Source organism: Vombatus ursinus, unplaced genomic scaffold, assembly GCF_900497805.2.
Source record: "Vombatus ursinus unplaced genomic scaffold, bare-nosed wombat genome assembly UNPS02014779.1, whole genome shotgun sequence".
In the NCBI taxonomy this organism is placed as follows: Eukaryota; Metazoa; Chordata; class Mammalia; order Diprotodontia; family Vombatidae; genus Vombatus; species Vombatus ursinus.
In genome coordinates, this window is record NW_020954557.1 from 64,575,615 (window position 1) to 64,829,946 (window position 254,332).

A 254,332-nucleotide genomic window follows, 5' to 3' on the forward strand; every position below is an offset into this window, starting at 1 on the left:
GAATATTTGCTTTAAAATTGGAATTTTGGAGGTGGAGTCAAGGTGATGGAGTAAAGGTAAGAACTCTCCTCAGCTCTCCCCCAAACCCCTCCAAATATCTTTAAGTAATGACTCTAAACAAATTATAGAACAATAGAACCCATAAAAAGATGGAGTGAAACAATTTTTCAGCCCAATACAATTTAGAAAGTTGGCAGGAAAGGTCTATCACACCTGGGTGAGAGATGGAGCACAGTCCATCACAGGCTGTGCCAGCATAACCCTGGCCCCAGCAAAGGGGAGCAGGCCATGGGAGTATCTGAATCAGCAGTGGCTGCTTCTGGAGTGATCAGCCCACAGATGGTAAGGGGGTCAAAGGAGATTACAAGGGACTCTTTGCTAGCACTGAGGCAGGGCTCTGTTGCTTTTCCCATTCTCTAATGTGGGTCACAGTCCTGGGTGGTAGTCCCAGGGTGAGGAGGAGTATTAGCACACCAGAGCTTATAGCCACAGTGGAGTGGGGACTCTGCTCATAGTTCTAGGGCAGAAAAGAGTACTTGTGGTCACTCACAGACCAGAGCACAGACAAAAGGAGTAGCAAATGCACCTCTCCTTAGATCATGCCACCTTGCAATAATTGGAAACTTATAGGTCCCTAGAAGTATCTCTTAAAACAGCTGCACAAAACCACTGAAGCTTGGGACAGTGCGCCCTCCACCCTGGAAACTGAGTCCTACTTTAACAGAGTTAAAAGTCAAATAATAGGCTGGGAAAATGAGTAAACAAGGGAAAAAATTCTGACCATAGAAAGTTACTATGGTGACAAGGAATATCAAAACACACACTGAGAAGAAGATAACAAAGTCAAAGCTCTTACATCCAAAAGACTCCAAGAAAAATAAGAATTGGTCTCAAGCCATGGAAGAGCTCCAAAAGGATTTTGAAAAGCAAGTAAGAGAGCTAGAGGAAAAATTGGGATGAGAAATGAGAGTGATGCAAGAAAAATCATGAAAAAAAGAGTCGAGAGTTTGGTAAAGGAGGCATGCAAAAAAAAAATACTGAAGAAAATAACACCTTAAAAATAGACTAGGCCAAATGGTAAAAGAGGTATGAAAAGTCAATGACAAAAAGAATGCCTTAAAAAGCAGAATAGGCCAAAGTGAAAAAGGGGCACAAAAATTCACTGAATAAAATTGGAACTTTATAAATAAAAAAAGAGGTCTTGTCAAGAGACAAGCAAGATTTAAAGGTCTAAAATTCAAGGCAAGCAAAGGATCAGGAGAAAAGATTAAGGAAAATCCAAATTAATAGTCCCTGGATTAAGTCACATTTCCTTATAATCCAAGCTTCTTCTTCTTCTTTTTTTTTTTTTGTGTGTGTGAGATGAATAACAGCAGGAAGATATTATGTGGGAAGGAGAGACAATACAAAAAGATAGAAAAAAGGGATAGAGATGCATCCCAACTCTGCCTAGAGGTAAACACAAAAGGGATGCAAGGAGCTAGTAGGAATAGTGGATAGAGTGCTAGACCAGAAGTCCAGAAAATGTGAATTCAATTTCAGTCTTGGACACTTACTAATTGTGTGACCATGGCCAAGTCACTTAACCAACTTCTGCCTCAGTTTCTTCATCTATAAAATGAGGATTATAACAGCACCTACCTACCAAGGTTGCTGTGAGTATAAAATGAGATGTTTGCAAAATTTAAAGCACTGTTTAAATGCTAACTATAATAATAATAATATCTATATTGGATTATGGAGAATAGGAAGAAAACAATGGGAAGTAGATACCAGAAGACTAGAAGAGTAAATGTAAAGATGACATTAATAAACATTCTTGTGGTTGTGCTAGAGAGTGACTGTGTTTGAAATGAGAAGATGCATCATTTCCCCACTGTGATGTCACATAGCTTTAGAGGTGTGAAGGATGATAATTTTTTAAAAAGAGAGAAGAAAATTAAAGGCATAAAAATCAGAGAGAAACTTATACCTATTTTTCAAAGACATGACTGTTCATGTAGAAAATCACAGAGAATCAGCAAACAAACCGATGGAAATAAGCTTCAACAAATTAGTAAGACACAAAGTAATCCACAAAATCAATGAACATTGTTTCTATATTGCAAAAATAAAATACTAAAGAAAACAATAGAAAGAGAAATAGAAATGGAAACTAATCAAAGAGAATTATAAATGCCTAAAATATTGAGATTTAATCTACCAAAATATATTCAAGACTTTTTTGTGCCTAGGATTATATACCTATAATCATCAGAGCATAACATTACAGAAGGGATCAAATTTGACTTTTATAAATCTTATTACTTGAATTGCAAAAAAAAATTATTTTCATAACCTTTTCCAAATTAGTCTAATCGTCTGTCAAAGTCACTTTTATCACAGAGTCATTTGATCAGCAAAAGGGTAGAGTGGTTATTTTCAGCACACCACCCCAATTTGATGAACGATATCACAAGGAAAAAAAAATTTGCCAAATAATTAAAGCTGAATGCATAAGATAAGAAAACAGAAACACTGCACAAGTCATACGCTTTATAGCACAATATTGAACATTATGACATCACCAGAGGTCATAGGCATCTACAAGGCATCAAAGATGTGAATTGCACCAGACAAACTTGTTGCCTACATGTGTATCATCCATGTGTCTTTCTTGTTAATACACTTTTTCTCCATGGTACTCTCTTTCACTGATGGTAGGTTAACCTGTGGATGAATATATTTCTCATATGCACATGGGGGATCTTTTTTGTCATTTCATTTGCTGTACTAATTGATTAAATGTGTTTTGTATTGAAACAGTTTCTTCTGATGAACTGGTAAAAATAACCACATTAGTAAGCCATTGTATTGAGTGGATAACTTTGACAATATGGTTGTTCTCTCCTGTACACTATCTCATCTATAGGTTTCAAAGTATTCAATATTCCTGGTTGGCCATCTATCTTTCTAACTACTCTATCTCTGCCTCCTTTGTTAGTTCTGAGTCATCTTTCTTGTTTCTTAAGATAGGTTTTCCCTAAGGCTATCTGCTAGGCTTCTTTCTCTCTACTCAGTCTCCCTGGGCAGTTTTATTCACTTTCATTCCAAAGGCTTCAACTACCACCTCTATGCCAGTAATTTGCACATCACATTCTCTAGCCTTGATCTGCAATTGACTACAGCACATCTCTACCCAGATGTCCAACTGGAAACCCAAACTCAACATGCCCTAAACTCAGTTTTTTTGTCTTTATGTTTAAACTGATTCTTATTTCTGGCTCCTTTCGTGTGGCAAAGCACCTGGTGTTGATTCTATTCCAGTTGAAATTTACAAGGTGGGGGGGCATTGCTCATACAAAAGCTGACTGAAATTTTCTGGGTTATATGGCAAGAAGAGATTATCCCCCAGGAGTTCAAGGATACCTCCACTGTCCATCTCTATAAAGGTAAAGGAAATAAATTGTGCTGTAACAATTATGGGCTGGGGGGGCAGTCTTTCTCTTAGTCATTGCTAAAAAGATTCTTGCCAGAGTCCTCCAAAATAGGCTAATTCTTCACCTGGAAGATGGTCATCTACCTGAGAGTCAGTGTAGTTCAGAAAGGGCCAAGAACAGTCAATATGGTGTTTGCTACCTGACAACTCCAGGAGAAATGCCAAGAGCAGAATAGAGGTCTATACACATTTGTAGATCTGACTAAGGCCTTTGATACTGTCAGTTGTGAGGGCTTATGGAAAATTATGCTAAAATTTCATTGCCCAGAAAAGTTCATCAGTAGTGTATGTCAATTTCACAATGGCTTGCCTGGGTTCTGGATAATGGATGATGCTCTCACACTTTCCCTGTCACTAATGGAGTGAAACAAGGCTGTGTGTTTGCTCCCATGCTTTTTACCATGAAATTTTCAACCAAATTGTCAAACCCTTTCATTGACAATAAACATGGCATCAAGGTCAGCTACCTCACTGATGGTAAATTCTTCAACTTGAAAAGACTACAAGCAAGATCAAAGTGGAGGGAGTGTTGGTGCCTGATTTTTTGTTTGTAGATGATTGTGTATTCAATGCTGCCTCTGAAGCTGAGATGCTACAAAGTATGGATTGATTGTCTGCTGCTTAGGCTAATTTTCACCTAACAAGTAACACCAAGAAAACACAAATACTCCATCAGCCAGCACCACACCATCCATACTTGGAACCATCGGTTACAACAAATGGAGAAGTTTTGGATGATGTGGACAAGTTATTTACCTTGGCAATATATTTTCCAGAAATGTACACATTGATAATGAGGTTGACACATTAATTACCAGAAAATGTATTAGACTGACTACCAAACTGAATGTTTACAGAGCTATTGCGTTGACCTCATTGTTATATGCCTGTGAAAATTGGACAGTATACCAGCACCATGCCAGGCAACTGAATCACTTCCATTTAAATTGTCTTAGGAATATTGTGAAGATCACCTGGCAGAATAAGATACCAGACACTGAGGTCCTGCCTTGGACTAAACTGCTAAGCATTCAAGCTCTACTGTAGAGAGTACAACTCTAATGGCATGGTCAGATAGTTCAAATGCCAAATGTATGCTTGCCTAAAAGACCATTTTATGGAGAACTCATACAAGACAATCATATGGTGGTCAGAAAAAGTGATACAAGGAAACTCTCAAGGTCTCTTTTAATAACTTTGGAATTGATTGTGTGATATGGGAGACACTGGCACAGGATTGCCTAGCATGGTGTGCCCTCATCAGAGAAGGTGCTGTGCTCTATGAGCTAAGCAGAAATGAAGCAGCTCAAAAGAAACGTGAAATGTGCAGATTTAGAGAATCCACCCAGATGCTCACCTGGACTATTTGTGCCCAATCTGTGGCAGAGTATTTCAAGCTCATATTGATTTGGTTGGCCACAGTTAACTGTAACTTGACTCTATTACTTGACTCGACTCTATTACTTGACTCTAATATAGTGATCTCATTTTGGTCCTTGAGAATGAAGGACAATAAGCATTGGTTCCACTATTTGGTTCCACTATTCCTGCCCATTATGTCACCATTAATTGCTTCTCTTATGTATGTAATCAATCTCTTGGTATTATATTTGAATCTTCCTAATTTCTCACGTCTCATATCTGATCAGAATCATTAAACCCTGTTTATGCTACCATTAAAACATTTCTCATCTCTACTCTCCCCCTGTATTCCTATTGCAACCACCCTACTGCTCCTTACTATGCCTGTGTATAAGTATGACAGCCTTGATTAATCATTTATACTTCGGTAGTGCTATTCTACAAAAATGCTTTGGTATGGTATTGATAACACTAAAACTAAAGGTAGTGACAACAGTTAATAAAAGTAAGAAATGTTTGTGTTAATTATCTATTTCCCTGGAGGGAAGCTACAGAACTTATGAATAGCCCACAATGCTCCATGTAATTGTTATATCCTATGTCTGCCCTGATTCTGCTAATAAATTATTCCTTCCTTCAAAATGGAGTGGTATGGCATCAACTATAAGAAGTAGGTCTAGATACTTTTTTGTGCTAAGTATAATAAATGTTTCCCTCTCCAGCATGTTGTACCTGTGTTTAGTATCTGCCACAATGATTAAATCTCATACTGGACAGCAATAACACTGGTTTTAGTTGCACTAGATGAAAGATTTGTTTCACTACATAATTCCCACCTCATTTGTTTCTGAAAGTCACACTGGGAACAGAGAGCTTGTAGAAGTAGACCATGGATAAATGGTAAAATGGAGCCAACTGAAACCAAATGGCACCAGTCATTCATGACTTATATGATTTTTATAAAATGGCATACTCATGGGATCAATGATTTAGAAGAGAATAGAACCTCAGAGGTCATCTAGTTGAACCTCATTATTTTATAGATGAAGTCACTGTAGCTCAGAGAGGCTAAGTGACTTATCCATAGTCACACAGATAAGTGGAAAAGTTGGGATTTGAGTCCTACTCCTCTGATGGCAAATACAATGCTTATTGCATTATATTATGCTGTTTCAAGTTCTGAAAGAGGAGACAGAGAATCCTAAGGCACCAGAAGGTGATCTAGATGCAAGGATTTTATCAGCTTTCCTCACTTTGAAGAATTTGAAAGAATTTTTCAAACATTCTTTCTTGTATTGTTGGAAAACTCTTTAGAAATAAGGGCTTCAGGGTTGTAATATCTACTGAAGAAATTGAAGCATGGAAAGCCCCAAATGATTTTTCCAGTAGAATTCAGTAACAGGTTCTAAAGGACAGCTTCACATTTTCTAATTTCTTTTCAAGGCAACTAGATAAGAATCAGCTCTAAAACCAGACAAACTGTTTTCATTTACTTAGAATAAATTAATTTATCTTTATGAAAATATTCAATTGCTACTATGTTTCATGACTATAGTTCTACTATAATTTAAAAAGTTACAATTACATTCTGAATTCAATGGCAGTGATTCATTTTGTAAGGTTAGTGGTAGTTATTTACTTATTGTTAACAAATATTCTATTTTTGCTGAGAATGACACTTCACTAACAATAATAGAGCATTGGCATTTAAAGAGTATTATTCAGTTTTCATGGATGCTGATGATTGTAAGAAAGGGAATCCTGGAATAGTTGATAAATATTAATGTTTTAAATCAGAAAACTTGGGCTCAAGACCAAATTCTGACATATATTAGCTGTGTGACTGTGGGCTAGTCACAACCTCACAACCTCTCAGTGCCCCAAGCCAGTCTTAAAAGTCAATGGGCATCTGTGGAGAAAGTATACACTCTGATGAATTTCTAAGACCAATGAAATCACATGTCCAGTGCTTCACCCCCACATGAAAATTATTCTAAAAAGGTCTTATTAGTAATAATTTTCATCCAAATCTATGATTTCATTGGGGTAAGGAGTACTTAGATATAGACCTTTACTCTACCAATGCAAATCTGTAACTGTTTTTAAAACATAGTTTTAGAGAGTTGATTAAGGGCAACTTATCTTATTTTTCTATACAAAAGTCAGGGACTATATAGCTGGCAGATATATGCAATAAAAGCAGAAATGTGGAACTAAGGCTGAGGCTGATGACTCTACCTTTTTTTTTTCTTTCATCTTATATGGATTTATTAATTTTTCAAAAGTGGATTATATGTCTTTTCAAAATTTGTTTTATTAGAGAATTGCTCATGTCAAATACCTTGTTCTTCTCTGGTTTATTCAATAGGGATGAGGCCTGATTTTCCTAATGTGAGGGCCTGACTATATTTGCTTCCCACTCTCACCTCCAGAATCAATAAATACAGGCAGCCCTTAATATGTCCAAGGTAAAATATAAAGTCTCTGGCATTTAAAGTCCTTCACAACCTCAACTCTTCTGCCTTTCCATTCTCACACTTTACTGCCCTCCACATACTCTGATCCAGCTATAAAGACCTATTTACTGTTCTTCATACACGATATTCCATTATCTGTCTTTGATCCTTTGAATTGGCAGTCCCCTAGATGTGGAATTGTAATATTTTCCCACCTCACTTCTGCCTCTTAGTTTCCCCAATTTCTTTTTTAGAGTAGGAAGGGATGGTGATGATGATGATGATGATGATGATGATGATTTCCAACTTTCTGTGGTTTGCAAAGCACATACACATATAATTTCAATGAAACATGACAACTCCTGTGAGGCAGGTTTTTTTTCCCTCATAATTTTTATGGATGAGGAAAATGAGGGTCATCAGCATTTGAACCTTTTTCTTCCTGATTCCAGGCCCAGGGATATAGCTTACCTGCTATGTCTTTCAAAGGTCATTCAGGACCATAGGACTATACAATTAGAGCTGGAAGCAATCTTGAAAGTCATCTTATCAAAACCCTTTATTTTAATGATAAGAAAGCTCAGAGGAATTCAATGATTTGCCCAGGTTCACAAAGGTTGACAGTGGTAGAGCCAGGATTTACACCTATGGCCTTTGACTGCAAATCAGTGTTCTTTTTGCTGGATCATATTCCTTTTAATGTTACAACACCTGCTTCAAACATGAATCTTTCTTCTGCATGTTGAATAAATCATCAACTCATCTCTGCCTACAGAATTGAAGGCAAATTGTTATTTCTTGAGACAACCCCATCCCATTATGAGAAATCTCTATTTGTTAGGAAATTATTCCTTATTTCTTTTGGTCCTTGTTCTCCCCTCTGAGGCTAAGCAGAATAAATTTATTATCCTCTCATGGCATGATTTCAAGCCATCTTAACAACTTCATTGCTCTCTTTTCGACACATTTTTCAATGACCCATTCAGGGTCAAGTGCTAGGTTTTGAATCATTCAAATATTATATTTGGTTCAAATTGGTCTCTGAAATGTCTAAGTAAACCAACTTCTCTAAGTCTCTATTTCTCCCCTGAAAAGTAAGGATACTAATATAAATATATATACATATATATAGTACTACATATATATATATATATATATTTATATAGTACCTATCAAACAGATTTAGGGGGAGGATCAAATAAGATATTTTTCAGACATTAAAATGCCAAAATGTGACAACTCTTCATATGGTAGCAGCCTAAAGCACCAAGTCAGTTATATAGGGCTGCCTTTCATTAAGGAAAATTCAATTACACAGATGACCAAAATGCTATTCAGAAACCCCAAATCAATCAATTTTTATAATAAATCGCTACCCCCAAACCTTAAGTGACTGGATCATTTCAGGTACATTATCATAACAATATAATCACTTTCATTTGTTTTTCACTAGGCTAGCAATTTATCATCCATTTTCAGCACCAGAAAGAAGATTTCCCAGAACCACACTCCACAATTAGGCCATGCCAGTATGATAGAAATGAGCATATTATCTAGAATAATTTACCAATTTAATTTTATTCTAATTACCTATGTAAGGCAATGGGCATCAAACCACAGTGAGCGTTTTTGTATAAGCCCATAAGCTAACAATGCTTTTCATATTTTTAATACAATAAAACTTTATTTAAAAATGTAAAATTTTATAGCTTAATACAAAAACAAGAAGCAGAAAGTAATGTCATCTAGGATATTTAATAGACAGCTAGGCAAAGGGGATAGAGACTGAATGTGATTTCTTTACCTTCTCAAAAATTTATAGTATTACAGAGTTCCCTCTAGTACTTAAGTGACTTGTTCAGACGTCACACAGTCAATATTTGTCAGAGGGAGGACTTGAATCAGATTTTCTCTGATTTGTAGTCAGCTTGCTATCTAATATACCATGATGTCTCAGGACAAAATAATAAAATTAATTTGGAGGAACAAAAAAATCTAGATTTTATAGGAGTTCTAAACCTAAGGTACACATATGACATACACACTCCCCTCAAGGGATCAATGGATGGAATTCAAAGGGCCTGTGAACTCAGATGGGAAAGTAAAATACATCTTTATTGGCTTCCTTTGTAATCTTACTTTTAATACAATTGAAAACAATATTCTGAGAAAAGATCTGAGAAAATAGAAAAATGCTATTCTGAGAATAGCCTACACAAGACTGTTAAGGTTTTCACATCAAAGAACAAGAACAAGAACAAGAAGAACAAGAACAAGAAGAATAAGAACAAGAAGAAGAACAAGAACAAGAAGAATGTGAAGAACAACAAGAACAAGAAGAACAAGAACAAGAAGAACAAAATGAACAAGAACAAGAAGAACAAGAACAAGAACATGAAGAACAAGAAGAATATGAACAAGAAGAACAAGAAGAACAAGAACAAAAACAAAAAGAATAAGAACAAGAACAAGAACATGAAGAACAAGAACAAGAAGAACATGAAGAAGAACAAGAACAAGAAGAACAAGAAGATGAACAAGAAGAACAAGAACAAGAACAAGAAGAACAAGAAGAAGAACATGAACAAGAAGAACAAGAAGAAGAAGAACAATAACAAGAACAAGAAAAACAAGAAGAAGAAGAAGAAGAGGACTTGTGTACTTAAGGAACCCTAAAGTGTCAACTAAAAATATCATCAATAACATCAACAAATTTATAGGACATAAAATAAATCCACACAAATGTTCAGCATTTCTACATTATACCAATAATACTCAGCAGAAAGAGATACAAGGGGAAATTCCATTTTTTTTTTTTTTGGCAATCCCATTTAGGTCAAGTTAGGCTCCCAAAACCTGGTTGATGGCCTTAAAGAAAAAACTTCCTAGAAATCTCTGGTTAATCTTTCACCAAGAGACTTTTTCACACAGGATTGCCCACAAGACTCCTGCTCTTGAACCCTATTTCTTCAGAGTTTGGGTAAGGTTTAGGGTCAATTTAGAATAAATTTCCTCCAAAGATTGGGATGGTTTAGTTTTTGAACAAATTTGCCCCAAGGAGTGGCATGGTTTAGAATTAGGATTAAGTTTTAGTTTTATTTTTAAGTTTTCCCGCAGGGTTGATAAAGGAAGATGGATTCCAGTAGTAGCAAGATACCTGTGGGTTCCCCCTTGAATAGATTTTTGATAGCATGGGACCAGGGGATGCTCTTGATAGTTATAAGAATGAGTAAACACCACACAATTAAATCATGCAAAATCTGACATAAATCTGCAAGAGATTCAATTGTAATTTGTGCCTCCCCCTCCAATTTGGCTCTTTTCACTGTCGCAAATAGAAATAAAAAATAAGGCTAGAGAGTATATGTTTGTCTTATCATTTTGTCTGTGTTTTTGTTTCTTTGAAAATTTAGGAAAATATTTGTTTTGTGTCACATTTAGTGTTGTTTATAGATTCTGCTACCTTGAATGATTTCTAAAAAGAAAAATGAAGCCAGGCAGAAAAAAAATGCTAAAAAGCTGCATCCAAAGAGTTTAAAATGCTGAGGAAGATTAATGACGTTTCATACTTCAAGTAGTTGTACCAATAAGCAGGACTGACTCCTATTTTAGGTTTTCAGCAAGAGATTAGGATAAAAAGAAAAAAAAACCCTGCAAAATACTTTCTCTCTGACATTTCAGCCCTGGACATGTTGGAATTATAGACATAAGGTCAGATATTCAAAGAAGGAATCTTTTTTCCTAGTTTGTAGAATTGATAAAAACATCTTAGTAGAGTTTGAAGGTTTGGAGATAAAGAAAAAATTGAGATCAATCATTAAGGAGTTTGGAGATTAACCATTTTAAGATTGTAGGTGAGAATTTCTGGGACTTTGGGTAATACTAGGAGCTCACTTCCTTCTGAAATATCTTAGTAAGTTTTGGGGTAATGCTCTGTAGGATTTGTTTTAAGGAAAAAAGAATTAAATTCTGTAAAATTTTCAGGGGTAAATAACATAGATATATATTTTTTCCTCTCTGAAGATTGATAGACCCATTGTTTTAGTGTAACGAAGGTAGCTAGTTTGAAAGCCATCCCACAGTGAAGGAAAAAAAAAATTGGCATGCAGTTTGCAGTTTAAATTTACCTAAAACTTAACATTTCCTTGGCCATGAAAAGAGAGAAGATTTTTAAATCAGGGACTCCCTGAGCTCTCCCATACCTACTCAGCTGATCTCTACCTCAGATTAGGGTACCCCTAATCCCCCTACTGCAATTCAGAGATTCCTCTCTGACTTCCATCCCAGCTTAGAGACTCATCTGACCCCTATCCCAGGTCGGAGATGCCCCCTATCCCAGCTTAATTGACTCTCACCCCAGTTCAGGCACCCCCTGTGATTCCCCCAGCTCAGAGACCCACTCTCTCTGACCCTGTTAATTCCTCTCATCTCAGATCAGGTTCCCAAATAAAGATATTGGACCCAAAAAGAGACATTATAAAAATGCAAGGAAACTCGAGTCATATGCTGGGCTGAGAAAATTATTAGCTCTATGATCTTCAACAAGTTATCTTATTTATTTACCTCAGTTTCTTGATCTGTAAAGAGGAAAATAATAATGGTGCCCAACTCCCAGGATTGTTTTGAGGATTAAAATGATATAATGATTGTGAAATGTTTAGCACAGTGACTGGCATATGGTAAGCATTATATAAATGTTGACTATTGTTATTAATATCATTTCTTTATTTTAATGTAATAACTCCATACTACATAACTTTACACTAGATTTTAGATGTGATTATTATGAAATATAAAAGGTAATAAGATTAACTATTTCTATGTAGGATAATTTGGAAACGTATTCAGATGAATTGATGTCATTTGAATTGTTGGAAGTTTTGTTTTGTGTTTTAAATACACGTTCTTGTGTATATTATTATTGTATTTCTAAATGCTTTTATATTGTGAAATTTGGGAAATCATTGCATCAGAAATGTGATTAGACAAAAACTGCTTTTTTATTGAGATGCTGTTAGATTATGAATTTAACATTTGAAAGAATTTGATAAAAATAGATATTGAAATAGATATTGAAAGCTGCTAAATATTTAATGAGGAACATTTTGTTTTAAAAACATAATAACAATAATAAGTTTACTATAAATAAAGAGTGAGTTTTCATTTGAAATTTTTTGGCTATCACATAAAAATTATAAAAATGTATAAAGTGGTTTAAAGATATAACTTCAGTACATCAATATGAGTCACCTATCAAGTATTTGTTGTGTGTCTGGAAGCCCAGAATGTGGTTAGTTTTAATTTATAAGTAAAGAATAAATAAAATGTAACTGTAAGGGAAAAATGAGAAATTAATATTCAAGACAAGCTGTGGTTAGTAAAATTTTGCTATTTGAGGTAAAAACTTTTGGGAATATAATTTACTATTGTTTTGAGCTTTGATTACAGAAATGGTTGTCTGAGTTGTCATAAAGTCAATAATAGAAAATGGCATGTGCTGCAATCTGACAACTGCTAAAGATATCTCTACCTGGGGAAAAAAAATTGGGGATGACCTTGGTATGGCCTAAGATAGAATTCTTTTGATTCAGTTTCTCCATTGTGTATTTCCTTTCTGAATAGGAAATTTCTCTCCCTTGTTAATCCTGAGCCTTGCTTTTGATATCCTATGACTATGTGATTAGCTGTCAGATATGACTCATGCCTGGATTTAAAAATAATCAAACAAATAAACAAAAAAACAACTAAGGGGATTCTCACCCTGTTATGATATATATTAGGTCAGTCTGTGCCCTTGAGGGAACAAGTCTCAACATTGTTATAACAATATTCCTTCTTTTCCTGTCACAGAAAATCTCTATAATCATGGTACTAGAGCAGTAGAAGTTTTGTAAGTATGATACTAAAACTAAAAATTGATACTGAAACATCTCTAAATTACTATAATAGAATGCAAGTATGAAAAGTCTCAAAATTTTAACCTGCATTTTTGGTCAAATTATAATATAGGGATGATATCCTCAAAAAGGGAGAACTAAATTAATAAGACAAAGATGTAATGCAAAAGTTTTATAATTAAATGAAATAGTAAATTTTGAGAAAGCACAGAATTAGATATTTTGCTCTAAGAACTATACACATATATGACTGGCTTTCAAATGTATCTAGTGTAGAAATTCAGGCTTTGAATACGTCTTAGTAATAAGTTCTCAAAATTAGATTAAGGATTTACATGTAAAATTGCATTGACAATTGTAAAGAAAGTGAAATTGTTTCCTTATTTTTAAAGTATCTGTCTGATAATATTAAAAGACAGAATAATTCATTTTACAAGTCAGTCCCTCATGATTATTTTTAAGATTCTTACATCAGGTACAGGGCTTAGGTAAAGATAAAAACAGCAAGTAGCACATAAAAACTCAAATTCCTTGAAGTTTCAGGATTGGAGAGCCAAATTTAAGAGACTATATTAAATTGTATTGCCTCATTACTAGCAGATTTTAGCAGAATTATCTAGGAACATTTACAAGTGATTTGGAACCAGGGAAGTAGAGCTTCCTTCAGAACCTCCCTGAGAGATTATTCCAAAATGTCCAAGAGAAGATATCCAGGGACAGACAACTACAAGGGACATCTGGGATTCAAAATATGATTATCAAATTGACATTGGTAATATGTTACTAGGATACAAGGATACTTGATGTTCATGGTGTTTAAAGTTTTCCTTGGTGACATGTGAATCTCCCTAATCAAAATTAGTCCATTGTAAGCCCTTTAAGTAGTTTGATCTGTAGCCTGATTTGTGTAATTCTGATTGTGAATATATGAAAAAAATCTTATTGGTTTTGCTTGTGGGTAAGTGATACATGGAGGCAATGGATTGCTCACTCCTCCATAAATCAACAGGAGAAATTGAGGGAAGTGGAACAACAAGTAGTTAATTATGGGAATTGAGTGAACCACACTGACTCCAGCTTGTGATTTATTTCTAGATTCATATGGATTACTCTATAGAACTATAAAAACAATAACAAAAATCATTTATAGGAGGAGAAGAGGTCAAAAATCTCAAGAGAAATGATGAAAAAAGTAGAAAGGAAGAGGCCTCAGCATTGTCAGATGTCAAACTATAAAACAAAGCAGCAATTATTTAAAAAATAATGATACTGGCTTGAGAAATAGTTTGATCAGTGAAACAGATTAGCTGCACAATATATGGAAGCAAATGTATCTAGTATTAGATAAATGCAAAGACTGAGATACTGGCATAAAGTCTCACCATTTGACAAAAACTGATAGAAAATGACAAGTAGTATGAAAGAAATTTCATTTCAACCTTGATGAAACATGCTATCTATTACCAAGAGGTGATTGAACATAAATTTTTTTTGTATATAGCCATGGAGGGAATTTGTTCTGCTTAACTATGTATATTCATTAAAAAAAAAATTCTTCTTTCCTTTCCCCTCCCTCTTCCCCAATGTGGCAGGGGGTATGAGGAGAAAAAAAAGTGATTTCTGTTTTTATTTTTTTAAACAAAAAAGCAGTGAGTGGTTTATGTGTGCAATGTTGCATATACTTTCAGATAGGTTACTATATTATTAGTCATAATTAACTTTTTTACTTTGTTATAAAAGTCCTCTCTCCCAAACAGGAATAATCTGTAATTGTTTATAATGTAAAAATGAAACATATCAAAATAATTCTTTTAAAAAATATATCAGAAACAATTGAATTCAACTAAACCCAAGGACTTGAATTACTTGAGGAATTACTTGACAAGGTCTGCTGATACAACTGGAAAGGAGTGTGGTAAAAATTGTGTTTAATCAATTCATTATTAAGCACTCATTAAGTACTTATGATGTACCAGGTACTGTGCTCAGCACTGGGCATAAAAAGACAAATATGAAACAGTCCCTGACTTCAAGGAGCTATTAATCTATTAATCCATATACCTATTCTCTCACTCATTCATTCAATCAATATCTATTGAAACTTACTATGTTTGAGTCACCAGGCTGTGTGGTATATATTAACTTTTATTCTCAAATCATTCAGATACTATACACAAATGCCATAATCATCAGATGATTTTTTTCTTACTATCCTGTGCTTTGAAGTCAGCCTAAACCTAAGGCTTATTTTCTTCCTCATTTCATGTATCCCCCCCACCCCCAATAGAATAACCATTTTGTGGTGCTGGAGGGATAGATATACATCTAGAGAGAAAAGGCTATGATTTATTGCTGGGGGAAGAAGAATATAGGCCACCTGCCTTTTTAGTTGCCTCCAACCAACTTGGCCCTTGTTATTTTCATAGAGCAAATTACTTGCTATGATTTTTTTCAGTTCTTTCTCTATTTGATGAAATAACATTTTTGGAATATTTGCTAAAAACTAAAAACTAACATGGATTTCTCACTGTATGTTAGAGGATAGCTGAATTGAGGAATTCACAGGTCAAAATAGTGGAGAGAGTCATTCCAAAGGGAGTTGAAAGAGAAGACCAAATCTTAGCCTGGGCATTGACTATCTTTCTGTGGGCAATCTAGCTTAGAAGAAGTCCCTAGTAGCCACTGACTGAGAGAGTTGACTTAGAAATCTATAAGGGGGAAAGGTTTTCTAGTACCAATATCCCACAATGTAAAATGAAGGTCACTGAGGGGATCAGTTGACAGATCTTAGCCTTTCCCTTCAATGAAGAGGCTTATTAATCATAGTATCTCTAATGGACAGTGTATTAAGTTTCTCTGAAAATAACTGGATTATTGGTAACTAACGGGAGCAAAATCTAACAAGGAGCATCAAAATGATGATGCCCAAGTAAGAGCAGTTGAGAAACCATGCCTTGCAAGGGGTGCTGAGTGTGTGCTGGCAGGAAACAGTCACAACAAAAAGTAATTCAGTGACATCATTAGAAGATATTGGTGACTCTACACCTTTGGAGGAAATAGTTGCTTCTACATGCATCTGCCTTGATCATATGCTCTCCCCTATATCTATGCCGCATGAGTGATCTCTATGCCTGTGCATTTTTCCCAAAGAAAAAGAGTATATTTATGAGAGAGGGTGCTTCATGTTTATGAGGTAGGGGAAAGGGAAAATATTTTCTTGTTGTTTTATCACTATATTATTAAATGCCTTTGCTTTGAATGAAATGCATCTTCTGACTAGTAAAAGTATTCACAATGGTGGGGGATCCATGGAGAGAATTCTGACCCACAAAGAACCGAGGTAGCTTTCCATTTGTGAAGGAGTCTTCAGTCTTCTGTCAGTGAAAGAATAGTGAAAGAGAGGATTAGAGAGGAGATTCCCACTCAAGTAGAGGTCAGGCTTTGAGGTTCTTTCCAACTCACAGGTTATAATTCTATGACAGGAGCTCTCATACTTCAAAAGTGACAGAGATAAACAGGTATACAAAAATTCCATTAAAAGCTAAAGACAAATGACCTACAATTCATAGAATTTTAAAATATCTTAGTCATTAGGTGTAATTAAAAACTGAGTACTAAATGACAATCAGATACTTCTAGAATGAAAAAAAAAGTTTGTAAAGACCTTTCCTTGTATCAAGTTAATTGAAAAAAAAGTAGGCTGTTATTTCAAGCAGCTTGATATAAGGAAAAATTTCTTCAGATTTTTCTTGAAAGTCATTTAGAATGCATCCTAATAGGTGATTTTTTGATACCAAAGTCTAAATTTTTTTTTTTTTGTAGAATGTGAGCTGGAATTTTATCTGGGTTATAAAACTTCTATCCTGTGTTCCACTGATGTGGATACATATATTGATATTTCAAGAATTAATGACTTCAGCAGTGTGGGTAAGCTCTTTCTTGAAACAGATCATAGCCACATGCACATTTTTCTACATGATGTCGTGAGATGTTGTAGTCAACCTTCTGTTTATGTGCCTTTCTGAAAGTATTCACACTGATCGTCAGTCAACAGATTATTGGACTGTTTCTGTCCTCAGGTTTATACTTGATTATTTTTTTTTTAATTACAGCTTGGGAGAATATTCAGAGCTTGTGTTCTGCTAAGCATATTATTCGAGGACCTGGTGTCGTCTCTAAGCCACAGTAAAAGTAGGCATAGTAGAAAATAAAAATAGTAGGAAAGTAGGAAAATATGGCTTTAGTTCAATATATTTTAATGTATTATTGTTATGAAATCAATCTAAGCAATATATAAAAATAATACCTGAAATTCATATCACATTTTCTATAGCTAATGTGTATTAGAGTTCTTTACTATCAAAATCATCTCTGTGATGGTTTCATCTTTCTACTCAGGAAAAGGAGACAAAGATTAGCCTAAACATAATTTCTTTCTAGTCTTACTTATACATTCACCACTTCTAAGGAGTAACACCCTGAGGAAACACATAATCTTTATTCATATACTCAACCAGTCACCTATGACTCAGTAATTTTCCATCAAATCAACAAATTCTCCTCCACTCCAAAAGCCTAAATATTTTTACTAATCCAACAAAGTGTTCCAGCAACTAAGACTATTGCCTACTAGATTTCCCTCTGCCACATGTTTAATGCCAGCTATAACTTGAAAAGTGACTGAGCTATTCATTTGATTGGCCCAAGGGGCTAAGGTTCCAACTTTGCCCCCCTTAACAGCTTCAAGGTAGCTTATATCCATATTAATGTGGTTTCCTTCCCACCTGAATTCAAGTGGAGTCAGGACCCTTCAGACTTGGCAGATGTATCAAGAGCAGACAGCCACATAGAGGCAAGAGGGCAGATTCTACCCTAGCTAAGTTCTATAGTACTCTTTTTGAATATTCTTTCTATGCTATAGCCAGACAAACTTTTGCTGTTGTTAACTTTTGAGTAATCCCCAAGTATCTCATTTCATTATAACACAGGATCTAAAAATTATAAAGGTATTGACCTGTCAGGCTTGCCTGTTATACTACCAAAATTCTTGATATTGTCAAATGGTTCAGCATTAGAGAGGAATTTGATTTTATAGGTGCTTATGACATTAAAGATATGTATAAACATTAATTTTGCCGTTGCTCCCTAAAATACATGAGATCTGTCTTTTTGACTTGTAGATGGAAACATATATAGGTACATGCACATATCTATAGCTATTTATACCTCCATTTATAGCTGTGTTGTCTCCCTCATTAGATTGTAAACTCCTTGAGAACAACTGTCTGATTTTCTTTTTGTAATCCTGCCCATAACACAGTGCTTTGCTTATAGTAAGCACTTATTAAATGTTTTTTTTTTCCTTTCTCCTTCCTTTCTCCCTTCCCTTACTCTGCCAACTGTACTTATGCGTGGGTTGACCTATTACAGAAATAAAAGTTAAGAAGGTTCTTAGGAAAATATACAATCTGAATTTCCTATTAAGAGACACTACTTCCTCAACTCTGGATTCCTCCCACCAACTAAACCCATACACCCATTAGTATTGAAATATCACTGGAAAGAGAAAATGGAAGCAGCTGTCTCTTACCATTTTCATTTAGAAACTGTAGGTTTAATGTTAAATGGCTATATTGTGATAGTGAATATTATTCCTTGAGATGCAATGCTGTGTATAACACCTATCATTAGAGTTTTTAATCCTTAGGAAATTCTGCTGACTCTTGTCTGGGTATAGAAATATATCCCCTCTCTACTCAATTATCCTCCGTCATAATTCCACTCCGGGTTAGTTTTTTTTTTCTTTTTTAAAAAACAGTAATGAAATTCTCATTCATTTTTAAATAAAAAAATATGCAAACAGAAATCTCTCTCCCATGGAATTTTCTTTCAGTTTAAAGATTTGGATTGAACCTAAAGTATTACATTAGGTCATTAACAACTCTTTAATAATTTTTTCAATGTAAATTCAATTCACAAACACTTTTAAAGTCCCTAATATGAAAGTCAGAATTATGTAGCAAATGGATCCAGTAAGACCTTGGTTCAAATACTGCCTCTGACACACATTGGATGTGTGCCCCCTTGGAAAATCACTTAAACTCTCATTACTCTAAGCAACTTTCTAAAAAATATATTTGCAGAGAAAGTACCAACCTATATTATGAGAGGGAGCTTTCTCATCTGAGAGGTCTCCATATCAATGAAATAAAACCAATCCCTATCTGTATCTTTATATGTATAAGAGACTGCCAACCTTATTGGACAGAATGAGATGCTTGGAATGATGAGGAAGACATGAGTTCAAAATCTCTTAGATACTAAAGTTGTGTAACCATGGAAAAATTGCATAGTCTCTCTGAGCCTCAGACAGCTATTTAAGCCTAGAAATTATAGGCAGGCTCAGATATTCCTTGGTAGGCAGAGTTAAAATACCAAGAAAATCATACTTCCTTGACATATGACCCTAACTGTAATTGTTGTTCTGTAAAGTAGATTTTTTTTTGTCAATCAATTAAAAGGATAAGCTAGGAGCCACTAAGTTCTTAATCAATTTGAGAGGATTATAGGATTTTTGTCAGTGGATGAAAAGAAGATGACACCACACAGGAAGTATATAGTGTTTGGCTGAAAGAATTAGAACACCTCTAGACCCATGTTTTAAAGTAGCAGTGAAGCAAAAGGTAAAGGTTTCTAGTTTAGAGGATTCAAGTTTGAAAGTTAGAGTCAAGCCCCTCAGAGGAAGTTGTTCTTGGAAAGAAGTGGGGGAGGGTTCTCTTCTTACTTCCCTCACCCCCATTGACCTTGTTATCACAGAGACTTACTAGTACTAGGTAACAGGAATTTCCCTTTTATACAAAGAAAACTTGAACTGTGAAGGATTGGCTTACCCAAAGGAGATACAAGTTTCTTTTGTCTTATTGAAGGAAATTAAATGGTAAATACATCAAATTGCTCACAATTAAAAGAGCATTTCCATATCCTTCACCTTCACGGATTCATAATATAGTGAATGCTCATCTGGTTCTGGTTGGGACCATACAGGTAGAAAACACTCCTGGTGCCAGGCAGATAAACCTAACATCCATCCAGGATCAAACTGATAATACCAATATAAGAATGATAGTCATTTGAGGATTGATAAGTTCAGCATGAACTTTAAGAAGTGCCAAAAATGGACTCTACAATAGTACCAATTCTTAGAGCCCAGCGGAAAGCTACAAAAAAGGAAAAACTCATAAGAATTCTACAAAGGGAGAAAAGAACTAGTAAATAGGCACATGAGCTACTATTTTGCTATGGGTGATCCCTACACATATGCTTCATTCACTTTCTTTATACTTAAAGTTTGTGTATAGTACCCATAGATCTATATGTATTTTAGAGAGTGTGCCACTAGGAAGGTGCTGGATCCAGTTTGCATAGGCTCAAAATAGCTGAATGTTAATTTTTCAGTGTGAGAATTTACATGAACTTACATCTTAGAAATTGGTAAATGTTACAAATCAGGGTTTGATGTATTATTTTGTTGACTGTCCAACATTAAGAAATTGATGGAGAAAATGTTAATTATTTAGGACAAACTAAAAATTATATTGTACACCATTTTTTGGAGAGTTAGTTGTGAAACATTTACTAGTATACCACTGTGTGCCACAGACTTTTGGGGGAATTTCTTTTAACATTTCTATTATTACTATATCTAGTTAAATAAGTTCCTTAAACTAATAAAGCTAATTAAGTCTAGCTGAGTGTTAGTGGTAGCAAACCAGTAGGGCCTAACTCATTGGGATATTACCAAAGAAATACATTTACATTTTAAAAAGGAGCTGCTACTGCTTTGTTTTTAAAGAAAATTCCCCCAAACTAAAGTTAAATAGGTTATTGTGATTTTCTTCTCAAAATCTTCCTCTTTCTAAGTGATTTCTATTTTATTTTGGGGTTATGAGAAACCAGTGTTCTGAATTTCTACTATTCTTTTCCTCCTTTTTAGAAAGTAAATAGGTTAGCCAATATCCTTCCTATTGCTATAGGAAAAGCACCCTGTTCTTTCCACCTTCACTGCTTCCTGGCAATATCATTATGATCAATGGGCATCACAGGATGAAAGGCTCTCTGATTTAACATAGAAAGAATCCTCTCCACAGCAGACATTGTTTATTGCTCAGTAGGCAGAACTCCAATTAACCTTCATGACCTAAGGAAAAAAAAACAAAACTAGTTAAGGTCAATGGATATCACATTGTAGAACATGCTACTCTAAAATGCCAGTTCTTAGAGTGATTTGGGGGGAGAAAGGCATAGAGACAAAGACAACATTTCTTACTTGTTTAATCAAATCACTTTTACTAGAACATGTGTTAGCACAGAATCATTTAAATGTGTGGCCATCTTGTGAGCAGTAAATAAACACTTCGTCCCTTCTCACAGCAGTAACTAATAATAAGGGATACCATTGAAATTAATACTGGTCAGTAATAGACCATCTGCTTCCAAAGATCTCAACGATTTTTTTCCCCTAAAAATACCGGCACCAGAATGGTTGAATTTGAATAGTGTAAATAACATAATAGGATGAATGAGCATAAACTTCAACACAAGTGGCACTACAACATTATCGACATTCTCTGGAATTAATATTCACCTAGGCAGCTAGGTGTAGAGAAGCCTCTAGGTCTTCCACTAGCCTGAGAGTCAAGAAGATCTAAATTCAAATCCAGCCTAAGATATTGCCTAGCTATGTGACTCTGGGCAAGTCATTTGAACTTTGTGGGCCTCAGTTTCATGATCTCCACCCCTCCCTGGTGTGGTTGTGAGGATATAATGAGATAATATTTGTAAAGAGCTTTGTAAACCTGAAAGCAACATGTAAATGCTAGCTTGAATTGTATATGCCCAATCTCTTTTGGGCCCTGGGCCTCTGTTTTCATATTAATGAAGAATCAGAACAACTTCTATCTGTACACATGATGCCAAATGAGAAACATCATTAATTCCTGATTTATTTCATAGGCTTCTTCCATGCAACATTGCACTCCTATAGAGAATTATAATGTATACCCAAAGCTTGTGCATGAAAACAAAACAAAACTGCAAGGTGGTAGAGAATAGTAGAAAGCTGGGCATAGTAAGATGTATGAGAGAAAATAGATGAGGCAGAAGCATTAAAGGAAGTAAAGGTTTTAGAAAACACTGAAACCAAAGTCCCTGCTATGAAAAGTTGTGAGAATTTCTAATGATCAGAGAGCAAGGTAAAGGTGACAATACTTGAAGTCCAGCACAGACAAGACTCAAGATAAGGAGTAGGACCAGAGGCAGCCCTATACAGTGGAAGAAGACTTGTGGGTCCAGCTTAAATTCCAGCTTTAGTGCTTTTTAGCTCTATAATAGACCATGAAGCAAATCACTACATCTTTGTGAGCCTCAATTTACTTATTATTAAAATAAGAACTTTTATTTTGTTTTATTTTATTTCTTCTTGCCAAGAGACAGTGTGGTATAGACATTAGAGTGCTGGGCCTATAGTCAAGAAGATGGGTTCATAATTCACCTTTGACATTTGGTAACTGAATGACCCTAGGAAAGCCACTAACCCATGAGAAGCAGTGGGGAGGTCCCACAGCTTGGAAAGTCCCATTTGGAATCATTTCAACTTAGTTTGAATGCTGGCTCTCCCATTTATTATATATGTGACTTTAAGCAAGTCACTAAATTTTCCTAAACCTTAGTTTTCTCATCTGTGAAATGAGAGGGCTAGACTCAGTGACCTCTAAGTTCCCTTCCATCGCCACATCTATGGCCCCCTGATCCTCTAGCTCAGGCAACTTCCTAAGATGTTTTTCTAAGTGTTGAGTGGAGGGAATCTGTCCTTTCCCCTAAACAAAGAAATCCTAGATCCGTTGTATACATACATATTACTCATACTTCCTACTTCATAGATGGATTATTCTAAAAGTTTCCCATATTAGTAAGGGCTAAATATGTACTTTTAGCTGGGAAGAAATTAACTATAATAGCACTAGAGTGGGAATCACAAAGCATAGATTCTACCTGCATCTCTATAACTAACTAGTGATGACTGAGTAAATTTCTTGTGCTACCTTATTCAATGACTGGCTTCCTTCTGCCACTCAATACTGTTGAGGTTTAGAGATTTAGGGGTATTGTGACCCCCACAACAAGCGGGTCCTGCTTGAATGAATTCTATCCAAGCCTTCTTTCAGTGAAAGACAAGATTTATTAGAACATCAATCAGGGGTGGGTGAGATTTAAAGAATCCACTATATTGGCCAGACTCTTAAGGAATTTAAGCATTTGTATTGCTGATGCAAGTGGGCCAGATCTTAAAAATCTGAGCCTTTGTTAAATTATAAAAATCTGAACAGTGGCTAGATTTTAAGAATCTCATCACCTTTATAAGGGCCAGATGGATCTTATATACAGAAAGACTGTGGGAGGACCCAGGAGTGACCAAGTAGTCTGGGGTGATTGGAAGGCCAGGGACCTGAACCACATGGCCAAGGGAGAATGGAGTCTAGATAGGATTAAGGGTGGGAAGTGGTCTGGGTCAGGAGGTAATGGACAATGGAGGGCTAGGCTAGGAACAGAGAATTGGGAGATTGGGCATAGGAAATAATGAAAGTCCAGTTGATAGGATTATAGCTTCTGGTGAAAGCCAGAGATTTGGCCTTGTGAGGAAGTCCGGGGTTTTTCCTTTTTTGGGGTCCAGATCCCAAAGACATGGTCTTTTCCTTTTAGGGGTTCAGATCCCATCCCCATCAATACCATTTTGACCTATCTTCCCTCAACTTAAGAAAATCATGGAATGTGGGTGCTTGGGAATTGTTATCACTATCATCCTCATCATTATTTTTGGTCAAGATCTGTGATGTCATCAATATAGGCAATTCTGGGTAAGCAAACTCATTCCACATATAAGCAACTCTTTCGCAGCTACTGTCTTAGATGATTTCCTAGGGCAATGAGAGGCTAAGACAGTTAACTAGGGGAGAGTGTCATAGGGAGGACTTGAATACAGGTCTTCTTGACTTTAAATCTAATTCTCTTTCCATTAGGCCTGCTTCCAAAAGTATGCAAACAAATATTAGTATATTAACAAAATATAAAAGAATGAGTCTTTTTTAAAAATCTATAATATGCCAATAAACTAGAAACAATGTGGGTATCATCGATAACACTACTGTCTATTTACCTACTTATTTTAAAATGGCCATAGAATTTCTTCTCTTTTCCTTTGGTCAATGGAGCCAGTCTTAAGCATAGATAAAGGTTGCTGTCTTTGTCATGGGCTGAAAGAGTTCCAGGAAAGGTTTCTTTACCAGTCCATCATTATCTCTCTTACCTGGTTTCACTGGTGCTGATGAAACATTCCTAGAGTTTTCACTTTGAAGGTGACTATTAGAATATAAATATTAGCTGAGAGAAGCAATACATTAAATCACTATCATCTTGCACTATTTCATGAGCTGCTGAACACAAAACAAGGCCTTCAGGGAAGGGCAGGAATCAATTTCAAATAGGGGGAAGAGGACTGGATCTGAACCTCCCCATGGTGGGCCCAAGAAATTGGTGGGAGGAAAGGAGTGGAGCAATCAGGGCACTGTGTAGCTAGGAAGCCTGGAGAGGTAGAAGAAATGAGGAAGGAATTGCAACAGCAAGAAGAAATGTGAATCAAAGACAAACTTAATGTATCTCCCAATTCAGTCCAGCGACTACCAACAGAATTTACTAGCATCTGCATTCTTGTTTAGATGTCTGCTTTTATCATACAGCCAATGTTTGACAAAAGCAAATGAGAAGCATTTCAAACTAAAATAATTCTATTCTAGGAATTCAGTCTACATCACCATCGAGGTAGATGTGTTGTGGTACCCAGAGTATACAGTACACATGCATCTTTGTCAACTCAGAAGCAATCAAACTTTCTATTTCTCTATCATTCTTCTGGAAGGCAGAATCAAAGAGAAACAGGCCAAATATCTTGATCTCTCTGGCATATTAAGTTCCAGTTGACATTTTATTTCAATCTTTCACTCTTTCAGTAAGACTAGGTTATCCAGAAATAAAATCTTATTATCCCTTTCCCTATCCAACCATTGAAATGACAAGATCCATTGAACATTTACCATCATTTTTCTATAAATGTTACATAACTTGATATGCTCTAGCTACAAAGCTGATATCCATAGTTTCTTTGTTTATTCTATTTTTTGTTTGTTTGTTTGTTTTTGTAGATGGTGGATTAGGTGAGTGATGTGGAAAACATGACAGGACTTATAATTTCATCAGAGTACAGAGTTCTTGGAGAGGAATTTTCTTTACTAGTGCAAATCTGCAAATTCTCTAAAACTTAAAGAATTGCCTGATGGCACTAAGAGGTTAAGTGACTTGTCCAGGGTCACAAAGAAAGTAAGTATAAAACTCTGAACTTGAACCCTAGTCTTTCTAATTCCAAAGTCAGCTCTTTATGTATTGTATTGTGCTGTCTTTCATCCAAACACCATTTTTACTGCCTCCAGGATCTTTGCTGAGTGAAAAAGCTAGCATTTGGAGATTACTTTATGAAGCAATATGATTGTATTTGGGGGGCAAAAACCCTTTTGTAAATGAAGGGACAGGGGCAGTGATCTGACTGTACAGTACAGATAACAATACCCATAGTAACCTCAATTTCCCTTTCAGTTTGTTGTCCTAATCACCATGAAATATTGGACTTGCCATTGCAAGAATCTAGTACAGATGAGGAGAATATGCCAAAGTATGCAACAATATCCTTCCTAGAGATATAATGTATTGTTCACCATAGCCTTTTATAACACCTCATTTTGGAATTTAATTGCTTCATTTTATAATTCTAGTTCCCACATCACTGTGCAATTTCCCTGCAGTTTTTCTTGTAGACGTGCAGAAGATGGGAGAGCAGGAATAATAGAGTTTTGATTTAGCTCACCTAAGAAAAAAATGACATCCTTTGAAAAATGATGTGCCTGGAAATACCTGCAGTCCCAACTGTCATTTTTTTTCCTTCCTGGCCAATCACATATTTCTCTCAAAATTTATGTTGTTTGAGTCTTTTACCTTAGCCTCTCATGGCTTTTTTTTTTTTAAATTACTAAGGATGCTACTGTTTCTTCTGTTCGTTTGTAAGTCTTTAACTTCATTAAATAAAAATTTTTTTTTCAATTCAACTTACATGTGGGTTAAATCCCTTTACAATTTCTACATAACTAAAGACTTCTAAGCCTGAGGCAGTAGTCTATTTATTCTGAGAAATATTAGATGCCTTGGAATCTTGGTACGATGAAAGAATATAGACACTCTCTTGAAGTGCATTATAATGACATTGGCATATCCTGAAAAGGATTTTGAATCTGAAGTTTGCAGAATGTAAAAAAATGGACTATTTGGAGAACTTGAGTTCTCTGTTAAATATATACTTAGAAAAATTGTATGAAGTTTGCCCAGGGCTGAGATCTATGGATTAAGGGTTGATATGTGTCATATGAAATGCTTGCTTTCTATAGAATCTTCAAACTAAAGGGAGTAACTTTTTTCTTTTTTTCTTTCTTTCTTTCTTTCTTTCTTTTTTTTTTAGAATATGAGGGCCACCTGCACTACTACTTTCTGGATCATGTAGAGAGCTGGAAGAGAATTTAGAGGTCATAGTATCACAGGATTATAGATGCAGAGTGGGAAGAGACCTCAGAAGCCATTTTAGAGATGAGAAAACTGAGCTCTCTGACTTACCCAAGGTCACAAAAGTAGCAAAAGACTTGTAGGGCTCCCTACTGTCTGTCAAATAAAGTACAGATGCCTGATTCTGACATTTAATGGTCTCCAAAATCTACCTCCAATCTACCTTTCCAGCCTTATTTCTTAACATTGTCCTTCATGCAATCTGTGTTTCAACTAAATTAGATGACTCTGTCTTCTATATTACCTTGTCTAGTCCCACAACCACCTCTTTGATCATGACATTCTCATGCTTAGAATGGACTCCTCTTTCCCCACTTATTTCTACAAAATGGTTCCTGACTTCAAGGCTCAACTCATTTGCCACTTCTCCTATGATTCCTTCCTTGACCTTGAATACCCCTACTTCTCCTTCCTTTCCCAGTTAAAAATAATTTCTCTCACTTCAAAATTCTCATAGCACTTTGCTCATACCTCTCCTTTACCTTTACCTTAGTCTTCTTGTTTCATATGGACTTGTGGAAATGTCTGTCCTCCATTAGATTATAAACTTTTTGAAAATAGTGGATTGATCTGAATGATTCAAAGGCTCATAAAATCATAGATTTAGAACAAAAAAAGACCTTAGAGTACATTGTGTACAACTATCTCATTATACAAATGAGGAAACTGAGGCATAGTGAAGTTAAGTTATTTTTTCATGGTCACACAGATAATAAGTATGAGAGGCAAGATTTGAACCAGGCCTTCCTGATTCCAAGTCCAATAGATTGCTATTATATCAGGTTCTTCTCAATAATGTGATGTAGCAACCAAAAAAGGTCAATATGGTTTGGGGCTGAATTATTAGAGGGACAATTTGTTCCAAAAGTCTTGGTGCAATTTAAAGCTTTAATAATTTAAAACTGCTCTAGGACAATCTGGATAGCATTGAAAGCACTGTACTTGATATTCCTGCCCATAGCAGAGCACATATGGATTATTATAGAACTATTTTACCTCTTATCATCCAATCAATTGCAAGTCCCACTGATTTCATCTCTGCAACATCTCCCCTTTAATTGATCCTCACTGTCTGTACCATAATATATGTCCCCTATTATTGTTCACATGAATGACTATAATAACTTTCTTTATAGGTCTTCTGGGTCTTTCCACCTATACTGTTTCTAGCATCTCATCTACATATTGTATCTGTCAGAATAATATTTCTTAGATATAATTGGTGGTGTTACTCATCTGCCTAAAGTTCTTTCTTTAGTGGCTTTCTGTTGATTTTCAGCTAAAATTCAAAACCTGCTGCATGACTTTTTTAGGTCCACCACCTGGCACTGCTTGAGCTTTCCAGTATTATCTCACGTTACTCAGCTTCAGTCATTCTGACACCTCTTTGTCATCCAAGGATTCTCAGTGCTCTTCTGTCTTCACACCTTTGCTCTGGTTATTTCCCTAAGCATAGAGTCTTCTTGCTCCCCATTTTAGCTTTTTAAACTTCTTCTCATCCTTATATCCTATTTCAAATATGACTTCCTCCAGAAAGCCTTCCTTGCAAATCACCTTCTCTATTGATCTCTGAATCTTCTCACCTAGGTTTCAAGCAGAACTTTATCTTTTTTTTTTTATCATGAAAAATGCTGTGTATAATAATCATATTTGTTGTGACCTTATCCCCCAACTATAGCATAGGGGGACATGATCTCTTGATGGCCAAGATCATATTTTATCTAAGCTTTATATCTCTAACACCCATCCAGTATAAGTAGTAGCCATTTAGTAATACACAATAACTTAATATGATTTTTGTATTTGTAACACCAGCCAAGACTTGGATATAGAGCTTGGAGTCCTCATTACCCCCCACCTACAACAATGAAAGAGCGATCAGAAATTGAACCTGATCACATCCCTAGACCAACCATTATTTAAAGAAGCAAATACATACATATATATATATATATATATAATATATATACATATATAACTTTGTGTATATATAAGTATATATACATATACATATGTATGTATGTATGTATGTATGTACGTATGTATAATTCTAGCCTGGCACCCCATCTCTCTGAGGAGAGCAAGTTGGCCATTGTGCCCAACTTCCTGCTTCCCTTCCTGGTGGGAATTAAAATCTCCCTTGGAGAAGGGTAAAAGGAGAAGAAAATGACTCTGTCTATCTGTCTCTCTTTGAGCCACACAATGACACTCCCATGACACATATGGGGGACAGACCTTAATACATGTGGGCCTTGCCACATTTTATTGTACTGGAACAATTAGAACTTTATGAAAATGGAAAGAGTTGCTTTACAAGACAGTGCATTTTCCATCACTATTCTCTGGATAACACTTGTCAGGGAGATTGTAGAGGAAATCATGCTTCAGGTAGCATTTGGGTTAGATGTGACATCTATAATACTTACATATAGACATCTCTGCCTTGGAAGAGAGATATGTTGTGAAGGGAAAATTCAGCTTGGTCTGATTTGGAGATACAGCTTTAAAAAAACAAAAACAACTTCCTCCCAAAGCCTTTGAGGTTTAGATAACAGAGAACTCTTAATCTAAAACAGACTAATTAACTTTGAAATTCATTATTAATCTTCTGACTGCCTTTGCTCCCCAAAGCAGCATTTTAATCTAAAGTTTTCATTTCCTTCTCTATCTCCTGACTTTACATTACTGATTATCACATGTCCTCCTTCTCTACATCTAATATCAATGAACCATCTTTACTGGAATAAAGGAAAACCTGTCACAGGGATCTCATTAACCAAGCACTCCAGATCAATACCTATAGGAAAACTTTTGCCTCTTTCCAAGCCTTGTATTCTCTGAACCATCACTAGGCCCTTCCCATCATTATTGCATGCTTGCTTTTTTAATATAATGCTATCTTACTCTGTATTTCCATTCTTATTACATTGTCTTCTGTTTGTGCTGAATAACAAACATTTTCCCTTCCACATTATTGAACTACTTTTATCTCTACCTGCTGTTTTATTTTTGCCACATCTAGTTTTCTGCTTTATACTTTCAGTACTGTGTAAATCCCTCTTCCCTTAGGGACTTAAAAATTTGTATTTACAACTTGTATTTAAAACTTGTATTAAAACTTATATTAAAAACTTGTATTAAACCTGTATTAAAAAACCTGTATTAAAACTTCTGTCTTAGGGAAGCCCACATGTAATAAAGCATCTCTTGCTTTGCCATTTAGATGTAAACACTAGCAAGTCAACATAATTAAGTAATGTTTAGTATTCTACAAACAACACTACACACTACAGGAAATGGATTTTAAGCCACTTTCTAAATGATATGTAATTAAACACAAAGCTCAATAATCAACCCTTGCCATTCTCCCTACTATTAAAGTGATCATCTTTAGGATCTGATATAAAAACTAAGCCCAGAGTCTGAGCTATTTATTAAACATTTACACTTGAGAACAACTTGGATCTATAAAGGGTTTGCATTATTTTCTTTAGTCAGGAGAGCAGGATGAGAAATAAAAGCAGCAATTTGTGATTTCTCAACTGAGTGAAATGTACCCTGGATATAATTTTTTATTGGACTGCACTCTTCCAAAATAGCAGGGAAATAATCAGCAAGCCAGTTGTAAAACTGCTTCCAGGGTGAGAACTATTAAAAAAAAAATCAATAATTGAATCCATTACCCTGGGTGGGACCATGTACTAGCTACAATGCTTGGAGTCTTCTATAGGAAAAAAAAAAGAAATAGCAACTTGAAAATGGAAAGCTTGTGAATATGCAAAAGAATAATTTATTAATGGAAATATTTCAATTTAACAAGCATACAAAATCTGTTCCTAACTCCTACACAGATGAAGAATTAGAAGGAGAAAAAAGTGACAAAAGTTGTATCTATATTGAAATTGGTACATAGTTGTTTTATGAATTTGTCTAAAAATTGGTATAATTCCATTACTGTTTCTAGGGATGCGGATTTTATTTTTGTGCATGATTTTAGGTATTAATCCCCAAAAGCTGGTTTTATAATCAGTTCATTCTTATTCAATACGCTGTACAGTTTATCATAAGACTGGCTACATGCATATGCACGGAGACTTTTCTGAGGTAGTTTGGCATAGCATTCCAGGTAGAGGGTAGGTCTTAGAATCAGGGAAACATGGGTTAAAATCTTGGACTGCTGATACCTTCAAGTTGTAGCACTGTGGGCAAATCTTTTAACTTCTCAGTATCCCTGATAACAGTCTAGGACTCTAAGTTACAGATATGTGGCTGGATCTGCATCATTGAAGATAATTTCCTGCCAATAGTTTCCTGCACCTATGAAATGACAGGTACAGACCATGTCAATGGCTACTACTCAAGTATTTTACATTTTACATGTGCATATATGTATCATACACACATACACAATAGATGTATTTTATATATACATATATATTCATGTATATATGCATATGATGTTTTGGTCTGAACCTGTGATTTCACTCATGTATGTAACTTCTGGCATGAAAATTCCCTCCACCTACACAATGACAATTTGTCTTAGACTTAGACTTAGTTGCTTGAGGCACTAAGAAGTTAAGTCACTTGCTCTTGTCAGAGGCTAAATTTAAACTCAGGTTTTTCAGACTCATGGTCCATTACACATTATATAGCATTTGATCTTATCAAACTATATATGCTGGGGAAAAATTTTGAAATTATCATTTGGAATAAGTCTTTGGTGTCCTCTCCATGACAAAATAGAATTGTTTTATCAACAACTTTCAACAATATCACCCAAGAATTTATTTCCTCTACCTACAGGGCCTGGCACATAATAGTTGCTATATAAATACTAGTCATTGTTTCATTATTGTTGTAGTCATCATCATCATTATCATTATCCTACTAAATTCCAGGTACAATTTCAGGAAAAATTCTCCCCAGATTTAGACATATATCATTTCTCTGGAAATAATTTACAAAGCTGAAAAAGACTGAACTGACTTAGAGAGCAGTGGGGTATCTTCTGGATCATCTGTGGGACATCTTATACTTCTGGCTCCTTTTAGAAAACATAAAAGAAACAAGAGGGAGCATGTTCTTGTTAACTATGCTGAATAGCACCATACCATGGGAATTTGTTCACTTGGAATTGTGAAAGTAGTAAGCCCTACTAAAAACAATCAATTGTTTTTTGTGGCATGTACTCAAGGGAGGAAAAAATCCTTTTCTTGTATATGTAGTGTAATCACCTTCATTTTTTTTTTCCACCTTCTTTCTTCTATTTCCCTGCACGATTGGCCTATGACAAAAGTGATGTGTGTTTTACTCTATTTGGATAATTTTGTTTTAGAATCTAGATTCATAGATTGGAAGTCAGTAGGGACATTAATAGTCACCCAGTCCAATTTTCTGAGGAAACTGAAACCCCGGGAGTTTAGAGAACTTGCCCCAAATCACACAGTAAGTGAAAAGAATAGCCTGGAGTTAGACCCATATTACCTGATTCCCCATTTCTGCTACAGTTCTGATATACATTTTTTACATAACCATCTCCAAATATAGTGCCTTACACATAATAGGCACTCTGTGTATATAAGTTTAGTGATTTTTTTTCTCATGCATGGAGAAAAATTCAGGTCAATATAGGAATATATTTGCCTATATTCTCAGACCATGTATTCAGTTTAAAACAGATGCAATTGCATCTCTGCCGCATTAAACAGATGATTTGGTTACACCTGATGCAGAATGCTCACATGCTCTAAATACATTAGTTTTATCCAATAAGTGGAATTAGCATTTCCCTCAGTTAAGGGTAATTTACACATATTTGTTTCCAATTGTTACATCAATAAAAAGCAGCAGAAGCATAAGAAAATGGCTTAATTTTCACAGGACTGTAAGTGTTTTGTAGCAGGATCTCTGCATTTCAAAGGAATATGATTCCCACAGAGATGTACTTCAATTATTGTTCAAAGATAAACTTCCCTATATAATTTTCCATTCAAAAGTGAGAAACACAAGCAACCACATTTTACAACTTGGTTTCTTTTATAGTAAACTGATACTGGGTAGTTATGAATAGAACATGGCTTGCCTTGTGCCTATGTCGGAAGTGGCAGGAATATTGTATATGCCTTGGTCAACTTCATTGACCAAGATCCATGTAGTTATGATTATGCTGAACCAACTATAGTTTTTGAGGTCCTTTCTAAATCTATGAGGCTATAAATCTATTTCTATTGTGCATAGTAATCACTGGCCCTGGCTATACATAAAAGGCATTTTCATTGTGGCATGGTTCTAGAAACTCCAGTGAAAGATGGAATGTGTTTGTGACTGGGGGCATGACTTGGGATTGATTCTCTTGTGTTTGTTGTTACAACAGTATCTCCTCCTCAGCAAACGAGTATGTGTATTATAGAACATTAATGAATGAAAAATGCAGGTCATGGTGGTGAATGAGAGAAACTATGTTTTTAAAATTGTTGTTGGTTTCCTTGTGTAAACTCAACTTCAAGGATTATTGATCCACAATCCATCATTTTCCCATGGGTTAATCAATTGAAGAGCTCATTGTGTGCATGTTTGTGTCTTGGTGAACAAAGGCTTATCTGTTTTGTGTGTTTTTGTGTGTTCTATCCTTCTCTATCCCATAACACACACACACACACACACACACACACACACACACACACACACACACAAAGACGTACACCTCTACTAACTCCTAACTCTTAAAAAAGGAATTATACCTATATAAGATATCAATTCTGTATTCCTTTCTTTCCTTCCTACTGCATCCCTCTGCTTACATATCATGAGTTTCTGGGAAAACGTAGCTTTTCATATACACTACAATTCATTGCATCCATAGTCAAATTTTTGAAGCTATGATTTTGTTCTTTAAAAATGCATTTTAGGAATTGGTCAATACTAATTCAATCATTGATTGGGTTGGCTTGGAAACAGACATAATAAATGTATTTCCTATTCATAGACATTTTACATAGCACCTCCCCTAATGGGACCTTCCTTTTCTGTTTTCTGGTTTTGTTTTTGCTTTGGGGCCTCTCCTGCAGTTTTGATGAAATTATTCACCATTTATGGTCTTTCTGACACCACAGGTAATTCCAAAATATCCATTTTATCTAAATGAAAAGTTTAATATCGGATAGCTGCTAAATACTCCTAGTAGAAGGATGGGATTAAGGTCATAAAGTGGAAACTCCATTTGTAAATTTTTTTGAAAATGAAAAAGATTTTAAAACTGAATATCTTTAAAACAGCCAGCCTTCCTAATGATTGAGATGAACAGATTGATTTGAGTCATGCTATAGTTTTATGTGGGAGGTTAACATGCAGATTTGTGAAGATATAAAATGTCTGTATGGCATACCAAAACAATTTGTGGATTTTAAATACTGCATAGTAGAAACTCCTTAAAGACAATACTTTCTTTTGTTCTCTACTGCTTGTGATATAATGGCTATCTCTATGAGACTAAAAGCTAAGAACTGATTTATGGCATATATTAAAGGTTGCTCAGGTTTTGTTCCAGGAGTATAATCCGAATATAATGTGTACAGTCCATCAATGATCCCTGGTAAGTATGCACACATTATGCCATGTTCATTATAGATTCATTGGTTACAAGAGGCTGGACTGGGGGGGTAAGGTATAATCATTGAGGCACAGACACTGAATACTTAGAGGGGATGCTTTCTGATATTGAATGCCATTCTTATTTGTATATGTTCAATCTTTGAGAAAATTTCCTTTCAAAAATGCAATTTAAAGTCAATGATTTAAGTAGTATTAATCTTTAAAAATATTGAGCTATCTCTAGAATGTTTAAAATGTTTCTACAGGTGACTATACTAGGTGACCATCTTGATGGAAATTATTCTTTTCTGTGGGGTAAGAGGAGATACTATTGAACATTACCACAAATACATGGAAAAGAAAATAGAGGAAAGCTAAGCTACTCTCTTATATTTGGTGTGGCTGTTGGGGTTGCAATGGGGAAGAGGTGCAAGGGAAAAAGGAGAGACAATGCAAAGATGGCAGAGATGAAATAATTATTTCCAGTGAGGGTTGGGGGAAATTATTTACCTGAGGTCAGCTGGAAAGTTAGTGTATTTTTTTCAAGGATATTTGCAAACCCCAGTTGTCAAATCAATGAAAATTTTAATGCTTTTTAGTTGTAGGTGATTTAAGAGATTTCCCCAATGACACAAAGGTGGTGGAGTTCTGGGCATTGTCCCAAAGAGAAGGAAATTTCTTATTCCCTACCCACTTTTTTTTTTCTGCTCAGGTATTGGCTCAAAAATCTTCTCTTGGCCTTCTCACCATCATGGGGCTGAGTCTGAGACTCTCAGACTTGGGCTAGGTTTTAGGAAAGCAGGAAGTGAGTGTAAGCCAAACTTTCCACCAGTACCTGGAAAAACAAAAATACCCAATGACTCAAGTTCTAACTAATTTTATGTTCTTCCCCTGCAATGATAGTTTGCATTCTTTTTCTATCTTTGCCATCGAGTTAATATCCATTTCTAAAAGCAGGACCAAGTGTTCTGTCAGTAATTTAATAAGTATTTATTAAAGCACTTACTATGTGTTGGGCAAAGACCTCACATTCTAATGGGAAAGATAATATGTACATATTTATGTAGATACTATACATATGAATGCATACTTGCACATGTGTATATACATGTGTGTGAATACATGTGTGGTACACTCTGCATACATATATGTAGTGTATTTCTAATAAATACTAGCCATGTGTGTTGTTGGGGTGGGCAGGAATAGCTGGGAGTGGCCTCCTGCATTAGGTAGGATTTGCGATGAGTCTTAAAGTAAACCAGGAAAAGCAAGAGGCAGAGGTAAGGGGGAAAAACATTCCAAGTATTGGAAATAGCTAATGCAAGTATTTTGTTCATTCTTCTTAATGGCTTTGTGACATTATGTACTTACCATTAAAGTATAATTCAACTTACTGAAGGCCTGCTACTTCTTATCTTCACTGTTGTTCAGTCATTAAGTTATGTCTCTTTGTGACCCCATGGACCATACTATCCATAGGCTTTCTTGGCAAAGATACTGGAGTGATTTGCCATTTCCTTCTCCAATGGGTTTAAAGAGACATTAAGTGACTAAGTCACACAACTAGTAAATGCCTGAGGACAGATTTGAACTCAGGTCTTCCTGACTCCACTATGAAAATTTAGTATGCAATTATATACAAAGAAAAACATTACTGTTGTGAGCACTAAAGAAAATGAGTTTTTATTCTTCTGAAATTAAAGATTGGACAATATATTACTTCCCTATGTTTAACATTATTACTAAGAACTTGAAAGAAATGTTAATTCAATTAATATTTATTAAGTGCCTCCTCTGTACAAAGTACAGGGGCAGTGTGGTATAGTGGAAGATTCCTTAGATCCAAGAAAAAAAATTAGTTTGAAGGGCTACCTCTAAAATGTACTGGGGCAAGTCACTTTCTCTCTCAGTGCCATAGGCATCTCATATTCTAAGTTACCAACCAATTATGGATCTGATTTAGTAGAGTAAGTTTTCCCAAGCACCCTGCCCCTCCCATCACAGATCTGGTAAAAGAAAAATACATTCATATATACATACATACACACACAGACATATATATATATATATATATATACACATATATACCTACATGTTTATGTAGATATATATGCACTAAAAGGCATTTTGTTCAGGAAGACAACTGGAATGCAAGATTTATTTTGAAAATATTTATTGATCTTTTATTTTTATATCATTTAATTTTCCTTGTTACCTCTCCCCTCTCCATCTTCCCATAGAGCCACTTCTTATTACAAGAAATCCTTTTATTTTCACTGAAAGAGGCAAACAAGAATTCTCACTGGATTGCACATTCCGTGCTTAATGCAATGGTACACTGGGTGAAACCTTTGGCTTAATGAATGAACTTGTGTCTAAATTATATATGTGTGTGTGTGTGTGTGTGTGTGTGTGTGTGTGTGTGTGTGTGTGATTTATCACTTCTATTCTCACAGCCACTGAAACTCAAATTTAATCTAACTTATCAGTGAGCCCTCCTACAGCCCCTTTCAACTTTTTAGAACACTGTTCAGGAATCATTTACTTGGATAATAACCTGAATTTTATTTTGAGAATTAAGTTCTAAGACATTGGCATTCACATATTCCAAATGACTTTACTGTATGGTAATGACATGCTTCATGAAATGTATGAAAAAGCTTTCAGACTAGCCTACTGCAAACAAATACCAGCATTCTTGTTTTTTGTTTTTTTTTTTGTTTTTGCTTTTTAAGAGCAGAGTTGAAGGAAAGGAACTTACATTGTGGTTTCTACTCATAAGATATTAAGCCTTAAATACAAAATTATAGTTGTTTTGTCTTTAACTAAAGTCCTCCTTCTAGGTCTCAACAAAGCATGCATGGGAATCTTGACTCTTAGAGGCTATGAACAAACTCTAGAAGGTGCCACCAAGATAGAAAAGCTTTGTGAACAGGCCCAGGAGCCAACTCCATATTGGTCATCTGAGTACAAGGAGCCAAGTCAAGTCTGGAGAAGATTATCACAGAAAGGAAAACTCAAAAGGTAATTGTATTTAGCCATAGCATTTAATGAAGAGAATCTTCCAAGGTATAGAGGAGTGGACTCTCTATGTGGACTCCTTGCTCCCAGTACCTCAGAAGGAATATCGATGGTCATTAAATCATGGATCTTGAGGTCCTGTATTTTTTGAAGTAACTTGTTTTCAGTCATTCACACCAGCAGTGCTCCTAATTAATACTTATTATTCTAAAGTCCTTTTCTCCCTTTCGTCACTGATATTGCAAGGAGGAAAAATAATATTAGCTCATCAATGCTAGTAGGTGCCCAAGGGCCCAAAAGAAAATGGACCCTAACAACTAAAATGGGTTATTTACAACTTAAATTAGAGGCAGTGAGGGGTAGTTGAAAGAGGATTAGGCTTGGGATCAGGAAACTTGGGTTCAAATCACTACCTATATGAACATGGAGAAGTTGATTATACCTCTTTGAGCCTCAGTGGCTCCACCTACAAAATGAGAATAATACTTGCATTATCCATCTCATAAAATTACTATGAGAAAAACTTTTTGTAAACTTCAAAGCACTAGAGAACCACGAGGTGTGAGTTATTCTCTAAAGGAAAAACTAAGTCAGCCATGAAAATAAGCATTGGGCCATATGCCCAGAATTGAAAAGAATTCAGGGATGGGTCTGATTAAAACTGAATATATTCTTTTCACTCTTTGCAGTTTTGGTTTAGTTTTTATGGATATGTATTTGAGGAGGAAATGCCTAGTGCATGATGCAGAAGATGGTTTGTGAGAGTTCTACTTTCCTAGTAAAAAGGGGGAGAAAGAAGAGGATTAGAAATTGGGTGGAAAGATGACATTAATTATAGCAACAACTATCATTTATATATAATTTTAAAGTTTGCTAAGCATTCTACATATAAACATACACACATGCACAAACACGCACAACTATCTATCTATCTATCTATCTATCTAATTTGTGCCAACTTGACAAGCAAATTTGATTTGGGAAACAGGGAAGAACAGATTGATGCTATTTGTTTAAAATGATTTCTAGTTTAAGGCTCTGCCCTCAGGTATATAAATACCATGGGAAACAAACATTCACTAAAATACTTAGTGAAGAGTACCTGAAGACAATATGCAAAATCTCCATCTGAGAAGGCTACAACTTCCCCAATTTGTCAGCTGGAAAGATGCTGATTTTAACAATTTTGCTTCATTCCAAGGACACTTTAAGACTGGGCCCACCAGACTGAATGGAAAAGTCTGTTTAATTGGCAATTAGTCCTTAAAAATTCCCTGAGGCTAGAGAAACAGGGAAGCAGTAGAAGACAGCAGGTGGAATGGGACAGAAAACTTCAGGGATGGATTTCTTCACCTTGGTCTTTTCATTCTTTCACCTTTTTACCTCCTTGTTTAGATACAACTTTCTCCCTTTCTGTCTTCCCTGGTTTCTCAAACTAATGGCAGGTCCTGATTGCAGCCATGCATCCATTCTAAGTCCTTTCTTCACCAAACTTCCACAAATATACAAGAATACACATGAAACCATTAGGAAATGGATAGATGATTGAAAAAGCACAGTTTAAGTATTTAAACAAGTCTCTGCTCATGCACACAAATGTTCTATTTTCTAGTTTAAACGATTAATATAAGAACCCCGAATAATCAGGGTCAGGTGGTATACAACATGGTGTCTTTTGATTAAAGGCATTATGGCCAGCTTGGTGCTATACATTGAATGAGACAATGCATTATATTGTTCTGTCTGTGAATGGACAGTAGGGTTGCCAGAAGTACACAAAATCCCTTTTTGAAATAGGTTACAATACTGTATAGGTGAATAATAGCAATTACAATATTGTTCAGCCATTTTTTTTTTTGTCCTGTCCAACTCTTCATGACCCTCTTTGGGATTTGCTCGGCAAAAATGCTGGAATGGTTTGCCATTTCCTTCTTCAGCTAATTTTACAGATGAGAAACCTAAGGCAAACAGTGTTAAGGGAGTTGCTCAGGATCACAAAGCTAGTAATTATCTGAGGCCAGATTTGAACTCAGAAAGATGAGTCTTCCAGATTCTAGGCACGACACTATCCACTGCACCATCTAGCTAGCATTTATCTAGCACCTCAAGGTTTGTTAAAAGCTTTACAAAATTATCTCATTATGGCCTCACAACAACCCTGGGTGGTGGGTACTTTTATTATCCCCTTTTTACAGGCAGTCAAGGGTTAAATCATCTGCCCAGGGTCAAACCCCTAGAAAATGTCTGAGCAGGATTTGAACTCAGGTCTTTTTGTTTCTAGGTCTAGTGCTCTATCCACTGTATCACCTAGCTACTTCATAAACATGCTACAAGATTCAATCTATCTTCTAAATTCCCTTTACTTCCTCTATACTACCATACTGAAGCAAAATGTTTGGGCTAAATTGTGTTAAAATTGCAGTCATTTCCACAAAGTGCACTAGTCTTTTCCCCCTTCGATACCTTTTTATGTAAAGGAAGAAAGCTTAATTAAGTTTATCTATTGACAGTCAAATAGGGGAGATAAAATATTTAAGGTTAGCTCTCAAGAATCCAAGGACACTGAAATACCGAGATAAGGCTTCAGTATCACTGAATTAGTCCTTTAGATCATTTCAATTTTCAGTACAGTACAGAGATGTAGGAGTCTTCTAAAAGGGCTTACAGTTCAACAATAATACCATAAAAGATCTGCAGGGCCTGAGAATCTATAATTCCCCTTACTCATATGTTTTAAAACTTATTCATCTTCTAGATAAGTCAATCTTAATGGAATTTTAACTAATTACTTCTTTTGAGCCCTCTGTATATACCAGTGGGTATGGGGAGTCCATAAACTTGGATGGAGAAAAAATACATCTTTATCTTCATTAACCTTTGATTTCCTTTGTAATCCTATGTATTTTATTTTATTCATTTAAAAAATTATCCTGAGAAGGGATGTATAGGCTTCACCAGATTGCCAGAGCAATGTACGACAGGAAAAAAAAAGGTTAAGAATCCTTGGTATAAATGAAACAGTATGTAAATCCAATTTCTTTAAAGTTATTCATGTCTTATCTCTCTCCTTGAGATTTAATAAACCTATGCCTTTTTAACCTTTTTTCTCTCATTGGTCTTTTTACTGGATTATTGAATAAAGTACAATTAGGATATTAGACTATCACAATATTCTATGCCTTTCTAATGCTGCAGGAAACAAAGGCAAGAGAAAAAAAAAGCTTCCCCCCTCCGCCATTTTCTTACAGGAAACAACTTTGATCAGATTACTATATCTCAGGGGTATTAAACCTTACCACAATTAAACTTACCCCAGAGAATCTTAGAATAATCAGCTGATGGAAAGTGCAAAAATGACAAGCACACTGTAAAAATTAAACCCAACAATGTTTTGAAAGTTTAATAAAGCTTTGATAAAACTGAGCTTGCAGTATTGAGTACAAGAGTGTATATTCTGTATAACCCAAATGAACTTGTACATTTATGTAATTAGAGATTGCATGCCAGAAAATGCAATTATTTTGATTTTAATTTAAATATGTACAATTTACAGTATAATTCAAGCATAGATTCCACAGTAGAGAACACAGACCTGCTGTGCAGTTAATCTGAACCGCCTTTATAATGTTAAGCCCTCAGGCTGGGCAGAACTGTAAGAGAAAAAACAGTAGTAGTCTTACAAATAGATCATGAGCCAGCTTTTGGACACTTTCTAAATTGTTCCTTAGTAGCAAGCATGCATTAAGTGGCCCTTGTCTGCTCTCAAAGATCCAATTTGCCTAAGTGCCTATCTTACTACCAGGAAGTGAGTGGCTTATGTACTGGGACAACGAAGTACATTGTACTAGTTAATTAAGAACCTTCCATAAGTTAAAAATTAAAACAGAATCACTCTCTGTTTGTTACTTTCAGTATACTCATTCAAGAATGTATTTTCATGTCATACCAGATGGCTAAGATATGAATTCACATGTGATTTTTTTTAAGTTGAAGACACAAATTATCAAAATTATTTTATTTCATTTATTTATTTACAGCATTTGGATGAATCAGATTGGAACATGTTCATTTTGATGGGTTCTGCAACATGAGAACTTTATGAATAGGGAGCATTTTGCAGTAGCTAACTTAAGTAGGATTATTCAATTCATCAAACATTTTGTAGAGTCAGAGGGTTTCCTTCCAGTGTGTATAATACTGACCACAACACCAATGGGCCAAAGATCATCTTGATGCAGGTTTGCTTTATCTCTTAAACTCTTTCCCAAGGCGTAAGTCTCACAAAATCTGCCAAGTGACAGTGCCCAGAGATTTCTATTTTATTCAGTCCATAAAAGAGCATAAGGCCTCTGTGCTAAGGAAGGGTGCCATACACAGACTAAACACAAGTTCCAAGAAATCACTTTGACAAGAGGCCTCTAGGTTGAACAATTTGGAAATAAGATAACTTGGTTGGACTAGAGGTCAGAGAGAACCAATAACTGGTGAAGTGAGAGAAAAGGGCACCATTTCTCTGTTAACTATACTCAGTATAGTTGTGAACACAGTTCTGTTTCATAGCAATGAATTCATTGAGAATGACATAACTACCCTGGGCGTCTCTCACCCCCAATCCTAGAAAGCAAAGTGCTATATCACAAAAAGCGACAACAAGAACAAACAAGATTCACTCAGACGAATCCATCTGAAATAGAGAGATCTTAGAAATAAGTCACATGTAAAAATGTACTTTAGAGAATGCCTTTCTGGAAATGACATCTGTCATTCATATAAGGCAACATTCACCAATAAGAAAAAATCACCTCTACCTGCAACACACACATATTCTATTCATTTTCTGCAGCAAGTGAGTTAAAATAGAGAGATTGGAATGGGTTCTGTATACAATGGACAGTCAATGTTGAGTAATTACTAAAGCATGCCTTTCCTCTGATATTACCTTCCATTTACAGTGTACACATCTTGTATGTACATTTCTTTGCATGTTATCTCTCCCATTAGAATTTGAACTCCTGAGACCAAGCAATATATTTTTACCTTTTTTTGTATGCCCAGTGTTTAGCTCAGTGACTGACTCATATTAAGTGCTTAATGAATGCTTGATGACTACTTTTAATCACCTGACCCCAACAGATTCATAATATCCTGTTGTATCTCTATTCTTACATAAATAAACCACATTTTGGATACTCAGATACTCGTGTAAGGGGAGTTGACACTGGGAGAAAGGGAACTAATGTCGGTTCATTCAGTGGGAAATTTGCCCGTCCTGATTTTTCGGTTTTAATATTATGAGTTATCACCCTAATCAGTTATGTGTGTATGTGTGTGTGTGTGTGTGACATTTCATCAGAGCTTGAAAATTCATCCATTGATACAAGATGAGCAAGACCTCTTTAATATATAATCTTTAAAGAGTTGCCAGGAGCCTTGAAAGATCAAGTGACTTATCACACAGCTGGGCCTCTATTTATTATTTGGTTCTCAAACTTTTTGGTCTCAGGACCCCCTTTATATTCTTAAAAATTACTGAGAAACTCCTCCCCTCAAAGATATTTTTGTTTATTTGGGTTCTCGTTATAGGTATTTACCATATTAGAAATTAAAACTAAAGTCTTAGTATTATTATGAAAATAGTTTTGACCTGTAGGCTCTCCTGAAAAGGGCTCTAGGACCTCCACGCTTTGAGAACCATTGCACTAAATTATACTGCTTTTCTACAAAACAAAATATCATTTACCCTACTAACTACATCCAAAATAACTATACGAGTGTTAGAGGGAACATGAACCAGTCCCACTGAATTACTGAGCAATAATATGTGCATAATGATAGAGAGCAGGACCAGATGTCAGGATGACCTTAGTTTGAATCCAATGTGTGATCCTTGGCAAGTTTCTTACCCACTCTCACCTTTAGTCTCCTCATCTTTTGTAAAATGAGGGAGCTGGATCTGATAATGTCTTTTATGGTCCCTCCCAGCTCTAAATCTATGATCCTTAGGAAGTCACTGAGTCAGACTATATACACACAATCCTTTTATAATAAAGAAAACCAGAAGTAAGGTACATCATTGCTCTTTATGCCCTTTTTATCACTGATTGCTTCTTATGAACAGGGCCATAAAGATGCAGTGAAGGTGTACTATGGTTACCTCCTCAAACTGCTGCCTCACTCATGCATTCCAAATCATTGTCTCAGGTATTCCAATAATTGGTAACTACAACTTCATGCCAACTATTAAAGAGTTTCAGAAGTTGGGGTTAGGAAAATACTATTGGCCAAGTCTCAGTTCATGTGCCAACTCATTGTATTTCATGATCCTGATAGCAATTAGTACTTTCTCCTTCCTCCTCTTCAAATAAACATGTATATACTTACTAGTTTAAATGTTTACATTCTCTGCTATAGTATGTAAGCTCCTGAAGGTCAGAGAATGTCTCTTGTTTAATCTTTGTATCCATAGTACCAATCATAGTCTTTGCATATGCTAGGTACCTAAAGGAAATACATGCTGGATTGGACTAGTTTACAGCAGGGAGCCTAATGGAGCCAAAAGTTTGCTTATACTCTGTTCTGAAAGTATTCTTATTACATTAGATTTTAATTTTTTTCCACAACCCCATATATTTCTTCTGTACAAAAAGTTCCTGTCCAAATCAATGGAATCAATGAACTGGAGAAGTTGCTGAAGTGAGAGAGAAAATGAGGGCAATAAACAATAAAACTACTTAGCAGAGGAAAAGAATAAAAATTGAAATAAAATAAGACCTATACATTTGTTATGGATAAATATTTATCATAATTCATCATTAAATGGTCACCTTGTTTGAGATAATTGCTTGTTTTAAAAATGAGAAAAATTTCACACCATAATGTTTATATGGATCCAACTGATTCAGGCTGCAATAGGAAGCATTCATCACTGAACTTGTAATCAGATTCTGACATATTCAAAGTAACTTGACTCCTAATTATTACCATAATGATTCAGCATTTGTTCATGTGCTGGGTCCTGTATGAAGCTGTTTGAGAATGTAAGCCTTTTGATATTTTTAGAAAATATAATTATTTAAAACTTCACAACATTTTAAGAAACAAGATTAACCTTTCCAGGAAAGGGGCCAAATTCTGCAGATGTCAAATCAAGCAACATTTCCTCGTTTTTATCATTTTCACATCATTTGTAAAAAAAAAATCATAAAGACACTTTATATAGTGATATCACTGCATATTTGTAACTTGTATTTAAAAAGTTAACTCTATAGGGTCATCATTTGCACAGCCCTAAAATAGTACAAACTTTGTGAATGCTTCTTTTAAAGCATAAGCGAAAGCCTCCCGTGATCCTAAATGACAGATAAACTGAAACAAACATTAAATCAAATTTTAAAATGACAAATAATTTAAGGCTCAAGTAACTGGTTAATAATTTTGTAATGCCAATAAACTTAGCATTCTAAGAAAGTAAACATGCAGCAGGACTATTATATTGAACAGAACAATACAATCTCTATCACAAATATATATGTACATGTATATATGTGCATAGGTACACATACATATATGTATATATGTTAACTTAAAATTGTAGTGTGCCCTGAAAGCTATCCACTCATTTGTCTACTATACACTTTAGAAATATAGGGGAGGGTAATACCTCCTTAAATATTTTTCAGAATGTACAATATAAATATAGTTAAGAATCATGCCATAAAACTAAATGTGAAATTTGCACATTATTGCATGCTTGGTGTGATACTACATGCCAGTTAATAATAGCAGGTCCTTTTTGACTTTCCCCCATTACAATTTCCATTTTCTGCATAGTCAGCATTACTTGAGGAGCAATGTTGCCATGGGTACATGGAATACACAGGGAAATGTCACCTTTCTCACAATCTGTCCTATGGAGAGGCTTACTTTATTAGACAAAATTTGGACTACTACTAACTTCAACTTTAAATAATTCCTAAAAGTCTGCTTTTGTTATGTGAATCGATCAGAGTTCATTTTTCTTAATTTGGCTGGAAGGTTCCCTTCCATTCTGGCTGCACCTCCTGACATCTTTTGAAGCTTTGGTGGCAAATCAGCCACTGACTGGCTCATGGGATCAGACAACATCTTTGTGGTTTTAGATACCAGTTTTTCTTCTGAATTGCCAGGAACTGAGCTTATTCGTTGAAGTTTCATGGGTAAATCTCCCAAACTGTAGGCCTTTTCTGAAGTTGTAGAACTCATTCTTAGGAGTTTTTTGGGAAAGTCTTCTCTTCCGGTAATTTTTTGTAACTTCGATGGGAGTTTGGTACTAATGTCATCTATTCCATCTAGACATTCAACAGAATTATTCCTTTCTTTAGTGTTAGTTATGGCTGGTGCTATTAAAGGGGAGGACATCAGAAGCATTTCCTCCTGTTCTTTCACACTGTAAGGTGGGGTGGGGACTTCAAAGGTTGCATGGAACTGGGAATAATCAACTTTAAAGAATCCTTCCTCTAAGGAAATAACAGGGAAAAAGCGGTGACCCCAAAGAACTTCATCTTCAGTGTATGAAGTCCGAGCTTGACAGGTCATCCCTACAAGAAAATAAAAAACAAATAACTTGATAAATGATAGGCAATTAAAAGCACATATCAAACCAGCATGACTCAATAATTCCAATTTACATTATTACTGCAAATCTTTGCTTCCAGAATGTGATTTTTAAGACTGAATGATTGAGTATGTTAGAAGCTTGACTGTATGGATTTTTGCTATTATCTTACCTCATTGCAAGCAAAATGACAGTTATAACATTATATCTATGTGTATATGTACATATGTATATGTAATATATATGAACATTATATCATATAATATATAATCTAATAAAAAAGTAGTTATTTTCTACCTTTGAACGATACCTACTGCATACTTAGTTGTCAGATCCAACTAATCCTGATTTTAAGAGAGAAGATGATTAGTTTTGGGAATCCAGGGTACCCAGTTTACACTTTTCTGGAGAAAAATCGCATTTAAGAATACTAGTCTCCATTAACAATATAAAATTGTGGCTTACAAAATAGAAATGCCAAACATTCTAGAATATATAAAGATGATCACAATAAAAGAAACAAGAACTGTGAAAGTATAGCATTAACCTTATAGTTACCTATGGAAAAAGGAAAGTAAAAATATGTGTATATATATATATATATATATATATATATATACACACACACACACATATATATATATATGAAACTTTTAGAAGCCTAATCTCAATCCAAAAATTAATTCATAAGATGATAAATTCCTTCTACAGGACACAAGACATGAAATTCAACCAAAGGAAACCTACATTCATTCTCTAGATTCTACACAATATTTTAGTACAAAAGAGAAAATGGAACTTGCAGTGACAGACGTAATTTAGGACATACTATGCTGATTCATAAAATGTCCTCTTCTGTTTAAAGGGAACTGACTGTGTTCATTCCTATTATCAGGAACTATTCTATTCTTGATTGTCCATGACACCAGAGACAGGGAAAGCATGGATTAATTAAGATATCTAAAGGTAATGTCTAAATTTCACATCAAGAGATTTTACCTTCTCTACTACAAAGCAACTACAACAATTGCAAAACAGCCTTGTAACACTGGTGGACGGCACTTGACAATTTCTATTTCTTCCTTCCTTCTAGAAGGGGCAGAGATGAATCTCAGAGGCTTTACCTTGTCTCTACTCTGCTTTCTCCCTTCCTCTTGCTGATATGGGGGTTAGATATTTAATCAGCCACAGCCTGTTATAACAATTAGCTTGACTTTGGTATATTGGCGTTACAATTGCCTTCAGATCTATGAAGTTCTCACTGTTATTTTATGGAGCTTATATAAGACAGAAAGTTATTAATACAACTATAGCTCAAAGCCTCAGTTCAAGAAAATTTCTAACATTCAGAGAGAGTTTTGATTCTCTCCTTCCTTGTTCCCCAGAGCAATTCCCTCTGACCCTGGAATCCCTCACCACTTGACGCACTCATAGCTCATCTGACTCGCTGTTTTTATGTCTCTCAAGAGGTATGACTTGATATTCTCAATGAATCAAAATTTACCTTTCATCTAATGTCCCAAAGTTCTATTGTCTCCTCAAATTGATTAAGAGCTTTTCTACAGTTGCAATGAGATTATAGGAAATGACCTTAATATCTAGTTTACTAGATTGATTAATTCAAGTATGTGTGTGTGTGTGTGCGTGTAGGGGGGAAGTATCTTACAGACTGAAGAGACTTTATACAGGTATTAACCAATAGTACAATGACACTAAGAAGTAGCTAAAATACATGAAGCTACTTACAAAACACAATTCATTCCTTGTTATTAAAAAAAAATCACTGATTTGGAAATTAAGGAAATTGGATTCAATCTTAAACTCTGCTATGAGCTAATTCACTGCATGATCTTAGGCAAATCACTTGCCCAGCATTGCTTACAGACTGTCTTTCTGTCTCAACATATCTAAGACTCAGTTTCCTTATCTATAAAATTCAGTGATTTCACTTACTACCTACTTCGTGAGGTTCTTGTAAGGAAAATGATTTCTATTACTCAAAGTATTATATAAATTGTTTTATTATTAACACTGTTTACACCCACTCTCTGCTTGAAAATTTCAGCTGAGGGTAATTGATACCTCTGAATGTAATCCAACTATGTCTAATTGATAGAAAGTTTTTCCTTATATTGAGATGAACCTACTTCTATTATACTCTGCCCCAGATGAATAAAAGTTGACTTTCCATCAGGTATATATTTAGTCCAATTTAAAGAGCTGAACAATGTTTAATGTTTCTGAATATAAATGCTAGGTGATAGAATTCACTTTGGTTCATGGTATTCAAGAAGAATAAGGAAAATGAAAGGAAAACAATAACCACGTAAAGCTTTATCTTCCCTTCTCCTGTCCTTACACCAGAGCACTTTCTAGACTTTACCATGTTCCTTAACTCATCTCTTCCAAACTACAATGTCCTGGGCTATAAAGAGTTGTGACATTAATTCTGAACTTCTTTGAGTACACCATTAAGGTCTCTCCCTCTGATCCCCAGTGAAACCAATGGTGGTGGTAGAATTAGTGGGGAAAGAGGTAAAAACTAGGTGGAAGTTTATGCAAAAAGGCCTGACCCTTACTTGAAAAAACAGTCTTCCATAGCATGTGTATTTTGACTGGGAAATGTTTTGGTTTCTTCAATATATGTTACCTCTCTGACAAATACTCTCTTCCTCCCAATATATTCTCTTGCTTAAAAAATGCTGTCAGTACCCCTACATTCTCCTAGACACTAATGAAGCTACATGTTGTATATTCACAAGTGAACGGGGCATTTCTAAGACATTTGAAATATTTTTTTATTTAAATTAAAAAGAAAGTCCCAAAGCAAAATAAAAGAAAGAAATTACACTCAGAAAATGAGTATGTGGGACTATATAAAAAGAAATCATAATGCTGTCTATTAAATGAGAATGATAGATTAGATCATAGGTATATTGACCTAGATCTAGATGCAATCTTAAGTGTCATTTAGGATAAAGGCTTCATTTAAAGATATTCCTCAATTTTTGCTCCAGGCAACAATGGCTTAAAGGGGTATATTTCAGAAGAGTTGCCAAGGTTGCAAATGTCTGTGTTCATATTTTGAGTGAAATCAGATAACATATTTCAAAAAATATGGGTCTGATTAAATAGGAACTAATACTGAGATTGGGACCAAACAAGGAAAAAAGCTTTTGTCTTGGTATACTTTGCCTGTGACTTTTAAAAGAGTTTCTCAATTGAGATCTCTAAGTCTTCATTATACTTCCACCTGAAGACTCCTTTTATTGATATGCATAAAGAATCAAATGTAGAGAAGGAAGCAATCATTTCTTAAGGTAATTTGGAGATGCTGGCTTAAGAGTATGAGATATATATATTTTTTAATTTTCCAGATTCATTACTTCCACTTTCACTGCTCTCTTGGCCTCTTTGACCTTTGCCCCTACAATCATTGAAGCAGGCATTCAACCTGGGAAAGAGAATCACCAAAAGCCTCCAACAATATCTGGGTTTTCATGCCCTTTACCCTTAACCTTCTTCAACTGTGTGAATGGATGATCCATTTAGGAAATAAGATCATTTAGGGTCCATTACACTAATACTCTAACTGTTGATTTATAACATAAACTTTTGCCTAATAACATTCCCCATATACCATGACTAGCAATATCCAAAATCCTATTGCTGTAATCTTTCTTTTTTTACATGTGTCTGAGCAAAAAAACAAAACAAAAAACCACCCCCAAAAACAAAACAAAAAACCAAAATCCTGGTTTTCTTTTGCTGTCTTCCCAAAGTCCTGTTTTGATTTGGCCACAGCTCTACCTTTCTCAAGTTCCTATTCTCCTCTGCCAACAATGAATCCTCTTAAAAAGCCATGTCCTATTATCAGCAACATCTTTTTCATTCTAGATCTCTTAACTCTGAATTCCTTACATCTCTTGGCATTAACTGGAACCTGACTCTCTCCACCGTTTCCCTTGTTGACTGCTCTCTCCTCCATCTCCAACTCACAGTCAGTAGGAGGATGTAGCAAAATTATTGCACACCACTTCCATTTTAAAATTCTCACTTTACAACCATCATTCCACAAATCCTCTTCTTTACAAGTTTAAGCCACTTGATTTTGTCACCTTGTCCAAAACCATGTCATTTTCTTTTATTACTCTTCCACTTTCCTCCATGACTGTAGCAGTTGGCTTTAGCCCTAAACATGGAACCAGAGCCATTTTTGAAAATAATGTGCAGATGCTGACCTGTTTTCCTCTCTACTCTCTCTTTCTTGGTGACTTCAGTAGTCATACTGATGATGTTCTAACATGCAACATGGTCCCTTAATGCATTAAGCTGTTCAACTCATATGACCTAAATTTCCAACTCTACTTCAGTCACCTAGAGAAATAGTTGCACTTTGCACCTCATTAACACCTGAAACTAATGTCAAAACTCTGAATCTTGAATACTCTTCCTTTCCCACCAAATCGCTATGCCTGAACCTCTTGTTCATGAATGTAATCCATGTCATAACTACTTGAAGAAAAGTAATCAGAGAGGAGAGGGAAGATATCAATTTAAAAAATCACGTAAACTCATCAAAATTACAAAAAATTATTCTTTTACAAGAATAATCCAAAGGAATTTGTATTATTTCTTTCCTATCTATCTTTGGACATTTTTTTCAAATAATTTCATAACTATCTTTAGTGTCTTACAGAATTTTAAGTATACTTTTCTTTGGGCAAACTAACAGAAGATGCTCTCTTCAAACAAATCATGTTTAATGGAGAGGCTTCTCTAGGCATACATTAAAGTTCTACATTACTCCATTTCGTAATTAATTCTCTACTTTTACTCCACATTCCTTCAAGTATTCCTCTCTTGCTTCTGCAAGACTGCAGAAACTCTGAGCTCTGTGAAAGCAAAGGAGAAGAGCTTTTTTGCTTATTTTTTTATGATCTTAAAAAAGTGTTTTTTAGGCCAGGCAGGTCCTTTTACTAAGGCTAGTCAGCACCTCCCTTGCAACTTCTGGCCTTAGAAAATTGCCTGGGGCATAGAGAAGTTAAGTGACTAGCCAGGAGTCACACAGCAATATTTTTCAGAGGAGACACTAGAACTTAGGTCTTTCTAACTCTACAGCTGCCTCTCTTCCCCTTTGAATTAAATAAATGGGACTACAGGTCAATTTGTCTCTTTTCTACATATTTTATATGGCTCCACATGCTCATTTTCTGAGTGTAATTTCTTTCTTTTATTTTGCTTTGGGACTTTCTTTTTAATTTAAATAAAAAATATTTCAAGTGTCTTAGAAATGTCCCCTTTACTTGTGAATATACAACATGTAGCTTCATTAGTGTCTAGGAGAGTAAAGGAGCACTGACAGCATTTTCTGAACAAGAGGATATACTGGGAGGATAAGAGTCTTTGTCAGAGAGGTGACACATATTGAGGAAACCAAAACGTTTCCCAGTCAAGATCCACATGCTACGGAAGACTGTTTTTTCAAGTAAGGGTCAGTCTTTGGGTAGCTATGTGGAGTGAGGAACACCTAAGTTTAAATCTGGCTTGTGATACTTACTAGCTGTCTGACCCTGGGCAAATCACTTAACCTCTTTTTACCTCAGTTTTCTCATCTGTAAATTGGGGAGAATAATAGCACTTGACTTCCAGGGTTGTTGTGAGGATCAAATGAGATAATAATTATAAAGTGCTTAGCATAGTGCCTGGCACATAGTAAGTGCTACAGAAATGTTAGATATTGTTGTTGTTGTTATTAAAACCAAATCATTGTCTCAGAGTCTTATAAAGACAGCACATCTCTTGCTTACCATCTCCCAGAAAAGGAAAGGTAGTAGGTATGAACCAGTTATTACATTTTGGTATGTGTTAGCACTAGAATTAACATAAGTAGTCATTAATACATTGTCCTCCACAGACATCAATTCCTTCCAAAGGCAGATGGGGGTAATGTCTTCATGGAAAGACAATAAGAAGAGATAACTAAGAATTCTATCACCACGGCTACTAAAAAGAAATGTGACACTAAACACACAACACCACTGTGGCGATATGTGTGCAAATTATGGATTGAGAGGCTCATTTGATTAAAATTACTGCATAAGGTCCTTTCACAATCACTAAATACAGTAATAACAATGATGATGATGATTATGACAACTAGAATTTATATAGTTCTTTAAAATTTACAAAAAACTTTACAAATATTTCATTTGATCCTAACAATAACTCTAGGAGGTAGGTGCTATTATTTCTCCATTTTACGAATGAGAAAACTGAGGCATTAGAGTGGTTAAGTGACTTGCCCAGGGTCAGAGAAATCTGAGGCCAGATTTTGAACTCAGGTCTTCCTTACTCTAGGAACATTGTTGTATCCATTGAGCCACTTAGCTGCCCCCATCTATTCTACAGGGCAGGTTATGAGCTTGGATGACTGGGTGAATAGTGGTACCATCAACTTCATTAGGGATAGGCAGATTGAGTGGAAATGAACATACTGAGTTTGAGGTGCCATACAAACATTCATACAGATAAATCCAATCCAACAATACTGGATTTAAAAGAAGAAAAATAAATGGAAGGAACATGCATAGGCATGATAATTGAAAGCAAAGAAGTAGGTGAGATCATCATGAGAGAGTGTAAAGAGGAACCAGAGGGTGGTCACAGACACTTACAGACACTTGAATTTAAGAATTATCAGCAGATTAACAAAGAGGACAGGTCAGAGACTTAGTGGGAGAACTCAGCATATAAAGCATCATATAAACAAGGAAAGAATGAGTATTAAGAAGGAATGAGTGATCCATAGTGTTCAATGGCACAAAGAGGTTAAGGAGGATGAGGCCAAGGAAAGAAAAAAAGGCAGCTAGATTTGGTGTTAAGAAAGTCATTAGCAGCTTAGGAGACAGTTTTTAGGAGAGTGGTGGTGACAATGTCAGATTGTGAGAGTTCAAAAGAGCTAGAGTTGGAAGGGGCCTACCAATCCCTGACGAGGTGAGAATGAAAAGCTGTGAGGGTAGACTGCTCTTTTTTTTTTTTTTTGGCAGTGAAGGAGAAAGATAGGATCATAGTTTGATGAGAGGGCAAAGCCAAAGAAAATTGTTTTTATTTTGTTTTGTTTTGAGGATGCCAGGGATCTAAGAATGTTTGTAGGCAGCAAGAAAAGAATGAGTAAAGAAGGGGTATGATTGATAGAACAAGATTATGGAGAATATGGGCATAGATAGGACTAAGGGTGCAGGTGGAGGTTTTGGCTTTAGTAAGGGGAAAACATTTTTCCTTCTAAGACTGAAAAAGAAGTAGACAAGGATGGCTGATGAAAGTGAGATATTTAGAAGAGTGTTAGTCAAAGGCAACAATAGTTAGAATGTAAAATAGTATGTAAAATCCTATGGCAAACAATCATAGAAGATTATGAGAAACATCACTTAATAGAGAGAAGTAAAGATGAAAATCAGAAAAAAAAAAGCTGAATGAGAAATCCAATAAAGTTATCTCAAAGTCATTTAAAGATGAAATTGCAAAGCAGATCATAGAAGGAAAATGGGGGTGGGAAGGATCTAAATTTATTTATTTTTATTTTGAGGGCAATCAGAACTATGACTTCATCAAATAAGGAGTGTTGAATGAGGAACCCTATCTTCAATTTATAATATAAAAGAATTTTCTAGGATATTAAAGGTAAAGATATGCCCAAGGTCATATAACCACTTTGTATCACATTAGAAACTGTACTCAGTTTTTATTTAATCCAGGTCTATCCATTAGGCCATGCCACCTCTCTGCAAACACTTTTATAAGAAAGCCTTTTGTCCATCAAGAACCATATCTGAATACTTTAACAGATCCAGCTGTGCTTACAGAGAAAATAGAAATGGCACTAAAAACAAAACAACAACAAAAAAAGGGGAAAGTGGCTCAATTAGACCAAGTGTACATAGAATAGAGCCATGCAGGAGGTACCTATCTACCTACCTACCTACCTTCCTCTTGGGTAGATAGTACAAATGAATGAATTGGGATCAGAATAAATCAAGAAGAACACGCCAGACTAGATTGCTTTTAGAAAACTGTAAAGCTCATTTGGTGACTGCTAGTTTCTTCCAGAAACAAAAACCCATCTTTTAGATACTAACATCCTACTCAAATTGTTCAGCTGCAAAGCATGACACACTACTATTTCCAAAGAATTAAAAATGAGTATCAATGAGACAGCAGTGGAGAGGCAAATGGTGGAAATGAGCAAGTTGTAATGTAAAACAAATAAGAGATTTTGAAGAAAATTTAAACTTAAGTAAATGATATCATCAGGGAAATATATGATTGAGGAAAAAAAAAAAAAAGATTGGTAAGTCGTATGACCAGAGCATGGATAAATTAGTCAACGGAAAGCCTGTGTGCTCTAATAATATTGTTGTGACGCAAAGAAAAAACAATGAAGATCTCAGTAAACTGAGTGGAACCTCTGTGACAAATTTGTGGAAAGAGTTGGAAAGGAAACACATAGGTTGTGCAGGCACAGATGTGTTGTAATCTGTACCACAGGAGAGAAAACCTGTATCAGTGATATCAAATTGAATATCTGAATATTCTTTAAAGGCATTTACTTTTAGTAATTCCGGTTTCTGAAAGTAATTTGGTAAGGACGAAAGACAGGAAATGTTCTCAAAGATGGAATCAACAGGTTTCATCTGAAGAGTACTCCTTGGATAAACAGTTCTGAATTAAAATTTAAAGGAAGAATGGACATATATTGACCAAGAGAAAGGAAGAATTTTTGCATCAGAGAGTGGGTGGATTAAATCATTTAAAATAATTCCATGGAATAAAAATGTGCAGGCATGCATGTACATCTATATTTACATACATATACATATATAAAAAATTTGGAAATCTCTACCTGTGCATGAAAATATTTCTGGCACTTGCAAGTCTATACATTAAAGGAATTACTGGAAAATTGGACAGTGGGAATATATTCATCTGAAAAATCAGATGAGAGAAAGGAATTAGAGCACCTGGTAGAGCTTTACAAAAAGGTTGAATAAAAAACTATTTTTAGATCTAGAAACAAATACTGATTTAAATAGTGGTTATTATGAAGATGAAGCCAAATTTGTTATATTTCCAGACCACTGTGAATTTTCTTTACCAAATATAGCACAGTTATCTTCACTGGTGACACATGGCTATAATGCAGCCCTCATTTTAAAAATTTTGTATAGAACAGGGCACCCATGGGAAAATGAATTACAAGTTTCCAAATGTATCAATTATCTTTCTCAGCTAGACTATGATATCATGATTCTATTAAGGCAGGGCTTCTTAACTTGGACCTGGAAGAATCTGTGGATAGACTTCAGGGGGTCCTTTTACTCTTTTTGAGAAAAGAAATTACATTTTCTTTTACTTTTAACTATAATTTAGCGTTCACTTTAATTATTAAAAACAAAACAGAACTTTATTCTGAGGAGTCCTTAGGATTCACCAGACTGCCAAAGGGATCCATGAATCAAAAAATATTAGGAATTCCCTGTTTTAAGGTAAGAGGCAGATGGGGGAAATGAGGATTTATTTGCTATAAAACTAGTCTTGCAAAGATGCTGATTCCCTCAGCAGTAACAAACTTTCCATACCTTCCTATAGTTCTTTCCCCTACCACCCCACCCCAAGAATAATGGGTAAACTCCTTGAGCCTGAGACTGTTTAATTTGAGTCTCTGTGTCCACAGTGATTAACACTATGCCTTTCTCAACTTTGGAACTTACTAAATATTGGATCTGGATGGGATACTTTATTTTTAATTATATGTAAATTCTGTTCTAATGCCTTATATTTTACATAGAAGAGATGCATGATTTCAAAGGCTGTAACAGAGTAAGCTCTGGCAGGTTCTCACAAGCTGGAAATGGCTCAAGTAAAGCCAAGTAGTAAACTATATCTCTGTTGCCCAAAAGCCAGACTTAGCTAGATTCATGGAGGCTCATCAAAGATTTGGTCTCTGGCTGATGACTTTGTAAGAGAGCTTGTTAACTTGTGTTTGTGTCCTCAGAGTATAACTAGTACATAAAAGGCATTTAATAAATGCCTGTGTGTTTTATAAATGAAAGAATGAATGACTAAATAAATAAATATAGACAAAAAAATAAAAGTGATCATTGAGTGATCACATTTTAGCCACACCATCTGCTAAAGAGAGGTTATATTTATACAGGTGTAGGGAGTACACCAATTAAACTGCAAGTGTGTGTGGTAAGGGGACAACAAGGTAGGGTCACTTAGCTTTTGAAAACAAGTTCAGGTGGGGGCAAAGGAGAGCAGTTGAGGGGACAGAAGTAATGTTGAAGCTCCACTGCTTCTGCCTGACAGAAAGGTTAAATGCCTAAACTAATCTCATGTGGACAAGATCAGTGTAAGTTAAGGTTGTTGATTGCTAGGTTTTACTAACTGGGAAATGGTCAATTACTACCCTAATGTTTGGGAGGTAAAAGTGGTTATTGATGGTTATAATATATAAGCAACTGAAGGAAATAACCAACCACTGAGGTTTGTAAAAGAATAAAAAAAGGGATTAAAAAATTCAAAACCTGTGTGATACTGGGGTCCTAGAAGTTAACAGCCCCTTTTCTTAGTGTCTGTTTCCTTTTCTCTAAACATTTTAAAATATGATTTAACATAATGCATAAAACAATTATATGAAATGTAGATCTTGCTAAAATCAATTATGGTATCATGGTAATTATACTGAGCACTTTCCCCAACCTTGTTCTTCACAGCTGCTCATTAGATGTAGATACACAGACACCAAATATTTCCAACCAGGGCCCATCAACATCAGATTTTTGAGATCTGATTTCACCTAGGGATCTCATTAGTAAATGAGTGTTTGTAATCAATATATCACTAATGAATACAGCAGCTTTGGAAATTAAATAAAGCTTAATTGTCTATGGCTGCCAAACTGTACTTTGGTAACAAATATTTTAAAATGTTCTTTTAAAGAATAGAACTGAGTTTCTTGTGATTAAAAAAACAAACACCAAAAATATTCTCAAAAACATGAATAGTGTTATTTATATAAGGAAGCTACAAAGTTAGATATAGTACATGATGAGTTTTCTTTAGGGATACAGATTTCAAAATTACATATACAAGTGTGACTCATTTCCTGTAAAAGAACTCATGTTTAAATTCCTAAATATCACCTAAATTTTGAATAAATGCATTTGGATTCTTTTATCCAAGCAACAATATAAAAACTTGTCCAAATGGACAACACAAAAAATACTACGACTGTTTAGTGAAAACCATTAAACCATGAGATGTTGCCACTAGAAACAGTACTTTATTTTTATCTCTAAATTGAGAAATATTTTATTTTGATAATACCTGTAATTCACTGATCCATGGACTTAAAACATAAAATACTGATTGCATTAAAATATTTTACTATTGCTGTGTTCCAAAGGAAGCATATTTTACTCCCTTTTCTCCCCATATTTACTGCCTACATCACTGAAGATTGCTCTACTAAGCTTCTAGTTAATCTCTTTCCCTTAAAGTCTTTCTTCATTTTCAATTGACCAAATCAAAGGGATTTAATTAGAATAAATGTAGACAACACTGAAATTTCTTCCTTTCACTTTCAAGATATCCTTCAACCTAGTTATTATATAGTTATATAATCTCTTTTGAGAATCTTTTGAACTCTATAATTAATTATGCATATGTAACCCATACTATGAATATGTCTAGTCTGTCTAACATAGAGCTTCTTGTGTCCCCTACCACATGGGTGGGGTAATCTCCTTGACTGGCTGTCTGTTTCTTTAAAAGTATTGAGATCACGCTGCTTTTTCTCTTTTTCCACCATTTCTTCTGTGTTTCTAGTTTCTGTGCTCAGTGTAGACTTTGACACCATGAAGAGCCTGGGATGTTTGTTTTTGTTCAGTGTTGTGTGTTCTCAGTTTCACTTGCTGGAGGTGATTCTCAAAGGTCCAAAAGCTTGAATTATGGAGACTTTGGAGCCAGGATTGTTGGCAGGACAATTCAGTCAGCTACCCTACTATGAAAGCACTGAGAAGCCAGAGTGCTTGGAGCTTGAACTCCACAAGTTTTAGACTTGAAATTGTGCTTTAAGGGAACTGAGCTAAGCCATGAACCTAATCCCCTTCCCCTTCCCAGAGACTGAAGTGATATAGGGAGGGGGAAGGAGTCTATGTATTTGTGATTCTCTTTTGAAGTAAATATTATTCTTTGAAAAAGCTGTATTGCTACATTATCAGTGTACTCGTACTGTTTACAGGAAAAAGTAGAGCAGTACAAATCTAGTTCTTAATCCATTTTTTGCCTACGTCATGCCACTCTGTTTAGCTGTTTTCTACCAGTAATTAAAAAAAGACCAGTTGTTTAGAATGCTATCAGTTTAATCTCAAGTTATTAAGTCTGTCCTTCAGATTGATCTATATTCTATATTATGCTCTATTTTCAATCATTACGACATGTGTGAAGATCTACTGAGCACAAGAATAGACAATCCTCATTCACCATGTCTATCCTTGTCCAAATAATCGGATCTTTGGCTTGTTGTACTGATACTGTGAATTCTTAATTGGCTGCTTATGGTCCTATGGGATCCAAGCTATTAGGCAGTTCATCTTACAACATGATTTGTACAGCATCTTTTCAAAATAAAGACTTCCTCCAATACACGTCAGTCACCTCAATCTTCTTATCGTTCTGTGGCAATATATTGAGCAACATGTGCAGAGCTTTCCTCCCTAAAAAAATTTATTTTTTAAAAATTTAAAAATCTCACCTACTTTTGAGATATAACTAGTATAAAATCTAATTGCTACTCCAGGTTTGTCCTTTACCACCTTTCACTTAGCTGAACTAATATTTAGTATGTATATTCTTTAAAGAAAAATCATATTGTGCTTTTGATCCTCTTCCCCAACTAAAACAAAATAAAAAACCTAAAACGTGCATATGCAATATTTAAATAACTTAAAGCTTCTGGCAAGATTCCCTTTAGAATGCTGGTGCAATGGGGAATGAATGTATCATTCCTAGAAGTAGTGATATTTTACCTATTTAGTCGAGATCTTTATTGAACTTTGGCCTATTCTGGTTTAGTCAGTGATTTTAATAGTCAAAAGTTTGGGGATACATTCAAACCAAATATATATGCCCTATTATTTACACACAATTGATCTTCCAATGTACACTCAGATACAAGTTTTCTGTTATTTCTCATCAAGCACACAGAACGAGCTTTCCTTTTTTATGTAGATAAGAAAGACATAAAACAACTCAGTATACGTATTTATATTTGAATTATATAGTTTTTTTTAACTTAAGAAAAAACCTTTAGTTGAAAAGCTTTTGTATTAGAACTTTTAGTGGTGGTGTCTCCAGATATGCATCGTGCAAAAAGTTAGACTTGGAACTCAAAAAACTTCAATGAACAATGGCCAGAAGAAGAAAAGTAAGTCTGTCCAGTGATGCAGGGGTGGAGGGAAGAAGAAATTGAGAAAGGCCATATTGGAAAATTCTAGCTTCATTATTTATTTGACTGAAAAACTAATTTAAAGTGTCTTCCTTTACATCATTTTCAATTCTAATCTCATTCCTGGAGTCAACTCAAAGCAAATGAAGCTTTTTTTCACCATGTTCTGTTTTTAGTAATTCAATATAGCCAGTTTTCCTAAAACTTAGGCGATAATCAATAATCATACACATTAATTAAGTGCCTACCAAGTGCCAGGCATGGTGCTAAGCACTGGGAATACAAAAAGAGGTAAAAATATTCTCTGCCCTCAAGCAGCTTACAATCTAAGACAAGCAAGCAAGCAAATATATACAAAGCAAATTACATACATACACAGAAACACACACACACACACACACGACAAAAAAGAAATAGTTAACAAAGGAAAAGACACCAAAGTTCAGAAGGGTTGGGAAACCCTCCAGTAAAAGATGGGATTTTAGGGGCAGCTAGGTGGCACAGTGGATAGAGCACCTGCCCTGGAGTCAGAAGGACCTGAGTTCAAATTTGGCCTCAGACACATAATACTCACTAGCTGTGTGACCCTGGGCAAGTCACTTAACCCCATTACCTAGCAAAATAAAAACAAAAAAGATGGGATTTTTGCTGAGATTTAAAGGAAGCCAAGGAACTCAGTAAATGAAGTAGAGGAAGAAGCATTCTAAGCATGGGGGACAGCTAGAGAAAATGATGAAGTCGAGAGATGGAGCGTCTTGCTTGTGGAACAGCCAGAAGTTCACTGTCACTAAATGAAAGAATATATGTATAGAAGTAAGGTGTAAGAAAACTGGAAACCCAGAAAGGGGTTAGGTTATAAGGGGCTTTAAATGCCAAACAGCATTTATATTTGATCCTGGGGACAATAGGAAACCATTGGCGTTTACCGAGGTGGGGCTGGGGGGATGACATGATTGTATTGGCGCTTTAGGAAAATCATTTTGGCAGCTGAATGGAGAATGAATTGGAGTGGGGAGAGACTGGAGGCAGGCACATTCATCTGCAGGTTATTACAATGATCCAGGTGTGAGGTGATGATGTCCTGTACCAGAGTAGTGGCAGTTTCAGAGGAGAGGAGAAATATTTGAGATTTGCAAAGGTGAACTTGACAGGCCTTAGCACCAAATTGGATTTGGGGGGTGAGAGATAGTGAGGAGTCCAGAATGATTCAAGTTGTGAGCCTGAGGGACTGAAAGGAGGTGTTGCCCTCTATGGGAACAGAGAGGATAGGAGGGAAAAGTTTAGGGGGTAAGATAATGACTTCTGTTTTGGATATACTGAGTTTCAAATTTCTACTAGACACCCAATTTAAGCTATCTGAATGGCATTTGGAGATGAGAGATTAAAGGTCAGCAGAGAGGTTAGGACAGAATAATTAGATTTGAGAATATTTAGTTCAGAGGTGATAATTAAATCTACTGGAGCAGATTACCAAATAAAGTAGCAGAGAGGGAGAAAAGAAGAGAGCCCAGGGACACCAGTGGTTGTGTGTGTGATCTGAAAGAGAATCCAGAAAAGGAGATAGAGAAGGACCAGTTAGATAGTATGAAAACCAGAAGAGAAATGTATCTCAAAAATCTAGAGAAGAAAGTATCAAGGAAAAGAGCGTAATTAAAAATGTAAAAGATTGCAGAGAGGTCAAGGAGAATGAAGGCTGAGAAAAAGCCATAGGATTTGGCAACTAAGAAATCATGATAGCAACTAGGCACTGCACATAGGCCAACTGCACTATAAGATGCACATTTTGTAGCTAATCATTCCACCTGTCTTTCGCTGGCATAAAATTCACCTGTATTTTCTGTCCATAAAACATTTCCTAAATTTCATCTCTCCTCAATGATACAGGTATTTCAAATGCCCATATAATGTGCTGTTTTTTTGTTTTCACCATGTTGCATCATATGGATTCACATTTTAAGTGCCAACTCCCAGTACTTAGTATGGTGCCCAGGGCTTAGCAAAGCCCTGCTGAAATGCTTAACAAAGTAGATGTTTAATCGATGTTTATTGCTCAATTGACTTTCTAAGCAACATTCTTGCAATCTTGTTTTAAAACAATAAAAAAAAAAATCCTTACAGCTATGTGTTTTTTTTAAACTTTAAGGATTTGTTATTTTTGTTGGTCTCCATATGCCTCCATATACCTATGCAAATTACCATCCCTCTATAAATTAGTAGACAGTCTTTGAGGATTGCTATGGCTGAAAAATGGATTGTCTTTTGACTAACCTGACAATGAATCTCTCCAAACTTAGTGGGCCATATCCCTGGAATGAAACTATAGAGGTAGTATGTGGACCTCTACCTGAAGCTTCCTAGCTTGGCAGAGTATGCCAGAGCTTTGCAATGCACTGGAAGAGCCCTCAAGGTCATATCTATACCACGACAAAACAAACAGGACTTTAGTGGAGGACATAAATATATAAATATTATTGTTCCTGTTTTGCAGGATGTTGAGGGAATATTTGGCATACTGGATGGAATGCTGTACTTGGAGTCAGGCAGATGAGTTTGAATCCTTCTTCTGATATTTTAATAGCTATGTGACCTTAGGTAAATCACTTAATCTTTTTGAGATTCCAGTAATAATAGTCATAATCATGATGATAACAACAACACTAACATTTATATAGTGCTTACTATGTTCCAGGCACTGTGTTAAGTGCTTTATATTTTTTATCTCATTTGATTTCATAACAACCCAGGAAGGATGGAACTAGTATTATCTTCATTTTTACAAATGAAGAAACTGAGGCAAACAGATGTTAAGTGACCCAGGGTCACATAGGTACTAAGCAGCTGAGGCCAGATTTGAGGTTTCTTGACTCAAGGGACAGCATTTTATCCACTGTGCCACCTAGCTACCCAGAATGACCTCACAACTTACTAACAGAATAAAAAAGTGTGTATTTGTTGTTGTTGTTGTTGTTTTTCAGTAATTATGATGAATGAATTTCATCATCAATTGGCCAGACTACTGGCCATGAAACTAAACAAAACAAAACACACAGTGCCATATACATCTGCAGTTATGATAGAGCGATGTAAGAGAAGGCAGAAACCATGTGTTGTCTCCCCCATTAGAAGTAAGCTTCTTGAAAGAAGAGACAGTTATACATTTCTATTTGTATCCCTACCACTTAACACAACGCTTTACTCATGTTGTTGTTCGATGGTTTGCCGTTTCCTTTCTCAATCAATTCAGGGTATCTATTCTGTCAGGCAATCAGAGATTAAGTAACTTGACATGGTCACAAAGGTAGGAAATGTCTGTGGCTGGATTTGAACCCAAATCTTCTTGACTTCAGGACTCAGTGTGATATGTACTGTGTCACCTAGAGGCCTAAGCAACTCTGTAAGACTTTTCCACTAAGTTATTAGTGAATTATGATCTGCATTGGTTGAGAAGTTTCCACATCAAGCAAATGAAAGATCAGTGAAGTGTGAAACACAAAATAAAAGCATTGTGGCTTCTTCTAAAACTGAGGTTTTCATTTCACCAAAAGTTGTAAAGAAATTTAATTTGAACAAAACGTCATTTCAATATCTCTGATCATTGTGCTTTTATTTATTCTGGTATTCCATCAGTCTCACAACAACATCACAATACTCCATCATACCCCCAGAGAATATTTCCTTAAGGTAGCAATTGTTTTTTTTCTTTCCTAAGACTTGATTTATAGATACTGAAGCATCACAATGGTTACAGTGATAACACAATTCAATAGGTTTTGAGGACCAGATCTATTCTATCAAGCTTACATCAGGACAGATTTTTTTTTTCACATGGTGAAAACATAATAATGAACTCCCGGCTTATAAAAACAGAACCTCTTTCAGCATAGGCTGGAATTTAATTAGATCTGAAGACATTATCCCTAGTCACTGAAAAGAAAACCTTTTAAAAACCTTGACCCAAGCAAACCACAAATGTCAACTTTTCCCAAGTATTACAAAATAAATTTAAATAAACACTTTAGTCTAATCTGTGTTTGGTAAAGATTTCCAAAATTTCAATTTTGCAGAGCCATCATAAGCAACTTCCTATTAGATAAGATGGGAGTGGGAAATGGAACATAGAGAAAAATAAGGGGAGAATGAAAATGCTCTAGGTTTTTGCTCCCTTGTGTTTCATCTTTGAGCCTGAGCATAACTCAAGAAACATGTTCCTGCTCTCATGGCAACTGCTATTGAAAGTAATAGCGAAATATGAGAACTGAACGTTCAGGTAGGGAGAAAGTTGATGAAGCAATTGCTTAAAATATACATCATGCCATCTTGTGGTGCCTTGATCTTGGGTGAGTCAAACAAACTTTTGATTTGACTTTTTTAAAGTAAAGCTACAATTTTCTCCTTGAAAAAATCCTTCTCATGTGTTCAGCCAAACTTCATTTATACTTTCCTGGGCAATCATTTGGATCCTACAAACTTCTTACAAGGCTGGGAAGGAGGAGAGAAGATAAAAATCGAATAGTAATCACTCATGTCATTTATCTTTCCTACAATATCTGCCAAAAGGCTTCCTCCTCCATTTCAGAATGATAACTTCATCTTTTGATTTTCAACAAAATTGGTTTTAATCACCTAACTAGAGTTTTATTTTTATTTTGTTGATTGATTTTTTTAAACTGTCCTTAAACCATTTAGATGAAGAACAAAGACCCTCTTATTCACTCATTTCAGCATTATTTAAATAAACTTATGAATGGCTTTTGAATATATGTTTTCAGGCTAGAATTATATATTGATTGTTAAAACTTAAAATAGAGGGTTTTTTTTTTAGAGGCACCATAACTTCCACTTTTTGTGGCTGCAGTATCAGTCACAAAAAACAAAAACAAAAAAACTAAATATATGAGTGCTAAATAAAAAGAACACCAAATTGGAAAAATAGACAGAATGCTAATATACTCTCCCTTCAAAATTCTATGCTTATGCCTCATCATAGAGGTCTCTAGAAACTATAGTGTATCAAAAATCTTAGTGAAGTTTTTAGCACTCAGACTTTTGGGTCACCCTGTATAACAGTGGAACTCAAGAACTGGCTGGGCTTAACAAATTGGAAAAACTCTGAAGGAAGGTCTGGTGACAAACTGTACCTATGTAATCTGTGGACTAGACCTGCTACAGAGAAGTTCAGGACCAGGTTGACCATAAGATGATGAAGATTTTGGCTAAAGTAACTTTTTAAGACCATCTGCAAAGTTTTCAATAAGTTATGATTTTGCATAACTAACAAAATCACAGATATGTGAAACACTGTACTGAATGCAGGTGTGCCTATATACCCAAATACATTTGGTTTTAAAAGCTCAATTGGAAATACGTATCTGTGCATAAATATGGGAGTATGTGTGTGTATGTATATGAACTTTATATATGTCACTAGATCTTTTAAAATAAATATCTACTTATTGCAGATAAATGTGTACTTCATATACACAGTAGGTTTTATTTAAACCTGTGTGTGGGTATGTGTATGTGTATAATTTAAGTTTGATTTTATTTACACACATACATCTTATGGAAGTGCTAAAGAGATACACGTGTGTAAACATACATAATTATACATTATTTTTTAGGTGCTCTTTTTCTCTCCCTTCTTCCATATACGTGTGTGTGTGTGTGTATGTGTGTGTTTGTGTCTGTGTCTGTGAATGTGTGTGCAAAATCAAACTTACAAAACAATGAATGGACAATTTAACATGTTATGGATCAATACCATAAAAAAATGTAAATACATAGATTTGACATCTGCAAAAATCTCTTTATCTGCAGTAGCAGATAAACAGAAGAATTTATATTGAGAAAGGGTTTATTTTCAAGAAGCAAATGATAGGTTCTCTCTAGTATCTCCATATGTCACAAGGAATTGTAATTGAGAGTTCCTAGTTAAAATTAAGAGGTCTTCGCTGACTATCTACATCTTGACACATATATGCTACATTATTATTAGGCCCCCAAAGAAGAAATGTAACTTTATACAGAAAAAAAAAATCATTTATGTTAATATCTTGCTGTGAAAACACTTCAAAGTCAAGTAAATTTAATGATGATCTTTTGCTTCCTAAGGGTACTCTACAGAAATGTTCTAAATCTGAAATTTTAATGCCCAAAAGACAACATGCTTTTGATATTAGATTTATGTCATTTTCTAGTTCTAAATAAATGGTATTTTGGGTTGGAAACCCAAACATATCCATAGGTAAAATATAAGTTCCTTGATGGTTGAGGCTGTTTCGTTTTTGGCTTTTCACCTCCAGTACCTTTGGTAGGTATTTGATCAATGTTTGTTGAGTTTAATTGAATATTGATTTGGATCTGAAATACCCTCACCCCATATGCCTTCACTATTTAACATATTGATAGTAAAGACAAACCTGTTTAAGCTGTTAGAGACTAAAGGACAATGGTATAAGCGTCTAATCGTTCCAACTCAAATGATAACTCATCTTTAAAAAGTGATAAAGATGTGTCATCAATTTGCTTAATTTTAAGGTGCTATTTGTGATATATAGGTATGTACATATGTATATACACATACATGTGACATTTTATTATAATGATTTGTCTTAAAGACTTTTCATTTGGAAAATACTGAACTGTAAGAAATTTCCTGACTACAAACTATTTTACAGTGTGTGAGTTATATTGTGGTTATAAATTATTTACTCCTTCCGTATATTAACTGGAACTCTAACAGAGAATTCCTTTATATTCTGTCTCACACCCATACTTTTTTCTTTTCAATAGAGCAAGATAATGATGATAATAATGAGAATTGGTAACTCACAGGAGATTCTCACAGCAGAAAATATGTATCTGAAATTTCAGATCTCTTTTCAAATGTAAAGCAATCATTTTCTGTTATCCCATCATGTTCAAGTATACACATAAGATTTACCTGTGTGTCCATGTATATTTACATAGTGCTTTCTATTTTACAAAGTATTTTCCCCACAAAAAAATCTTGAGTACTAAGTGATACAAGTATTATTATTTTTGTTTTACAGGTCAGGAAACTGAGGCAGAGGTTGTTATATGATATGGGGCAGCTAAACAGTGGTACATCAGATAGAGCACTGGGCCTAGAGTCAGGAAGATCTGAGTACAAATCTGGTCTCAGATACTTTCTAGGTGTGTGGTCCTGGGCAAGTCACTTAAATTGTTTTTCTCAATTTCTTCTACTGTAAAATGAAGTTAATAATAACAACTACCTCCTAGGGTTGTTATAAAGATCAAATGAGATAATTGTAAAATGCTCAGCACAGTGCCTGGTACATAGTGTTATATAAATGTTTTGTTGTTGTTGAGTCATTTTCAACCCTTTGTGACCCCATTTGGTGTTTTCTTGGAGGAGATACTGGAGTGATTTGCCACTTCCTTCTCCGGCTCAGTTTACGTGAGGAAACAGGGTGAAGTGACTTGCCCAGCGTCACACAGCAAGTAAATGTCTGAGGCTGGATTTAAACTCAGGAAGATGAGTCTTCCTGACTCCAGGTCCAGCACTCTATCCACTGCACTACTTAGCTGTCCTGTATAAATGTTAGTTAGCTCCTTTATTGTTGTTATATCATCATCATCATCATACATTATCACATCACTAGTAAGCAAAAGAGTTGGAATTTAACCCCAGGTTCCCTAACTCTAAATATACCACCCAGTTTTCAAATTTCTCTCTTAGAGACATAGTAGATCATGTTAACTCTCATTACTTTAGAGCAGAGAAGTCTGTTACTGTTCAATGACCTGATTTTATGGCCACTTGCTATTGCAAGCACCATAGCTTGGGTTGGTATCTTTTAAGGACATCCACATCCACTTTACTTTAAGGTACAAATTTCCCATCATCTAATACTCTGCCCACATTCAGATAAAGATCAGATGAGAAGAGGTTCACTGAAACAGCAGAGGGTGAGAACTCAACATGCAGACTGAAACAGATCATCTCATGCCTATCAGCAGTTCATTTAACCACTAGTGGGGAGGGTCACTAAACAAATATTTATGGGTTATAGGCAATGATGAAATGGATATTTGAAACATGTCAAATTGCATCATTCTCCCTGCTTTAAAGGCAAAACTCCATCAGCTGAAGGAGTGAACACAGAGATACCCTAGAAACATCAGAGCCTTTAGCACCTAAAATTCCAATTCAAAATGAGTCTCAGTTTAGAGAGTGAAAGAATAGAAACAAACAGCAGGGGAAATGATAAAGGGCTCTTAAATAAAGCACTAATACTCCAGAGATGAAACAATTTATTTATTGTTCAATTACATTACATGATTACTTTGTTAACATAACTTTGGTGAGCTCTGGCATTCATTTTAGAAAGCTCTATGACAATATAATTTACTCTTAACCTTTTATAGTAATATCATTCCAGATGTTGAAGTTTATCTGGACAAAATCACTGAAGTTATCTAAGGGAAAAAAAAAAACCAAAACAAAACTATTCTTAAAAAAAAAATCAAACTGATCAGACACCCTGATATTTGTGAACTAATTTTTTTTTTAAATCCATATCTGGCAAGGAAAGAAAAAATGCATGAGGGTATGCACTCTGTTTTGCAACTCTTACTATGCTCTAAAGTTCATTAAGTTTTCATTATTTCTGAAAAGCACTGTTCGTCCCAAGTACCCATTTTTTGGGACAATTTAAAACTTACTTGTATTCTTATATTTCCTGTTTATGTTTAAATGGACTTTCACATTGTTTCAAATCAAAGACAACAGCAAAGTTCACTTTTTTTATTTTTTAAATCTCCTTTTGGCAGTCATTCAAATTGTGTGTGCATGTGAGTGTGTGTGTTTGTGTGTGTGTATACACACATTAGCAAGTTTGGAAGAGAGCTTGAATAAATAACTGCAACCTAACATTTTTTCCTACTTCATCTTTTTATGGTAAAAATGTCATGGACTCCTTCATCCATCCAGATCCCCTCATTCTGCAGTTCTGTTATATTACAAATAAAATTTTTATCATTCTATGGTACTAGTTCTGAATATTCTTTCAGTTTTGGCATGAAAACACCATAGTATATTAACAAATACAAATATATTGTGTGTTAGCATACATAGTGATCTTGAAGGTCCATTCCTAATTTAAATTTCCATTATTCTAAGTATTTGTAGAGGAGGAATGAAAAATGCCTAAAAACTAGACAAGTATGGATATATTTAAATAAGTCTTAAAAATGAAATAAATTTTTCTTATGTAATAAAAGCCAACTATTGAAAGGTTGAACTAGCAAAAATCATTCAAAACTACATGTAAGTTCTTATCTTTTTAAGGAATTATTATAATCTAGTTTGTTCACAACCAAAAGGATAAATAACTTAAGAAAAGAACCAAAAAGCATCAAGCATCTAATAACAGACTGTATCTATGGGATACAAATGGTGACTATCTGTAACTGCTTTTTCAGAAGGGAAATAATATAGATCATCTGAAAAATTATGCTAAAACACAATTCAAGTCATGACGCAACCTGGATTTTCTCCTGGGGCTGTCAAAGTGACAAAAGATCTGTCTAAAATAATTTTGTTAATGTAGTGAAACAGGATCCAGAAGCAAAATTCCTAATAGGCCTAGTGACCTCAAGGGGGAAGTTTATCTTTTAAACTTTTGAAGATAATTTTTATACTTCTGAATACAATTTTTATATAATATAAATTATATTAAGGAAAAGCACCAATGCAAACCTATCTATTCCTCTAAAGGGGTACAGCAAAATCTTAGGAGTAAGGAGGAATGGGAAAGGAAGAGAAGAAAAATGTCTACTTTGATCAGTGGAATCTAGTTTACTTGACTGTGTAAGCCGTATAAGAGAAAATTAATCGACCAAGAAAAAAAAAAGGTAAAGGCTATATAAAAATAGCAATACATTTCACTGAAATTTTAACTTTTAATCCAACTCCTTCTTGCATACAATTTGAATGTATCTTATGATGAGTTTAGTTTTTATTTTTTTTTGTATGACTGATTTTTATTTCCTCCAGAGGAGCTCTGGACTGGGTAACTTCCCACGGAGCCAGACATGTGCACTAGCCCCTCATTGAGGGGGCAGAGGGAGCTTCTCTGATTGGGCTCTAGTGACTGGGGTTACATTGAGGATGACTGGTGAAAAGCTTAAGGATGAACATAGTTATTGAAGTTACCTCTCCTCTCTGTAGTCTATAAGTCTGAAATTTGGTAAAGTATTCACCCTTTTGAGCTCTTATCTCTTTTTGAACAACTTTTCTCCCTTGACCTTCCAGAAAAGAGATGAGACAGAGCATTTCTCTCCTGACCCCTTGCACACAGCAGAAACAATAACTTATAACAGAAAAATAGGCAGAAAGAGACATACTTGAGACTAGAATTCCTAGTTCTACTATCAACTTGTTGCCACCTTCAGCCTGCTTCCTTTGCTGCACATTGGTCATCAACTAGTACTCCTGAGAAATGAATATTTCTAACTTTGGGGATTTCCTCTTTGGTAATTCTGAGTTTTTGCAATGGGCACAAAGTGCTCATAGATTCAAAGTATCACAGTCAGCTAATAAAATGGAGGCAGAGTGTTCCCAAAGGTAGCTTGAAGTGTTTCCTTTTTGACCTTTATGTTTGGGCTGAGTTCTAGGTGGCACAGTGGACAGAGCACTAGTGCTGGAGTCCAGAGGACTCCAATCTCAAATCCAATCTCAGGCATTTACTAGCTATGTGAACCCAGGCAAGTCACTTAACACTGTTTGCTTCAGTTCCTCATCTGTAAAATGAGCTGGAGAAGGAAAGGGCAAATCACTCCAATATCTTTCCCAAGAAAATCCCAAATGAAGCCATGGAGAATCATACATGACTGAAATTACTCAACAACAACAACAATAGAGATCAAAGGATTCTGTTATAGATGAGTATATAACTTAGTGTTATATATACCCAAGATTCTCTCTCGTTTACTATGCAAATGAATTTGATTCAGAACAAAAGTAAACTAAGGAGGCAAGATCGGCATTTTTCACCCACCTTTCTGAATTATGTCCTGTCAGCTTTAAGGCCTAATTTCTTTAACGTTATATTTTCTCTATTCTAAATTCTGTTTCTCTACAATAGTAAATCCTTTTCACTTCAACATCCTACTAGGTAGAATCCTACTTCCATCTAAGAATGCTGAATCCTTTCTGGAAGTATTATTAAATTATAGAATGAAGTTAAACATTTCATGTCAAGCAATCATTTATTTTGTTCAATGATTATTCCTGTTGTTAACGATGAGTTAGATAATATCATCATAAAAATATGTGCATAGTTCTGTACAAAAAATGCAAAATTTTATAACAACATTGTCACTGCAAAACATGTAATCAATTTAAGGGTACTTCATTCATTCATCACACAAAACCTTGAATGTTTACCATATACATGGAAGCCAAGGGAAGGCGAGTATCTAGAATGTGGTGGTCAAAAAAGCTTCTGCAAGATCAAGGAGCACGATGGCTGAAAAAAGGCTTTTAGACTTCTCTCTTGCTAATGACCATCAAAAGAGCAGTTTCAGTTTAGTATTTAAAGCCAAGACTGAAAGAGGTTAAAGAAACATGTGGGAGATGAAAAAGTAGAGACAAGGAGTATAGATTAATCTTTCTTGGAGTTTGGTTGTGAAACAGAGAATAGATGTAGGATAACAGACTAAGAGGATGGCAAGGTTTGATGTTTTTATTTTATTTTATGTTTTTGAGGCTGAGGACATCCTGGAGATATTTCTTAGCAGAGTACAAAAAAAAAAAAGGAAAAGGGAATAGGGAAGAGAGGGGATAATGAGTAAGGCAATGAGTTCTTGGAGGAGAGAGGACTTAGGTAGAAGATGGAATAAAAGGAACAAACAGAAGGGCAGATGACAGGACGGGAACTTTTGGAGGGAGATAATGTTCGTTTTACCCACGTTGATTTTGAGGTGCTGGAAGGATATCTAGTTGGATATCAGAGGATTATAATATCATAATCTACAGCTAAGAAGAACCTCAGAAGTCATTTGGTACAATAAGTCCCCCCTCATTTTAGAGATGAAGAAATTGAGGTTAGGTAACACAAATGGTAAGCATGAGAGGTAGAGTTTGAAACTTATTTTCTTTCTCTAGCATCAGGCATGTGGAGCCATGGAATTTAGTGAGTGAGAAAGAGAAAAAGACTTACCAGAGATGTTCAATTAAAAGTGAAAAAAAAAAGATTCAGGTAATTGTAGTATCATGAAAGTAAAGAAGGAATTGGCCATAATTTAATGATGGCTGTGAATCATTAAGAGTTAATTGAACATTTTACTCTATGTAAGACAACAGAGAAATTATGCCGAATTAAAATGTTTAGAATGTAAAAAAAAAAAATTCCAATGCTTAAAGGGGGAAGCATTTGAATATGCAGAAAAATTGGAGCTTTCATTCCTGAGGGGAAATTTAAGCTGAGGTCTTCCTGACTTCAGGCTCAGCTGCCTCTGACCCCATCAGTTGGCTCTAGAGAGCTAAGGTCTTACTATAGGTTAGACTGCAATATTGCTTCCAAAACCCTATATAAACCTATATGTGGGATATTTATAATATGGTCAAAATCATTGCAGAATCCATCAATCAACAATCAAGTGATCATTAGAGAGGAGGATAAAATTATAAGCTAATGAAACCATTATTAAGAATAATCACTCAGTCTGACTTCTCAAAATCAATTTATTTCTTCATTGTTCTTAAAATGTACTGAATTACACAACCTCAATCCAGCCATTTACCAAGTAGTTTGTGCAAAGCACTGTGATAGGTACAAGGGGAAACACAGGTCCTCTGCCATGATGAAGTTTACAATTTATTTGAGGAGACAATACAACATGGTTGATATAACAAGACATACACATGTTAAAAAAAAAACCCTAAATACCAATTATGCATAATGATAGTTAATGGATTTTAAAGCTAGAAGGAATTTTAAGGGATCACGTAGCCTAACTTCTTCATTTTAGCACATGAGGAACCTGAGGTCCAAAGAACTTAACTGATATGCCCAAGGTCGAATGGTTGGTCTGGTGGAGTCAGCACTAGGATCTCAGGTCTCTTGATTCAAAAACAAATTTTCTTTTCAGTTTATTTTAGTAGGACTCTTAGCCTTCATGAGAGAAATAGGAATTAAGTTGAATTTCTAAAAACTTAGAAGATAGAGATTGAGTAGGGGAAAATGGGGGGAGGGTATTGCAGGTAAAAGTGGTTGACTAGATGAAAGGTTTAAAGGTAAGAGTGAAAATAACATATATAATGGTAGGAATAAATATGGTTCAAGCAGAGATGAGTATGCTGTCCAGGCTGTATGTTCAGAAAAATAGGCTGGATTCATGATAAGGAAGTTCCTTAATATCAGGCTGAGGAGTTTGGACTTTATTCTACAGGCACTACCACTATTACAACAACAGCAATGACTACTACCGCTGTAACTATACAACTACCACTTATCATTTATTATTATTATATTATATATTATATTATTATAATCATTATTGAAGGATTTTAAACAGGAGAATGATGTGATATAAATGTTTTAGAAAGATGAATGTTTCAGTACTATGCAGGATGGACTGGAAAAGCAAAACACTGGATTCAGGTGAGTTAGAAGACTTTTGGAATAATCCAGGTTTTGGAATAATAAGTCTTTTTATTATGGTAATTGCAACTGGAAGAGAAAGTAAAGGAGAGTTATAAATGATATTGACCAAGTTTGGTGACTGATGTGGAACAGGGAATGCATGAAGTAAAGTTTGAGATGACTTCTGATGATTGAAAGACTATAGTTGAGAGGGCTAGTAGGTTTGGGGGGTAAAGACACATGAAGGGCTTTTTATCCTAGCATTTAAGGAGCCCTTAATAATCTGCTCCAAAATAATTTGGCAGGCTCATTTCACATTACTATCCTTCACAGACCCTATACTATCTTTAACTTTTCCAATTAATATTTTTAAATTTTAAATTGGGTACCTATTATGTATCAGGCCCTATGATGGGTACTAGATATACAAAGAAAAAATGAAAACCATTCCTTTTCTCAAAGAGTTTTTTACATTCTACTTGAGGAAAAGAGCATGTACTTGAGGAAGAGAGTCAAACCACTGCTAGATGTCCTTGGTACTATGAAAATAACACTGGCTTTGGAGTAACCACTTGTCAAGGGCAAATCACCTAATTTATCTGGTCCACAACTTCCTTATCTGAAAAATAAAGTGCTTAGACTAGATAGTCCCCTCCTAGCACTAAGCCTTTGATATTATGCTCATATTACATTCTTTATCTAAACATTTTCCCATACTGACCCCCTTAGCTGTAACTCTCTCACTTTCTGTTGAAATACAGCTCTGTTTTCAACACCCAGCTCAAATTCTTCCTACCCAAAACTGAAAATATTTTCTCTCTCTTCAAATATTTTGAGAACTTAGATTTCTTCCTTGTCACACTTCATTTTTCATTCTACATATGCAGGAGCGTCCTAAAAATCTTAGCACTATTTACTTTTGAGACAATCTACATGTAGTATAAAAAATAGAGTTTGACAATGGAGAAATCCAAAGTTTTAAGCTATTAAAGGCTAAAACTATGCTGAGACTTTGGAGACACTGGATATTTATGTGTATATATAATGTCTCATCTATTTAAATAGTATAAATCTATAAAATACTTGAGGTCAAGGATGGTGTCAGTTCTCAATTTTGCATTCATAGCACCTAACCCACTGCTGAGTGTGTGTGTAGAAAGTGCTTAATAAATGTTCACCGAATTGAAATGAATCCTAACAATCAGTGGACTAGTAACTAAAATGTTCTGCCCATTTTATCTCATGGGCTGTATTTTAACAACAGGCAAGAACATTTTTTTCACCTTTACTTAACTGTTCGACAGTCCCCAAGTTGTAGAGGCAAAGGAATCATCAAGAAATTCAATGAACATTCATGGAACCTTTATTTTATGAAGACTGTGTAAGACTGATACAAAGATGAACAAAATATAGACCCTCTTTTTAAAAAGCTTACATTCTAGGAGAAGAGATATGACAGGAGCCAAAATGAAGTAAGTTAATTTCAAATCTCTATTCTATGGATTCATTCAAACCAAAACTCTGACTCTGAGGGAAGATTTCACAGAAAAATAAGCATGAAATGAGAGTTTTTACGGACTTTTATATCTGACAGAAATATACATCATGTAATTTAACAGTTACTTTGGTGCTAATGTTCTGCATATAGCAAACACATGACAGATACAAGAGACACAGAGAGTTTCTACCCAAAATGGTTTTTATGTTCTGTGACATAAAATATATCAGAGATAGAAAGTCAGCATGAATTAGTAGGTTAATTAAACTCTGAAAAAAATATTTTAGAAGAGCATTATAAGATAATGCAGATGCTTGTTTACGTTCTAATTATTCTGAAGAAAATGGAGGCAACATGCTTAGTGTAGGAGAAATGCTTACAAAGTCTGAAGACCAAAATTCCACTCCTAGGTTCTAACATTTACCAGCTATGCAGCCTTATGCAACCCACTGCACATCTCTGAAAAGCAGTTTCTTAAAATTTAACTTATGGACAAAACTACTCACACTACTTACTTCACACGATTGCTAAGTGGAAAGTGCTTTGTAAACCTTAAAATGCTATATAACTCCATAATATTATATATGCACACATATATGCATATATTAAAGCCCATTCCTTAGATAATGACAGGAAGCATGGTTTAGTCCACAGAATACTAGCCTCAGTGCCCAGAATACAAATGGGTTCACATCCCACTTGTAACACAACATAGCTGTGTGATCCTGGGCAAGTCACTTTACCTCTAAGTGAGTTAGGCAAATCTCTAAGACAGGGGTGGGGAACCTGCGGCCTCGAGGACACATGTGGCCCTCTAGGCCCACAAGTGGGGCCCTTTGACAGAATCCAAACTTCACGGAACAAATCCCCTTAAGAAAAGGATTTGTTCTGTAAAACTTGGACTCAGTCAAAAGTCCACACCCAAGGACCTAGAAGGCCACATGTGGCCTCAGGTTCCCCATGCATGTTCTAAGACAATATCTTAGAGAGAAGCTGCTGACCTTCACCAGTAGAAGGTGTTTCCTAATCCAGAAGTTCCTTACACTGAAGAAATCACAGGTCCAGTCACTATCCATTACACTATAAGGTGCCCCAAAAGTCTTGGTGCAGTTTTAATGCACTTAAAACTGCACCAAGGCTTTTGGGACACCCAATACATAATAATTACGACATGTTTAATATGGACATTTATTCTAATGTTTAATGATGTAAAAATGTATGTATAACCCTATTTACTCCATTAGATTGTGAGATTCTTCAGGGCAAGGCCTGTGGCTTAGAACAGCGTTTGTCATAAAATAGGTGTTTAATAAACTTTCATTAATTTACTGATCAACAATCTAACTTTTTTTCATGAGTTCACATTATGAAAAGGCATTATGGACACAGGAGCTTTGAGAACTCTCTAAAATATTTGTCTTAATATCTTATGACACAAAGAGATTGTTATCTTTATACTAATTTAAAAAAATAGTTAGTTGAATGACACACTTTTATGAATAATTTCTGTAAAAAAAACCTACTAAAATAAAATATGATTTTTTAATTACACATCTACAATTTTCCCTATATAACTTTTAACCATCACTCTTAGTTATACCATCTCCAAGACCCCTTTGCTTCTTGGATCTGACAGTGTGCTGATATTTTTAGACTGTCATCATGACATCTCTTAATCTGCTTCTACCCCAAAGCTACATATATTCAGTTATCTTAATCTTTTCTTTTAGAATCAACTTCTAAAATATTTATATCATCTAATATATTTTAGGAAAGGAAGTCATACCCTGATTCAGGCATGATCATATATCAGCATTTAGTCTGAACTTCTTAAATGTGGATATCCAAAAATCTCAGATATTGATAGAGAACAGTTTTCAACCTATTGCTCCAAAGACAAACATGCAAACATCCTTAAGAGGATCTGAAAGTAAGATGAAGGAAGAATGTTCTAAATAACAGTAGAATGAAAGGATAGACCCACTAGAACAGCAACTACTATTAACTGGCCCTAATAATATATTTTAAGAAATGAAGAAAACTAAAAAGATATCCACATACCTCAGAAAAATCTTATCCCATATCTTCTTAGTTGTGTTTAATGAACAAAACATTATTACATCACCTGACTATATATGTATATGTATGTTACACACATATATACAGAAACAGAATATATATGTATATATATGCACATATACATATCATAGAGACACTGAGATATTCACATATGGATGCATGTGTATAAAATAAAATTGTACTGCTATTAACATCTGAAGTCCATGAAAGGTCCTGATTAAAAAAAAAATTCTCCAAATACTTTCTTATTCTCCTCTAATTAAACCTACATTTTTCTGAAGCACATTTTCAAAGTTAATTAAAAAAAACAGAAACTCATTTTTTCAATTTTATTGTTTTTTTTTAATGCCTAGAACTATGATAGTTTTATTTAAACTGCCTTTCATAACTATGCAGTATTCCATCAACATTATGGAATGAATAGGCTTTCATAGTCTAATTTGAGAACATTACTACCAGTTTCAATATGATTTATATGTGGATATATTTCCCAAAGGGTCAGCTCAGAGGACCAGTGGATAGAAAGCCAGGCCTGAAGACTTGGGTTCAAACCTGCCTCAGACACTTATTAGCTGTGTTACCCTGGGGAAATCATTTAACCCTGTTTGCCTCAGTTTCTTCATCTGTAAAATGAGCTGGAAAAGGAAACGGCAAACCACTCTAGTATCTTTGCCAAGAAAACTCCAAAATGAGGTCATGAAGAGTCATATATGCCTAAAAACAAGTGAACAACAACATATTTCCCAAGTTCTAAATAAAAAAAAAACTTGTAAATTTTTGGAATAAAGTTCATTTTTACATTTAAGACTGCATATACTTTTTTGTGGATAGAAAAATGATTTTCTTGGAAAAGCCTCAGTGCCATAATTAAGAATTCTGATGCCTGTGACAAATTCACTTAAAGGCAACCTTTCAGATCTTGGACATAAAATCACATGAGGGGACTGAAACTGGGACATCATCATGTTGGGGGAAAATATATAGACTCTAGGTGTTCTCTATGTATAAAAAGATCTCAGGAAAACAATATTGGAGAAGTCATTACTGAAGTAGTGAGTAGGGTAACGGCTGGGACAGACAATGCTTATCAGGGGTATGGGAAGTCCTTGGAATCCCATCTCAGTTAGCATACATTAACTTTCATTTTCATTGTTTCATGGATGTCTTTGTGTGAAAGACAAATTATTGCAACTGGGTGCAGTCACATCATGGACAGGGAACCATGTCCCCAAGGATCTAGTCCATTTTTCTGTGGTATAGCCAATAACCTCTGAATTCATCTAACTTCACTGATGAAAGGGAAGGAAAATTTAGGAAAATAAGTTAGCCAAAATAACAATCTTGCTGAATTTTGCACAGAAATACTATTAAAAAAAAAGAAGGGCTTTAATGTGAAGACAAATAATACTAATAGTAGTAATAGCCAGCATTTATATAGTGCTTTAAGGTTTGCTAAGCACTTTACAAATATATCATTTTATCCTCATAACAACCTTGGCAAGTAATCACTCTGCTAGGTACTGATTATTGTGAATAATGAATTCCTATGAAATGTTCACATTACTCAAATTTGCACTGCATATTTCCACTGGGCTGGAACTAATTACCATATTTTACATAATTATTACATCGAACAGTACAAATCTGCATATAGGAAACCCTTTGTACCAATTGGGATCTGGCTATATTATCTCTATTTTAGAGATGAGGAAATGAAGCTGGTGAGAGGTTGAGTGAATTGTACAGTCACACAGCTATCCAACATCTGAGGACAAATCTGAATTCAGATTTTCAAGACTCCAGATCTACCTCTGTATTCACTGTGCCACCTAGCTGTCTAATGTAAATGTAGAGGATAGAGGGAAGCATGACATTTATGAGGAGGTTAGAATTTGGAATACTGTCACAAAGAAAAGGAAGAAAAAGGAATGCCGAAAACTTAGAAGAGAAATGAGGCATTCAAAAGCTTAGAGAGTTCACCCTCTGAAGAGAACACAGTAGCTTGTCCTCTAAGACATGATGACCTAAAGTCATGTGAGAGATCTTCCATTAAGATGCAGAGGAAGAAGATATGTGGTCTGGTTGTGAGTCCCTGCTAAAGATCACTGAGGCAGCTGTCTGTTGCTGTGGCCACAACAACTGAGAGAACTGCTGTCTTTTTGGAGCACATATCTAAGATACACCAAGAGAACCTTCCATAGTGTATGTCAAACTGGATTACCATATGCCTGGTAATTTACAATGGCTCAAATGCTATGATAGAAGGAATCAGATAACAATGATAAGGATTAGGAAGTCTCAGGAAGAACATTTAAGCTCTTAGGAATACAGGTGTCATTGACATCAATTGTAGGCATTGGAAGAGAAAGGCAGATTTGAGAATCAAAAAGCTTCTTAAGAAAATGGTCTCTGAAGGCAGCTAGGTGGCGCAGTGGATAGAGTACCTGAGTTTAAATCCTGCCTCAAGACACTTGACCCTTACTAGCTGTGTGACCCTGAACATGTCATTTAACCCCGATTTCCTCACCAATAAAATGCAAAAAAAAAAAAAAAGGTCTCTGAGAATTGGATTTGGATTTTATTCATATCTATCACCTAATCAAAATTCTGCTGTTGCCTACACACCTCCAAGTCATTCCCTTTCCTTCCTCAATGAGTTTGGAACACGACTCACATTTTTTCTTTCCTCCCCAACTCCTGTTTTAAATTAGGGGGCTTTAACATACATTTTGACTTTCCCAAGAGCTTCCTAACCACTTAGGTCCTCAACCTACTCACTTCCCATTACCTTCTCCTCCAAGCCACCTCAGCCACACGCAAAGAAGGTCATAACCTTTATCTTGCCATCACACACAAATGTACACCCTCCATGTTCAAGAATTCCAAAATCCCTTTATCTGAACATGATTTTCACCTCTGTCTATGCTGTCCCTTAAAAAACCTACTCTTTATCTACACTGTGACCCCCAATCACTTGAACCCTCAATTCTCTCCCAGGCCATCTCTCTTACACTAGCCACTATCTCCATTTTTCTTCACCTTGTCCCTTTGGTGAATCAATTCGACTCTCTAGCCTTGGAAAATTTCTACCATTTGCCACCTTCACTCCTACACATGTGCTGCTGAAGGCTAAAAAAAAAAAAAGGCTGAAAATCATGGAACCATTCAAACTGGGTCCACTACAAATTTATGTTACACAACCTCAAATGGGCCCTCACTACTACTGAGTAATCCTTCTAAACCTGCCCTATTAACTCACTCTGCTGGCATCCAATGTCACATTTCCAACAGCTTCAAGTAGACATCTTAAAACTCAACATGTCCAGAAGGAAACTCTATCTTTCCTTCCGAATTCTACCCTGTTCCTACATTTCATATTACTTTAGAGGGGAACACTATTCTTCAGTGCCTCAGGTTCACAGCCTTGGAGTCATTCTTAACTCCTATCTCTCATTCCCCATCTGTTGCTAAGACCTCTTGATTTCATCTTTGTAATACCTCTCAAATATTCTACCTCTTCTGTTGTGGGGTCTCCTCACCTCATATTTAGATTACTGAAAAAGCCTGCTGGTGGGTCTCCCTGACTTTCCTGACTCCAATCCATCCACCATTTAGCCACTAGAGTGATCTTCTTAAAGCACAGGTCTGATGACGTCATTTCCCTAGTCAATAAATTCCAATGCTTATCTATATTCTCCAGAAACAAATATGAAATCCTGTTTGGCATTCAGTCCTTCATAACTTAGCCACCTCCTACCTTTCCCATCTCTTTATACTCTATCCCCCCACCACATTCTTTGATCCAGTGGCACTTCTGGATATTCCATAAATAAGACACTCCATCTCTTAGTTGTTGGTATTTTCTCTGGCTATCCCCCATGCCTGAAATCTTCTACCTCCTTAACTCTACCTACGGATTTCCCTGGATTCCTTCAAGTTTCAACTAAAATTCCATCTTTTACAGGAAGCCTTTCCCAAATCCTCTCAATTCTACTGTCTTCTTCCTTATTTCCTATTTATCTTGTATATAAGTTGTTTGTATATATCTGTTTGCGCGTTGTCTCCACCATTATACTGTGAGATCCTTGATGGCTGGAACTGTCTTTTACCTCTTTTTCTATCCCTAGTGCTTAACACATTGTCTGATACTTAAGTATATGGTTAATAAATGTTAACTGATTGGTAGATTTCTAGACCACAACTTAAAATGTAAAGAGCAAAGGGTCTTGGGTCAGTGATGAAATACATCTTCCAAAACTTATTTGCCTGGTCTTACAAATCTAATCAAAATGGCTTTACATGTTAAAAGCAAAGGAATTAAGAAAATTGCCTTTGGTTCTCTACCAATACGGGAGCCAGAAGGCAGAACTAAGAACTCTTCCAACTATTATTGGATGTCACAGAGAAACACATTTAGATTTGATGTAATGATAATGATCCTGATAATCAGAGATAGTAAGATGTGGAATGGGCTACCTCAGAATCTAGTGTTTGCCTCTTTGTTAGAGATCTTCAAATAAGGGCTACTAGCTGTTCAATAATTTTTCTGTGATGTGCTTTATCAGAAACAGGGGCTGTTGAACCACCACCACCACCACCACCATCACCAATCAATCAATCAGCACTGATTAAGCACCTATGTGCTAAGAGGCAGAAGGAGCTGCCCTCAAGGAGCTTACAATGTAATCTTATTCCTCCTTCTCTTTTTCCTACTGCTGCCTCTACATGAAAATCAGCTGCTGTTGCTGTTGCTACTACTACTGCTACTACTACTACTATCCTTTCTCCTCTCCTCCTCTTCCTGCTGCTACTATTATAACTACTGCTGTTGCTTCTGCTACTAGTACTGCAGTTACTACTAGCTAGTACTACCACCACCACCAGTACCTTTTTTTATACTACTCTAATGATGATGACAATGAACACAATTAAGAGCAAGAACTATATCATTTTTCCTCTTTGAAACCATTGCCTTTCAATAGTCGGTACTTAAAAGATTTGTTGAAATAAATTGGATAACAACTTTAAACGATGAATTACCTTTTAAAAGCATCCTTTAGGAATTGTGTTCCTTCTTCTTAGATGACATTTCAGCTTATGATTAATGTTTTGAAAATATATCCCTATCAGTGGCTAAAGTTTTTTTTTATCATGAACTGTTACTTTATTTGTAATAATGCCACTGTAAAAAATACATCTATTTGCCAAATTATGAAAGACTAACTACAGATTATTATATCTAATGAGGTAGAACTTTAGCTTTAAAACAGAAGATCAAAGCTTTTAGTCATGATTGAAAATCCTGATCTAATTACTGCAATCTTACCAGGCAATGGAACTGCCTGAGCTTTTATGTTCTTGCTTAGCTAGTTAAAATTTCATGGAAGACTGACATCATTGAGATGCAACATTTCATTTCCCCAGGCTCCAATTAACAACAAGCATGTTAGATTATGCAAATTTTCAACTGCAACATATAGATTTTGATTTATATAACAGGGCATCTTGCCCAGAGTAACTATAACGTCAATGCCTATCTCCTAGTTCCTGGAGTGCATCATAACAAAACAGGAAATAACCACCCCAAATAATAACAAACCAAAAAGAAACATCTACTTAAAGCAGTTTGAATTTTCTTTGCTTCTTTTTGCCTCATTCTGATATAAATGACTATTTTACAAACATCTACTTTCATTTCATACAAATTGAAAGTAGCCTATGCTTAAATTAAAGATCTGCGTTGCATCATAGATACTACCTTGACCCACATATAGATGTGCACAGATTTTGACCATGTCCATCAAGTTTAAATTAGTTTAATTAAATGTTTTCTATTTTGTTAGCACTCTCATAGCATTCCTTTTATATGTCCCCTTATCTCTCCTCACAGCTCTCACACCACAGCTACCCTAGATCACCCCTCTAACACCTCTCCCCTGTACTATTTTGAGAGTTTCTCTCTTGTTTTTTTTTTTGCTTCCAGCCTTTCTACCTTCCCATACATTTTCCACACAGTTGCCAAACTGATATTCCTAAACACAGATATGATCATGCCACTCTGCTGTTCAAGAAGCTTCCATAAATATCTAATTTGAATCTAAGATAAAATTAAAAAAACCTCTGTTTATCATATAAAGCCCTTCACAATCTGGCATTACTCTATCTTTGATTGCAGATTGTTTCCCCAATACACTCAGTTTTACTGCAAAACCAGCCTTCTTGACGTTCCTTATATCGGATTTTTCTTGTCCTATATCTCTGTGCTTGTCCACAGGGCACATCCCTTCCACTTGGAATGTCTTTTCTCTTTGCTTCCTTATGTTATAAACCCTAACTTCAGTTTCCCAAGGACAATCCAGCCCACTCTGGGTTATTTAATTCTGGACCTAAATTATTGTGTACTCACAGTGACTGTACATACATTCATAAAGTAGATACACTGATGGATTAGCTCTATGGTTTGTAAACACACATATTAAAATACAATAGGCATTTTTTGTCAACTTTTTTTGTGGGAGTCATTTATGTTAAGCTCTTTTGAGAGGTTATGGATTTTATTTAGTATATTATGCAATGGTCTAGGTCTCAATGCAATCAACACAATATATCTGTAAACAGGAATATCCAGATTACCTCACCATATATTGGGAATCTCTCCTTCAAACTTATTATAGTATCTTGTATGTAGTTTCCTGTATTAGAACATAAGCTTCTTGAGGGTAGGGACTATTTTTAGGTTTGCACCTTTCTTTGTATCTCCAGCTCTTACAACATTGCCAGGCAAATGCAAGTGCTTAAGAAAAGGTTATTGAATGACTGGTTGATCATTAATATCAAGAAGCACAAAACAGGGAAATGTTTGCTTAACAAAGATGTTTGTCATTGTCATGGAGTAGGCCAAACACAGAATACAAAGTGAGGGATTCACTAAAGATGGTGAAATATTCAGATACTCCTGTTTGCTGCTAACATTGTCCTTATTGCATTGAGTTCTGGAATGTTGCAGAGCATACTAAATGACGTTTGTGATCACTTGAAAGACATTAAGTATCCACATTGGGAAAAAAGGTAGATGATGAATGCCTATTTTCTTGACTATAATGTACAGATTAGGGGTCAACTGAATGGAATGAGACCTGATGGCCTCTGGACAATCACAATGCTCTTTCAATGACTGATAACTTCTTTATGAAACAAGAGCCCATCATTTTTAATATTTATCCAGTGTTATTGTATGGCTGCTAGTCCCAGAACACTGGGTTAAAAGTAAGAATGGACCGAAGGAAAGTGGAAAAGAATACAGTAAACTTAGATTATAACACATTACAAACAAGGGATTATGAAAGAGAAGTGATGTAAAGATAATATTAAAGAAACCTATGGTGAAAAAGGAGATCAATTGGTTAGGTGGCAAGTGAAAGAGATAATTGATGGATAGCTAGTCTATCTGGCGATCTATCTGAACGTGATGTCAAGAGAAAGCAAGATATACCCATGTTGCAATGGACATGGTATACTAAATAAAACTTATGGAAGTATATGGGTAAAAGTTGTATTGGGGAGAAAGTCATTAATAAGTTGTGATCTTCACTGTTTGAGGGAATATTTAAATCAATAGAGATCACAGATCCATTAGAGTATCCGAGGAAGAATTATTTGATTAGGTAAGACCTAAAAAAGTGGTTCATTTATGGACTTCTAAATGCATATTCATTTAATTCTTAGAGAAGGTCTTATCTACTACTAATTTAAATGGGATATTAATTCTTATGATTGGTATACAAAACAGTAACAATTGTTGGCATCTATCATCATCTAAATTAAAGTTTTGTTGTGTTGGAATGCAAAGAGGCTTTTTTTGCTCTTGACTTCTTGTTACTGGTAATAGGAAATTTCTCTTCCTAGAGGCTAAATTGAAGAAAATTGATTCTGGTAATTATTTTTAGTACAGTCAGAAACATAACCAACAAATTCATAAACACTGACACTGATTGATACCCATTACTAAGTGAAAATTACTGTATGAGATGCTGTCTGGGGTTACCAATAAAATAATAGCGATGTGATCAATGAAATTTCCACCAAGTAGAGAATAATCAGTACCAATAGGCATTAAAATTACACTACAAAGCATACCATAGAAAAATATAAAAAGGCATAACTCATTCCAACTAGATGAATGTTAGAATTGACAAAATGACTGGGCTCATGATACTCAAGTGTCTTACTCTAAGAAGAAATAGGAAGTAGGAGATGACAAAAAGAAAACACAGCTCCTCTTCCTTTTTGAACTCTCTCTGATTTTTCAGATAGCCTTGTACACTTTATGTCAGATGATCTGTATTCTTCTTAGCAGTCTGGAACATTAGGAAACATAACCATCCTCATCTAATCATATGCCATTAAGCTAAGAACAATTACTTCCAACCAAACTGTCTTTCCATTCTGTCAACCTCAAAGGAAATGTTATGACCAAAATGTCACCTCAAATCTCAAGTTTCTATTCCTGGAATTAATTTCATTAATTATAGCCTTTTTGTTTTACTACCTAGCTGCTGACAGAGCACTGGCTTTGTTTCAGTCAACTAATCAGATTAAATAAATTTAGATTGAAATACATGGAGCACATATAGGAGCAAACTGCCTTCCAAGGATCTTTTCTGGCTAAGAGGGTATCAGAGTAATGTCATGATGATTTGATGATACTTAAATGTAAGTTTACTGGAAGCATTATCTTTGCCTAATCAATAGAAATGAGATGCAGAAGTGATTTCACTAGCTTCCTCATGTCCGAAAATACTATAATATAATGTGCAAAAAAGAAAGAAAAAGAAATTGGCAATAGCTCTTATGAGCTCTACCTCGTATGAGGTAGAGAATTTTTTTTATAATCATGAGATTTCTTCTTTTGGTATAAAAAGATTAGGAGAGAGAGAGAGACAGACAGACAGACAGACACTGACAGAGACAGGCAGAGAAGAATTGTGGAGTCAGAATAATTTTAGAGCTTAAAACCAAGACTATCAGACACAATCTAGCCCTCTGATTTTATAAGATGAGGGAACAGAGGATTCAATAGACTGAATAATGACATAGAAGATTTGATTTTGACTCTTGATTGTGTTACTTATGTAAGAAACTTGGCCCTTAGGTTCCTCATGTAATTCCTCATTGCCCCCCATAAAAGGGGGATAGTACTATTTTCTTTATAGGATTTTGTTAGGATCAAATAGATGGTATTTGTGAAAGTACTTTGTAACTGTGATATAAATAGGAGTTTCCTAGTATCCTACTTCACTAAATTTCACATGCATAAAAGCACAGAAATATTCAATACACTTTAGGAATAAATCTAAAGGTATAACAAAAGCTATGTCAAGTAGGGCAGAGTGAGTTGCAGAATTACTATAACTATCCAGCTAATTCTGGCAACAACTAAATCCTTGTTTTAAGTGAAGAAAACTCATACTTTGTTCTGAATTTTCAGACAAATAGCTTGTAATTTATCTCATAGACAATGGAGAGCTATATGAATGACAAACTTGAGGAGGGACATCAGTTACAAGGATAAAATAGTTCAGTCAGTCAATAATTGTTAAGTTCTTGCTATGTGCCAGGCATGGTGCTAAGTGCTAGGAATATAAAAACAAAAGATAGTCCCTGTTATCAAAGACTTCAAAGCCTAATAGGGTAGATAAGATACAAACAATTATATAGAAATAAGTTATATATAATATAAATTGGAAATAATCAACAGAGGGAAGGCACTAACATTAAGAGGGATTAAGAAAGGCTTTTTGTAGAAGGCGAGATTTTTGCTGGGACCTGAAGGAAGCTAGGGAAGCCAGGAGGCAGAGATGAGGAAGGAGAGCAGTCCAGGTATGGGAAAAGCCAGTGAAAATATCTGAAATCAAGAGATAGAGTATTAAGGCCATTGTCACTGGATAGCAGAATATTTGTGGGAGGGAGGCTAAAGTGTAAAAAGAATATTTTTATGTTTGATCCTGGGGGTGAAAAGGAGTTTATTAATTGGAAGGTATGTATGACATGGTCAGGTCTGTACTATTGAAAGATTGCTTTGATAGCTGAGTTAAGGATAGACTGGAGTAGGGAGAGATTTGTAGCAGGAAGACCAAGTAGCAAGCTATTCCAATAGCCCAAGAATGAGGTCCAAGAATATTTGTACCAGGTTGGTGGTAGAGTGAGAGGAGAGAAGTGGGGATATGTGAGAGGTGTTACAAAGGTAAAATTGTCAGGCCTTGCAAACAGATTAGATATGGGTTGAGACACAGAGTGAGGAGTTAAGGATGACATCTAAATTGTGAGCCTGGGCCACTGGAAGGATGTTGGTGCCCTTGACAAGAGATAATAAGGATCTGAACCATCAGATTCCAGTTTTCCTGGCATATATTTTTTATATACATAATTATTTATATGTTGCCTCTCAAATTAGGATAAAAGATCCATGAGGGTGCTGATTTCAGGGTTGGAGGCAGAAGAAGATTCTTTGTATCCCCAGCATAGAGCACAATGATAAATGTTCATTGACTGACTGACTGATTGGTAGTTGGAGTGTACAGAATAGCACATGGGAAATATATTGTATAGGTAAAATTGCAAGGATTTAGAAACTGATTAGATGCAAGATATGAGGGAGAAGAAAGAGTCAAGTGTTTTAAGGATGGAAGAATAGCAGTAGGATCGCAGAAATAAGGATGCTGAGAGGAAAAAAATGTTTAAAGTAGAAATTCATGAGTTCAGTTTTGGACACTGAGTTCAGCATATTGGTGAGATCTTAAAGGCGGAAAATGTCCAGCAGGGCCTTGGAAATGTGGAACCAGAGCTCAAAAGAGATATTTGGCCTTGATATTACTTGATATTACTGAGCCTAATTTTCCTCATATGTAAAAAAAGAGAATTGGGTTAGATGACCTCTGGGGTCCCTTCTGGGACTCTCTCTATGGTCCTATAGATCTGAGAGTCATCTGCATAGAGAGAGCTGTGGTACTAGATGAGATTACCAAAGTAGGAGATGGATAAAGAGAAGAAGGTAAAGAACAGAGCCTCAAAATAGTTAAGTACAAGGTACATTAGGAGAGAGGGCACAGTGGAAACACCAAATTCAGAATCTGACATTTTAATAGCTAGTATGCTACAAGGAAGAAATAGAAATGACATTTAAGAATATGAAAACTCTACCTGAGATGAGGAATTTAACCCGATCCAATTCAATATGGATTCCTTCCATAGGTAAATGATACAAGAAGTCACTCAGGGATTAATATTTAAACTCTTTTAAAAGGATATTTAAAAGTCATGAGAAAAATCATGGATGGAATCATGAATCACTCTCCCAAAAAGAGAGGGAGGAGATAAAAAAGGACAGGGACAGGGAAAGGAGAATTTTACCTCTTAGAGGAAAATGAAGGCTCAGAAACTCTCTTCTCTGACAAGCTGCCTCCCATATGTTGTTAAGTGCATAAAAATTCCTCAGTAGAAACAACCATAAAGATAAATTTATCCATGATGTTCTAATGATAAATTGAAACATAAAACATAGAGATAAATGTTCACCAAACAATTAGAGAATGTCACAGAATCCAACAGAAGGTCAATTGATGGAGAGATAACTCTGGATGTTTCTCTTTTATGATAAAGAAAATAAATTACTATAATGTAATCACCAAAAAATTTTTTTTGAAGAGAAACAAATAGAGTAATTAGAGGTTATACTTTTGACCCTGTGATCCTTTGGCCATCTACTACTACCACAGCATAACTTATTCCTCATGGTTAGTGATTACATTGACTACTGAGTTAAAGAATTTTGAAATCAACAGGAGATAGAATGAGAAGTCACTAAAGAGCTGCAAAATTTCATCCAGAGTTCATCATAGTTGCTTCCCTCTCATTCCCTAACCCTACCCTAGGACTTGCACTGAAAGAAGTTTGATGTATTTTTCCTGTCCGCATCAGTAACTACTCTTAATCAGTCGGTCAGCATGCATTTATTACATGTCTATTATGTGTTAGAACCTACTGAGTGAAAAAAAAAAAGGTGGAAGATAACTACAGGTGGATTAGATAATTGCCTTCATCAAGTCAATCTTCTTACCAGCACTGATTTAACCACAATTAATCACAATTCTCCACCACCAAAAGGAATTTGAGTACCAAGGGGGTTGTCTTATCATAAAAACAGGAAATGACCAAGCAAACAAAAATGCTTACACACAATGAAGAAATACTATGGGATAAGAGTATCTGAAATTGAATCTTCAGAAGAAGAGAACAATTCTTTTTAATTATTCCAATCTTTTCTTTATTTTCTTATAGTTTCTGAGATATCCTTAACAGCTTCCCATAAAGATACAATGTGGTTTCCATATGTTAAGTTTTTGAAATTTTCTAGATAGTAGCAACCATAGAGATAAATTTGTTCATGATATCCTAATTATAAGATAAAACATAAAACAGATAAATGTTTATAAAATGATGAAAGAAGGTCCCAAGAGTCCAATAGACATTTTTAAAAATGCAACAAAGAGTTGGGGCAGCTAGGTGGCGCAGTGGATAGAGCTCTGGCCTTGGAGTCAGGAGGACATGAGTTCAAATCCAGTCTCAGACACAAGACACTTTACTAGCTGTGTGACCCTGGGCAAGTCACTTAACCCCAACTGCCTCACCAAAAAAGAAAAAAAAATGCAACAAAGAAAAGAAATTTAAGAAAAGTAAACACATAGCTTTGTGATCCTGGGCAAGTCACTTAACTATTCTTTAACCCCTTTTTAAATTTATCTATCAGCGGTGTGACCCTGGGCCAGTCACTTAACCACTCTGTAACACATTGTTTTTCCTTCTTTCAGGCATCTGTTTATTTTCAACTTTCATTTCTTAAAATATTGAGTTTCAAATTTTCTTTCTCCCATCTCTCCTACACCCATTGAGAAGGCAAGGTAAATCAATCATGCATGTGAAGCTATGTAAAACATATTTCCATATTAGCCATGGTCCAAAAAACAAACAAAAAATGAAAAGCAAGAAACCTAAATAAAGTGAAAAGGGTATGCTTCAATCTACACTCAGAGTTCATCAGTTGTCTCTCTCTGGAGGGTGACACCATTTTTCATCATGGGGTTTTGGAACTGTCTTGGATCATTGTATTGATTGGAGTAGCTAAAATCTTTCACAGTTAATCACTTTTATAATATTGCTATGTAGCTCACTTTCCTCATATGTAAAATGGGAATAATAATAGCACCTATATTCCAGGACTGTTCTGAGGATAAAATTAGAGAACATTTATAAAGTGCTACGTGGATACTAGTATTATTAAAATAGAGATATGGGGGGGTGAAGGATCTTGAGAATCTTATGAACTTTACTCTTAACTGGGCTTAGAAAGGAAGGCTGATGTAGTGGTAGAAACAAACTACAGATATTTTCAAGAGCATAAAATTGACAAATATTGCTGTCACAAATTATTATTGTCTTTAAAGTTTATGTGTGAAACTCTTGATATTTCAGGTAATTTGCCTGAAATTAAAGTATGTCACTACCATCTGGGTAGTCATGGCTTATGGCCTAGGCTTTCACTGTAGGTATTAATTCATGAACTTGGAAACGAGCATCCTTTTCCTCTTAATTACATAGTTTTTTAAACAAAAATAACACTATGGAAATAGAAAACGATCTTAAAAAGAAAACCAGTCATAGGGTACCTTTAGGTACCTTACTCACTAACTCTTAACTAAATTATTGATATTTCATATTATTTACCTTCACAGATCTGATTAGAGTATTTACTCTGAATTTAAGCAATTTTCTTTAATAGTCAAAGGCCTTTATTTAGTCTTTGCATTCATGTGACCGAGACTGGAGGTCAGATTAGTCCCAGAATGCCTTGTAGCTATAGCTGTGGCTAAAATAACTATTACTATGCCTTTGCTCTTCCATAAACTGCATATGAAGTAATTTTCTGAAAAAATTTAGCTCCTTCTCTTCATATCTTATTTCATCTCCCTTTTCAAATGGAAGTGCCTAGAAAAGTTATTTTTTGCAAAGTGCATTTCTGTATCATTAGAGAACTCTAATAATCATGTTTTTAAATAAAAAGGTCTTTGGATTACTATACTATTTTTTTTCTTTTTTGAGATTACCTGACTGAAAGCCTTCTCCAGATAGCTATTTGCTTTAAATTATCACAGAACATTCCCTTTAGCAACCAGTACTTAAGAAGGCTTAGCTATCAATTGCATTATGATCCAGACTGCATTATTGTTATATATCCATGTTCAAACAGGCAGGACACAATGCATTCCTAGAAACTTCTTCCAACAATTTAGTCATATTTTCTTATAAGAATAATGTTACAGTTGGGGAATTCAATCTTGACCAGCACCAAATAAATCACAGATATAACCAAAAATGTCATCAAAGCAAAAAGATGAAAAACAAATTTAACTTTTACAGTGAGAGCATGGCATAGTAGGAAGAGTATGGGCTTGGAATAAAAAGATCCGGTTTCAAATCCTGGATTGACAAGTTTCTGTGTAATCTTGGAAAAGTAATTTAAATGTTCTAAGTCTTATTTTCTTTACTTGTAAAATGACAATGATACTTACCCTATATCACATGGTTGTTGTGAAGAAAGCACTAGGTAAACATAAAGCACTATATATTTATATAAACTATTATCATAAACTGGGCATATGGATCCCAAAGTATTATCAAGTATACATGTGGCACATATAAGAACATAAGTTAACTGTATCATAAATTTGTCCTATGTTTATAAGGTGACTATAATAAATATTTAATTAATGCTAAACTTTACCTTCTTGTATTTTGGACAGGCTATTTGCAGATGATTTGAATAGAAAGGTCTCTAAAATACTCTCCATAAAAGTCTGAATCAATGATTTCCTATTTTTGTCCATAAACTTCTGGGTTTCTATTGGGGGAATTTAAAATCATTCAAAATGCAGCAGATTCTGAACACATGATTATTGTTGGTGATGTTCTACCACTCCTACTCTTTTCCTGTTGCTCTCCTCTTCCATTGATCACCTTAATTACTTAATTACATATAAAAATCAAAATAATCTACTTTATAAATTCAATGTAATGCTCTTCTCTATGACTGTATGCCTTATTAACTTCAAATATCATCTTTTTAAGATCAGAAATTGAGTTTCTTTAAAGTTCATGGATGCATGCACTTTTAAGTAGAAAACAAAGTATGTAACATTCAAATAACTTACTGAAAAACACTAGTAATACTACAGTTTAAGGACTAAGTAAGTGATGGTTTTAATTAATTAAATACACCAAATTGTGTCCTTATTTGATGTATTAACTGACTATTTTGCCTGACATTTTAGTCTTATAGGTCCACTGACAGCCTTAAGTATAACCTTTAATTGTTGTGGTTATTTATCCTTTATTCTTGAAGAAGGCAATGACAGCAGGAAAATGATGCCATGACTTGCAAGTGAATTGGATTTAAGTGGGGGAGGGCTGTGCAAGGTCATCAGGCTCACTTTGTCCTCCAGAGCCATCTAGGTCCAGTGCAAGATATAGATCAGGATGACTGGAGTTGGCCCCAATAACCTTTAATTATATATCTATTAAGTTATAAATCTAATTTTCTTTAAAAATATTGATTCCAGGTTAACAGGTATTTCATATGATGAACTAGTAGATACTGTAATTGTATTCTTCTGACATAATAGTTATGTAACTAAACAAAACATTCTCCATTAAAGCAAAATATTCAGCTATTGCCCTTCTTACTATATAGAGGAAATTAGCTACATTGTTTAGTTGGTTATATTTTTCTTTTAGTGTCAGAAAAAAATATCATTGGACTATGGAGACAAAGGTGATGACATTTCCAAATATTTGAGGAAAACACAAACTGTTGGGAATTGGCAAAGGATCTGGACTCAACTTAGTGTCCTTGGGGAACTGCACCATTCTTGACTTCACACTATCCCCACAGAAATAGCTTAAATCAGAGTTAAGCTTTATGTTAGGAGTCATAAAGTTGTTGTAATCCATATATTTATGCAGCACCAAGAACTAGGATTCAAAGCAGCATGGTAGCTTTTTTCTGTATGTCTTCATTTAACATATTACTATTTTAGAAAAAAAAAACTTAAATAAAATTGAGCATTCTATGATGACTCATAGCACCTTTAATGTTTGAACAACTGCTTGGGCCCATTTGCAAGCATCTGAAAATGCCACAAATCTACACTTAAGAGCTAGAATCAGAAATCTATTTTATCACAAGTACCATGTTTTCTGGTTTGCAGCATCATTAAAGCTGACAATTTGCTCTGCAGGTAGTGAAGGCTACAGTGGCATGTTATGATGCTCTGACTCCAGAAATATGAAGCTTGCACGACAAAACCTTTTTTTAATGTGTCTCTGCTGTCAGACAGATGCACTTTATAAAATTAGCAAGTGTTTTTTTCCTTCTTCTTGGAAAGGTTTACGTGTTAGCATTTTCCATCATCACTGTAGGACTCTTACTTTGCTTTCTTCAGAAAAGAAAACCATTCTGAGCAAGACATGAAGAATAGTTAATGAAAACTCACTTAAACTCTACCAGAAATCATGATCTGGGAATGCATAAGCTATTAAAAGAGCACAAACAGAGGATGACAAGATATAAGGCTACAGGTACCAACCTTGTAATTTATCTCTGAAGCAGAATTCCTTTAAATGTTCATCAGGACAATATGTCGCTTTTCTGTTTGTTTCTCAAAGATGTCTAGTCCTTAGGTAATAGTCACTTTGTGGATATAAATATACACAATTCATTATTTTTAATATGAGCCTTGTTCACCAGTGGATCTATACAAAGTCCTGGCCATACTTTTGGTTTCCCTACAATTCGTGATTTGCCTAACTCAATAGCTGACTGGCATTTTTTTTCTTCCCTGAATAATCTCTATATCCTCTACGATGGTATGCTGAAGAACTGGGCAAGACCAAAAAGAATGTTTTTTGCAGTTTAAGACAAAAGGTTATGGGAATTCTTTTTTTTTTTTGATGTGGAATTGCAGCTGAGTTCTGATAAGAAGGAAAAAATTGCCAAATATATTTGTTGGCTCTGAGACTCAAGCTCTTCTTAAAATTTCCTCAATATTTTAAAGTAGAGAGTTAACAGGAAGAAATCTTTAAAAAAAAAAACAACTTCAAACTGTGATTAACCACAAAATAAAGGAAAGGATTCATGGAAAGAGAACCAACTTGCATCATATTCTTCTGCTATTTTGGGAGAAAGTAGGATAATTTGGATATACTGACACCAGGCTTTGGTAGGAAAATAAAAAGTCATTTGGTATCTATAGCTTTTCTATGTGCATCAATGAACCCTGAATTTAGTTTCCAACTTGAAAGTCTTCCCTAGGGATGCAGTCTTTTTTTTTCTGGATTAGTACAAAACCACAATTCTGGGAGTGTACATCACTCCCAGATCATCCCAATACATCAACACTGAACTGCATTTTGAGACTGGGAATGTGTGTTTCTGTGAAAACTTGAAGCCAAGTAGAAGTCATGCAGTAATAAAGTTCATCAAATCTCCTGGTCATTTTGCTAACAGTGCCCCCATAAGAAAAGACAATAAACTATTCATCCCTTTCAAAGGGACCAAGGAATCTACTCAGTTTGCAACTAAGTATAAGACCTCAGGTGGTTCTGGGGCATTATAGAAGAGATTTTTCTACCAAAGAAATCAAAGTACAATTAGTTTCAAATGTTAAAGGCTATAAATTGTTTTTGGCATATAGTAGGTGCTTAGTAAATTCTTAATGCCTGACTCACTGACTGAATTAGTATGAAAATGATCAACCTACTTCTAAATGTTCCATACAACAATGTAATTTGAGAACTAGTCTCTTCGATATTCTTGTGTTGCATGGCAGGCTCTGAGATGAAAAACTTAGAATATGAGGGCACAGCCAACATATACATGTGTGGTGGTGGTGGTGATGGGGGGACAGCTTATGTCACAAAGGATCTGGTAGGCAATTAAACAAAGGAAAATGTGGGTTAGCAATTAGGAAGAGTCTACACAATGTTATCTGTTAGACCAGAAAAAGTTCTCCTAGGGGAAGCAGTCAAAGCCTTATTGCCAGTCATTTCAAGTCAACTAGACAAAACAATCTTAAAGGGAACATTCCGTCCAGAGCTGGGGGGTTGGATTAGATAACCTAATAGATCTTCCTATATTTATATTTTCATGATTTTAGAAATCTAGGAGGCTTGCCAGAAGGTTGATGGCTCAGCAGAGAGGCTTTAATTTTACTTTTTATGTCTTATCTAATAGGTGAATGGCAGTAATCTTGAAAGCTTGGACTAGCTTTCTCTCCAGGGTTGAAATTTCTGGCAGTAAAGTCAATACAGCTCTAACATAAACCTCAATGAAACCAATAATTACATAGTGCTCCCTATGTAAGATTTCTAGTAGACATCTAAGACTCATTTAGCTGGTGCCAATATAGAATTATTGAAATTTAAATCAAACATGTTTACTGAAAAAAATGCATTAAGATAGTTTTGAGACCTCTTATAATGATTAAGGCCTATTGTTATTAGAGTATAAAAGGAATAAGAAATGTACTGAAGAACCTGATAAAACTCTGAATGCTAAAGTTAGAGAAACCCCGGTTACTGGGAGAGGAAGGAATAGATCTTTATTTGAATGAATACACTGAAATGGGAATGGTTTACTTTTGTTTCTCACATGAAATCAGTTTTCTGTATGTGACTAAGAGCTGATATAACATAGGAACTAAGGGACAAATAACTTGGTACAGGAAAGAAAATGGAAGCCCCAAGTTATTTGAAATCTAGCACCACAGTTTCATCTTTTTGATACAAATGCATGCTTATTAATGCCTAATGCAAAGGTCACAAAAAATCAAGCAATGTCATGCTGAAATTCCCATTTACATTTAAGAAAATGTTACACAATAATTAATAACACTTAAATACGAATGTCTATCCAGAGGGTTGTTTTTTTTTTATGATTTGTAGCCTACAGAAACTTTTATGGTTACTACTTTGTTGAGCATAACTAAATACTTTCATTTGTGTCTCAGAAGCAATAAACTTTTCCTATAAGTGATTAGTGATTGTGTACAGAAAGGATTCTGCTGATCCAACTTGTCGTTTCTATTATTCACTATAGCCAACTGGTCTTACCTTTATGAAGCTGAAGAAATTCAATATAGCTATTAACAAAGAAAGAATAGGAAAACTTCATTTTTCTTTTTACTCTACTTCATAAATGCATAGGGAAAAGAACAATGGGTTCTGGCTCATCTGCTCTGAATTCAAACAAGCAATTTGCAGGATTGGACAGCCTTGGCTCTACAAACCCTAAAGCAGGGGTAGGGAACCTGCAGAAGGCCACATATGGCCTTAAAGTTGCAGGTTTCCCACCCCAGCCCTATCATCTTTTCAACACCAAACACACTTAATATTAGGAATTTTGGATAAAAGAAACTCAACCATTTTAAATGTTATATTTCATATTTCTGCAATTTCATTCCATTAACCTGCATCTGACAAAGGAAAATCTTAAAAGACTTCTAAGTTTTCCATCTGAAGCAGTTATAAGGCTAAAAATCATTCCTTTTGACCACAAATTATAAAACTTACTTTTTTTATATCTAGGGATTATAAAATAATTTTACTTTCTTTGCAAGTCCATGTCTTTATTTTCATTAGTTATTATTGGTCATTAGAAGTGGAATTAGAATGGACAAATACTTGAACACAAGAACCAGATTAATAAATTGGGTTTTAAATGGCTTCTTTTGCAGCTCATTTGCTATGTCTAGTACTGATTCAGAGAGTAAATAAATGTTTTGGGGATAGTAAATAAATATTTGTCAGGAATGATAATGAAAAAAATCAGTAAGCAAACACAGCAATCCAGTGAACTGATTTAAAAACTGAATTATGCAAATATTTAAAATATGTCTTTACATCTATCTATGTATTCATTATCTAACTCTCTATTTATCTATGTATCATCTCTATTTGCTAGTTCTTTAGAAAATATATGTCCATCCCAAAGGGTTTTTAACAAATATGTTTAGTTTCTAATTCAGATCCCAACTTTCTTCCATGGAACTATAAGCTAAAACAAATCAGACTGCTGAATTCAAGCTCCCCTCTGATCAATCAATTATGTCACGTATTAGACATGAAGATGTACTAATAGATATTTAGTAGCTACCAATTATATTTTAAAAAATAAAGTCATGTGTTTGATTTCAAATGTATTATATCCAAAATATCATTCTTTGAGGTATAAATCTAAATATAATGAAACTAGACCATTTGAATAAAAATGACAAAGAAAAAAGAGGACTATATTTCTCAAGAGTAGAAGATGCAGAGGGGTGGAGCCAACATGGCAGAGTAAAAGCAGTGACTTGCTTGAGCTCTCTCACAAACCCCTCCAAATACCTGTAAAAAATGGCTCTAAACTAATTCTAAAGCAACAGAACCAACAAAAAGACAGAGTGAAACAATCTTCCAGCCCAAGACAACTTGAATCGTTGATTAGAAAGGTATCACCAGGCTGGGAGAGGAACACAGTTCAGCATGGGTGTGCGGCAAAACAGGCCTCAGCAAACCTGGAGCAGGCCTCAGGGAACTGAATCACAGGCAGCTGTGGGGTTTTCCAGACTTCTCAACCCACAAACATTAAAGACAACTTAGGAGGTCATTAGGAAAAGTCTGTGACTGCAGTGAGAGAGAACGTTGGTCCCAGCCCCAAGCCTGGTACAGCCCTGGGGCGGTGGCTACTTCCTGAGCTCAGCCCACAGAATGAGGGGAATTGTAGTGGCTGGTCAGAGGGGGATTGCAGGGATCTCTCTGCTGGTGCTGAGGCAGAATTCTCTTGCTTTGCCCATGCCTGGATCTGGGTCACAATTGTGGGTGGTGAACCTGGGGCAAGGAGGAGCACTGGTGTGGTGGAGCTTGTGGTGGTGGTGGAGAGGGAATCCTCCTCACAGTTCCAAGGCAGAAAATAGTGCTTGTGGTCACCCACAGACCAGAGCACAAGCCAGGAAAGGAGTAAACACCTCACCCTTATCACACCACCTTGGAAGAGCTGAAAACTTACAGGTTGCTAGAAGTATCTCTGAAAACAGCTGCGCAAAACCCCCCAAAGCTTGGGACAGTACATTCTCCACACTGGAAGCAGACCCCTACCTTAACAAAGAGTTTAAAACTCAAGTGCTTGGCTGGGATCATGAGCAAACTGTGCAAAAAAAAAAAAAAGCCAGACCACAGAATCCTTCTTTGGTGACAAAGAAGATCAAAACATACAACCAGAAGACAACAAAGTCAAAGATCCTACATCCAAAACCTCCAAGAAAAATATGAATTTGTCCCAGGCCATCGATGAGCTCAAAAAAGATTTTGAGAAGAAAGTAAGAGAAGCACAGGGAAAAACTAGGAAGAGAAATGAATGATGTAAGAAAATCATGAAAAATTAGTCAACAGTGTGCTAAACGAAACCTAAAAAAATACTGAAGAAAATAACATCTTAAAAATTGGCCTAACCAAAATGGCAAAAGAGGTCCAAAAAGCCTTAAAAAGCAAAATTGTCCAAATGGAAAAGGAAGTCCAAAAGCTCATTGAAGAAAATACTTCTGTAAAATTACAATAGAGCAATTGGAAGCTAGTGACTTTATGAGAAATCAAGACATAGTAAAACAAAACCAAAAGAATGAAAAAAATAGAAGACAATGTGAAACATCTCATTGGAAAAACAACTGACCTGGAAAATGGATCCAGGAGAGATAATTTAAATATTATTGGACTATATGAAAGCCATGATCAAAAAAGGAACCTATACATCATTTTTCAAGAAATCATCAAGGAAAACTGCACTGATATTCTAGAACCAGAGGGTAAAATAGAAATGGAAAGAATCCACCAATCACCTCCTGAAAGAGATCCCCAAAGGAAAACTCCTAGGAATATTGTAGCCAAATTCCAGAGTTCCCAGGTCAAGGAGGAAATACTGCAAGCAGACAGAAAGAAATAATTCAAGTATTGTGGAAACACAGTCAGGATAACACAAGATTTAGCAGCTTCTACATTAAGGGACTGCAGGGCATGGAATATAATATTCTGGAGGGCAAAGGAGATAGGGTTACAGCCAAGAATCATTTACCCAGCAAAACTGAGTATAATCCTTCAGAGGAAAAAATGAACATTCTGTGAAATAGAGAACTTTCAGGCATTCTTGACGAAAAGACCAGAACTGAATAGAAAATTTGACTTTCAAATATAAGACTCAAGAGAAATATGAAGAGATAAATAGGAAAGAGAAATCATAAGGGACTTATTAAGGTTAAACTGTTTACATTTATGCATGGAAAGATGATTATTTGTAACTCATGAGACCTTTGTCAGTATTAGTGTAGTTGGAGGGAAAAAAATATATGTATGTATGTATGTATGTATGTATACAGATAGATAGATAGATAGGTAGATAGATAGATAGACAGATAGATAGATAGATAGAGGGCACAGGATAAGTTGAAAGTGAAGGGATGATATCTGGGGAATAAAATTAAGGGGTGAGAGAGGACTGTACTGGGAGATTATACTGGGAGAAGGAGAAAGGGAGAGGTAGAATGGGGTAAATTATCTCACATAAAACCAACAAGAAAAGGCTTTTACAGTGGGGGGGAAGTGGGGGAAGGTGAGAGGGAACGAGTGAATCTTATTCTCATCGGATTTGGCTTAAGGAGGAAATAACATTCACACTCAATTGGGTATGGAAATCTGTCTTACCCTACAGGAAAATAGGGGGGTAAGGGGACAAGAGAGCAGAGGGATGATAGAGGGGAGGGCAGATTGGGGGAGGGGGTAATGAGAAGCAAACACTTCTAAGGAGGGACAGGGTCAAGAGAGAGAATAGAATAACTGGGGGGTCGGGATAGAATTAAGAGAAATATACTTAGTTTTCACAACATGACTACTATGGAAGTGTTTTGCATGACTACACATGTATAACCTGTACTGAGTTGCTTGCCTTCTCGATGGGAGGGAGGAAGGGAGAAAATTTGGAACCCAAAGTTGTTAAAACAAATGTTAAAAATTGTTTTCACATGCAACTGGGAAATAAGATATAGAGGCAATGGGGTATAGAAGTCTATCCTGCCCTACAGGAAATTTGAAGGGGAAGGGGATGGGAAGGGGATGGGGAGGGGTGGAGATAGAAGGGAGAGCAGATTAGGGGAAGGAGTATACAGAATGCACGTCATCCTGGGGTGGAGGGAGGGATGAGACGAGGATAAAATTTGGAACTCAAAATCTTATGGAAATGAATATGAAAACTAAAAACAAATAAATTAATAAAAAAAGAGTAGAAGATGCAACACTGATAAAAGAACAAAAACAAAATAACTGCTTTAAAATAAAGTCTAAAAAGACTGACAAACCAATAACTAAACTGATAAGGAAAAGGAAAATTAAATCACCAAAATAAAACAATGAATAGAGTGAATTCATAAAAAACAAGATATAACAAGAGTTATCAGACTAGGGGATTCTCAGACTGAAAATCATTTGGGCCTAAGAGTCCAAGTCCAAAATGAGGAAGCATTGTATCCACAGCCAAGACAAAGTAAACTACAAAGTAGCCAATTCTAGGAAAACACAAGCTGTCTGAAACCACAAATGTGCTTATTCAAAAAGTACATAACTACAGAATTCTGACAAATGGGGAAAACTCACTCATAGAAGTGCTATATTTATTTTAAAACATAATAATAAGGGATTTTTATATCACTGAAGTATTAAAAATGCATGCCTTATCAAAAATTCACAATGCAACAAAAAGCCAGATCAAATTTCAAACACAAATAATTCAATCAGAATAGAAAAAGAATCTTTCCTTCAATATAGGGCCCAAAAAGAACCAAATGTTACTTCACAAAAAAAAATAAAAATGTGTATATCTATATATACATACATATATGTGTGTGTATACATACATATATAAACTAAACACACACATATCATCAAGGTGATATACTACACTAGAATCTCAACATGATTAATCACCTGCCCCATCCATCACAGACAACATTTTCATTGCAAATGCACCAACCAAATATCTTTAGTGGTTTTTGTTTTTGTTGTTGTTTCAATAATGGAGCAGGATACCATTTTAACTATCTGTATAAGTTCTTCTTTCTTTCCTTTCTTCCTTTGTTCCTTTCTCTTTCCTTCCTTAAACTTGAAGTCACTGGTCTCTTTCAACAAATCTCCCAGGAATTCTGTTACATTCTCAGACAGGAAGAGACTGGATCTAGAATTAGATGTTAAATTGAAGTCCTAAAGAGTGGTCTTAACCATATCACTCTCCTGCTCAAGAAACTTCAGTGCTTCCCTATTACCAGTAAAATAAAATATGAATTCCCCTGTTCAGTATATAAAGCCATTCACAATATGACTCTAACTCTCTATCCAGGCCATTTATACACACAGGCAATTAATGCTGCAGATAAACTGGCCTACCTTATGCATGTCATTTAATTTCCCACTTCAATACCTTTGCACAGGCTGTATCTACCATTCCAGGAATGCTCTACCTTTTCACCTCCATGTCTTAGAGACCCTAGATCCATTCAGGTTTCTGTTCAAATGTTGCTTTATTCAAAAGGCCTTTCTTGATGTCCTCAGATATTAGCACTTTCCACTTCTACAATGGAAAGTAGGGTGTCTTCAGGGAAGACTAGTTCCTTAGGAGTGAGAGCTGCCAAGCCTTTTCAGGGCTCCTTTCCACCGCTGGTGTCTACTTGATCCACCTAACTCTCACCTGTGGCTCCAAGAAGCTATAGCATGTGCAGTGGCCACATCATGGTAAACCATTTTGGCAGATGGGCTAAGCCAGATTGAGGGTAACCAACTGTTTCAAACCCATAGGTGAGTTAGGAGGTTGTCTACCCCAAGCATATGAAGACTTCCCCTGGTAAAACGGGTGGAAGAGAATAATTTGTTCCAATGGCCATGAAGGCAGCTGAAGCAGGCACAGTGGAGTGCTTACAGCTTGGTTAGACATTGAAGATATCAAGGTCATCCACTGCCTCTTGAGCCATACCAAGTCATCTTGACCCACTGGACTGAGATGACTCTGGAAGACAGAATAAAGCCGACAACTTTGTGCCATTCTGTCTCACTTAAATTCAATTTACACACGAATCAAAAGACATCACTCATACTATTTTTATCATTTTTACCTATCTCAAAGTCCTGTGGCAACAAGCAAGTGATGAAGCAGCAGGTACAGATATACTGAGAGCTGTAGTCACAACCCTGCATGCAGATGGCCCAGGCCATAGGGTTATTTTCTCACTAGAAGCAGCAGTAGGATTCGGCAGCCCCCTGAGTGTCTGAACAGTCTGAACACTGCTCACTGCTTCTGGTGTGAGGAAGGGGCTAGAAAAAGTGCCCTAAAAATTGTCTGCTTACCCAAACCTAGGCTGATTACAACAACAGGTGGGGATCCCACCCTTCAGTTAAAACAAACAAAAAATATATAGAAAAACATCTGCAAAGATTATTCCATTCACCATAGGTACATGGAATTTGTGCATATTTATAGACAACACAAAATCCAATAGACCTGAAGGAGGAACAGCTCTTGTTAAGAGAGAGGTATCACACATAAATAGCAGCCCTGAGTGAAACAAGGCAAATGAAGTCCAGCTTAATGAAGGTGGAGTAGGACACATGTCTTTCTGGAGTGGCCACAGTGAAGGGGAGTGCCATAAAGCTGGAGAAGATTTTGCAATCCAAACTAATCTAGTCAACAAGCTTGTATGCCTCCCAAAAGGGGTGAATGACAGGCTCATGACAATGTGATTGCCACTTGCAGGAAAATGTCACATCACCATCATCAGTGATTATACTCCCACCACGACGAACCTTGATGAGGTCAAAGAAAAATTTTATGAAGACCTGGAGACTCTTATTATTCATGTGCCAAAAGGACAAGATTATAATTCTTGGTAACATTAATGCTAGAGTAGGCTCAGACTACCAGATATGGCAGAGAGACCTTGGGAGGAATGGAGTTGGAAACAACAATATCAATGGTCACTCACTACTGAAGACTTGTGCATTTCATGACCTTCTCATCATCAACACTGTTTTCCATTTACTAAATGTAATAAAACTTCAGAGATATACCCTCACAGCAAACACTGGTATTTGAGAGACTATGTTATTGTAGGGAAAAGGGACAGACAGAATGTGAAAGTGACAAAGCTAATGAATGGTGCAGAGTGCTGGACCAATCATAGACTTATCCTCTCTAAGTTACATATTTGCATTCATCTAAAGTGGCAGCCCCAAGACAAAATGTCTACCAGAAAAATTAATGTCAACAGATTAGAGTGCTTCTCTGGGAACAGTTTGTTACTAACTTGGAGGAAGAGTTGAGCCAACACACAGTTGGCAACAGTGGAGCATAAAAGGAGTGGGCAGCTTTCATTGATTTGGTGTACAGCACTGCAATTGCTCATCCAGATGAGAACACTCTCAAACATCAACACTGGTTTGATGAAAATGATGGCAGAATTCAGAAACTACTAAATGAAAAACAGGAACTCTACAGGGTTTACCAGCAGGGTAGATCATCCATCTCTAAGAAAGTAGCATTTATTTCCATAAAAAGTAAAATATAAGTGAAGCTTAGAGAGATGTTGGATTCTCGGTTCAGTAAGAAAACAGATGAAATTCAGTTTTATGCTGATAGTAACAATCCAAAGTGCTTTTTTTGATGCCCTGAAGACTATTTATGCACCAAAGACATATAGTACATTTCAAACACTCAGTGCTGATGGAGACACATTGATTAGTGATAAGAACATGATCCTGGAACGATGGGTTGAACACTTCCATAGTGTTCTCAACAGACCATCATCAATCAATGCTGAAGCCATTAACTATTTACCTCAGGTTAAAGACAATTCCTCCCTAGCTGAAGTTCCAACTGAAGAAGAGGTTTTGAATCCCATTAGGCTCCTTTTGTATGGCAAAGCATCTAGTGCTGATTCTATTCCTGCAGAGATTTACAAGGTGGAGGGGGTCCATTGCTCATACAAAAGCTGACTGAAATTTTCCAGATTATCTGGCAAGACAAGGTTATACCCCAGGAGTTCTAGGATGCCTCCATTGCCCATCTCTATAAAGGCAAAGGAAATAGATTGCCATGTGACAATCACAGAGGGGGGGCGGTTTCTCAGTCATTGCTGGCAAGATTCTTGCCACAGTCTTCCTTAATAGGTTGATCCTTCACCTTGAAGATAGTCATCTACCTGAGAGCCAGTGTGGCTTCAGAAAGGGCTAAGGAACAGTCAATATGGTGTTTGCTGGCTGAAAACTCCAGGAGAAATGCCAAGAGCAGAACAGAGGTTTGTGCACATTTGTAGATCTGACCAACACCTTTGATACTGTCAGTTGTGAGATATTATAGAAAATTGTCACAAAATTTGGATGCCCAGAGAATTTCATCAGCCTTGTACATCAATTTCATGAAGGCATGCTTGCCTGGGTTCTGTTAATGGATAATGCTCTAGTGCTTTCTCAGTCACCAACGGAGTGAAACAAGGCTGTGGGCTTGCTTCCATGCTTTTCAGTATGATGTTTTCCGCCATGTTGTCAAATGCCATCAATGAGGACAAACACAGCACAAGGTCAGATACTACACTGATGACAAATTTTTCAACTTGAAAAGGCTATAAGCCATGACCAAAGTAGAGGGAGTGTCAGTGCATGATTTTTTGTTTGCAGATGAAGTGCACTCAATGAAGCCTCCACAGCTGAGGTACAACAAAGTATGGATCGATTCTACTGTTTGGGCTAAGTTTGGTTTAACAATTAACACCAAGAAAACACAGGTGCTAATCAGTCAGTACCACACAACCATAGATGGAACCATCAGTCACAGCAAATGGAGAAGTTTTCAATACTGTAGATACATTCACTTACCTTGCCATTATACTTTCCAGGGATGTACACATTGATAATAGGGTTGACCATGTCATGTATTGCCAGGGCTAGCTCAGTGTTTGGGAGGCTCCAAAGGAAAGTATAGGAGAGAAGAGGTATTAGACTGACTACCAAACTGAAGGTCTACAGAGCTGTTGTGCTAATCTCATTGTTGTATGCCTGTGTAACCTGGAGAGTATACCAGTGCCATGCCAGGAAACTGAATGGCTTCCATTTGAATTGTCTTAGGAAGATTCTGAAGATCACTTGGCAGGATAAGATACCAGAAACTGAGGTTCTTTCTTGAACTAAACTGCCAAGCATTCAAACTCTACTGCAGAGAACATAACTCTGATGGTCTGGCCATGTTGTTCGAATGCCAAATATACAGTTGCCTAAAAGACTATTTTATGGAGAACTCACACAGGGCAAGCACTCACATGGTAGTCAGAAAAAACAATGCAAGGATATTCTCCAGGTCTTTCTTAAGAACTTTGGAAATGATTTCAGGACATGGGAGACACTGGCACAAGACAGCCCAGCAGGTGTGCCTTCATCTGAGAAGGTACTATGCTCTATAAGCAAATCAGAATTGAAGTAGCTCAAAAGAAACATGAGAAGTGAAAATTTAGAGAATCAACCCTAAAGATTCACATGGACTATTTATTCCTGACCTGTGGGAGAGCATTCCAAGCTAGTATTGGTCTGATCAGCCACAGTTGAATACACTCTAACTTGATTGTAACATAGTGATGTCATTTTGGTCCTCTTTGAAAAAGAAGGATAACAACCAACTTCCCACTAGTACCTGAAGAAATCATGAAACATACTCACAACACAACCCACAAAAGGATTTATGTTTGTCATGATATCAGTGTTCACAAGTAATCTAATACAAATCCTTTTATGGGGTGGTATTTACATTCTTCCTTCCTCTGTGAGTCCTCTCCCACCCCTGTCTCTCTCCCCCCCACTCCCTGTCTGTTTCCATCTTCCCCCATCCCCCACATATATAAATATATATGCATGAATATATGTGTGTATATGCACATATATATATACACAAATAAAATACATACAAATGTACACACAGATATGGATATAGCATAGTCTCCCCTTTATCTGCAGATTTGTTTCTTTTTTAACCTCATTAACCTCAATTTCCAGGGGAATGAGGGAGACAGGAAGGAGGCCACATCTGAGTACAGAGAGTGGGGCCTACGAACAGATATACAGTACCAAAGTGCAGACTGACTGAAGATAGAAAGGTGGTGGCCAGATATGTGGGGTAGAATAGGTGGAGCAGGTCAAAGATCTCCTGTCTTGGTACCCTAGGTCTCAAGCAATGGTCTCTCCTGGCTTCAGTTCTTCTACTTGCACTTGTAGGGTTTTGTTTTTTTGGAGGAATTTTTTTTTTTTTTGGTGATGGTGATGGAGTCAAAGGCCTCAAGAGCAGAGCAGTGGACAAGGGTGGAAAGAGAAAGATCATAGTACTGTATGGAAAAGTCAACATAAGTATTGTTTTGGAATGCAGATTTATTTTGGAATTCTTTACACAAAATTAAATTTTCATAAAGAAAATGCACATAAAGCAAGTAATCAGTATGGGGTTCAGTACTCTCTGAGATTTCTGGTATCCACAAGGGTACGGGTGTCCTAGAATACATCCTCCACAGATAAAAGTAGACTACTATGGGTAGATGTCACTGATATTCCAAATCCATCACTCAGTATAAATAAATATCATTTCACATGCCACTTGCCAATGATGGAAAAATTTGAACAATAAAGATTTTACCACACAACATAATACATTCTACATTCCACTTCTCTATACTGAATTTTGTTTTTGTCCAAAATATTATTCTACTATATTAGTATATTTCCCTTGAGTTAGGCTTTATATGAAATTTATAAAATATAAAGTTCTTGTCTGCATTTACACATTGATATTCATTATTAAACACTTTTGACTATATATATACATACATATGTATATATGTGTGTGTATATATATATTATATATGTATGTATAATTCACACCTGCTACAAACCAGTATGATCTTAAAGCACTTTGCCACTGTGATATTTTCCCCAAATAAGTTGTTTGGTAACTTTTGTTAGGACCTAGTGAAAAACATCTAAGTCAAAGAGCTTTGAACAAAACAGAACTGAACAATAATCTTTTGCTTTAACCTTTTTTTTTAGCCTTTTAGGTCACTAACTAATTACCTCTATTTGGTTATCTGAATATATAAATAAAATATACCAAACACAATAAGCTTATATTACAGATCAAAGGAATCTAAAATAAAATTTCCTACTCTTCTATTTTACCTTTTCATTTTAACTATGAACTTGAGAAGTTAACTAGAATAACATTTTGGATGATCTTGACACGGAGTAAGTTTTCTTTACTTATTGCTTGTATAGTGAACATTCTTTTTAGAATACTTTAAGTATTCCATGATATGTTCTTATTAATTTTTTTTTGATTAAGAAAACAATTTGACTATAGCAACTGGTCTCTGATAAATATTGAGAAAAAAAATTATTTGGTTGCATAACTCCTACAAGCACATAACTACAAAGATAATTTTATAACCGGTTTTGATCATTTACCACTTAGTTAAAACTTCCATGAGTTTTGAGATAGTATAAAGTCAGAGGCTTTAAATTTGAGATTTTGAGGAAAGGGGACACATTTGAAATATGTCAAAAAGTGAAATCAATAGTACTTGACAACAGATTATATATGGGGAGGGGGTGAGAGACAGTGAAGAGTCCAAGATGACATGAAATTTTCCAAGAGTGGGAGGATGGTAGTGTCCTTGATAGGCAGGGGAATAGAAATACAGGAGAATTTAGGGGGAAAGACACTGAGTTCAGTTTTGGACATGTTGAGTTTAAGATGTTTACTGACTTCCAGTTCAAGAGGTCTGAAAGGCAGCTGGAGATTTGAGAATGACTAGAGGTCATTAAAGAGGGTAGGGCAGAGGGTGGATCTGAGAATCATCAGTAGAGAGACGATAAATTAAATCCACTGAAACTAATAAGACCACCAAGTAGTAGTACAGAAGGAGAAGATATGAGGGCACAGGATAGAGCCCTGTGGAACACCTACAGTTAGAGGGCACAACCTGGATGAGGGTTCCAGCAAATGAGACTAAGAATGAGTAGTTTAATAGACAAGAGAAGAATCAGGAGAGAATGGTATTCTAAAACCCTAGAGAGAAGAGAATATTGGGGAGAGGTGACAAAGGTATCAACAGTGTCAAAGGCTGCAGAAAGGTCAAGAAGAATGAAGACTCAGACTATGCCACTGGATTTAGCAATTAACAAATAATTAATTACTGAAGAGCAAACAGTTTCAGTAGAACAATAAGGTCAGAAGACAGATTGTAGGGGTAAAAGATGAGAGTAAAGAGAGAGAAAGTGAAGACACCTATTGTAGAGTTTTCTCAAAGACTTTAGTCACAAAGGACAGAAGAGTTATAGGATGATAATTGGCAAGGATCAAAAGAAGGCTTTTTGAGGATGAAGGAGACATGGGAATGTTTTGGGGAAGTAAGGAAATGGACAGTAGACAGGGAGAGGTTAAAGATAAGTGACAGAATGGGAATGAAAGAAGGGACAATCTGTTGGAGAAGGGTGGAATGAGATCACTTCTGCATGTAGAGGGATTTGCCTTGATTGAGTAGGGCTACATTTTTGATTGAAAAAAAATTGAGGTACTGTTTTTGTCTGAGAGAGTGGTGGGCAGGGAGCCATGGGAGATTTGAGGGATGAAAAGGTTTAGAAGATCTGCTATGGAGATTGTAATATGAGTTGTTAAGGGAGGTGTTGATGGATTTTCTAGCAACTATGAGGACAAAATTGAGGTTGTGTAACATCAACTTGGAGTGGATCTATTCAGGACAGTGGCATGATTTCTGCAACTTTGGCTCAGCAACATATGTGTAGGAGTGAAGATAGCAGACAGTAGGAATGACACATAGCTGATGTTTGCCAGGGCACAATGGACAACATGATAAGGGGCCAGAGACTCAAGAGAAGGGGTCAATATAGAGTTGAACTGTTTCACCAAGGGGTCAAGATGGGGGAAAGTGTAGCTAGTGCAGGATGGAAGCCTGGGAGAGAACTAAGGGATTGAGGTATTGAAGATCATGATATGAGGCAAAGAGTAAGGTTTTGTAAGGGAAGACAGAGGGAGAGGTACAAAGCCAATAGAGTATGGTCTACTGTATAATAGTATAAGGGGATTTTAGAATTCTTCAACATTTATGAGTGACGGCAAGATCAAGGGTATGACTATCTTTGTGTTTCACCATGGAGGGGTAGAGGAGTAAGTTATGGGAAGTTAGTAAGTTGAGGAACTGAGTGGTTAATGTGCTTGAAAGAGAGTCAATATATATGTTGAAGCTCCCTAGGATAAGAGCAGGAGTTGGAGAGGAGAGAAAAACTGTCAGCCAGGTATTAGACCCAGTGAAGAAGAAAATGGAGTGACTTGGAGATCTATAAATAAATTGCTAGGATTTTGATTGTGTGGTAGATATGGATTGTATGAACCTTAAAAGAAGAGGCATTAGTGAGTGATAAAGGTAAGGGAAGAATCTGAATGTGGCAATGTGGATCAAAAAGTATCCCAATTCCCCTGCCTTAACTAGTTAGCCAAGGGGAAAGAGTGCAGCCAGTATTGGAAAGGATGGCCAGAGAGGCAGTGTTATTTGGAGAAGCCAAGTGTAGGTGGCTGCTAAAAGATGGAAGGAATAGAAAAGAAAATGATTTAGGATGAAGGGAAGTTTGTTGCCTATGGAACAAGCATTCCACAAGACATAGTGGAAGGGATGAGAAGTATTTGTTTGGGACTTCGGGGTGGGAGGATTAAGGGGTATACTAATAAGAAATTAGGTGGTAAGGGATTGGGATGATGACCTACAGGGATTCAGAATCACTGGGATATGTAGGGTAGGACAAAGTTTAAGTATGTTAATCACTGAGTGGAAAGAGATACTGCTCTTCCCAGAGGAGGATGGAGATTATGCAGGAGACAAGTATAGCATGAGATGGAAGACACATGGCCAGACTGGAGGCCTCTTTTCATTTCACTTCTTTCCTGCAAAAGTTGGAGATTAGTCAGGAGACAACTCAGCAAAAGATGGAAGTCCAGCAGGAGATGGAAGACCCACAGTCAGAGGGAAGATCCTCTTTGTATAAGAAACTCTCTTCATCCTGGGAAGAGAGGAGTAGGAGATGGGAAATGAGGCTGAGGCTAAGCCTAGAAATCAGGGCTGGTGCAATAGGAGGTAGAAGTCTCACAAACAGTGGGAAATTTTGTTGGAGTAGTTAGAAGACAAGTCCACCAGCAGTCAGAGGAATGTTACATCTCTTCTCACTTGATGCTGGAGATCATCCAGGCATAGTAGAAGGTAGAAGTTTCCTGTGAAGGTAGAGATAGCCCCTTGCCACCTTCTCTCAAAGTAAAAGTGCTATGTGAGATGGAAATATGTTCAAATGGAAGGGTGTTCCACTGCTCTTGGATATGGTTTTAAAAGACTAGAATTCAAACCCCAGATCTATCACTTACTACCTATGTGTCTTGTGTACCTATGTGACACTTTAGTTTCTTCTTCTGTAAAATGAAGGACTTGGGCTAAATGATTTCTCAGGTTTTTAAACTCTAAATATATGATGATAATGAAATTGGAGCACTATGATTACTGTATTTAATGTGAATAATCTAACAAATTTCTAAAATCTCAAATCACTAAACTCAATATACTGTTATATTAGGAAAAATTGTATTTACGAACTCGGTCTTAGATTTTATCCTGAAATTAATTTTGATAGTGATTTTTCCACTTTAGTACTGAGAGAGTTGATTCATTTAGGACCCCTACTCTATTCTAATCAGTATCAATCAATTTGATATGATTCTTTAGGGGTAGTGATTATACGTTCTGCATATTTGGCCCTGGAGCTGTGAGCTGCAGATTCTAAGTTTGCTCGTTTAATCATAGAAAGTTGATTAGAGGCCCTCTACCCTTGTTTTCCTTTGTCATAGTGACCAAGACCAGTATGGCAGAGGTAACTCAACTACATGGAAGTCCCCAATTTTGTTTCTGTGTCTCTAGACCATTCCTTCTTGCCCAGCATGAGCAGGTGACCATCTTATGACCACTTAGTCAGTGGATATGCCCCATGCTTCACCCAATCTGTGACACCATTGCTAATATGTCATTTTTGGCCCTCAAGAGAAAGGTCTATCACCCCATAAGATTCTATATTTTGCCATGTCTCTTTTGCATATTTGGGAAAGAATACACAATTAATCCATACTTTGTGTAAGTCACATAGGAATATAGATTCTAATAGAAGGGCTCTGTAATAGGCCTCACTCTAATGCAATATTCATTACTTGTTTACCAGCTGTGAAGCTCACTTATGCAACCTTAAGAATGATAATGAAGATTATCTCCATCCTGTTTTGCTCAGATTCTAAGACCAAACCAAGTATGGGTGGTGACATGGTACCGAAAGCCAACAATTTGTTCTTGAAGCATATGTATAGCTCCTGCCTAACCTAAGAAGAAACCCATCCATCTTGTGACTACCTAGTCAGCAGAGATATTTTCTGCTTTACCCAATCTGTGACCCTGCTGATATATTGTTTTGTTAATTTTAACCTATGCATCATATGTCAATCAATGGAATTATTCTGTACCTGGTTCTTGAATGTTTAAATAGCTAACCCTGTAAAAATAAAGTCCTGGAAGGAAGGGGCATCTCAGATTGTGAGGAAGATCTGAGGTTCACTTCATTAGAAGGGACCGTGGACCCTTAATAAAGAGTTATTGGCTCAGAACTCTGCCTCAGTCTCTCTTATTGTAGGTTGAATAATTTGTATCCCCACAATACTCTCACAAACTATAAATGAATATACATATATATATGTATATACACACAATATATTATATAGACTGTTTTTCGTCATATTATGTTTCTTTGATTTTTGTCTAGTCAATAAAGGCATATGAAATAACTTTGTGAATGAATTAGATAATATTTTTTTCAGGAAGGCAATAATCAACGACTAATTAATATTTATATCAAATTCTACTACCTTTTATTTTATGCACTTAAAAAAACTGTGGCAATTCTTAGCCAGCTATGTGATGGGTGCTTCACTAATGTTTTCTCATTAAAATACTTTTAAAAATTTATTTAGTCAAAGTTTCCTTTTTAGCAACTGCACCCACTTAAGAAAGCTTTTCAGTCATCCAATATTTGACAAGGAACTGAGAAATTTGCTTAGATTTTCCTTCATGAGAAGTGCTCTCTAAACTATGAAAAGTAAAGGAAGCCAAGGCAGTGATATTAGCATATATGTTTGTGAGTCTGAATTGCTATAAGAAATAAAGAAAGTCGGGACAAAATTATCACGGTTGCCATGATTTCCCCCCTTAGGGCCTAAATTTAAGTATCTCTAAAAAGTTCATTCTCTGTAGAATTATGATCCTATACCTCTGTGGTATGAGCTTTGAACCATGTGTCCTAAAAGACTGCATCGATGGGGCCAAAGCCTGAGTAGATCTTAGCAAATTGAAAATGCTTTGAGTCCAGGACCTATGATGCATATGTATATGCACGTATACATCCATATACATCCATAACATCCATAATTTGGGGGAGGTTCATTCATTACTACAGCGTTAGCCATCAGGTGATAAATTTTTCTGCCATAGCAATTCATGAACATCAATTATTAATATGTAGAAAGGTTAAAACATAAATGAGTAGAGTATTTATCAATGGGGATGAAATCATGGATTTTAAAATAAATATATTTTAAGAAGTCAAAAAAGTATATATATTTATTAACAGATTCATTATATATAGAATAAAGAAAACAAAATACCTCTATTAGGGAAAAAAGCGGTAAAAGTCTTGGGAGAGTTTTATTCTTAAATGATCATTTATTTTGCATGATTTCAGAAGATAATTTTCAAGCTCAAAATGTTTACTTTTCAGTACCCATTGAAGAATAGTCATTATTGGAAAAGTCAGTTCATAGGCTCACAGTTAAAAGGATCATTAATATAGAGATAGAAGGGACCATAAAGGTCTTTAGATTGATGAAAGTATTTTAATCAAATATAATCACAGAAGAACTTGGCATTTTATAACTGAATTTTTCTGTTAAACCCTTCTAATAATAACCACTATCTTGGCCCAACAGCTAGAAAGGGATATTTCTCTCTGACAAACTGAAATGATTCATGTAGGTCATTAGGGTCCATTTGTATTAGTAGAATGATAACCTAACTACTCCCAGATGTAACAGACAGTACAAGTACTGTCACAGTAGTCTCAAAAAGTTAGCATAACACAATTCTTGGTCTTTAGTGTTTGTCCTGGAGGAACTCTAAATATTTTAGTGATTTCTAAGGTCTAATTTGTCTTCAAAAGATCCTATTAAGGCAAGAGAAGAACATTCATTATTACCTCTGCTTTACAGATGAACAAACTGCAGCAGCTAAGTTTTGAGCCACTTTTCTGATAGCCAGAATCGGTTATTATATTAAACAAAGAGAATCTGTAAATTATGTTTCCCTCTAAAATAGTAGGTTTATTGGTATAATCCTGTTGGCAAAATCTTACCCTATTATGGGACATACATAAAACAAAAAAAAAAAGTAACAAACCAAATATAATTTAATCTTAAAAAAAAAATCTTGGGGGGCAGCTAAGGGGTGAAGTAGATACAGCACCAGCCCTGGATTCAGGAGGACCTGAGTTCAAATGTGATCTCATACACATAACACTTACTAGCTGCATGATCCTGCGCAAGTCACTTAACTTAAAACTTAATCTTAGTTTGATGTAATGAAAAAGAGAAATAAAGGTTCAACTACTCTGATTTCAACATTATAAACAGGAAACATAAAACTTTCCTCAGCAAATAACAAAAAATATTTTAAAACATTTAGTAAAGACAAGCATATGGAGAAGCCGGAAAAATGAAGTAGAGGGAGGAAGAACAATGGGGAAATGGTAAGAGAGGAAAAAGAGGACAGATTATCTATCTAACTATCCATCTTTCTACCTATCTATATCTTTCTGGGGGGAGAGAGACAGGGAAATAGAATTCAGCAACCTACCTTGAAAGCGATGATGGGAAATTTGTATTAACTTTATGCTACTTTAATCTTTATACTATTTTAATCTATTTTAACTATTATTCTTTTCAATTTTGTTTTCCTTCACAAAATTTGGTCATTTGTTTACAAACCCATATGAACTACAGTTATAACAAAAGACAACAAAGAGCTGCATAACTTGAATGGGAAAGCTGCAAGGAGCAAGAAAAGTTGTGAGATCCCAAATCTAGAATATTAATGGTTAATGTATGTATTCTGAATTGGGAAGAGGAATTATTTTTCTTTTTTTTCCTCTTAATTAAATGTCACCTCTTACCTCATAGTTTTATACTAAGTGAGCTTTAGCAATCACTTAACTTCTCTAGGCCCTAGTCTGCTCACTGTTAAAATAAGATTTCACCCAGATGACCACTGAGGTGTATATCAAACTGAAATCTATAAAACTGGGGCTATATCCAGAACAGATATGAAATATTGCCCCTTCACATTTTTACCAACAAACAGAAAAAGTTTCCATATAAATGATAACTTAATCAATCAATAAACATTTATTAAGCACCTATCATTGTAGGATACTCATTTCTTCATTCTAAGTTTAACACTGTAGATAACCTAAACTATTAGTGACTAGTTTTTTTTCTTCATCAAATAATATTTGTTAAATCTTTTCTTACAACTAGAATTTATCGTGTATAAACCTAAAACACTGATATCACATGACATTTCACTGCTTCCAGGAAACTAACTTCTAGGAAGCTAACCTGACAGCTCGAAGTACTCAAGCTGCTTATCTTTGACATTAAATACATCATCAAAAGGGGGTGGGACTATTTAGTCACTGTTTTCTCACCAGCCTTAAATCAGAATATCAAGATAAATACTGAAACATTCAATCATTCAAGCCAATTCAAGTTAACAAGCATTTGTTGAGCATTTTCTGTGTGCCACACACTGTATTAAGTACTGGGGATGTAACGGCAAAAACAGCTCCTGCTCTCAATGTACTCATAATTTAATCAATGTTATATACTTTCCCCCTCTACTTCAAGTATACAGAAAGAGCACCTACTATGTGCCAAGCATTTTGTACAAATGATCACATTTGATCCTCACAACAACTCTATGAGGTAGGCATTATTACTATCCCCATTTTAGAGTTGAGGAAATTGAGGCAAAGAGGTTAAGTGAATTTCCCAAGGAAACACAGCTAGAAAGTATCTGAAGCTGGATTTGAACTCAGGACTTCCTGACTCCAGGAAGACCACGCTATCTAGCCACTAGCTACACAGTGCCACCTCAAAATGGAGTGTGTTGTCTCCTTTTGAGTACACCTGGAAGTTTTGCTTTTGCCTTTCTGCCCTCCCTTTAATTCCAATGGAGATGAAAAGATCTTGGAGGGTTGCAAAGAACCGGCAGGGTTTCTTTGATGAAACCTCTCCTCCATAAATGAGTTTAAGGACACAGTATCTCTTTAGGAATAAATTAAATAGAGATTTGGGAGAAGGTAGCTCTTCCTAGCAGAAGGAAATAAATTCAGGGACAGATTAAATGGCTGTCAGCTCTGTGTAACTGGCTGGTTATTCTGCGTTTACTCTGGAGATAAAAACTCCTTGTGGAGGTGGGGAAAATGCCCACAGCTAAAACTTTAGGAAATGACAAATCTCCCTTTCCTCATAAAGAGAAGAGCTACTGAGGAATTTTCCTGGGTGATACTAGCTGTATGAATGGCATTTTACCGTAAGACAGCTGAAACTTACCGATACCTCTGGGGTCCTAAGATAGCAAAGCCCACTCTTCCTCTTAGAGAGGTGTCCTCAGATGAAAGGAAGGGGAAGAAATTCTATAACCGTGTACCCTCAGAAGAGAACTATTTAAGATCTATTATAAGCTCCTCAGAGTACTGTCCAGCAACAACCCTGAAACTAATGGAGTAATACCCAACAGAGACTACCATCCAGGAAGCAAGCGAGAGCAATATGAAAACTTTGGTGGCTTTGTTCCTCTCCATATACATGCCTCAATATACATTTTGCCTATCAAATTCTCCATCCATGTGCCTATGCCACAAAAATTTCCTATATGTGTTTCTCTTCCTATCTATGGCCAGATATTTCCAATCTTTCCACTGATGGTATATTTGTGAGAAAGCATGCCTCAGGTTAATGGGAAAACCTTACTATTTCATTACCTGCCTGAGTAGTAAAAAGTAATATATAGATGGGGGCTCATAAGCTAAAGTTTTGCTTATATGCAAAGCCACACTATGCCTTGAAATTAGAGTAACTTTGTGGGTAGTACGGTTCTTGCTTATTATAGAAGAATATATTTAAAGTTTGTTATTTGTTTAACAATTTCTATTTAATTTAATAATTTAATTTAATAACTATTATCTAATTTAATAATTTAATAACTATTTTCTTTTAAGAACACTGATATTTATTAGCACAGTGTCATTTTAATAAAGTTGACATAAATTTACTTTTACCTTTTTATCATGTACACATACACCCTCCATCCCAAAGTCTTTGAAACAAAATCCAAATTGCAAAGATACATAGTAGTGTGACTAATTAGATTAGATAGAACTGAAAGACAATGGGGAACAGAAAAGACCATAAAATGCACATTTTGCTACATTATGGTTTTTTTAAAGTTTAATTTTGCACTGAAATGTAAGAAGAGTGCCATGCAAGAGGGAAAAAGCATAGGTCTGAGACTTACTGAAATATTGCATCTATTTTAAGAAGACACATTTCCTAGGGGAAATGAATATACTGGCAAGAATTCAAAGAACAACAAAAAAGATTACAGATTTGGAAAATAAGACTTACATAGAAAAGTTACCAGAATTATCATAAAGAAGAGATATCTGGATGTTGATTAAACCACTTCCACATATGAGTTAATATAAAGATCTTGTTAATTTCTCCAGAAAAGCCATAAATAAGACTAAAAAAACCTACTATTTTAGGTTAAACATCAAGAAACACAAAATTTCAGAGATGGAAGGGGACTTAGATATCATCTGTGAGGTAAATGACATAGTAAAAAGAATCCGGGACTTGGAATCAGGAAAGACTTGTATTCAAATTGGACCTATATCACTTCCTAGTTCTGTGACAATGGAATGGGCAACCTTTCTTACAATCTATTTCCTCATTTGGAAAAATGCAAATAATACTTATAATTCTTATCTCAAAGAGTTTGTATGACAAATCATATCACATATATGAAGGACTTTGCAACCTTTAAAGCACTGGACAAGTTCACCTAATATTATTATTGTATCATTTAATACCTTATTGTATACATGAGGAAACGGATGCCATACGACGCTTCAGTGCCATATTCACAAGAAAGAATTATTATCTAGAATTCTTGAGGAATCTAGACCAACAGCAGGTACTGGAAATCCAAGACATGAAAACTACTTTTCTTTGAAGCAACATCCTTTTTTATTTCAGGAGATTATTGGTATTCACTTTCAGAAATTGACACCAGCATTGAAGAGTACTTGAAGCCCATATTTGGAGAAGTCTTAGTTCTGGTAAATTGCACATGACACCTCAAATATGACATTCTAGTTGGGCTTCAGATACACTTGGATTAATCAGCATGGCTTCTCTATACCAATGCAAATCATAATTCCTCCATACCTTCTCATTTGGCTATATCATAATTTTATGCCCTGGATTACTGAATCTGAACTGTGATTACTTTTCATTAAACTTTCTTTGTTGGGGTAGTTAAATGTTTCTTCTCCTGGTTCAGTTATATTTCTTTTTCTCTGCCTAAGAATCAGATATATTTCATTGTTATTTCTTTTTGATGTGTATGCCTCCTTAGAGAGGGTTGAATCTTGAGATAACTTCTTCTTTGGACATATTTTTTTCCCCATTGCTATGCTGCATTCTTTAAAGCATTTCCGACAGAAAAAAAAAATCTTCTCTTTTAAGTCAAAATTTTTTTTATTTTTAGGTAAATCAATATCAAACAAGGCATAAAGCAAGGAGACATGCTCAAACATTTTGCTAATGTCGTACAGTAAGTTTAAATTGAAGAAAGATTACTCATGGAAGGAGAAATCCCTTGGATGTTTCTATCTGCAGAGGGCATTGTGCTGATTGTATTAAAGCCCACAATGTAATAGGTCTTTCTTAGTGATATACAAAAGGCTGATACTTTTTGACTGGACAAACAATCCAAGAGAAAAAAACAAAGTAAATGAATGATGCCTATTACTGATATGATGAGATGTAGACAGAAAGGACAGTGAATTGAGTTAATCCAACTTGAACAAATAATGCAGGCGGTCAATGAGCTGGGCCCTGAATTGAAGAAGAGGTCTAGACCACATCTAATAAATTAGATGGCAATTTAAAATGTGCCTAATTTATCCTGCTTACGAGATTCAAACTTTATTTTTCCTTCAAACATCAATGCATTCCTAATCGTGAAAACCAGGTAACATCACAATTTTGATTCTCAGGAGAATAAAAATTGCAGTGACCTAAAGTGCAAAGGTAAAACATATAATGGTTGTAAACAAGTTACACCATATTAGAGAAGCAATGAAAATGTTGATCTGACTATCATTCCCTGAGGGAATGGTAGAAATGGGCTGAGGGTGAGGGTAACTTGGCCAGTAGTAGGGCAAAGAGAACCTGGTGGTCAAGGCAGGGATTTGTGGAATCTAAGGGCCTAGATGGGTATAGAAGGATGAAGCTTGCTTGAGAAATCTACTCTTCAATCCTTACTGTTTAGAAGTTAGGGCATTAGTCAAAATCATTACTACTAGGCATATATCCCAAAAAAAAAATCAAAATAAGAAAAGGACTAGAAGGTACAAAAGTATTGATAGCTCTTTTTGTAGTAGCCAAAAACTGTAAACTAAGGTGGTGTCCATCTATCGGGGAATAGCTAAACATATAATCATATATGGATGTAATGGAATATTACTGAGCCCTAAGAAGTAATGAAATGAACAGTTTCAGAAGAAACTGTGAAGAAGACTATGAACTACTATAGAATGGAGTGAGCAGAGTCAGAAGAACTTACACAATAACAACAACATTATAATGAAAAGCAATTCTAATCAATGTAATGATAAATCAATATTGCAGAGGATGGATGATGAAGCATACAACCTATCTCCTATCAGAGGTGACAGACATAAAAAAGAAAAATGAGACATATCTTTGGACATGAACAATGTGGCAACGTTTTGTTGGACAAAGCATATGTGTTATGAGGGCTTTTTCCCTTTTCTTTTTTTAAATTGTTTACCAGGAGTGTACAGAATTAAAAAGAAAATGAAAAAGGAAAATGTTAGAGAACAAGGAGGATATTTGGTACCAAACTGACCATTACAGATTTCACTTCTATGATCTTTTCCTCCATTTAGAGACAAAATATTTAAATAATCCCAGACTTCATAAGCTTATATATAACAACGTTCATTAAGTATAAACATGATGATGTTTTTTTCTGTAGACAGTTATTAAATTCTAATGAAATTTTGGATTGTAGAATAGCCCATGACATACATGTTTTCCCCCATGAGTTTAATGTCTTGTTTAATTTTATAAATTGAATCTTTTTCAGGTGTCAAAGGATTAATAATAATGTATTATTCAGGTCACATAATTGATAATTCAGTAGTTTATACTTAAGCGAACTGATTCACTCTCTAGATAAGTGAAAAGACCCCAATAACCTCACTGTCTAGTAACAGAGAGAAGAAGCCCCCATCAAGATCAAACACCCTTGACTGGAAAGCTAAGCCACCCTGTCTGAGTAAGATCAGCAGATAAGGCCCGTTTCCTGATGGAGTAGGAAGTTTGAATACCAATGTGTTCCCCATTTCCCAAAATTCTTCCCTTCATCTCAGCAGCATGAATAAGAACTAGTATTGATCCAAGATCCTTACTCCAACATTGTCTCGGCCTTCTAGTCCCAGATAAAAACCCATCAGACTTTATTGGTTTGGAGAAAGGGCGCACCATTCCCACTAGGGCTGTAGCAGGGAGCCTAACCTCACCCAGGATCCCAGTAGACTTTCGTGGGTCCATCCTCTCCAATCATCCTGTTTTTTGTTTTTTGTTTTTTTTTGCTTTGTGAGTGGATCCTCAATAAGTCTGGCTTGCTCTACTGACTTGTTGTGAACCCCGGATTTCCTTGTATTTGAAACATTCTAATTCTGTGTTAAAGCAATATGGAACTAAGAAAATACATGCTAAGAGAAATATTTTTCAAAGAAACTCAAGTTCATATTTTTAATATTTGAAAAGTCAAGGTTTTTTCAATCAAATGAAATAAAATTTGTAAAGAGTGTTTAGCATAACGGCTGGTACTTAGAAGGGACTTGGCTGGCTGTTGTCCTTTGTTCTCAAAAAGAACCAAAATGACATGACTATGTTAGAGTCAAGTCGCAGTACGTCTGACTGTGGCTGATCAAACCAATACAAGCTCGGAATGCTCTTCCACTGGTTGGGCACAAATAGTTCATGTGAATTTTGGTGGGGGCAGGGGGAATTCTCTAAATTTGCACTTTCCATGTTTCTCTTGAGCTACTTCAATTCTGCTTCACTCATAGGGCACAGCAACTTCTCTGATGAGGGCAAGCCATGCTGGGCAGTTTTGTGCCAGTGTGTCCCATGTCACAAAATCAATTCCAAAGTTCTTATGAGAGACCTGGAGAGTGTCCTTGCATTGCTTTTTGTGACCACCATGTGAGTGCTTGTCCTATGTGAGTTCTCCATAAAATAGTCTTTTTGGCAAGTGTACATTTGGCATTCGAACAACATGGTCAGACTGTCAGAGTTGTACTTAGTAGGTACTATATAAATGCTTATTCCATTTCTTTCCCTTTCTTCAAAGTAAGAGAATGTCCTGTGTTTCCCTCCTTATACCGATTTTATTTTCTTTGCAGTATATAGTGATGTGCAAATTACTTGGGACAAGTAAGAATTCTGACTTGACCATTTTGTAACAGAAATGGCATATTCATGTGTGCTTCCATATTGAACTGATTCAGAATGCCTGATCTTGCCCAAAAGAAGTCAAATAGTGCTGCCTTCCCATGTCTAGTTAGTTACCAATCAGAGGGCTGTATTTTGTGCCATTAACATTAACAAGTATCTCATTTCTTTCTTTTGTTTTATACAATAACTCCTATTAATAATAGCTAGCATTTATATAGCACCTATCATGTGTCAGGCACTGTAGGAAATGCTTTGCAAATATTATCTTATTTGATCCTTACAACAACCCTGAGGGGTAGGTGGTATTATCATTCCCATTTTACAGATTAAGAAACTGAGGCAAACAGATTAAGTGAGTGTTCAAGTTCATATAGCTAGTAAGTGTCTGAGTTCAGATTTTAACTCAGGTTTTCCTGAATATCTAGTTGTTCTATTCACTGTACCACCTAGCTGTCATCATCCTCATCATTACCATCACATCACCATCACCATCACCACTACCACTACCGCCACAACCACCACCACCGCAATCATCTAAGTGTGAAGTGATGCAGGCCTGGTCTCAGTGTCAGAGGAGAGAAGAGGAAAATAGATGAGAGATGCAGTGAATGTAGGTTTGGGGAAGTCACAAGTTTCAAGGATCATTCAAACTCTTAAAGAATCAGGGTCAGTCATGATGAAGAAAAAAGAAAACTATGATCAAAATGAAAAACAATGTCTAGAAATAACAAAGTATTGCTGCAAACAGCCTTATGGATCCTCAGATAAACAAGCAAAGATATTCAGAGGAACCTAGTTTTTGAAGTCAATATTATTGATTCCTTTTGAACATAGTTTAAGCTTTTTGAAGTTGCAAGAACAATGAGAAGAGCAGTAAAAAAAAAAAATTAGTAAGGGTAATTTTTTCTGATGAAATTCACTTTTCCATTCAAGGGTATACCGAAATTTTTGTCAGAAGTCCAGATGAGCCAACAAGATATAGATGGGCATTTTAATTAGACTATAAACTATCTTCCCAGAAAAATGATTAGGGTTATTTGTTTTTTACTTCCAAGTGGGTCTTGAAGTTTTTTCTCCTTTTGGAGAGAATAATAAGTACATTGACATACTGAAAAGTAGAATTCTTTCTAAGTTACAGAAATTTCCTAAAGGAGATAGAATACTGTAAAGGGACCTTATGCTTTGCTACTATGTAACTAAAGGTTAAGAAATTTATCCATGAATTGGAGATCATTGTCCATCAAGGTTCTAGGAATGTGTCCAACTTAAACCCCATTCAAAACTTATGCCATATAATCAGAGCTAGATTTGGGAAAAAATGGACTATTTATCAAAGGTACATAATATCCAAAATGATAAAAGTCTGATTTAATGATGAAGAATTAAATAATTTATGTCAAAATCTTCTGAACTAAATCCCATATTAGGTAAGATGATTGTATAAAAAAGGAGGATAGATGCAAGTTAAAAGTTTATTTTTTAAGATATAAAAGGTTGTGAGGGTTATTGAGCAAGTCAAGACATTTAAATATTTTACTTTGTCCTGATTAATTCGCAAACAGCTATGTTTTGTATCACCTTTAGTTTCTTATTTAAATCAAATTAGTGTAAACCTCTAAGCAATGAAGCAAGGGAAAATTTAATATTTAGAATTATCCCAATCAGGAAAGGACAAAGCAAAAAAGTGAGATAAGGTTGCAACCAACAGTAAAACAAATACCCAGGAATGAGACCCTTTTAGGGTAGCTTTTTTTTTTTGCTTTTTTTTTTTTGGTGAGGCAATCAGGGTTAAATGACTTGTCCAGGGTCACACAGCTAGTAAGTGTCAAGTATCTGAGGCCACATTTGAACTCAGGTCCTCCTGACTCCAAGGCTGGAAGCTCTATCCACTGAACCACCCAGTTGCCCCTTAAGGGTAGCTTTAGTGGCTACTTCAAAAATACTCTCAGCTAATCCAAAATTTCCCCAGGACATAAAACTTGTATTATTCCTTTCCACAATATGACCAATGTAATACTGGTTTTTTGTTTATTTGTTTGTTTTAATCTAATAACAGTACATTGAAAGCTTTTGAAAAGGACAGGGACGTGTGAATCTTAGTAACTTTTTAAAGTTTATTTTATTTGAAGGAAAAATAAGAAAATTGTCAAATGTCTGTATTCTTAAGAAAATAGCAATCAGAATTAGAAGTCAGATGATACCTGGGAAATGAGAGGCAGCATGGAATAGTGTCTCAAGTCAGGAAGACCTTAGTTTCAGCTCTTCCTCTGACACTTAGTGACTGTGTGACTTGGGCAAGTCCCTTTAATCTTTCAGGATTTTTATTTGTTTTGTTAAATAATTCCTAGTTACATTTTAATCTGGTTACACCAGATTCCAGAGTTTTGCAGCTGAGAGTCTGGCACCTCTGCTTTAGCAGGGCTTCTTAAACTTTTTCCACTTGGGACCCCTTCAGCACTTCTTATATAGGTCGAGACCCACAGTTTAAGAAGCTATAGGCAACCTCTGTAAGACTCCAAGTCTCAGAGAAGATGCCAACTTGCATTATTAGGAGTTTGTTGTCTCATCCCTTCCCCCACTGGGAATTTCCTATACCAGTGAAATCAACCAATACTTACCCTTTATGTTCCAAGAAGAAAAGTGATTAATGGTGAAAAGGATCAGTTAACATATGCAAATAACTGAAACCCAGCGTCTGGTCTCAACCTCCTGCTTCCCTTCCTTGTAAGAATCAAATTGTCTCCTCAGAGAATGAGGACCAGATAAGAATTATATCTATCTGCCTCTCTCTACACCATGCTGTGCGTGTGCGCGCGCGTGCGCACACACACACACACACACACACACACACATACACACCCACACCCCATTTCTTTAAATATTATTAGTCTAGGAAAAATATTTTCTTTTAGTTTTAAATTGTGCTCCTGATCTCTATCCTTTAATGGATAAGGAGAGCCTCAAGCTACTTATCCAATACTTAACTCTTTCCACCAAATGTCAGTTCCACAAAACAAAACAAAACATATAATGTAGCAAGTAAGTTAATTTATCCAAGAAGATAGCAAATAGAAATCAGAGAAGGTCTACAGACAAGAAGATATACATATTGATAAGAAAATCTACCAGAAAACATACAGATTAAATGAACTCTCACTTTGGGAGTGAGGTATCTCAGCTCAACAAAGACAGAAAGCCAGATCTAACCCAAGGGAAAATTTCCCTAGTCTCTAGTGTAGTAAGCTAGGGGTAGAGATGTGATCAAAGGGCCATCTCTAGGCTCCTTCCCAGAGTCTTTCTTTCTCTTCAGGGAACATAACAGAATATTAACCATGTGCTTTCTCTCTCAAAGCTGGAACTCAGAAGATGAAGATCATTCTCCCAAGCTCTCTCCAACTCCACCCAACATGCAGGCACAGAACACTGAACAATCAATGTGCACCAATGACAATGGTTTAATACCAATAGCCTTTAAGGCAGGGGTTGTATGTATTTTTAAGAAGGGGGGAATTTTCCATTCTAGAGCAGTTGGCAAGCCTAATTAAAATTTTTGACTGTCTTGTCAGGAAAAATGAAAATTTTGTTTTAATAATGACGAGCACTCAGTTAAGCTCCATTCCATACCACCAACTGAATATGCCAAATTATTGACTGAATCAAGCAGTCTATGAAGTCTTGTAAAAATAAACAAATCTTCTAAATAGGATGATATTATTACTAGCACTAATATTTAGATTTCAAAATTTAGGGTTTGCTGTTGTTGGGGTGGCGTTGGGGTGATAAACTGTATCATATGTTGCCATAGTAATTTTGGAGTCTGGTAGACTCTGGTTCAGGTCCTGTTCAAGTCTGACATACACTGGATATTTGACCACAGACACATAACTTAAGATCTCAGTACCTCAGGTATCTCTCTAAAGCTCTCAGTTACTGACAGTTTGCCTAGAGGTGAAGGGAGTTTCTAATACAGGAGTTCTCTACCTCAATGAAGTCACAGTTCTGGACTAAATTAAAAAAAAACTTTTAAAGGCATAACAAAGCTCAATATTGTTCTATGCATCATAGCTAATGGAGTTAGTTAATTTTCTAGTTACTGAATTCAAGTCAGTTTTGAAGGTTCTAACAATTTTGAATAAACTTTACAGAGGCACTAAAAATTATCAAGGAAAATCCTAATGACTAAAGGCATTTAAAACAGAATGAAGAGTCTATTTAAAAAATCTTACTTTATTAGTTTGTAAGATAAAAGTTACTTTGTATTCACCAAGGATTTTTGGGGGGCAAAAAAGAAAAAGTACTATATACTCTTTCATAATGATAGGTAAGGGGACATACTTGGGCTTTTAGCAACCATGGCCAATGAAAAGTAATGGATGCTTCATGTGATTACAGGAGACCTCAGAGGTTACTGGGAAGAGGTCCCAAGATGTCCTTACCATATGAAGGTAGAAAAGAGTCCTAGACTATGAGACTTCGGTTTTAGAAGAGCTCTACCTTCTATGCCACTTTTCTGGCCTTTAGTTTCCTTTCTGTAAATATGAATATTAATATTCCTGAGGATTAATAATCCTACCTACTACATTGCTTTTTGTGATATTCAAAGGAGATAATGGATATGAAATTGTTTTGAAATTTTAAAGTATCATATGAATAAATGGTGTTATAATCCTGGGCAGTAAATACAGGTTAGACTCAAAATTTGTACATTAATCAGCTTATTCCTAGGAAGCAATGTTGGATTTCTAAAATAGTCTTTGGAGCCACCATGGCACCACAGTCTCTAGAGCAGGAAGATAAGGATTAGCTGCTCCCTCCAATTTATAGATATGAAATTGGAATAAAGAGATGTTAATTCCTAAAATAAGATTCCAGTTAATGATGGAAGTTAATACTCCTAACCCTAAATTGCTTTCAAAACATGTCAAGAACCCATATTAGTTCCCTTCAAGTCATACCTGCAGCCTCCAAATAAACTGATGTGTTAAATTAACAGATTAAATGGGTTTTCATATGAAGTACAGCTATTACCTTTCCTTACCAAAGCAATATGACCAATCAACACCTGTCTCCTACTTCCCCTATTTGTTGGAAATCTAAAGTCTAGAAAAGCTTCGTTACATCTCAGTACTTGGTCTCTTTCTTTCTCACCTTTTCAGATAATAATCATTTATTAAATGTTTTATCCAAGATTGTGATAAACATATTGCTTTATTAGGAAGAAAAAAAAAATCTGAAAAGTAATTTGCATTGCAAATTTATCGAGGTAGCATTGTATGAATTTTATTGGTGGGATTGGGGAGGGGAATGACCTCAGCATAACTTCTTTAAAAACAAAACAAAACAAAAAATGTGGTCATTCATGAAACTTGAAATTGGACTTCATTAGGTCTAATAATAAATCCATTACCATCACTGAATTCCAAGACTAATGTCACATGACAAAATTCATCCATTAGAATTAATGAGTAAAAGAAGAAGACTATAGAATAGGACATGCAGAATTCTCTCTAAGGGGATACATTATAACTTGGTAATTTTCAAAATTATTCAGGCTTGTTAAGGGGTTGGAACAAACTCTTGGGTGATCCTACGGATGTACAATATAAACCAATAAAATCAACATGATCATCCAATTTCTTTACACACCTAAATGTGATATTCAGGAAGGAAAAAAGGAACCTGTGTATGACTGAGCAAGCTTTTTTGCATAGTCTCATATTATCTAACAAATAATTCAATATGGGTTTAGTGAGTCATGGAATTAGAACTGAATTAGGCAAGCATCTGTACTAATTAAAAACAGACTGCTTTTGTACTTCTTTGGAGGAAAGAAAGCAAAAAAACAAACAAACAAAAAAAAAAATTCACAACCCATAAGAGGGAATCTGCTTTCTTTTTCAGCATGATGTAGAATGGTTATAATTTTAAATAAGTTACAAGAAAAATAATTTACAATATTTTAAAAAAAACTTTCTGGAATAGATTTTTCTTTGTTTTAATAGCTTTTTTAAAAGGACAATCTTAATCCACCAAAAATATATGCCATTGAGAATGTTTCTGGTAGCTCACAAACCAGAGCACAGGCCAGGAGAGCAATAAACACATCTCTCCTTAGATAACATCACCTTGGAAGAATTGAAAAATTACAGATCCCTATAAGTATCTATGAAAACAACTGCACAAATCCCCTGAAATTTGGGACAGTATGCCCTCCACCCTGGAAACAGAGTCCTACTCTAACAAAAAGTTAAAAGTCAAGTAATAGGCTGGGGAAAATGAGCAAATAACAGAAAAAAATTTGACTGTTACTATGGTGACAAGGAAGATCAAAACATAAACTCAGAAGAAGATAACAAAGTCAAAGCTCCTACATACAAAGCCTCCAAGAAAAATATGAATTGGTCTCAGGCCATAGAATAGCACAAAAAGGATTTTGAAAATCAAATAAAAGAGGTAGATGAAAAATTGGGAAGAGAAATGAGAGTGATGTAAGAAAATCATGAAAAAAGAGTCAGCAGCTTGATAAAGGAGACACAAAAAATACTGAAGAAAATAACACCTTAAAAACCAAACTAGGCCAAATGGTAACAGGCCAAAAAGCAAATGAGGAGAAGAATGCCTTAAAAAACACAATTGGCCAAATGGAAAAAGAGGCACAAAAATTCACTGAACTAAAAAAAAAAAAAACCTCAAAAATGTAGAATTGACCAAATGGAAAAGGAGGTACAAACCTCATTGAAGAAAATAATTCCTTAAAAATTAGAATGGAGCAAACAGAAGCTAATGACTTTATGAGAAATCAAGAAACAATAAAATAAAACCAAAAGAATGAAAAAAAATGAAAAAAGAATGAAAAAGACAATGTGAAGTAGCTCATTGGAAAAACCTGGATAATAGATTTAGGAGAAAGAATTTAAAAATTATTAGACTACCTGAAAGCTATGGTCAAAAAGAGCCTAGACATAATCTTTCAAAAATTATCGAAGAAAACTGCCCTGTTATTCTATAACAAGAGAGTAAAATAGAAATTGAAAGAAGCCACTGATCACCTCCTGAAAGAGATCCCCAAATGAAAACTTCCAGGAATATTATAGCCAAATTCCAGAGTTCCCAGGTCAAGGAGAAAATATTGCAAGCAGCTAGAAAGAAACAATTCAAGTATGTCAGGATAACATAAGGTTTAGTAGCTTTTATATTAAAGGATCATATTGGAATATGATATTTCAGAGGGTACCTCATCCAGAGGTGATTCCAAGAATCACCTACCCAGCAAAACTGAACATAATTCTTCAGGGAGATAAATGGTCATTCTATGAAATAGAGGACTATCAAACATTTTTAATGAAAAGAGCACAGCTGAATAGAATAGAAAATTTGACTTTCAAATACAAGACTCAAAAGAAGCATAAAAAGGTAAACAGGAAAGGGGAACCATAAGGGACTCAAAGAGCTTAACCTGTTTACATTCCTACATGGGAAGATGATACTTGTAACTCATAAAACCTTTGTCATTATTACAGCACATAGAAGGAGTATATAAATAGACAGAAGACACAGGTGTGAGTTCAGTATAAAGGGATGATATTTAAAAAATAAAACTAAGGGGGAGAGGAATGTATTGGGAGAGAGGGAAAGGGAGAGGTGGAATGAGGTAAATTAAGTCACACAAAAGAGGCAAGAAACAGTGAAAGGGAAGAGGAGGAGGTGTGAGGGAATGAGTGAATCTTACTCTCATCAGATTTGGCTCACAGAGGGAATAGTATACATACTCAATTGTGTACAGAAATCTATTTTACCCTACAAGAAAGTAGGAGGGGAAGGGGATGGGGGGATGATAGAAGGGATGGCAGACTGACAGAGGGGATAGTCAGAAGCAAAACACTTTTGAGAAGGGATAGGGTGAAAGGAGAGAGAGAGAATGGAATAAACAAGGGGGGGAATAGGATGGAGGGGAAAACAGCAATAGTAACTGTGAAAAAATTTTGAAGCAAGTTTCTCTAACAAAGGCCTCACTTCTCAAACATATAGAGAACTGAGTCGAATTTATAAAAAATAAGAGACATTCCCAAAATGATAAATGATCAAAAGACAGAAAGTTGAATGTAATCAAAGAAAATGAAGTAATCAAAGCTATCTATAGCCATAGGAAAAAATGTTTTAACTCACTATTGATTGGAGAAATGCAAATTAAAATAATTTTGAGGTACTATCTCATATCTATTAGATTGGCTAATAGGACAGAAAAGGTAAATGACAAATGTTAGGGGGGATGTGGGGAAAATGAGACATTAATGCACTGTTGGTGGAGTTGTGAACTGATTCAACCATTCTATAGAACAATTTGGAACTATGCCTAAAGGGCATAATATGGCAAAACCATGCATACCCTTTGACCAAGCAATGCTACTACTATGTCTATACCTCAAAAGAGATTAAAAAAAAGGAAAAGGACCTATATGTACAAAAATATTTATAGCAGTTCTTTTCTGGTGGCAAAGAATTGGAAATTGAGGGGATGCCCATCAACTGGGGAATGGTTGAACAAATTGTTGTATGTAATTATGATAGAATACTATGATGCTATAAGAAAATAGGAGCAGCATGCTCTCAGAAAACCCTGGAAAGACTTACATGAGCTGATACAAAGTGAAATGTACTGTACAAAGTAACAGCAATATTGTGCAATGACCAGTTGTGAAAGATTTAGCTATTCTCAGCAATACAATGATCCAAGACAACTCTGAAGACTTAGATGAAAAATGCTATCCATCCCTAGAGAAAGAACTGATGGTGTCTGAGTGCTGATTGAAACATACATTTTTTTTTACTTTATTTATTTTACTTGAGGTTTTTTTTCCCTTTGGTCTATGGTTTCTTTCACAATGTGGCTATTATGGAAAAGTTTTGCAGGACTACATAAGTATAACTTATTTCGAATTGCTTGACTTCTTAATTGGGGGAGGAGGGAGGAAGGGAGAGAATTTGGATCTCCAAAGTTTAAAAAAATGAATGTTAAAAATTGTTTTTATATGTAATTGGGGGAAAAATAAAATATTAAATAAAGAAATTTTTAAAAATACATATGCCTTTGGCTTTAATTTATACACCAAAATTTTCTCCATGTACTGGAATCAAACATGGACATGCTCACCCAATAAGTTAACTATCAATTTTGTAAGACCAGGATTCTTTGAGCATGTGTAACTGCATAGAAATGGCAAAAGGACAATGGAAGGAAGGCAATAGTAGAAATATACAGTTAACTCTGAATGGACAGAACTAACTGGGCTCTGTTGAGGAAATACAGATGGATTTGGTAGAACATTCAAGAAATCAAAGAAAAGGATTCCAAACAAATTTGAGGCTTAATATTAATTAATCATATTAATAATTAATATAAGTGGTCAAATGATATGAACAGGCAGTTTTCAGACGAAGAAATCAAAGCTATCAATAGTCATGTGAAAAAAATGCTCCAAATCACTACTGATTAGAGTAATGTGAATTACAACTCCTCAGAAGTACTACATCACACCTATCAGATTGGCTTACATTACAGAAAAGAAGAATGACAAAGGCTGGAGAGGAGATGTAAAAATAAGTATATTAATGTACTGTTGGTGAAGTGGTGAACTGCTCTGACCATTCTGGACAACAATTTGGAACTATACCCAAAGGGCTATAAAGCTGTGCATAAACTTTGACCCAGAAATACTACCACTAGGTCTGTATCCCAAAGAAATCAAAGAAAAAGGAGGAGAACCTATATATACAAAAATATTTATAGTAGTTATTCTTGTGGTGGCAAAGAATTAGAAATTGAGGGGATACCCATCAATTGGGAAATGGCTGAACAAGTAGTGGTATGTGATTATGATGGAATGCTACTGTGCTATAAGACATGACAGAGGAGATTATTTTAGAAGAACCTGGGAAGACCTATACGAACTGATGCGAAACAAAGTGATCAGAACCAGATGGTCATTGTACACAGTAACAACAATATTGTACAATTATCAACTGCAAAAGACTTAGCCACTCTAATCAGTACAATGATCTAAGACAATTCCAAAATACCCATGATGAAAAATACTATTCACCTCCAGAGAGAGAATCTATGAACTCAGAGTACCAATTAAAGTATACTTTTTTCACTTTATTTTTCTTCCTTTTTATTTTGCAACATGGCTAATATGGAAACTTTTTGCATAACTTTACATGTATAATTGATGTCATATTGCTTGCCTTCTCACTGAGTAGGGAAGGCTCTAGAAGGAGGAAGAGAATTGGGAACTCTTTTTTGGGGGGAGTAATTGGAGTTAAGTGACTTGCCTAGGGTCACACAGCTAATAAGTGTCAAGTGTTTGGTATGAGGTCAGATTTGAACTCAGGTCCTCCTTACGTCAGGGCTGGTGCTCTATCCACTGTGCCACCTAGCTGCCCCCCCTTTTTGGGGAGGGAACTCTTTTTTTTTTAGATGCATGTTAAAATAAAGTATAAATACTAAAAAAGAAATTCTAAAACAATTGAGGCTTAAAATAAATTTCAATCTCATTTCCAAATTAAGTCATTTTTAAAAAAATTATCACATATGAAAATACCTTTCTTTTCTGAATCTATTACTGTTGTTGAGTCATTTTCAGTCATGTCTGACTTAGTGACCCCATTTAGGAATTTCTAGGCAAAGACACTAGAGTGGTTTGTCATTTCTTTCTCCAGCTCAGTTTTAAGTACCTTGCCCAGGGTTACACAGTTAAAAAGTGTCTCAGGCTGGACTTGAACTCAGGAAGATGAGTCCTCCTGACTCCAGGTCCAGTACTCTTTCCACTCTGTCACACAGCTGCCACAAATCTCTATTATTCATTTTGTTTTGTTACACATGTAAAACCATACAGACAGAACAGCAGGAGAAAGAAACAAAGATATTCTCAATCCTAACCCATTCTTTTTTTTCCTTTCAGGTTCCATGTGTCTTTTCCTTTCTATCATCTCCTATATATTTTTCTTCATTATATACATAGAACTACATAAGAAATAACAAGAAAAAACATAGGGGAATGGGAGAAAGGAACAAGCATTTATTAAACATCTATTTTCCTAATACCGTACTAAGTACTTTACAAATATTATCTCATTTGGTCCTCACAACAATGCTGGGAGTTATGTGTTATTGCTACCTCTGTTTTGCAATTGAGGAAACTGAAGCAGAGAGAATTTAAATGACTTGCTTAGGGTCACACAGTCAGTAGGCGTGTACGGCTGGATTAGAATTCAGCTTTTTCTGACTTGGGCTCAGCACTGTGTCCATTTTGTTAGCACATAAAGAAAAAGATAAGTGAATTCAAGCCACTGGTATACCTCAAGCCATCTATTTTATTCATTTAGAAAATCCCAGGAGGATCCTAATCAAGAGTAAAGGTTAGCATCCCAAAATCTTGACTGTACTTGTGACTGCAAAACTCTCTCCCTCTTCTTCTCAAGTAATGTGTATGCATTGATTTTTTTTTCCTCATTGTCTATAAACCAACACTATCATAGATGATTTGTTGGAAACCTTGGAAAAGGAGGCAAGTATTGTTCTCTGGGTAGTAATTTTTCATTTTAGAAATATTGCAGATTAAAAGCAAACAGGCTATTTTTTTATTTCTGTATTTATAGAAGGAGAGAAAGCAAGCCTAGGAATAATAACAACTACCTCCATTTATCTCACACTTTAACATCAACAAGATGATTTCCTTCCAACAACCATACAATTAAGGCAATGAAAAGCTTATAATTTCAAATTTACAAATGATGAAGTTGAGGCTCAGGAAAATGAGATTATATGACTGTGGGTTCATTACTATCATACGTATCAAATCTAGGATTGAACCTAGGCTTCTGATTCCACAGCTGTTGCTCTTTGAAGTGCACCATGCTGTCTCTAAGAGATACATACAGTAAAAGTAAACTTTCTTCATTGAGGACTAGGAGCAGGAATGAAGCATGGCGCCCTACTTAGGATAGCACATATCAGTGGAAACCAATGTATGTAAATTATAAAGAATAGTTATAACTAATAGTCAAAATCTTGTGGGAAAACTTCCTTGACTCTAAAAAAAAAAGCTTTCATCTTTTAGGCATCATATGTGGTTTTTTACTACTTGAAAGAGGAAAACAAAGATTTTTATCTGCCTTAGAATGCCATGTTGATTAATTATTTATTCTCTCTAAAGGGCTTTGAAAAATTTAAAATATTTTCATAAGCATTAAGTAATGGAACTACTTTACTCTTGGTTTTTGTTTTTTTGTTTTTTATTGGCGCTAATACTATTAATTCCATGGAAACTTCTTTTTCTGTTTTAAAGGCAAACAGAAAACCCTGATGGGGCAGCTGATTTACATTAAATAATTTTCTAATAATTTTTCACATTTTTATTCAGTAATCTAAATTTATACTACAAATTTTTCAAAGTATATTAGGAAAATAAAGGTGATGGAAATGTACTGGAACAACCAACAGAGGACAATAAAATCTGAGGTAGAGAATATTGTTCTCTTTAAGCAAAGACACAAGACCAAATAAAGTCAAGTCAACAAGAATTTATTAAGTGTTAACTTTGTGCCAGGCATTATTACAGGAACTGAGGATATAAAGAAAGACCAAAGAGCCTTAAGTTTTCAAGAAGTTCAAGTCTAATGGAGGAGCCAGCATGCAAACAACTATGAACAAACAAGTTATATATAGGATAAATTGAATAAAATCTCAGAGACTAAGCTTATTGAGAACTAAGCTTCTTACAAAAGATAAGACTTTATCTAGATTCAAAGAAAACCAGGAGGCAGAGAGAATTTTAGGCATGGAAGACATCCAGTGAAAATGCTTGAAGTCAGAAGATGAGTATCTTGTGCAAGGAAGAACAAGGATGCCAGTGTCACTGAACAGCAAAGTATGTGGAAAGTAGTCAAGTGTAAAAAGACTGGAATGGTAGGAAGGGTTAGGATATGAAGGGCTTTAGAAGCCAAAGAGAAGATTTTTATATTTGATCCTGGACAGAACACAGAATCACTGGAGGTGATTCAATAGAGTATGACATCATCAGATATCCTTTAGGAAGATCAATATGACAATTTAGCAGAGGACGGACTAGAGTGAGGAGTGATCTTAAACATGGAGACCAACTGGAAGGCTACTACTCTAGTCCCACATTGTTAGGTGATGAAAGCCTGCAACAAAGTAGTTACATTGTCAGAGGAGAGAAGGGGATGTATATAAAGGATGCTAAAAAGTTAGAAACAGCACGATGTGGCAACTAATTGGATATGGGTGATGAGAGAGAGTGATGAGTCAAGGATGATACTGAGGATACTAGCTTGGGTGACTGAAATAACAGTGGTAGTTTCAACAGTAATAGAAAAATTAGAAAGAAAGGAAGGTTTTTCAGGGAGAGTTAATGAGTTCAGATTTTGATACATTGAGTTTAAGATGTCTATGACACAACCAGTTTGAGATGTCCAACAGGCCATCGGAGGTATGAGATTGGAGGTCAGGAGAAAAACAAGGACATTACAAATAAATTTGAGCAGCATTGGCATAAATACTTGAATCCATGGAAGTTCAGGTAGCCACCAAGCAAAATGGCATGAGAAGGAGAAGAGAGCCCAGGACAGAAGTTGGCAGATACCCATGATTGATGGGTGTGGCTTGAAAATCCAAAAAAGGAAGCTGAGAATGAGTAGAAATACAGGTAGGAAGAGAACCAGAAAAAGGCAGTATCACAAAAACCTAGAAATAAGAAAGTACACAGAATAGGATGATCAACAGTATCAAAGGCTACAGAGATGTCAAGAAGGATGAGGATTGAGAAATATTCATCATACTGTATTTGGAATTTGAGGGCAGCTTACCACTGACTAACCAAATTCCAACAATGTTAAGTTCTGCTTGGTTTGAACTCCATGGAACAATATGCTCCCCCCCCCTCCTTTAAACTTGCTGCTGCCCCCTCATCCCTACCCCAGGTGTCTTGCTGCTTAATAAACATTTACTGGACTGAATTGGTTTTTTCAAAAAGTAAGACACATTCTCACATAGGAAACAGCTCTGAATGTGAGTTTGTCAGTCTAGATGACAGAGAGACAGATATGGATGAAGAACCCACCTCTTGAAAGGAAATTGTTTCTCTCCTTTGAAATTAGGAGATATTTCTTTCTTTTCCTCATTCCCCAATGACCATGAGTATCATGCAGCAGAACTTCTCACCCAGTAGGAGACACTGCATATAGAAAAGTATGTAAGCTGAATGAGTCAAGGCATGAGAGCAAAGGAGCTTTATGAATCAAGACAGAGTTAGCTCTAGCTATCAGGAGTTGAATTGCAGAGAAGAACAAGATCTGGGAAGTCAGCTAAGTGAACTATCCAGGATTGATGCTGAAGCCTAGGCAGAACATGAGAACACTATCAGAGGAAGGACACTGAGTTCTACAAGAACTAGTGCCGTGAATTACCTGAGGCACGTGTATTTCCAGCCTGTGTACCTCACTGCCATTGTACTCTGTGTGCGGGTTCATACTTCCCATTGATTTTGTGATTATTTTTAGAAGAGGTTACCCCGAATTTATATCTTGTTGCTATGGTTCTTATGATGCCTCTTCAGAAAAATACCTTTACTTTAATCCAATTGTCCCTTCTTGGTGACTCTTAAAGGTATATCCACTGGTGGGGGGTTGTGAGTGTCAGATTGTGAACTCAGGTCTTTTGAATACAAATTCTTAACTTATTCCATTGCACCACACATATCAGATTATTTCACCAATTTTATAATTTGATTTATCAGGGAGGTCAGTGGTGTTGCTCTTCCTCTAAGTTTTCCTAGTTTCCTTAAAGTTTCAGCTAAAATCTTATTTTTTGAAAGAGGCTGTTCCTAGTTTCTCCAATTCCTAATGCTTTTCCCCTAGAAATTACCTTCACAATATTGTTGAAATTATTTCTTCAATTAATTTTTAGTTGACTTTATAGGGTTAAGTGAACTATATTCTCTGCACAAAGCAATCATTTAAATTCTTCTTTGCCTGTGCTTATTCTCAAATACTTTTTCTTGTCTTATTGCTATAGCTAGCATTTCTGGCACTACATCAAACAGAAATGATGACAGTGGACATCATTGTTTTACCCCTGACCTAATTGGAAGTTAGATTATCTCCATGCCATATAATGCTGGCTCTTGATTTTAGATATATACTTTTCAATCATATTAAGGAAAGGTCCACTTATTCCCATTTTTCTTGTGATTTTAATACAAATTATTGTATTGTATCAAAACCTTATTTTAAATTTATAAATAGTTGTGTGATTTTCATTGTTCTTGTTAGAAGATCAATTTTATTTATTGATTATTAATATTAATATGAAATTAAACTTGAATTCCTGGTATAAATCCAACCCAGTGTGCAATCCAGAGATGAGGAACCTGTGGCCTCCAAGGCACATGTGGCCTTCTAGGTCCTTGGGTGAGGCCTTTTGACTGAATCCAAGTTTTACAAAACAAATCCTTTTATCAAGGGGATTTGTTCTGTGAAGTTTGGGTTCAGTCAAAGGGTCACACTCGAGGACCTGGAGGGTCCTGTGTGACCTCGAGGCAGCAGACTGCCCATCCCTATTCTTTGTAGAATATTACTGTAGCCTCTTTTCTCATGGTTTATTTCATGTTTTCGCCTTCATGATCATTAGCTATACTAGTCTATCAATTTCTCTCTTGGTTTTGAATCTTCTTGGTTTAGGTACTAAGACCATATTTGTATCACAAAATGAATTTTACAGGATCCCTTTTGTTTCTATTTTACAGTTCGAGTAATATTGGAATTAATTTTTCTTTTAATGTTTGCTAGAATTTGTTTTTAGATCCATTTCATCCTGGATCTTTCCCCCCCACTTTTGGAGTTCATTTATCACTTGTTCAATTTCTTTTTTCCCCCTGACACTAGATCATTTAAATTCTCTATTTCTTGCGATAAAAAATAACAAATGTTGGAGTCATGGAGGGAAAATCAGTACGTTACTGCACTACTGGTAGAGCTGTGAATTTGATTTAGCCATTCTGGAAAGCAATTTGGAATTATGTACAAAATATTACTAAACTCTGCATGCCCTATTATCCAGGAATACCACTAATAGGAATATATCTCAAGGAGAATGAAGAAAGAGGAAAAGGTCCTATATGTACAAAAATAATTATAGTAGCTCTTTTTGTAGTGACAAAGAACTAGAAAGTGGTTATCCATCAATTGGAGAATAGCTGAATAAATTTTGGTTTGTGAAATGGTATAGAATTGTGCTATAAGAAATGAGGAGATAGTTTTGATGAAACTGGGGAAGACTTATATGATGTGACTCAGAGTGAAGTGAACCTAACAAGAACAATTTAGACTCTAATATCAATATTGTAAAAATGAGAAATTATAAAATACTTAACAACTTCTCAATGTAATGATCAGCCATGAAAGTTTACAAAAGATTGATGTTGGATGTTGTCCACATAGATTGGGCCATGTTGGAATTTGTTTTCCTTCCTTCATCGTGATTGTACGATGTAAGGGTTTTGTATTTGTTTTTCAGATAGTAGGAGGGAAGTTAGAAGAAAAATGTATGATATTTTTTAAAAAATTTAAGAAGAAGCAGTTACTGCTTCTGAAAAGTGGATTACTATTTCTGTTGTGTCTGATGAGTTCAGATTTTTAAAAAAGTTATGAAATTCACTGCTACTTTGTTTAAAATATGTAACTTTGTGTGAAGTGTTTTACAATTATATTCAAGCAGTTCCTCAGTTTGACCTGGCCAAAGTATTTTACATTGTCTACAGTTATTTTAAATGCAATTTCTCTAACTCTTCCTGCTGTTTTGTATATCTTTTTTTAAAATATAACTTTGCTTAAAATTTCATCAGCAAAAATATCCTTTTAGTAGTCTACCATTAGATTGGGAATATATTATTTGGTTTTTAAAAGGATGATTATTAGCTATATGTAATGTGTATGTCTTTGGGAGTTATGAATGTGGCATGAAGTTCTGAAATAATGCTTCATTGATGTATATAATTGGGGTTTTTACTTCCTTATAATTTTTTGAAGCATAGCAATATCATGGGTAAGTATATTAATTGAACATAGGTCCCTATTTTGTACTTTGCTTCATATTAATAATCTAAAAGCTAAGCAAAGTTATTTGTTTCTCTTAGTTATCTCTAAGAATCTTTTATAATTGTAATATAAGTTCACAGGTGTGCTGGTAAATGTTTAACAACTGACTCATATATTTTCGTTACATATATATGTGTGTGTATATATCTATAGCTTTATCTTTTAAACTAAATCTGCATAATTATATTTTTTCCATAACTTTCTTAAGTCTAGATAATCAAACCTAGCTATGATTTTTACTATTTGATAATTTCTGAGGTGTAAATGCTCACACAGAAAATTTAACAATTAGCTCTCTCAAGCCAATTAATACTAGCTCCAGCACACTCTGGCATATGTTGCCTTACTGAATAAAATGCTTCAGTATAACTAATAAATAATAAGATTAATGAGAACTTATGACTTCTACCTTTTCACCAGTTTTGAGATTATAAACTTCTTGTTCTCTGTGGAATATTATACCACTGTGATTGGTGACATCCAGTGCAAATTGAAGAAATATCTACTATAAATGATAAGGTCTTTCTGATGTTCCTGTTTGCTGGTGACACTGGGCTGATTGTAGTAAGCCATAAAATACTCCAGAGACTGACTCCTAAATGAAATTTATAACCACTCAAATGTTATCTGTACTCTTGGGAGGAATATTTGATTTGATGAGATCATAGATCCATTAATATATCAATATTAATATGGCATAAATATTATATCATTACTACTTTACAATTGCATGATGTTATCACTGTCCTTTGATGTACTTTAAAATGAAGAAAGTTTCTAATATACAAATATATGGTTTTAAAAGCTAATGAAAATATTGGTTACTTGGAGAATGGAATGTATTAAGTAATACATTCCAGTCTCCAAATTAAATGATTTTCAGTCTCCAAATAACCAATATTTTCATTAGCTTTTAAAACATATTCCCCAGTAGGCTCACAAAGGCCTATTTCACAAGATGGCAGATACATAGTCACCAAGAACATCAGTGCCCATCTAGTCCAACCTCCTTATTTTATAGATGAGGAAACTGAGTTCTAGAGAGGGTAAGTGATTTGTTCAAGGTCACACCACTTGAAAAAGTCATCAGAGTGCGGACTTGAACCTAGGTCCTCTGACTTAAGAGCAAGTACTCTGTACCACTTTAATTTAAATTTAAAACATAGCTGAAAATGGACAATAAATAGAAGCAGCACAATGGGAGCACTTCTACCTGCGTAGGTTAAGACACTTCTATGTCTTAGTAAACAACCTGTATAAACTATAGTGTTTCAAAAAATCATTACCAGGTAGACAGTATTCTAATGCTGAAGAATCTTAACTCAGCAGATTTATTTAAAATCTGAAACTTCCAATATTTTTAATTTAATATTAGAAGCCAGAGTTTTTCTAGCATGTGTGCTTGAATTTTCCTTTCATTAATTAGATTAATATAATATATTTTTAATAAGAATTTTAATATCAGAAGCAGAATCTGTTTGTGACTACATATAGTTTTAAAATCTTGTCTCTAAAACAAACTCTGTCATCCTGGGCAAGGCACACAGAGCCCCAGGCAACTTTTTGAGATAATAAATTGCATATATGAGAAAGATACACCATATACTAAAGATATACCATGACAAGGTAGAATTTATCCCAGGAATGCAGAGCTGTTTCAATATTAGGGAAACTATCAGCAGAACTGACTATATCAATGACAAAAACAACAAAAATTAAATTATCTCAGTAGATGCCGAAATGCTTTTGACAAAACTGAAGTATAATTTTTCACGTTATTTTTCTTGCTTTTTTTTGTAACATGGCTAATATGTACATATGTCTTACATGATTTTACATGCATGATTGATACATTGCTTACCTTCTCAATGGGTAATGGAGGGATTCAACAGAGGGAGTGAATTTGGCACAACATTTTTTTAAAAAGAATGCTAAAAATAAATCAATAATAAAATTTCAAAATATAAAAGATATTAAATTGCAGAGAATGTGGGGATATACATTTTTAAAGAAAGTTCTTTACCAGGAGTCATGAAATCACAGGTCAGGCCTGGGAAGACTTTGATAAACAGAGAGAATAAAATGAGCACAATTAAGACATTTTTTACTATAATAACAATACTGTAAAGACAAATAACTTTTAAAAACTTTTGTGGATTTTGAGCCTGGGCAAGATAGAGATATCCAGTCTTTAAAAATGAAAAAAAAAAAAAAGGAAAAGAAACCAAGAAAAGAGAACTTTTATACTCACATGATTCAATGAGGAAAACCTAATTTAACTCTCAGAACAATGAATACTCATTTATCATGAGAGACAATAGGCTTAGACCTAAGCCTATTAAAAAGTAAAATGTTTAACTGGCTTGGTGAAAGTTGAATGCAGTTTTCATGGCTGGAGTTCTTGCCAATGTGTTCTCTAGGGGCATTTTCACTATATCAAGCCTGTAAATGAGATTACTTTCCCTGAAAATTCATGGCATCATAGGACTTTTTAAATGAAAGAAAAAACATGGTAAAATTTAAGTGGGATTTGGAAGTTTAAAGAATCAAATTTGGATGCTAGTTGACCTCCTTAATATCTGGGTGACCTTGGATAAATCATTTAACCTTTCAAACGTAATTTCCTCATTCAATGAAGAGTTTGCCTTAAGAAATCACTAAGACCACTTCTAACTCCAAATCTATGATACTACTACAATCAAAATCCAACCCATGCATTTTAGAGACATAGAAACTGAGTCCCATGAAGGTAATGAAGTTTTAAAATAGAACACTAAAGTTAGTAAGTCTCAGATAAATTGCATTTAATGTTAGAAATTCTTTACTCTGAATAAAGGAAGCAGCTAAATGATGCTGTGAATAGAGCACTAGACTTAGGACAAGGAAGTCACTTCAAATCCTACTTTAGCTACTTGGTAGCTGTGTGATCATGAAAAAGTCAGTTAACTTGTATCTCAGTTTCTTCATCTATAAAGTGGAAATAATACTAGAATCCACCCATCTCCCAGAATGATTGTAAGGATAAAATGAGAATAATACATGTAAAGCACTTAGCAAACCTTGAAGAACTGTATAAATATTAGCTGTTATTATCAAGAAACAGTATTCTGTGAATTTTACACAAATAAACTTATGTGAAACTGTTTGCTGACTGGAAAATAATTAGACTAGAGTAAGACATGGAAAGAAAATATGAAAACCTATGATGAATATGCCCAGTTCTTAACTTTTATTTTTTTCTTCTTCAGGACATCTTTTGATTGGGATATTTCACTGGTCATTAGAATGTTCACTAGGTGGTTTCAATAGACAGAGCCAGAATTTCCATTTTGTTTTCTCAACTTGAAAGTTTTAAGTTTGAAACTTAAAAACAGGAGCATCTTTTCTGAGTCTCTGTTCCAAATTTGTTTTTTGTAGACAAGTTTAGGAACTAAATCTAGTCTATCTCCAAACAGAAGAGATTGACATTTTATCTACCCATCAAAAGAAATGAAACCATCTTTTTGTTCATGAAATATCTTCATCTAAAACTTTAAAATATTATAACTTTGCTGCTCATATGTATGGTTGAATCAGACTATATATTTCACTTATCCTATATGAAAGTCCAGAGTACAGCAGCAGAATGGAGCCAGAAAAATCACAAAACCATCCTGGCTGGGTCCACTATAAATTTATGCTATATAACCTTAATTGGGCCCTCACAACTGCAAAGAGAACTTTTTACTACTCATTATCTCACTTACTATAGCATTTTTTAAAAATATTCCCAGCCCTACCATACTCTCTCCCTCTTTGCTGAGAGACCATGCCTAATATTGCACTGACGAAAAGAAAAATTAAGGCCATTTGCCTCATTTGTCAGATACCTTCTGCAACTATTTCCTCTACCCCTATCTGACATGTAAAGCTAGCCCTTCACCCTGCCAAGGTAAACCCCTCTACATGCACAAGTGATCTGATTCTATTCTAACTTTTTCAGCAAATTGCCTCCTCTATCATCTCTACTCTCTCACTTATCTCCAATCTCTGTTGATTTCTTCTCTACTATCTGCAAACATGTCCATGTCTCTCCCACCCATTAAAAAAAAACAAAAAACTTCACTTGATTTGTCCATCCCCACTATCTATCATTCCATATCTCTCCTTTTTGTAGCTGAACTCCTTGTGAAGATCATCTTCAATCAGTGCCTCTATTTTCCTCTTAGTCTGTAGACTAACTTCTAATCCCATCATTCAACTGAAACTGCTCTCTTCCAAACTACAAATGACTTCGTAATTACCAAAACTAATGGCTTTTTATCAAATTTCATCTTTTTGACCTCTTTGCAGCCTTTGATTTTGTTGATCAGAATCACTTCCTTCATATTCTATTGTCACTAGGTGACTTTATTCTAACCTGGTTCTCCTTCTACCTGTCTGATCTTTTTTTCTCATTCTTCATTCACTCAGGGCACACCTGTTAATCCTGGGTGTCTTCTGGGGTTCTGTCCTGGTCCTTTTTCTCTTCTTTCTCTACATTATTTCATTTGGTGATCTCCTCAGATCACATGAATTCAACTCTCATCTTTATTATGATTACTCTCAAATCTAGTCATATAGCCCTAATATCTCTGCTGACCCCCGGTCTCTCCTCTCTAAGTTCCTGTTGGACATCTTGAATTGGATTTCCTATGGACATCTTAAATCAGCTCATTATCTTTTTCTCAAACCTCTCCCCTTTCCAAACTTTCCTATTACTGTTGCGGGCACCACCATCCTTTCAGTCACCTAGGCTTGCAACCAATGTGTGTCACCCTTAACTCCTCAGCCTCTCTCACTGCCAATATCCCTAACTCTTCAATCTCTCTCACTCCCAGTATCCAATGCCACAATGTCTTCCTGATTTCTACCTTTGCAATATCTGCCTTATACATCCCTTTCTCTCCTTTGACACTGAGACCACCCTGTTTCAGGCCCTTGTAATCTCCCACCTGGGCTATTGCAATATCCTTCTGGTTAATCTCCTTGCCTCAAGTCTCTGCCAATTCTAGTTCATCCTTCACTCAGCTGTCAAAGAAATCTTCCTAAATTCTAAGTCTGACCTTGTCACCATCTTCCCACAATCCACATTTGAAAAATTCGAGTGGCTCATTAACATCTCCATTGTAAAGTGAAAAATCCCATATTAGCATTCAAAACATTTTATTACTTAGTTTGCTCTTACCTTTCCATCCTTCTTAAACTATACACTATATTATATACTTTGTGATTCATATGTACTCTGGCTTCCTTGCTGTTCCTCATTTCTTCTTCTGATTCTGGACATTTTTGCCACTGTCCCCCATACCCACACTTCTCTCTCTCCCTCCTCACCTCTGCTTCCTAACTTCCCTGGCTTCCCTCAAGTCCCTGCTAAAATCCTACCTTCTATTGTGTGCAAAGCACTGTGCTAGGCACTGGGGAGACTATATACCTTAGCTAAGACATGATTTCTCCTTTCAAACATTTTATAGTTTAGTGTCAGTGGGAGTTAGGGGGGTGGTAAGACACCAACCCAGGTAGTAGCTAGAACACATACAGCACATGATATTACAATAAATACATGAGAATTAAAAAACAAAGCAAGCCATGCCCTTAGGCTTAGTATTTTCTTGGAACTACTTTTCCCATCTCTGGGATTCAGAGTTCCCCATATTTCAGGCTCAAAGTATCTTCCTTTCTTCCACGTAGATGGGTAGATTGGGAAACAGGCACAAAGACAGCTAAACCCAAGGCTCAATTGAGGTCATTGTCTCTTTTGTATGTATTTTGTTGTCCTTTGTTTTCGAAGAGGACCAAAATGACACCACTATGCTAGAGTCAAGTTTGTTTGTCCAACTGTGGCTGATCAGACCAACAGGAGCTCGGAATGTTCTACCACAAGTCAGGCACAAATAGCCCATGTGAACATTCATGGTAGATTCTTTAAATTTGTGTATCTTGCATTTCTTTTGAGCTATTTCAATTCTGCTTTGTTCACAGAGCACAGCACCTTCTCTGATGTGAGCACACCATGCTGAGCAGTCCTGTGCCAGTGTCTCCCGTGTCACACAATCAATTCCGAAGTTCTTAAGAGAGACCTTGAGAGTGTCCTTTTATCACTTCTTCTGACCACCAAGTGAACACTTGCTCTGTGTGAATTCTCCATAAAATAGCCTTTTTTTTTCCATGCTGATAGTAACAATTGTCTCTTTTACCTATCTAACAATATGCCTGGTCTTTCATACGCATATAAGGCCAAAGTTTAAAAGGGGTTTCCCAGTGCTCCATATATCAGTGTGTATTTCAACACATCGAGCTATTTTAAAACTATTTGGATGATTTAGAGAAATTTCTAGGGTGGTGGTTATCCAAATAATTGCTTCATTTTTCTCTTTCGCTTTGCTAACAGAAGTCTGGTAATAGGCAGGGAATAGTTGTTACATCATATAAATGTACCTTAAACATTAATGTTTTGCTTCTGATTTGAAAAAAAAACCTCTCTTATTTAAAATGAAGGAAACTGATTCTTAAGCATTTGAGCAATAACTAAACATTTAATTAATATGCTCAAATGAGCTTCATTTTGCAAAGGAAACTAGCATTGAAATATTCTGTACAAATATGAACAGTAATACCTGATCCTTATTTCATGAAACCTGCAAGAGTTGCTTGGGGGAGTGGCATTGAACAACTAAGTAACAGTGGCAATGGTATTATTAAGTCTGACACCTGCGTGGGGGGATCATACTAAGAGGAAGTTCTCTGATATCAACGACAGATGATTAAGGAAAAAAGCTGGCTTTCAGGTAGTGAAGTGGGAAGTTATAAGTGATCTAAAACCCAAAATTATACCACAAAGGAAATATTATTTGAATTTAAAATATCCGGATACTTTTTTTTTCTTCACTAATCAGGAAAAAAAAATAGATTTTTTTTTCCAATTTAGCTTGGAAGCTTCATGTAAAAAGAAAACATCAAGGATGCCAGAAACCCAGCACAAATAAAAGATAAAGAATACTTCAGAAGCATGATGAAAGGGGTGGCTGCCTTTAATCTTTTTAGAAAACAACAAGTTTTAAACAGTATTAATTTCATGCCAACATTCTATCCACTACACTGTTACTTCTGTTATAGGATAACAATTATGTTCAGCAGCACCTGTTTGGTGATCAAATGAAAAATGTATGATTTTTCTGAAGCAACTCACCATGGTCAGGTCAGCAGAGTTGTAGGATAAAAAGAAAAAGTTTCAACTGTAAAAGCAGAACCAGAACTGTCTTTCTCCTTATTTTATTGGAAGAGATCTTTCTGCCACATTTCCCCCCCCTGCAGACCACACCTGAAATATTTAGGAAGCACAGATGAACCTATGTTAACTTCCTTACATAAGCACCTAAAAAGTACAACATAAAAAGTATAGCTCTTTCAATAATTGAAAATATTCCAATGATGGGATATGGACCTAAGCTGAGACCTTTGCCCCTCACCCCAAAAAGAATTTGGGTCCCATTTGTCCACGGGCCTCAGAAAACCCTTAAACTTTCCTTGAACTCACTTGGTCAAAGATGTCTCAAGCAGTTGCCTCAGGCTATAATCCACTCAACTGGCCTTTTCTTAGCTGTCTAGGCCCAATTTCTCAATTCCTTGTTATCCTAATTAAGCCTAGCCCTCCATTGTCTATTCTAGGATGACCCCATTCAACTTCCCAGACCCTCCCATCAGTATTTAGGATTCTCCCAGGACTCACCCCAACTTCAAGATCCTCCCTAAACTCCTCTTTCAATACTGGCCACTCCCATCAAGGCACCCCTTCTCCCAGACCCCCTAGTTACCCCAAAAATGTTTGACCACTCCCAGATCCCTCCCATAGTCTTTCTGCACATAAGATCTATCCTGGTGGCCATTTAGGTGCTGAGACTTCCTTATGCCAGCTCATCCTTACGAGCACCACAAACGTTCAGATTTCTTAAGAGTCTGGACTGAATGGTTCATCTTTAATAAACCTTATCTTTGGCTGAAAGAAAACTGGGGTTGAATTCATTTGGTCAGGACTCGTGCATGATGATTTTGGGGTCCCAGAATACCTACCATCTAAACTTCAACCCCTAGAATACTAACTAAAAGCCTACTTCTTACAAAAGGTACTGTATTTTTTTTGTTTTAGGCAATTAGGGTTAAGTGACTTGCCCAGGGTCACACAGCTAGTAAGTGTCAAGTGTTTGGTCTGAAGATGGATTTGAATTCAGGTCCTCCTGACCAGTGCTCTATCCACTGCACCACCTAGCTGCCCCAATTGTATAGTTTTTTTTTTTGTTTTAAAGGCTGTAGTAAGTGGATTGAGAGCTAGCCCTGGAGTCCGAAAGACTGTAGTTCAAATTCAGCCTCAGACTTTTACTAGCTACATGGCCTTTCAAATCACTTAACTTGTTTGCCTCAGTTTCCTCAACTGTAAAATGGGGATAAAAATAGTAAATAATAACTACCTCTCAGGGTTGTTGTGGGGATAAAATGAGATGTATGTAAAGTGCTTAGCATAGGACCTGGTACACAGTAGGTACTATATAAATGTTTATTCACTTCCCTTAAGAAGCATGCAGGCACACCTATAGACTCACACACAATACGTAAATACATCTACAACTTCAAGTGAAGTACAGCACGTAGGAAAATATTTCTTAGAAAGCAGGAGAAAAGATATAGTTAGATCTACTTCCATGAGGAGCTAAAATTACTTTCTACTCTAAAATTATCTGTGGCAAGCTATTCTGTGTCAAAGCTAATTTTTCCTCACATCATTGTTATGCATTAATAATGAGAATTATTCAAAGATGAAACTGTTTGCTAACACCCTCAGCGCTTTATTTTTCTCTAGGATGAAGACTTTGTCAATGTAAATTTTAGAGCAGCATTGCTTAGATCTAGTTTCAAACATCAACACTGAGCCAAATTTACTTTAATTTGTGAGCCATGGCCATAAAAATAAATTCCAGAATCAAAGCCTTATAACAATTTTAAATTCCAATGGAAACTTTCAGCACTTTAATTTAATTTACCTCATTTTTTCACTGAAGAAAGGCTTACAGATTTTTAAATGTATTATAGCTTTAAAATATTTTAATCTGATATATTTGTATTCTGATGGTCCAGCATGGTACAATGAAAGAATGCTGAATTTGGAATCAGTTATCTTTTTTTTAAGACAAAGTTTTGTTTTTGGGCTTTTTGTTTTGCAATGTTTCCAGATGATTTGCTAATCAAGCTATTACTGTGCTTAACTTCAAGAAACATCTACCCAGAACCTATTTCAAAAACTATGAAAAATGGCTTTTCTTTATTTCTTATAATAACCAGATTCCATTAGCTTATACAAAAGACTACTATTAGAAGGGAAGCATTTCTTTTTTTTTTACATGTTAATATTTTTTTTTAAATAAGCTATATATTTTTTGAGGCAGTTAACAACTAATATAATTTAAGTAATCATGAATCCTGTTGGAGGAGGAAAGGTGATGAGATGAGATGAAGCATTTATGTAGCATGTATTATGCTCCTAGTATGTGCCAGGCACAATGCTAAGCTTTTTTTTTTTTACAAATATTATCTCAGGCAGACCTGCTTAATAAATTTAATAAATATTTATTGATGATTGATTTGATCTTCATAACAACCCTTCAAAGTAGATGGAAGGGACCTGAGGCAGGGATTGGACATGATGTGGTTCCAGAATTCTGTGAGTCCCTGTGTCCCTCCTCTGCCTGTCTGTTGTGCCAACATTTTACCCAGATATCAGGTGGAATATTCATCCTGAAGAACCTAGATGACACAGTGAATACAATGTTGGATTTTAAAGAAAGAAAGATCTGAGTTCAAATACTACCTCAGACATTAGTTGCATGACCCCAGGAATGTCACTTAAACTCTGCCTCAGTTTCCTCATTTTCAAAATGAAGAAAAGGATAATACCCTCCACTTCCCAAGGTTTTTGTGAGGATCAAATGAAATAACATATTTAAAGAAATTGGCAAACCTCAAAGCATGATATGAATGCTAGCTATTATTATTGTTATTATTGTTCTTAACTTCCCTTGAGAGGCAGAGTTGTTGTGGTTCTGTCATTTTCAGTTGTGTCCAACCCTTCATGACTGCATTTAAGGTTTTCTTGGCAAAGATACTAGAGTGTCTTGCCATTTAGAAGGGAAGCATCTTGATGGAAGAACTTTTTCATTTTAGTCTTGTTATCCTCAGCACTTTAGCATGGTGCCTAACATATAGAAAGTATTTAATAAATGATTGTTCATTTTTTATGGATGTCAATTTTACATCTAGTTTTATGACTGCCCTCCTATGATTCAGCATAGTGTTAAGTGTCTTAAGTCTTAAGTTCCTTGAGGGTCTGTCCTCAAGACTTTCATATTTTTGGGGGGGAGGGTATCTCCAGAATTTAGCACAATGACTGGCACATAGTAGGCACTTAATAAATGTTTATTGAGTAACTGATTCATAGGTATGTAATAAATCCTTGAAAATTAAAGAAAAAAACTAAACAAAAGTTGCAGAATGATGGCTATAATAAAAAAGATCTGGAAATTATGCTAAAGAACAATGACCAAGAACTCACTTCTGTCCTAGTGAGTGTGATGGGGGTGGGGGAGTAGAGAAAAAGGGAAAGTGGTGATGAGAAAAGGAAGAAAAAGCAATGAGAGTGCTGTATCCTCTCCAGAGAACCAGATTTCTATGATACAAACAGTGTGAAATTAAGAAATATAGGGTAAAAAGGAGTTCAATAACAATAGAGTGGGAATCCTAGAGTTCAGGACAGAAGAAAAGAGCAAACAGATGAATATAACTATTGTGGATAGGGAGAGAGTACAAGTAAGTTAAAAAAAGGAAAACTCTTTTTGTTTCAGCTGAAAAAAATCGAATCACAAAGGTAAGTAGAGGTGGAAGTAGGAGCTTGCCAAGTATGGGATCAATCAGTTAATCTCAGCCTCCACCCTCCAAGGTCCTATGATGACTGAGAACAACTCCTGTGCACATCTAGTGGCATCAACCTCCAGGGTTAATCACACCAGATACTGGAAAACTGGAGATATAGTTGTTAGGTGTAGGGGACAAAAAATTCTTGCTAAGCCTCTGGTTTAGTAAATCCCTGGCAAACAGTTCTCCAGGACAAAGTAAATTCACTCTTGGTTCCAGGTTTTTAGCCTTATTCTAAGACACTGGGGAATGAGGTGTATCCAGAAGTTAGTTATTTACCAAGCACTTGGCTCCTATTTCAAAGTTACCAGGTCCTTCTGTATATTTGCCAAACTGAGACTCATAATATCTGATTGATTTTCTACTGAGCCCAGTGTCAGTTTAAGATTCTTTAATGGTTAAAAACCGAAATCAACAAGTATGAGTTTCCTCTTTTTAGTCTTTTCCAGAACACAGCCCTCTAGATCAGGCCCTCACCAACACACACACACACACACACAAACACTGACATGTCTGAGAATATAGTACCCATCAGTAAATGTCTTCTATTGCCTCTTGTTCTTCAATCTCTTATAATTCGGAGATCACAGAAGCCACAGAGCAAGGCCCTGATGCATAGGGAAAAGACCAAAGGACATGGCATCAGAACACCTGGGTTTGAATCTTAGTTCTACAATTTACTAACTGTGTAATCATGAGCAAGTGATATGGTCAAAGGATCATAGGCTTAAAAGTTGGGAAGGAATTTAAAAGTTGAGGAGTGATTAATTTATTTTGTATTTATTATGTATTTACATATATATTTATATAGTTATGTAATTATTTCAGCTAGCCCAATACCTATTTCAGAAAGAGGAGAGTAATGCTTAAAGAGGTTTTTCCCAAGGTTATACTGGTGTCAAGTGGCAGGGCCATGATCATAGATCCTCTAATATCAAATACAGCTTTTGGTATCCTTAATCTCTATGAGTTTAAGTTACCTTATCTGTAAAAATGGAATAAAAATACCTTTCTTCATATTTCAGAGATTGAAGATTGGAAAAAAAAAGATGCAAAATATTTTGTAAACATCTATCATCTATCATTATAACTCTCTACTTTTATTATTAATGCAAGCTAGAATTACCAATAAAAATGGTTTGATCACAAGGTGAGAGTGAGGGATAGTTCATGGAGAGCTCCAGTGTTCATGGGTATTCTCATGATAACAGAAGAACTAGAGGTACATTGGGTAGACACTCAATGATGAACTTTTCAGAGCATAGATGCCCACATAAAATGGGCAGGAATGAATGGATTAAAATCTTCACTGTTAGGGGAAATCCCTGATCTTACTGATATAATTAAATATTATTACAGGTCAACTAATGAAGGAGAAGTCAGTCTGTTCCAATGGGAATACTGAATTTTATTGAAGTTTGAGGATTTCTGGAAAATGGCATAGCCTTTAAAAAGGATGTAGACTATTGGGATCAGTGTCAGTTTAAAATGTTGTGATTAATCCAGGATTTTAATGGTTGAAAGTGGAAAACAAGCATGAATCCCCTTTTTTTGTTCTTTCCCAGAATACACCACTCTGAGTCCCCCATTTTACTACATACACATGCACACACATGCACACACCCACACACACATGTCTAAATTGATTAAAAAGCAACTTATAAAATTTGCCCTGGAACACAGATAATTCTTCAAAATAATTAATGTCATGATTACACTAAAGCTAGTATACTGACTCATTCACATCATATCACATTCCTCCCATGTCTCGCCTGAAGTTTCCATAATCAATGTGTCCAATGTAATAATACAATAAATACAATATCTCATGTACTTAAAATGCCTTTCAAAATTTAGAGACAGATTATCAGAAAAAAAAAAGGGGAGGAGGAAAAATGTGAGGATTTCATATCAGGACATTCACTGTTAGGCTACTAATTAGGAAAAACAGTTTTATCTTTTATATTCTAGCTGTATTTTCATACTTTTCTCAGATAATTTAAGAGGAAGGAAAACAATACTCCCAGAAGGATATTCTGTAGTCTAGAACAAGCTATAAACACTGACTACAAGTCATACTTTTCTTACAATTCATTTCATAGCAATAACTCGAATCAAACAAGCCTCTATTATCTTCTTGTTTATGGCACCAGACTTGCAGTCTGGGGACCTAGGTTTTATTATTGGTTATTCATTCTAACACTGACTCATCCTGTGACCTCATACACGTAATCTGATTTCACTGTTCATCTATTTCCTAATCTATAAAATGCATACATGTGTACAGTTATAATACGAGGAAAGTTCCCCCCTTGCATTTTAAATTTGTTTGTTTCATTTATTTTAATAGTAATAACCTCATAATATTACATTTTGGCTTACATTTTTAATGATTGATGGGAAAAATAGTCAAAAGATATAATTTCTTAAATGTAAAAAAAACTTGACTATATTATTAAAAGCCTGACTATATTACACCTGAAAGTCATCACAAAAAAAAGCTAGCAGCTGAACAAATAAAGAATTATTTGCCCACTCAAATAAGAACATTTCCCTCCCTTATTTCATGTTGTTGACTATTCTGCTTAGCAAGACTGAAAAGCTTACTCAGAAGCTTGATAAAGCATTGGCTAAACAGAATTCACTGGCAATTCTGTCAACACACTCTTATTATGATATCTAAATATATCAATATTTCCAAGATAAAAGGAAGAAAATTACCCTCCAAAATATAGCTACAGTAATAAAATTATTAAGGAAACAGTCAGTGGTAAAAGGTGGACTATTTTATTATGGATTCATTTCAGTCTTTTTTTTTTTTTGAGAGGTTCTCATTAAATCACTGGTCTATTCATACAGATCAACATATAATACAACAAGAAAGACTTTCACACTTAAAACCTGTAACTGTCCCCATTTTCTCAACTTAAAGTGAAGAGAACACACAATTCATGTACCAGACTCAGAATAACAACACATCGTATGTAGTTTTCAAATGTACATGCTTGTGAGTTTTCTGTCTTTCTTAGCTTGTCACAGGTTTCAGATTCCAGATTTTCTGAGGATATCTGATGATATGTTGTTGGAGCATCCAAGTACCATTTCTAATTAAGCCACATGAGAATTCATTAAATACAATGGAATTTAGCATATCAGGAAAAAAAAAAGTCTTGCTTATACAACTAAAATCTTTAAACAGGCTAATTCTCCTTGCCATTCAATGTGGTACATTCAAAAGATCACTAGCTCTGGAGTCCAGATTTGAAATCCTGCCTCTGATTCATACTACTTCTGTGACTTCAAAAAAGTCACTTTACTTCCTGGGCCTGCAGTCTCTTCATCTGTAAAATGAGTGGACTGGACCAGATGCTCTAGTTTAGAGGAGTCAAACTCTGCGCCTTCCCCCTCCTCCTCCCAGGCAAAACTCCCAAGCACAGACAGAGATTAAAGTATGACTAGGAAATGTTTAATAAAATACCTAAAAATATAATAGCACACAGATAATGTTAATTTGTGATTTTTTAAGTCAATATTGAGCAGCAAGGATCCATAGTCCCTTTCAGGTGTAGATCTACGATGCTATTGATTACCCAACTTAGGCCTCTCTTAAGAGATGAATGCTTTAAGGAAATAAGTATCTTTGTAAAACAATCTAGAGTTTCTCAGCATTTGTCTATTTATATAAAAAGGGGTCAAGGAGAAAGTAGAGAAGAATCTTCTAACTGATGCGGTTTAGGGGTTCAGGGGTGCTGGGACCCCAAAATCACAACACTCAAGTCCTGCCTGAAAGAATTCGACCCAAGCCTTCTTTCAGTCAAAGATGAGGTTTATTAGAACATCCATCATATTGGGCAGACTCTTAAGGAGTCTGAACATTAGTAAGCTATTGGCTAGATTATAAGAATACCAGCAGTGGCTAGATTACAAGAATCTAAACATCTTAATGGAGACAAGATGGACCTTATATACAGAAAGACTATGGGAAGGATCTAGGAGTGGCCAAGTAGTCTATGAGGTAACAGAATTCCAGGGACCTAGACCACTTGGCCAAGAGAGAATGGAGAAATGGCCTGGGGCCATAGGAAGGCCCACAATGAAAGGTCAGTTGATGGGATTATAGCCTCAGGAGAACACCAGAGATTTGACCATGCGGGAAAGTCCAGGGTTTTTCCTTTCTGGGGCCCAGATCCCAACCCCAACATAACAATATAACATTACTTATTAAAGACATAAAGATCTTCAGGCTTTTTGTCCCAAGTAGTTAAGCAGTCCTTTGCCATACAGTTTTTCCTTGAATTTAATGACATCTAAGTCATGAATTAACAATTAACAAAAGACAAGTAGCATGGTGCATGCAATGCACCATGAGGTCACTCTCCTCAGAGTCCAGAAGACCTGAAATCAAGTCCCACCTGTGACACAAACTGAATGTATCATATTCACTTCCCTTCTCAGTGCCCCAAAGAACTTACTAAGACTCTTAAGTTGCAAAATGTATCTCTATTTATGGATCTTCAGATCCTAGATTTAGATCCGGAAGGAACCTGATATGTTATCAAGTCCAGCCCTTTCATTTTAGCAAGAGGAAGTTGAGATTCAGAAAATCTGAATGATTTGCCCAAGGTAAAAAGGCTAATAATAAGTGCTCGAGGCCAAATTCAAACTCAGGTCTTCCTCAACGCTAAATCCATACTTGCCATCTCAGGGAGGAGGGAGGAAGCAAAGGGGCAAGGGACAGAGTTTGGAACTCAAAACTTAAAAAAAAGTGTTAAGAACTGTTATAACATATAATTGGGGGACATATTATTTAAAAAACAGCAAAAAAAGGCACAAGCAGGTAACATACATAGGAAATGAGAGACAATTTGACAAGGACCAGATCTATTAAAAATTGTATATTTTTCTTTAAAACTAGTGTTTTTGAGTTGTAAGGAATTTTCTGTCTCCTTTCTGTAGTATAGCTGGTCAAAAGTATCATAATAGTAACAGTAGTAAGAGTGATGCCAGTAGTAAGGTATAGTAAGATAGGGTGTATGTATGTGTGTGGGGGGGGGGATTTTGACACCAGAAGTTGCTCATACCAATAAAATTACAAATATGTGCAAAACACCCACACTAACAGATATTTCTATAATATCTTAAAGTTTATTAAGTATACCACTGATGCGGTCTAGAGGTTAGGGGTCCTGGCACCCCAAAAATCACGATACCCGGGTCCTGCCCGAAAGAATTCGACCCAAACCTCCTAGCAGCCAAAAACAAAGTTTATTGAAGATTTGCCCTATTAGCTAGACTCTTAAGGAGTCTGAGCATCTATGGGCTATTGGCTAGATTGTAAAAATCTGAGCATCTTAATGGAGACAAGATGGACCTTATATACAGAAAGACCATGGGAGAGTGATCAAGTAGTTCATGAGGTAATAGAATTCTCAAGGGTGGGAAATGGAGCCCAGGTGGGATCAAGGGTGGGAAGTGGCCTGGGGCCATAGGGAGGCAAGACAATAGAGGGGAGACTGGGTGTAGCCACAATGAAAGACCAGTTGATGGGACCATAGCCTCAGGGGAATGCCAGAGATTTGGCCATGTGGGAAAGTCCAGGGTTTTTCCTTTCTGGGGTCCAGATCCCAACCCCATCAGTACATGTAGAAGGTATCCCAAAAGTCTCAGTACAATTTTACACTTTAATAGCTTCAAATTTTAAGCTTTAATTCCTTAAAATTACACTAAACCTTTTGGGATACTCTGTACTATTATCTCATTTATTAGTGTGGACACCTACTTGATCCCAGGTCAAGTTTCTATTTGTGACTGTACCCTGCTTTAGAAACAATTGGCAAAAAGGGTGTAATCAGAGGGTAGTACAGAGTTCAAAAATATTGACTGTGTCTTGGGAAGTTACACAAGTTGTCAGGGAGTTAACCCCAACGTAAGGCTGGAGAAAATAATAGCAATGGAATCATTCCTAACAGTATCTAGATAATTAAGCATAATAACATTTCATGGAAGAAATTTTATATAGTTAATTCAGTAAAGCCTTCTGTTTCTACTTATGTATTATTTAGTATTACTAAGTACTTACGAGACAGGAATTCTACAAATGCAATGAAAGAGGGAAAGACTTCAGTCACTAGGGATATCTTGCTGAACAACAAATAATTTATACTGGGAAGGAGCCTTACAAATGTAATGAATTAGAGAAAGCCTTTAGCAATAAGGGGCACCTTACTAAACATGAGCACTTTTACACTGGAGAGAGTCCTTCCAAATTTAATGTTTGTGGGAAGATCTTCAGCCAGAACACAAAAACTTATTAAACACCTGAGAATATATGCTGAAAGCAACATTATAAATAAAACAAATGGGGCAAGTGTTTAGTCAAATAGCTGCCTTACTTAACATCAAATAATTCACTGGAATTGAAACTATAAATGTTAACAAATGTGAGAAAGCCTTCAGCCAGAATTAATCCCTTACTGAGTGAGCATCTAAAAATTAATTCTGGTGGGAAAAAAAAAGAAACTTTATAATTGAATGAATATAGAAAAACAAAAACATCTTTAGTCAGGACGAAAGCTTTATTTGATGTCAGAAAAATCACACTAAAGAGATACCCTATATATTTAAGAAATTTAGAAAAACTGGCAACAACCCTACCCTTACTCAAAATCGGATAATATATAGGAAAGAAACTGCATAAGTGAAAGGAATATGCAACATTCTTCAGTGGTAGCTCAGTTCTCATTTAAAATCAGAAATTTCAAAGTGGAGAATAATTCTGGGTACATCAATGAGCTCTCTAGACCAACCTCATCAATGCACTCTAAAACTCTATGCTCCCTAGGCCAAGCCAGAAATCATATGACTACAGGATTGTTGTTTATAACTACATGATCTATAATGCTTATCTAATTTAATATCTCCCTCCCCCAAACAGAAATAAATAAGGGAATAGAAAAAAATCATCAAGTGCAATTAAAGTTTGCTCCCATTGTTGAGGTCAGATTTGGGAGAGTGGTTCACATGTGAAAAAATTCAATTAGACATTCTCTTTTAGCCACTGGGAGCTTTATTAATGTGAAAGCACAAGGCACTTTACTGCAGCAGCAAAACTACAATTAAGGTACTGGTATTTGGGGGAGCTAAGCTTACACAGAGATGTTCAGGATGATGCAGTTTTAGAGTTTTATGGTGGTTAAAGATGACAGGATAAGGAAGATTGGGGGGGACAAAGGATGAGGGAGACAAAAGGAATTCTTTTTGGTAATTTTATCATACAAGATAAAGAGAAGTTTCATGGTGTTTCAAGATAAGGGGGAAAAGATTTTAGGACACCCTAAAGTTACAGGATGACCTACAGAATGAGCCTTCCCCCACTCCCCACCCCAGCTCAGGAGGGGCCTCACAAAGTACTGGAAAAGCAACCCTTAATATTCTCCTTAACCCCCAGGATACCATATGCTGTATTCACATCACCATCACTTAAAACATAAAAATATAACACTTCTTTGAAGGGTCAGAAAAACCAAGTTCAAAGATTACAAACTTCCACTTTGGATTACAAATGCTAACTTGGATTTCTGGTTAAGATGTTGAGAGAAACAAAGCCTAGTTCCTACATACCAGCTAAAGAAAGAAAGAAAGAAAAAAAGAAAAAAGGAAAAGAAAAAGGATTTGATAATGCCAATTAATGATCAAGAAATAGTATGAGCAAATATAGTAAATGATTTCATACACCCTAGAATTACATACAAAGTCAGCTAAAAGACCACAAGTATTTTAAAAAAAAAAAGAGGTCTAGAAAAGCTAGCATCACTGCAAGAAATTAAGGTGGAAATCTCCCAGAATGCCCACAGATGGACTAAGTAACTTATAGCCTGCAAGGCTTTGTGTACAGAGGCAACAAAAGTAGGTAACTTCCACAGACCATGTAAGTCTGGGAATAGCAAGATTGCACTATCTCAGGCTCAGAGTCCCCAAGGTCCCTTGCAACTTATCAAAAAGAGAGGAATGGAAGAAAGGAGTGAAGTAAGGAGGGAAAAAGGAAGGGAGGGATGATTTCTTGTTGTTGTTCAGTCATTTTAAGTCGTGTCTGACTCTTTATGATCCCATTTGGGGTTTCCTTGGCAAAGATATTGGAGTGGTTTGCCATTGCCTTCTCCAGCTCATTTTATAGATGAAGAAACCAATGCAAACAGGGTTAAGTGAGTTACCCAGAGACACACAGATAGTGTCTGAGGCCAGATTTGAACTCAGGAAAATGAATCTTCCTGACTTCAGGCCCACCACTCTATCCATTATGCCACCTTACTGCCTTTGTGCCACTTGGCTTTCCCCTATAATGCTAGTCATGTTTAAATCCTAACAGCAAAGTAGAAATGTAGTTTTCTTTGTCATATGCAGGAAAAGCAGGAAAATTGCATAACTGCAATAAGAATAGTTTCCCTTCCATGATAGCATTCATAAATTTGGAAGAGACTAAAATACAATAAATACCTAACAACCAAATAGAACAGGGGAATCTAAAGCTCCCCTTTATATGGACACAAGTATGTTGAAAATTATTTCCATTAGTTAAATGTACACTAAACAATATACATCTGGAATTTACATAAATTTAAAGGTGAGATAGAAAACTCCCTCAGTTACTAAAGTTATTAGATGGCTTATAATACATTTAATTTCTCTGAGTATAATTTCTCCACATAAATCTATACTATGAATCTCATCAGAATGCTACTAGCCAGGGCCTAAGTGGCTGAAAAGAGAATGGTGAATGAACATAGAAACTCTCTCTGAAAGACATTATGAGTTTTATTTAATATTCATATACCTCAGGCAATAAAAAGGGCCCCTGTACCTCAGGTTTAATATCTTTCTTTTAGAAAACAGATCATTTTTCACTTCTTGGACAGAGGCAAATGGAAGAAATCAGAGAAGAAAGAGAAAAGCAATGTATTTTTACTTTATATGACAGGCAGAAAATACATCCCCATACCACAACTGCCTTTGAAAGCTTCTTACTAGGATTCAAGGAAAGACAATAAGGGGAAAAGAGCTCATCCCAATGCAGGTGGCAGAAAGATGTCCTAAAATTCAGTTGCTCTGGCAACTGTCTCCAATATCGCATTTGCAAAGGGTGAGAGAGATTAACACAGAGAGATACACAAAAACAAAAGACAAGGAGATTATCAATGTAATAAGTATTAGCTAAGTTATGAGTTTCATAGAAAGGCAATTTTTTTATAGCTTGCCTTGGGCCTTATAATTATTAGCTTCAGACAGTCTGGGCAAAGAAATAGAAATCCACACTGTTCCCTACAAACAGAAATTCTGAAAAAAGTTAACGTATATTCAATATATACTTTGACATATGACCAGTGTACTACATGGTGTAATTGTAAACTTCTTCAGAAAGCATGAGCAAAATACCGTAATTACTATTTCCAGCATGGCTAAAATTGGTAAATAATGTATCTTGATAAACTAAAATATTTTAAAAGCACTCATAACATAGGATATTTCTTACATATATACATACATGCAAACATATAGGTGATATACACACACAAGTATGATGGGGTCTCTCTGTACTAGGATTGTACTGTTCTGAACCAACAGTCAAATTTAGTTCATTTCTTTTTTGAAATGTTTCAATTTATACTTGAAATTTTTCATGCACCTGTGTTTGAAAATTGAGTGATAGATTTCTAGAAGAGTTTTGCAGCACAAAAACTTCTGGGAAATATTTAGAGATTGGATAACTGGTTATTTACATTGCCATTTAGAAGTAAAACCTTAAGATACTATTCTACCCTTTTTAATTCTTGACAATTTATAATTTTTTTTGGTTGGAGGGGAGGTCTTTGTTGGTGGTAAAATGTTGAGGTAGTTCTAAAAGCGCAAGTAAGTACTAATGAGAATAGGATTTACACATCTTCCAGTGGTACTGATGGGGCAATGGAACCCCTAAAAGGAAAAGACCATGTCTTTGAACACAACCCAGCCCCTGACCTTTCCCATACATTTTAGCAGCCTAGATGCCTGGCATTAACCTGAGGCATCTGGCCCATCCCAGTCTACCTAGAGACTCAATAATCCTTTGAACCATCCTTTCACTGTGGAGCTCTGCCCCAATCAGGCCCACTTAACTCCTTTTATGGTCTGCACCTGGACCACCCCAGGCAATTTACCACTCCTTATTCCCATACAGATTTCATTGTCTTTTCTTGTATATTAGTAGCAATCTTATCCCCCATTAAATTGTGCAGATTCCCTAGGAATCTCACCCACTCCTATTGGAGTCACAATATTCACAGATTTACTAGAAATCTTGCCCACCTAACCCGTGTCATAATAAAGCCTCACCACTCTGACAGAAAGAAGGCTAGAATGGTCAAATTCTTTCGAGGCAGACCCCCTTGTACCCTGGCATTTTGGGGTTCCCAGCACCCTAAACCATAATAGTACATTTTAAAAATCTAATTTCTAGTAGCATTGTTACTAACTGTAGCATTTTTTATACTCGGTTTATAATTCTCTCTCTTCTATTGGGCTAGGAGATTAATTCAATATGATAACAAGAATTAACATAAAATACCTATTCATTTCCTTACAGAACTGTCTGCCAGGTTCAAAACCAATCAGATATTTCAAGTACCTTTTGTTACATAAAGTATAATGCAATTTCAGAAATATAAAGATGTTCTTTCTCTAGAGATTTTTGACAATTAAAATGAATATAATAAGAAATTCTGGCAATTGATACTGATACATGATTCAAACCTAATTTAAGGATATGTAAATTACTTCTTCATCCATATTTACCTATATACTCCCCCCACCTTTTCTGTACCTTAAAATAGGTACCAGAGGTAAGACTGGTTTTTACAATGTAATGTCTTTGAGAGGAGAGGCTGCCATTGTGTTTCCAACGCCAGTTCAGATCCTTGAGATAGCAGACAGATAATAAATGTTTGTTCAGCTGTATGGAACTGAATTGGAAAGAGCACTGGACAAAGAGTAAGGAAGGAACCCTGGTTTTTAATCCTGATACTATCAATTAACATTACTGGGTTTCAATTTGCTCATCTAGAAAATGAGGGAGCTAGACAAAATTATTAAGGTGTTCCCAGCCCAAATGTATTTATTGTGCTTCCCAGACTGGAAGGAAATGGTAGCAGTGACTGAGTGGTCTGGGATGGGGGGGTATGGGTAGGGTGAAAAGTAGAAATTAAGAGGTGATGTCATGGTCATGTCAGACATCACACTCCTGCATCACCTCTTTAGGAAAATGGTGAAGACCCTAAAGAGGCAAGTCACTTCCCCATTCTAAGCTGTCCTATGCATTATGAATCTCATAAAGTTGTTATGGAGAAATAGTTTGAAGACCTTAATACACTAGAGAAAGAAGAATATTTAATAATTTTAACTGATTTCTAAGATCTCTTCTAAACCTAACAATCTAGGATTCTATTTGGTTGCAAGTGAATGTGACTACGATAGTATTGGCAGAAAGTTTCCCTCAAATCTTGCCTCAGATATTAGCTGTGTGATCCTAAGCAAGTCACTTAACATCTGCAAGCCTCAGGACTCTTGTCTATTAAATGAGGAAATAACAGCACCTACCTTCCTGGTCATCATAAGGATAAAATAACAAATTTGTAAAAAGTGTTGCAAAATATTAGCATGTTTTATAAATAAGTTATCGTATTCATCATCATCCTTCTCCTCCTTCACCAAATTCATACAGATAACCTTCCCTCTAACTTTAACAAATATTCCAAGCTGTATTGTCACATTATGCTTCAGGACTGGAATCCTCTCATAAATAAATAAGCAAATTTAAAATATAAGCTTCTAACCAGGCATAGCAGAAAGGACCTCTTAATATTCTGTTAGTTTTCTGGGGGTTTGATTGTCTTTCTTTCTCAAGTTGTGGAGGAGGAGAGGTTAGGTGGTGGGAAGAAAAAGATGGATTTTCATTGATAAAAAAAAACTGTTTTAAAGATAATTTGTTAGCTTCAAATTAAACAGGTACCTAATAAAGAATAAACCCTTCTTTTCCAGACCCCTACTGTAATGTTTTCTCCTCCAGAATGCCTCCTGCCCCAGTTCCATGTAGCTGAATTCTATCTTAATAAACTAATACAATAACATGGCACATTCCTTGACCACTCTAGGCTGTATGTATGTACATATATATGTATGTATGTATGTATGTATGTATGTATGCTTTCTGAACTCTCAGAACATTCATTTCCTATACAGCTTAGATATATACATTATATGTATATGTCATTATTTGTGTTTTATCTGTCTCCCCAATAAAATAATAAGCTCTTTAAAGTAGGGATAGAGGCAATGAATTATCTTCTGAATCACTCCTCAACATCTAGCAAAGTGTTACACACATAATATTCAGTATATATTGAATTGAATATAGCTAGTATTTAGGTCTCTTGCTACATTTTTTTGGAAAATGGCAAATTTTAACACTTAAGTAAAATAAATAATAACTGTTATCCTAGGAATGTTCTTTATTTATTTCATTTTCATAGAATAACTTACTAGGCTTTATAGTATAAAACCTGAGATCAAAATCAGCACCCAGATTTTCCTCCAAAAAACAATCTTCAAATAGGATTTTCCAGTAATGATAATGATTTTTTCAATCAAATCTGATTTTCAATCAATCTTATATATGAATGTCACTGTAAATTGAAATTGAAGTATAAGGTAATAGAAATTTGCCAGTTATTTCTAAAATTTCTAAATTCATTGTTTAAATTGTCTTTGTCAACTAAAGGTATATTCCTAGAGAAATTTGCATAAGCTGATTTCCTCAAAATTAGTCATATTTCCATTTATTTGCAATAAAATTTGAAATGAGATGCAGCTTACTCATCTGGGAATTTCTGGTACCAATGAAATCACAGATTCATTTCCTATCCTTATAATTTGAAAAATGTTTATCTATCTTCACAAAGTGAGAAGGGAAAAACCACTAGAGTGGCCATAAAAATAGCGAGGTCTTATTTCCACCTTTGCTATTTGTTAACCCTGTGGCCTGAAAGAACTCATAACCTCTGAACCTCAGTTTCCTCAACTATAAAATGATGACATTAATATTTGCATTTTCTACCTGATGGGACTCTTAAGAGGAAAAAAAAAGTGGTTATCTTGTAGAAATATGACAGCAGTATTATTATTTCTGCTTAATCTGAAATAACCAAAGACTTATGGTACTAAAAGCTTGATATCTTTCTGCTTTTTCCCTGTTTGTCCTGCTCAGACAGTAGCTAATAATTTAAGAACAAATATTATCGAGTACTGGAGGGAATTGCCAATTTAAAGAACCCAGTGAGTCACTCTGAAAATGAATAACTGTTTTGTAATACAAACAATCAACAAAGAATTTAGTATTTTATATTCATTCATTTACACATCAGACTTTAACAAAATAAGTGCTCCCAATAATACAGCTGGTTAATTAGCATCCCATTCAACCTGTTGAAATCCAACCTCAGACTCTAACTAGTTTTGTGATCCTGAGTAAGCCATTTAATCTTTTTGATACTGTTTCCTTATGTGGAAAACGAAGATAAAAACAACAACTACTTCACAGGGTTGTGAGAATCAAATGAGATAATGTATGTATACTGCTTTGCACATCTTAAAGCACTGTATAAATGCTATCATAATTATTAATAATATTTATAATGATATATTATTGCTTGTAATAATATATTATTTCATATTTTATGCTAAAAGGATCTGGTTTGATCCCCACCAGGGCAATTTAATTTAATTCTATTCCAAATGGTAATATCCATATAACCAAATAGAAAGGCCAAGAGGACAATGGTAGTAAGAAAAGTACTAGACCAAGGGGCTGAGAGCCTAAGGCCTGGAGGCCACATGTGGCCCTCTAGGCAGCAGGTTCCCCACCCCTGACCTAGGCAACTAAAGTGATGTTTATTAAGCACAGGAAGGAAGGGAGGAAGGATTACATCAAGGAGTTTATATTCTATTGTTCTTTTGAGTCAGTTGACATAGAATTGGTAATTATCATTATTACAGGGACTGGAAAGATCTGGCCTACATATTAAAATCCAAAGATTAAGCAAGGATTCTGTGTGCTTTCCCCCTAGCAGCTTTAATCATGCTAGGAATGCTAAATCCTTTCCTTATATTGGGGGAATTGCTTCCACACATTGCTTAATTAAAACTGTTAATTGTAAGTAGTGTTGCTGGCTTCCATCAACTGTTAATTATAGTGTTTCCAACTGATTTAGCTATCTCATCAAAATACTTTTTTTTTTTGCCTCAACATTGTCATTAGTCTTTGAACCAATGATAATATGTTACACTTTTAAGAGCTATACTGAAAAGTGTGTCACAGTAGTAAGTTTAATGAACTCTGGAAAAATTTAGTCAGTCAGAGCCCTTAGAGGAGCCAACAGCAGCCTCTGAACACAGAAGACTAAATGGATCTGTTACTCTCATAACTCTATTTGTACGATTGAGTATAATGAAGATATTTATTTAGCAATGGCTTCCCAATTATTTGAAGTGTAGTGCTGAATTTGCTGATTCATATATACGACTACAAATTGCTGTATCAAACATACTGAAACAGCTTGCTGCAGTGGAGAGAGTTTTTTCCATTTGGAGTCAGAGAAAACTAGGTTTGAATCCTAGCTGTGCCTGTTGCTAATTAAGTGACCTTGCACAAATCACTTAACCTCTAAGCCTCAGTTTCTCTGTGTTGGAATAACAATACCCTTGCCCTACCTGCCTTACAATGTTGTGGTGAAGAAATTATTTTGGAGAATGTAAAGCTCTTTACAAAATATGAACTATTTTAATGAACACATTTAATGTCACATGCTAAATGTGGACATTCTTCAAGTCTTCATATAAGATGAAACTAAATAAGAATAAATGTAAAGTCATGTGATTAGATTTAAGCGATCTACTTCAGAAGTACAAGATGGGAAGAGGGGATTATTTCCTCTGGACTGAAAGTTCATTATGAGTCAACAGCATTATATAGCTCCCCCACCGACATCCTTCTACAAAAAGACAAAATCACACTGAGAACCATAGTATCCAAGGAAAGGGCGACTGTGATCTTTCCCTGAACTCTTCCTAGTGAGATGTTATCTGACATACTATGTTCAATTTATGGCAATCATTTTCAGAAATACCAGATAAATCTATAGATAAGTTAAAGATCACCAAGAGAAGGACAACTGGATTGGTCTCCAGATGATGCCATTTAAGAAATGAAGAAAATGGGAATGCTTAGCCTGGAGAAAGGAATAACATAGAAGGGTCATGATAGCTATATTCAAGTAAATGAAGAATTAAAATAGAGAAGAAGAGTTAGACTTTTTCTGCTTGGCTCTATGAATAATGAATGGAAGATATAAAGACAAATATAGGAGAATACTTCTTAGTAATTAGTGCTATCCAAAAAAAGTAGAACTGGATACCTCAGTATGTTCCCCCTAACTGGAGGTCTTTCAAAAAAAAGCTGAATTCCTTATAGGGCATGTTAGTGAGGAGATTCGAGTTCCTGTCTATTTGACATCTGAAGTTCTTTCCAAACCCATGATTTACATGAAGTGATATGTAAATTAATAAAAAACAATATTTGACTTCAGAAAGTATAGCCTAGTGCTAATTGTCAGAGGCTCTAGTTTCTTAATGAGAACATTAAATCTAACCCATAAAAATTCCATCAAAACATTCATTTCATTAAAAAACAAATTATTTCAGATCAATATTCCATCATATTAAGTGTAGGTTTCCATGGGAATAAAATAATTTTGCATTTATATTTAGGAAGCCACGGCTAAACTACGTGAAAATGTTTTCTTTTTAAAAAATATAAAGATTATTGACAGAACACCTTCACCAATGGACCTGGGTATAAGAAGCAATCTTCAGCTAATTTCCATATTCAATTAGCTTAACCTTCTTTGTTGCTTTAACTCCTTTTCACGCATTAATTATGGGGTTTTTGTATGCCTCACCTCAACTAGACAATCTGGACTAAGTGATGAAAGGTCAATGTTGGGATTTTTTTCCTAGCCATTCCTACAGCAGAATTGTAACTTCTTAATATTTTGAGGACTAATGCATTTGTAAGAAAAAAGAAATATATCCCCTTTTCTTCCAAAGTAAGGAAGAAATATTATGGGTTATAATGACCACAGGAACATTTTAATAGATATGATTTATATAGTGAGACAGGCCATCAAATATAAATATTATACTTTCAATTAATATATCATCTTTGCAAAGTCTCTAAAACTGAGTGAGAAAAGTGTAACTTGAAATGGGAAAGGGTCAAATCATTAAAAGATCATCAGAACACACAAAGCTGAAGATGCCCAAGTTAGAGCTAAACTAGCTATTTGACCCTTGAGTAAAGAGAAATATTATCTGAAGTAAAAGAATATTTCACATAAAAAATGGAAACCAAGGAAACCATTGAAGCATGAAACACCAATAGATATATCTGACATGCGTACCAAAGGGGCTCACAGAAAAACTGCAAAGAAGGCTAAGTTTTTCACTGGCACTCTCCCACATCACTTCCTCTACCCTTATTCCATTTACTATTATTACCTCTCTACATCTTTTTCCAAAGTACCAAAGTGCCTCCATATTGTCTAAAATTCCCTAGTTAGTGTTTCAGTTAATTATTCTTTCCCTCAAAATGCCCCATTTTCCAAAATACTTTACTATCTACCACCATTAGTGCATGCACCAACAGGGAATCTCAGACAATCACTTTCATTCCAAAGAAAGTAATTCACAGGATCACTGATCACAGATTTAGTTTTAAGGGACTTTAGAGAACATCTAATCTTAACTTATCTTTTTTGTAGATGAAGAACTGAGTCCCAGAAGGCTAAAGCAACTTTTCTAAGGTCACACAGGTAGGCCCAGAATTTGAACACAGAGCAGAAGGAAAATTTGTTGTTGTGACTGAGATCTCAAAGAGATTGCTTAATGAATGTTCCCTAGCTAAGAGAAGACAGCCCATCCTCCTTTCTTTCCTCCAGTTCATCAGAACAGTATTCAATAACTTCATCCCTAAATTAGAAGAGATGGAGATATTGAATCTAGTCATTATTTTTTTTGAGAAATTTAAGAAATTTAAAAAAAGTTTTACGGATGCCCCTTTTTATGTCAAAGTCATTTCTGTACATATTTCCTCCATTTCATTACTCCCCTGTAAGAAAGAAAAAATTAAACAAACTCAACACTATTTTTACCCATAAAGCACTAGAGTTTCTAATAATGTTTAGTGGAACACAAATCATGAAAACTTTTCTTTGGGGGCATTATTTACCCAGAAACCTAACATTATTACCTGGATGAATAACTGTAGGATTAGGGAAGCAGTCACCTCTAGAATAACTGTCCCCTCCAAATTTGCTCTATGTTTTGCTGAGAATAAATGTTTGCCAATATCCTTTGGTTAACCAACCATATACTCAGCCTCTAAGATGATCATTAGTAAAGGATTTTGAAGCTCAAAAACCGAGATAAGGAAATATCATAGTGCTAGACAAAATCACCAGTGTCATGTAAGAGATATTTACTCCTCATTTTAAGTCTATAAAAAGAGGAAGTTTTAGCATTTACCAAATGATCCTTAATCCTGAGATAACTGTAATTGTCTGAAGTAGAGATTTCATGTTCACAACAAATTCAGCATTTAGACACAGGTCTTTTTTGCTAAAATTATGCCTCTCATAACAAAAGTTTAGAAAGAATAGGCATAACCAGTAGTTACATTCACCATGCAGAATTTGGCTGCCAACAGAGAAATTCTTAAAGGGGTCGGGGTACTGCTAATTCAAATTTCCTACACTAAATAGAACCTCCTACATTGCAAGGTCTATGATGTAGTATTTTCATATCCACAAATTGCCCATTTTGCAAGAATTCAAGTAATACCAGTAGCATCTGACAAATTCTGACAAATCAAGAATTAATTAAGGTAGAAACGATCCTCTGGGATAGACTCATTCTTTTTGTTTGTTTTTTCCTATCTATGTGTTCTATTGCTACCCATCCCAAATTGAAAATGAAGAATAGGAATGAGACTAACTGATCCCCTGAGAGCCAAACATTTTGTCTAACTGTTAGAAAGCCAGAAGACAAATAAATTGTTCTTTGGAATTTCCAAAGAACTGTTCACACAACAAAGAAGGAATAGTGACTAAAATGACAGTTTATTGAAATACTCTAGACAATTAACACCTAACAATTTATTTCTAACAGTATCAATACTTATTGAGAACCTGGAATCAAGATAAGGGCAAATCCAACCTTACCCTCAGCTGGCTACCAGGGAATTGAGAGTGTAGGTAGTGGAAGTCAAGCTTTTAGGAATTTGGCAAGGATTATGGAATACTTAAGGAAAAAAAAACCTGTGACCTGCTCTCCTGCCCTAGGTATAAAGAAGAGACAGAAATAGGATTTAAGGGGTCCAAATGGGACAGCCAAAAAAGTCCCAGACATAGTCAAACTATAAGGTCATGGAGATGAGTATAATATAGTAGTCACAATAAGGTAATAAGCTACCCCACTCAACAAAACTCAGTGTTTCAAATTCATCTGTGATCTCATTGATGTGAGTGCTCTGTCCAACAGTACAGACTGAAACCAATCCATACCTTCTTATCTTGCGCAACTCTTGCCCCAGTCTATACATATATTTTCTGTAGGTTTCCCAGGCAAGGTGATGGGGGGCTTTATTTAGTTTTTTTTTTTAGCATTACACTGGTACCAATTACAAAATTTGGTTAATTGCTCTTATTACCTAATTAGTCTACTTCCATTTCTGGTCATACTATTAATTGGTGATATTTTCTATGCTACTTCTCATACATAATTAGTCGATATTTTTAAGATGCATCCTATATAATATATCAGCTCAATACTATTAGAGGACCCAGATTTTGATTACATAAAATTATCTCCTTACTTCAAATAAAGATTCTTTAATACTTCATCCTAGCCCAATAACTGTGAATTTAAGAAGACACCATTCTTTCACTTGTTCCACTCTCTCTCATCTTCCCTTTAATTATTCATTTCTGAATTGTTCCCTGTATAGCTCATGAATGCCACATAAAGTAGTGGTTTGCATATTTACAAATTACTATAATGTTTCATCCATAACTGTCCAAACACAGTAGCAGACTTTTCAAATGGTAGATTTATTACATTCTAAGACCAACTTGGTGGTAATCTTGATTTATTTTTTAATGCTAACTTATGACTTATATGATCCTATGATCATAGATATAGAGATAGAAAGAATCTTGGAGGTTTGATCTTTTATCAGTAAATTCAAATATCTTCATGTTCACAAATGAAGAAACTGATTTGCAAAAAGTAAAGAGACTTGTCCAGGGTTATACAGTTCAATTTAACTTCTTAAAGTTAAATCAGGATTTAAGGCAGGATCTGAATTCAGGTCTGCCCTACTACAACTCCATCATTTTATCTGTCTCCAATGAATCAAAATCTTCTTTCTTCCAGCTGTTAATGGCAAAGAGGCAAAGCAAGTCACAATCAATCAATTTTTATACCATGATCATAGTAAATTTCCCTAATCAATTTTGTTAAATATTACCATAGGTTCTGGGAAAATCAATAAATGTAATTTGGAAGTTTTGATTTCTTCTCTGAATTTCTCCAGGTTTTTTTGAATTACAAACATGCACTGACCACAAGTCACATTACAATTTTAGTAGCACACAGTTGACAAAGGTGGACTGTGAATCCTGCCATCTAAGAAGAATACATTGCTACTGCAATCAGTTTCTAACCTTTCTTATTGAGAAAAATTACTTCAGACTTTTTAATTTAGTGGTACCTCCTCACTATACATACACTTGCCCTTACCTTTCAAAAGCAACTACTAAGCAGTTCTTTGAATATGACTAGTTAAATCTATTCCACGAAATGCTTAGGATAGAATTGTCAGTTATGTATTATTCTTCATAACTACCCATTTTGATTAATTATCAGTTTAGTTTTCCCAAGATCTTCAAACTCTCTGTCTCCCACCTCTTGGCCTGGCTCTCTAACACATCTTCTCTAGAGTCCTTGTAAAATTCAGATCCCATGCAATGATTAAGCATTTTCTTCTTAACTTAAAGTGATACAGCTGAAATGTCCAAATATGTGAGTGCAGCCCAAACCAGATTAAGATATAATTTGGAAATATTTAACAAAAAAAAATACCATAAAACATGATGTTAATATGTGGCTTTCTAAGACAATATGTGCCTGAAACCTGTGTAGGATTTAGTGACACCTGTCACTATTTGAATTGGCCACCAGAGCTTAAAACCTATTGGTATATTTCATGTAATGGGACTGGGTGAATATATAGAGAAGAGAATTGCTACATATTTTCTATCCCTTAACTCCCTATTAGGATCTTATAGATGTCTCTATACTAAAACTAACACTGGTTGAAAATAGTTATCTTTGATTCCTTTCTTGCCTCCTTTCTTCCCTATCAAATTCATTTAATTACTATATCCAGCCAATTTAAATCAGGTTCCTTCAGGTTCCTCAGCTACTACATCAAACCCAGTCCTTTTTAATCCTCACCTGGAATACTATAAAAACCTTTTAGTTGATCATCCAACCTTCAACTTCTCTTTTCTTCAAGCAATTACATCAAGTTAATCTTCTAGCAAAAGTCTAGTCATGTAACTTCACTGATTAAAAAAATCGTCAATGGCTAGAACTTCTTAAACTGGTATTTAAGACACAGTGTGTCAAAGACACAGTCCACGACACTCTTGGGCAGCCCAAACCAAATTAAAATGTAAGTGGGAAATATTTAACAAAATAAATGAAAAGACAATACAATAAAATAATGTTAATGTGTAGTTTTCTAAATCATTATGAATTGGCAGGGATGCTTATGTATTAATTAATGCCATTTCTATTTGAATTTGATGTCACTGCTCCATATCATGACCCTAACATACCATTCCACTTTAATCTCACACTACTTTCCCACACTAACCAAAATGGACTACCTTTTTGTTCCTCAAATGTGTTGTGAACTTCCCCTGCTCCTGTACTCTTCACCTAGAATATCACCCTTTTTTTCTTTTCCATGTCTCTCTCAAAATCCTACCTATCCTTCAAGAACCAGCATAAAAGCCACTTTTTTTTCATAAAGATTTCCTTGCTCTTCCCAGCTACATTTAATTTAATTCAATGAATATTTATCATTTCTTATGTGTCAGGTACTATGATAGCACTAGGGTTACAAAAATTTAAATTAATAATCACTGTATTCAAGGAGTTTGCAATCTGTTAGTGATATAAGAAATGTACAAAAATGAAGGTAATACAAATTAAAATGCTCAATCCATAGTAAAAATCAAATAGAAAGGTATAAGAAATATGAAGAGGGAAGCAAGTCACCTCTAATTGGGAATTACAGAAGGCTTAATGGAAATACTGGTATCAGAACTGAACCATAAGGAAATGGAATGATTTCTTTTTTTCTTTTTAAAAATTCAAAACTTAAGAAATGCCAAAGAAAATGAGTATTTCTATATGCATTGTAGAATAGAAAGAGGAAATTGTATATAAAATATAAAACTCTGAATCTATTATGAGGAGAGTGGTTTTTAAAGTATGTAAGCTGCATTGAGCAGATAAGAGACTTAAAAGACTTGGTGTTATTGGTTATCTATTTATTTGTTCATTCATTTGGATATTTTTTCTTTTTAAAAATGTAATAAATTTAACATGTAATTTTCAAAGCTATCTTGCTTGTCAGTGATTCTCCTGGGCTTCTGTTCTCTTCTCATATTTGTTTGTTTATTTGCAAACCTTTATCACTAGCTGCCTTCTTCCCATTGAAAGATTAAAAAAAAAAGCAAGAGAGGGGGGAAAAGTGGGGAAGAGAGGACAATATAGGAGAGGAGAAGATTTGTTACTTATGTAACAAATTTGTAGTCAAGCAAAACAAAATACCACATTGGTCATACCCATAAATATATGTCTAATTCTGCATCTTGAGTCCATCACCCCTCTCCCTCTCTTTCTCTCTCTCTCTCTTTTTCAGGAGGTGTGTAACATGCTTAATCATCAGTACTCTGTACTCATGGTTGACAATATGCTGATCAAGTTATTAAATCTTTCAATTTGTTTTTCTTTTTATATAGTTGTTATTTTATATATATTATTCTTCTGATTCTGCTCACTTCACTCTTTAACTGTTCATATAATTCTTCCTAGATTTCTCTGAAATTTTTTTGTCAATTTTTGTTGTTGTGATAAAAATGGAAGGGAAATATTTCAACAAAAATACCAGCAGAATATTTTTGCCAAGCTTTGCAAATTTATGGAGGTAGGAGAGGACAAGATGAGTACAAGACACAACTAATAATCTATTTTGTCTGTAACAAAGAATTGATTAAAGTAGTTTAAAGTAAAAATGTATTTCAGAGGGAAAGCAAACAGGATAACAGGAGGTTTTTACAATAACCGAGGTGAGAGATGATGCAGGTCTGAACAAAAATATTCAGAATTGGAATGGAAAGGAGGGAAGAAATGGGAGAAATATTATAAAAGTAGAATTATGATGTCTTGACAGCTGATTGGATATGATAGAAGAGGGAGAGAGAACAGTCAAATTATGCCTTCAAAATTTTGAACTCAGTAACAGGAAGAATAGCGATGTTATCAACAGAACTAAAGAAGAGGTGTCCCCAGTTTTGAGGGAAAGATACTGAATTTTTTTTTGGATTTACTTTATACCTCCTTACTGTGTAAGTCACTTTCTGCCTTCTAATAGAATTATTTCAGTGCCTGGCCTCTCCCTTACAATAATATAAGATCCTTGAAGTCAGCGATAGAATTTTGCTTATTTTTGCATCCCACAAATACACTTGTACCATACCTGAAACTCCACAGGCATATAGCAAATAACTTTGATGAGTTAATAATAATTTCTAAAACTCTTAAGTTTGAAAACTAAAGAGAAAAAAAAAGGAAATGTAAAGCTTTACTTCATAAAAGTTGCCACCTAAGGACTACAGTTGATAATGAAATGACCTATTTAAAGTAGGTTTTCAAAGATATGCTTTGCCACATACTTATACTTATTTTCAGACCTAAAGGGGATCTTAAATCCAAACTTTTAATTTTACATATACAGAAACAGGCTTAGAATTTTTTTATATATATATACAGAAACAGGCTTAGAATTAAAATGACTTGCTTAAGGTCACTCAGAAAATTAGAAATAGTTTTGGAATTAGAATTGAAGTCTTATGATTCCCAGGTTCAAGAATATTTTCTGTACTTTACTTATCTCCTAATGCTCTAAAAACAAACATTACCAGAAAACATCAAAATGCTAAAGAAAAAAGCTCAGAAACAGAACTAACAGTACAGCCAATCATCAAAACAGAACAAGACATTCAAAACACACACACATAAAATAATGTATTTTTACAAATACTGGAGAAAGGGAAAGAAAAAAATGTTGCATTTTTTTTTCATAAGCCAATACATGCAATCAAGTATGGTATTTCCCAGGGGGCAGTTTTGGAATGGAGATCTCCCTAGGTACATCAACATGATTTTCTATTCAATTTTTTTAAAAGAGAAATATTGGTGATAAGAAGTACACCTCTGAATTTAAAATTAAAACTGAGCTAAGGAAAGAGAATGAGATGAAAAGCAATGATTTTATACCCTTGATAAAAAGACTTAGTCAATGGTAGATATTAAAGATTGAAAAAAGGCTTAAAATAACATTTTAATTGTTTTAATTTAGAGGCTACAATATAATTTGCCCTGTAATGTATCACTATAGTTGTGCTCTAATATTAGTATTAATGTCTAAAAATTTCACCATCTAGTTAAAAGGTCTGTACCTATATACCCAAACATACATATCTACATAAAGATAGATGCAAATATTTGTATCTCTATTTAGATATAGATACAGGTGTAGATGTAGCTATGGATATAGATATCTTAGACAGTGGTGCAGTTGATAGAGTTCTAGGCCTGGAGTAAGAAAGACTCATCTTCCTGAGTTCAAATCCAGCCTCAGACACTTACTAGCTGTGTGACCCTGGGCAAGACACTTAACCCTGTTGGCCTCAGTTTCCTCTTCTGTAGAATGAGCTGGAAAAGGAAATGGTAAACCATGCCAGCATCTTGCAACAAAACCCCAAAATAGGGTCACGATGAGTTGGACATGAGTGAAATGACTAAACAACAACACAACTGGAAAAGAGGTAAGACCAGAATTGTGTAGGGCAAGATCAGACTAGATTGCTTTTAAGAAATTATGTACATATTTTCATGGATTTCAAACACTCAATGATGTAAAACTCAGCTCCCTGACATCAATACTTTATAGTATATTATAAAGCTAAATTAAGTGGAGCAATGAACTCAGAGAAATTAGAAATAAAATTAATGAAAAAGGCGAGAGACTTCGAAATATTACTAATAACAAGACACAGGACTTGCCTGACATGTAGTTCAGGCTTAACAAATGCATACTGATTACTAGCTGTGTGACCCTGGGCAAGTCATTTAACCCCAACTGCCTCACCAAAAAAAAAAATGCGTACTGATTGAGTAAGTAATGTATGATCAGAAGAGGATGTAGATCTATCATGTACTGAAAATGAGACATCTCAGTTGGATGGTACAAGTGGTACTTTGTTATACCCAAGAAATGCACATTGGTTGAATCCTCTGAGGAAAATTTGTGGCAAGATACATAGAGGGTTAAGTGTAGAAAGTTTATAATCTATTATCAGTGGTGAGAGTACATGAAATCATGATTTATCCAAGTATCAAAAGGTTGCATACAACAGTTGATTCAAGCTATAGAACTTTCTTACAGTTCTATAAATCCTAAGAAAAAGTACAGAAAAATCACATTTCGTTACATAACTGGGTATGCCCAATTATAAGAAAAATAAACTAAATAACAACAACAATAAAAATCATTGTAATGATAACATGGTGAAACAGGTATTTTGAGTTAAAATAAATTTAATCTACTTTATCTTAATATACCCTAAAACTCTTTGAAAGCCGCTAAAAAAAAGTAAGGTGACAGAGATATTTTTCATAAATTTAAATTTAAAAAAGTAGCTGAGATACTATAGGTAACTTTAAATTCATTCAAAATAGATTCTTATGAAAGAATTATCTTTGTAGAATCAAGGTATTACAAATCCATGAATAAGCACTCCAGCGATGTTTTAGGAAAAGCTATGATAAGATTTTACATGTAGTTAAAACGATAAAATGTCATCTTAGCGGTTGAACAGGCTTCATTATAAGACAGGAAAATAGCACCGAAATTTGTATCTATGACATTAATTACTTTAAGATGATTGCTGGTATCATCTATGTGGGTGTTTTCCTCCACCAATCCAGATCAGATCCCATCCAAGTCTTTTACACAATTTCATGTGCTTGATATAGCCAAAAAAAATAAACTCATTACTTAATAGCCAACTTTCTTCTGATGAGACTTTCCAAATTTAGCAAAATTGTTCTTAAGAGGCCTGCCTATCACTGGGGCCCTACCTGAGGCCTGTCCAGCTTAGTAAAATTTTTCACGGCTTTTACTCTGCTGATTCAGTCAGTTTTCAAGAATTCAGAGAATGACCTTCACAAAATTTTAAAAACTATTTATATCTACTTCAACTGAGATTCCCTTCTGTTTATTTTTTGTGGGATGACCTCAAATATCCCTTAAAACAGTTCCATTTTTCTCTGAGGCTACATTTAACCTAAACATCATTTCTGTAGGTAAATTACCATTCAAATTTAGTTTTATTTTCATACCATATTCTGTTACAAAACAGTAATTTATTAAGTTGGAAAGCATATTACAAGAAGAACTATTAAAACACATTACTGCCTGAATAAGGGATGTGCAAACAGTGTCTATAAAAGGAAATGGCTCAGAATGGAAAGAAATTCATTTGGCTAAATGGCAAGAATAATCATGCAGGAAAGGGAAAGACTTCATAAAATTCAGCATTAGCATACTGCAAGTAGTGAAGGCTAAGCACCATTACTTTAAAAATCTTAATTTTACAGATGAAACAAAAACCAGTTTTATTTAACCTCAACTTCTGAGAGAATTCAAGTACTGTTGCAGTTCATAGACATGGACATTATAGGTAAGTAGGAACTACAAAGCTTATTTTCAACACTATGTTCCATGACTTAGCATATCCACATTCATAGGCACCTACCTTGTCACTCATTGGAATTACTTCTTTCCTATGATTGCATTCCCTATCTAGTACAGATAAAACTACCACCCAACGACAGCTGACGCCTAAAACGGTAACTACCCTGACTGAAGTGAGAGAGCCTATAATTCTATGGCCTAATTGACTTATAACTTCACACCCTAATTGACTTACTTGTAACATAATTAGAAGAACATCCCCTCTTTAGGAGATCCATTAGAGATTCTATAATACTTGCCTATGATTAGAATACTCCAAAATGCTTTTCTTTACTATGCAATGCTAAAGACTGATTGGTTTAGGGACTAACTGTTGCTGAGACAGTCCATTCAGCAGCAATTGTTAATGGCCCATACTAATAGTAAGGCTATGTCAGGCACTGAGATTACAAAGACAAAAACTAAGCAAACAGTCCTTATCTGAAAGGACCTTATATGATACCAGAAGAATACAATATTACAGAAAGAAATACGAAAGGATATACAGTTATACAAAATGATATCAACAGGTAAGGAAGAAATACATTCAGGACAGGGGGAACCAACTTGATGTGTAAGAGCATGGAAAACAAAGAGGACACTCTTCACAGGGATTAATTAAGTTATTTTATATAATAGTAAGTCAGTTTATAATAACAAGTCAGTCAGTTTAACTGAAGGGAGAAGCAAAGTAACATAAAATAAGGCTGGAAAGGCCAATAGGTCCCAAATTGTGAAGGCTTTACAGACCCAGCTAAGGATTCTATATTTCATCCAAGAGGCAACAAAGAAACCACTAAGTAATAATGAAATGGCCAGATATGTATTTTACAAATATTAATTTTTCAGTAATGGAGAGAATGAATTGGACAACAGAGAGATCAGGAGAGAAACCAATGAAGAAAGTATTGCAATAGTATAGCATTTATTAACTATCATTTATTAAGCACCACACTCCGTGGTATACTTTGAGGATACAAAGAAAGGTAAAAGGTCTCTGATCTCAAGAACTTCAAAGTCTAAGGGAATGAGAAAAGATGACAAGGTCAATCACAGGTGATACATGACTTCTGACACACAGTACTAAATAACTGTTAATCTAATGCCTTCCCTCTGTTAATTATTTTCTATATATCTATATTTCTTGTTTGTACATAGTTGTTTGCATGTTGTCTCTCTCATTAGATTGTGAGCTCCAAGAACAAGAACTGTCTTTTAGCTTTTTTTGCTTCATAAATACTTATTTGCTGGCTCCATAATTGTTGACTGACTGTCCTGTAATTAGAGTAGAGGTTGTGTGAAGGGAGAGGAATAGATGCAAGAGATGTTATCAAAGCAATCTCATCAAGTCTTGGCAACTGATTATAATATGGATCACTCACATGTAGCCAGAAGAATAGTTGTACCCTCAACAGAAACAGGTAAGTTTGGAGGATAGATGGATTTTAGAGAAGAATACTATATTTCTGTTTTGGAAAAGGGGAAGGGGCAGTATTTATATAGTACCTGCTACAGGCCAGGCACTGTGTTAGGCCCTTTACAAATATTATCACATTTGATCCTACAAGACAGGTGCTGTAATTATCCCTATTTTGTAGCTGAGGAAACTTAAACAAACTGTGGTTAAGTGATTTTTCCAAGGTCACATTGCTTGGATGTCTCTGAGGCAGGGTTTGAACTCAGGTCTTCCTTACTCCAGGCCCAGAATTCTACCCACTGTACTACCTAGGTGCCTCAATAAGTTGAGTTTGAAATGTCCATAGAACATCCAAGTGGCAATATCTGGAAGGCAGTTGTTAGTGAAAACTAGAGTTCGGGAGAGAAATTATAGCTTTAAATTATGTATACATATACATACATACATACATATGTATGTATACATATATATAGATATGTGTGCGTGTGTTTTAGCAAGGGAAAATGTGTAGAGAAATTTAAAACTCTCTAAAAGTCTTCCTATTACACCAGTCTACTGCCTCACCTCACTCACCTTAAACAATGGGTTCCTGAGTTGAAACAATGCGAAGAGAAAAATCACAATGCTGGGGGATTGCATATGAACATTAATACCAAGAACCCTGTCTCCTAAACACTCAAAAGAATGTTCTTCCATTTCCTCTAACTCCAATTAGGAGTAAACCCCTGAATAAAAATATTTATTCTGAATATTCAGAATATCCAGGAACCAGAGATGATGTGGCAGCAATAGACATGTTCTCTCTGAGTAGGCTTGAAAATAAATAACCTTAACGTAGAGCAGTTCTTGAGTGGGGGCTCCTTCCATAGCTCAAACTTAAAACCTGAGCAAGAGTATGTGTTGAGTCAGCATTTACTGGCACAACTATATGCTTTTGTCTAATGACAAAGATTTTAAAGGGCTTCTGCAAGAATTATTCAGGTACAGACCTATTCTTTTCTAGGGCTATGTAAACTTTCCTTCAGTATAAAGGATGAATGGCCTGCTCAGAGCTACTCATTAAATGACAATTCAATATCTTTTCTTGGTTCCTGAGTAGCTGAGTCTCCAAGATGAGCAAGCACATCAATTACTGACCCAGAAAATAAAGAGGAAAAGATGGGACATTTTAGAAAATCTTTCCTTCTCCCAACACTCTGAGTTCTACATTCTATCAACAATAATATTTCATTAGAGCCTAGAATCAAAAAGCAATTGAAATAATACCATTCATGCTAAAGCTATTTCACGTTTAGTGATAAATTGAAAATAAAGATGAGTTTCTACATCTTTGATTTAAGCAGAAGGATGAAAAGCTCATCTTATCATCTGGATATTAACTATAGGTAGCACAGTTTTAGAATATAATGGAAAAAGCAGTAGACTTGGAAGGAGGAGAACTGGGTTCTTGTCCTAACCCAACAATAAAGAGCTAGGTGACCTTAATCCATTTCCCTTTTTTGGGCCTCAACTTTCTCCTCCAGGAAATGTAGAAGTTGAACCAGATGACCCCCAAGGGCCTTTCCAGCTTTGACTGTCTATGACTTTATTGGAGGTACAACTATCAATTATTATATAATCTTATTTGATAGTGGCAAAAATATCTTATATTTTGGAATTCCTATCAAGTTTTAGGAACATAAGATTATAGATCTATAGCTGAAAGTGCCCTTGGAGGTTTTATTGTCCTACCCCTGTCATTTTCTCAATGAAGATACTAAGGCTAAGAGGTTAAGAGGTTTGTTCAAGGTTACATAGGTAGTAAGGACACAGCAGAGCTAGAGTTTGAACACAAGACCTGAAACTAGAAGTTCAGGGCTCTTGTCAGTGCATCATGTTGAGATACACACACATGCACACACATATATACATACATATGTACGTATACATATACTTATACACACATACATTTTTTTTCCTTAAAGAATGAAAAGAAAAAGAAAAGAAAAAAATAGTTATGGGGTTTCTTCCTGGCCATGCTCTTTCATAATTGCTTCCCTTAGTATTTTTTTTTTGTGGTTACTAGAAACCCCAAATATAAGTTCCTGGTTCTCCCTAGTCTGTCACCTCTTTTTAAAAATTTTATTTATTTGTAATTTATGGAATAAAACAAGCATTTACAAAACATAATAAAAAAGATGGTTGAACATGAAAAATCTCTACTTTTAGCAAATATATCTATTTCATGATTTGCAAATATAATGGGATAACTCACTAAATTTGTACCTTCATTTATAGACTGGTTTTCTGAAAAGTTGATATTTTTCTTTTTATGTGCGCTGTGTAGGTATCAACTTCTAAGGCAGGCCTGCACAACCTGTGGCCCACAAAAGGATTTCAAGTGGCCCAAGAAAAATGTAAAGGAAAAAAAATACCCTTTGTATGCAGAGGAAATCCTTTGGTGCACTGCAAGTGGCCAGGGTCACAGGTTATGCAGGCCTGTTTTAAAGTATAGCTCTTGAAACCCCATTAGTGTGATTCCTCTAATAATCAGCCAACAGATAGAATTGATTCTTAGCAAAGACATTTTTTAATATGGCATAATAAGAAAAATAGAAAAGCTTCTACCTAATGCAAACTTGGATCTTCCACAAATAACAGTCAGATTTTGTAGGAGACATACCAAAAAATTTCGTAAACCATGGTAGTACAGAATACATGTGGCTGATGCAACTCACAGCTGTGGTACTTCAATACCCCAACGTTCTTTTTTTCTTCATAAAGTTTTCACAAAGTACCCCACTGGGTAAAATGTATCTGCTGGGCAGGTTGCTTAAATGAGTTACCAGAGTCAGCACCTCTCCATCTTGGCTTTGAGGAGGAAAATATTTTACTTCTAATCCCAAGAATAATTTCCTCTCAGAGACCAGTTCTTCCTCAGCGGATGGCCCCAAAGGCTAGAATCTCTGGAACTGATAAACTACTACCAACCTTAACTATCTAAAGTGTTCAGAGGCCTGTTCTGAGCTCAGATCACTTTGCCCCTTCTGACTCAAAAGTGTTCATAGAGAAATGACATGTTAGCAACATGTTACTATAACAACAGTGACATCATCTAATCTGGAAAGGGGGAAAAGAAAGTAATAAAATCCCTCTTTCCTCTACACAAAGAAAGCAGGTGATCAGGAAGATAAGAGATAGAGATATCCTCATAGCTGTCCAACATAACCGTCAGCATCAGAGCACTGTTTTCTCAGGTTCCTCTTATCCAAGGAATAGAAAGTTAGCAATGAGAAACAACTGTACTTTAAAAAAAAAAAAAACCCTTGGGGCAGCTAGGTGGCGTAGTGGATAGAGCACTGGCCCTGAAGTCAGGAGGACCTGAGTTCAAATTCAGCTGGCCTCAGACCAACCATTTGATACTTACTAGCTGTGTGACCCTGGGCAACTCACTTAACCCCAATTGCCTAAAAAACAAAAAACAAAACAAAACAAAACCTAAAACACACACACACACACACACACACAAAACAAAAACATCCTGAAGTAAAAATAATCATTGATCTCACACTAGCCAACCCTTCAGAAAACACCAGGAAAAACAGTACCCCAAATAGTGACCTACACATGAAGCAAGGAAAAGAATGCTTCTAGTCATGTCTTGTGATCCCTTTCTGGCTGAGACCATCTCTAAGTCAACCTTTCATTCCTAGCAAGGAGTCAGTTTCATTTCAAGGCTGCTTTTGAATGTTTGTTATGTATGATGACTAGAAAAGAATCCACCACCAATCAACAACACTAACATTTCCATTACCGCAGATATGTCAATTGTTGGGGATTTTGCTACCAAGGGGATAATCATATAGGAAACATAAGTATACCCTCTAGAATATGGATTTTCTTCCCAGTGAACTCATCAGGGTACTCCATCCTTCCCCCTTTGTCTTGTCCAGGTGGTATTGGCTATAGCTTTCCAATCCATTTTGGTGTGCCCCCACATCTCCTTGAGCAGGCCCAATATTGCTATGACCTACACAATGAATCCCCTCCTCTGAGATGACAATGCCCTGCATTTCCTAGGACAACAGGCTTCTCTTCATTGGAACTAGGTCCTGGCTCATCCTCAAGAAGGTTTTACTGGACAAAGCATGACTGTTACTTCAGGTGCCACCACTAACCTATTACTGAGGAGACCAGAATATTGTCTACTACTCTGTGTAACCAGGTTTACTGTTCAAAAGATTCTTATACCATGATGATTTATTTTCATGTTCCCATTACACTAGGACCAAACAACACAAGTCAGATTCATCTGGGGGCAAGATCAGCAATAGGTAGTATAGATAAGGCAGCCCACCAGAACAAAAAGCACCTATATCAAACTTTAGAACTTAGGGCTTAGTTCTCTTCTGTGACAGCCAAAGGTCTTTCTCAGCCCAAAGAACTTCTGGGATACTCTGACATATAAGGTTAGCTCCAGGGGGAATAAGCATTTACACAAAAAGTCCCAGACTGGAAAGTCTGTTCTAAAGCATCACAAAATCACAGATTTTATGGTGCTGTTACTGAATATAGCTTCCTAACAAAAAAGAAAACTAATCTTACCGCTTTGGTCATTTTACCCTTGTATCAGGAGACAAATGATAAGTTACTAGTTCAAGAAACATTTTGATAGGATTCTCTTAGAGTTCCAGTGAGCTCTCATCAGTTGAAATAATAATTGAGTTGGATGCAAGCATGAACATTCTAAATAGGACATTTAATAAAAAAGAAAGGGACACACCATCTGTTCCTGAGTCAGCAAGTCAGAGAATCTGAGATCAACTATTTTATTTGCTTATATTATGAAAGATGTTTTTTAGTTGTTGTTGTTGTTGCTATTGTTGTGAAAGGCCCCAGGGGCAAAACTAAACAGCAGAATCAAGAAGAAGAATGTAGAATATGAATTTCAAATCATAAGTCATAATGACTTAAAGAAATAATGGATGATAGTTGTCAGAGCTATTACATGAGAAGCACTCATTTACTTAGAACTATGTTCTAAGCTGGTCAGATTATCCTCCAAATAAGAATTTAAGTGGTCAATTTAATGAGGATAGTGACTAATTCTCTTTCCTAGTGTCAACAAAAGATGCTCCCCAAATTCATGCTTCTGAATACTGGTCACCTTAAGCCCTTCAGCAACTTCTAGTACTTACAGATCACTAGAAGAGATTATCTACATTTTTTTAATATTGCTGTCTTCTATGCTATTATGCATTTATATATGCATTTATCCTATTTCCATAAATGACTGCAAATGCTTTTCTTATATTTCCTTGGAAGTGCCCACAATTGTACTCTATGAGATAGAGATCCTCAGTTATGTTAACTCACAGATATTCCACCTAAATGTCACCCTGTACCCTGCCCCCCCCAAAAAAAGAATAGCAGTTTTGAGATTCTATGAGATGCCCAACTCTCTAAACCCTGTATAAAATTTAAAGAGCTTAGCTGAATTAATGACAAAAATACCTACAAGCACTGCACTCTGCATAAATGGGACAGAAAGAAAATCAAAATCCCCAAGTTCCAACTTATAAAATGTCTGAAACTAAGGAACCTTAGAATTATTCAACATACAGCTGCCTTAATGAATCTGTGATACTAAGTATTTCTGCCAAGCTAAGCATAACATTTTGTAGCAATGCCATCAAAATAGCAGAGACTGAAACTAAGCTTCCAAAATACATTGAAGTAGTTGGTCTTGCCTCTCCTTAACCAATTCTTTATCCTCTCTGGAAGATGAAAGCCTCATGTGCATGTGTGAGAGGCTCAGGGGGAAAGAAATGGAATGGAAGCAGGGAGAATAATATACTTTTACAGAAAAAAATGCATTTTAAGCTGTTCTTCCCACATTCCATAGACTTGCAGCACTATTTCTGATAAGGGAATAGTCTCAGCCAGCTGTCTCAATGCTATATCTTCCTCCAAAAAGACTCATTTCACTTATTATACCACTCTGCTGCTCACAGATACAGAATCAGCAGCTTTGCTTAGTTGCTGTTCTTAAAATGAGCCAAAAATGGAAGGGAGGAAACCTCACAGATTTTCTGTGACATTCAAATATGTCCAGATTAGTCCTGTTCAGTGACCACTTTATTTACAAATCAGTTATGTCTTATTCCAGACTGGAAAGAATTTATTTTGTAACAGTTTTACAGGTATTAGATTTTTTTTTATCCAAAAAATGTTTATATCCCAAATATAGGTTTTAAAAATTGGACTGCAAACAAAGTGTTCTATTTTATCAACCGTGTATCAGAATGGCTCTTTGCTTGCCGCCGTCCATTGTAACTACTACATGCTAAAGTAATTTTTGACTTTTCAAAACTGTAATGATGAGATTATGAAACCTCCATTAAATCTTTGCTCTGACACTGCCTCATGTCTTGAGTAGGTATTTGAAGGCTACATAAGGGATATTGAAATTGTGGCACATTGTGGAAGAATTCTGAGCACAGGCCCAGGGTTGGACTGTGTGTCTGTCACGCACTGATGGTCAGTTATCTCAGGACTGCCATGCAGAATTTGAGAGGCTCATCAACACAAGCTAGACTACTGGTTGAATATTTTTGTGACCACAGAAATTTGGGAAACTATCTGCCAATGTGTGGAGGGATTTTGAGTACAGTGAGGAAGGAGAGGTCACAATGATAATCAGTGATCTTTCAAAGTAGTAAAGAAGATTTTGGAAAACTCACTTCCCTATGAAGTGTCATTTTGACAAGTCATCAAAGATTATGAGGGAAAATGGGAAGGGCTTCTAAGAACAGACAGGAAAGGTAGTATCCTTTATCTGGTAAATGCATACAAAGTGTTTATTTTGTACAGGGCACTGGCTGTATGGAGATGGATAAAACATAGTCCCTGTCCTAAGAATAATTTACAGTCTTAGAGTAGAAATAAGAAATGCTCACAAATACCAAAATAAAAAAAATGGCATCTGATATGTGTGGAGGAGAGGTATAAAAGATAGTCTTCTAGCTGGGTCGGTGTGGGAATGGGGGACAGTATTAGGAGATCTGCATGAAGGAAGTGACATTGAAGCTGTACTTTGATATAAGGGGAATATTTTAATAATCAACTTCCTGCTTTATTTCTAATTAATATAATTTTAATAGGGCATTCCTAGCAGAGGAGAATACAGAAACAAAAGCACAGAGACAGGAAAAAAGGAAAATAAATTTGGAGAATGTTAAGAAGCCCAATTAAGCATACTATAGAGTATTTAAACAGAAGAAATAAATGTGATGAGACTTTAAAGCAGGCATCCTTATCTTTTTGTTTGTTTGTTTTGTGGCATGGACCCTTTTATAGTCTCAGAATAATATTCTTAAATACATAAAATAAAATTTATAGGATTACAAAGGATGTCAAATATAATGAAATATAGCTATCTTTTTATTTTTTATTTTTACATTTTATTTTTTTAAATTTTTAAGACCACAGATTCCATGTTCCTGTTTCAGAGCAAATCTGAAGGCAGGTTGTAGAGGTTTTTAATCCCAGACTAAGGGAATTAGACTTTATTCTTTAGGAAAAAGTCATTAAAGATTTTTGAGTCAAGGAGTGACATGATCAGAACAGTACATTAAGTAGATTACTTTGGCAGTAGTGTGTCTGATAGAAGGTTAAGGCAGGAAAAAAGTGGAGGCAGGAATATCACTTTCAAGAATACATCAATAATCAATGTATGTGATGATGATGATGACGATGACAACAACAATGACGATGATGAGGATGATGATGAAGATGATGATGATGAGATGTGATGAGATCCTAAACTAGGAGAGCAGCCATAGGAACACTGAGAAAGACAAAGATTCCAGAAGTGCTGAGGCAGGAGATTTATCAAGCAATTGACTGGATGTGGGAGATGAAGGAGAGGAAGGAGACAAAGGTGACATAAAATTTTTAGCCTGGATTATTGAATGAATGGTAATGTGACTAAAGAAAGAGGGAAGAGATTTAGGAAGAAATTTTTCAAGTTCATTTGTTGAACACATCAGCAAAGGGAAAATAGTATTACACTTGAAGTCAGATTACCTAAATTTGAATCCTGGCTTTGCTGTTTAGGATCACAGCATCACAGATTTAGACCTTAGAGGCCACCAAGTCCATTTTCTCAAGTTATAAGTCAGGAACCCATGGCACAAGGCAGTTAAAGGACCTTCTCCATGTCATCCAGCAAAGTATGATTTCAAACCAAGTCTTCCTGAATCTCAATCCGTTACCCTATCCATTACTTCATACTCCTTTTGTGCAATATTAGACAAATCAATACCTCTCACAGTTATAGTTTCCCTGCATGTAACCCAAAGGAGGTTGAGCTAATTATGGGAGTTCTTAACCTGAGGTCCACAAATACCCAATAGGTCCCTGAACTTGTATGGGAAGGAATTACATTTCCATTTTAATATAGTTTCGGTTGTAATCCTCTGTATTTTCTTCATTTTAAACCATTATTTTACAAGGGGTCCATAGTTTCACCAGACTACCCATGGGGTCTATGACATCAAAAGGCAAAAACAATCCTATTCTGGATTTCTCCATGTTTAGCTAAAAATCCTATCATTGTGACCTTAAGGTTCAGATGTACAATTCATATTTAATCTCAAGAGTATAATCACATGAATAAGAAAGTGACTTGTAAACATGCTTCAGGCAAAAAGGGCACAAAAGCAGGTCATGGATGTGATAGAACTCCTAGGAGTTCCAGTATGAAGCCATTAATAATGTACAGTATTTATGTCTTCTATATATGAATATACTTAAACTCAAACACTTATTGAATGTAAAGCATTGTAAGTATTCCAGAAAGATACAAAGTACATGTAAGACAGAGTTTAGTGTCATGGAAGAGAATAGTACAAATGAATGAAGTTAGTCTGAAAAAAAAAATTTTTTTTAATGAAGCTTTAGTACAGTAGATTTTGAATGTAAATCAAAACCAAGCAATAAAATATCATGCATACTTATTTCTCATCACTGCAGGAATTATCCAAGGGGCAACAAGAGGAATCTATCTGTGAAAACAGACCTAGTCTGAATCATCACCAACTTCCAATTCTGCAGTGCCTGTCTGAGTTAAAGAGCTCTTACTAAACTTGCCAAGAAGCTGCTATGATAAAATGGTGTTCATCTATTCCAAAGGGGCTGAATAAGCTAGATTTGGGAAGACGCTGAATAAAGCTACCACTTTTAATTTTATTTTAGATCAGGTACCAAAAGGTGACAAATGCCTAAGGCAGTGATCAACTTCTAAGTTAGAACAGAAGAAATGGTTTCTGTCACTTTTAATTCCTATGCAGTTGGAAAACCAAAATGAAAACTACCTAGTATGAAAATGGCTCAGCTCAACATCAGAGGGCTACCAGACTCATTTTTCCATACTTAAAGATGCCATTCTCACCAATATTTATAGGATTAGCTAAGTCACATCTAAACACACACACATACACACACACACACACACGCCATTTGCAAAAAAAATAATGATTGCAAAAAAAAGAATTTTCAAACATAAAACATGAAAACTCTGGTGTTTGTAGCTCAATAAATGGCAAAAAGTTGGGAGGAACTGTTAACATACTGGCTAAAAGTGTCTATATATATATATATATATATATACACATATATTTATATATACTTCAACATGCTAGAACACTGGCAAAATCTAAAAAGATGAAATTTAATAAAGATATATTTAAAACTTGAGTTTAAAATAACAAATCAAAGATGGGCACAGTATAACTAGTCCACAGTTAATCTGAAAAGGGCTAGGATTTTAAGTGGCCTGAAAACTCAATAAGTCAACAGTTATATGGACATCTGAACATTATTATAACCTTAGTCTATATTACAAAAGGCATATACCACTAAAGAGGTGGAAATTCTTCTACATTCTACTCGGTCAGAACACATCTGGAGCATTGTGTTCAGCTCTGAGTACCACATGTGAGAATGGATATTGATAAACTCTTTCATGTCCAAAAGAGTGTACCAGAGTGAATTAACCAGAGTGAGGAAAGGGCAGGAGATTGTGCTCTATGATGATCAGTTGAAGGAACTAGGGATGGTAAGCCTGGAGAAGAAAAGACTTGAATTGAAAATGTATCTGTCTTAAAGTATTTCAAAGAGAAAAAAATTAGATTTATTCAACCTGTTTCCAGAAGACAAAACTAGGGACAATGGATGGAAGTTATAGAGAGACTGACTTACTTCAGTGTAAGGCAAAACTTCCTAAGAATTAAAACTATCCAAAAGTAGAATGATCTGCCTTAAGAAATAGTGTTTCTATTCATCCAATATCTTAAAAGGACTGCTGAATATTTTTTAAAGGAGACGCTTATTATGGTTTGGACTTCATGGCATCTCAATTCCCTTCCAACTCAGATTTTGTAAATTTTTATTCTGACATGATAGCCAAATGCATTAATGCAAAATTTGATTACATTAATAGAGGTAAAAGGTTCAGAACACAGAAAGTGATACCTGGTTAGACCAGGTAGTACTTTGTTCAATTATATGTACCACATTTTAGGAAGGATATTCACCTACTAAAGAGTGAATAAAGGAGCAAATAGTGCGCTGGAATCATCTTGTCGCAGCTCAGGAGAGTCAACTATTAAATTTTCAGTGCAGCTCAGAAATTAGCAAACTCTAAAAATCATGGCTTGATTTATTGTTTTGTTGGTTGTCTAGATGTAAGAAAGTGATATGGAAAACATTAATAATGTAGATTAAAAATAAAAGTATATTGTGCATATTTTTTAAAGAGAGCCAATTGTTAAACATTTATCAATATACCCCCTCTTAGGAACATGACAAGAATGATGAGGGGCCTAGAAGCCATTCTATATAAGGATTGGTTACAGACAGAAGGAAATTTAGCCTGAGCAGTAGCCTTGGGGAGGACTTAATAGTTTCCTCCCCTATAACCTGAATGAGTCATTATACACAATCTCCAAAATCCCTTTCTGCTGTAAATTCTATCATCCCACCTTAAGTTTGAAGTGAAAATGTCACTTCTTCTTAAGAATAGAGGATTATCACATGAAAAAAGATAACAGAATTGTACCACTTGGCCTCAGATGGCAGAACCAGAAGGCATAGGGAGAGTGGCAAAGAGACACATTTAAGCTAGATGTAAGAAAAAAAGATATTCCTTATGATTATAGTGCATAGGTACTATATAATGTGGGTATATATACACACATATACTACATATGGTACATAGTACATATTGGGCTGCCTTAGAATGCAATAGGTTTCTTTCTCACTTGAGATCTTCAAATAAAAGTTGTTTATTAGGAATGTTGTAAATAAGATTTGTATAGTGTATTGCTTTTGAGGTCCATCCCAATTCAGATTATGTAAATCTACAACTATATCCTATCCAGAAAATAAAGTACTTTCTAAGTTTCCAGAACATCAGAGCCAAAGGCTCTTTAAAATTCATGTAGTCAAAGGTTGATGGACTTGTTTGTATTAAAACATTTTGATAACTATTTTTCAATATAATTGGATTCCTATGTAATTTTACACATTTTATTTTATACATTTAAAAATGTTATTCTGCCAAGAGCTTCACCAATCTGCCACCTGTGTCTATGACATGAAAATGATCTAGTCAAACACGAATCTCTAAGGAATCCTTTGAATGTGTTAGATACGTGGAATGATTTGCCCAAGTTCACAATTTGTTTCTGGCAGATATGGGTCTAGAACCCAGGTCACCTAACTCTAGTCAATGTTCATTTCATTATACCTTGGTTTGTCATAAATGCAGCTTATTTTTTCTTGAAAATGTAGATTTCTATTCAATTGATTTTGGCACCCGTTCATCAAAAACTATCTTGAATTTAAGCATTAAGCATTAAGTATTGAATTAAGTGTTTGAAAAACTACCTTTTCAATAGAAAATCATTAACATATATTTTCATGTATGTACATCTGTACAACGTAGAGAAGCAGAATGGTGTAACTAACTGATAGAACACCTGACTTGGAGGCAGGAAGCTCTGGGTTCAAATTTTACCTAAGATACTGTTCAATTAAGTAAGCAAGTCACTTAACTGCTTTGTCTCATTTTCCTCATCTGTAAAACAAGTACCTTCCAGCTTAAAATCTGTGATCAAATAATTAATAAATTTTTAGTTACAGTCAATATTATTTAAGTATATTAAATAATTCCCCATAGTCTTCTGCTGACTACATTGTTATATTAATAATTTCACTGAAAATAAAAGAAATACTTCCCAAGTATCATCTTTGATTACAAAACCATTGACTTTATTAGTGGGGTTTAATCTAACATTTTCTTTGTACCTGCCTGGTGCTAATATTTATAGAACTCTCATTAGGTTCTTAGTCGGTCACTGACATATAATAACATGCTAAATCACAAAAATTGTGGGAAAAACTAATTCACACAGATGCTTTCTGCAGTGAAACTTGAGTGAAGGACAAGATATTTATGCATTAGTGCTAAAATCTGGAACAATCTGTGCTAACAAGTTCCTTTCTTACAAGCTGGAACTGGAATACAAGCTATTAAAAAAATGAACTGTCTCACCTAATGTTAGTGTTAACCCTGGTTTATTAAGCCAACATAGTGGACTGTTTATAAAAGGCCTCAAATCAATCAGACAACCAATTATAAATAACATGAAATAAGAAATTAAATATTATAGGGTGATAGATTTATATTCAACCTAAGGAAAAACTTCTTAACATTTAGAACTATGCAAAAAAAATGGAATGAGCTCTCTCATCCTTTCTAAATCTATGATGGTTCAGAAAAAAATACCACATTTAGCATTATGTGATTTTATTTCCATAGGATTATTTTGTGCAGTACTGTGCACTGTGATGAAACTACTATACATCTGCATTAAAGTATTGTGTTATTTGCTTAAATTCCATTTTAATTTTTATATGATTATATTTATAACTAGAATATGGCTAAAACTCTGGTTAAAGCAGCTGGGATTAGAAAGTTACTTGTAGAAGTGGCTGTGGCTGCTAAAGGGACCATCATATGCAACTTCAACTTAGACAAGACCCAGCCAAGGAAATTAAAAAAGAAATCTCTTAGGAAATTGAAGCTATCTGCTATTTTAGAATTTTAAGAATGAAATATTAGCTAATTTATTTTGGAAAAAGGATAGCAACAAGGATTCAAGAAATGTGTGTATACATATATACATATATGTATATGTGCATCCCCATACATAACATATACATATGTGTGTATGTGTGTTATTAGAATATCATTCTATAATAATCTATGAAGATCAAATAATATAATCTCCATAAAGCACTGGGCATCAACTATCATTACTACTATTATTCTCATTATTTCATTCTTGTCCTCTTTTCAGTGATATTCGGTTAGAAAGGATCCATTCTTCTTTTAAGTTTAAAGATCTGCAGATTATCACACATATGGATAAAGTAATCGTTTCCCTGCTCCACACCACACCCTCTTCTCCCCTGCCAAATTCAAAAGTATTGGATATAAGCTCATTTTTACGTAAAGTCACACAAAGTATCATCAGTAAAACTCTAGCAGTAGACAGGATGACAAGAAAGACAATGACATTTTATTCCTACATGATTTTTATTTCTTTCCCTAGGTTTTTATATTTTGAAAGCATTTTGTTACACAAAGTTTAGAGATTATGAGTTTTAGTATTATGCCATTCTCATGTTTTTCAATGGTGTTCCTATAAACAGTCCTAGACCAACTTGTTATGTTGTTATTCTTTCTATATATTCAATATTCTGTGGATTGTGCAGAGGTGAATAAAAAAGCTGGGATGTTTAGTTGAGTAAACATAATGCAGCCTCTGTAGACTTAGTAAAAGCATTTTCAGTACAATTCTATTAGGAGGCAGGACAACAAGGATGATGTATATATATACATAGATATATATATATATATGTACCTTATGCTGTTTCCATAGCAATTTCATCTTCCTGCTCAGGTCTCTGTACGTTCAAAGCTTTTGATTCTATGTATCTTAAAGAGTGTGAACTATTTTAAAACATTGTTCTTAAGATTTTGCGACTCCATTCTAATTCTAGTTATTGTTATTATATCATCATCATCACATGTGTGTAGAATAGAAGACAGCAGCAAGAAGGGTTACAACTGAATATTAAGGGCTTTTTCTTTGATAAGTAAATAAGAAAAGCAAACCGTTAATATCCATAAGAAAAGCAAACCATTAATATCCATTTAAATAAGCTCTATCAGTCTAGCCTCTGCCTGCACTGGAAGAAAACTATGAGCAGCTGGAAGGTTAAAAAAGATTCGCTAGAGGAGCATCTGAAGTTAAATTGAACTCTTTGGATCATAAATTTAGAGCTGGAAGGGAACTGAGAGGCCAACTGGTCCAACACCCTTATTTTACAGATGAAGAATCTAAGCCCCAAAGAGTAACTTTTCCAAGGTCATACACATAGAAAAAGAGCAGAGTTTCAACTCAGCTTTTCTGACTTTAAAGGAAGTGTACTTCCCACTGCACAACACTGCCTCAGTCTTCTAATGCTGTCTCAGGAAAGGATGTGATTCCAAGACACAGATGTAAAGTAAATTAGAAAGAAGAAAATGAGGAAAGGATAAATACTAGATCTGTGATTTTATTAATATAGGGAAGGTGATTAAACTCCTTCTCTCAAAGTAGGTTGGCTCCCTTTCAACAACTTAGAGAGTTTGAGAGTTGTCTAGAGCACTCTAATGACTCAGTCAGGGTCACAAAGCCAGTATGTGACACAAGGCAGGACTTGAGCCCAGATTTCCTTGGCTTTGAAGCCAGTTATGAATCCACCTCATCATGCTGCCTTCTTAAACACATGTGTAAACAAGAGTGGCAGCAATGTGGTGCAGTGGATAGAGTGCCATGAGTCTTCCTGAGTTCAAATCTGGCTTCAACACTTATTAGCTGTGTGACCTTGGACAAGTAACCTAACCCAGTTTGCCTTGATTGCTAATCAATAAAATGAGTTGGAGAAGGAAATGGAAAATCATTCCAGTATCTTTGCGAAGAACACTCCAAATGGGGTCCTGAAGAGTCAGACACCACTGAAATGACTGAACGACAACAACAAAAATAAGCTATAATTGCTTGGTTAAATGATAGTGAGAAAGGTATAAACTTTTTTCCACTTTTTAAAAAATGCTTGTGCTATGTGGCTGTGAGTAAAAAAAAGTTAAGAAAAGTTCTATAAAAAACTTAAGCTTTAGGAGAGAGTTTGAATCCTCGATTATATCTCATCTTTTAGGAATTCAAACTGTGTAATAGTTGCTCCAGAGTGTGTCAGGGGCCACTACCTATGCAACCTTGGGCAAGACACCTCCCCACCCTATTTCAGTTGCTTATTTACTCCTGTCCTTCAGGCTTCTCCACACTGCAATTCATCCTCTACATAGTTGACAAATTGATTTTCCTCAGGTGTAGACCTAACCACATCAATTCTTTGTCATTAAATTCCTTCATAATATGACTCCAACAGACTTATTTAATTTATTTCACCTTAATCCTTGACATACACTCTATGTTCAAGCCAAGTTGGCTATATTCTATATACAACATTCAACCTCTTGCATCCCAGTCTGTGATACATCCCCCCATTCCTAAATTCCTCTACAATGTAGCACAAAGCCATTTCCTACATGACTTTCTGATCCCCTCAGTTACCAGTTTCCACTCCATGAAATTATTCTATACTTACTTTGTGTATATTTTGTATTTACTTAACTATGTATATGCATGTCTGCCACAAAAGAATATAAGTTCATTGAGGACATGAACTCTTTTTATTTTTGCCTTTGTTTTCCCAGAACCCAGCACAATTCTTGGAACTTAATAAATGCTTAATACTTGTTGAAAGGATGATGAATGAATGACTGCGAATGAATGAGTGAGTGAATGAATGACATAGGAGGATCTAGTCTTCTAGAGAGAAGGGAAGTGCCCAGATAATGCCAGTCTCGTTGTTGCCTTTCTAGCAAACCCAAGCTTGACCATCTGAAGTCCCAGTCTCCTAGTGACAGAGAAAGGGAACTTCCTGGGATGCACTCAATTTTGGGGGGGGGGGGGGGAAAGAGAATTATGCAACTGGTCCTTAGAACTAGAAGAGCAATAAGAAACTAAGCCACACTATGGGGAAGCAAAGACCTGGATATTGGCCTCTGCTGTTACCGTTAATTATTTGAGCAGAATAGCATGGTACAATGGAAAGGATGGTGGATTTGAAGTCAAACAAAGTAGGTTCAAATCCTGACACTGCCAGCTACCTGAATAATCTTATCTAAGTCCTCTCTGGGACAGATTTTCCTCATCTGTAAAATGAGGAAGATGTTTTTGGTAACTTCTACCATCCTTTCTATCTCCTAAGTTCCAAAAGGAAAAAGGTTGTCTTTCCAGCCACCCTCAAATGTGTCCCTTCCAAGGATATTCCATGCCCTCAGGGTATTATCAAAAGGCTAGATATCTATATAGATCTATCTCAAGGATATAAATGATTCAATGAATTGTCAGGGTTTGCCTTTTTAGCATTCCTACATCCCTTTCTAAGGAAAGTCCAAGCAAGACAATGATGCTACAAGTCTGGGAGATTACATTAAGTTCTTGGGGAAAGGCAGAACTCACTAAAAGGGGAAGAAAATTATATTGACTGCATTAAAGGGCTACTATGAGTCCTTCATATGTTTCTACATTTTCTGTGGGATGAAATAAAAGCTCTCCTCCATCTGTTATGTGCTCTGAGTTCAAATCCAGCCTCAAACACTAGCTGTGTGACCCTGGGCAAGGCACTTAACCCTGTTTCCCTCAGTTCCCTCATCTGTAAAATGAGCTGGAGAAAGAAATGTCAATTCACTCCAGTACCTTTGCCAAGAACACCCCAAATGGGGTCATGAAGAGTTGGACTCGACTAAACAACAACAACAATCTATTATATGCAATGATTCCTTGAGGGCATATAAATAAAATGCTGGCCCTTGTATCACATAGACCTAATCCTGAACTGTTTTGGATGCATATTTGGAGATTTCCACGAGGCAAATCTAAGAAAGAATAAGGCAATGAACCTGGAGAGGGGGATCATTAGAGGGGGAAAGGAAGAGGGTGTTTCCAATATTGAATCCAGTCAACAGAAGCTTGGAACAGCTATTGTGGGCCACAGGGTAAATAATTTTAAAGTATGTATGGATGGACAGATGGATAGATAGATAGGTAGATAGATAGATAGACAGACAGAGATATATAGATAGTTTAACAACATGATTAATTCAAATGACTTACTTTTTTTTCTTTCAAAATGAATGGGTAAAATATCATATTAGTCTCAGTTGACTACAAATATGATTGGAGCCTGCATGTTAGGGTAGTAGGACCATAACTCAATTCAGTAAATATTTAATTCCTAACAATGTGAATCTCTACTAAATTCTAAAGGGGATACAAAGAAAATCTCTAACCTCAAATATCTTGGAATTTAATAGAGAAGATTCAAATAAAGAAAAATCAATGACTTTATTAAGCCTCTATTATGTGCCAGGCACAGTGCCAAGTGCTAGGGATACAAAGAATGCAAAAAGAAAAAAAAAGTCATTTTCCTCAAAGAGCTCACAATCTAATGGGGAGACTTGTTCATCCGCCACTCATCTCTTACCCTCTTGCAATCTGGCTTCCATTCATATGTACCAGGTTATCTATGCTTCTAATGAGTGATATAGAATGAAGTGAAATATAAGTAGTTAAAAACTGTTCCCTTCAAGGTTACCAATGATCTTATTATAATGAAATCCAATAGCCATTTCTTAGCCCTTATCCTTTTTCTTTTTAATTCCCTTAAGTGTTTCATACTATTTACCACCCTCTCTTTTTTGGATACTCTCTTATGCCTGGGTTTGTGTGACTGCACTGTGCCAACAACTGCCTCCAGTGTCAGTCAAAGAGAGTCAAATGAATGGAATTTAAGAATGAATTCTGGGGAGTTTTAATTTTTAAAGGAACATAGATACTGTGTTCCTATTTTATAGGTCCTCTCTCATTGAATATTCACACAAGATTAAAAAACATTATAAATTTTTATGTTGTTACTATATTCAAATGCTAAATGAAAAATCAACTTCTATGTGAAAATTGGCAGCACTCTCCCACCATGTAAACTGTTCCCTAAGGCTGGACGCTTACAAGTGCAGCACCACTGGATATGACTGAAAGTTTTGTTGTTTCAATTCTCTATGGCCCATCCATATGACCGTCAGTGCTAGGGAACTCAAGAGTACCAGTCCCTAATCAAACAGTGAGTCTTTTGGTCACAACTGTATCTCTCAGCATCAGACCATCTGAGTGTAACTTAAATCCTTGAGGAAATTATCTTCTAATGCACTGAACCAGAATGTTTGACCTTTGTTCCTTCCCATAGACAGGCAGACTATTTCAAAATTTGAGGCCTCTTATATTCATATGTATCAGTGTACAAGGTCCCAATTGCTAAATGATATTGTATCTATTTGAAAAAAGTTGATGTAGTTTCCCCAAAAGCCAAACACCCTCAGGAAACAACTTAAAACACTTCAGATTCTATCTGAATAGCATCAATGTACTAAGATCATACTAAAATAAAACTAGATATAATTCCTGCTTAGGAAAAAAGAAAAAGAACTCATTAGTTAAATGCCAATGATGCTAGTCAACTGAAGCTCTGTTTTACAATAATTGGCTTTTATTCTTTAATGCTAGGAAAGAATAATGTGATATACTGAACAGATGTATTTAATATATTTTACTTCTATCCCTAACTTTTAGAAGGTGCCTAATTTTCTGAGATTAACGAATGCAGAATATGCTTCTCAATATGTGTTTTCCACTCTTTTTCCATATGGTAGATGCATAGATATGATTTTCTTTGTGAGGTATATGACTTGAGGTCATTGCAGAGCATATAAATTAATTTTCTCACATAATTCCAAATGGTTTTGTTCTCTAGAACAGATAGACAAATTCACAGTGCCACCAACAATTTGTGAGTTTGACACTTTATGTTTTCTCTCTTCTTGCACAGTAATAATATAGCACTCTATAATAACTTGAAGGGAAAAACTACCCTTTTTTAAGGAAGAGACCAAGACACTCTTGCACTTATTTCTCTGTTTTACAATTCCTGAAAAAGGATATTCTGCATGATCTTTTGTACCCCTCAGATCAAAAAATTTTGATGTAATAACTTGATTCAATTTTAATTTATTAAATGGCCCTAGACCAGAAAACATTCCCAACCTATATACTTGTGTTCTTACAGACTGTGATCTCATTGATGTGGCTATTTCCTCTAATGATATTAATTCACAGGCTATCCATTTTTATGTTTATTACCCCAGGCCACACTTTATCATGTCCTCAATTAAATCCTCCACAAGATATCTAATAAACATGCTTGGAACTTTCCTCTAGGTTTCTTACCATTATATGGGTGGCAACGTATTTATTATTCAGGCTGTCCATCTATTACCTCTCAGTCTCACTACATGACAAACCAGCTAACTTTTTGTCATTACTTACCTCACTGTAGTTGAAAAGGTATCATGGGTTTATCATTGGTAAAATGTTGGAGCCTAAATGACAACCATCACCACTAACATTTACAAAGTGCTTCAGAAATCACAAAATGCTTTACATAAACTATTTTCTTTGAGTCCCCCATGGGGTTTTAAGCTAATACTAATCAGAAAACTGAAGCTCAGAAAATTTAACTAATTTGCCCATTTATTACATAGCCAGTAAAAGAAGCAGGGTGTAAACATAAGTCTTCCTGGCTACTAGCCCAGAAATGCTAACCACATCACACTACTACCGGAAGTCTCTACATTTCCTTTGAAGCAGACTATAATTTGTTCCCTCCCACCCCAAGATTATGGTATACCATTATTTGTCAATATAATAGAGCATCACAAGAAGAACATTGATACTTAAAAGAAATAATTTAGGGCAAAGTTTGAGTCCATTGAAAGTATTACACAATTTAATGAATGTTCACTTTGGGCCCAGTTCACTACCCATCTGCTCCATCTGTCTAAAATATATACACTTATGGAGCATGTCAATGTGCTGTTCATCCAGCTGTAATTATAGTCTAGACAGCAGGCTCCTACATTCACTTGTTAAGCTAAACTCTTGTGAATATTTGTTAATCTCATTTAGGAGACTTGGCATTCATCCAGGGATTGATACAATCAGCACGTCATCCACAAATAAGAACATCTGCAAGACTTCACCATATGTAGGGAATTCTATGATTTGGATACTGTACTGGACATCCCCCATGACAGTGGAAAACATCTGGCAAATAGGCACATCCTGTTTTATCCCTTGACTGATATTCATACTCAGAGGATCAAAGTCAGTTATCTTTTTTGTTGCATCTATCAGGCAATCTTATATGATTCTGGCATATGCATAAAAAATGCATATTTGGAGGACAGCTTTAAAAGTTGTGTTTTGTCCTACTGAATTACATGTTTTTATAAAAATCAAGCAATAAACACAGTGATATACTTTATTTTCTACACCTTTTATTCAACTATGAGATTGTAAAGATATGGTCTGCTACATTACATAATTTGTGAAAACCTCCTGAGTAACTTTTAATTTTTTTTTTATTTTCCAGTATATAAGATAGACCAAAGAACAAAATTTATTTTACAGTGGATACAATTTTACTGTTAAAGTGCTAAGATTCTTACTCATATTTTCATCAACAAAGCTATATGCAATACATAAATGTACAGACATAAAAAGGTGCAAGCATGTATATCTACAGATATAGCTATAAATATAAATAAACATAGATATTTAGGGTAAAGTTTGGGTCCATTGAAAGTATTACAATTTCACAAATGCAATCCATTTATGCATTACATAGTTCTCTTACTTTTTTTTATTTTTAAGTAAGTCTAAGTAGTTACTGGTGTGTCCTCTCCATCACCTTTTTTTATTAGTAAATTTTGCTTATGATTTTTTTCTAATTTTTTTAATATCTTCTCTTTTTTCAGCTACCTTAATAATAAATCTTGCAGCACCATCAACATTGTATTACATCATCCACAGACTTCCTCTGGAACTGCTGTTTTGTGTCTGCTTTCTTTATTGACATTTCTACTTCCTCCTTTGTTATATCAGGGACTGTGGATTTAGAATACATATGTGATGACTACACTAGCTGTTGTTCAGTCATTTCAGTCATGTCCAACTTTGTGACCCAATTTAGGGTTTTCTCAGCAAAGATACTGGTTTGTTATTTCCTTCTCCAACTCATTTTACAGTTGAGGAAACTGAGGCAAATAGGATTAAGTGATTTGCCCAGGGTCACACAGCTAAGTAAGTGTCTAACTCACAAAGATGAGTCTTCCTGAACTCAGGCCCAGCACTCTATCCAATGTGCCACCTCACTGCCTTGACAATACTAGTATCAATACAGAAATAGGATGCTGAAGAAATGTTGACAAAAATTTTCCATTTTTTGTACCTGCTTATTATAATTCTTCCTTCCAGGTTCTTCTTTAAATGCTACTGGAATGACCTATATTAACTGAGTCTTACCCTAAATTTTTTAAAAATGTATCTTTCTACTACTTTTTTCCTGTTTTATAAGTTTATATTATTCATAATCTTTCATAAGATTTTGCAAATGATTTGTATTCTAAACTATTGTTGTCTGCAGCTTTCATGATCTCTTTCCCAAGTAGAAAGAAAAGTGTTTGCAAATGAATGTGATTCCTAGGCTAGTCTGGCCTCCATGTTTCAACTATTGCTTTACAATTATCCAGTCTTTTTTTTTTCCCATTTCCTACTTTTCACAGCAATACTTTATTTAAATAGGATTAGTTTGAACTGTTTTAAATGCACACCATAACTTCTTTTCACCATTAACCTTCTAACTCAGTGCTGATTTTGATCTTTGCTCCAAAACATCAATAATTTCACTATACAGACAGCAGCTTAAGAAATTCTTCTGGTACCAGTCACAAGTCACTGAAGAGCACTTGGTCCAAAGTCAGAAGAGTTAGGTTTACATCCCAGTTCTGATGCTTACAAGTCAACTTGTTTGACCATGAGCAAGTCATTTAGCCTTCAAGAACCTTAGTTTCCTCATTTATAAAATGAGAAAGTTGGACTAGATTGTCTCTGATGTCAATAACATCTTTAAATCTAGGATCCTATAAATCTGTCAAAATAAAGCAAATTTCATTTTGAATACGAGACTAGATTTTTCACAAAAGTATTTATTATGAATAACAGGCTTCTATCTACTGTCTAACAGTTTGGTCTCTTGCTTCTTAATCCTAAGCAATATTTTCTAATATTATTTTTACCATTTTCTCCTATACTCATTTTACACTGATACCAAGTATTAATGTGTATGTTAATTTAATTTGAAAGATCTTATCAAGTTTTTTGGATAATTTCTCTATTCTTCTACTGCAGCAAATGTTGCTGTGCAAACTGCTACTATCTTTAGGTTAGTTTTTTTCTCATGATCAGTTTAGGACATAATACCCAAATATTGCACAATATCAAATTTCTTATTGGAAACATAATATCGACTTGTAATTCCTTTATTTGTCTCTCCAAGGAGTGAGGCGACTTGTCCTTTCGTTTAGCTATAAAGTCCTTCTTTCTCCTGCATCCACTTATATTGAGGATGTTAGTGCTTTTCCTCCACAAATTCCTACTTTGTCCCAATCGGGTTATGAATAAATCCTCTATCTAAAAAAGACAGTCAGTGGAATATAAGTGCTAGCTATCATGCTTGAAAGGTTTTGAATATGGTGCACAGAAAAAACTGTGTCTGCTTTTCAAGTTGAGCCAAGGAAAGTATGGACAGTCTCACACCAGTGGGCTGGCCAGTAGTTGATGAGATTCTTTGGCTATGACAACTCATAAATTGAAGAAAATACAAGATGGTCTTTAGTCCAGTGTGGTCCCCTTCTACTTCTCCAGAGAGGGAAGTAGAGCAACTAAAAGGAAATCAGAGAAGCTAAAATCACCCAGTTCTTAAACGATCAATGCATGCTAACTTGTCTAAATGTGGGGGTTCAACATCCAACAAGTCTAGGGGAGAAAATATAAGGACAAAAACTGAATCTTTTCAATTGCTAGAAATAAAATTTTTTAAGAACTGATGTTAAGATGTTAGACAGCAAAGTAAAATACGAAACAACATATTAATAAGTTTCATATTTCCTTTGTTTTAAGTATCTCAACTTTCCTATACACTAGAAATAAATTATACAAAGAAGTGCACAGAAAGTATAGCCTTAATCACAGTGATAAGTGAATACAAGGAATAATTGTTATATCAACTAATATGTGTGATTTCTGACAAGTACACACTTGTTTTCTCTAGAGAATTATTATTTCTAATTAATTCCTTATTAGATTTGAAGCTCAACTTTAAAATGGCTTATGCCATAAGAAAATACTAGATTACTTGCCTGTTCCTGCTATTAAAAGAAGCAGGATTTCATTTTCTCAGGGAAGTATGTATTCTTTACATACAACATTTTTAAAAGGGTATATTTTTCCCGAAGAAACTTTTACAACTGTTCTAAAGTATTCAAATTAGCTTTTATTATTAACTTCCAAAAAGTTATTATTCATTCAATTTTTAAAAATGTTTACGTAGGATTACTTTGCTGTGACTTAAGTTATATATTATAAAATTTATTTTCTAAAAAATTGATATCAGGAGAGTATTAAAACAGCAACATGCTACTTATAAATTGCTTTAGCAGCTTTATTTTAAAAGTCTTAAGAAATTTTCCAAGATGCTCACTATAATTCTTCTTTTTTCAAAATTTCTTCTTTTTTTCAAATCCAAACACCTTAACTATTTGATGCATTATGAAGGAAGTAACAACTTATCTTTTTTTTGAAAAATTAATTGCATTTTTTTCTAAGAAAACCAAAGCATTTCTTGAAGTCAATGAGGGAAGCCTATTGTATAAATTTCATGAAGAACTATGAAATAGAAAAGTTTAACAGATCTAAAAGTATTTTGGGGTAAGTACTTTAGCACTGTCCTGATAAATCACCATGACTAGGTCAATCAGAGAAAAGGAATAATATGTGGAAGATGAAAATTAAATTTTCTTGCCTCAGAAATTGAGATCAAGTGATCTAGGTTCATTTAGAAATACAGAGATCAAAATCTGAGATAAAGGAGAGGTTGAATGACTCTATACATTCTTCTTTAAACATTTTGAAGACTGAAATTATCAGTGAATTTTTTTTTCAAAATGTAAGAGAAACAATGAGAGAAAATGTTTTTTTGGAATGGATCCTGATCAATAAAATAATAATTGGTTACTAAAGCAGAAATAATTGGAACCTTAAGAGGTACTATCCATGTCATATTGGAATTCATGATACAAACGAAAAGAGGGCATAGTCTGAAACAAACCCTAGAATTTGGGAGAGTTGTTGTCAAAGAATTCAAGGGAAAAAAAAGATCAACAGGATCTCATAGTGAAAAAGTTGCATCCAGAGGGTAATGGATGATTTAGATTATTAAATTATAAGCACAAAAGAACAAAAATTCCCAGATGAAGAAGAAAAGGAGGAAGATCTCTCCAAAGAGAGCAATGTGGACTAAATAGATACCTAGTCAGTCAAAAAAAAAACAAACAAACAAACACATTTATTAAATTCCATGTGCTAAAGGCACACTGTGCCAAGCACTGGGAAGACAAAGAAAAGCAAAAATTACTCCTGTCCTCAAAGAGTATGTGTTCTAACTGGATATAGAACATGTAAATTGCTAGGTATATATAAGAAATATAGGGAGTAGGTGACCATTTTAAGATCTAAAAAATGCACTTGCAGACTGAAGAGAGGATGGATTCAGACAAAAGAACAGCATTTTTGTATCAAAACTACTAAAGGTCTAAGAAACCTGATACTGCAAATTAATGAGAAAAGGAAAGAGAAGCTTTTTTAACCAAGGAATTACAAGTCGATATTATGTTTCCAATAAGAAATTTGATATTGTGCAATATTAGGAGTATCAAATTAGTCCTAAAACCTCTGGGGTTGACAGGGGAGGTAGATGGGTGATGAGAAGGCTGAACTACTTTTAAAAAATGTGTTTTTCCCTTTAAGGTGAATGGTGTTGGATCACAAAGAGAGAACAAAATTGGCCAACATGGAATTGAAATAAAATATATGTTACGAAGATGTAAAGATGGGGCATACCTGCCCTCAGTGAGTGATTTGAATGTCTTAGGCCTCAAACAAGCTACATATCAAAGTACTAAAAATGAGAGATAATATTTTTAAGCTGCTGTCAGTTATCTCTATAATAGAGAATGAGAGAAGATGCTGCAAGAATGACAATGGGAAAATGTTCCCATTGAAAAAAAAAAGCAGGTGGACTTTTCAGACTCTATTCCAGAAAGCCTGATGTCAATACTCAGCAAAATTTGAAAATGAATGTTCAAAGGATTTTTTTTTCAAATGGCACGATGATCACTAAAAGCTAATGATGCCTTACAGAGAACATGATGCTAAACTAACCCTGTTTTCTTTTTTGAAAGGTTTACTCGATTAGTACATTAGAGGCACTATGTTTGGATGTTAATGAAGCATTTAGCAATGTCCTTCATGTGATACTTATGGATGAGATAGAGATACGCGGACAAGAAGTTAGCACAGATACGTGGAATTAACGACAACTGAATGACAGGATCCAGAGTTGCTATCAAAGAGGAGGTTGACTTTAGTATAATAGAGTATGACAAAACACCTGTCCTTGTGGTCCTATGCCACTCAATTTTTAACTGCTATTTGAATTAGGACATAAACAGAATCTTACTTATAGATGATATAAAGCTGAGAGGTATAGCTAACATGCTGGGTAATGGAGTCAGTATTCAAAAAGACCCCAAAAAACTATAAGAAACCAATGAAAAACAGATAGAATTTCCTAGTCTGATTGATTTGTTGGGTATATAGTAGAAGGAATTCTTGTTCACGTAAAGGTCAGATTCAGGTTCTCTTCCAGTTCTGAGATTCTGTGATCCTTTAGATAGTTATAGAAAAGCGTCCAAATCTCTGCACAAAATTTTAATCCAGTTAAATGTTTCAGTTATGCAAAAGTATATTATGTGCATCAGGAATTTCTGTAACAAATCTTCTTCTTGACATTATCAAATACAGTGCTTATTTCATATGTTGATATTATCACCATCTCTATTTACTATTGCTTAGTGAATGTAGCTTGCAGAATCATGGGAGCTAGAAGAGTAATCCTTTTAAACCTTTAATTATCTCTGCTACCTCCAGGATCCAGATATGGAGAAAAGATTTAAAGCAGGAGTAGAGAGCTGCTTATGTGGTACTTTACATCAATTTAAGAAATAATGTTAAGGGATGGGAAGAGGGGAGGAATTGAGAGATGGAATTATCCATTCTTTGGATCATCTATTTGACAATTCTCATGTCAAAGTATGGCTAACCCAGACTTGACTATAGCTTCAGAAACATAAGTAATAACTCAGGATAAGTAGATGCTCTCATCAACACTTAAAATTCAGATTGCAAATAATTTAAATTGGCATAATTTGTTCTTTACATATTACCTCTATAAGAAAACAGTCTTTAGACACTAAGGAGATTAAGATTGTTAGAGATACTCAAACAGTTTGGAAAATGTTATAGTTTACCCTTACCAAAACTAGCAAAGGACTCTATTCTAGACACAATAGCTTTTGTTCATAAATATTAAAATTCTAGCTTTTGTTGAGCATCAAATGGGAATAAGGTTAGATTCTGGGGGCACCTCCAGTGCAGATGACCTCCAGAGACACCTAGAGTACACAATGAATGTGTTTGATAGCCTGAGCCCTTTTTAAAGCTTTGTTTTCAAATTATTTTCATCACCATAATTTATAACACCTTATCACCTCTGAGCTCCATTTTTAGCTCCTAATTCACAACCTTCAAACCCATGGAATGTCATATCAACTCAAAAACTTTCATTCAATTGTAATTATGATAAGAAAACTGTAACCTGAGGTGAAATTTTCAAAAGGCTGTCTCTAATAGATCCAGATGAGAAAATGGCCCTGTTAAAAATTACAAAAATGATTCAATTTCAATATTTAGCCTGAAGGGATCTTGAGAGGTCATCTGGGCCATTCCTCTGCCTTCGATAAATCTACCCTCTTCTTTCCCTTTTTCTGGGGTACCAAAATGGCCAGTTTGGCACAACAATTTTCAAGAAAATTGGCCTCAAAAGAAAGCAGGAGTTAAGTACAACAAAAGCAAAATTAAAAGCAAAACAAACAGATTTACATTTCTTAATTCAAGAAGGCATCATTCAAGTAGAACAAAGTCTGCTGAGCCTAAGATCCACCTTGCCACTAGCAGATTTTTATAAGGATAGAAAAATCCCTTGGATCAAGAATTCTTAAGTTTAGAAGTAGAAATTGGAGAAAAATAGAAAGCAGATGACAAGTAAAAAATGAAGAAATTTCATAAACACTCTGAGACATGCCCAGATTTTTATACTTTCTAAAGCAGATTTGAGCCTATACATATCATAAAATTTCACTGCTTTATGTCAGGGAAGAAATAAAAATTTAAAGGTATTAGGTATGTGGTGACATCATCACTAAGAATATAAGGAAGATAGTGCCTCAGTTTATTGTTTCCATTAAAAGGAATATTGGATCTACTTAAAGACACTTAGGGAATACTCCTAATGGATCTATTCCATTAAAGATAAAGAACAAAAAGTACCATAAACCTAAAAAAAAGTAAGTATAAAATAATTTTAATTCAGCATTAATCCAGAGAAAGAATGGAGTTATGAATTCTAGGACCATAGGTTCAGAGCTGAAGGGAATTTAAAGGTCAGTCATCTAATTCAACTCACCCATTTGACAGATAAGGAAACTAAGGCACTTACAGGTTTGTTTGTTTTTTTTAAGTTCCCCAAGATCACACAGTTTTTTTTTTGTTTTGTTTCTGTTGTTCAGTTGTTCAATCATGTCCAACTTTTCATGACCCTGTATGGGGTTTTCTTGGCAAAGATACTGGAGTGGTTTGCCATTTCCTCTCCTGGGGATTAAGGAAGAGGTTAAGTGACTTGCCTAGGGTCATATAGCTAATAAGTGTCTGAAGTCTCACCTGAACTCAGGTCTTCCTAACTCCATATCCAGTGTTATATCTATTGAGCCATACAGCTGCCTCTAACACAGACAGTTAAGTAACAAAGCTGGGATTTAGACTGGGATTATCTTCTGACTCCAAATTCAAAGCTCCTTCCTTAAGGCAGTGTAATCACTGCCTTTTCAAGAAATGTCTATTTTGGGGGCTTAGTCTGAAATCATTGTTATCCAAATACAAAGGAATAGTTCAGATGCCCTCTTATGATCACTTCAGACTAAAGGATTCTGTAGAAAATTAAAATTTTGGTGGTCAAAATCCACCCGTCAATAGCAAGTACAAAAACATAAGAAAATATGACCAAATGGTCTTTTTTACGAATGATATTGTTATAACACTGACAAAGCAAATACAAAGTCAGGAAAGATAAATCCTGCAAATGCATAATATGTGGTTTTGGAAGCATACCATGTGTCACCATTAAAGTGCTTTCTACATGGATCTTACAGAGACATTACTGTTGACTAGTGATACATTTTTCAAAGGGAAACAGGGATTTTAAAAGGGTGACGGTGCTAAAGAGAGAAAGGCTTACCATCTGCAACAGGAGAACTACACAAAACCCAAGGGTACTTTCCTAGCCAATCAACCACCTAATATCTCTGCCAAAGAGACAGATGCTGAAATTGGAAGGGTCTCATCCAGGGCTCAACATTGGGGCTTTATAATTGCTATCCAAAAAGCAGCAGTCTCTACCTTGGAACGAGGAGATCTCAGGAAGAATCAACACTTTCTCTAAGGATATTTTTCCCCCTTCATTACCAGGAGTAGCTCACTAAAATTCTATAAATGAAAATTAACACTAGTAATTCTGCATGATTTTCAGTAATGTGAAAATGCAGAGAGAAAACAAACAAATGACCCTAGGGATTTCTAAGAGAGGAGGTAAAGCAACCACTGAAAATGCCTAGCAAAACTACCTAGGATGGTGGAGGTGGGGGAAGAAGGTATAAATAAATTAAAGTTTTGTTTGTTTTTTATATTTGTTTTGTTTTTATTAAGAATAGTTTTCAGTGACAGAGAGGGTTAACACAAAATTAATCTGTAAGTTAACCCCCTCCATCTGACTTCAAACCATGTTGGGGGAAGGGGAAAGTCTTATTTGGGGAAAATCAGATTTCTAGTGAAAAAATAGGAATGTATAAAATGTAAAAGGAGACTTTATGATATTCAAAACCTCCATGTATACAATTTATGAAAAAAACACAAAAATATCACAATCATTAAAATGTACTGAGCAACCCTAACACATTATTCACTATTTAAAAGGATTTAATTACTTTTTGGATTTCATTTTTAACACAGAAGATATTCATCCCTTTGGGATTTCAAAGTGTGATTTCAGGCTTGTTGAAGGAGGAGTGGATTTGCTGAGTGTGGCTACTGAAAAGGGTCTCTCTTTTCATGTGGTCCAGCTGAACTTTATGGTGGCAGGGGTGTAAAAGTATCTGCATTTTGGATGATAAGTGGTGTTGTAGTGAAAGGAAGGCTACCCTTCTGTCTGGAAGACCTAGGCTTAAGCTCTACCTCTGACACATGCTAGTTTATGGTCACCGTAAGCTAAATAAACTGTCAGTGTCCCAAGCAATTCTCCAAAATTATAAATTGCAGATGAGTTGCTGACCTGCATTGAAAGGAAATTTCCATACCAGAAGTTCCCCACATTAAAAAAAATCATAAGCCCAATCAAATAAAAAAATAAATGAATAACTAAAATGGATAAACAACAAAAAGAAGTATAAAGTTTAGCTTTCTTTAAGTAGAGCTTACCCTGGACAAATCAATTAACCTCTCAGTGCTTAAGGCAACTCTCTAAAATTCTAAGGTACAGAGAAAGTGGTGACCTATTTTGACGGGAAATTCTTCAGCAGGTTCTCCCTATGAAATTACAGGCCTGGCTACCTATACCAATTTCTAAGAAGAACTTTAAACTGCAAAATTAAATGCAATTAAAAAGAGTTAAATTTTTGAATACAGAAGATATTTCACAATCTTCATTTTCAGTTTGACAATAATCACCCCAAGAATATTCATTGCCCACTCTCTTTTTTCTCCTTATGGAGAATATTCTCCTTGGTTTGTGAGTTTTCCTTTAACAAAAATAATTCCTTCAATTGGATTCTCACCCAAGAGAGCCAATGATCATCGTGGGAAGATCATATTGTAAAATTGTCTTAGGATATTATTCAAGCCCTGATAAAAACTGAAGCAAATCAAGATCCTTCAAGATAATCAGGAGGAAGAGAGGTTTTCTAATGTATTTCTTTCAAAAAGACAACAGAAGAAGCATAAAATGAACTTCTCTAAACCTGTTACAGTAAAAAAGCAATGATAAGAGGAAAAAAATCCATAATAATTTCTTATCACTGCTCCAGAAATAGCATCTCTGTGTCCGTCTCTCTGCATCTCTCTTTTTCTCTCTCTCGGGGCAAAATCACTCTCCTAAAAGACACTATAATTGAATTTTTTTATTGCTCTGAGTCACCAGAAGGAATAATTAATAAAGGCCCAAAATCCATGAGCTCTTCATGCCAAGAGAGCCTTGTCATCCATTTTGTTTTTATTTTATTTTATTCTAAGGCAAATTGCTTAAGGGGATCATGAATTTTTATCTGTTAAGGAAAAGGTAATAAAGGTTTTCACTTCCTCATACCCCATTGCTTTCCACTTCTATTTATAATCAAGAAACACCAAATACTCCCAATTTAAGTTACAATACCCTTTTGCAAAACACATTAGGAGTTAACTGATCTTACAAATAGTAATAGATCTGCTGCCAAAGCACAAGTATGTCAATGGTACAATGCATTCAAGAGGCAATACAGTAATAAGAGAAATAATAATGCAGTTGGCTTAAGTAAGACCTGAGTTCCAATGCTTTCTCTGCCACTTAACTGTGTGATCTTGGACAAGTCACTTAATGTCTCTGAGTTTCACTTTCCTTAAATATACAATGAGAATAATAATATGTATACTATCTTATAGTTCTTGTCTGATCCAAGTGAAAATAATAATGATATTTTCACTCCCTTATAGTTACCATATAACTCAAGTAATAATAATGATATACTACCTTATAATTGTCATATAATTCAATATTAATTTATATAATAGCTAACATTGACATATCACTTTAAGGTTTATGAAACACTTTACATACATCACATTTGATTATTACATCTACTCTGTGAGGTAACTATTACTCTCTAATATTACAATAATGTTACTTCAAAATTTTCCAAATCTCAATGTAAGGATAAAGGTAAACCATTATAAAATGAGCTAAATGAACACCTTGGATCTTCTTAGTCATATAATAGAAACTCCTCCTTTTACACAGTAAAAATATTTTGAGCTTGCTCTCAAATCCCAGAATTTAATAAGCAAGGTACTGTACAATGAATGACTACTAAAGAAAATATAAATTCCTTAGGCTCTCTTTCACGGCTTTCTGCCATGTTTCTCCAACCTACTAGTTCAACCTTATTTCAAGATTTACTCCGTTGCCTCCACTAAACTACAGTTCCCCAGTTTCTATTTGATGTACACATTTTTCACCTGGCCTGGAGTGGACTCCTCTGCCTATAAAAATGCTTCTTTTCCTTAATGCCTGTCTCTAGTACCAAAGCCTCCATGATGCCTTTCCTTATAGTCCCAGGTCAAACTATTTCTCTCCCCTTTTTAATCTCTCAGACCATGATTTGAACCTTGTTTGCATACTTGTTTGCATGTTCTCACTATCACTGCAGTTATATGTACATAGCTCATTTCTCCTATCACATTATAATTTACTTTAAGACAGAAAATGTCCTTTCACCTCTGTAGTCCAAGCACCTAGCCCAGTCTACTGCATAGAGGAGGTACTTACTAGGTATTTCCTGAATAGAGCAGAATAATTTCTAAGAGTCAGAGAGCAGACTGAGATAGCATCTATTAATTTCATTTTCAGATTTTCTATATGTTACATATTGTATAGGGAAATTAACATTATTATTAGAGATAGATAATTTGGGTAAGATTTTTTTAAATAATCCTTTTAGAGACTAGGCAGGCACATCTCCCACTGTTTCCTTTTCTATTGACTTTTCCATTCCTTCTCAATGCTCTAATGCTTCCTAGTAGGCCAATTATTGTCACCCTCAATGTGAGACAATGTCCCTTGAGAGGAAAGCAATATTCTCTCTTCCCCCAGGGCTCCATTTTGTAGAATTTCTACTACTTCATTATGTTATTATACCCTCATAACATTATATACCAGACGAGGATAAAACCCAGGTAGACCTAAGCAAATTCCAGATCCATTTTGAGGGTAGCTTTGGTACTGCCTCTAAGGTCCCTTCCAGCTCTAGATATGTGACTACATGAGCTTATGACCTCTTGAGGCAGTTTATTCCACTTTTTGAAAGCTTTAGTTGTTACCTTTTTTTCCCCTTACATTAAGCTAAATTTGTTTCTCTGTAACTTTTATTTACTTTTCTAGTTCTGTTCTCTGGGGCTAAGCAGAACAACTCTAATCATCTGTCCCTTTGAAAACACTTGCAGACAGGTATTGCGCACTCCCCCTTCCCCCACAGGATAGTAAGCAAGTATTAAATGCTTACAATGTGCCAGGCAAGTGCTAAGCATTTGATCCTCACAATGACAATCTGTGAAGCAGGTGCTATTATTATCCTTGTTTTACAATTTACTCATGTGTCTGGATATTTTCCTTCTGTCTCTTCACCTAGACAAGCATATATAGCTTTTGCTTTTCTTATGCTGAGGGAAGAACAGAACTGATCATTTAACGAGATGACTGAAATATCAATGGAGCCTATGGCATAGAGTGAGCTTTTAAGGTGGTTGGTTTTTTTTTTTATTATTCAAGTCCAATCTTATTCTTAGATGTTCAATAATTGATACAGATATTTTTAAAGTACAACAAACCCTCCTTCAATTAGACTAGAACTATATCTCACAATGTCAAGTGGAAAGTTACACAATGTGTTTTGCCTATGGAAATAGCCAATTCAAAATAATTCAAAACAAAAGCATATTTCATGTTAATAAACACTGAAAGAACAAACAAGTACTATGATATACATATAGACTGAATTCTACAATCCATTAAAATGCTTACCACAGGTGAACAAATTAGGTAATCTTTACAGCTAAACATAGAATACTTTTTAAAAAGTTTACATTTTTTTAAACTATTTCTTGCTAATTTTCTTAGCTGGCTGAGCAAAGTCTCATATTAGTGGAGAATTACCAGGTGTCTACTTTGAATTGCATATATTTAGTCCAACAAATATTCTAAATATCTGTCTTCCTATACCAGTTTAAAAAAATCACTATTTCAAAAACTAAATTCATTTTTGTGCCCTATTTCTCTTCAGCGTATAATCCTTAGTATTTTTACAAGTGATTTGGAAACAATGCATTACCCTGATAAATATTTTGCCGATTTGCCTTTGGCATCTCTAAAGGCACATATTGAATTTTGATAGGCAGTTAGTGAAGCAATGTAAAGAAAGCAAAAATGACCAACTAATGAGATGCTTGTGATGCTGACTTGGAATAAACTCCATAAGAAATTTGTATTAAAATTGCATCTTGTTCTAGTTGCCCTGACTATCCTCCCCACCATTCTAGTCAGTATATAATAAGTAAAGTTGTGAGTATCCAGTATAAAGCAGCAATAGTAGGAAGTAAGATTGCAAGGGGGAACCTAGAAATCATGTACAAATCATCACAAAGATTAAAAAACATAATTTACAAATTGTATTATATTTACCAAAAAATCACATCCTAGTAACATATACTGAATGTGGCAAAGTCATCTAGGATTTGTTGTCAGGGCCTTTTGGTCCTATGATAGGTAAATCTAGGACAAATTTCACATATCAGCAGTAAGACCAGCAGATCACCAAAAGGTGTTGATAATTTTGTGATGATGTGGACATGCTAACTTTAAAGTATTACTGACAACTCTGAAATGATTTGGATCCTTTAATGAACTAACCCCAGATGGCACATAGATAAAGAGTTGGTCTGTTCCCCTCAAAAAACCCTATAAAAATGAGACCTCCAACTCCTACACCCCAGGCACTCATATCTCCTAAGGGTCCATGTTCCCAACTCCAATCTTCAGTTAAGTAAGTGACTCACTGCCACTCTGTCCTCTTCCTCTCACTGCCTGCCTTCCTTCGCCACCCCATCCTCTGTCCCCACATCATCCACCTCTGTACCCCTTTCACTACTTATCTCTGTGTGGTTTGCCCCAATACCTTCTGTTCCTTATTAAAGTGTGATTATTGTTTTGCTCCCCATTATCATTGTGAGCTTTCCTGGCAAGTACCCAAAGAACCAGGCATGCCTGCTCTATTTCATAAATTAATTATCAACTCAAATTTAATGCTAGGTATTATGAAAGTTCCAACTATACATTTTGTGTAAAGAGAATCTGAGATACCTAGGCTTTTTGTTCCTCGGTCTTTGAGTACGTGTGCCAAAACACAGTCCTGTCTCTAGACTGTTTTTATATTTCCAAAGAGCCAATCGAGGTCTGTTTCCTTTTTTCTTTTTCCTTCTAAAAGCCAATCCAAATTTTAGTGGCACAGAAAATTACCCATAGCCCACAGAGAAGGGAAGTGAGAAATACGGAGAGCAGATGATCTCACAAATGCTCATTCTAATTAGGAAACAATATAGTTTTCACAGAATCCAAATTGTCCTGGGAACCTATAACAATAAAAAAACAGATGTGTGTGAGCATGAAATTCAATCCAGACGCAAAAAAAAAATTATTTCACTGGTTCCCCAGTTAATGCTTTCAAAATTCCACTTATTATAATGGAAGAAATACTTAGATTAAACCATGGATATATTCCTTCTTAAAGAACTATGGATATAGGGGCAGCTAGGTGGTGCAGTGGATAGAGCACTGGCCCTGGAGTCAGGAGGACCTGAGTTCAAATCCAGCCTCAGACACGTAACACTTACTATCTGTTTGACCCTGGGCAAGTCACTTAACCCCATTGCCTAGCCCCCTCTCCCCCAATAAAAGAACTATGGATATGTCTTAAATAGATTATTTCATCTATTCCCAAGATGATGATCAGGAACAAGGCCAAAAGTTGTCATATTTGTTGTCATATCCTCTGGCTTACATATGCCAAACAGATAATTAAAGTAGTTACATAGATAATTAACTGAATATCAAAGTATTTCAGGCATTTTGCTTTAATTTCTTTGAAGTTACTCAGATAGCTCCATCAATTCTCTTCTTTAAAATATAAACTGTTTTACATGACTATTTTTTACAAAGGAAAAAAAAGAGTGGTGATTTTTAATTAATTCCACTTATTGTGGTAATTCACCTCGTAAGTTACAGTTGTCACATTGTGTTCAAAATACACTTATGCCAAGAAGTATATCTGGGCATCTTCCAACATACTCATCACTATCAATGATATATTCTTTAGTTCTACAAAAGAAAGATGAAAGATAGATGCTGAATTGCTTTCAACACATTTTCTAGTTTCCCATTTTTCCCCCAAATAGAGTTGCCTCACTAAATCACACTTCACAAGGGAAGCAGGAATAGTCTCCTGTAGGGCCTGAATTAACAATCTAGCACAGTAAGTAAATAATATTTTTTGTGTGTGTTATGATAAGAAGCAAACTTGAAGATATTAAGATAAAGCTCCTTCCTTTAAGAATATTCACAATGCTCATTCTGACAGTAACAAAAAAATAAAGTTTAATAATTCTGTCATTCACTATTTGTCAAGAGTTTTGAGGTTAATGGTCTCAAAATCCAACGGTAAAAGTAAAAAGAAGGGGCCTATGTTGTTGCTCATTTGCAATTTGAAGTAAATTTAAGAAAAGGAACTAAATATCATCAAATGATCTTTAGAATGTTAAAACTACAAGTAAATTTGAAAGTTGCATGTGAATATGAATATCATAATAAGAGTTCACCTTGCAAGCAAACTGAGGTCCAAGGAAGTGACATGTCCAAAGTTAAACATCTCAATAGTAGCAGGGTTTAGGTAATAATTTGTGCCATGCATGTTAAGTACCAATATACAGTTGTTGCAAAGGTTTTATAGAATCAAAGGACCAGAAGGGAACTCAAAATATGAAGTGGTCTCAATCCAAGAAATATGAAATCTAAGGCAACCCAAGAAGATCAATGCTTATCTAAGTTTAACATCTATTCTCGGCATACAATAAAGGCACTGTTTGAGCAAGATGGCATCATGTTAACAAATGAGAGAAATGAGTAGGAACTATTTAACTCCCATTTTGTTTGTCTCTTCTTTTATTAGGGATGCTTGTCAAACTAGAAAGAGTAAAACAATGAAAACTGAAGCTTAAAATGGAGCAGCTAACTGATTACTAAACAAGTTGTAAACTTTAGTTGACTCCAAGTCTCTAGTCCAGAGGAATGTGTCTCACACTATAGGAAGGATGCTTAAAAGCATGCAGATAAACAAATGGCCCAATTTTCAAAAGTAAACTACTTGATATTGATTTGTGATGAAATTCTAGAAGAAATAATTAAACAGATTTCTGTGAACACTTGCAAAATAAATCAACCATCATAGGAGCCAGCATGGGTTCATTAAGAACAAGTTTCAAACCAAAATAATATTATTTTCTTTTTAGACAGAGCTACTAGGAATAGTAAGGCAGGGGCCACGAATAGAATGTTATCATTTCATCAAGGTATTTGACAGCATTTGTCAGGATATCTTTTGGGACTTATGTGAGACATGACTGTTGAAAATTTATAGAAGTACAGTAGCAAAAGAAAGAAAATACTTTCACTGCATTTTACATTGGTCAGACCACATCATTCTATTTTTGACACCCTGTTAATGATTGGCAACATTAACTCTGTGAGCCTAGATCTGGCAAATCTTCAAGCTAGAATCCACAAAGTGAAAATTAAGTATATAATTATGATGATTAACCATAGGAGGGAAAGCCTAAAGAAGACCAAAGATCACCTAATACAATTCCTTCTCAAACTTGAAGTCTAGAAAGGGGAATTAACCTACCCAGGGTCACAAAGGCAGGAAATTATATATCTGGAATTTAAGCCCATTTTCCTTGAGTCTGGATCCCAGATCCAGTGCTCTTTCTATTATATCATGCTTCCTCTCACTTCTGAGAAGGTCCTCAGAAAAAAAAAAAAGAAAAAATATACACATAGTATATGTGTGTGTGTATGCGTGTATATGTATATGTGTGTGCATGTGTATGTATGTGTGTGTGTGAGATTTTAAATAAAACATAATAGGACAAACTAGGAAAAAAGGACAATGAAAGAAGAGTTCACCTTTGCCAGAAATTTACTTCTTTGACATTTGTCTCCATTATTTTCTTGTGTTTTCTTTGCATGTTCTTGTATTTTTTAATTAAAATCATGTGTGAATCTTGGAAAAAAAAGATTAACTTCTTGTCTTCATTGTAGTCAATGAAGTTTTTATTCATAGGATTATGTGGTGTGCTATATGTAGGCATTATCTAAAAATACTGTCAGCTGATTACAAGCTAATTAGATATTTCCAACGAGACTTCACTATTTATGGCTAATGATTACCAATCAGCTATAATTATCAAATGCCTACCACATAAAGGCCACTATATTAGGCACTAATAGACAATACTACTCAAAACACAGAAAATATGATACCTGCCTTCTGAGAGCCTAGAATCTAACTGGAAAGATATAATGTATTTACATGTAATGAATACTTCTACATATATGTGATTAGATATATGTTTACATGGGCAGCTAGATGGCACAGTGGATAGAGCACTGGGCTCAGAATCGTGAAGACTCATGTTCCTGAATTCAAATATGGCCTCAGACATTTATTAGCCATGTGACCCTAAGCAAGTCATTTAACCTTGTTTGCCTCAGTTTCCCCATCTGTAAAATGAGCTGGAGAAGCAAATGGCAAATCACTCCAGTATCTTTGCCAAGAAAACCCCAAGTAGGGTCAGGTAGAGTTGGACACAACCGAAATGACCAACAACAACATGAGTATACATATATACATACACATACATATGTAAAAACATTCAAAAGACATATTATACACACACACGTGTGTGTATGTGTGTATAAAATAAAAGTTGAAAATATAATAAAAAAGAGTAGAGTCATAGACCATTAGAACTTGAAGGTACCTTAGGGATCATATAATTTGACCCTTTCATTTTTATATTAGGAAACTGAATTTAAAAGAGGGGAAATAACTTGGCCAAGGTCACAAAAACAATAACGGTCAAAGAAGGGATTCAAGCACAGGACTTATGATTCTAAATCTTGAACTCTTTGAACTACACATAAACTGTATATAAATACTATTTAGACTCAGACTAGAGGATCTGAGTAGGGGGCTGAATTGTCTAGAGATTTACTGAAGTGACTACATTTGAGGCTTTGTTGGAAGCAAGGACCATGGAAGACTAAAGAAGAGGTAAAGGACATTCTAAGTCAATAAATCAAATAAGAGTATTCCTAACTCATTATAAATGTTATTATAAAATAACTAGAATACCAGTAAGTTCTTCTGGCAGTCTAGGTTGTTGCAACTGCTAGTTATGTGTAACTCAGTTTAAGTATTCATTCCTCTGATACTAGCATTATCAGAAGCTGTGTTTAGAGCTAGAAGGACCTTGGAGGCCATATAGTTCAATAACCTCATTTTACAACTGAAAAACAAAGAGAGGTTAAGTAAGTTGGCCAAGAACATAAAGGTAGTAAAACAGATAAGATGTGCACCCAGATATTCTGACTTTAGGTTCAATGAGCTTTCCAGGGTACCATGCCCTTGCCTAACCTACTCCTGAACTAAATCTGCTCTGGTTCCACCTCCAATAGCATCTGTTACAAGGGCAAAGGAAAAGAAGAAATACACCAAGGCTGAGAACATTAAAACCATCAACATAAACAATATAATTGGTGAAAACTAATTTTTTTTTCTCAATTAAAAGGAGGTAGATTTCTATTGCAGTCTTTAAAGTAATGAAATAGTCTCCCACCTCTATTTTGGCTATATGCATTTAATTGAAGTTGACAGTAACCTATAATATCCTATGAGTAATGTAATTTCTTAACAACTTGTCACTCTTACATGAATGTTTCTACCTTCTCAAAGAACTTTATATTTGCCATAAAAACAAATTAAAGACAACTTAAACTAATGGTTTCCGAGCATAGATTTAAAGTAAAGTTAAAAAGACTTCATGACAGTATGTTGAATGTTCTTTCAATCAAACAAGTTTTTGACTATTGGTTATTAATCATACCTTTCTTATTTATACTGTTACAGTGATCTTAATTAAATGAATTTGTGAATTAATATCAGCTGACGTAGTGTTGAATTGGTGAACAGATATTAAAATGGCTATGCCACTTAAAAGCACTTTCAAATTAGTCTTTAATAAAGAAAGTAGGAAATTCTGGGAAGATGGCAAAGTGAGAAGTAACCTAGGAAGCAACTCTCCCCTCACCACCCCAAACAAAAAAAATCCTAAATACACCTATAATGGCAGAAGAGGGAAACTGAAAGAACCATCCCCTACACATACATACATACACACATACTAATCTTACCAAAAAAATAAAGACTAACTAGCCAGTCTATTGTTACTTCTGCTCTTCCTCACACCACCACTCCCTTAACACACCCATACCTGTCCCATAGATGCTTTAGCCCATGATGGCTCTTTGCTCATGGCAGATACAGTTTGAGTCACTCACATTTGGAGTTAACCTCTCATCAATGTTCCAAGTAGGACCACATTCCCTAACTAGGTGGAGACCCATGAATCAGATTAAGCCCTCATGTTCAAGAGTAAGCAAACAGAATATATGTAGAGGAATATGGAGTTGTAGAGGAGTAGAACAAATTAAAGAGGCAGTAGAGGCTAGTGGCACTAGTACAACTACTTAATACTATACTTGTGGATATACTGTAGAAGAAGCCATGAGAGAAAAGTGAAGAGATTCAATTGCAAAGGTTCTCTAATTCCCTTACCAGAAGCCTTCTAGGTTCAGCAAGAGAACTAAAGAAAGTCAGTCAGAGAAAAGCTAGAAGAATCCAGAAGAGTAAGAGTGGAAAATGTGTAGAACAGGACGAGCTACAGTGGCCTCAGTCTTCCTAGAGCAACAGCATAATGGGTTACCATTACTCTTTGAAGGCCACATATCGTGTCCAACATTGGTAATCTGAGAAAATAGAAAAGGTATCAAGAGCCTGGGAGTGGGGCACAAAAGCACTAAACCCATAGAAGGAAATGGACAGATGATAAGATAACTATTTACAATAATAAAACCCTTGAAAAACCTGCAGGATGTGTAATAAAGACAGCTAAATTATAAATGAAAAAGGACAAGTTATTGATAAAGATAACCATCTCACTGAACAAGTTATGGTTGTTGTTGTTGTTGTTGTTGTTCAGTTGGTTCAGTTGTGTCCAATTCTTCATGGCTCCATGGACTTCTGTCCTTGGGGTTTTCGTGGCAAAGATACTAGAGGGATTTGCAATTTCCTTCTCCAGTGGCAAACAGAGATTAAGTAGCTTACCCAAGTTCACAAGGCTAGGAAGTTTCTGAATGAGTAACTGGAAGCAAACAAAACTGAGTCAAAATCTCCTAAGGAAGTGAAGATATTCTAACACATTTTTCAAGGCCCCAGGAAATAATGTTGCTATTCCACAAATCTCCAGAATGGCTCAAAATATCAAATAAAAGGTTTAAGTGAAAACATCAAAGCCATAAGGGCAGAAATTAAAGCTTTTAAGATTAAAAGGGTAGAAAATTTAGAATAAAAGTCAGCCACTCCCCAAAACAGTAGGTTCTCTGGGGAAAAAATGATAGAATTGTAACTAAAAATGGCAGAGGTAGAAAGAAATTTAAAAAAAAAATCAGAAAACAAGATCAGAAGAACCCATACAATCTCTATTAAACAAAAAAATACTGAATTTGAAGATGAGGTTTTTGGTCTTCTAAAAAAAGCATCATGAAAAAGAAAACCTGAATACAATTCTACAAAAATAAAAACACGCAGGAAATTTTTCTAAAAAATAATGGAAATAAGCAACAAAGTACAGATAAATAAAAGGCCAGAAAACATCAACAGAAAGAAATCTCAAGTTTAAGTCACCAAGAAACACTGTCAACCTTCAGAATTCCAAAATCAAAAAAAAAAGGAAGAAAGAAAGAAATTGCTTACATGCAAACATGAAAAAAATGTTTATATACCAAGGAGATTCAACCAAAACAGAACAATATTGTCCTTTATTTTTTTTTTAAGAAAGCAAATGGAAAGCTGGAAAATAACTATTTTTGAAAGAACAGATCAGTTGGCACCCCAAAATAGCATTCTACAAAGCTATCTATGGTTCAAAACAAGGGGGTGGCTTTCAGTAACAGGGAAAATTTTGAATCATGCCTACAGAAGAACATACAAACTTAAAAAACATAGAAATTCAAGAAACTTAAACACCTCCCATTAGCAATTAAAGATTGAAAAATTAAGTTTATTTTTATTTGGCTAGAGCTATACAGGAATTTGGTTTGATTCTTAGACCTATTTATCTGACCATAATATCTCTCTTCATCACCAGTTTCACATCTCCAACTACCTAACTGGTAGATTGAACTGACTTGCCCATCAACATCTTAAACTCATTACCTTTACCCTTAAACATTCCACTTTTCCAAACATCCCTATCATTGGGCACCACCATCCTTCCAGTCACCCAATTTCATTACCTAGGTGTCATTCTATACTCCTCATTCTAACCTCCCCCCATCCAATCTCTTGCCACATTCTGCTGATTTTGCCTTTACAACATCTATATTTGCCTCCTCTGCTCTATCACAGCCACTACCCTGGTACAAGTCCTCATATCCTCATCACCTGAACTATTGCAATAGTTTGCTGATCATTTTCACCACTTCACATCACTCCCAAACACACCATGCATTCACTGAATTGCCAATTTCCCTAAAGCCTAGATCTGTAGTTCCCTATTACCTCCAAATCAAATATAGAATCCTTGATTTGGCTTTTAAGTTCCTTTATAAGCTGACATCTTCCTACCTTTCTAGTATTTTTAAATTGTACTTTGTCTTTCTTAAATTTTACTTCTCTCTAGGTACTCTATGATCCCCTGGCCTTCTCACCATTCCTCACATGTGAAACTCTGTCTTCTATATGTATCTCATGACTGGTTGTTCCCTATGACAGGAATGCCCCCCCCGACCCTGTGTTCTTAGCATGGATCCACTTTTAGACCACATATGGCCAACATTTTTTTTTATTTTTACCAAATGTCATATGTCAGGAAGGCACAAAGTCTCACTTTTTAAGTCAGTTAACAGATTAGCCTTCAGGAAGGAACCTCAATGAGTCCTCTAACTCTAGTTTTTGTATTTTGTGGGTCATTAGTTTGCTTTTGTTTTGCTATTATTTGTGTCTAAAAAAATAGATGTAGATAATATACATCATGTTTTGAAAGACATAAAATAAAATACAGAGAATTACAAAGGATACCAAAAGTTAGTGAAAATAAAGATATGAATATTACAAAAATAATTCTCTCAGACAGATCTGAAGGAAATGACTGACCTCAGAAAGTTGAAGTAGATTTAGAAAACTATCTACATTAGCTGCTATGATCAAAAAACAGTCACAACCTTTGCAATGGCCAACCTTTGGATGACAAGCCTTTCTGAATTTAGCTCAGAGTTGACACTTGGCTGATAGGAATACAGTCCACCAGCCCATTCTTGAAACCTTTCCCTTATCTTTCTGCACCTCAGTTTCCTCATCTATAAAATGATAGAATAAATCACCTTTAAGACCCTTTTCACCTCACCTTTTTGCATACCTGTAGATGTATACATATGGAAATTTCCCACAGATGATTCAGAGTTATAGAAATGTTCTGGTTGAAAGTAATGGAGTTCAATGCCCTCATTTTACAAATGAGAAAATTATACCTAAGAGAAAGGAAGTGAGAGGCCCAAGGTCACCCAGCTAATGAATGTAAAACCAGGACTTTTTAGCTTCCTACCAGAAATGATCTTAAAAACACAATAGCCTACTATGCTATGGAAATGTTTGTTTCATTCCATAAATCAAAAATATTAAAAAAAAAAAAACAAACACAATAGCCACACTGGGATACTTCTGTTCTCTCAACATACTTTGTGATTTCTTATCTCTATGCTTTTTTCAGAGTCATTTCCCTCACCTTCCCATTATAAAACAGTACGAATAAATTTTCATTACACAAATCATCATCTCATAGCTCTAAAGTTTCAAAGGCTCACCATTATCTACTGAATAAAGTTCAGACTCTTTATTGACATTCAAGAACTTCTATAGTTGGCTCTAACCTATCTTCCCACTACTCACTTTCATAAAGCCTTACTCACTCTAGCCAGACCGGACTACTATTATTTTTTAAAGACATCTGATGGTTTCCTATTTATCTTGCTTCTTATTTATTTATGCTTACATTATTCTTACATTATTCTTTCTGACTAACTTAATGCTCCAATCTGGTCAACCTAATACTATCTAATAATCAATACTCATCCCTGCACTCCATCTGTACAATTTCTACCTATTTCCCTAGGCCCAGCCCAAGCAATATATTATATGTATATGTGTATGTATGTATGCATACATGTGTGTATGTATGTATACACATATACACACACATACATGTATGTATGTGTGCATATATATATATATATATATATATATATATTACACAAATCCGTCCTTGATCCTTCTAGCCAGAAGTGATATTTTCCTATTATGAATTATCTAGTCAAGCTGTAAGCATTCCACAGCATCTGCTTAATGGGCATTGGAACAAATCATTCTCATCTGACCATTCCACTGGGGGAAGTCTTCACATGCTTGGGGTAGACATCCTCCTAGCTCACCAACAGGTATGAGGCCTGTCAGTTACCTTCAATCTGGTTTAGCCCCATCTGCTGAGAGGGTTCTACAAGGGTGTTGCTGCTGCTCATGCTGTAGCTTCTTGGAGCCACAGGTGAGAGCTGGGTGAAGGTGGACAACAAAGGTAGATGGATGAGCAGCCCTGAAAAGGGCTCAGCAAGCCTTCACACCAGAGGCACCAGTCCTCTCTGAACACTCCATACACAGTAATAAGCTATACAAATGTTATAATTTAAATTAAAAAGAAAGCCTACATTTTGTTAGATAAGAGTTTGAATTTACTGGGGGGGGAGAAAGAAAAAGAATTTAAATTTAACTTTTTTTATTCAAAATATGTTTTGGATGTTTTGGGTTGGGTAGGGCATGAACAGGTTGGGTGGGACAATTCAAAAGGTAGTTCTATGAATAGGAGAAGACAATGCACACACACCTGGAAAGATGTAAATACATTAAACATACAGTGGGCATGTTTGCTTTAAAGTACTATTGCAAAATACCCAGGTAAAAATAGTTTCCTAAAACCTATATGAAAGGAAGTTTTGGTAAGTTACTTTTTAAAAGTTTGGAAAAACACTGTTACTCAAGTGAATGGTAAATAATTGTTCCAGGACCTGTGCCCAGAGGGTTCGCTGCAGAAGTGTAGTAACCGGATTACCCTTGGAGAACTTAGAAAGCAAACTCTAAGGATTTTACCAGCTTTTTCAAATAACAATAATGACAACAGCAAAAATAACAACAATAATAACCTGAGGTTCAGATAAAAGTGCAATACCTATACTTCTTTCACCAATTTGTTTTGTTAATTTAACTGTGTACGTGTGTAGTTTAAGAATAAGCAAGAACTATATGCATGTTGAAGATCAAGATATGTCCAAAAGATATAACATCTTTTGGTCGTGAAGATCTTATCATTCCCCTTTATGGCCTAATACTCTTAATCTGGAGGTTACAGGACTCTTGGGAGTAGGGGAAGTTGACTAGAGAGAAAAACTTCAAATGTTATTTGAATAACTGCTAACATTTGGTACTGAAATGTAGAAAGATTTCTGTATTTGGACACAATTCCTTAAGACAAGTGAATTATGAAAATTTCAGTATTTCATTTTATGAAGAGAATCTCCATTTTCCAATTTTTATTTACTCAATGAATTTATACTTGGAAATAAATAATTCAAGTTATAGTGTCTTATTTTATTTTATTTTTTCTCTCGTCTTTTTCTTGTAGATTTTAAAGTAAGATTCAATGTTATTTCTAAATTCCTGAAATCTGGCTTGAAATGTTATCAGAATAACATCTAAAAACGTCAGTTCACAAAATTTATAATTATTAACTTAGCACTTTTTATTTGTAAAAGTTGTTTGTTAGTTCTTACAACAATCCTGTGAAGTGGAATCAGGGTTTTTAGTTTTGTTTTCCAGACAAAGAAATTGGAAGATAAAGGAAATTCAGTGATAACTAGAATCAGAGAAGTAGTAACAGATCCAGATTTAAAGCCTGGGTCTGTCAACATAAATTCACTGGGTCTAGCTTTCAAAAATTTCCCTAATTAAAGTTGCCTAATGCTAACCTCACGCATTCTATTTAATCTCTCTCAATCTGGCCATTGCTCTAAGAATAATTCTTTTTTTTTAATTTTTCTTTTTGGAAGAGAATAGACTCAAATGGTTTGTCTCAATCACTAACAATATTAAGCAGTAATTTCAGCCTGAATTTTTTTTAATTACCCTTTTTAAAAATTTTATCACGAACATACTATCATCTCCTATTAAAAAGTAAACAATTGAACACAATGTCCTAGCTGGAGTCTAATGCATGTGCAGAAATTTTCATGATCTGTAGTCTATCCATAAGTTAGCAATACCAGCATCTTTGGCATTTATATTAAATCTTCACAAAATGTTCCACAATAACTATCACATCCTGTTCTTGGTTATGATGATGAATGACAGTACTTCTTAATTCACACTCCTGATTTATACTGGTTTTCTACCCATGCTCATTTGCATTTGGCTTCTTTGATTAGGATAGCCTGCATTTGCACAAACCTCCTCTTCAAGCTCTTCAATGTGTTTAGTGGATACACACTGTCATCAGTGGGTTAACGTATCCCTCACTGCTTCCTGATCCCTGATCAATGTCACATAAGGAGTTGATGAGCTTTTTAACACCAGAACATTCTAGTGACCTATGTCCTTTACTGTTTGCCTTTCTTCCACACAAAGGTTCCACTAATTTTCTTTTCTTTTTCTGCTCTTTAGTCTAAACCTTTAAGAGTTTTCCAGTTATTTCAAAGTCAGCAGGCATTAAGTTGGTTTTATAAGCAGCACAATTTTGCTGTAAAAATAATAATCAGGCATAAAGTCTTAAGTCAACTATATAAAGGAACGTTTACAACTTTCAGATTTTTAAAGGCAATCAGGTAAAGAGCAGGAGGGAGAGAATAATTATTTGTATAGTGCCTACCACATGCCAGGTACCGTGCTTTTACAAATATTATCTCATTTAATTCTTACGACAATCCTTTGACATAGGTGTTATAATTATCCCCATTTTACAGTTGAAGAAACTAAAGCAAAAGGAGATTAAAGTGACTTGCCAAGGGACATACAGCTATTAAGTGTCTGAGGACATATTTGAACTGTCTTTCATTGTGATTATATTAGCTATGTCAATAATCTTCCTCCCCACGTCAACATAACTCTCATTGTCACTTTATCTCAATGCCGTTTGGCTCTTTATGTCTCCTTTATCACCCTTCTCCTGCTTGACCTATTATTAACTTTTTTTCTGCCATTCTAAATTAGATCTGAAACACCTTGTGAAAAGATTCTCCTTTAGTATTCTCTTCTCTAACTACAACAAACAACAAATATCCACAGAAATCTGACAAAATATGCACTTAGTGTTAGCCAGTATGATGGAATAATAGGAAGCTGTGAGGGGGTAAAAGTCATGGCAAAAAAAAATGTTTGAGAATAATGAAAAGTTTATGGACCTAAAAGGTAAGAAAATTATTTTATAGAGCTCATTGATTATAAGGAATTGTTGGAGCTCTCCACAGAGAGAAGTCTAATCAGCTTGGACAAAGAGCAAATAATATTTTTTTTTTACTAAATTATTTACTCCTTGAGGGCAGGTATTCATCTTGGTATACAGAATAGTATATCACTCATAAGAGGTGCCCATTGAATATTTGTTGAATATGTTAACTATTTGAATTGTAGTAAAACAAGTATATTCTACAACCACAAAACAATGAATTAACAATGAAATTTTAAAGCCCATGTTGAAAGATGGTTAATTGTAAATTATCTAATAATCAGAATTGAAGAGTTTCATCATTCCTAAAGACATAAAATGTGAAGAGTAAAAAAGAAACCAACGAAAGATGTTTTCTCAACACCCAAAAGAAGAGAATGTTGCTAAAGTCTTACCTACTTAAAAAAAAAGTCAAGGAGAAAATTTGGAACTCAAAATTTTACGAAAGTGAATGTTGAAAATTAAAAATATATTAATTAAAACAAAGCCATTGGGAAATTAAAAAAAATTAAATGTCCAAAGAGCCTCAATAAAAGAGTAAGAGTAGCTAATGTGATAATAGATCTAAGAAAATGGATTGAAAGGAAAATAAAAGAACTTTTTAAGGATATAGAAGGAAATGCCAGAAAGAATGAAAGAAGAGGTAGAAATCAAATTTTATTAAATTGGCTGCTATATGCATCATCTAATTTGTGTTGATCTATCTCTAGGAACAGGGATAGAGACTGGACCTGGGATTTCATTGTTATAAAGATCTCTTGGAAAGAGGCTCCCTCTACCAAGCAATTCAACAACCTTGGTGCTACTCATAGTCTTAGCCAGTTGCCTCAAGCACTTGAAAAGTTAAATTATTTGTGTAGGATTACATAGCCAGTATGTGAAAAAGGTCTTCTGAGTCTGGTTCTCTAACCACCCTGCCACAGTACCTGTCAAGCTATCTCTAAAGAAGACTAAAAAAAAGAAGTATTATAAAATTAGAAAGAAATGTAAGTTGAATAAGTAGAGCTTTGTAACTTGTTAGGAGTTAATTTTGAGATTTTCAATATATAAACAAATTACTCCATCCACTGGACTTTGCAGCAAAGGTGTTAAAATGATAACAACCCTTCCAAATATCATTATTCTGAAAGGTCACAGCAACTTGAGGAAGTAAAATTATAGATGACAGACATGCCCATGTAGAGTCAAGCCGGTGGCTTACCTAAGGACATTGGCTGAGCAGATATAAAGATCTGAGGTCTCATTTGATACTATAACTTGCTCAAACCTGAGTTGAGCTACAGTAAGCATAATCGAATTATAAAATTACAAGATTGTAAGAAAGCATATAAGGTGTTAAATTAACTCTAGATAATGATGACCATTGCGGAAAAAATAAATTATCAAGACAGATAAGAGTATTATAAGATCAAAATGACATGCAGCTCTCAAGTAACCAAACTAGCTTGCAGTTCATTTCTTGCTAATTTTCTTTCACTAGTAAAGTAGGCAAGAGTACATGAATAGTGCTTATTTCCTTTCAATTGCTAATCATAATCACATTTGTCAGTTTCTTGGATACCTACACATAAATAGTCTATAGTCTGGCAGTACAAATGGAAATTATTTGAGAAATCTTAGCTCAATCTAGGTTTACTTTATATTGGCAGGGTTTAATTTTTTTTTTAATTGCACAGAAGCAAAAAAAAAAAAAAACAAAAAACATTCCAGTTCTTCCTGAACAGGGTAATTTCATTACTCCGTCTTGAGCATTGCTAATTCTCAGATCATTAGACTCACTCATTATGAAATATAGAGATGACCCCCCCCATATACACTTCAGTTAGATATAGAAGACCTACACTGTAATCATAAAATACTAATGAAGTATTAAATAACTATAAAAGATAAGTTTATGTCTTGACCCTAGTATGATCTGTGAATACCTTTTTATTACGGAATTAGAGGAAGCAACACAATTGAGTGAGTCATCAAATTTGCTCTATCTTTGAGGGTTTTAAAATAGCTAAACCATAAGGAGCCTGGGACTACCAGGAGTTGAACAAAGTTTGAAGCACCTATGTGCCTATTACAAAAAGACATCAAAGATGGGGATTGCTCTACCCTCTACCCCATCACCATGTCATCACAGCTCCTGGACCTATGGGAAAGAGTGTATCTAGCCAGGGGCAGAGACAGACCATGCATACAGAAACCCAAACTACGAAACATCTTCAAGGGGCATGATTGCTCTAAGGAGAAAGGACAGTAGTACTATGCATAAGAGTAAGATCTGGGGAGCCTAATTGGGATGTTGTACCCAAGGGAGCTGCATGAGGATGTTACAAAAAGAGAAAAGAAATTCTGGCCCTGATGTACCAGGAGTTATAAACCGACTCTGCCAAATATGTATTCTAAAAGTTTGCCTCACTACCACTATAATCAAAGTTTCAACCCCCTTTTCCCATAGAAATGTGTATATTTATGTCAAAATATGCTTTAAGGGATGAATGTTTTTGTACCTACTCTTCTAACCATACCATCTTGGGTAAATATCTTTGCTATCTGATAATTATATCTATAGCCTGACTGTTAATGGGAAGCATACTAGTAGGGACTTATGAACTACAGTAATAGGAGTAGCCACACGCTGGGGAACCCTAGAACCCAAGGCAATAGTCACCCAATGGAATACCATCCCAAATGTGCAAGTGCTATGTGAATACTTCAGGTGAATATATTGGGAGTTGTCCAGTAGCAAGGGGAAAATAAAACATCTCTGGTTTTTAATCAAATTATAAAGTTTCCAGTTCATCTAGTAAAGTAACATGTAAATATTATCTCAATCTTAGGAATTAAGGATATAAAGATATTGAACTGTCTAGAAGAATATATAACTAAAGTTAAGTAAGCAGAACCTCGTATCTAACAACATAGAAGGGACCAACACTCAAGGATAATTTCAGAATATACAGTACATTGACAGCTTTAAAAAAAAAGGAATGAAATTTCTCCTCATTCTAATTAATGCGTAGTTTTTAAAACTATTATAAAATGGCATGAATGAAGGAGATATGTTCTTAAAATTTATTTTTAAAATATTGAGTTTCTTTCAAGAAATTTCAGCTGAACAGAGTGACTGAAACAGAATCTAGAAATTTTTGTGTACTCTTTTTTTTTTAGACTAGTTAAACTCTGGTATAATCCACAAGTTTACAGAGTTTGAATAACATATGTGTTCATTTTTAGAGTATGTACTCAAACACAAAGTCAGATGTACTTCTTGCAATAAATGATATATATGATGAATAATATTCCTGAATGTTTCTCTTGCTATATTAGATCTAGAAACAATCTTCAATTAAGATTATAAGAAATTAAGCTTAAATCTCTCACTAACACCACACACACACACACACACACACACACACACACACACACACACACACGTTGGTCCCTAAATAAGAAATTCAGACTTTTCAAATTCTTTTTTTGTCATTTAAGTTTAGAAGGAGAGAGATTGATAATCTGACATTTTAAAAGATTCTCATTATCACAAGCTCCCTGATGGCTTCATGCAAAACAATAAAGTACTCACCTTAGGTATTCTAATGTGGGAGATGAAAATTAATCAGTTAATGAAAAAAGTAGGCAGAATATAAATATTGTGTAGAGTATCATTCCCTAATACATTCAAGCATCATTCCCATATACATTCAGGATCAGAATTACTAATCAATGTTTCTTTAGACTGTCAAAAAAAAATCCCACATTTAATTCACATTCCAAATCAGTACATTCATTAATAATAAACACGTGATAAACTATTAACAGGTGTGCTGTTGACATTCAGTACCTTGAATTCAACTCTCAATTGTCATTCTTTGGAGATATGAAACCATAAACCACAAAAGATCAATAAAAAATTTATCTGATATCTGTTCTCTAAGCTGTGATAACATACTATATCAGTTGAACAAATAAACTAAAAGCAATTGAAACCTATCTCAAACAGTTTTAATGAATAAAACACATGTAAAAAGTATTTGATCAAGAGTGGGATAATAGATCAATGGCTGGCCTTGGAATCAGGAAAACCAGAGATTGTTACACCTCTGACACTTATCATCTGTGTAACCAGAGACAAATCATTTAACCACTTGGTTCCCCCCAGGCAACTCTCAAAGAGGACAAGTTACAGAGAAATTACTCATCTACATGTGTGGAGGGAGTTGACACACTGAGAGTTCCCTAAACCAATAAAATCATGGATCCAGACATATTCCTACTGCTCCCCCCAAAAAAATCTAGTTATAGTAAAAATAAAATTATCTAATTTTTCAACTGCATCATTTTAAGGAAGAAAATCCAAGTAGGAAGTCCTAATTAAAAATTTTACAGAGTTCAAATAGCCCAAAAAGTAGAATCTAATTATAGATGCTAGAGAGATGTCTTTACTTATGAATTATTTTAAACCTGGTTTTTATTTCTTTCCTGAAGCACTGACAGCCTGAATCTAATGGGAAATAATACGTGATCAAAGATCTTAAACCTTTACACAAATAAACATTTGTTTAGTTTCCTAGAACTCTTCATATTTCCTTAATACTGTTAAACTCACAAGTAATCACTCATTAAGACTTTTACACAATCCACAGAGTGCTACCTCAAGGGTCAATAGCATCATCTCTTTATATTTCATGGAATGGACAGGGTAAGTGACTGGCCGAAGGGAAAGTGACAAGTCATCCAGACAGCCAGAATTTAGAGCGGTCTGAATAGCACTCCTCACACCAAATGATCAGTAATATTTAGTGTTTGTAAGAGGTAAATAAGAGAAGCAATTCTTTCAGAAAATGATGTCTTTCTTTCAATTTAAGCAGATTAGAGTTATGAGGAAATGATCAATTTTGGTTCAGTAGATAAACTTGGAGATTACCATGTCTAATAAGAAAAGGTAGAAGAAGCAGTTTCCTTTAAGAAACACAGCAGTTGGGGCAGCTAGGTGGTGCAGTGGATAGAGCACTGGCCATGAAGTCAGGAGGACCTGAGTTCAAATCCTGACCTCAGACCAAACACTTGACACTTACTGTGTGACCCTGGGCCAATCACTTAACCCCAATTGCCTAAAAAAAAAAAAAAGAAAAGAAAGAAACACAGCAGTGTGAAGTAAAACTGAACATCTCTAATGCCTTAAAGATTCAGTACTCCTTGGTGGAGTCCATCCATAAGAAAAGGAACCAAATGATTGCAGCTAATATATCTCCGTTTATGTGATGGTACCCAATCTATTGAGGATCATTGCCTAGAACTTTTTTCACTTAACTACCTAACTCCAAATTAAGCCAATCTCTACCCCCCTGGCACTTCAACCCCAGCCATTTAATGTGTGGGTTCCCAGCAAACATATTTTCAGTTTACACACCTCACCCTTTTGCCTACTCTCATCCTTCACTAAAATAACTTAAACAAGACATTAATACATTGCTTTAGAGGACACTTGGGCAATATCTGTATGATACTGTTAATGTGTACTATTGTTTAAAAAAAATCAACTTTCCATTAAGGTCATGTACATTAATGTGTTCAATAGCTTTTCAGGGACAATCAAGTATAAAGGACAAAGGCACTTTTACATGGAGCTCAAGTACCCATTAATTTGTATTTTTCTATCTCAAAGGAATATAGAGAGCAGACTTATTTGCAGGATATTCCAGGTTTGCGTTTCAAAATGAACAATGAAATACTTTGTAAGGATTTGTATCAATTTCAAGCTATTTTATATGAATATTCTAAATGCACACACACACACACACATACACACACACCATTTTCATTAAGACATCCTAATTTTCCAAACAGTATTCAAGGCAAGTTTCATTTAAATGGAAACAAGCAATAAGTCATTACTTTCATTTATACTAACCATTTGAGACCTAGTGAGTTTTTTGGTCCAATTTTTGACAAGTGATGTCAAGCATATAAAAAAAATTGGAAGAAATAAAACATTGACATGGATACAGTATATTTTATCATATAGCTATTTTTTTTACTCACCAGTTGTTTCCACAATGCCCTCCAGGATGACGACAATCTCGAACTGTTCAGCTTGCATGCTTCGTTGGGATAGGTCATAGAAGGGGCTTTTGGCATCGATCACGTGGCAAATTGTGAGGGGGGAAACAAGAAAAAGTTGATCTGCCCCTGTACTAAAACCTACATCCAGCTCAAGTTGGTCAAGGGGGAGGAACTCACCCTCAGGTGTCTGTCGAGACTAGACAAGCACACAGAAAAAGAGAAGAAATCACCACTAGTACTGCAATGTTCAAGACAGCCCAACAGCAATTCACATCACTGCCAACATTCTGCCCTATCAATCATCTGCAACAAAATCCAAACAAATCATTATATGGCTATATTATAGCAAATGGGCAGAAGCTCCATATTGTGCATGTAGAAAATGCATGCAATATTTATGACGTGATGGAATAGGGATAGAGTCTAGTCAGTGATTTCATAAATATAGGGAGCTCTGGACTGAAAGAACAGGGCCCTTTACCTAAGCAGGTTGGGATCTTCTCTGAAACTTAAAAGACTTAGAGAGTTGCTTAGAGCAATGAGAGGATAAGTGACTTGCCCAAGCTGACATTGCAAGGATGTATTAGTAACGGGACTTGAACCCTCAGCTTCTTGATTGCAAGGCTATCCACTACATCATGGCTGCTTCTCATGAAATTAAGCTTAATGTTATTACAGCTCCCTGACTCATGAACTTTGGGATGAAAAAAAAAAGTATGTCCCCAAAATGATTGTTAGTACAAAATCCAACATGGGCCAATGTAAAACATAGAGAAAGGCATGGCATCTCACTGCAATGTCAGAAAGTTGGAGTGGGGGGTTGCAATTAGATATATAACTCCCATGCAATATTTTAAAGCAGAGAAGTTATTAGACAATGATTCAGTAAAATTAGATAAATCACAAGTTTAAAATCACAAAAGAATATCAGAGAAATGGCTGGAACCCAAATTAACATAGTGGAGGTTCTAAAATACTTGAAAATTAACAAAGTGATGAAAATGATATATAGTAATGAAGAAATGAGGGAAGATTTATTTCTTTTTCTCTTAAGAGTTGTTTTGTGTACTTTGTGGTTCATGGAATATATAAAAAAATCACAGGTGCATTTTGTTAGGGGCTTTCAGAATAATTACAAATTTGTTTCAGAGCATTTAAATTTACTATTTAAATATGATAAGAACTTTACTCAACTGCAATCTACTTAACCAAAACATGATTTTGATAGTGCTATATTACTTAAATGAGTTAAATGAAATATTACAGTAACAACAGATTTCTATACAACAATCATTACAAAATAAAGTAAGTTCCAGTGAAAGGAATTATTTATAATGACAACTGGTTAAATCCCATGTCCAGACTTGAAAAAATGTCATGGCAAGTCCAATAAAAATCAATGTAAACATAAAATTGTCATTAGATTCAAAGTGGAAGATACCATCTCTTTCTTTTCATTCTCTTTTCATTTAATTTTTTTACTTTTTAAGGGGAAGAAAAGGGAGCTTGACAAAAGGCAGAAATTTTTGTTTACTTACTGAGAAGGGATGATGGACAGGAGGTAGGACTGATATGGTAATCACTCATTTTTTTAAGTTTATAAGTTTTTGAGGCCCGACTAACTCTGAGGCCTTTTTGATTTTTTGGGGGGGAGGGGAAGGAAGGAAGGAAGAGAGTGGGGCACATAGCCAATGAGACAGGATGGTGGTAAGAATATTTTTTTTCTTGAGTTAAGAATCAAAAGGTGTAATTCATCTTCTTAGATGTCGAAATGACTTCCTCTCCATCATACATGATCAAAGTAAATTTGAAAATTTAAGAAATGTGACTAAATGAGAAAAACTCATTCTAGAAACACAGCAGGGCTTCAGACTGGTAGAGGTCTACAGCGGCAGAGAGCATCAGGATTAACATGGGCCACAAAAGAAGTTCAGTGCTCCAATATAGTATGACTGTTGCCAGCATTGATAGTAGATAACACAGTTGTAAAGAAAGGTTCTAAAGAAATGAATTAGATTTACCTAATTAACCTGTGATATTCAAGAATTAAACTGAAGCAACCCAGAATAAATTATTGAGAATGAAAAGCCATAACAAATCTGCTTGTCCAAAAAGTATAAATGAAAGTATTAGCATCTTCCATTTTTTAAATAGACCTGTTCATTTTGTGACTTTTGAAATTCCCCAATTCTTTATGCCTCAATTTTCATAAAATTAGCATTAGCAAAAATATTTTTCTGTAAATATTCTGACCTATTAAAAAAAAAAAGGTGCTATACAAACACAAGGCATTGTTATTATTACTAGTGGTAACATGCAACTTCATTATAGATGCACAGGCTCACTTCTGCACTATCTTTGATAAAGGTAGGTGCTATGGATGATCCAAAAATATTTGCTATTTTATTTTGGAATGTCCAGCGCTCTCTCCTCCTCCCAGAAAACTTATTTCCATAATTTTATTTTTGCTGAAACTAATGTTATAATTAGCTATTATTCCCTGAACACCCACCAACTGAAGGCATGGAGAGGTAACTCTTCATTTATTATGGTGTGTGACAGAGGGCAGCCAATTCTGTAAAGGGTGAATTTGGGTTGAAGAAGAATCCAGAAGACACAGGTTCAGTTTTCAGCTTTAGCACTTAAAAGTTTAGTTAGTTCTCAGCTTTTTGCTTTAGTTGTTTGATTACGTGGCAAGTCACTTTATTTCTATGAGCCTCAGTTTCTTCATCTGATAAAATGCAGATAATAGTACTCACACTGCCTCTAATTCACAAGGATATTGTGAGGAGGAAATCACCATGTAAATGCAAGCTTTGGTTATTATTATATAAGTAGAAACACTAAATTAGGGAAACTAGGGTTGACTACATAGAAAATTATAGGGTTCCAAAAAGACTCTTTTCCTTGGAAAATTCTTATTCTCTTAAGAGCATATCTGGTCCCTCAGAATATTCCCAATCTTCTATCCTTGTCTTTGTGGACAATCTTGTCCATGATGTACAACCTTTAAAAAAAATTTGCAAAGATACTTCATTTAGGGGCAGCTAGTTGGCACAGTGGATAGAGCTCTGGCCCTGGAGTCAGGAGGACCTGAGTTCAAATCCTAACCTCAGACAGAACACTTGACACTTACTAGCTGTGTGACCCTGGGCAAGTCACTTAACTCCAATTGCCTCACCAAAAAGCCAAAAAAAAAAGAAAAAATAATAATACTTCATTCATCTGGCATCATTGGTAAATGAAATGTTGCAAAAAGGGAACAATTCAAATGAAAGAGTTGGGCTTGGTGAACCCTAAGATTCTCCTAGCTCTAAGTTTATGATCCTCTAAGTAGTTTGTTGTTTTGTTGTTGTTTTACCAATTTATTCCCTATCTTTAAAACAAATGACATGGAAGAGGATTTCCTTTAATTCCATTTATCTTTTCAAAAACCTTAAAAAGTTTTTCCATTACCTATAAGATGAAAGATGAACTCTTCAGCCTAGTACTTTAATATCCTCCACAATCTACCTTTTCTACCCACCAATCTCCTCCAACCTACCTTTTCTACCTTGTCTTACACTACCCTATACATTCATAAATCAAAGCCAGAAGAAACCATCAGGTACAATCCCCTAATTTTATAGTTGAGAAAACTAAGACCAAGGGAGGTTAAGTGACACAAGTTAAGGTTACAAAATGTCAAAGACAGAATTTGAACCCAGGTCCTGTGACTCTGGAATCATCAGGTTTTCCCTCTCAGAGGTTCCAGAATTTATTTGACCTACCACTCCCTCTGAAAAAAAAATTCCTCAGCACCCCCCTGGAAATCTACTTTTTTTAACCCTTTAATGGTTTTATTTTGGTTTTTTTTGGGGGGGGTGGGGAATTTGTGTCATTAGAGGCTACTACTGCCCCCCCACCCCAATCGTTTCAGAGCCCCCCAGGGGTATTGCCCACTTTGGGAACCTATGCTTGAGTTTATGTCATTCATTCTATATTCCAGTCAAAGTAAATTTGTCTAATTTTACTCTGACTTCTCCTGCCTTCACGTTTTTATGTACATCATATTGCATGCCCAGCATGAACTCAGTTCACATTCCACTGGGCTGAAATCCCTTCTTTCTTTCAAGGCCCATCACATATAGGAACTCCTCCAGGAAGCCTTCTCCAATTGCCCCCAACTGAAAGTAGTCCTTCATGTGTTCTGGTTATTGGTTTTGTTGTCTTCATTTTTATTGTCTTAACTTCTCTTTAGTGCTCAGCACATTTTACCTTGTCTCTTACTCATGTGCATGCCTTATTTTTTTTTCTTATTAGAGTAAAAATTCTTTAAGGGTGAAGATTATGTCATTTTTAAAAATCTTGTATCTTAAGCACTTAGTCCAATGCCCTGCTCATTTAACCTTTTCTTCATCAGTCATCATTTTAAACATCTATTATTTTCCTATGCAGTCGTATCTTATTTTCAGTTTGACTATTTCCTGTCTTGTTATCAGGCTGTCAAATCTGTTCATTATAAGATTCCTCTCTCCTTACTTTTTACTTTGTTACTTCAGGAGAGGAAGTCAAGCTTATTAAGAATAGTATATTAAGATAATCAAGCTTATTAAGAATGCTAGGAAGAAAGGACCAATAAAGTTCTGAATGAAGGAGTAAAGTATATAGCTTTGCCACAGGGGCTTTTAATAATCTGTTCTGTTGCTCAGACTCACGCCTTGGTTTGAGCTTATGTTGCATGGACTGAAATTGCCAAAAAAATGGGGTGCTACTTATTATGAATTTAAGTCAAGGAACACACATCTGTGTTCATGATACAGACACCTGCATAATACTGCAAAATCTGGTGAAAAGTATATACATTGGCTTTAATGTCAATAAAACTCATTCCAAATGATCCTAATTCTACTTCCATATCACCCCCATTTAAAGAGACTGATCTGAGCCAGCAAGTGTCAACTTCATTTTTATCTCACCCAATTTCTAATAATTGAATAAAAATATTTATGTAAATAAAAAAGGGTAAAATGAAAGTGAATTAGGTGCTTTTATTTTTATGATAATTTTATGATATAGAATTTTTGCATCAGCATGAAAGTAATTTCTACCACTATGGAATTATTTGTATTAATATTCAACCACATGTTAATTTTCCTAGTGATTGAACACTTGCCAAGTTTCAAAGAATACTTTCATTTACTTTATTATGAACAAAACTATTCCAAATGAACTGATATTAGAGAAAATGTGAAAGCCACTGATGTAGCTTCTATTTTCTTATGTGAGCTATTTTATACTTTATCATAAAGATGCCATTGACTTGTTTCTAGGCTATATTATCTTATTTTTTGGTAGCTTAATAAAGCTACTCCCCAATTTGAAAAGAAAAAAAGATTTTTTTAATGAAATCATAATGTTTATTTTTGTATACTCCAAGACTACAGTGATAAAAGTACTAAAATAATTGGTTGAAATATTAGAAAATATAGTATTTGCAATCTTATACAACCAGTTTTATATTTTTCACTCAGTTGATCAGCTAAAGGCATGATGACTCAGCATGAGATTAAAAGAGGGATTTTATAATATAAATTTGTGACTTTACAAGTTCTAAGACTTTATAAAAATATTTAATTAATTAAAAATCAATAAAGTAACTGGCTCACATAGGATTATAAATCATGGAATGTTAAGTCTAGAAGAGACATCAGAATTAATCAGGATCAGTCCTCTCCTCATATAGATTAAAAAGCTGAGACCAGAGAGGTGATGTTCCCTAACTAGATATTCCTACATCTGAGACCTCAACCAATGTCTTCAGTGCTCTTTCCACTATACCTTGCTCCTGCCAACATATCATGATGAATTTTGTTTTCAAGTGTTAATTTCCAGTAATATGTCTGTGGACAGACTATATAAATAGGAGGGGAAAATACAAACTTTTTAAAATTAAACTTATTACTTTATTTTAACAGATCAGGAATGATTATGGCAGTAGTTAGATTGTATTCATCAGGAACAACCACACAAATTACCAGGGGATGAAGCAAATTGAATTCTTTAAGGTATTAATAAACCATTAAGTCCTTAAAAGTGATCTTTAGTTATGATTTCTTAAATTTTCCAACAAAAAAACATTGCCACCTATTTGCAAATATACCTACATTTTATTATATGTGTGGGCCCATGTACTAGCATTAATTTAGCATCACTTTTTATATAATCAAATGATGCAATCAACACAACTGTAAACTATTGAAACACTTTGAACTTTCTAAGAGGCAACAAAACAATATATAGACGAATCCATGCCATCATACCCTTGTCTCCATCAGGGGCAATAAAGAGCACCAAAGATACAGAGAATGTTGAAGGCAATTCTAATGATAGCCTTGTTTAACCCTTCATTTGAGAAACTAAAACATAGAGATGGCAAATAAGTGCTAAGAGGCAAAACAGCAAAATTAAAGGGAGATATGTCTTAACCTTGCCTGTTTCTGCCTTCCTTTTGGGGACCACATGGCAATGAATCAGTCCATATTTGATCTGCAAGACCACACTCAATGACAGTCTGTTCACCTAATGGGTCAGGTTAATTCAGCTTTTGCCAATAAACATAATCTGAAATACATTATTACTATTCATAAAGACCTGCTATTAAAATATAATTTGTCAATTTAAGTAAACATTTGGTGTAATGTAAGGTAAATTAGGAATTTGCTATCTCCTCTCCCCCCCACCCCATTTCCCCATCTCTCATCTATACTGCTATACTGTAACTTTAATCTAGTTACGACTGTTCTTCCCCCTCCATAAAAAAATGTCAAGAACAGTAGAGCTCTTCACTTCATGCTATTTTATTCTTTGTGGGCATTCTTCCTCATTGCAATAGCTTTGGCAGAGTTGGTGACCTAGAGATAGCGGAGAACAATAAGCTAGAATGAAGGGCAGAGGACTTCCTACTCTTTCATTTGTCATTATACTTTCCCATCCTTACATATTTAAAAGGTACAGAGAGAAGCTCAGGTAAGGAGAGAAAAGGAGCTACTTTGGGCTGGAATTTTAAGTATAAGCAACAGAGTTAGGAATAGAGAACAAAACACAGTAGGGGGCAAGGACCAGGATAAGAATCAAAATGTGGTGTCCTAACAAGGTTGAAAGCAGACGTGGCACTAGGGTGGCAGCAAGAAGAAAACAAACAAGAAATTGAAGTATATTATTTAATTCTTTGGGACATATATATACAAGGGGTTATGTGGCTCTGTAGGTCTTTTATCTGTTTATGCTAAGAATGTCGTACACGTATGTTGCACTGGAGAAAATACTGATCCCAAGTCAAATATGAAGATTTAATATATTAACCTCAGTAAATAATCTGTATTTAATAGTCTTACATCCATATACTTGAAAACATATACCATGTATTATGATGCCCCAAAGGCCACATGCAATTTCAGAGAAAACAACAACTTAGATTGTATGGGTATCTTTTTAATGATATATAAGGAAGGATAAGTTGTCTTTCTTTCTTACCACATGACCTTGCTGACTAAATACACCTCCACTCCTGCTGTTCAACCTATGCCTTGCTCTTCTTTCTTTCCTTCCTCTTTCACTCTTAGCTCTTGTTGTGAAACTAGGGATCTTTATTTCCATTCTTTCACCTCAGACTTTATGCTAGGAGTATAAGGTCCAATCTTTGCTGATGCCTACTTTTGAAAAAAATTGCTGTTTAAAAAACAAACAATACTTTCAATTTAAAAATAGAATCTTGACTTTTTCATGCACACATGTGGGAGTAATGAAAAGGAATTCTGATCAAATAAGAACCAACCTATCTTAAGTAGATAATGTAACTTATTGGAGAATTCAAGATCAGGTAACTCCCTCTCTCAGGGTCCTTGATCATTAAATGATATTAATATTTTAATGATAATTTGAATGATGATGCTGAAATATGGTCAACCAATCTAAAGTAGAGTTAAATTCTCTCAGAATATTAAAAGAGGGGCAGCTAGATGGCGCAGTGGATAGAGCACCGGTCCTGGAGTCAGGAGGACCTGAGTTCAAATTTGGTCTCAGTCCAGGCCCTTGATACTTACTAGCTATGTGACCCTGGGCAAGTCACTTAACCCCAATTACTTCATATAAAAAAAAATAAAGAAAAAAGAAAAAAAAGAATATTAAAAGAAAGAGAGAAAAACTCCATTTGTGATTACCTGAAGAAAATGGTCTATCAAATATAACATGAATTTGTGTAAGGACAAAAAAAAAGCCCTTTTATGAAGGATAGGGCATTAAGATAATAATCCAGGAATGGACTGGGAACCATAAACTGAATGAGTTAGCCATTATTTCAAGGACTAGTATGATAGAATTATAAAAGAAGATATATGATATACAAGTGCCAGAAAATCATCTGCTGATCTAATTAAATTGTAATTGTTTGACTTGATACTGTTTTAGATTTCTATATTTTGTACCATAAAAAAGAACTTTGGCTCTAGAGTCAGAGGATCTGGGCTTGAATCTTGGCTCTGACATTGATTATCTGTGTGACTTTCTGCAAATCACTTAGCCTCTATTGGTTTCAGTTTTCTTATCTGTAACATCAGGAGATGGACTTGATGACCTCTAAAGTCCATTTCAGCTCTTATCTATGATCCAATGAATGACTTTCAAGAAGTACATTTGCTAAACACTGAAACAAGTTACCAAAGAAGGGCACTGAAATTCTTCTTCTTCTGATAATCATTAATAATGCAACAAACATTAGAATTGATAGCCCAAGGTGTTGCCTTGCTCTTAAGAGACTTGACAACAGGATCATATGAGGTTCTTTAGTTTCAACACAAAAATATTAATAGTCTAAATACTTTTCACCATATAGGTGCATTTTCTTGCTGTAGTCCCTTCATACAAATAACCTCTTTTCAAAACTTCCAGTGACTGGTTAAATTCAGTTGGCATAGTTTCCACTTTGCCCTTTGCCAGAAGTAAACACCAATCATGTTATTCCGGGGTAACTGGGGAGGGACCAAAACAAAAAAAAAATAATTTTCATTTTACATCATCTGTACAATTAAGTGCAGATAAATACTATGGATTACCAGACTAAACCTTTTTTTTTCTTAGCATATGCTTTCAGATATAGTAAGGCAGACTGCTCCAGATAATTAAATGAAAGATCTACATTTAAAGGGGATAGAGAATACATTTTCATTCTTGGAATAAACGAAAACATCTTTGGGACAAGTGAAAATGGAAACAAAGACCAAATAAAAAGGGAAAGACATTTGAAATTAGCTTCCATGAAGACCTAGAGAAGACAAAGGTAACAGAAGCAGGAAAAACTTCCTGCTGGAAAGGATAAAAATCTTTGTCTATGTGGGGCTTTTCTTCTCTAAATTCTAAAACCCTCTATAACAACAGGATCAATCCTCGAAAGAGAACTAGAAATTTAGCAGAACTAGAACAAGATTATAAAGAAGAAAGTGGGCTTTGGTTTGGATAACATCAAGGACATATAATTATCACACAATAACTATGTTGCTTTCATCTCTTTAAAAGCTACATTTTTTCTCTTCAAATTATAAGTAAAAACTAATACACGTTTCCAAAGATAGAGATTCAAAGTTGGGGATAAACTTTCAAATAACTTTGGATTATACTTAAAACTATATAATTTACTGCTTGAATCTTCATGGAAATAAATGCTGATATAAATTATAAGTAAATATTTCGTGTGGTACGTTGTTAAAATGCAGTTAGTTCATAAAGGTCACATTCCCAGTACACTTTTGAGAAAATTAGCCCAATAACTGACAACTACCTATTAAAGCACAAGTCCACTTTAGGTTCTGAGGGGAAAATGTTATCCCATTTTAATAAAATCTAGGACTAATTTAGGATTTTTCAGATTGTGTTTAAGTTAGGACAATTACAGTAAACACTGACCTCAAATGAACTACTATAATTGGCTGGGTGAAATGCTGCCATTGAGGTCACCATTTCAGTTGACATTCTTCCCATAATTCTGCTAAAAGATTCATTCCCTAAGCAATTTTTTTTCTTCTTCTGCATAACTGTTTTATCTCCCCCATTCCCCAGCATCTCAACAATACTAAGGATATAAAAAGAATATTGCAAATGATATTTTACCCACTGAATTATATGACCTTGTATTTATATAGCACCTTGCTCCAAATTGCTCAAGTTGCTCAAAATTCTTAAACGTTAGGTTCTCTAGCAAGGCACCACTAATGGATTGTAAACCTAGGTGATCTAAGCAGAATTACCTAAGGTCCCAGATGTACTTCAAAAAGAACATATTTCTATGAGAGGAAGCAGAAATAAGCAATAAACTGACTCTCTACACATTTCAGTTTATAGCTTACTTGCAAAAAACTTATATATGGCAGAAAAAAAAGATCTATAGTGATGTTCCAAACCCCTCTCCTAAAGTCATTTTCTCAATATAGAAATTTGTTTTCACAAAATGTTTAAATGGAATTGTTTATTTTGATAAAACTGGGGAATGTCTATAAATGTTTAATAGCCATTTTTCATTTCAGTGAGGCCCAAATAAGACAAAACTGTGCTTCAACTACTAAAAGAGAGGCTTAGGTGGCACATAAAACAAAATTAAAGCCTAAAAGAGAAATATGTTAGACATTCACTTTAATCCAGTGGGAAGTGTTAGACTCTTCTCTGGAATTCTTTAATAGAAGAGTTTGATCCTCTGCCTTTGGAGTATCTTATCAGGTCCTATGTAAAGGAAAGGAATTGGAAGAGACAGCCACTCAAGGTACTGTTATAATCTTTTTTTGAGTGTGTATGGAGATAAATACATGTATTAATATAAATTTTTAAATATCCACATACATAGGTCAAACCAACTTAAAATATATCATTACAAAGAAGGCATTCCTATAACAAAAAAAGATCCAAAAGCCACAGGAAATGGCTTATTTCTTCAAGCAATAATCAATAAAACAAAATTTCAAATCATTTAAAAATGTGGACAAGCCTTAGAGCACAGCCTGAACTGTAGCACATTTTAATGAGCAACATACATGATATAACTTTCATATATCACAATTAAAGTGACTCTGAAAATCTTTTTTTTTTCAAGATTCCTTGAGTGAGCTTTTGCTAATGATTGTAGAGAGGCTTAGGGAAAACAATATACCTTAGATAAGGGTGGGTATTTAACCTTTAGAGGCATTTAAGTGATTAATACATTTCCCTTTATTACACTTAGTTCTGAAACTGGTTTCAGATGACTATCTTTTTATTAAATATTTTACTCAGGCTCATCAATTTTTTTTCAAGTTCATCCTATCTCAAAACTACTTAAAGCTAAACCCTTTTGGAAACAATGAATTTAAAACCCTCACATAGGCTAAATTGATTTGAATTCTAGTATTCCAGACCCTAATTAGGTGATTCTGCCATAAAAGGACAGCTGTGTCTCTTGTTTGTTGTAGTGCCCTCTAAAGACAAGATGGGAATGGTCATAATCACTCCATATGTAATTTATTTTTGTCATTTAAGCTGCTGATGTTAGGAAGCCTTCTTTAATCGATGAGGAAAACCTTAAAGTACAAACTGTAATTGACAATGGCTTGATAGAAACAGTCAATTTAAAACCTACTTAACAGAGGCCCGGATGGGAAGTGGATAGTTAAGGTTTCAAAAGTCTTTCAATCTTACTTTGTAAGAACTTGTAAAACTTAACAAGGTGCGGGGGGGTGGGGAGCTAACTGAGGCCCAGGTGTGACTTTTCTTTATCACAAAGCAATACTTTCTACAGAGCTGGGCTGGGTTAATTGAATGTAAAAGATCCAAAGGTTTTTGTTTTTGTTTTTGTTGGGTGGGGGAGAGGCAGGAGGAGGAGAGCTTTTTGTTTTTTTTTTCCCCAGGAAAACAAGATAAAAAGGTTTCCTTTTCTTTTTTTAAGGGAAAACGCTAGCCCCAAATGAAAATGATATTAACACTAGTTTTTTTTTTTTTTCAAAAAATAAATGCTATTCAGTTTAACAACTCAAATTTGGTGGGACAAGGTGTAGAAAACAAATCTAAAGTGTTGTGAAGGGAGACAAGAAAAGGGTGAAAGGAAAAAGCAAAACAAAAACCAAAACCAAGCACACAATTCCCTCTGGGTTTAAAAAAAGGACTCAAAAGACGCTCCTGATAAATATTACTATTCCAGAAAGGGCCATATCCGTCCAACGTGATGAATTTAACTAAAGGTGTGAGAGGCAGCCAAGTGTGGAATGAATTGAGCGCCCTCGCTTGCTTTCCTAGGACAGAAAGTGAGTTTACCTGTTGGGATTGCGAACCCGAAGTAAGACTTGTTGGGAAAATCTAAGCTCCGCCGGGCTGACTGTTCTAGGGGATAAGGGTGAGGGTGAGGATTCAGCAAGGGAGTGGGAGGATGTCTGACTTACTTTGAGCAGCTTGCAGCGGATTTGAGCGGAGACCATGTGGCTGTTTCGCAGGTTGCCCACTCTGAACATGAGCGTCAGCTTCCCGTCCCTCATGGAGATCACCGAGTGCTCGCTGAACATAAGGGTCTCCGCCCGCTTCTTGGGCTGGGACATCTTAATGAACATGCAGCCGATCAGGAAGGCGTCGACGATGGAACCCAAGATCGACTGGAAGAGGAAGAGGATGATCCCCTCGGGGCACTTGTCGGTGATGTAGCGGTAGCCGTAGCCGATGGTGGCTTCGGTCTCGATGAAGAAGAGGAAAGCAGAGGGGAAGTTGTAGACATTGGCCACACAGGGCGTGTAGTTGCCAACGTGGGCTTTGTTCAGGTCTCCCCGGGTGTAGGCGATCACCCACCACATGGACGCCATGAAGAGCCACGCCACGGTATAGGTGAGGATGAAGATGAACAGGTTCCAGCGCCACTTGAGGTCCACCAGGGTGGTGAAGAGATCCGAGAGGTAGCGGCTAGTCTCACTGCCCAGGTTGCCGTGCTGCACATTGCACCTCCCGTTCTTGTCCACAAACCGCTGCCGCTTTTTCCTGGGGACCAGCTGCTGCTGCTGCTGCTGCTGCTGCTGCTGCTGGGGCCCCTGGCCCTGCAAGCCCGCGCTGCTGGACGAAGTGGTCACTACCTGGTAATCGTCCCCAAATTTTCTGCGGAGCGCAGACATAATACGGGGGAGCGGGCCAGATTCAAAAAGGAAGGAGGCGCAGGAGCGAAGCGCTGCAAACCAATACCAACGGGGGAGGGGGGGGTAAGGAAATAAGAGGAGAGGGAAATGGAGAGGAAAGGGAGGAGGGAGGACACCCAAGCAGGTATCTTAAGTCTCTTAGCCCCCCTCTTCCTTTCCTCTTCAGGTACGACGCCTTGGCACCTCCCCTGGGCCAAATTCCTTCTTTCTGATTTGAGTCCTAAAAAAGGGGGGGGGGGGGGAGAATGCTCTCCCACACTTAGCAAGAGAGATGCAGGCAAGGACAGAGAGCCCAGTTTTACCTTTGTGCAGTTAAAGCTCTTTTCTCCCTTCTTTCCTCTTCATTTCCCCTTACCTTCTACCTCTTTTCTTCACTTCTCCCTCCCTTCAGTTGCACCCGCAAGTTGTAATAAAAACAAAACATTAAGAAAAAAAAAAAAAACAACCTTACTCCCACTCCACCTGCAAATTAGCTGAGCAGCTAAGGGCTGAATTGCCTCCCTGGACCCTCCCCCCTCCCCCCAAAAGCCACCCTCTTCCCTGCTGCGGGTGTTAGTCTCACTGGTCCCCTCCACTCCCGGTTCCTATCCTTCCGCCAAAATTGGATACAAAGGCATGTCTGACCGGTTATGGTGCGACACCCCGCAAATCTCCCCCCTTCCTTCGGTCTCAGTGGACAGAGAGCAGAGCAGTACCCCTGTCGTTGGCAAATCCGAGACTACCCCCAATTCGACGTCCGGCCGGGCTTTCACTAGCGACAGCCAGGGCTCTTCAGCTGGACCCCAGAGTGGCACATGGGCCGCCCCCCTGCGAAGAGACGATGGGACTGGCAGTACCAAGCGCCCAGATCTGGGAGAAGGAGCGCCAATGGGGGGTGGGGGTGTTTAGGAGGGGGAAGGAGAAGGCAGCAGCAGCAGCAGCAGTGGCTTCCCTTCTCAAGAGCCTCTCTTACTCTCAGGTTGTTTTCATCCTCGCCCCCACTTTTCCTGGTTTACCACGTTGGGTGCCAATGCAGCTCCCCCATAGCCAGCCTGCTCCAGTGCGTACCAAAAAGCCCCCTCCCCCCCCAAAAGAATCCTGGTGCGCTGGGCACAGCGGGACTTGAGGGCTGAGCTCCTGGTTTCACCGCGTCTCTTCTCTCCACCACCCCTCCCCACCCCCTTTTACTGGCTAATCGCGGTGATTCCTTAGCAAAGAGGTTAAAGCTGGGAGCTGGCGATCAGACTTTGAGGTCAAAGGGGAACGCTGCTCCACTGATTCCTCTTCATAGTAAGAAAATTTACCTCTCTCCTTCAATTTACCCCTTACCCTTTTCCACCTGAGTGTATATGTGTGTGTGAGAGAGAGAGAGAGAAAGAGAGAGAGGAAGGAGCAGAGGGTCTGTGGGAGTGTGGTGTTGGTGCGTGTGATCAGCTGCAGAGCTCAGCTAGCCCCGCCTGTCCCAGCCTTCCCCCAGTGTTCCAACAGCCTGAATTGCACCTCCGCTCCTGAGTTGAGCCTGCAGTGTCTCGCAGCGCAAGAAAAGGCAAGCCCCTAGAATCAGCAGCGTCTCAAAATCTGCTTGCCAAAACCAGTCAACTCTCCTTCTTTGCTCCATCAGCCAGAAACCACCCCAGCAAGCAAGTACTGCTAGTCTAAAGGAAGAGCTTTGCACTCTTTGGTTATAAAAACTATGGCTCTAACTCAAAAATGATGCCTAGTTGTGGTGCTCCATCATTAACAGCAGAGGTCCCTTTAAGTGGAGAACAACCAGCTTCTGAGATAGGAAAACAAGAGACAGGGCTATAAGAACTCCGAGGTGCATGCGACAAGAGGGGCTTTAGGAGAACGGTGTTGGGTCTCTAGGAAATGTTCCCAACTTCACCTATCAACAATTGCTTTGCTATGTGAGAATCTGTTATTCTAGCTGTTGATTCATTCCCTTTAAGAAAAGCTAGGTAAAGGTGACAGCTCAGTTAGCATAATAAAGTAGAGGGGTACAATACTGAGCGAAAGGATTTGAGGAAGGTACCAATCTTTATTTTATTTGTCCTGCTTCTAGAAAGAGAAGTGCAGACAAATAATAAGAGGATCTATTTGGAAAATTATAGTATCATAGCAATGTAAATATAAAAGACATTCATTTGACTGAGTGACCTATCCAAAAAGTACCCTTCAATTAAACCTGTTTGGTGTGTATACAGGATACTCCTTTTCATCCCTCCTCATCTGTAATTTCTGTTCAAACAGAATCTATATATACTGAAACATTAGCATGACAGACGCAAGAAGACAAAAGGGAGCTTTTCGTTACTTGGATTATAAGATAAAATATGTTGTTCATGTAAGCTTTTTGATAAGAGATAGATGGCTGAACTATCAAAGCTTTCCTACCATTGTTTTTGTTGCTAAGATTATATAATAGCACTGTGCTTTTACTGTGCTTGTCTATAAGCTGATGGCTGTGCTCTGGAGTTACACTTGCCAACAAGAGATCACAAACCATTTTAAAGAGTTAGCCTGATGCTATGGATTAAGTCAAAAGGCTACAGATGACTTATAGAAGCTGCCTGAAGGGGTTCTCACCTCCCCAACCCCTTCTCCAACCAGTCTTCACCAAAGACTTCCAGAACTGTAACATAATGGAAAACAATCACTAAACTAATGCAGAACAATGGCACAGAGCAAAGGAAAAAGAATAAGAAATACAGACAGAATCAACATATCATTAAGCTCTGGATGAAATTATCAGAGTGTGTCATACTTCATATGTGGATGAACCTTTGACCTGATTTAGACATCTTATCCAACTTTTTGAAAGGTTTCACCGTTAGACCAGAGAGACCAGGTAATAGAAAAGTGGCAGCATCCACAATAGAGACATCCTGAAGGACAACTGGCTTCCCAGGATTGAGGTCATGCTTTCAGCAGTTTCAGATCCATGGGCCAGGACAGGTAGAAAATGAATGACAGACAGTTGGATACTAAAGCAACTACTGTCTGATGAGCTGAAGTAGAGCACTGAAAGCAAAAAAGGGTCAAAGCAATAGTACAGCAGAGAGAGAGCTGTATAATTCTAGAAAACTACCTAGAGTGCAACAATGGGAGATGGGGGTAGAAAGGGGAGCTTGATTCATGGCCAGGATTAACCCAGAATGTGAAAAAGCAAGCCACAAATAATGGGTACCTACAGAATTCAGGAGAAGATTGCTGGTGCTGTGTGCTTTTTTGCTAAGCTTATCTATAGCAGTATCATCAATAGCAGCATCTTCAAAACTGAAGAACTATGAATTTATGCATCATACCAAATAAGGCTGACAGACTCATACAACCACATGGTCATTTAAATTACCCAATGTAGTGGATCTTAAAGCAAAGGTCTTTGCTCTTGGGAAGCACACTTATAAAAAATTACCAAATAGGAAAATTAAAAATGACAAAATTAAAAATGAAATACTGTAGTATTTCAATATTTTATGGTATAAACTCTATTGTATGCTTATTTCATCATTCGATGGATGGCCATAGTGAGTTATAGCACACATCTTTGGTATGAGCTCTAATACATTATCCAGACAGGAAAATGTGCTTTATCTCCTACATTATGCCCTACCCATCACCCCCTTCCCATTTCTAATAGTGATGGCAATTTGATGTTAGGGAGAGAAAGGCATGGGAGACTAATTATTGCTTTAAATGGGGCATTTTCCTTTCACTATGACACTGGCTGTCCCTTACCACTTGGGAGGAGGCCACTCTCTGAACTTCCTATATGTAATGTGGGGAAACAGCATGGTTTTCCATTTTTACTCTTCCATAAAAGAACTCTGGTTATTTCCTCTACAGGAAAATAAAGATCAGTTTGGGATGTGATTGCTCAGATTTAGAAAAAGAGAAATTGACTTACCAGAACAGATAATTCATCCCATCCCATCTTTAATCTTACCTCCAAACTGTGGGCTCTTCCAGAGGATTCAGGGAAAAGTAAAAATGTCACCACCCATAATCTGTTTATTTTAAACCCTCAAAGTTTTTTATGATTTAGAGCCAAGCATGGTAATTCCTTTAAAAATGCATAAATGTACAGCAAGAATTAAACTCCTAGTTAAAGGAAAGTCACTTTTATATTGAATAATGTTTTCTCAAGTCTGTTGTCAGGGATTCATTAATGAACAGCAGTAGAATGTAAAACTTTGAGGGCAGGAATTATTTTTAATCTTTTTTTTTTTTTATCTCCAGAGCATATGAAAGTCACTTAATAAATGCTTAGCTGAATTGGTTTGAACAAAGAGTATCAAGATTTCTCTAACCCATTTCAGTTAAAGATCAGGACCTTTTCTTCTAAAAACATTAAAAAGTTCCAGTATTTCAAAATTTACATCTGACATAAGGGCCTCTATTATTAAATATATATTAAGTATAAATACCGAATAAAATTACATATGGAAATCTTCAGCAGATTAAATGAACACTAATTTCATGTCAATATTCCTTTCCTTACCTCAGGGACAACATGAATGTCCAAATGAATACTATGATAATCTAACTGACAAGTTTCCCAAAGTTTTTGACTTTTAACTTCCACATTTTGGTTATGTATTTTACCATCACTTTTTCATTTCTTTTACATAGTGCCTTTTATCCAAAGGTATTAACCATCAACATGGAAGAGGTCCAGCACACAGTGAAAAAGTAATTCTGTAGAGATTGGGGATTCTTAACCTTTTTGTGTCATGGACCCCTTTGGTCTGCTAAAGCTTATGGACCTTATCAGAATAATATTTTTAAATGTATATAGTAAAATTCATAAGGTTACAAAGGACATGGTTATAAATATAGTTATTGAAATATAGTCATCAAAACAATGTTTAAGTTCATGGACCTCAGTTTAAGAACACTTAATATAGATAGTCATGTTCTCTCAATGTTTCTGTTTACAGATGATGTTGTACTAATTAAATAAGTTCTAGAACATTGCAGAAACTCTGAAATGAGGTACATAGTCACTCAAAAGGATGTGCCTAACTATCCACAGAGAAAAAAATATATAGGAAGGTTGAATATTGACCATACTTTTATTGTATGTTAGCACATATATCTTGGACAGACAATGCAAATGGACAATGAGCTGGGCTCAAAATTTAACAGAAGGTAAGGCTGTATTGCCCTTAGGAAATTGCAAATTATTTAATAACTTAAGCATCTCCTTGAAATAATCATCTAACTCATTAACACCAATATTCTTCTAGTGGTTAGACCTGGAACTTCCATGACTGCAATTCATGAAAAACTTTAGACTCCAAAAGACTGATGGAGGTAAAAACTATGCAAAGGCTAGTGGAACTTACATGATGAGCATATTGTTCAGTGCTGTCTTATTCTTTGCTCACCCCATTTGAGATTTTCTTGGCAAAGATTCTGGAGTAGTTTACCACTTCCTTTTCCAGCTCATTTAACAGATGAGAAAACTGAGGAGGGTTAAATGACTTGCCCAGGGTCACACAGCTATTAAGTGTCTGAGGTCAGATTCTCAGGAAGATGAGTCTGCCTGATTTTGGGCTCAGCACTCTATCCACTACACCACCCAACTGCGCATACAATGGGTATGAGCAGTCTGTAACACATCACAAGTACGAAATTAAATAGCAAAAATACCATAAAGAATTTCATTAAAAAGATATGATAATAAGAACATGGGCCAATTATCACATAGCAAGATCAAGGTATGATAATGGCAAGTGAAGTCTGTGCTCCATTAGTGTACATGGTTTGTGAAGAAAACTAAAGAAATTAATTCAATTTAACCATTATTTGTTAATTATAGTTAATTATAGCATATGCTGGGCACTGAGCTGGGTGTTAAAAATGCTAAGAGAAGAGGCAGCTAGGTGGCGCAGTGGATAGAGCACTAGCCCTGGTGTCAGGAGGACCTGAGTTCAAATCCAGCCTCAGACACATAAATACTTCCTAGCTATGTGACTCTGGGCAAGTCACTTAACCCCAATTGCCTCACTAAAAAAAAAAAAAATACAAAGAGAAAAATGAAACTTCCCCTTAACTTAAAGGGAATTATATTCTAGTAGGAGTAAACAAAATGTACACAGATAAGTAAATATGAAATATATACAAATTAAGCATCAAGTAATTTTTTCTAGTGTGGGAATGCCAACAACTGAAGATATCAAAAAACAACATTTTCAGGTGTGTCACTTGAGTCTTAGAAAAAGTTCAAGTTTGGGGCAGCTAGGTGGCGCAGTGGATAGAGCACCGGCCCTGAAGTCAGGAGGACCTGAGTTCAAATCCGGCCTCAAACCAAACACTTAACACTTACTACCTGTGCAAGTCACTGGGCAAGTCACTTAACCCCAATTGCCTAAAAATAAAAACAAATAAAAATTAAAAAAAAAAAAAGCTCAAGGTTCCAAGAAGCAGTATACAGAAGGGAGAGCACTCTAGAGACTGAAAATGCCTTGTGCAAAGGTACAAAGATGGAACATAGTATGTCTTGTATGCTGACAATTGGCACATCAGAGTATGTGAGGAGAAGTAACATAAAAACCATTCTGGAAATATAGGTTAGAAACAGATTGTAAAAGACTTTACAAGTCCAACGGGGGAGTTTGTATTTTTTTCCTAGAAAGACATTGAAGCTTCGTAAACAAAGTGACCTATGAGCTCTCAGCATTTAAGATAGACGTTTTATGGTGGCTTCATGAGAAGACATGAAGAAGAACTGCACAAGACAGGCAGGCATGGATGGCTTGCAATTTGTACCACTTAAATGAATGTGCACATCAATGAGATCACAGATTGGTTAGAATATTAATGTATTGTACAGTGCCCATGAAAGCATTACATGTAAGTAGACACAGCTATTTGATAATTATATTCCTACCACTTCTAACCATTCTCTTTCAGGGGGAAAGCTTTTTTAGTGATGCCATAGATAATGGGGACTGGGGGAAGTTTAAACCATTCCAACAACCCACACCATCATAAATAAGTGAACTTAAGTGAGGAAAACTATGACCATTGAATTGTAAAATGCTAAGTGTTTTAAGGATTTTCCTTGGTAATGTTGCAACTGTTTTGTGTATATAAAAATACTGCCTTTTTAATCACTCTTTTCTGAGGCACTTTTGCATAGTAACTTATAAAAATGTATATTTTTTTTAAGTTCAGAACTCTGAATGTAGCAAAATCAGAAGTGTACATTCATGCCTTTCTATTTCATATGTGTCAGTAGTGGACATAAAGCTAAGTACCTGTGGCAAAGGTGACAGAGAAGGAAAAGGTTGTATTTGGTGAGTTGATAATTCTGGGCATTTGAATGAGATGATCTATTCCAAAAAAGCCTACCTAAAATGTCAACTGGATTGTAAGCTGTTATTTTATATGCATTTTAGAAATTAATCCATCCCCAATTCTCTATCCATGGAAAACTGTCCCTGACTTTCCCCCTGTAGAAGTACAATAAAAAACATGTATTATGTTCATTGCTTGAGATTCCAAAGTTCTCTCCCTATAATGTGACTCTCAGGCCTTGGAAACTAAGTTGTCTTGTTTTGTTTTTTTGTTAATGTGATAAAAAATATTTAAGCTACAGATATGTTCCTTAAATATTTCCTTCTTCCAATTACCAGTACTGATCATCTAGTTTTTATTCATTTCAATTCAAATTTCAGTGAGTAGACAGTAAATATTTCCAAAAATTCATCCAGATTAAAAAAAAAGAAAGTAAAATATAATATGGTGACTATATAGGAAATATATAGCTCTCTGTTTTTATCCCTCAGACACATGCTGCTTGTGGCTCCAGAAACAATTAAAAGTGAAATAATTCCCAAGTCTCCCTATTCTTTTCCAACCTCTCCTCATGTAACTCTTCCTCTAGTAATTATAAATCCTGTTCTTTCAGCACAACTCAATTGAATGTCAGAGTAAACCAAGAGGAGAGAAGTTCTTCCTTTGTTGCTAATCCAAGTGAGCCAAAAGGACTTTTAATAGCAACTGTTAGGGTATTAACTTTGTGTCAAAGATATAGCCTAAAGCAGATGTCTTTCAGCTTTTAGATTTCTTGTTTGTTTTTGTTTTATTTTGAGGGAGATAAAAGATATAAAGAAGGATTGAAAAATCGTCTATAAAAGTAGCAAATAAATAATGAATTACTTTGCTGTGTATCTGGACAGAAATACTTTTCAGGAAGAAGTTCCCTTTATGATAAACCAGAAAATAAGAATGTAGCACTCAGAAAAGCTAAATGAAAAAAAGACAGATGGGAAAATGAGAAGTCAAAAACCCAGTTCTAACAACCAGTGGACAGGATCATTACCTTGCCTTCTGAAAGGCAGGAGTTGGCTGCTGATGAAATGTCCTCACATATTCTGTCAATGTCAGAATGCAAAACTCATGTCAAGATGTCAGACAATGATTATTTATGCTTCTCTAAGATACTGATGAGTGACAAAGCAGCTCTAGAGCTGTGAAAGGTTGCATACCAATTGTTAGAGGCTAATACAGCTAAAAGACAACACTGTCACAGGAAGTAATTTAATCTATACAATTAAAACATATCTTCCCTGCAATACAGCCAGTATATACAATTGTATTGCTAGTGAATTTCCTAGAAGTGTATGCTCTCAATTTTTCATAGTAACATTTAAAGGTGCTAAACATGTAGTAATTAACACCTCTTTTGCATCTGTATTATTTATCAAGAAGAGGTTTTTTTTTAAATAGATAAAAGATGAAGAGGCAGCACAGAGAATAGTGAATAGAGAACTGACTTCAGAGTCAAGAAGACCTGAGTTCAAGGTCTAACCTCTGAATCCTGGCTATGTGACCCTAGATAAGAGATTTAACCTCCTACAGTTTTCTAGGCAACTCTCTAAGACTAAAAGTTGGAGAAGACTTATACATCTGCATTGGTAGGAGACTCTCTAATGAGAATTCCCTGTATAGCAGTGAAAACACAGGCCTGGGACAGGGACAGGGACAGAAAGTAAACCTGTGGTTTCATTGATACAGAGAACTTTCTGATGAGGAAACTTTCTCTAGCAGGGCAGATCAGCACCTTCTTTGTAACTTAGAGTCTAGAATGTTAGTTACCTAAAGGCTAAGTGTGTGGTTCACACAGCCAGGATGTCTAAACCAAGAAAAAAAATAAACATTTTTTTTCCTTAAACATACAGTGTTATTCAGGAAAGTTTGGTCAATTTGCTAATTAACCTTAAAAGATGAAGCCATTGGTTAGGGCCTTGATTTTCTATGAAAAGGACTCAGTGCCTTCTAGGCAGATATGTACATCTTTATAAAATAGGTAGTCCTTCCATTTCCATGGGTTGATGTACTGATTTAAAGTACCTTAATTTCATTTCCCTGTGAAAAGTATGAGCATACGTATTTGTTAGAGATGTGAAAATTACAATTATCATCGCAAATTGTCACAGAAAGAATGTTATAAATTTTAGTAGATGACATTTTGACTCCCAGTTCTTTCTTATTTCCAATAAGATTCTATGCTATGATCAATTGGCATGATTGAAAGTCTAAGAGAACAATACCAGTCAGAATGGACAGAATCTCTCTGTATTATGAGATTCTTGTGGGTCCAATGATGGTTGAAAACTACAAAAAAGATTGAAATGCTATTTTCCCTACAGTGCAAATACTATTTAGAAATTGTTAGAAAAAATATGCCTATCTAGGTAGGATCATGATCAAGTAATGCAGAACATCCACATATATATTCCAAATATGAATTCCTAATGGATAGAATATAAATTTATGATCTTTAACTTCGCCTCAAATTAAATGGATTGTTACTTTCTGCAATAATTAACACTTTAAAGTAGATATAAAGTCTAGTTCTTGGCACCATTTGCAAGGGAGTCCCTTCATCCTAAGCACCTTTCCAAACACTGTTCTATACCAGCCTCCATCGTTACACACATTTACAGCTTAAATTGGAAACATACATTATTAAAAATAAGCTATGAATTTCCTTCTAGAATATGAAACTATGTTAGAAATAATTTTGAAATGAACCACTTAACTCTAGGAGCTTATATTCTAAGGCAAAAACATTAATAAAGGAAAAGTCACAAAACAGATAAACATATAAAATATACAAGTCATTAAAGTACAATGAAACCAACTGAAAAAGGTTTAGCTTAAAAAAAAAACAAAAAAGGGCCTTCAGCATGTTAGGTATATTCTCTAAGGAGGATTTATGAAAAAACACAGAAATTCTGCAGTATAAGAAGGCTTCAAGGAGTTGCCATCTATACTAATAAAAAGAATGTATGCTGATCCTATAGAATAGAAGCTCTTTTGGGGCACAGATGATTCCATTGTACTCTTTACTTCCCTTGTACCTAGCAGTAGCTGGCACATAATAGATGTTTATTCAGTGTTTATTGATTTCTTGTTTGATGAGATCACAGCTGCTTCAGAACACCAAAGTACTCCTTCATTTGAAATCAGGAAAATCAGTTGCATAATTGACTTTTCTAAATAATAATAATATACTAATAACCATACAATTTGTGTTATACTTGTTTCAATGCAAATTTTTCTTAAATGTATCATATGCTGCCTTGTCTTCTTAAACAGGATGTACAGAAAAAAGTTTCATATTTTCGGTAAGATTCAGCATAGTCATTATGAACATCCATTCTGTTTCTGTAATATAATGTTACCCTTAGGAGCTTTTGAAGTATGTACAGCTATTTGCTCCTGTACAAAATGACTTCAGGCTGCTATGATTTTTGAGAATTCTTGTATATTTTCTTTGCTCCTGCTCCTCATTGTCCTTATCATCCTCATCCTCACCCTCATCCTCATCCTTGTCATCTTCCTCCTGCTGCTCTTCTTCTTCTTCTTCTCCTTCTTCTCCTTCTCCTCCTCCTCCTCCTTCTTCTCCTTCTCCT

General features: G+C 35.4%; 1 protein-coding gene across 1 annotated transcript; it reads right to left on the minus strand.

Moving 5' to 3' along the window:
- Positions 1–45,510: 45,510 nt before the first annotated feature.
- LOC114045933 (G protein-activated inward rectifier potassium channel 1) lies at positions 45,511–243,401 on the minus strand. The gene is made up of 3 exons (XM_027866145.1): positions 242,688–243,401; positions 230,233–230,449; positions 45,511–46,099 (listed from the first exon to the last, which is right to left on the minus strand). The coding sequence occupies exons 1-3, from the start codon at positions 243,399–243,401 to the stop codon at positions 45,513–45,515; spliced, it is 1,518 nt and encodes a 505-aa protein (XP_027721946.1). The 3' UTR covers positions 45,511–45,512.
- Between the last annotated feature and the right edge of the window lie 10,931 nt (positions 243,402–254,332).

Bases quoted from the DNA above. Each gene is read 5' to 3' on its own strand.
- LOC114045933 (XM_027866145.1), bottom strand. From the start codon at position 243,401: ATGTCTGCGCTCCGCAGAAAATTTGGGGACGATTACCAGGTAGTGACC. The intron at 230,450-242,687 runs GTAAGTCAGACA...GTGCTTGTCTAG, and splicing joins TCCGCTGCAAGCTGCTCAAA to TCTCGACAGACACCTGAGGG. The intron at 46,100-230,232 runs GTGAGTAAAAAA...ATTTTCTTGTAG, and splicing joins GGGCATTGTGGAAACAACTG to GGATGACCTGTCAAGCTCGG.